Source organism: Rutilus rutilus (assembly GCF_951802725.1).
Source record: "Rutilus rutilus genome assembly, chromosome: 17".
In the NCBI taxonomy this organism is placed as follows: domain Eukaryota; kingdom Metazoa; phylum Chordata; class Actinopteri; order Cypriniformes; family Leuciscidae; genus Rutilus; species Rutilus rutilus.
Window position 1 is genome coordinate 33456502 of NC_140230.1, and position 288358 is coordinate 33744859.

At 36.9% G+C, this 288358-nt stretch overlaps 15 protein-coding genes across 34 annotated transcripts in view; 7 read left to right on the forward strand and 8 right to left on the reverse strand.

Moving 5' to 3' along the window:
* Positions 1-2018: 2018 nt before the first annotated feature.
* On the reverse strand, positions 2019-6313 carry LOC311275819 (uncharacterized protein). Its single transcript, XM_084385069.1, has 8 exons — positions 6202-6313; positions 4232-4394; positions 3119-3220; positions 2967-3023; positions 2783-2872; positions 2650-2676; positions 2438-2560; positions 2019-2353 (listed from the first exon to the last, which is right to left on the reverse strand). The coding sequence occupies exons 2-8, from the start codon at positions 4388-4390 to the stop codon at positions 2324-2326; spliced, it is 588 nt and encodes a 195-aa protein (XP_084241195.1). The 5' UTR covers positions 4391-4394; positions 6202-6313; the 3' UTR covers positions 2019-2323.
* A 42-nt stretch (positions 6314-6355) lies between these two features.
* LOC311275748 (uncharacterized protein) lies at positions 6356-9069 on the forward strand. Its single transcript, XM_084384982.1, has 6 exons — positions 6356-6444; positions 6921-7096; positions 7419-7538; positions 7691-7747; positions 7820-7921; positions 8488-9069. Exons 2-6 carry the CDS (start codon positions 6932-6934, stop codon positions 8584-8586), a joined length of 543 nt encoding a protein of 180 aa, XP_084241108.1. The 5' UTR covers positions 6356-6444; positions 6921-6931; the 3' UTR covers positions 8587-9069.
* plekhg4b (pleckstrin homology domain containing, family G (with RhoGef domain) member 4B) lies at positions 8896-77998 on the reverse strand. 4 transcript variants are annotated; one of them, XM_084384979.1, is made up of 27 exons: positions 77819-77998; positions 65030-65140; positions 60761-60828; positions 59351-59694; positions 46912-47109; positions 43697-44816; positions 37274-37477; positions 35697-35820; positions 35415-35508; positions 33094-33180; positions 32885-33001; positions 32358-32456; positions 31894-32036; positions 30559-30697; positions 29813-29935; positions 28314-28469; positions 26756-27561; positions 24934-25183; positions 23456-23545; positions 23149-23373; positions 21774-21944; positions 21510-21687; positions 19527-19643; positions 17485-17739; positions 12046-12254; positions 11142-11204; positions 8896-9462 (listed from the first exon to the last, which is right to left on the reverse strand). In XM_084384979.1, exons 6-26 carry the CDS (start codon positions 44598-44600, stop codon positions 11160-11162), a joined length of 4536 nt encoding a protein of 1511 aa, XP_084241105.1. In that variant the 5' UTR covers positions 44601-44816; positions 46912-47109; positions 59351-59694; positions 60761-60828; positions 65030-65140; positions 77819-77998; the 3' UTR covers positions 8896-9462; positions 11142-11159. The 4 variants fall into 4 exon arrangements, with proteins under 4 accessions (XP_084241105.1, XP_084241106.1, XP_084241103.1 ...); XM_084384980.1 differs by lacking the exon at positions 11142-11204; XM_084384977.1 differs by lacking the exons at positions 59351-59694; positions 60761-60828; positions 65030-65140; positions 77819-77998 and adding an exon at positions 53953-54155.
* A 3920-nt stretch (positions 77999-81918) lies between these two features.
* Positions 81919-121882, reverse strand: nkd2b (NKD inhibitor of WNT signaling pathway 2b). Its single transcript, XM_084384983.1, has 10 exons — positions 121744-121882; positions 121053-121079; positions 120863-120957; positions 89763-89811; positions 87410-87528; positions 84954-85049; positions 84555-84705; positions 83950-84022; positions 83602-83717; positions 81919-82710 (listed from the first exon to the last, which is right to left on the reverse strand). The coding sequence occupies exons 1-10, from the start codon at positions 121766-121768 to the stop codon at positions 82181-82183; spliced, it is 1281 nt and encodes a 426-aa protein (XP_084241109.1). The 5' UTR covers positions 121769-121882; the 3' UTR covers positions 81919-82180.
* A 3142-nt stretch (positions 121883-125024) lies between these two features.
* trip13 (thyroid hormone receptor interactor 13) lies at positions 125025-135675 on the reverse strand. 2 transcript variants are annotated; one of them, XM_084386201.1, is made up of 14 exons: positions 135589-135675; positions 134812-134912; positions 134451-134604; positions 134193-134319; positions 132608-132663; positions 131291-131381; positions 131115-131187; positions 130966-131029; positions 130798-130884; positions 128652-128758; positions 128173-128326; positions 127981-128093; positions 127831-127900; positions 125025-125482 (listed from the first exon to the last, which is right to left on the reverse strand). In XM_084386201.1, the coding sequence occupies exons 2-14, from the start codon at positions 134892-134894 to the stop codon at positions 125387-125389; spliced, it is 1275 nt and encodes a 424-aa protein (XP_084242327.1). In that variant the 5' UTR covers positions 134895-134912; positions 135589-135675; the 3' UTR covers positions 125025-125386. The 2 variants fall into 2 exon arrangements, with proteins under 2 accessions (XP_084242327.1, XP_084242326.1); XM_084386200.1 differs by having other exon boundaries at positions 135555-135624.
* brd9 (bromodomain containing 9) lies at positions 135673-147421 on the forward strand. Of its 3 annotated transcripts, XM_084386194.1 has the most exons (18): positions 135673-135814; positions 136648-136862; positions 138364-138453; positions 138529-138664; positions 139803-139860; positions 139950-140094; positions 140229-140339; positions 140952-140984; positions 141285-141403; positions 141498-141630; positions 142797-142869; positions 143687-143782; positions 144164-144296; positions 144391-144502; positions 145154-145204; positions 145288-145372; positions 145478-145648; positions 147214-147421. In XM_084386194.1, the coding sequence occupies exons 1-18, from the start codon at positions 135763-135765 to the stop codon at positions 147312-147314; spliced, it is 1914 nt and encodes a 637-aa protein (XP_084242320.1). In that variant the 5' UTR covers positions 135673-135762; the 3' UTR covers positions 147315-147421. The 3 variants fall into 3 exon arrangements, with proteins under 3 accessions (XP_084242320.1, XP_084242321.1, XP_084242322.1); XM_084386195.1 differs by lacking the exon at positions 140952-140984 and having other exon boundaries at positions 141282-141403; XM_084386196.1 differs by lacking the exon at positions 140952-140984.
* A 1055-nt stretch (positions 147422-148476) lies between these two features.
* Positions 148477-160622, forward strand: zdhhc11 (zDHHC palmitoyltransferase 11). 2 transcript variants are annotated; one of them, XM_084386198.1, is made up of 11 exons: positions 148477-149091; positions 149963-150184; positions 151612-151790; positions 153551-153652; positions 153753-153877; positions 155078-155233; positions 155308-155426; positions 157728-157786; positions 157876-157939; positions 158629-158695; positions 158781-160622. In XM_084386198.1, exons 1-11 carry the CDS (start codon positions 149083-149085, stop codon positions 159005-159007), a joined length of 1329 nt encoding a protein of 442 aa, XP_084242324.1. In that variant the 5' UTR covers positions 148477-149082; the 3' UTR covers positions 159008-160622. The 2 variants fall into 2 exon arrangements, with proteins under 2 accessions (XP_084242324.1, XP_084242325.1); XM_084386199.1 differs by having other exon boundaries at positions 155081-155233.
* Positions 160623-162016: 1394 nt separating this feature from the next.
* Positions 162017-181011, forward strand: tppp (tubulin polymerization promoting protein). Of its 2 annotated transcripts, none has more exons than XM_084385670.1 (5): positions 162017-162171; positions 170754-170837; positions 171513-171845; positions 177773-177926; positions 179770-181011. In XM_084385670.1, the coding sequence occupies exons 2-5, from the start codon at positions 170818-170820 to the stop codon at positions 179974-179976; spliced, it is 714 nt and encodes a 237-aa protein (XP_084241796.1). In that variant the 5' UTR covers positions 162017-162171; positions 170754-170817; the 3' UTR covers positions 179977-181011. The 2 variants fall into 2 exon arrangements, with proteins under 2 accessions (XP_084241796.1, XP_084241795.1); XM_084385669.1 differs by having other exon boundaries at positions 162025-162171; positions 170754-170883.
* Positions 181012-183298: 2287 nt separating this feature from the next.
* Positions 183299-190592, reverse strand: cep72 (centrosomal protein 72). Of its 4 annotated transcripts, none has more exons than XM_084385665.1 (14): positions 190486-190592; positions 190285-190412; positions 189676-189868; positions 189456-189570; positions 189192-189364; positions 188842-188915; positions 188697-188730; positions 187386-187535; positions 187041-187186; positions 185196-185289; positions 184928-185106; positions 183879-184005; positions 183712-183799; positions 183299-183636 (listed from the first exon to the last, which is right to left on the reverse strand). In XM_084385665.1, exons 1-14 carry the CDS (start codon positions 190556-190558, stop codon positions 183576-183578), a joined length of 1635 nt encoding a protein of 544 aa, XP_084241791.1. In that variant the 5' UTR covers positions 190559-190592; the 3' UTR covers positions 183299-183575. The 4 variants fall into 4 exon arrangements, with proteins under 4 accessions (XP_084241791.1, XP_084241792.1, XP_084241794.1 ...); XM_084385666.1 differs by having other exon boundaries at positions 189192-189361; positions 190486-190590; XM_084385668.1 differs by lacking the exon at positions 190285-190412 and having other exon boundaries at positions 190486-190557.
* A 1245-nt stretch (positions 190593-191837) lies between these two features.
* On the forward strand, positions 191838-220448 carry spire1b (spire-type actin nucleation factor 1b). 4 transcript variants are annotated; one of them, XM_084384985.1, is made up of 17 exons: positions 191857-192256; positions 194026-194057; positions 203032-203271; positions 204477-204602; positions 206707-206781; positions 207300-207464; positions 207931-208017; positions 209474-209603; positions 210106-210147; positions 213831-213979; positions 214066-214159; positions 215790-215932; positions 217128-217265; positions 218207-218277; positions 218418-218445; positions 218648-218796; positions 219870-220448. In XM_084384985.1, the coding sequence occupies exons 1-17, from the start codon at positions 191953-191955 to the stop codon at positions 220126-220128; spliced, it is 2232 nt and encodes a 743-aa protein (XP_084241111.1). In that variant the 5' UTR covers positions 191857-191952; the 3' UTR covers positions 220129-220448. The 4 variants fall into 4 exon arrangements, with proteins under 4 accessions (XP_084241113.1, XP_084241111.1, XP_084241110.1 ...); XM_084384984.1 differs by having other exon boundaries at positions 191869-192256; positions 218648-218814; positions 219870-220256; XM_084384987.1 differs by lacking the exon at positions 210106-210147 and having other exon boundaries at positions 191838-192256.
* A 5018-nt stretch (positions 220449-225466) lies between these two features.
* Positions 225467-230636, reverse strand: baalca (BAALC binder of MAP3K1 and KLF4 a). The gene is made up of 3 exons (XM_084386237.1): positions 230370-230636; positions 228176-228315; positions 225467-226198 (listed from the first exon to the last, which is right to left on the reverse strand). Exons 1-3 carry the CDS (start codon positions 230572-230574, stop codon positions 226115-226117), a joined length of 429 nt encoding a protein of 142 aa, XP_084242363.1. The 5' UTR covers positions 230575-230636; the 3' UTR covers positions 225467-226114.
* A 1366-nt stretch (positions 230637-232002) lies between these two features.
* Positions 232003-241791, reverse strand: atp6v1c1a (ATPase H+ transporting V1 subunit C1a). The gene is made up of 13 exons (XM_084385168.1): positions 241615-241791; positions 240223-240382; positions 238517-238584; positions 236935-237020; positions 236748-236842; positions 236382-236473; positions 235808-235906; positions 235635-235703; positions 234872-234964; positions 234662-234755; positions 234480-234577; positions 234064-234190; positions 232003-232498 (listed from the first exon to the last, which is right to left on the reverse strand). The coding sequence occupies exons 2-13, from the start codon at positions 240352-240354 to the stop codon at positions 232400-232402; spliced, it is 1152 nt and encodes a 383-aa protein (XP_084241294.1). The 5' UTR covers positions 240355-240382; positions 241615-241791; the 3' UTR covers positions 232003-232399.
* A 5171-nt stretch (positions 241792-246962) lies between these two features.
* On the forward strand, positions 246963-259305 carry azin1a (antizyme inhibitor 1a). 2 transcript variants are annotated; one of them, XM_084386076.1, is made up of 12 exons: positions 246963-247102; positions 249528-249649; positions 250514-250704; positions 250783-250956; positions 251128-251300; positions 253883-254017; positions 255074-255155; positions 255344-255418; positions 255508-255673; positions 256426-256544; positions 258752-258966; positions 259055-259305. In XM_084386076.1, exons 3-12 carry the CDS (start codon positions 250597-250599, stop codon positions 259167-259169), a joined length of 1362 nt encoding a protein of 453 aa, XP_084242202.1. In that variant the 5' UTR covers positions 246963-247102; positions 249528-249649; positions 250514-250596; the 3' UTR covers positions 259170-259305. The 2 variants fall into 2 exon arrangements, with proteins under 2 accessions (XP_084242202.1, XP_084242203.1); XM_084386077.1 differs by lacking the exon at positions 246963-247102 and adding an exon at positions 248008-248229.
* A 1585-nt stretch (positions 259306-260890) lies between these two features.
* On the reverse strand, positions 260891-266427 carry klf10 (Kruppel like factor 10). 4 transcript variants are annotated; one of them, XM_084385300.1, is made up of 4 exons: positions 266292-266427; positions 265679-265876; positions 263546-264080; positions 260891-262779 (listed from the first exon to the last, which is right to left on the reverse strand). In XM_084385300.1, the coding sequence occupies exons 1-4, from the start codon at positions 266313-266315 to the stop codon at positions 262502-262504; spliced, it is 1035 nt and encodes a 344-aa protein (XP_084241426.1). In that variant the 5' UTR covers positions 266316-266427; the 3' UTR covers positions 260891-262501. The 4 variants fall into 4 exon arrangements, with proteins under 4 accessions (XP_084241426.1, XP_084241427.1, XP_084241425.1 ...); XM_084385301.1 differs by having other exon boundaries at positions 265694-265879; XM_084385299.1 differs by having other exon boundaries at positions 265679-265879.
* Positions 266428-270704: 4277 nt separating this feature from the next.
* ubr5 (ubiquitin protein ligase E3 component n-recognin 5) overlaps positions 270705-288358 on the forward strand; it is a 62118-nt gene continuing 44464 nt past the window's right edge. For both annotated transcript variants that reach the window (XM_084385662.1, XM_084385663.1), the window contains exons 1-10: positions 270705-270924; positions 277328-277372; positions 277490-277571; positions 280092-280168; positions 282176-282295; positions 283096-283366; positions 283982-284141; positions 284247-284396; positions 285766-285977; positions 287323-287442. In XM_084385662.1, coding sequence (XP_084241788.1) covers positions 270863-270924; positions 277328-277372; positions 277490-277571; positions 280092-280168; positions 282176-282295; positions 283096-283366; positions 283982-284141; positions 284247-284396; positions 285766-285977; positions 287323-287442 — 1299 coding nt within the window. In that variant the 5' untranslated portion in view covers positions 270705-270862. The remainder of the gene's footprint in view (positions 270925-277327; positions 277373-277489; positions 277572-280091; positions 280169-282175; positions 282296-283095; positions 283367-283981; positions 284142-284246; positions 284397-285765; positions 285978-287322; positions 287443-288358) is intronic.

Genomic DNA, 288358 nt, shown 5'->3' on the forward strand with positions numbered 1-288358 from the left:
ATTACTAAGTAATTTATTACAGTAATTTAATTACTTCTCCTTTGAAAAAGTAAAGTAAGGGTTAGCAGGTGTATAATAAAAGTTGTGAAATAATTGACTAATAATAACTCTACTTTAGTGCTGCACGGATATTGCACAACGCCAAGATAACCAACCTTCTCATCTGTTCTGTCAGCGCTCAAACACCGCTCATCAATGTCAAAATGTTTGAGATCATGATGACCAATCAAATCAAAGTAGGCGGATGTTGACAGAAGCTGCTGAATGTTACCCCGGTAAACCTGTAAACAAAGCAGCAGCGGTACTTTCTGTTTCTGAACAGCACATACTTCCAACAGCCATTCAGATTTTTGGATTCTCTCTGGTGTTCAGGCTATTTAACTTAATCGACTAATAACTTAATAATCTTTTTTTTTTAAAACAGTGGTTACTTAGGCCTAAACATTTTTACAATCTGGATTAAACCATATACCCTCGATAATGTCCTGATTCTTGATTATTGTTCGGTAACATTTACAATAAGGTTCCATTTGTTCATATTAGATAATTCTTTAGTTAACATGATCAATTATATGGCCTACTTCTATAGCATTTGTAAATAGTTGATGTTAATTTCAACATTTACTAATGCTTTATTAAAATCATAAGTTGTAGGCTATCTGTTAATATTATTTAATAGACCTGAGCAAATATGAACTAACAATGAACAGTTGCATTTTTACTTACTAATGTTAACATATATATATATATATATATATATATATTGTTAATACATTAACAAACATTAACTAATGGAACCTTATTATACCTTATTAAGTGTTACCAATTGGTCATTATAGTTCCAAGAATGCTGATATTGCACCATTATCAGTACAGAAGCATTCAACTCTTTCTGTATATCAGTCATTAAACCAGATTATCATGTTTAAGTATGTGTGCTTGACAAGTAATGTATGCTATACTGACATGGTTTTAAAGGTTTTAAACATCTAATTTTTTGGCCTTCAAATGTCAACAAACTAATATTTTGTGTCCTCTGTAATTATGAAACCCTGCGTATGGCCCTGCTCTTCATTTTTTCCAAAATTTAATTACAGTTACTTTTAATGTAATTGCACCAAATCTGTATTGACTATAGAATAATTCTATATAAAACAATAGTGGATTTAACATTGATCAAAATGCATATTTTTAATGTAACCCTCTCCCTTTAACTACTTGGTCAGTTCAAGAGTGATTTGTGTAATTTTATATAATTTATTTGAAAGTATTAAAAGAGCAGTTTCATGTCTGTCCTGTTTGAGGTTGATATGGGATTTAGAAAGTATTTTTAGATACTTTTAGAGAAAATACTGTTGAAGATGTAATTAGTTAGTAATTAATGACTTTCGATGAGTAACTTCGCCGACACTGTAAAGCAGTGGCGTTCAGACATGAGCGTGACTGAAGCGTGCACATGCTTGTTGAGGTCATTTGCACGTAGTGAGATGTTTTTTCAGGCTCGAGTTATATTTAAGGCAGAATACAATTCTGCAAACCACTGGACATATGAAGTATGTTACGTAGGTGTGATCGAGCAGGGAGCAGGCCTGATGCACAATGGGGTTTTATTTTATTTTTGATGATTATTTTGTTGCATTAGAAACAGTTGTGGTTGTTTTTCATATTGTGACGCCCCCTGAACTTCACACATCTTCATGGTCAACAGCAGGAACTGTGGTTTTATCTAAAGAACTCACAAACACAAGCAGCAAACGTGTTTCACAGTTTAGTGATCGTTTAATGAAACCCTACTTTCTTGTACTGTTAGTATTTGATGATTTTTAGCTAGTATTTATTATTAAAACAACAAAAATAAAGACTTTTTTGCAAATAAAACTAAATGATCATCATTTTTTGAATACATTTTAATTAAATAAAAAAATTAAACAAATATTTAATACGTGTGTGTGTTTCAAATACAGTAGCTTAATTATCCATTATTGCACAGAAAGAAAGCACAAACTGATGACGAGAAATTCAAAAAGAGTACTTTAATAGTGATCACATAGAAAATGAATCAAGCTTATCATTGTACATTTACATCAATGCATTTGGCAAACACTTTTATCCAAAGCGATTTACATTGCATTCAATATAAACATTTGCCCTATTCATACGCTCACTGCGAATCAGATCCATGACGTCGACACGGCAGTGCAACGCTCTACCAGCTGAGCTTCAGACAAAAGGGCATTAAACAAACATCTATATACATATTCAGATGCAATTAAACAAATACAGAGAAATCCACGCCTCAAGGTGTGTCCATCTCACTGTCCAATCAAACGTCTTGCTTGATAGTGATCAAGGGCTGAATTGAAATGAAGAAAAATAAAAGAGTTTTCAAAGTGTTTGATAGTTCAGCATGTTTTGTGGATTTAAACTGAAAACTTACCAGTGTGTTGAAATGAGGTCTGCATATGGCTTTACTCTCCCAGTAGATCAGAACCAGAGCCAGAATCAACTCCAGCCCGCACAACACGCAGATCACCACCGTCAGCCCAACTAACATGTGGCTCTGGCGGAAACCAATAATAATAAATGAATAAATGAATGTGCACATGATAATTAAACATCAGCTCGTAAGTGCAGGTTTGCTACATGTACCTTTGAAATGTCATTGCTGCCCCTATTCTGTAAAAATAAAGTAAATCAATGAGATATATGCATAGCGCTCCAATTCTGGCTTCTGTAAGTCATACAGTATATGTGAAGAATGATAAATGTCCTGTAGGCCTACCGGCGGTACTTGACTCGTCACCGAGCAGAGAACTATAGCTGCGATGGACCAGAAAAGGCTGATAACGTTGAACACGAAGGACAGTTTCACCTTTCAGAACAAGAAGATAAATGATTCAATTCAGTTTCCATCATTATAAAATTTTTTTATAATTCTGGATAATATTTGTCCTGTGATCACTTACCACGGGCATGAACGGAGACTTTCCCGCAGCAAATGTCAGAATGCCACTGGCAATGTACTAAATAACAGAGATGTATGTGTGTTTACATGAATAAAAACGTACACATAAAAAATTAGCTGTGATAAATAGAAACATGATCGCTATGTTCTCACCAGGGCACTAGGTAGGGTGTACACTAAATGAAACCCATTGTATTCAAGAGCAAGGAGGACGCCGATGCAAATGACAAACGCTCCGATGCTGAGCTGAGCCGCCTGCAACATCAACAACATTCATACAGTCATAATTCTCATAAAACTACATATAGTCAAGAAGTCTGAGATCACTTTGAACATGAACATTTTCCAAATGTAAAACTAAGGGTTACACTTTAGTCTAGGGTCCAATTCTCACTACTAACTAGTTGCTTATTAGCATTCATCTAGGATATTGGCTGTTTATTAGTACTTATAAAGCACATATTAATGCCTTATTCTGCATGACATTCCACATCCCTTAATCCTATCCAATACTTAACTAACTATTAATAAGCAGTGATTATGAGTTAACTGAGGCAAAAGTCATAGTTAATAGTGAGAAATGGACCCTAAACTAAAGTGTGACCAAACTAAGATATTTATAGATATTTTAGATTCTAGGTGATTAATGAAATGTAAGTAAATGAGTGTCACTGATCACGTGACTCTTTGTACAGACGGTCAGATATCCTCAAATCGCGCTAGAAAACATAATCATCAGGCTTTGTTCATGCAGCTCCAGCAAAAGAGAAACACACTAAGAGATGTTGAAATTATTATTGCGTATAGTAGATATATCTTTGATGGGAAACTCTAGTCATGTAACTGACATATAAATGCTAATCTGTTGAAATCAGGGTCACGAATCAACCAGCAATCAGGCCAAAAATACCACTGAAACTCACAAAACGTCCCAGATATCGCAGCAAAAACATGAGCAGCAAAAAAAAGTAGATGATGCATTCTGTTATGCATCATCTGATGTATTTCAAGATAATCTATTCTGCCAACACGGGTGTCTCTGCAACTAAAACGAAACTAAAATCAACTCACAACTTTGACTACATCAAAATCCACAGTGATGGTAGACAGTAGAGAGTTTATATGTTTAGAAAAATAAAGATAAAAAAATGCACAAATAAAAAAAATTCTAGGACAAAAATATGACAAAAATATGATTAATAAAATAAATGAATATCTGACATTTGACATTATTATGCATTTAAATCTTGGTATGTATAGGCCTACCCCGAGTTCCTTTGGTCGTCCTTTCAGAAAAACCTTGTACGCATCTTTGAAGATGCAGGTGAATTTCTCGGGCATCAGCTGGCCCTCTCTCATGCTCCTGATGCTTCCCAGAGGAATGCTGATGACCATACAGTCATCCGGCTTAAACGTGTACCGCATTTGTCTGTCATTTGAAAAGAAAATTGTTATCTGGCATAATGGAACACAAATGAATGTGCCAACTTTCAGCAGTTCAAATGAGGACAGAATGAGAGACTGAAGTCGGCTGGCAGAAGCAGAACGACTAATAATAACCCTCTGGTGCTGTTCGGCCACGTTCGACAGACATTTTCTTTTTTTAAATAAATGTATTTATTCTTTTTTTACTTTATCGGAATGGTACGAAACTTGGTAAAGGTTTTGAGACTTGCTGTGTGAACACACACACACATAGACACAAAAATCATGGACATGATTCGAAAAGGTTACATTTTCCAAAAAAAAAAAAAAAATAGTCACACTTGTATTGTTCGTGGTCAAAAATGGCCTAGTGGAAACGTTTGGTACTGCGCACAAACAGATTCTTACTGAAGGCAAATTTTTTGCGATATCAACCTCAAATTTGGAACACAGCTTGTTTAGATTGTTTGTTTTTTAGAGTAAAACGCGTTTTGGAAAATATCTATTTCATATAAAAACTGGAAATGGTATTTTTGTGCATTTTTCGTAGCAATAAAAGTCAAACTTTTTTGAAGTTCACTTTTTAACCTTTTTTTTTTTCCACTCCAGTAATAAACTGCCTTTAGTCTGGTCAGATTTATGATAGTTTAAGTTTAAACTCAAAAAAGTAAATAAATGGATTATAACTACTGCATAAATATGATTGAGCATCATTAAATCCTCTAAAAAAAGGAAAACAAATTAAATTAAAGACATTATCAAACTAAAATATAGTACAATCATTTCACTGAAATGGAAAAAAAGCACCAGAGGGTTAAACAGCAAAACATGGTTTTATTACTCACTATTGTTGTGGAAATCTCACCGACTTTTTTAAATGCCTCCTTCATATGTACCTTTCTGTGAGGTAAGATATACAGCATATGTATGGCTTTCAAGGTTTCCAGTTACTTAGTTACAGTTTGCCTGGCTTACATAATGCCCAGGATCCTCCACAAGTTCCTTTTCTATGTATTTCTGTCTTGTTTTCCAGTAAAAATATCTAAACAAATTATCAAAATTAAGTAAGTTTATGCTTTAAACAACAAATATCTTCCAATGGTGTCAGAAAAATGGAAAACACCCCATTGGCACATATGTATTTTAGTTTGAAGCAAAAACTCACCTCATTTCGATATTTTTTTTATTTTTAAGTAAATGTATCTTGATTTAGGAATGTTTAGAAAATTTGTACTGGAGAACCGAGGAAGAAAATCATGTTTTGCAGTGTAATAAAAGAGTTAAATAGAATCATATATCATAAATGAATTAAAATAGTCAGAGCATGTTAGTTTGGATCAAAATAAACATGTATGTCAGTTGCTTCTCACTTAAAACGCCACACATAATTTTAGCCATGAACTACATTTTAGGAATATCCACTAAAAAACTACAAAAAGTGACTCAAATGACACAAACCCAACCACAGTTTAGAAAATGCAGAGTTTCAAACGTGTTTACAGGAAGTCTGAGGTGAATATGCAACTTTTAGCTAATAAAAAAAAAGATTTCCGAGTTATCGGAAGGTCTAATAAAACACAGCGCATCAACAACGCAGTAATCTTACCCTTAAATGTAGTTTTGTAGGTGTAACCTAATATATTTAGGTTGATTCAGTAATTATTTTGTGGAACAAAATCCATTAATTTAGACGTAAGCTCATGAATCACATGTTTAGTACCATTTTCTCAGGGTAGGCCTGCCTGACCTCTGACTCTCACTATAAGAGGGGTTTGTGTTTCAGGTAAAGAGTGGTAAATAAATTGTCTTACCAGCTGGAGAATATAGTGTGTGAAGGCTTGATTAAGTTTCTGCTCAGATAGCAGAAGTTTCTTTGAGAAATGTAGCTCACATCATCGGCTCTCACATCACAGTTCCTTTTTTTTTTTTTTTTTTTTTTTTTTGGACCAACCACATGAAAGTGGTTTGTTGGCTACCAAGAAAAAAAAAAAAAAACACTAAAGTGACACACGATGATCTTTTCTATCTTTAATACGGAAGACAGACTCGGCTCGGTAAGATGAACTCATAAAGCTTTGCATTTGTATATGTATTTATATATAGCTTAATGAAGAGCTGTATACGATTATATTTGTAAATATTATATTTACAAAACTGAACATTTAAATGACTTTGGTGAGACGATTATAATATTAGAACATTCCTAGCAGAGAAGCGTGAATGAATATTAATGAGGGTTTCATGCATCTTTAAAAACAGACATGATCAGTAACTTATAGTCACTTCTATTCAATTCATATTTGTTTTATTTGCTTTTTCCCAACGTTTAATTTTGGGTTAACGTTAACTAGTTACGCCCCGTCAAGGCGGGTAATTGGACTAACATGAAAAAACAACAACAACAACAACAACAATGCGGTTTATTTTATGGAAAAGTGAATGAAACAATATTTATCGAGTTTTAACAGATTTGTGATACAATGGGATTATATTTCTGCTAGTTGATTTGAGTGTGTTTGTCTTCGTGCAGTGGTTGAGAACATGGCTAAAGCAGATATCGCGATGGAGATTAGGCACGAGGACCCAGCAGGAGGAAGACGAGATGATGAAGGGCCGCTCATCAAGTATTACCGCGCCAGTGAAGCTCTGCCAGGCACAGTGCCAGTCCTGCACGGGCTCCTGAGGAAGGGACCCGCCACCTGCGCGGTAACCCTGAACACCACCAGCTTTTACAGCATTTACTGACCTTTCGTTGAGCTACCAGAAGAAAAGAGCCTGCTAAACATGATTATGCAATCATTTCTCCTTATATAGAACCTTTTTGGCATGAACCCTCGAGTTCTTTATAAAATTAACCTTTTTTTTTCTTGAGTGTGTTCTAGTTGGCTAATAAAATGAATAAATAAATGAATAAAGTGAGAACAGCTGAAGGCCCATGCTGAGTTTAGCCTGTAAATGTAGCTTTACAGAATTTGTCAACATAAAAAATGTGATTGTAAAGGTTATTTTTACTGTTGTCCTGCTGTAGGCCGTGCAAATGTCCAGTGGGATCCTGAGTTTTGGAATAGGGGTGGTATTTGCAGCGTCATTCGCTATCAATAATAATCTACTGACCTTATTCCGAGTGCCAATCGTTACTGGGATAATGGTGAGCTTCATTTGCTTCTGTGATATTATGAAAATGTTTCATTGTGCAGCACATGCAGGAATGTTACAGAATCGTACAGATAATAATCTGTTTATTCATCAACAATGTTAATCATTTGAAACAACAAAATGCTGTTTCCTTTTGTCTTCCAGTTTGTCGTGGCTGGAACCTTGTCTAATCTTCTGTACAAAAGCCCCGGGCTTCTGCAGGTTAGTGTGTGCATTTAACAAACACCGTCTTTGGAAAGTACAAGCGTTCATCAAGAGTTTTATTTTGAACAGACTTGCTTCATCGCCAACATCGCATGTCTGGTGGTGTCTGGGGTCGGAGTGATTCTTCTAGCTGTTGACCTTCATCCAGGTCAAGATCAAATCCAGTACAAGGTAGAATTAACAATTCTAAACAATTCCTGCGCTGTTGTTACTTCACATTTGGTCGTTCATATCGTTTTATTAAATGCATAAAACATGTTTTCAAATGTGATAGCAATACTGTACTGTCTACATTTTTGATTATTTACAGTTTAAAGATAAATGTGCCAAATAAAGACTGAAGACTCAAAAGGGGAGAATATATATATATATATATAAAATCAAAAACATAAATAAAATCGTTTTAAAATATTATATTATAAAATAAAGAATTTAGCAAAAAAGAAAATCAAGACTCATTAGGATTCTTTGCATTATGACATTGTTTTCATGACAATAATATGCTTTAATTAAGCATAACTTGCTGGCAGTATAACAAATAAACATGAAAAAAAAAATAGGCTTTATGCAAAATATAACTTCTTATTTTGAGGTCAAATATGGCCTGAACATGTTCCCTGTAAAATTGTCCCTGTAGGATTGAAAAGCATGTATTGATCCAGGTTGACATTTGTGTTGGTTTATTGTTGTCAGATGTTATCGGTGTGTGTGTGTGTGTGTGTGTTTGCGTCCTGCAGATGGAGGTGCTGGTGCTGTGTGTGACTCTGATGGACATGCTCATCGCTGCAGTGCTGATATACTGGTTTTACAGAGAGAAGCGTGACCATAAGCAGTGACGCCTCTGTGTTCGCAGTCTTCATCTCTCATCGTTTCTCAGAAGGTTAAGCAACAATAATAGAATTAAAGAACTAAAAAAAGAAGAAGCAGTAGCTACAGCTAAACTCTCCTTACTCATGATGCAATTTCTGATGAAATTCAGTCGTGGGAATTGAAGTCGTGAAGCCGTATAACAGGGACGAACACATGTGGATGATTTGACTTTTAATGGGTCTTGTTAGTAAATTCCAGTAAAATACAACAGTTCTTGTTTTGTTTTTTAGCAAGAATGAAGAACTAAAGCACAGACTCTGCTTCTGACCCTCATAACAGTTGCTTGTAGCTTTATTTGTTTATTGTGTTTTTTTACCTGTAAAGCTGGATATCATTTCTCTGTACATATTTTCACATTTATACACTGAACTGAATTAATGTATTTTCTGTATCTGTTACATATGAATTTGAGTTAATAAAACACCATCTTAATAAATTACAGAATTCAATACAGCTTTAAGTTTTTTTTTACCGTTTTATTTTTTATTTTCAAAGTAAAAAGATGGACTCAGTCCTTAATAAAAATGCAATCCTCAATGGATTTTATTAGTAGTGCCAGTACTCTCAACTATTTAAAGACACTTTGTACAGATCAGTCAAACGTCGAGTGGTGAATCTGCGGCTCGGAGCGAGTCTCTGTTGCGCCGGTGAAATCATGTTTCTTAAAGTGAAAAAACGCTTCCGTGACCTTGTCGCCCCCGGTCCAATAACGTACCAGCACTGGTGAGGCTCTGGACGATTATCAGAAGTTATGAAATGTCTCAGTGCATGTCGAGCTCCACGGCGTCCAACATTCAGTCCAACAGCTGTTTTATCATCTCTCCGTCTCAGTGGATTCACAGCTGGAAAAACAAAAGAAAACAAGTTATTAGAAACGTCTGACGTGCGAGTCTCTGCTAAGAGTTTGATCTTTATTAGAGGCGTTCACACTCAAAGCGATCGTGGGAACTGTTGGTTGCAAGGGCTGCATGATATATCAAAATATGGCTTATTCAGGCCTGGGACCAGCTTTGAGATGCATGGTATTCTGTTTACTGTTTTTTATATTATAAAATATCATTTTTATTTTCTCCTGATAACAATTTTGTGATTTCAGATTTCACAATAGGGGCAAGGTTTTGAAAGGGACTATAGCAGGGACTACACTGCTATACTGCATAAATTACTACATTTCTATTTAGCTTCTTGCTCATTTTGTGAAATACTGTCTCAAATGCAATTATGCATTTTTCTTTAATGCTTCAAAACTAATCCCACATGTCTATTATTAACATTATGTATGAATAATTATGTTATCTTATATCTGCTGGGGGCAGAGATTAAAACGAACAAATTGTTTTTGCTGAAAGAAATATATATATATAAAAAAGGAACAAACTTTTTATTTTTGCACTGGGACTTTTATTTTCTTCCTAGTGAGTGTAACAACTGTACAGTTGGATTATTTTTATATCTAAATTAATGTAAATTATATAAAATATTTCTTGCAATTTTCTTTTTTTGTTTAATATTTGTATTAAAATAAAAAACATTATTTTATAGTCATATTTAATTGGTCTAAAATGAAAACTCACTTATTTTTTAAACTCTGTTCACGTTATGGTTACTGATAGAGGTTTGGTTCGTACTCAAAAAACAATCTTCAGAGCAAAAAGTAATTTTACAGCTTTTTGAAATAATTTTTATTTTCTATGCAGATGCCAACAACTCCCCAATAAATGATTAAACACTCCTGTATTTTCCAAATTACAGCATTACACAAAATGTCATTGTTTTACAAAACCGTGCATCCGTAGTTTCTGCTCAGTGACAAATTACAACTGTATTTGGAAAGTCACTAGACGGCATCATCAAAAATCGTTCTCATGCGCCACAAGTCGCGAGCTGCCATTGTAAATCAATGACTTTCTGCCGCTTTGATGCTGCAAATCGCTGTCAGCGTGAGTGCACATTTGTTCACATGCGTGGAAGAGAACCTTGCAGCGTGATCGACGTCAGCTGCACAATTTCACATTTATTGACCTGTGTATTTAACAATTCAATTATTTTTTGTCCTTCTTCCCCAAAAGAGATATTTGTGCATTATTGCTTTAGACACAATAAAATCCGTGACACAAACAGGACTCGACACCACAGAATCTTACACATGCATTACAGTGCATGTGCATCGCAGGCGAACAAACAGTTATGTTCAACACGAGGCTCATCACCATAGACAATAACGTCAAAGCAAAACCAGAAGTTCCTCCAAAACAGTAGTTTCGACTCTCAAAAGCTTGGTGTACAAACTTCACGCTTCAGATTTCTGTGTGTTTGAACACACTGAGGGATGACGTTATTGTCTGTGGTAGCTGTACATGCACATTGAGTTGAAAATAACCTAGAACAACCCTTGAAGCCCAGCACACACATGCAGCCCAACACACTGACATCAAGCAAAGGGATTCTCTGCGCCAGCTTCATGCGTTAATGGGGAACAGGCATCAGGAATCACACAGGTGACTTCAGACTAGTTACTTACTGATCTAAACCGTTTGATTCAGACCAGAGTCGAGAGGCCCAATGGGCAATGAGAAGTCTTGCTCTGGTAAAAACAAACATGTCAGATACAATTAGATGAACTACAAGAGGAAGTCAAGTTCTCAGACTTAGTGTTGAGGCTTTCCTGGAATCATGAGGAATAGTAATAGCGATGCTTGACACCAGTAAAGGGGGATCTTTTACATTATTTTAGCTCGTCTATAACTTGGTTGATATATTAACATCAGGTGCAACATTGTGTGGTAGTTTGGAAAAGTAAGTAGATGTCATGTGAATTATTATTATTATTATATAATTTAACGCCATGTCAGCATCAAAAGCTATATTCATGGCAAACTCAAGAGTCATAAAATAAAATAAAAAATCATAATAATATTTCAGTTAATTTTACAATATTATGTCTACAAAAAAAAACAAAAAAAACAAGAACAATAATAAATAAATAAAAAGTATAACTGAATTATTATGTATCTGTACAACGACCTTGAGCTTGGGACAGGCACTTAACAAATAAAACATTATTATTATACCAATAATACCAATAACAGATATATAAAATATTCCCAATTTGATAAAAATAAAAATAAAAATCCATCAATGTACTTTCTAAATAAAAATGTTGACTAATATAAATGAAAACAGGAAATTCCAACAAAATACTTCATGGAGGACTTACAAAAATCACATTAAGGCAATTCTTCACCTTTTAATAAATATACATGGGTAAGTCTTGAGACCGATTCGACATTTGGTAAATAAAGTCTGTTCATTTCCATTTTCAAAATGAGAATTTCATTAACTAGATTCACTTCATATACCACTTTCCCATCCACTTTTTTAATAAGAACTACACACATTCAGTATGTCTTCACGTCCACTCTTACCGCGGTGATGAAGTTGCTGCTCTGGGTCTCTGTGTGGTAGAGGATGGAGGACGTGAGTTTGGGTGGAGACGGGGACGGGGACGGGGACGGGGACGGTGTGTGAGAGGACAGGTAGGAGCCTCCGTCACTGGTGTAACTCTCCATCACTACAGCAGGCTGACGCTGGACACTGGAGGTGCACTGGGATGAGCTCTCGGCACTGTCACTGACTGCACACGGACAACACACACCGTTAACATCCATGCATTTCACTGATCAAAAGTGACAGTGAAGACATTTATAATGTTTCGAAAGATTCTATTTCAAATAAATGCTGTTCTTTTGAACATACTATTCATTAAAAGAATCTTAAAGAAATGTATCACGGTTTCCACACAAATATGAAGCAGCACAACAGTTTTCAACATTGATAATAATCAGAAATGTTCATTGAGCAGCAAATCAGCATATTAGAATGATTTCTGACGGATCATGTGACACTGGAGTAATGATGCTGAATATTCAGCTTTGATCACAGGATATAAATCAAAATCATATTTTTAAATACATTACTATAGAAGACAATATTTCACTATAAGATTAAGATATACTTTATCGTCCCCGAAGGGAAATTTGTTTTGGTGTCAAATCGATGAATGGAATGGAATTTTCTGTTTTCATTTATATTAGTCAACATTTTTATTTAGAAAGTACATTGATGGATTTTTATTTTTATTATCAAATTGGAATATTTTATATATCTGTTATTGGTATTATTGGTATAATAATAATGTTTTATTTGTTAAGTGCCTGTCCCAAGCTCAAGGTCGTTGTACAGATACATAATAATTCAGTTATACTTTTTTATTTATTCTTATTGTTCTTGTTTTCCTTTTGTTTGTTTGTAGACATAATATTGTTAAATTAACTGAAATATTATACTACTGTTTTTACTATATTTTTGATCAAATAAATGCAGCCTTTTAACAATAGAGTATAATAATTATTTATGTATAGAATATATTCATGTATATAACAATATTATAATATATAATAGATAGTATATATATATATATATATATACAGTGCCCTCCACAATTAATGGCACCCCTGGTAAATATGATCAAAACTGTCTGTAAAAAATAAATCTGCATCGTTTATCCTTTTGATCTTTCATTCAAAAAATGCACAAAAATCTCACCTTTCATTGAAGTAAAAGAATAGAAAGTGGGGGTAAATCACATTATGAAATAAATGTTTTTCTCCAAAACACGCTGGCCATAATTGTTGGCACCCTGTTATTAAATACTTTTTGCAACCTCCTTTTGACAAGATACCAGCTCTGAGTCTTCTCCTATAATGCCTGATGAGTTTGGAGAACACCTGACCAGAGATCAGAGACCATTCCTCCACGCAGAACCTCTCCAGATCCTTCAGATTCCCAGATCCATGTTGGTGCTTCTTCTCTTCAGTTCACTCCACTCATCAGGTCAGGGGACTGGGACGGTCATGGCAGAAGCTTCATTTTGTGCTCCGCAACAAATTTTTGTGTTGATTTTGATGTTTGTTTTGGACCGTTGTCCTGATGGAAGATCCAACCAAGACCCATTATAAGATTTCTAGCAGAGGCTGTCAAGGTTTTGATTTTTTATCTGTTGATATTTGATAGAATCCACGATGCCATGTATCTGAACAAGAAGTCCAGGACCTCCAGCAGAAAAATATGCCCACAACATTAAAGATCCAACAGTATATTAAATTGTACACATGGGGTACTTTTTATCCTTGTGTTCACCAAACCCATCTAGCGTGTTTGCTGCCAAAAAGCTATTTTTTTAGTCTCATCTGACCACAGAACCCTGTGCCGTTTGAAGATCCAGTCATGTCTGACAATTCAATTTGCTGGTGTTTGTTTCTGGAGGAGCGAGGAGGATTTTTCTTGAAACCCTCCCAAACAACATGTGGGGATGTAGGTTTTTTTTTTTTTTTTGGCTTTCTGACCCCCAAGACTCAACTAATCTCTGCAATTCTCCATCTGTGATCCTTGGAGAGTCTTTGGCCACTCAAACTTTCATCCTCGCCGTGCATTAAGACAATATAGACACACGTCCTCTTCCTGGCAGATTCATAACATCTTTAGTTGATTATAACTTCTTAATTATTGCCCTGATGGTCAAAATGGGGATTTTCAATTCTTTAGATATTTTCTTACAGCCACTTTCTATTTTGTGAAGCTCAACAATCTTTTGCTGCACATCAGAACTATATTCTTTGGTTTTACTCATTGTGATGGATGATTAAGGGGATTTGGCCTTTGTGTTTCCTCATATTTAAATTCCTGTGAAACACGAAGTCATAGCTGGACAGTTTCATGTTCCTAGTCACCCTGGTGTGCTAAAACAGGTAAATATTAATGGGAATATACTTCAGAGATATTTTACTCGTAAAAAATTCTAGGGGTGCCAATAATTGTGGCCAACGTGTTTTGGAGAAAAACATTTATTTCATAATGTGATTTCCCCCCACTTTCAATTCTTTTACTTCAATGAAAGGTTAGAATTTTGCACATTTTTTGAATGAAAGATCAAAGGGATAAACGATGCAGATTTATTTTTTACAGCCAGTTTTGATCATATTTACCAGGGGTGCCATTAATTGTGGAGGGCACTGTATATATATATATATATATATATAATAGATAATGAAATATTACACCAAGTGGCATTTGTTTTCAAGTAAAATTAATAATATAATAATCACAAATACTGTACTGTACAGGAAGAGAAATTGGACAGTCTAACAATTACCAAAAGATCTGAATCAAAAGATTCTCTCAGTGTTATTTGACTATCTTTGTCTTAGTTGGTGTATCTTTCGGATGCCCAGTGAAACCGCACACATTCGGCCCCTCAGAGTTTCCATTGGCTTCCACTGTACCAAAGAAACACCGCCACAGAGAGAAGGGGCGCGTTTCCTGTTTCAGACATCCTGTCTGAAAAGCGTGTATGAAGGTTTAGCTGTTCTTCATACACACCTTCTGCCCACCACACACACATAAGATGACACATCCTGTTGATGAATTTAGACTGTAGATGAACTCCACTAATATATATTAGTGCTGTCAAATCGATGAATCACTATTAATCACATCTAACATAAAAGTTTGTGGTTATATAATACATGTTTCACATTTAAGTTCTTGTTTCAAGTCAAGCCAAGCCAGGTCTTTGATTATTGTGTATCTGTTCACTTTGGGATTTATTAAAGCTGCACTTGGGTTCATCAAGCGTGTCTTCACTGGACAGCTAGACCTGAAACGGTTCCTCTCCTGCGTTTGAGCCAGAGAAATCGTCCCGTATGTTGAGAAAATTCTGTGGATTTTAATGATGTGAATTGGTTTAGATGAGCATCTTGCTTATCTAACGCTGGGCAATACTTCTCACTGGACTCAGTATATAGACTTTGCCTTATTGCTGAGTGCTTCCTCATTTACTGTTAGGACTCTGGAGGAGGAACCATGCAATCTGCACCAATACCCTCTGCTCCACGGCCCACATCCAGGCCCGCCCCCACCCCGTGATTCAGGTCCAGTTCCCCTTCCCGGGACCGCCTCTGCTCCTCCGGCCCTCATGGACTGGGGTGGGTGTTTCAATAGGGCATCTGAAGCCACTCATACGTCACGTCTGTTTTGGGTTTTGGTTCACTTTTATAATTTCATGTATTTTATTTTGTAATGCTTTCAGTTCGTCATGTGCTTCCCTTGCTCCTCATGTTATCCTGCCATTGTGAATGTCATGTTCTGATTGGTTGTTTTTGTCACTTTCTCATTGGTTCGTTGCTTTCAGTTGTTTCTTATTAGACTTTGTGTAAAAATAGCCCTCATGTTTCATTGTTCCTATTTCTAGTAATGTAATCCGCTGTTGGTGAGTTTCTGTTCATGTTTTAAGTCAAGCCAAGTCTTTGTTTAATGTGTGTCTGCTCACTTTTGGATTTATTAAAGGGACACTCCACCCATTTGCATTAAGCTTTGCATTGTTAGAAACCCAGTCATACTATTGAATGGTCGTGCAACACTCTCTCATTTTCCCCTGAGACGGGAGGAATCCGTTATTTACCTTTTACACTTCCTCCTACAATGACGCAAAAATCGTCATTTTGCGTCATTGTAGGAGGAAGTGTAAGAGGGGGGGATTTCTGTTGAGACTACAAGCACTAGTTCCTCATCTTTCCCAGGGGGCGGGACCCGCTCACGCTACAGACCTATTACAGATCAGTGGGTGGGACTTTACTCTCTGAAACTGAAAGCAATATCCTCCATCTTGTTTGAAGCTAAGCTAACAGGCGCTGTGGAGACAGATGTAAAGTTATGACAATAGCGGAGGAGAGTGCTCAATATGATATAGAAGAAGAGGATTTCGGAAGTCTGATGCTTGAATCAGGTGTTTGTGGCTACCTTTACAAGCCTCATTATAGCGAAGAGCCGCCGAGGCAGAAGACCTGCCTGCTGCGGACGCGGAGCCCGGACTGGCTCGAGTTAGGGCGGACTGGTGGCCCCGGTGATCTCACTATGCAACTCATAGACTGTAAGATGCAACTACGAACACAGAGATAGAGTCCGTCTGCGGCAAAGAATTTCAACGATGACAATTTCTCCTGGACGAAATCTCTGAATCAGACGAGGACACGGACGTTTGTGTTGAGAACTATCCTAGTTTCGCACCGCATATGTTCTGACTGAACATCCAGGTACCATGCAATAATTCACCTTTTCGAAAGAAATACAAACGAGGAGTAATGAGTTCGCCAACTAACTAGACATTTTGTGTGAATGTGAAATGAATTTCAAGCTCTGGTGGTAGCTAGCCTTGTAGACGGAAGAGTGATTTCTCTTATAGGCAGATATGCGCTTTCTGGATTAGTGGGAGTGGCTTGCGGAGCTGTGCAATGTGGTGCATTGTGGGAGTTGTTGTCTTTCATACAAATGCGTCCTGAAGTTATTTTTTGTCTTTCCTCGGTCACGAAGGCACCAAATTCAAAATTTATTTTACATTTCGACTACATATATGACCCACTTTAAATAAAAAACAATGTTCAAATGGGTGGAATGCCCCTTTAAAACTGCACTTGGGTTCATCAAGCTCGTCTTCAGTGAACTTTCTGTTACAGTGTGTGTATACACAAACACACACACACACATCCATATATACATACACATATATCATATAACTTTTATGTTAGATATTAATAATAATTGTGATGAATCAATTTGACATCACTAATATATATATATATATATGTACTTTTAGGGGAAAATGTGCTTAAATTGGCATGAAAATAATGTCACGGTTCAAAAAATCTTAATGGACCTTAAATAGTCTATTTACTTCATGCTAATTATTTTTGCATTTGATTTTGAAATGTGATGTTTTCATGGAGACACACAGCTATAGAGCGACTCACTCATGGAGGACTGAACGGTGGAGTCGTGCTCCAGCTCGTCCTCTTCGATGCAGTCGTACGGCCAGTGGCTCAGAGACGGGCATCCGGGCAGCGGGTGAGACGGGTACAGATGCAGGTTCAGAGAGCCCAGCAGAGACGACGACGACTGACTGCCGGAGGATGACGAGCTGCTGTTGGAAATGGTGGAGTGAGGTCTTTTAAACGGAGTGGTGTGGTCGAACGAGGACACCGCTATGGACGCCCGCATCCTCGACTCTGCAGAGACGGAAGATGGACGGAAATCAGATCAAGGCTTCCATGGCTCTCAGGTAGATTCACATATGCATCCAAACATTAAAGGGATAGTTCACCCAAAAACCACAATTCTGTCATCATTCACTCACACTCAAGTTGTTCCAAACTTGTATGAGTTTCTTTCTTCTGTTGAACACAAAAGAAGATATTTTGAAGAATGTGTGTAACCAAACAGTTGATGGACCCCATTGACTTCCATAGTATATATATTTTTTTTTCATGTCTACTGTCGACTGTTTGGTCACACACATTCTTCAAAATACCTTCTTTTGTGTATTTTTGGGTGAACTATCCTTTTAATTAAGCTGCAGGACTGAATTAATGAATAAACATTCCACATAAACATTAAAAGTGTTTAACTATTAACTTTTAATAATAGAAGGTATGATGAAATAAAATAAAATAGAAATATTAAAAGAAAAACTTAAACTTACATGAAAAATTAGAAATGATGCCTTGGCAACTAAATAAAACAATTACTAATACTACAACTGAAATAAAAATTAATTAAAGCTAAATCGAAATATTAAAAATGACTTACAAGCTTAAAAATTGTATATACATACACACTATTTGAAAATATTACTATATGGTAATTTGTAAGAAGGATTTGTATTGTAAACTATAGATTTTCCCTGTAATTTAATAATGTCAATATATTCAAAGGGTATTTCTATCAACATTTTGAGACTGTTTGTTGTTTCTGTATTTCACAGTCACATCACAGGACGATTTCCACACGAATCAATTTTAATAGATAATTGAATGTTTATGCACAAAATATGTGTTCTTTGCTGTCCAACTAAATGAAAATATAAAGAATGAACAGTGTTTTTTGCAGGCAGTAAAGTGCAGAGAATGTCAGGCGTGTGGTTTCTGCTGCTTTGAGCCAAATTACACAACAGTCATTCATAACATTTGATGCATGACATTCAAAAGCTTCTAATGCCCAAGACGTGTCACCCAGATACACGACACAAGTTATGACCTGAGTTAGACACAGTGAAGTGAGGGCAGATCTGTCCTCCAGATGACACTGCTCTGAAAGGACCCGCATAGTAAAGATCAGCTCAAAGGCTTTTCAACGATCAAACGCTGGATCCAGCTGTGATTTGCTGTTTGATTCTAAAAATATGCCTTCGTACAGGACGAGTAAAGTCAATGTGGGAATATGGGCCACGTTCAATAAATATTTCAGACTGTGTGCCTGTGTCTTCTGTTCATTAGGTACTTAATACTTATTAAAACTGATATGAAAATTATTGTTCTTCCTTAAAAGTATATTTTAGTATTATTATTTTCATATTTTAATATATTAAAACTGATATGAAAAGTACTGTTCTTCCTTAAAAGTATAATATATATATATATATATATATATATATATATGTGTGTGTGTGTGTGTGTGTACACACTTTTCATATCAGCTTTAATCTATTCATCAATAGTTATTAACCCTATACTTTTATATATACTGTGTATAGGTTTAATATTATATATATATATATATATATATATATATATATATATATATATATATATATATATATATATATATGGACATAAATAACTATAAATATTATATTATATGTTTCATTTTATATTATTTATTAATACATTTTCAAAATGAACAATACTTCTCGTATCTATTTTAATCTACTTGGCTATTATTATATTGGATATAAATATTTTCATAAACTGATGCTGATGCTGATGATGTTAATGTCTTGCTGATGCAGACATCTTACCTGACCCTTTCATTATGTAGTCGACGGCTCGATCGCTGATCGCAGAGTCGCTGGGTTTGATGTCCATGAACGGCTTGTTTCCAATTCCCATAGAAACCATTTCCTGCATCCGCAACTCTGATGTTAAAACACACACACACACACACCTGCATTAGGCGAATATAAAACCATCTACAAAAACAGAGTGTATAATGCAAAGGGCTTTGATACCACATTGTTTCTTCCTAACATCTATTGCAACATATTTTCAGCTCCTAATAACAACACAAGAGACAAAAATGTCCCACAATGCATTTATAGTAAGGCCACAATGCAGAAGTGATATTTCTGCTGCTGCAGGACTGAAAACAGAATTATGTTTTGACTGGATAGACTAATAGATATAACTAGAATCACATGGTATGACCAATAGACACCAGGGCTTCCTCTGCTACTCAGAGATGAGACGCTGCCACGGCTCAATGTTTTGTAAAGGAAATGAGCGCGGTCTGATTCTCCGACGAATGACTCTCATGAGCTGATGTAGCCGATGAGTCTGAATTAAGGGGGGCAATATGATTTTTATTTCACAAAATGAGAAATTTTATTTCACAATAACAATATCGATATTTTGTGTTATTTTATCTAATTTCTGTTATTAGAAATAGTAAAAAAAAGGATCAAATTACAAACAATAGGACAAATACAATATAAAAATAGGTTATTTTAACATGTAGTTAGAATTAGTATAGAAATTTAATAAAAATGAAGTAAAAATTAAAATATTGCATAATCTTAAAAAAGCTAAAAAAAGCTATTCAGTAAAGAGCAGTAAGTTATTTTCTTTTGTTTGATTCACATTACTGACAGAACGTCAGGTAGCCTATATTAGGCTGCTGTCACTTTAAGACCAAACGCACAGATCTATTACACTGATACACAACTGTTTACTTTCACTTGAGACATAACCGGCTGTGTTTATGTGAATATTCCACACGATGGGCATTTTGACATAATTGCGTGTGTATTCAACCATTCAAGCGCAATAAGACGTGAAAGAGAACTGAATTCGTGCTGAGAGACGCGGCTTTCTGTGTTCTTTTTCACTGCTTATTGTGCTTAATAACACTTCTTAAGGTCGAGCAAAAACCCCAAATGCAGATTTTCAGGATATTTTGCGCTTATAATTCTTTTTAACATCAAGCACGTCCCGCTCTTTATGTTCTCATTCATGCATTTCATCACTCTAAAGTATCTATATATTTACAGACCGCGATATACACGATATAGCAAAATCTCTAATAAAGCAAAAATCTCTAGACATTTTATACCGTGGTTAAGATATGTGACCGTGGACCACAAAATCAGTCACATGGGTCAATTTTTTGAAATTGAGATTTATACATCACATGAAAGCTGAATAAATAAGCTTTCCATTGATGTATTGTTTGTCAGGATAGGACGATATTTGGCCGAGATGCAACTATTAGAAAATCTGGAATCTAAGGGTGCAAGAAAATCGAAACATTGAGAAAATCGCCTTTAAAGTTGACCATTTATGTTCGCGATTGTGCTGCATTCACTCACAAAAATAAATGTTTTATATATTTACGGTAGGAAATTTACAAAATATCTTCATGGAACATGATCTTTACTTAATATCCTAATGATTTTTGACATAAAAGAAAAATCTATAGTTTTGACCCATACAATGTATTGCTGGCTATTGCCACAAATATACCCGTGTGACTCGTGACTGGTTTTGTGGTCCAGGGACACATATATATCAACATCATAGCACCCAGCCCTAGTCTGAATCATTCTAACGAATTACTGAATTCATGAGTGTTACTGACAAAAATCTGACAAAATGTAGTTAAAGATTCACAATGTTTTTGTTGTTGTATAATGTTGGAAATATCATTGTTTTGTTCAGTATGCAGTAGTGGAACTGCTTAAAGGAACAGTACTGTATTCGTCCCATTAAAAGCCACTCTTTCTGACCTCGGTTTCGTAAGGCCTGCCGCCACAGGATCTTTCCGATGACGCTGGTCCACACGGCCTTCACCTCTCCGGAACTGGCCTGTAGGATGAACGTATCCTGGGATTTTCTCCGGCGAAACCAGATCTCAAAGCGCAGCCCGCTGTCGCCGACGTTCTCTGTCATTCCGATCTCGGCTGTCTGAAGAATATAAAACAACAGTTCAACCTCACAACTGACGCAAGGCACTCTGTGGATAAAACAGAAGTTGACATCACATTATGTACCTTGTATGACTGTTTGTAGATGTAGATGTCATATCCTCCTTCAATCTTTTTGGTCTTGCTGAAGAGGATGAGATCCTCGAACAGGAAAACATGACGAAGGTATTTTTTGCGTCCGCAACAAACAATGAACTCATCCTGACACCGAAGCTGGCCCTGCTCCTTCAGATTGACCTGAACACACAACACAGGAAATGATGTATCAGCCGCTCTCAAATCATGTCACTCAGTGGGTTTTAGTTCTTGTATAACAGTTAACTGTAATATAGTAAAAAAAAAAAAAATTGTATTACAGTAATAATCATCAATAAAAATAATAGGAAGAGTAAAAGGAAAAAAATTCTTTAATGATTATTCTAAAGGAAAATTTGTTTAATTGTCATACAAGCAAACTTTTATTGGTACAAAAATAGATTTCATTTTATTTCAAATATTCATTTATAAATATTCATACAAACAAATTAATAAATATTTGAAAACGTATTCAAATAAATAAAAAATAACATTTGAAAATAATAATAATTTATTTTGCTTAATTATCAAATCATTATTTTTTACTTTATTTACATTAAATATTTATTCAAATAAGTTTTTTTTTGTTTTTAATAATTATTTATTTCATTTATTTTAGATAAATCATTTGTTTTTCAAATAAATAAATAATAAATACATCTTTATTTATATAAATAATTAATATTTATATTTTTAAATATTTTTAAATAATAAATATTTATTTACATGAAATGTTCTTTAAATAAACAAATAAATAAATATTTACTTAACATTTATTCAAATATAATTATATATTTAATATTTAATATATTGTTAAATAAGTATTTTTAAACAAAATTAATATTTTATATATTTGAGTTAAATTAAATGATTTTTTCCAAATAAATAAATAAATAAATAATAAATATTTATATTTTAAAAATATCTTTAAAATAATAATAATAATTTATTTTAATAACATTAAATGCTTTTTAAATAAATAAATATTTATTTGAATAAAATCTATTCAAATAAATAAATCATTATATTTTAAAATAACATTTTAAGAAATAAATAAATACAATTTCGTGGTAAAATATTAATTACAGAATAGACTACATTTACATTACATTTACACATTTAGCAGATGCTTTTATCCAAACGACTCACAAGAGAGGAACAAAGCAATTTGTCAAAGAACCAACAATAGTCGTACTATACATTGCCAGGTTTATTTGACAACTAGATTAGAAAGCAAGCTAAAAAAGTAATAATTATTTGTTTGGGGGGTGTGTTTGTAAATGCATTGGTTTATGGGGGGTTTAGTGCTTATGAAAGAGGTGTGTTTATTCCAAACTCCATCTCCTATCATCCAAACTCCACTTACATCACATCCACGGATGGCGTCCATGGCGAGCAGGTCATTTCCGTGGCGCAGCTGGAACTTGACCATCTCTTCAGCTGTTCTGAGGTCAGTGAGCTCCTGCTCCTGAGAGTGACCGCACTCCTTAATCAGATCCTTCAGGAGAAGAGCGTATTTACTCATCCTCTGGATAGGCTTCAGCAGGTAGGACGCCAAGTCCATCTTATCGCCCAACTCCACCTGTTTATTCTGAAGACCACACGGTGACATTCAGAAAAGTCTGAACCAGCTCGTGTGAATAACGTCATGGAGGAGACATGAGGTCGCTCACCTTGAAGAAACTGTTTCCGTGGCTTATTAGCAAGGCGTCTGAGCGGGGCTTGTTCTTACTGTACAGGGCGTACATACCGAACTGCTCCTCCTACCCGTGGACAAAACAATGAAGGATGCATTTATATCTTAAATAGAGGCAGACAGCAGAAGAGATCTCCCCGACCACAAACTTTCGAACAGTAGCGCATCATGTTAAAATCTCTGTGTGCATCCTTTACGATTGTTGCTTGTCAGACTGTAACATGATCATTGCTGTAAGCCATGACACACTGTAAGATCTCAGTTGTCAGTAATGTCAGAATGTACGACAGTCAAGACGCGCTAAAAACGGATGCATGCATTACATCATCAATCAATGACACGTTCGGTAATGTGTGCTACATTACACGCGGGATTGAAATGGTGGCTACAAAGAAATCTCTAACGTTCATTATGGTCATGGCTTCCCAACTAGCAAAACGTCGTCTATTAGACGTTGAATAGACGTAAATCTTCAACGTCTAATTACGACTTTTCAACGTTGAAAACAGGTCGATCTTCAACGTCTTGATGGAATATGTAAAACTCTTTACATTTATTTGAGATAATAATGAACATGGTTTGGTAGTTTGTATTTCTCCGTTATTTTAGCATGTATAACAGACTTATCCTGTCTTAGATTATCAGCTGAAAACATGTGGTCAAACAGTCCGGCCGAAACTACTTAGTTTAGTCTAACCAGTCCAAGGCGGACCGACTTATTTTCAACCTTATTTCAACGTTGAAAGACGGTAATTGTTTACTGGGTTGTCTTGATAAACGAAGACAATTTGACGATCGTCGTAGGAGAAGTCACACTGCGAGTCAAATCTTCTGACAGAAATCAAGCATAGCGTTAGTTCTGGCAGGTCACGTTAGTCAAGCTCGCATCAGCTGACCCTCAGCTGATCCACATCTACCTATAGGAATACGACACCTATCACCGTATACATATATAAGCTCCTTCAGTATCATCAGCAGCTATCGCGTTTCTCAGGAGCAAATTACCCTCCTCCATCCCCAGCTCCTCCTCTCGCCCAGTCAGGATTTGACATTCTGATTCCCCTCAGAATAATTATTGAATAATGTTGTACTTTAAATCTTGAATTAAATATATTTGCAAATTTTCATGTTGGTTCTGTTCTGTTTACCCCAAGGGGGATTATTGCTGCTCTCCCTGCTCTTATCCATGCTAGGCTGCATGGATGCGCAGGGAGTTCTCGCCCAGAACGGAACCATTCCGCCAATCCAAACTGTATGCTAATTGTCAATCATATTTGACGGTAGTGGTCCTAACAGAATTTCACTTATGCTCATTAATCGGCTGTCGGTGAACATGTCAAACTAACGATCAAACACTTCAGATTTTAGTCTAGGATTCTTTTAGGATTTGCAAATTTGTCTGGATTTGCAAAATCGCACAGTGTGCACCCGGCTTAAAGGGTCATTTGAACTCACGTGTTTTCGGAAGCAGCTGCTGATGGACAGGGGCGAGTGGGCGCAGATCTCCAGATCCTTCAGGAAGAACTGGCTGTGGAAGTCACACAGCTTCTCCAAATTCCCAAAAATAATGCCGCGCTTCCCTCTCAGGTCCTGAGGAAGGTCCAGTCGCTCCATCTCAGGGAAGTAGTGCTGGATGATGTAGCTGAGAGACCTCACGTACTCTCTCTCTGTGGCGATCATCTCATCCATGATGTGCTGGATTTTGCTGAAAGACAGTGTGATAGAGCGTGATTGAGGAGCACACCGCGGTTGGAGAGTCAGAGGGAGTTGTGTAGTTGTTATGAACTGGCTTTTATCAGCTTTAAAATGTGGATTTTACAGTCGATTGAATGAGGATATATAGGGAAAAACTCCCCCAGACCTTATAGAGTTTTTAAAAATCCCTAAATGTCACCGGACTCAGGTTACATTCTCACTGTTGTTTTTATGGAACCCATTCAATATGATGGATAATAATAATAAAGTAGTATTATTATTATTTTATTAAATTATAAAAATTAAACTAATCAATAAAAAATTGCTATAGTAATAATGCTATACTGTAAAATAAAATATTGAGTAACAAAAACTTTTAATTATTATTACTAATTTTATTATTATTTACAGAACAACAGTAAAATAATACAAATAATATATACAAAAAATTTAATAATTTCTATTATTTACTATTATTACTAATATTTGTGGTCTTTATTTTTTGCATCCCTGCACGATGCTTCACTCACCTGCTGTTTATTATTATAATAAACTTATAGTGAAACAAATCAATAAAGAAATAGATTATAATAGTTAAAATAAATCTGTAAAAATGTGTATTAAATAATAATAATTAATATTTTTTATATTAGTAAATTACAAAAAATAAAACAAATAAAGAAATATATTACTGTAGTAATAATACTGTAAAATAAAAATTGAGTATTTAATAATAATATTGTTAAAAATAATAATAATAATCATAATAATTAAAGGGGTGGCATAATGCACTTTTCGAAAGATGTAAAATAAGTCTTTGATGTCCCCAGAGTGTGTGTGTGAAGTTTTAGCTCAAAATATCCCACAGATATTTTAATATAGCATGTTAAAATTGTCACTTTTTGAGGGTGAGCAAAAACGCACCGTTTTGTGTCTGTCCCTTTAAATGCAAATGAGCTGCTGCTCCCAGCACACAGAGGGCGGAGCTACAACAGCTTGTGTCCTTTTACCTCACACAGAGACATGCACTGAAAATTTCAAAAACTTTTAGCCTTTTATGTTCAAACCGAAGTCAGAAAGATGGAGAGACTCAAGAAGAAGTAACAACATGTAGACAACATTTCTGAATGGTTAGTTGATGAATTTATGTAGCTTATGTGTAGTTATCTTCTAGTCATTGATTAGCATATTCTGTCTTGATAATCTATAAATCGTATTCAGGGGGCGGGGTTTATGTAAATTCTAGGGTTGGTGATGTCACTAACCCTGGAGGAATGTTGTGTAGTCTCTACCAGCCGTTTGTTGTAGTCCTTAAAAAGCAATTTCTTTAAAAGCAAATATCTCCCTTTGCTTTGAACTTTGAGTATTGTAACTTTGCAGATGTTGTTAATGCTCAAACAGCAACATTACACACTAACTAAAGTTAGAAAAGTGAAATCATATTCAACCACCCCTTTAAAAATTATTTTTACAGGACAACATTAAAAACACAGATAATTATTAATATTTATGTTTAATTACTTCCATTATTTACTATTGTCTTGTTTTTCCAGTTAGCATCCCTGCACAGCTCTCCTCTCACCTGCTGTGTGTCTTCACGTCCCCGGCGCTGTGTCTGCAGGCTCTGGACGGGGACGACATGCTACGACTGCGGCCCAGAGACGGACTCTTCACGTCTGGCCGCTGGAGCTTCTTCTCTACACACACGTTGTTGGTGACCTCCAGTCCTTTGATGTAGATGCCCGTGTACCCATGATGCCCGGCATCCGGGTGAGCTTTGTCACGCGCCGTCAGCTCGTAGCTCATGGTTTTCTTCATGATCTTTTTGAGCGGCTGCTTGCGCTGACGTGTGGCCGGTGAATGAAGCGGCTCGGAGTGACACGAGGCGGACGAGTCGACCGTACAGTCGCTGTCGGTGTCGTCAAACGGGGATGGAGAGAGCTCGCCGCTCTCCGGTGGAAATGGGAACCGGCTTCCAGAGAACGGTCCTGCTGAATGCGGTTTCTCATCTTCGTACTCAAAACACAATGTGGAGGAAGAGTTGCGAGTGGGAGGCTCCGAGGAACCTACTCCGTTTTGGGTTTCCAAAAGTTTTGTTGTCATAGTTGTAAGTGAAGACTCTTTGGCAGCATTGGCCAGTGCTTCCTCCAGCTGCTGTTTGGTTTGCTGGCACTTCTGCCAGATGTTGCTCCACTGCTGAAGCTCCCGTGGGCTGTTGAGGTTCAGCACCATCTGGTTGAGCGCGCTGAAGTTGTCCAGGGAGAACTTTGTGGCTTCGCTGTGGTAATCCTGCAAAACATGCAGCACAGCAGGCGTGTAACTGACCGCGTTATCGTCCACCCTCAGCTGGCAGAAATACTCCTGGCAATGGACCATCCACTGGTTTGCCTGCGTGAGAGACGTTTTAATTAGCATTCACATTATCATTAGTGGTGGATATCTGCCATTTTTTAATTAATGCATCAGTAATTTTTTTCTGTTTGGCCGATAAGTGCTGCAAGTGGGACTTTTATTTATTGTAGCATGTTAAAATTGTCACTTTTTGAGCGTGAGCAAAAACGCACCGTTTTGTGCCTGTCCCTTTAAATGCAAATGAGCTCCTGCTCCCAGCACACAGGGGGCGGAGCTACAAGAGCTTGTGTCCTTTTACCTCACACACACATGCACTGAAAATTTCAAAAACTTTTAGCCTTTTATGTTCAAACCCGAAGTCAGAAAGGACACAATGGTTTGGCCGATAAGTGTTGCAAGTGGGACTTTTATTTTGACAGAGCCTGAGCATAGATATATTAGATTATATTTCACCTTATTTCAATGAATGCTTATTTTTTTCCAAGTAATATTTTTTTATGGTTTTGGTTTATAATAACCATGGTATAAATGTGTTTATTTCACAGATTTGTTTTATCAAGTTAAAATTATTACTTTTTTCAAATTAATTCATTTTAAAATGAATTATTTGCAATTACTTTGCTAAACATTATGTAAAATAAATATAAATTTAACTGCAGCAATTTGTTATGCATGTGTTATTTACTATCTTTAAATACAATTTTAAACATATATCAGTCAACCACCAATTATCATGACAGTAGTTGCAGCAAAATAGACATAATGCAATTAAAAAAACATGTTTTTACCGATTCGTAGAACTCGTAGAGGTTGTGCAGGACCTCCAGCTCGTTCCTGCGTGCCTCGCTCCGCTGCAGGACGGTGCTCATGTGCTGTTTGACCTCTTGAAGGCTTGGACCGGCTTTAGACTCCTTCAATAACACTGCAGCTTTCTTCTGCTGTTCCTACAGGAGCAAAATCAAGACCACATTTAGTTGACCTTCTAATCCGAAATTACTTAAGACTTTTCCCTACACACTGACCTATAGCGTCTATTTTTTATAAAAAAAAATTTACACAACACTTACATATAATAATAATTATAAATAACAATAAATATAAATAAAAAATACAAATAATTATTTTAAAAAAGCCTCTCGAGCCCTCAAGGTCCACTTTCCTGCAGAGTTTAGCTCCAACCATGCTCAAACTCACCTGCCAATAACTTTCTATTCATTCTGAAGAACTTGATTAGCTTGTTCAGGTGTGTTTAATTAGGGCTGGAGCAAAACTCTGTAGGAAAGTGGACCTCGAGGGCCAGAGTTGAGAACGTACGTATACAATGAACACTTTACTCTCCCATGAGGCCACGGGAGAGGATTTATGAACTGACACTGGTAGGTCACATGACAGTAACAATGTGTAGTGCTGTAACGGTCACCAGCTGGAGTGCCCTTGAGAGCCACCAGAGGGCACTCCACATAAGACTATTATCACTCACAAACTACATTTCCCATAACTCACTGCCCGGACTCATCACTTATCACTGATCACATTCACCTGTACCTCATTCACTGATTGCATTCACCTGTGTCTCATTATCCTGTTAGTCTCAGTCTATTTATACCATGTTCATTCATTCACTCACCGCGAAGTCTTGTTTAAGTGTTACACTGCAATTTCGAGCGTTTTCCTTGGTTTCTTGTCTTTTGGTTTATTTGATTTCTTGCCCTGTTCCCTGGATTACTCTTTTGCCTCTGGTCCCTGCCTGTTTTGTTTGTTTCTTTGTTGGTTTGTTTGGACTGCCTACCTGTGTTTTGACCTTTTGCCTACACTGGATTACGCCTCTGGATTACCCACAATAGAGCTGCGTTTAACCCTTAACCCTCGTGTCTCGGAGCAGTTTCGTAACAAGTGCTATGTAGTACGTCCGAATTTTATTCAAAGTACCCCTATTCACACTATGTAGAACATACTTTTTTAACGGTCGGAAAGTACGTTCAAATTCAACCTACTTAGACAATATGCGATTTTTGACGCAGAAAATGTTTTATTATTTCATGAATTCATAATTAATGGAATTCCTGTAGCTAAAAGAGTAGTGCATGGTGTCGGTTTCCCTGTAAACTTTAATTGTCAGGATTGTGTCTAGTGCCACTTCAGTAAAAGTGGTCCAGTGGTACAGGAGAAGGTCAAACTGGTTGTTGTTGAGAATGAAATCTGACTGAAGCCTTTTCTTGAGCATCCTGGGACAGTAACATGCCAGCTCCTTTTTTCTTTCGGCATTTGAAACTACGTGGACACTTACTGTGGACTCCTCTATGAACTGCGCCAGACTCTGTCTCATGTCCTGAATGGAGCTCAGAGACAGACTGTAGGAGTCCAAAGGAGCCAAATGTTTCTCACTCTCCACATAAAACCACCTCTTCACCTGAGGAGAGATACAGAAAAACATGATCATCCCATAGTCTTCCCCAATCATCCATTATTATTTCAATAAAACAATAACAGTCAGGTCACGGAAGTAAAATTCATTCATTTACACCGCAGGCAACCTAATTTTCAATGCTAACATATTTTAATGAGCTGCCCTATTATTAGTTAATGTTGGATGTTGTTGAGTGATTTGATTGCATTATCCACAATGCCTTATTTATTTATTTTTTATCACATTCAACTCTTAAGATATACCTAAAGAGAAAATTGATGAGAAAAAAACATGCAGAATATAACGCTCATCAATGTGCATCACTGCATTTGTGGATTTATCAAATCAGGTCACACTTTATTTTGGGGGAAGGCATATTCACTATAAACTACGACTTTTGCCGCAATAAACTCCTAATTTACTGCTTATTAATACTTAGTAAGGTTGTTAAGTTTAGGTGTGGAGTAGGATTAAGGAATGTAGAATATGGTCATCCAGAATAAGGCATTAATACATTCTTTATAAGTACTAATAAACAGCCAATATGCTAGTAATATGCAAGCTAATATTGGGAGAATTGGTCCCCAAACTAAAGTGTTACCGTAATAAAGCACTGTATTTTTCACCTCCTCGTGTCGCTCCTGTAACGTGCGCAGCTCCAGTAGCGTCTCCAGCTGTTGCAGTGATTTATTAGACAGAATGACGAGTTTGTGGACCTCTTCATCCACCTGGTTATACAGCGCACTGACCATATCCACAGCGTCTCTGCACACGACACAACGTGAGGTTAAACTTAGTGAAACACAAATTGAGATGGTTGAAAAAGTCTGTTGCTCAGCAAAGATCTACAAGTTACTCAATCAAAACTCAATTTCGGATGTATCTGATAGCCACTCCGACTCAAAATGAGCCAATATCCAGGAGTATATGATCCTATGATGCCGGTTTTTGCCAACTCAATCAATCACTGAACTGAGACATGCTGAGAACTGACTGCCGAGAGTTTCATAAAGGGATTTGTGATGTCTTTTGCTGAAAAGCATAAAGCATAACAAATAAAACGTATTGGAAATATAGCAGTGATCCGATGGCAGTAGTTCTTGAGTCAGATAGATGAGAAACACTACATCACATTAGTGCTTTTATCAACTTTAATTTAGTAAAAATACATAAAAAAGTAAATGTACATTTTGTTTTGATGGCTCCTATTCATGCAACAAAAGTTAAAACTTCAATGGTTGCATCATGATGGAGCATCACTTTATTTCTTCTACATCCTTATGTTGTACTGTCACATATATTCACATAGTAAAATAACTTTTTCTAGGCCTATCAGTTATTTTTTAAAAGAACTGATAAGAATGTAAACATGTACCTTGAAATGCAATGTAAGTCGCTTTGGATAAAAGCGTCTGCCAAATGCATAAATGTGAATGTAAAAAATGTACTATTCTTTATGTGGACATTTTTTTACAGGCAAAACTATATATATATATATTATTTTTTTCATGCACTGTTCAATTATGATGTTTTGGGCTATTTTGCTCAACTCCAGCAGCTTTACATACACTAAACTTTACAGTTTATTCCTATCTATATTCTGAAATGTTTTACAGAAATACATAATTCGCCTGATTAATACAACATTTATTTCTAAAAACATGAAGGCGAAGATGTATTTTAACTCTAATATGTCGAACAAATGTTCAGATTTATTTTCTGGAAATGTATGCAAATTAATGTATATTTAAACATAACACTGTAAAAAGAAAACGTATAATTAAAAATTGAATGTCTTAATACACTGTTATCGAGTAACTGGGGAAGTATAGTGATATCTATTAGTTTCAAATTCACTGGTCATGTCTTGCCTTAAGTGGGAAAATAATGAATGGATCTTTTATCTTGACTGCCAATTCTCAGTATATAATCATCCATCAGTCCTCTAATAAAGTCAGCACCTGTAGTTCTCGTTTTCACACATCTCCTCTTTCCTGATCCGCGCCAGGAACGTGCCGCCCTCCAGCCGCAGGCGGTTCAGTTTAGTGTCATCCAGAATACTCTTCATGAGCTTCTTCTGCTGGCTGAGGATCTCTGACACCTCCTACAACACAATGTTCAACTCTTAATGTTCAACTGACCTTTTTCCCTTTTGGTTACTGCACAACTTTCTAAAGAAGATAATTTGAAGAATGTCGGTAACCAAAACAGTTGATGGACAAAAATACTATGGAAGTCAATGGGGTCCATAAACTTCAAAATATCATCTTTTGTGTTCAGCAGAAGACAGAAACTCACACAGGTTTGGAACGACATGAGGGTGAGTAAATAATGACAGAAGTTTCATTTTTGGGTGAACTATCCCTTTAACGATACAGTATTTCCCAGAGAATGACCATAAAATCAAAGATTTTGACAGAATTACCTCAGACGTCTCCAGATTGCCGATGTTGTTTAGTGTCTCAATGGAGCTCTGAAGGGAAGAGATCGCGGCGCTGCAGCTCGTCGCAAACGGTTCGATTTTCTGCCAGGAGGGGAAAAAACAAGCAAACAAACTTCAACATCATTTTTATGTATTTAAGTGTATTTTCTTCGAGATAGCTCAATGTTTCTGTATTCAGGATGTACCAAAATGTTGATTAAAAAGCTAATTATTAATAAAATCATAAAAATTTAAAATATAAATGATTTTTTAAATAAAAAATAAAACGGTAAGGAAAAAATTGTTTACTTCCAAGTCACATGACCATTAACTGATATCAAAAAAACATAACCATGCGAATGTGTCTTTCAATTTTTTTTTACTTAAATATTATAATATATATAAACATTCAAGAAATAATTAATTTACTATATATATATATATATATCATGCATATATATCATGCATATATTTCATGCATATATTAAGACAAAGGATTTGGGCTGAGCAACAATGTGTTGTAATTGCACCTGTCTGAAGTGAATATAGTGGCTGTGGTCGTATGGGAATGTGCCATCAAAGTCTCTGGTGAGCTGAGACGAGTCAATGTGCTTCTGTAGAGCTTTCAGAGACGTCAGGACTTCAAACTGCACAAGAACAGAGCAGAGCAGTTAGAATAAACACACATTTACACAGACTGAGATCAAACCGACAGAACAACACACAGTCATTTACTCACTGGAACCGTGACGTCTCTCTCGACTTTCACTGCCGCATCTTTGTCCACGAGAAACAAAACTGAGTAAAGTGCATTGGGTTTAGAAGTCTGGTGGAGAGAAGAAATCAAAGAGCATGAATAAATACAAAATTAAAATTAAAAACAGAAATAATAATTTAAAAAACATACATATAATTACAAAGGCTAAACAGCTAAAAAGCTATTTTTTGAAACTATCGTTTATCGTTATCGCTGTAGTTATCATCCTTGGTGTGAACGGGCATTAAATCAGGGATTTCCCCCATGCTAATATTAACCCCAGTTAATATTTCATTAATTTAACAACATGTCCACAGTTCTCTAATGTCAATTAATGTGCATAAGCAAATAAAATATTTAATCTTTTTTTTTTTTCTTTTTTTTTTTTTAATTATTATTATCTTAAAATTTTTATGATTTAATTAATTATTTGAACCCCTTGTAGTTCCCTCACAAACCCTGGTTTATATCATATATTGTACAGACATTAAAAATCAAACAACAACAAAAATATATATTAAAAAAACATGGATAATTACAAAGACTAAACTGTTAAGATAATTTATTGCACATAATAGTGCTAATAGGGATATATTTAAGTCATTCGGTGCTCTTTTCTCATATTTTGCCTGTGTTTGTTTGCATGTTGGGACTGATCTGAGAGTGGGTTTAAAGGAGACAAGCTAATACAGGCCTCATCTCCGTCCCTGAGGACAGGCTTTGCTTTCGATGTTTGACGTGAAGCAGGCAACAGCTGATATACAGAGATATACAGAGCTGATATACAGAATACGACAATCAGCACGCTGAAAAAAAGGCCTGACATGTTACCAATTTAAAAAGTAAACATGACCACAGATACTTTGAGCTATGCAATTCACACATCTCAAAATGTGTCGAAATGAGGTTGAAACTGTCGCCGTTTGCCTGCGCACTTGCCATATTTCTGGCTTACATCAAATGTGTGACAATAATAAGGTCTTGCAACTTGACTATCCATCACGTTTTAGAAACATCTTGTTAAAATGTGAGTATCAAATATGATCCATCAGGCTTTTGAGGAAGGTTTATTTGATCATCTCTCAATCATCAAGTAATGTAATAATGTATGGTTTTCTAAAAATGAGAACTGCTGCGTCTGTGTGTAGATAAGATAAGCAAAGTGTATGCGCGTTGTGCACACGCTACATTGATTATGGCCAAGCATGCGCCCTTAAAATAGCATATGAATAACATGACTTTAGACTAGGTTTTTCCTGGTCAGTGGTGGAATTGTTTTCTGAAACTGCAAAATAGCACCAGGGAACGTTTGCGCCGGAACACGCCTCCTCTTTTCGCTGAACCGCCCCCGGGAGCGCAAGTTCATTCCCTAATTGACCGACGTGCGTCTGTGGAGGGGAAAGTCCGCTGTGCGTCGGGTGCAAAATAGGAATGATACATGCGTCGGTGTACTAAGTCAATTGCGCTGGGTGCAAGATAGGGCCCTATGTGTTTTGAAACTACAGAGCTTTGATCATAAAAACTAAGAATTTTGTCCCAATTGAATGGGAGATATAGAGATTATGCAAGTCGTCTGCTATATAAAGATCTCATTGATTTACATTACAAACTATCAGAATTGCATCTTATTTTTTGGCAATTTTAAAATCAGCATCTGCACAAAATTGCATATTTTTGCTCAGTTTGAGCCTTTGGATAAAATTGAGGAGCTTTTTACTCCATATTCTCACTGCTTTTTACTATATGAGCAATAAAAGACTGATTTAACAAATATGATACAAAACATAAAACACATATGCACATTACTTTTATATTTAAATATATATATTTAATATAGGGCAGCTCATTAAATAAATGTTCCATTTAAAAAAAAAAAAAAATTTCTGACTACTATTTTGGTAACACTTTAATAAGATTTAATCTGTCAACATTAGTTGATGTATTAACTAACCATGAGCAACACATTTGTAACAGTATTTATTAATCTTTGTCAACGTTAGTTAGTAAAAATTCTGCCGTTCATTGTTTGTTCATGTTAGTTCACAGTGCATTAATTAATGTTAACAAATACAACTTTTGATGTTAATAATGTAGTAAATTTTGAAATGAACATTAACAAAGATTAATAAATGCTCATCATTATTTCATGGTAACTAATGTAGTTAACTAATGTTGAATAATGAAAACATTGTAAAGTGTTAGCATTATTTTACATGTCAGGCGTTAAAAAACAGGGTGAAACAGCGAGGGTTTGAGACGTGGCATTCACAGCTGATCTGCACTGGAAGAGCGCTTCGTCTCACCTGAAACTGAGACAGGGCTGAGATCAGTGTGGACGTGGCCTGTTGTCTGCGAGCGTCTACGAGAACCGTCAAACCCAGATCTCGCTTCTCCCTCCTGAAAGAAAGAAGAAAAAAAACGCAAGACACTTAAACACATTTGTCTTGCAAATAAAAGCCTGTGACACAACTGCCTCGAGCGAATCATTTCCATGTTGATTCAGTAAACGGCGTCCCCACTCGTGCTGCCACAGAGATGGAAACACAGGCAGTGAGACCCCAGCGTGTGTGTGAGGCGTTTCTCACCGCAGTCTGTTGCAGTAGTAGCAGAGCAGCTCGGTGATCTGGTTTGTGGTGCGACACGCGTCTGTCCACACCTGGTTCCTGGTGCACACCTGCAGCACTGCTCTCCCACTGCGGTCTTGGTTACCTGGAGCAGAGGTCAGATGAGTAACCCGAGAAATCACACTGCACTCTTCACTAGGCCTGAACCCTTTGGGGGAGAATTCTTCTAGGAATTGTTTTTGTTTTTTTTGTTTTTTTATAAAATTTGCAATTGCAATTTAAAATGCATTGAAAAAAGTTTCAGGTTTGCTGTGCTTGTTTGTAGGGCTGGCCAAAAATGTTGTGATTATATCAAAATGACTGTAAAATAATAACGCGGTAATAAGCGGGGCGAGGCCGAGAGCTGTGGGAACGGAATGTTAAAGTCATCATGAAATCAAAATTGACCCTATCTGTATTTACTTTGCAAGCGCACATTACTAGTCTTGTGGTGAACAGTTAATCAGTGCAAGTTAATACACAGAAACAAATGTGTGTGTCATGGTTCATCTTTAATCTGAACATTTGCTTCCGCTTTAGATCGGCGTTCCTTCTCTGATGACGCCAGTTTGACGGCTTGGGTTGAATATCCTTTAACCACTTCCCTCCGACCGTCAGTCTGCTATAGTCCTAATATGTCTGTATGGAAATATGTCATAACTCTGAAGTCAAGTCGGCTGCAACTTCTGGTTCACGGGGACTTTAGTGACACCTGTGCGACACACCGGTCTCGAGTCTCACGGAGGAGATAAGTGACGGCAGAGATAAGACCAGGCCTGGGACTAAAAAAAAATGTATGTCTTTTTTTTTTTTTTACTGTACTAAAGCACAAAAATACCATAGTATGTTATGTCTTTAACTTTGTTACAAATAATACTTCTTTTTTTTTTAATTATGATCATAATTACTAAATAAAAATATGAAATAAAATATGAAATATTACTATTGTAAAACCTAGTATTTAAGAAAAATATTATAATAACGACAATCATAATTTTACAGTAAAATTACGATACTTATATATTACAATTTATTTATTTTCAAATGAGCTTGACTTCTTAATTTTCAATTTCCATCAAGCTTTTATTAGCCATAGATTTTGAAGACATGTTGTGATTTCTGTTTTATTTTAATAAGGGTTATTATTGTTAACTAAAACTAAAAAACATAAAAAATGCATTACCTGAAATAAAATCAACATTAACTGAAAGAAATTTATAAGAAATAAAAGAAATAAAAGAAATTTTAAAAAAGTATTTTATTTCAGCTAGTTGCCAAGTCAACGTTTCTCATTTTTATTTAGTTCAAGTCAAAGAACTAAAATAACTAAAACTAAATAAACTAAAAATTAAAAAAATTAAATCAAATCAAATTCAAAATACTAACAGAAACTATAATAATATATCAATGATACTAAAATAACACTGATTTTGATTAATCATGCATTCCTACTGTTCATTTTACGATACATTAAAATGCATTAATTTGTGAGTGTGTGTGTGTGTGTGTATATATATATATAAACTCATAATCTGTTTCTGTTCAGCTGATGGACGTACCAGGTAGCGTTATGGCACCAGAGGTCAAGAGCTCCTGGTTGAGCTGGGTCATGAGTGAGGGCAGCGGCGGGGAACAGACAGCAGGGGGCGTCGTGGACGGGACAGGAGAAACCGCGGGTCTGATGGAGGGTTTGGGAGAAACACACTCATCTCCGCTGTTACTGTTCCTTCTGGGACCTGAGCGCAGACCATCATCAGAGAGACCTGAACAGATCAGAGAGTGTCATCTCATTATCGTGGGATATCCTGAACACGCACTAAATATCCACTGAATATGATGATTGTGATTTAAAATTAAGGAACATTGTGAATATTCGTATAGGCACATTTTATTTTTAAACTTCAGCAGCAAAAACTGATTTAGAGTTGGTCAGTTCAATTCATTTTTTTGTGAATCGTTTAAAATGCATTGATTCAAAACTAGCTCAAACAGTTTCAGAGAATGCATAAACTGATAAAATGTATATTTTGAATGCAAAGTAAATTGCTTTGGCTAAATGGATGCATACATGTAAATGATTTTAAGCATTTTAAGAAACTAAAGCAAGATACACTACTGTTTAAAGGACATTTCTGCACACCAAGGCCACATTTATTTAATCAAAAATACAGTAAAAACAGTGAAATATTATTACAGTTTAAAATAGCTGCTTTCTATTTGACTATATTGTAAAATGTAATTTATTCCTGTGATCAAAGCTGAATATTCAGCATCATTACTCCAGTCTTCAGTGTCACATGATCCTTCAGAAATCATTCTAATATGCTGTTAGCATTTCTTATTATTATCAATGTTGAAAACAGTTGAGCTGCTTTGATTTTTGGTGGAAAACATCTTGAATTTAATGCATCTTTGCTGAATAAAAAAAAAAAATCTTACTGAAACCAAACTTCAAAAACACAATGATGAGCTTAAAACGAATCAAAAATACATTTAAAATGGCAGAGTTGCAAACAATCAGTTCGTTCGCCAACAAATTGAACCCGCAGAGTTGCACAATACAGGGCATATATTGAATAGACTGTCTGATGGTTGGTTTACAAAAACTATACAGTGAGTCAATGTTGAGTCACGACCGACACCAGGTGTGTGAGGCAGACACACAAACACACACGTCTGATGACGGTAACACACACAGCTAAGTTTTTCAGCCCTCGGGCTCCGGATTGAGGAATGCTGTGGCTGACATTCCCAGCTGAAGCAGATGTTTGTGAACTTTCTCCAGAATCCAAGCCCTCGGGCTGTTTCTTCCAAACACAGCAACCCAAACAACACAACACAACACAACACTGCTCAACACACACTCATCCTGAGAGGAAAGGGCTGCGGCTCAACACACGCCACAGACAACTCTAAGAAAAGCTACATATTAACTTCCCTCTTTCAAGGCTTAAATTATCCAAATAAAAAATTACATTGATGTTTAGTGAAACTAAACACGCTCAATACACTGAGCTAGAATTAATATAATATTTATATGTTAATATAACATTTTATGGCACAGAGAGGAGAACTTTTGAATAAAAAATCCATCAAATTGAATCGAATAATCCTTACATATTATTCATATTATGAAATAGGAAATTGAAATAGAATTTTAAATGAGTAAAAAAATGAGTAAAAAAAATTCTATATTTTTTATATATAAATCTTAATGGAACAAGGGAATGGACCGTATAGTTTATGTGATTCCTATATATATATATATATATATATATATATATATATATATATATATATATATATATATATATATATAATATAAATTTAAGATTTTATTCATACAAAATATTTTATTAAGCTCTAGATTTTTTAACGTTTTATTTTCTAGTTTTTTTAACTCATTAAAAATTCTTAATTTACAGTATGAATATTATGTAAGGATTTTTCAATTCAATTTGATGGAATGTTACTATTAATTGAAATGTGTAAATCTTGAAAAAAGGCTTTTTTATGAATGCATTAAAGAAAGATCACTATATAATGCTTTTTACATAAATAATACATTTGAATAAATAAACAAATAAATAAGAATTAATTAATAAACATAAATAAGCCCTTTAGAACTCCTATAGTTTGAGAAAAATAACCCTGAACTTGAGCAAATAAAGATCTTTTATAATTAGATAAGGCTAGTGACAGTTTAGTGAATTTCGAGGACATATTGTATAAAAATGTTTGTGCAATTTCAGTACATACAGTAAAAGCACCTCACGCACTTACAAATAAACAATGTCAAGTTATCTTTTTGAAGTTTTAAACTTCCTCCTCCTCCACTATTGTCTTTTTGATGACTTCATTTCCTGTGTGAATCTGAGACCTGAGTCCTTTTGTGATGCACTTCCTCAACAAGCAGAGGAAGCTTGAAATGGACACTGAAACCTCTCACACAGAACACAGACTAACACCGCAGAACTAGTGTTGGTGAAGAAACTGTGAAAGAGAGATATATAACTACATTGAAGCTACAGATTATTTATGCAATATATACTATTATTTTTTTTAACACTTTACTTGAAAACCTGCATTTCTAAATGTAATTGTAACCACAGTTATAATACATTATAATACTTCATTTTTACACTTTTAGAAAGTATAATGCATTAAAACACATGATGAACAAACCAATTTGATGTGTAACAAGGAATCTGCAAACATTATAATGCATTTTAACTTTACTGAAAATATATGATGAATTGCAAAGTCCATTATGATTTTTTTGTATAATGCATTTAAAGGCTTCAAGTAAAGAGCTTTTTTTTTTTTTTTTTACTTTTACAATATAAATATGATAAACAGGATCAAAATTCGATAAAAAGAAGAAAAAAAATCTATGCCCCCCCCCCCCCCCCCTCCCCTCACCTGAATGCATTTTTCTGAATGAATGAATTGTTAAACTTATTATAATACCAGATATAATTACATTTAATGCAATTAAAAAAAAAAAAGAATAATATATAAACTCATCTGAAAACTTGATAAGCAACATTAAACTAAACATTACATTGTTAACTTTTTTTCTTTACAATGTTTGGAATTGTAAATAAAACAAAGATTATTGGAGTAGGTTTTAAAAATACTAAAATACTATTTCAGTCTTTCTTCAAATGTGAAAAATCTACAAGCAATTTCTGTGCAAAATGTGTTGCAAATACACTTTGTTGAATCAGTTCATTTGTATGAATCATTTGAATGAACTGATTCACTGGACTGAATCAGACTGAAAAAAAAAAAGATTCGTTGAATTTAATAAAAAAATGTTATGGTAAGTGGTTGCACACAATTGATTTTAGCTACATTTAAACAAATGCATTAAGTTGAACTTAATCAATTTTAGTTCAACTTAATGCATTTGTTTAAATGTAGCTAAAATCAATTGTGTGCAACCACTTACCATACATTTTTTATTAAATTCAACGAATCATTTTTTTCGTGCAGGATTTCCAATGCTACATATGAGTTTCTTTAGTTTGCTCAGTTGTAAAGTTGTGCACCACTTCAAGTTGGAAAATGTAGGTTGTTGCTGGGAAAGCTAAAACAAGTTAGTAGTGTCGTTGCTTTTAGTTATTCACTAACCAACACTGTTCAAAAGCTGCTGTGCCAACAACATTTGGTTGACTTTGCATGCGTCTCTCTGTGGTATCATGGGAACCAGGTTATAATCGCAAGAGACCTAATGGAATCCCAAAGGCCGGGCAAAACCACATCACCCGTAATCTGATCCAGCCTCAAAGTCATTGGCATTTGTTTTCTGAACAAAGTCTGAGCTGACCCTTGCTTCGCTCGGGCTTTGTAACAGAACAGATATTACGTAGAGATGGGCTTCACTCTTTAAGCCTCTCTTCAGCATCTCCACGAGCCCAACAGGACACAATGCTTCCCATTATGACGGAGCGAGCCATCTGGATGTGAGCTTCACATCAGCGCAGGTAAGCGGCACAGAGATCCTCCCTCAGGTGGTCATCGGATCCGCTGTGGCTTCATGCCCAGACTCAATGGCTCGGATTTTTATGTGTGGGAATGAGAGCCAGAGAACAGAGGGACTCTGCAGATTCCCAGATGGGAATTTACCTAAACCACTCTGTGTGTGAGAGCCATAGAGAATCAACTCACTTCTAAAGCCACTTTCATTCCAGACTTGATGTGACAAGTCATATTTCATCTTTACACTAAAAACAAACGGGCTGGTAGTAGTTAAAGACCATATACCATTCAGGCTGATTAATCATCTAATGTTTAGCCATTAAGAGATTGACAGATTAGCCAATCAAAAAAAAAAAAAATACATTTTTTTTTTAATAATAACAATAATTAAACGATTAACTTATTCCCTTATTAATAAATTATTATTATGATGATCTTAAGTCTCACATTTTTATTCAGGCCTTTTTATGACCTGTTCTTTATTGAGCTTGTATTTGAATGTATTTGTAACATGCGTGTGTGTTGTCTTGTTTATTGTTACTTATTTTTGCTTGTAAGGTGACCTTGGGTGTCATGAAAGGCGCTTTTAAATTAAATGTATTATTATTATTATAATAAAAACAATATTAAATAAAACTATAATATATTATTCTTTTATATAATAAAATATAAGTATTAATATATATATATACATATATATATATATATATATATATATATATATATATACAAACAATAGTCAACATTTGAAGTGGATCAAAAAAGTTTGTCAAAGTTTGTCCTAAGACAAGAACGGATATTGTTCAAAATTCATGTATAACTTTGATGAAAAGTTTTGATCCACTTCAAATTTTCAAATTTCAAATCTTCAAATTTTGATCCACTTCATATATATACCGGTATGCCACTTGGCACAGTGAGTTAGGACAAAACCCTAGCTAAAAAAGAAAATATATGGGTTTTGCTCATAAATGCATCTTCTTGTGGACAGTTAGGACGTGGTGTAACCCTTTGACACGAAGTAACCCAAAATCTTAAGAATGCCGAACAGTTCGGAATTTCCTGAGGATAGACCCCAAAAACACTCCTGGGCATGAAGCACTAGACGGAGGGCAAAACACTCTTTCTTTCAAACACTCAATAGCAGGAAGAGCTAAATAAAGCAGTGCAAAGCCTTCAGTGCAGTATCGTGCCTTTGGGGTCCATCATGGCTGCGCATTACAGCAAACATGTCAGAAAGACAAGCAAGCCTCTCTTACAGGGCAGGGCCGCCGAAACATTCCAAAACACACGCGCTATTAGTCCTCACATGCAGCCAGTCGCAGGCCATAAAATCAAGTGGAAGGAATGACAAGCTGTCTCCTCCGATAATCTGCTCTCAGATGAGCTCGTTGACGGTCCTGCTTTCTGCTGCCGGTGATAATTACACAACAGAACAACTGTCTGGAACCAGAAGCTTTCAAGGCCTCAGGCGACATGATTTGATAAGGGAAGCTTGTCGGGATGAGTACACTGCACTGAAGAAATAAGAGTTCATACTGATGGTAAAGAAGCGCTCTGCACACTAAACGCAATGCCAATTAGATTCCAGCGACAGACAATCTCTGTCTTTACAAACGTGATGCGGCAAAATCAATCACAAATCACAGCAAATCAGAAGAGTGTGCAGACGGGGCTTTCTCTGCAAGTGTTTAAAGGGATAGTTCACAAAAAAAAATTACTCCCCCGCATGTCATTACAAATCCGTAAGACTTCCGTTCATCTTCAGAACACAAATGAAGATCTTTTTGATGAAATCTGAGAGCTTTCTGTCCCTCCATTGACAGCTACGCAACTACCACTGACGCTTACGTTAGTCTTACGGGTTTGGATCGACTAATTTATACATTTTTGGGTGAACGATTCCTTTAAGATACATATTTGCTGAAACCAGACAGTATATGAATAAAGTATTAGAGCATTTGCCTTTCAAATATTAGACAGAACTGTTACATAAAGAAGGTAAACTATTGAAGACCGATGAATTGGAGGTCTAGCTTACAGGAAACATGTTTGGTACAACTTGTTCTGGTAAGGTTCTCTCAAAGTTATGAACAAACTTTTTCTAGTAAGTGGTCTTTAATAATGTTCTCAACATGTTAGCATAAAAACATTATTTATAGAGTGGTCATGGAACGTCTTTTTCTGATGTTTTTTAATGCTACTACTCTTTTTCAGAATGTTCAGAGAACATTAAAAAGTAATGTTCCCATAATGTTTGCAAAATTATAAATCGCATGTTTGCATAACCAAAAAAAAACTAACATTTTTTTGTTATCTAGGTGTGCGTCTGTGCTCACACAATGGGTTCTCAGCAGTATCAAGTTAAAAGTCGACCGCTTCTGAAACTTACGGGCGCTGAAACTTAAAAATTGCCAAATATCGGCCTTGGTGATATATTGGTTGACCACTAGTTAGGACATGTTATTTTTTATAAAAGAGTTGACAATAAAGTTTACCTGAGCACTCTTTGTTGCTCCGTTTCTCAATGCCAGGAAAGGCCGCCTCCAAGTCCAGTTTTCCGAAACGGAAAGCATAGCCATTCATAAGTTTCTTGGGAAGGCCGTTGCCAGAGCCGCCGGAGGATGAGCGCGCCCGGTGACCTTTAACCTGCAAGGCCTTTTGGGTACGTTCGAGAGATTTGGAGCGTCTCTCGTCCGGACTGAGCTCAGTGTTCTTGGATGGATTTATGGCGGGAGAACCGTTGCGCGATTCATCTCCTCCCAACCATCCACGGGCACAGATCCTCCGTGGGATCGGCTCCTTTGAGACGGAGCCAGGAGTCGACTCGGTTCCCTCCTCCAGAATGGACTCAGAGCTGGAGCCGAGGTTCATTGGGTTCTGCAGAGCCTCCATGTAGGACTTGCGGAAAAGCCGGCGTGACTCGAAGGTTGTCGAGTCTCTAGGGTGACGCTTGCGAAGGCCGGGATTGCTAAGGTCGGTGCTGAACGAGAGCATTTTGTGTCCGATTCTACCTCGAATGCATCCCTGATCCGTGCTGGGACTCTTCTGCAAGGGCGAATCCTCTGAGCGAAGGGAGCCGATGCCCATATCCGTGAGGCTGCGACTGAGAACGGGCTCCGACACGGTGGACTCACCGCCCAGAGAGTCTCGTGAACTGAGTGTTCCCGTGGATCCGTGCGTGCTGCATGTGCTTAGCTGACCGCGCAGGGTCGCTCCACCGCTCCGCGCCTGCATGATGGCGTCAGCGGTGCTGGTCACAAACAAAGGATTCACCACGTTCTTCCAGGGCGTGCGGTAAACCACGGCGCCGGTACTCAGGAGGCAGTTCTGGAGAGGCTGCAAGTTGCGTTCACGCGTTACATTCTGCAGGAAGTCCGGTGTAAAAACGCTGCCGTACATGCTCTCGGCCACAGGGATCTCTGCGATGGCTTGCCCGCTCCCTGACAGGCATTTTATGACCAGTTTGGCAGCCTTGCGGCCTAAAGGAACCACCTGCAGGTAGAAATCTCCCTGGCGTAGACGTACTTTATGCAGTGGTGCGAGTTGCAGAACCACCTTCTCATGTAAACAGAGCGGCCATCCCTCGTGGTACAGCAACAGGCCTTTGAATCGCAGCTGTGCAAAATAAAAAGAACAAATTCATCAGATACAATGCTGCTTTACATGCATGCATAAGCAACCATTTTCAGTGCAATGTGCAATCATTAAATACAAAAATGCAATGAACTAAACCAATGCAATTAGAAAATATTGAAAAGTCAAATTCCTGCATAACTCAACAGAAATGATGACTATTCTAGAACATAAAATGACTCCCTCAAAGATCATGCCAGAGTTAAATGAGAATGCTGAGTGCCCTTGATAATTAATACAGGAGCATAAGGTTTCAGGTATGTGCTCACACAGCGCTAACCTGCAGAAATACAAAGCCTCCCTGAGCAAGTCTTTCATTTCAGCCTGATCCTCTTTGCCAAGTTCACCCCAGTCAACTCACAACACTCTCTGTTTGGGCTGCTTTTCACAGTAATACTGAACCCTCTTTCAGCCTGAAGCATTCATCCTCCCTCTCATGTTCCCACTCTCGCAGTATTTCTCTCTGAGAGAATTTAAATGGATTGAACATGTTTAGCTGCGGCTCTACTGATTTCAACAACAACATCTGTAGCGGAGACTGTCAGCAGTAAAATAATCAGCGAATGAGTGACGACTAGCCAGCTAATGCACAAAATCGAGTTTAAAGAATGCATGATGCATGGCAAATTTCTATGCAGGTCCAATAAAAAAATTAAAACTATAATAATAAAATATAACATGTAATAATTTGTTAATGTATGCATGTTAATGTGTGTGTGTGTATAAATATATACACAGTAGTCAACGTTTGAAGTGGATCAAAAGTGGATCGTTCTTGTCTTAGAACTTTTTTGATCCACTTCAAATATATACACACACATATACACATATATACACATACATTGTTAATATATACTGTATATATAAATATTTATTAATAAAGCAAATACTGTGTGAATATCCCCTAAGTAGCTTTGTATATTTAGGTTTCTTATTAAAAATGAAAAATATTATGTATTAGCAGGCAACTGGAAAGTTACTTTTAAAATCTCTAAAATGTTATATCTAATTGTGTTACTTTTTTATGGAAAATAAAGTGTTGGTAAATGTAAAGGCCATTTCACAACAAATGGTTGGATGAATTGGATCATCGAAGGTCAGCAGCAAAGATATTGGTTAATAAAGTGAGATTAAATACTTTAAGTATCTTTTTATTATTTAACATATTTAATTATTGCAAGTTTGCGTAATATTTTGAGTTTGCATTTTACTGTTTTTATTCATTTTGAGGAATACTGAATCTGTTTTTGTTCAACTACAAAAAGCATCATGTTCACACAGCGCACACAACGCCTGGCGATTTCTCTCAACATGAGGGCAGGAGAGCGGTCAGTCAACACATGGGAAAACAAAGTAACTTGCATTACTTATTGGAAAAAGTAACTCAGATATTTTGTTGTAAATATTAAAAGTAAAAACATGTAAATGTGTACATTTTTAATGCAATGTAAGTCGCTCTGGATAAAAGCGTCTGCCAAATGCATAAATGCAAATGTAATGTAAATGTAAAAGTAGAGATGCACGATATATCGGCCACCATATCGGTATCGGCCGATATATGCTAATTTTTTAGGTTATCGTTATCGGCCCGATAAGAAAATTTGTCCGAAATATATATAAGCCGATAAATAATGTATTATTTCCTTCAGCTGAGACACTTCAGATGCGCACTGTTCACCATGATGGCTTTAAATTGCTTGAAATATGATTGGAATCACTTCAAATAAGGAAAAATCAGTTTTGTGCTGTGATATCGGCTTCATAAAATTGTGTTTTGGGACATGGCTTTTAATGGTGAAACTTTTGTTTTTGTAATCAGGCTCTCAAAAAGTATATACAAATTTGGATTTCGATTTATCGGCCAATATATCGGTTATCGGCTTTCAAATATAAAGAATTATCGGTTATCTGTATCGGCCAAAATTTTCATATCGGTGCATCCCTATGTAAAAGTAATATGCTACTTTACTTGTTACTTGAAAAAAGTAATCTGATTACGTTACTTTTTCACTCAGCGTTTTCTTTTACTTTGAAATGCTTCTGTCAGAATGCATCTAATGAAACTGAGGGTACTCACACAGGCCTCCTCCTTTAATATCTGCAGGATTCTCTTGGCGGGCAGCAGAAAGTCGATGAAACAGCGCAGGCCGTCGCCGCGGTACTGTCTCTCCACCACGCTGAAGAGCTGCCACAACACGGTCACCGCGCTCACGCTGAACGGAGGGTACAGTGCAGATAGTGTGCTCTGAATACAGTGGTCCAACGACTCCGAGTCCTGCAACAAATCACACATTGACAGTCATTACACTTTTAGGACACATGAATCATCAGTTTCTGGATTAATAGAAACCAAACTAAATTATTGTGGACAGTGTGATGGAGTAAACAATGTCAGCATGTTGTTTTTGGTTTGGTTAGTGAGAATATCGCTGGTTCAATTCCACCGTTCCCAGTTCCAAACACAAAAAGCAGAATGTCAGGAGGTCACGGGACACTGATGAGACAGGAAGCACCTGTCGATGTAACGTCACTGACTGGACAATAACAGGCAGGATGGAAAATCCTGTCCCTAATGCAGCACTACATCATATCTGTGGAGCGGAGAACTTTCCATACGGATATGAGGCACACTATCCTCCTAGACCAACAAAACCGTGACCTGGGACAGTCAACTTCAGGTTAAACGGGCAGGGTAGTGGACAAAATGAAAATGAATGGGATTGAGTCAGGGTTATCCTGGGTTATATACACAAGTTATAACTAAAATTAAAACCATTAAAAAAATTGCTAGTTGAAATAAAATAAACATTAATTGAATTAAGGTAACTAAAAAAATATATATATACATAAAACTTATTTTGTTTCAACATTTCTCATTTTAATTTAGCTTACCTTGATGTGCTAAAATAAATAAAACTGAAATAAAAATTGTAAAAAAATAAAAAACTAATAGAAATGGAAAAAAAACATTAAACCATGTATAAAATTACATTTATAAACAATTTATATGTAATTTATTTGTGAATAATTTATAATTAAATATATTTATAAACCACACATACATACACGCACATATATGTGTGTAATTTTATTATTTTAATTATTTAAAAATATAAAGAATATTATTCGTAAAATAACTAAAAAGAAAACTAAATAAACCTAAATAGACATATCAAAATATATATTATATAATATTACATACACACACACACACATAAATATAAATAAATATAAATAATTTAAATTATAAATAAAAATATATATGATATATATATATATATATATATATAGAGAGAGAGAGAGAGAGAGAGAGAGAGAGAGAGAGAGAATAACTATTTAATAACTATATACTAATACTACTAATACTAATATATTAGAATAATTTAGTAAAATAACTAAAAATAAAACAAAACTGATTAAAAACTATATAGAAAACTATATGTAAAAAACCGAGAGCTAGTAAAAAATGACAAAAAACGCACAACAAAATTACTAAAACATTAACTAAAATGAAAAATATTAACAATAAAACAATTTAAATGATAAATAAAAACTATAATAGTATATGAACGATACTAAATTAACACTGATTTGGGTGCAAGACTATAAAAACTGGATCGGACATCATCATGACAGGGGGAAAGCCCAGGAAAAATCCCCGGCAAAGTAACCAAAAGCTCTCACTTTAACTTTCCCTGTTTGTTCTGCTCTGTCGGCTCTGTATTAGACAATGACAATGTGCCGTCCACATGCCGTGACTCCTCCACAGGGCAGCCATTGTTTCATCCCTCCTGCAGAAAGTCTCTAGGAAACTCAATCACTCGCCCACATTAGTGGCACTGCGGCTCGCGGAGCTCCAGAAATAATCACAGCGCTCAAACTGCAGGGGAGAGTAGAACCGCATTTTGGAGGAAAAGCTAACAATGGGAGGAAAGGCAACTTGATTTCTAACATTATTCAACGGTACTTTTTTAGGTTATTGTGGCAGGCTACAAATTAAGATTATGGATCGGTCCAGCGGGACCAGTAAGGAGCCTCTAAAGCCTCGTGACTGTCAAAATAAACTAAACCAAAGGGCAATTTCATCATATTTAAAGAATAATAATAATGATGTAAGGGATAATCCACGGCTAGCTGTGAATGCACGATGCAAAGAACCTCCGTGAAGTGCATTAAAATCGTTTTTGGATTATCATTGGCCAGCATTGACAACTTAGGCTTTTCTTAAATATCTTAAAGCTGTTGTTTCCATTGATGTTTCCAGTGCAACATTTGACCGGAAGGGTAAAAATGACGGTTATTTTCGCCAGTTATGACCTTCCAGCCAATCAGAATCGAGTATTCAGACAGCCCATGGTATAAATATATATACACAGAACACACACAGACTACCAACTCCCGGTTACACTGACTGAGCGACTGACTATGAGACATGATACAGTTAGGTTGTACTGTACAGTTGTACTGTATCTTTCAACATTCCTTCTAATGTTCATTCATGTTTTTTTGGTGCTGTAACTAGTAGTAAAGTTCATGCGCCACTTGAACTCAAAAATTCACCCAAAAATTATAATTCTGTCAGTAATTACTATGTTGTTCCAACCCCGTAAGACTTTCGTTCATCTTCTGAACACAAATTAAGATATTTTTGATTAAATCTGAGAGCTGTCTCACTCCTCCATAGGCTGCTGCTATGTTATTGAAACTTGCCAACCCAGAAAGTTAGTAAAGACAATGTTTATAGTCGTTATTTTTGTTTGTTTTTGCGCAAGAAAAGTATTCTCGTCGCTTTATAAACTTAAGGTTGAGGCCATTGTAGTCTCTTGGACTATTTTAACGATGTCTTTACTAACTTTCTGGGCCGGCAAGTTTCAATAAGCCTATGAAGGAGTGAGACAGCTCTCAGATTTAATCAAAAATATCTTAATTTGTGTTCCCGAAGATGAACGAAAGTCTTACGGGGTTGGAACAACACGAGGGTGAGTAATTACTGACAGAATTTTCATTTTTGGGTGAACTAACCCTTTAAACAGCACCAAAACTGTTTGAATTTCATAATAAAATGACTGAATTTAAAAGCTAGTCAAAAGAAACAAAGCACAAATTATTGTGATTACTGGATGACAGGCGCACTACAAATAAAGTTTTGTTCACACATCAATTGAAAACATCACATCAGAAAACAGCTTTTTATTTTGACTTCCCGTGGAGCGTTCAGAAATTAATGAATGGGGTTTGATCTCCACAAAGTGTCTCTAGTGGAGTCTGAAGGTTTGAAGATCTTTAGAACGACATGTTTTAACCCGAAAGCGTTTTGCGTTGGTATAAACTACAAGCTGTAGCCTATTCAGGACGGCCTGCATATCTGTGTCAGTGCGCCCCTACCCAAAACAGCACTTTTAAAGTCTGGGAAGACTAAACAAACGGCTTGAACACAGCACTGGACGGAGAGGTGGAGATAAGTGAGGCTTTGAAGATGAAAGATAAATAAGACTGGGCAGAGGGAGAGCTTCTGACGCATTTCCATAACCTTGAAAAAGTTATTTCACCTGGCTGAAGCCAGTAAAAGAGCTTTTAATAGCAGCCAAAGCACAAGTGTGGGCTTGGAGGAAGCGTGGATGTGTGTGTGTGTGTGGGATCTGAATCCGCCCTCTTTGATGGGGTTTATGGCAGACGGTGGAGGTGCTGGATGAGACCTGGCTGGACCCGTAATTATATCGCGTGTATTATATGGATTCCAGGTGTCACACTGTTGCTCTGACATCCGCTACAGAAGGTACAGCCACACTAAGACGCACATTTAGCTTTGGTTTAGTCAAACATCTCCATTATTGCCGCTCACACCGAGGTTTAGGGATTTGATCACAACCTGCTTCAACTGCAACACGTCTACACGACATCTACAAATCAAGCAGCTTGTTGTGTTTGCTTCTTTTCTTTTTTAAGTGACAGACTAACAAACTGGGAAAAAAAATATATTTCTTATTTTCTCAAGGGGATTTAACAAGCAAGCAAGCAATCATCTAAAACACCATAACAACCACCAAGCAATTCCCTAGCAACCATCCAGAACACCATAGCAACCACACAGAAGATAACAACCACTCAGAACATGTTAGCCTCATATTAATAACGAGAACCATTCACATTTTCTTTGAAAAATGGAAATATATTAAGCTGCTGTGCAATGTCGTTATATGCTAATTGTTTGAAAATACAAGAATTTACTCTACAACAGGGTTCCCACAAGTTACTTTTGGTCAATTAATGTCCATTTATATATATATTAGTGTCGACTAATTTATTAATTCCTTAACATTTTATTATATAAGTTGTATAATATAAATGTTTTACATGTCCTGCAATATACTACATACTGTGTGTGTATATATTACTGATTTCTATGACTTTTACAGGCCTGGAAACCACAATTTTTAGGTTTTCCCAAGACCGTGGGAACCCTGAACCGAACACTAAAGATGTTGTTTTTACAAATCATTGACATCACGGGTGCCACTGATGCTCTAATAGACTTGAGGTCCACTTAACCACCTTTTACTGCAATGCAAACATACAGTAACTAAGCAGGAGCTGCGATTTGCCAAACGAAGCATCCCTAAACGCCAGCCCTTCCAGAGAGCGCTAAACAAACCATGTGTGAACTCCTGACAGTCTGATGGGAAGGGCATCTGTGTCCTTTACTGGGTCAGGAAGACAAAGGGCTCGCGCACCAGCTCTCCAGTGGAGCATGAAGACACCGCGGGAGTGAAACAGGAGAGGAGCAGCGGCGCAGACACACACCTCCTCTATGCAGGTGTCGAAGCAGGTTTAATGCATCTATAGAGCTGTCTGTGACAAATGCATGATTATGGAGAGGGAAAATACAACAGGTCGACAGTAGGGTTGAGATACGCCATGCTGAGCTGGGGTTAGCACAGCATTTGTGCTGGTAACTCCGCATTGCAGCGCCCAAACGTGTACAGTTATATAGATGCTCAGCAAACGACAACCATTCACAGGCCTCATATTCAAATGAATGGAAACACTGCATGCTGTCACAGTAGTTTCAGGAAAATGTCGAATTCAATTCAATTAAAAAAAAAGTTTATTTTCTTTATTTCAATAGTGCACTTTAGACATTCTACTAACTATAAGTAACTTTGCAACTACATAACTCTCATTAGAGTATTAGCAGACTGTCAGGTTATGGTTAGTTGTTGCGGTTCGGGTTCTTGTAGTTGCCAAGTTACTTATAGTCAGTAGAATATCTGTTGAGGAGCATCAACATAAAGTGTAAGCAAATATTAAGCATAGAGTCTACTAATACTCTAATGACAGCTAGTTGACATGTATTTGCAAAGTTACTTATAGTCAGTAGAATATCTGTTGAGGAGCATCAACATAAAGTGTAAGCAAATATTAAGCATAGAGTCTACTAATACTCTAATGACAGCTAGTTGACATGTATTTGCAAAGTTACTTATAGTTAGTAGAATGTCTAAAGTGGACCATCGAAATAAACCACCGTACAGTCCTTTCAGTATAAACTTGATAATACAGTTGGCACTATATAATATGAGGATGCACAATTATAGAGCCTTTATGTAAACAGGACGCATGATGCGTTTGCCCAAACAATGACTACGAGAGCGAAAATATGCAAATAAGGACGTTAACCCACGGTTTAGGAGTGTACAGCTTATGAAAACCCAGTATATATATATATATATATATAAAATGGGATATGATACATACAGTCTTTCTGAATAATATCCAATATAATTATTATAATAAAAACATCTATTATTATATCATTATTATTCTATAATATAAAAAATAAATAAAAAAAATATATACATATATACATATATATATATATATATATACATACTGTATGATGTAATATATGATTTTTGATCTAACCCTAACCCTAATTTTATTATAATTTACTTTAACTATTATAATTAATATTACTATTCACATCTTTATAACCCAGGCAACGTGTGTTTACAAATACTTTCTTATAGGAAACACATTTCATTGTTTCCAAGTTCAATGTGAATACATTTCAAGGCGTTTGTGTGTTCCAATGCTTACAATGAATAATGCCATATGCCGAAATGCCTTAATCGTGCCCTCCCTCGCTAAATCCATCAGTCTGAAAGAAGACGAGTTCTGTAAACGCCGCACCTGATGTGACTGGCAGCTGTCGAACAGGTTGACGTCTACAGATGGAATGTGCATTGACTCGCGGGAGGACAAAAGCAACACGCAGCTGCTCTGAAACAGGTTCTCTACAGTGAATCTATGAGCGATTACAGCATGACGACACAAACACACCGTAAACAAATCCTGCATCAGCTCTCAGAGCTCACACACACACCGTAAACCTGCTGTGACATGGCGAATTATGGTTTCAGAGGTAATTACGTGAGGAGTTAAAAGTGCTCTAATTGAGGGATCAATTCAAGACGCCGCTCCCATGATGTGCGGATTACTGCACAAAAGCCCAAGCCGAGTCCTAATGCCACTCATTACCTGAGTCAAACTTCTGTGCTTGCAAACTATGTTCTTCCACAAATCACGGATCTACCTAATATTAGAACTGAATTAAGTCAACACGAAACACAAAAACGACCAAAAAGTAATAAGGGTAATAATATATATCAATATATCAACATGACATTTCCTAGTTTGTAAGTCACTTTCAATAAAAGCCTCTACTAAACAAATAAATGTGAATATAGATGTACCATGATACCAGTCAGTGCTTTCTTTTTTAGAGCTGCTTTACATCAGAATTTGTCTCACATTTAATGAAGTTTGCATTATTATTTTCCTGTTCATTACTGTATAAAGCGCTATAGAAATATAGACTGTAAGGGAAGTAAACCGCCTCAACACTAGAAAACGAAATACTTTCCACACAACACCAGCTTCCCTAAGGAAAAACTGTTTTCCTGTTTGATAGGACCGTCACAATCCCAATGGAAAAGCGGTGAATGCTTTCTTAACTTAAAGTTCAATAACAATAACTCATCTTTTTCAAAGCATAATGATACCTGTGATTTGGAGGGAGGGTGTCAAGCGTAACACGCACCAGTGCAGCAGCGCTTACCTTTATACTCAGGTAATTATCACAGCTCCGCGACTTCACTCTGGAGTGCATAGTGCTCGGTGTCCGCACTCAAGATACAAGAAGAAACATAAATACGCTAAATAAATAAATACGTTTAGTTGATTAATCCAGTGTAAGTCCATGCACTGAGCAGTGTGAGTCCTCTGCACCCATGACTACGTCAGCTGGCGTCTCTCGGCTCTAATGGGACGTTTGAGAGAGAGGCAGACAGCGAGCTCGGCTACGGCCCTCCTCCCGGCTGGATAATGCATACTGATGCAATTTCCTTTAGCACTGAGAAAACACACGATCTGAGCTGCACACAAACCACAACAACACCCCCGTCCACAACTGCCCTGCAGGGGAACAAACCTTTACTACCCCCTACTTTAGACTGGCCAAAGCCTCCCCCTCTCCTCCTCTTTGTCCTGACAAAACAAATGGACTAGGGTTTCAGCTTATGCTGTCGCTTTTGTAAAAGAAGGAGGGGAAAAAAGAAAAAAAGAAGACATCAGCATGCCATTGGTGGCTCAGGTCAATCAACTACAATAGTGCTGCTCTAAATCTTGTCAGGGAAATGGCTAATCCCAAAAACTAAAGCTGACACAAACTCCAAAGGTTCAAAAGAAACTGCTTTGAATTTCATGTAACACTTCACTTGAAGCCTTTATATATATATAATGCAAGTAGCTTTAATGCATTAATTGTGCCTTGTAATGTATGATTTCATGGATAATTCAGTTGTAATACTTATAAATGTTACACCTTTAGAAAGCATAACGCATTAAATCACATGACAAACAACCAATTTCAGAGGTAACAGGTAATCTGCACATATTATAATGCATTTTAACTATCATTTATTAAAAGATACAATGCATTACAATGTGGACTATGAATACCTCTGTATATAAAGGCTTCAAGTAAAGTGTTACCAAATTTCAATCCCCAATATTTCGCATAATATAAGGAAAAATGTCATATATATATATAAAAATGTTCATATATATATATATATATATTAATATTCACATAGAAAAGAAAATTCAAAACAAACCACTTATATCTTGATTTATTCTCTTTGACAGTGAGATTAAATGGAGAGAAATTGGAGACTGTTAAGTCTTAACTGCTTTTCATGAGAATCTAAATATTAACTAATAATTAATATATATTAATATATTAATAATTAATTTTTCTGTTGTTTTTCCTTGACATTAAATGGAGAGCAAATGGAGTCTTAATGTTTCGGGTAAGAAAAAAAGGACCCCAGGAATCTCACAATGTCCCTCCAGAGTTAAAATCTCAACAATGTCTCAAACTGTGCTCAAAAGTTGAAGATCTCAATGTGAACTAAAACAATTATCATCAAATTCTCTCCTTTCGCTTGCATTTTGAAGTGAGAGCTCCATTAAATCTCCTGAGCAATAAAAGAGCAACTTCTGAGCTCTTTAGATTTTTCCACTGCATTTTCAGAGAAATAGTGGTTTCAATTGTTAACATTAGTAAACTACATTAGTTAACATAAACTAACAATGAAAAATATGCCTAAATCATCTAAGTTCATGTTCATTTCAACATTTACTGATAGATTTTAAGATCGAAAGTTGCATCTGTTGGCATTGGTTAATGTGAACTAACATGCACATGAAACTTTTTATTAACTAACATTAACAAAGGTTAATAAAAGCATGTTGCTCATTGTTAGTTTCTGTTTGCTAATGCGTTAACAAATGAGACCTTACAGTGTTATCGAAATATCTAAATCCCTAAACCAGAACTGGCACAAAATCATATATAGGTTATCTTATCTAAACCTAAGATACCAGAAACATGTGAAAAAAAAGCAAACTTAGTGTAGCGGAACTTTGGATTTAGATTTTCTTGTACACAATTGTGTTAAATGCACTTAAATTGAAATATTGAGTATGTTCATTCACAATCTGATTGGAAGAAAAGTTAATGAAAACGTAAAGCATGATTATTTGCAGGTTTTGCCGCGTGTGCCACACCTGTGCTGAGCGTGTGGAGAGCACGAACATGTCTGTACACTGCGACGGAATGTGTAACTCCAAACATGTCAGAGTCATCCATTACCACCCTAAACATCTGTACACCTGAAGCACACATCGAGGAGAGAGAGATCATCTTAACCCAAGAGAATCACATGAAATGACTGTTAGTGCACAGAGGAGCGAGTGTGTATGGGTAATCGTGTTAGGATATATTTAGAAGGGCTGAATTCTTTACACACAGCATTATAGTCACTGCGACACAATCTCAGAGATTTGCAAGGATTTAAGTCTAGGTTTAGCTGATCTCCCAATATGTTGTGTAAATATTTGCCACAGTTTATCATAATCTCGTCGTCTGAATCTAAACAACCAATTTAAGCAATAATTCACCCTCAATTTTCATGCAGCTCTTTTCCATTCAACAACAGTTTGTAGTGACGTCTTACACTAAAATCACCACACAAGTCAAAAACTTGATTCTGCTCCTCTCACAAACCTGTCGTATGACTTCAGAAGACTTGGAATATTGCGCACAAGTTTTACGGACAACTGTTATTGTGTTTTTTTGACGTTTTTATCATTAATGGTCACTACGAACGACTGTCATATGAAAAATACGCATTCGCATTTATGCATTTGGCAGATGCTTTTATTGACTTGCATTGCATTTAAAGTCTACATTTGATCAGTTAATGCATTTCCATGACCTAGCTCTACAGTTGAACGCATTAAGACATAAAATCTACGTAAAAAAGCTTACAGATTTGAAACAATAAAGAATCGGTAAATAATGACAAACAGTAAAGCATGGCATTAGCAAAGCCAAGCTCTTGGGTTTGATTCCCAGGGAAAGCAAGAACTGATCAAATGTAGATTCTGAATGCAATGTAAGTCGCTTAAGTGTCTTCCAAATGCATAAAAGTAAATGTAATAATAAAAGCACTGTTTCACCATATTGAAATTGCACTATAAATGAGTGGACAAAAAAGACAACAACAGAGGAAATGCCTCTAGTATCTGATTGAGGTATTTCAGGGGTTTAATAAACACTGAGCTAGTATCTCTTCAGGCATCCAGTCTAATGATAATTCATCCTATTCTCCACTAGGGGGCCGTTCTTCACACTGCAGGTCAAGACTGAACTTGTTTAGCCTCATAATATACAGTTAAATTACAGGAGCACAGTGTGATTTCAACTTCATACTTAACAGATCAAGTGAACAAATCAAATTTAATTACCAAAACTCCAGCTGAAGAACCCCAGTAGTACATATAATCCTGAAGATCCACCAGAACAAACAGAATCAGAGATATAATGGAAACAGGAATCACACTAAATATATATTTGAAGAGTTCAGATGCAAAAGCCTCAAAGTGCCGTCTGAAATTTTCTTCTAGAATGATCATTTTTATCAAGCTCATATCAGTAATTTCACTTAAATGACAATTAATAGGTCATTTTCATTGCCATTTAAGTGAAATTGCTGAACTTAAATATATGAGCTTGATAAAAATTATGATTCTAGAAGAAAATTTCAGATGGCACTTATAGGCTTTTGCATCTGAACTCTTCATATATATATATATACACACACATATTTTTGTGCTCAAAAAAAGTTGTAATGTCTTGATTATTCTCAGACCATTTCAGTTTAATTCCAGGTTTTCAAACGTGTATTACAGACCAGCATGCAGTGCACGTTATCTTGGGTTAAGAGGTAAAGTATCTCTACACAGTAGCCGGTCTAATCTGTAATCACTGCTTTGGTTCACCAAGCTGTTCAACTCAAGGCTGTGCACAATGTTTCTCTCTGTCACTCTCGGGTGGCTTAGCAAGAACTCAACCAACAATAAAAATATGATCCTGCTAAATCAGTCTGTGTTATGTTCCCGCTCGTTAACAGATGCTCACAGAAGCATAACAACATTTGTTTGTGCATACAGGTACATTATAAATGAGGAATAAAAACACACAGAAGCATTCGACATCAACATCAGTCACGTTGTTTCCTGTTTTTCCAAAAGCGGCTGCTGAAAATATCTCAAAATATGTTCTTCGAACGTAGAAACCCCATTTTGTGAGATGGTAAAAAACAGATAAGACCCTCCCCGGTGACAGCCACCATCTGATAACACCACCAACACAAATTAGTCCAATGACGGGCACAGCAGCCCTGCTCGCTTTCCCATAATCATAACTCAAGTGTGTGACAGATAACCAGCGAACTCAAAACATCTGCTCTGTCAGGAATTAATGAGATGTGTGACTATTACTTGCCAACATTTATTCTAATCTGTCTTCTGAAGAGAATGAGAAACTTAAAGTAAGAATATTAGGGCTTGCTGCTTCAGTGTTATTACTATCATTTGGTGTCGGTGAGATTTTTTAAATGTCTTTGAAAGAAGTCTCTTCTGCTCACCAAGGCTGCAATTATTTGATCAAAAATACAGTAAAAACAGTAATATTGTGAAATATTATTACAATTTAAATGAGCTGTTTTCTATGTGAATATATTTTAAAATGTAATTTATATCCTGTGTTCAAAGCTGAATTTTCAGCATCATTACTCCAGTCTTCAGTGTCACATGATCCTTCAGAAATCATTCTAATAGGCCTATGCTGATTTGCAACACACACACACACACACACACACACACACACACACACACACACACACACACACACACACACACACACACACACACACACACACACACACACATACACATATGTCTGGTTCACTATATCACTGATGTTCACTGGTCCCCATATCTTTGTGGGGACTCTCCATAGACTTAATGGTTTTTATACTGTACAAATGGTATATTCTATCTCTCCTAAACCTACCCATCACAGAAAACTTTCTGCATTTTTACATTTCCAAAAAAACTCATTTTGTATGAGTTATAAGCTTGTGTACCCATGGGGACCTCTATTTAGGTCCCCACTGTGACACGAGTCCCCATGTCTGTGTGCATTCAGGTTGAAGTCCCCACCGGGATAGAAAAACAGGTACAGGTACACACACACACACACACACACTTACACTTCTCTGCATTTCTCCTCTTCTCTAGCTTGCTTCTAATAAACCTGGCATTGTATATAAAGTTGGCTCTTTGACAAATTGCTTTTGCTCCTCTTTTGGATAAAACCGTCTGCTAAATGCATAAATGTAAACGTAAATAAAAATCACTTGAACCCTAACAGAATAGTGAAGTCCACACACCACGACTATCAACATAACGGCACAGAGAAACAATATAATTGGAAATACTTTCAGAGAATTTTTTCTTTTTTTTGTTCGGCTGATGAACGCTTAAAACTTCGACAGCCAATCAGAATGCATCTGTCTTTAAATGCTGAGAATAAACAAAGCAGTCACCTGTTTGTCAACGCACTGAGTTGGAGCATTGGCATATTTTGAGATGGTATATGAGCGTCTCTGATTGACAGATGTGGCGTGTGCTGACGTCCGATGCGGGTCAGTTTGACATCAGTGTTTGCCGAGGAGGGGAAGCCCGGACGGGACTGTCCTGCACACACACACACACACACACACACACACACACACTCACCCTGCTGTGGAATGTGACACCCTGATCTCACTGCAGGCCACCCGCGCTTTACTGCAACACTTCCTGATGACCTCGTGGCAAAAACACCGCAGATTCCCTAAAAGCTCTCTTCACTGCTGGTGTCAATCATCCTCGGACAAAAGTGATACGTCTGAATACAACACAGACCATAAAGACACATCACACACGAGATCTCTTTAAGATGTTGATCATTTCTCTAGAGTTTCAGAGGAGTATTAACTAGTAATGCACTCATATACTGGACAGTTTGAGGTTTTCAACATTAGTCATTATAATAAACTACCATTCAGAAATGTAGGGTCAGGAAGGTTTTGGTTACACTTTATTTTAAGGAAACGTAGTTAATTTGTACTTATTCAAATGAGTACTGAGTAATATTAATTAACTACATGTACTTACTATAGAGTTACAGTTAGGGTTTGGTGTAAGGTTGCATGTAATTATGCATAATTTACTGTTATTACTATAGTAAGTACATGTAGTAACGAGTAACTACGTCACCTTAAAATAAAGTGTTACCTTTTTTAAAAGAAATTAATACTTTTATTCTGCAAGGAAGCGTTAAATTTATCTAAAGTGACAGTAAAGACATTTATAATGTTACAAAAGCTTTCTATTTCGAATAAATGTTGTCTTTTGAACTGTTTGTAACATTGATAATAATAAGAAATGTTTCTTGAGCAGCAGATTAAAATGATTTCTGAAGGATCATGTGACACTGAAGACTTGAGAAATTATGCTGAAAATTCAGCTTTGCATCACAGGAATAAATTGTTTTAATATGTTTTAATATTTCACAATATTACTGTATTTTTGATCAAATAAATGCAGCTTGGTGAACAGAAGAGACTTTAAAACATCAAAAGTGTCCAAACATAACCATACACACACGCTGTGTTATTTTTTGGAAATGTATGTTTCCCAGGGAGTAGCAGGCAATAAACAATCCTTTCTAAATGTTATCACAAGTGCTGAATTGTACATCTTAAAGTGGATTACAACAGCAAGAAGACACCAATGTTCAATAAATTCATAAACTGAATACACAATTCATCAGCCAGGTATAACTGGTGTATCAGCAGGAGCATTTCACAACATCTCGGAACAGGACTCGTCCGATCAAACTAATCAAATAAGACAGATTTGATTCCATCAGATATGCTATTAATCTAAAATATCAAGCAGAATTTACTCACAAAGGTGAATCTCTACATGCAGCGGTCAGTGTGTGTGTGTATCCTCTCTAGATCCTGTAGATGTGAGTCTGCAGACGTCATGCAGGGAGAGAGAGAGAGAGACATTAGTGCTCTGAGCACCTCACACGGCCTTGAGAAAACACACACACACACACACACACACACACACACACACACACACACACACACAGTCGGTCTGGGAATCAAGTTTTCTCTGCTGTGGGAGTGACCGGCACACACAGAAGCCTGATATCAGACGGACACGACTCGACCAAGGACGCAGATCAGAGTGTGTATTGTGTATTTTGAGAAACAGACTTAGAAAAACATAATTATTGCTTAGAAGCTGTTCTTCTGTAGCTAATGGAGTTCAGTTTCATTTAAGTGTGTCAGAAAGACTGTACAAGAGAGAAATTACTTAAGATTACCTGAGCTTTTTGTAAGGAGAAAATCTGAGAAGCAAAGACTCAATTTGCTGTCTCTAAAAAAATGGCTATGAAACGGTTGAGATATTAAAGAGATTGCATTGGTGATTTTTTCTTACTAATCAGAGGCAGTTTGAGTGTGTATTGTGTATTTTGGGAAACAGACTCAATATTGCTTAAAGGTTGCTCGTCCGTAGCCCAATGCTCAATGTAAGTGTCTCAGATGATTCTCCTACAATTCCTTATGAGAAATAACAACAGAGACAAAAATGCATGAGAATGTTGAGATGTTTTCTGAAACTGCAGACGAGACACATGTGGGGCTGAGAAGCCGGAGACTTCAGCATTTACTCTCTAATTAATCACATTTCTATCTATGAAACAATTGAGAATGTTTTTTTTTTTCCAACACAACTTTAAGAGAAATAAGAACAGAAACAAATGGAGTCGACTTCATGACAATTTTGAGATATTTTCTGAAAATGAGACTGACATTTTTTAAGAGATGTTGTATTTAATCATATTTTTCTACAACCTAGATAATAAAGAAATTGCATTCTTCCTAACCAGGTCCGATCCGAAATGTGCATTGTGTATTTTGGGAAGCAGAACGTCAAGAATAAGTGTACATTCAGAAAACACACACCGACCCGCAGTATGTCCTTCTAAGGGAACTACTTGACCTCCCAGTCAAACAGCGTTTAGACCACATGGAGATAATGGGAGAGGCTCGAGGGTTTATATTTAACCACACTTTCAGTGTTTGGTGAGGACAGACTCAAACATTCATCAATCTCAGTCGCAAACAATCAGTCTCAACGATGCAGCTAATAGATGCTCATTAAAAACAGACACCCCGTCCCACAGCTGGACCGGGCCACACGGCAGAAAACATTATATTGGCTTTATTTTTCCCAGTATTCCATATACACAAGATCTGGATATTTAAATATTTACTCTTTTCAATCAAAGAAATCATTTAAAACGGCCATTGTTGCTAAATTGAATCATTTAATTTAAAAATAGAGGAAAATGTCTAAGGCCTGGTTTCACAGACAGGGTTTAGATTAAGCCAGGATTAGACCTTAGTTCAATTAGGACACTTAAGTATCTTTTATAAACGTGCCTTAGACAAACACATTACTGGTGTGCATCTTGAGACAAAACTATGATGCCACTGACATATTTTGCAAGTTGCTTTCATTTAAAACACATCAAACATGCATTTTAATCCAGGACTAGACTTAAGCCTTGTCTGTGAAACCGGGGGGTAAAAGTTAAAATGCATAACAATGTTGCTTAATCTTAAAGTTTGAGTACTTGTTTGCAAGCAGACACAGCAACAAACCATTACAACTTGCATAACAAGCAAGTTAAGAAAGGCTTTAGTTATAATTGTATGGTATTATCACTAATGGGTTTCTTCACTTTAGTGGTTTGTTGCAACCGGCTGCAGATTTCTATATTCTGCTAGTTTATTGTTGTTGTTTTTTTTCATGCCAGTCTATTTCATGCCAGTCTAAACCACATGACAAAAAAAACAACAACAACAACTGTGATCAGACCCATTTTTAATTTGAATAATCATTTCTGTTGATGGCTGTTCAAAAGTAGTAACCAAAAAGACCTTAAAATGTGTTTGTTTTGTTTTTACCACGGTTTCTTTTGCTTCCAATGGTGTAGTTACGGTATTTACCAGCAGGGGTTAACGGCCGAGACTAACCAGCCAAACCTCAACACTCTGGGTGGTCAGTTCTTGGACAGAAAATGATGCTAACTGGCAGTCAAACGTCTGGCTACACGAAACTACAATTTACACCACTGGCTTGGAATATTTTTTTAAATAAGTCTCTTCTGCTCACCAAGGTTGCATTGATTTGATCACTAATACAGTAAAAACAGAAATATTGTGAAATATTATTACAATTGTATTTGAATTTATTTAAAAATGTAATTTATTCCTGTGATCAAAGCTGAATTTTCACTTTCAGCATCATTACTCCAGTCCTCACTGTCACATGATCCTTCAGAAATCATTAATATGCTCAAAAAAACATTTCTGATAATTATCAATGTTGAAAACAGTTGTGCTGCACAATAAAACGTGATACATTTTGTTTCAGGATTCTATGATGAATAGAAAGTTCAAAATTTAAAATAGAAATCCAGTTTTGGAACATTTTAAGTCTTTACTGTCACTTTTGGATTTTTTTTATTAATTTTTTTTTAGCTTACTTGGTAGTAAATATTTCCTTGGTAGCAAATCATCATATTCGAATGATTTCTGAAGGATCATGTGACACTGTAGACTGGAGTAATGATGCTGAAAATTCAGCTTTGATCACAAGAATAAATTACATTTTTAAATATAACACACACTTGTTTTAAATTGTAATAATATTTCACAATATTGCAGTTTTTACTGTATTTTCGATCAAATAAAAGCAGCCTTGGTGAGCAGAAGAGACTTCTTTCAGAAACTTCTGACCAGTAGTGTACATGGTGGCTCTCAGTTGTCACTGCACACAGTGTTTTATCGCAGAGGAACTCCAGGGATCATTCGCACCTGTCATCCAGCCGCCCCCTGCCGAGCGTGTGTGTTCAGACATACAGACCTGCCAACACAAAGCCCACTGTCTTCTCTATACCGTAAGCACAGGTGGCTGGAGAACCGAGGGTTCACGTTACACAAACACACACACCCTTGTGATATCAGCTGAGGTTTGACTCTGGGAATGTGATCCAACACACACAGGCCAAATGGAGAAGGAAAACTACCTTGACCCAAACGCAGAGTTCAGACTTGAGGTTAAAGGTCAGTAAACACAGCTTGTAGTCACAAAATAACAGTGCCAAAGTGAACATCTATGAAGAAAAGCGCAACTTTAATCTTACCCACAACATTGGGAGAAGCCTAACTTAGTTTCTGAAAGCCATGATACTTTGAATATTAGTGAAGCAAAAAATAAAGCAGAAGAACATTTATGCTACTGTTGTTTTTGTTAAACTAACTGCAAGTGAAAAGTTTGTGTTGAAACAAATGCATTAGTAACACTTTACAATAAGGTTTCATTTGTTAACATGAGCTTACAATGAAATATACTTCTAAAGCATTTATTAATCTTAGTTAATGTTAATTTCGACATTTACTAACACATTATTAAAATCAAAAGTTGTATTTGTTAATATTATTTAATCAATATGAGCTGACATGAACTAACAATGACAATTGAACTAACTAACGTCAAAAGATTAATAAATACTGTAAGAAATGTATTGCTCATTGTCAGTTAATTGATTAACGAATGTTAACTAATGGGACCTTATAAAGTGTTACCGTAATTTTTAAGAAAAACATGTTTGGCAAACATGAAAAATTGATATGTGGAAGCAATGGATCTTGTTCAGCATAATCTTCCCTTTTTCCTTTTGTGGACACAATAAATATACATTAAAATGTTTTAAAGATGTTTAAGTTATATAAAATAGACATAAAAAAATAAAAAAATAAAAAACAGAAGAAACTCAATGGATATTTCAGAAAAATAGACATTTAAACATTTAAAACATGCTGGAACAAACTAGCACAGATGTCCACCAGAGTTATACTCTAGTTGACTGAAACTAACCATAACAAAAAATATATATTTTACTACTTGAAATAAAAAACTGAAATGAAATAAAACAGAATAATTTTTATTTCTATTTCAGCTAGTCACCAAAGCCACATTTCTGTGGCTTTCTCATTTTAGTTTAACTTGAAGAACTAAAATAACTAAAACTGAAATAAAACTGAATAAAAGCTAGACATTTAATAAAGATGTGAAACTTTAGCGGCGCTCACCTTCGTGTCGCTGTCCTTCGCCTCACAGTCGTCTGATCCGAAGCGCTGGACTGTGCCGACAGCTGTCTAACCACACACACGCCACATGTTTCATCACTCACTCCGGCTGGCCTGAGGAACACATCAAACCTCAGATAAGTCTTCAGTGGGGCGTGACACTCTCGGCTAATCTGTTTATTCCATCTTTCTTCCGTCCGTACTGCCTGGCAGTATTTTATCGCAGTGTGACTGCAGGGGTTTGGGCCAAAGCCTTGAAGTGAGCACACTTACTATAGAACATTATCTTGAGAAAAACGATATAGGGTCATCATAACGGTAAAGCAAGCATGCTGGATGTTGATCCTTCTCACAATAGCAAATAAGTGCACACAACTCATTTTCAGTAAATAATTTCACAAATTTTGCTCACATATTCATACCATATAGAACATAGTGAAGTAAGTTCACATTCAAATGTAGTGCCTACTTAGACTGTATGCGATCTCGGACACACCGAATTACACTTTCATTTCTGGTTAATTGTCAAATGTTTTGGATCATGTTGATAGTTAATTTAAAGGTGCTCTAAGCGATGTCACGCGTTTTAGGCCAAACATTTTTTGTCACATCCAGCAAACATCTCCTCACTATCCGCTAGCTGCCTGTCCCCTGAACACACTGTAAAAAAACGCGGCCTCTGTAGACAGCCCAGGCTCCACAAACGGCAACAAAAACAAACTGGCCCAGCCTGGACCACGAAACATAACAAACAGTGTTCCAGTGTTAGTGCGCGTGCGGGGAGTGGAGGAGAGAGAAGCATGAAGAGGGAAGTTAGCTAGAGGAGAGATGTCCTAGACAACGACTTAAAGTCCCGAATTTACATCGGAAAAGCGTTCAAAAGGTGGCGAGGCAGAAGGCCATTCAGGTGGCTCTGTTTTCGCTGGACAGGGTAAATCCAGTTTGGTTTTTCTAAATGGTTCATGACTGTTTCAGGAAGCACGGAAGGGAGGGGGAGGGGACGGGATGAAGAGGAGGGAGGGTCGAGCTAGCCTCCGTTTTGTTTGACAATACTTCGAGCGTCAACAAGAAGTGACGTCACCCAACATCGCTTAGAGCAGAGGTCCCCAACCCCCGGGCCGCGGACCGGTACCGGTCCGTGGGACATTTGGTACCGGGCCTCACAGAAAGAATATATAACTTAACGTATTTTCCGGACTATAAATCGCTCCGGAGTATATGTCGCATCAGTAAAAAAATGCATCATGAAGAAGAAAAAACATAATATAGCCTAAGTCGCACTGGACTATAAGTCGCATTAATTTAGAAATGTAGCCTATTTCACAATAAAAAAATTAAAAATAATAATAATAATAATAATTGTTCGGATGGGACAGTTCACCCTTACGGACGTGAGCGCTCTGAAAGCGGCACAAAAAGACTGCTTTAAAACTTTCACAGAGACCTCAGACAGAAAGCAAAAAGCCTGTCTTTAAATTGTATTTCGTTTTGTATTAATTGTATCTTAATTTTAATCAATGTTTCATCACCCAATTGCCTGGATTTAACAAGAAGTAAATATAATAGAAAATATTTAATCAGGACACGGAGGCGCGGGCGCGTGAACTGGAGCTGATCTCATAAATTAACCGAAATTCAGCGTATAAGGTAGCCTACTTGCCTCACAGACCTGAGACATAGAAAGCTTGAAATGTCTAATTTTAAACAGAACAATTCAAAACAAAAGAAAACTGACTGTTCTCTGCTTATGTAATTCGTATGAAATGTGCATTTCTCTCTGGCGCGTTCACTAGGCATACTGCGAAGATCGAGTCAGCATTATCAACTTCATCTTTGCACAGAAAACACTTGTTTATTATTAAACAATTAAAATGTCTCCTGCTATATTTTACATATTCATAATCATTAATTTTGGTTCTTAAAATCGGTTCTTTGTGACAGCTTTTAGGTGCTTTATTGGCAGCGCCACCTTACATCGCATCAGCACCGTAAACATGGAGATTTTTTTCTTTTGGGGGGCAGTTTGTTTGTGTTCAGGCTTTCTCAGTTGTCTTTAGGCGCGATATTACGAGTACCCTGCTAATAAAATTGCAAGTAAGCCTACACATTGGATTCAGGTTTATTATTATATTTAATTATTTTTTATATTTTTTTTATATTTTGTTGTATTTATCCGCCGCACCTTAAAGGCCGGTCCGTGAAAATATTGTCTGATATTAAACCGGTCCGTGGCGCAAAAAAGGTTGGGGACCGCTGGCTTAGAGCACCTTTAATAATTTAAGAGTTAAACTACACCTGTGGTTATTCTGCGACACTTCTGTGAACTGACTTCAGACAACCACAAAAAATTACCTTGACAACATTTTTGTTTTTAAAGTGGCTCAGAAAAGTAATAACCTTTAGCATCAAGTGTTTGCAGATGCCACTTGGTTTGATATTTTGTATGGTAGCACTTTATTTTACAGTCCTGTTTCCCATGCATATACTATGTACTTATTACAGTAATTATAATAACTGGGTAATAACTAGGTACTAACCCTGAACATAACCCTAAACCTAACCTTAACCCCTGTAGTTACCTTATATTACCCAGTTCTTTCTAGGTAAGTACATGCAAGTACTGTAAAAATAAAGTGCAACCTCTTGTATCTAATGTGACAAAATTCAGGCCTTTTTTAAATGGGACTTATGTGTCAAAACACATTTGGAGCCTCTGTATGTGTAAATATATACACACATCCATTCAAAAGTTTGGGGTCAGTAAGACTTTGCTAATGAAATGAATACTTTTATTCAGCGAGGCTGCATTAAATTAATCAAACGTGACAGCAAAGACATTTAGTGCCAGATTTACTAACAGCTATAGCTCCAGCGCAAACCCTCTTTAGGTGTTAAAAAACTACTGTCAGGATTTCCTAAAGAGACGCAGTGAAAAATGAGCGCTGAAAGGCATGGACAGGGTTATTCTTGCGGCTGAACTTATTGCATTTGCATTTGTATGAGTTTCCCTTTCAGATGCAAAATGTATGGGAGGAGAGTATTTAAATGAATCATGCGAAGTGATTTACTAAGGTTTGTACTCGTCAATTTACTGGTATTTGCACCATTATTTAACGCCCCAAAACAGCACATCTTAAACCAGACTGTAATTTGCGCTGCTCTAGATTGTGTTGGTCATAATGGAAATGATCCGGCTGTGTCTGTGTTCTTTAATGTGTGTGTCGTCAGTAGATCAAGCGCTGAACTTTACACTCCCAACGCCGCTTTCATGGGATTGCGCTCTCACGCTACTTTGCCCTGTTTGGTAAATCTGGCCCTTATAATGTTACAAAAGATTTCTATTTCAAAATAAAAGCTGTTCTTTTGAACTTTCTATTCATCAAAGAATCCAGAAACAAAATGCATCCCGGTTTCCACAGTAAGCAGAACAACATTGATTGGGGAGCAGAAGTTTCAAAAACGTTAAAAAAAAAAATCCTACCAACCCCAAACTTTTGAACAGTAGTCTGAGAAGTGGAACACACACACACACACACACACAGCACTGAGCCCAGATGAGACCAGATGTCAGGCTCTTTTGTCACATGGATTACAGGAAACACTCAGCAAACACCTGCAGGTGTGCATTCCACACTAGACAAAACTCCTCCTTCATATCAATAAAAACCTGTCTGAGCTTTAGATCAGAGACCACCAGTCAGTGGCGTAATGGACTCATTTAACCAAAAACTGAAAACTTTGTCATTATTTACTCACCCTCATGTCGTTTCAAACCCGTTGAACACATCCATGAATCTTCACTTCATAGTAACAAAAGGACAATCATATCAGACCTCATCACAACACGTGCGCTGTATATTTCAGGTCTGTGTGACAATATCCATGTTAATATTTGCTATTCAATCAAAATCTTCCCCTCTGTCGCAGCTCGCAAATCTCATTCTCTGTTCCACACTCAAACAGAGACCAGAACCAGTTGCAATGATCAAACCGAAAGCAGGAATTCAATGAAGGATGAGTGGATAATGATATCGTTTTCATTTTTAGATGAACTACTCATTTTAAACCTCCGAAAAAAAAATGAAAAAAAATAACATTGCATAACATTGCACAAATGCACATAACATTTTCATGCATTTGGATTACAGAGTTATAACATAAACTAATAAACTTAATATGATGCATATTTGTCAGTCATACATGAAACAGTTAATATGTTAAACTATTAACCTGTTTTAACCAGGTATATATTTATCTTCAATAAATTAAATATCTTTCAATCTCATACTTTTTAACTGAATATTGCTTGTTCCACATTTTAACCAGTTTATACTTTTCAACTGAATAAATTAGTTTTTTTTTTTTTAAATAAACAGATTTATGCTGATTGTAAGCAATTTGAAGAAATGCATTTTGAAAATAGGATTTTTTTTTTTTATAAAACCAAATAGATGCACATATTTAATAACAAACTATGCCATGATTGCAGAAACCCGTTTCATTGTATGCATGACATTAAGTTTATGTTAATGTTAAGTGTTAATGTGTTTATGTGTAATCTGTGTGATTTAAATGGATGGACATTTCATATGACAGTATATATCCAATATATATTAAATACATGAATCTTAAATTTAGGCCTTAATATTTTTTGAGTGCAATACTCTCTTCACCGTGAGATCATTTCCTTAATGAACAGGGGTGAAATACAGAGATAAGTCGAGGGATGTGATTTTGAAAGGCTGCGATTAGGGTGAGAAGGAAGAGAGGCTAATGGCAGCTGTATATCAAACACCTGGATTGTTAGGCTTAGGGTTAGTCGAGTCTTTCATTTACTGAGGAAAGGACAGAAATTACAGGCCAATGCAAGAAGAATTTATGCAGGACAAACTTGCTAAAGGCTTTGAAACATTCACAGCAAGTGAGTCAGAGATGGATGAATGAACAGGTAGATTTCCACACTAGAGCTTCAGTCCCGCGTTCAAATGAGAAAGACTGTAAATATCTCAGATGAGCGTTTTCTTCAGGTCAGAGAAACTGTCAGTGTGGTTTGGAGTAGTTTATGAGAAGCTGTGGACGTGACTCATCTGTTGACCTATATGCATAGTTCAAGCAAAATTACAAAACTGCATTTCATCTCTTATAAAGGACAAATAGAAAAAGAAACTACAATTTAATATTGTCTGATGCAAAACTAATCCTATAGTGTTGTTTGTTCAGATCACACTGCAAAACACGCAAGGTGCGAGAGCAACGGTCAAGCATGTCTGTCTAGAACATATGTACCACAAAATCAATAGAAAAGTAGCGCAGAGGAATGCAAAAACAGCCCTTCAAGTTAGTGATATCACTAATAACGGTAGCATTTTTAAAACAAAATAATGTCTAAATAAAATATCTCAAAATTCCTCAGTTTGTCAATGTTTTTGATTATTTTTAAGCATCATTTTTACTAGTGCTTTGAACATACACGACACCCTAGCTTCAAATTTTGCATCAGAAACTGGCGAAATGTAGTTTCTTTTTTTATTTGTCCTTTATCAGAAATATTTGAGAAATGCGATGGTTCAGATTTGGTTTGATTGTTTTTGAAGCATGACTTTTCTAATGATTTGAGAAACATCACCCTATTAGTTTCTGAGTAATAGTTTATTTTCTATTTGTCCTTTATCAGAAACATATGAGAGAAAGGCGATACTTTTTTTTATATACCCCAGTTTTGATCATTTTTGAAGCATGACTTTTACTAGTGCTTACATTGATTTGAACTAACACAACACCCTAGTTTTGCATCAGAATTAGTCAGAATTACATTGATTTGAACTAACACAACACCCTAGTTTTGCATCAGAATTAGTCAGAATTACATCAGAATTTTATTAGTCCTTTTATCAGAAATATCTGAAAGCTTTTTCTTATATCCCCATGCAAATTTGTTAATGTTTTTGATCATTTTTGAAGCATGACTTTTACTAGTGCACACAGTGCACTGTAAAAAATAATTCTGTAAAAAAATGGTAAACTACTGGCAGCTGTGGTAGCCAGCATCATACCGTAAAAATACGGTATGTTACTGTTTTGAAATTAACAGCCGTTTTGTCAGCTACTACTGTAATTTAACAGCATGTAGCTGTTTAAACATTAACAGTAGCACGCCGTATTTTTACGGTATGATGCTGGCAACCACAGCTGCCAGTAGTTTACCGGTTTTTTACAGAATTATTTTTTACAGTGTATCATTGTGTCAAAAACAGAAATAAAACAATAAATAAAGGTCGGTTTTGCATATTGGTTATTAAACATGCAAAAAAACGGTATTGGTATCGTTATGAAAAATCAATATCCGTCAATCTCTAATCTCATTTCCTTTGCTTGCAAAAATTAGTTGTGTGTGAATAGCTCTTAAGACTGTAACGGTGTAACCTGATTTTGTTTCACATTTAAATATTTAGGGATGCACGATATATCGGCCCCCATGTCAGTAGCGGTCGATATATTAAAATGTTTTATGTTATTGTTACCTGCCCGATAAAAAAATTGGGCCGATATATTAAAGCCGATAAATAATGTATTATTTCCTTCAGCTGAGACACTCTGTTCGCCATAATGGTTTTATTGATTGAAATATGATTGCAATCACAAGTGCAGCGCCAGTCTGTCATATGGGCTCCATAAAATGATCATGGGATATGGCTTTCAATGCTGAGACTTTTGTTTTTCTAATCAGGCTCTCAAAAATTACATAAAAATTTGGAATTAAATTTACTGGCCAATTTATCGGTTATTGTATCAGCCACAATTTTCATATCGGTGCATCCCTAGAAATATTCAACAGCATGAAAGGAGCATGTATATTTCCACTTGTGGACGTTGGGAGATAATTGAAGAGTGTTTCCGGAAACCAGCCCCATGTCGTTTCCAGTAAAGGCTCAGAAATGAGCGAGAGGCATGAGACACGACACGCTCCCTTGAGCTCATCCTATGTCGCAACATAAAGGCAAGAGGAGTAAATGAACACCCGTAGGAAGGGATGGAGATTGAGCACGTGGGCGAGGTACTTCCTGTTTTCATTTGGGTTAATTATACTCCTCTCTCCAGAGGATAGTTCCTATCTGAACAGAAGTTCTTCAAAACTGAGGCACGAGCAGCACTGCTAATGCAGCCAAGCATACACAAAATAACCAGATGCACAAACCTCCCTCTTATAAACGATAATTCACATGCTTTTGAACGGATGGAATGTATACCTCGAATGCAATGGAAAACAACGTCTGCCAAATGCAAAAACGTAAAAGTCAAGATGATTGTAGTGTAAATAACAGTGAGGTCAAACTGTCAAAAGCCAATTAGGCTTTAATGGCTCTACAAAAGATACTGCACTGATTGCATGAAGCATAAATTGTCACACTTTAGGAGATGCCTGTGTGGTTTCAGTCTGAGTTAGGGTTATGCACTAAAGTTTGGAATCATTAAGATTTGTGTAAGTTTTTGAAAGAAGTCTTTCAAGGCTGAAAAATACAGTATAAACAGTAATATTATGAGATATTATTACAATGTAAAATAACTTTTCCACGTAAATATATTTTAAAATGTCATTTATTCCTGTGATCGGAGATGCATTTTCAGCATCATTACTCCAGTCTTCAGTGTCACATGATCCGTCTGAAATCATTCTAAAATGATGATTTGTTGCAACCAAACAAAACTTGACAAACTTCATAATCAAAAATTAGGGGCACAATGTCACATAATGGCTGTTCTTATGTAAACTAGATCATTTGCACAGTTATCTCTGTAATGGCTCTTTCCTGTTTGGTAAAGTGTTTGTTCAAGATGGATCCCTAAGCTGTAGAGTTTGGTCTTTTTGTGCTAAATGCCAAAAATACACTTGATGACGTACAGTATGTCTGAATACTACAACCACCTCTGACTCTGAGGATTTACAGTTTAGAGAACGAGTCAGTTTGAACAGACTTAAGTGTGTCATTTCTTCTTCATTCATGAGCCAGTTTTATAAGCAGAGACTATAAGTATAATTTTTGTTGTTTAAGTCCACGAAATGCTTAACATTGATCTGTTTGTGTGAGCGGCTTTGGGACAGGACTATCCGTTTGTCTAAAACAATGAAGAGTCACTATTTTTGCAAAGAAACCAAGTTTACCTTTAACTATGACAAAAAAATCCTTATGAGGCACAAATCCTTGGCTGTGTCCAAACCCTGAAAAATGCCTACAATGTTTGGTGGATTTAGTCATTATAAGCAGTCATTAAACATTTGCTCGATTAAAGGGATAGTTCACTTTGAAATTAATTTTTGATATGTTTTAGCTTACCTCAAGGGCATCCAAGATGTAGGTGTCTTTGTTTCCGCAGTAGTTTCAATTTTGATATTTTTAGGTCAAACCGTTCTTGTCTGTCAGTCATATAATGCAGGTCTGTGGTCACTGTCTCAAAACACAAGCACAGAGTCCAAATTAAAACAATTCCCCATCGTCCAAATGAAACAATTCCCCATCATAAGTACACATTGATGGCCTAAGACACGAAACGAGCGGTTTGTGTGAGAAAACGAACAGTATTTATATAGTTTTTAGCTCTTGAAAACAGCACACGTCCAAATGGTCTGACGGCGCGGGCGAGTATAGATGTATACATAGATGTCGCCTTGGCTACTGCAGTTCATTGGAACGAAACCGTAGCCAAGGCGACATCTATGTATACATCTATACTCGCCCGCGCCGTCAGACCATTTGGACGTGTGCTGTTTTCAAGAGCTAAAAACTATATAAATACTGTTCGTTTTCTCACACAAACCGCTCGTTTCGTGTCTTAGGCCATCAATGTGTACTTATGATGGGGAATTGTTTCATTTGGACGATGGGGAATTGTTTTAATTTGGACTCTGTGCTTGTGTTTTGAGACAGTGACCACAGACCTGCATTATATGACTGACAGACAAGAACGGTTTGACCTAAAAATATCAAAATTGAAACTACTGCGGAAACAAAGACACCTACATCTTGGATGCCCTTGAGGTAAGCTAAAACATATCAAAAATTAATTTCAAAGTGAACTATCCCTTTAACTCTACAGCTCTAAATATGTTCTTTATCATCAGCTTTGGAAGACTGTCTGAAACTGGTTTCACCTCCATACAAAAACATGCCTGTGAATTCACAAACGGACTGGCAAAGCAAGATTCAAAACCTCTGGTGGTGACCAAGAATATTAAATATAAAAGTTCATGAGGGGCATTTGCTTTCTAAGCTTTTTCACACACAAAAAAAAAGCCAAATCAAAGAGAGATGCAAACACACCGCCACCAAAAACTAACGCTCAAGTGGAAAATTCTCCAAACTACAGACTAAAATTTGTTAGCATGCATATTCCTCCATTCCCAGTCTTCAGCATTGCCCACACTAAAATGTTTTCATTTGAAACTGAATCTTTTTCTCTCCATTTTGGCCTTCTGTTACACTGCGATGGCGTTTTTGTCATGCAAAAACGTAGCTTTTTGAAAACGCAAGTGGACACATTTAAAAAATGCCATTTTCATGTTAGTGTGAACTGTGAAAACTGAGGTATTTGAGAACGATGACGATGTTAAGTCATGTGACGCATATTGAACCAACAGATATGTTTATACTAGTTCATACAATAGTATGTGCCATTCACTTTCAAACTGTTGCTAAAGATATGTTACTTTGTACACTCTTCATATCGGAGTCCTGCAAAGATGACAGAAAATGTCACTCACAATTGCTGTCCTGCAGCAAAACATGCGCACTGAAGACCAAACATGGTGACCTGGATGCATCAGTGAATATAGTTTGCTAAATAAATGATCCTGCCAGAAGAATAGCTTGATAAGTTTATGATGTCTGAATCATCTTAGTGAGCTATTGTGAGGTTTAACGTATGCGAAGTAAGGAGAATTTGGATGTGGATGAGAAACCTTTGAAAATGCTAGTGTGGACAGAAAGCGTTTTGAAACGAAAACGCCGTTTTCAAATGTAACAGGATTAATGTAGACGGAGCCTGAAGCGCATTAGTATTCTTGTTGCACCGGCCAGAAGAAGAGCAAGAGGAGGCGGGTGGAGAAAAGCAGCCTATCGTGTCACCGCCGACATGGGACGCCCGTCCACTTCTAACTGCACATTGCTAAGCAACTGCTTGAGGAAACAGAGAATTTGTACAGTGTTTGGTGAAAAAGATGCAAAGCTGCTCTTGAAACTCTTGAAATCTTATTTCATGCATTGCTTTTTATCATCTGCATGTATGAATTCGTCACTTAGCAAAGTTTCTTGCTGATTTCAGAAGAAGAAAATACATGCAGAACACAATAAATAAGCAAACAAATGAATAAACGAAGCAGCTTCAGCAGAGAGGAAGATTACCAGTGAATACTGAATTTGCAAAGCATTATGCGAGTTAGTGAAATTGTCTGTAATGTGTCACAGACAGCAGATACTGGAAATGAAGGGCGTAACTTAGAAGATCACACACATACAAGATGCAATCTGCATTAACACAGCAGTAAAATGTCCCCACATCACTAAATGATCACTAAAAGGGTTTATAACAGCATTTAAAAAGCTGTGAAAGATGTGAAATGCAACATGAAAAGCACGTTTACAACATCTGCATTTAATGCGCCGTGAGATCTGCAGCCATCAATCACTCACTTAACAAGCACTTATAACACATGGCAGCAATTACCTCTCACTCAACGACACAAACGAACTGAACAAATGATAATTACCATAACTTGCATTGCAGCGTCTTTGGAGTACTTACGGACAAAATAACCAGCAATGAACCAATAAATTGAGTAATCTGCCAGTGTTTGCTCTTTTTTAAGTAACATTGTCATTGCCTGATAACTCGCTCTCTTGGCTGATTAGCAAACATGGTGGTTTCAACATCTGCAGGACCAAAATCAATCAGTACCAACTTTTGAGTTTTAAAAAATGTTTGTCAATAATTGAGTAATAAAGAGTGTAAAATAAGTGCATATGCCATCCTGGTCTCTATCAGCATCGGCTATTGAATGATTATTTGATAATTGTGTCAAAAATGAAACACTGCCGTCTAGATGCAAACGAGAAACAGAACCCAAGCAATGAGCAAACGGGGACAAATGCCACTTTTATGCGCAAAATGTCCTCTCTTGTGTGGTTTTATTCTTCTGACGCTCCTCGAATACACCGGTCAAGATGCAGAGCGAGGGAAAATAGTACCTGATTCAATTAGACTCAAATTAGTGTGGAAAGGGAAAAGTCGCTCTTGTTTTGTTTGGAGGTCCCGTTCCAAAATTAGTGAACCATTTTCCCTGTGGATTCAACTCAAGAGGCTTGGAGCTTAATCAAGTGGAAATTGGGGATAGACAGTGGGGGTAGAAGGACAGAATGAGGCAATTGTTCAACTCGCTCTTTGATGTCAATGCAATGAACCCAACAAAAATATACCAAGCTGTCGCACACAAGTTGAGAAAAATTTCAACATAAATGAATCACGTGCACGATTAGGATAATTATAGGACAATAATACGCACAAACAAATCCAAAACATCACGCCTCGGTCGCCGTCCAGCAGAGCGTCAGCACTGTAAATGGATTCTCTTCTCTTCAGACAGGCCATTATGAAGCAGATGTATGCATTGTTATATCTAATCTGTCCTTTTTCTACATAATTCTCCCTTCAGCATCTCAGAAAGCACGCAGACAAACTCCCAGCGCCTCTATTGTGTTGCGGAGCTTTTCTCATGCATGAGTCAGGGCTGCAGATAATCACATTTTCCTAAGAAAGGCTTAGTCGTGCAAAGTAGCGCAAGTGTCTCTGTGAGAGTAAAGGGATGCATTAACGGGAGCTGCAGTGTAACATCTTCAGCAAGAGCGCTCTGGGAACAAGTGTAGTCGATACGGCCCATGCAGATGCAGATGTCTGGAGAGCAGGAGGTCAATGCAACACTGATATACAGAACATATTTTAAAATGTCATTTATTCCTGCGATCAAAGCTGAATATTCATCAGCATCGTTACTCCAGTCTTCAGTGTCACATGATCCTTCATGACGATTTATTATCAGTGTTGGAAACTGTTGCGCTGCTTAATATTTTATATAACCTGTGATACTTTTTTCAGGATTCTTTGATGAATGAAAATGAAAATCTTTTTTTTTTTGAAATATCAAATCAGCATATTAGAATGATTTCTGAAATGGATCATGTGACACTGAAGACTGGAGTAATGATGCTGAAAATGGAGAAATAAATTAAAAATAATAATGCCTTCAAACTTTTGACAGGTACTGTTTGTATATATAGAGATATATACACACAGTATATATATGAAATGAACATTATTTTACACAATATTTACCCAATATTCACAAAATAACATTTGAAAACATCTTTGGCATCTCAAAACAGCCAAATATAATCCGATTAATCAGCCACATATCACTCAAATACATAAAAACCAAGCTCTATCCCAACATGCATGTGTATGTAATGTCACCACAAAGTTTCCCTACTAAAATAATACTTTAAACCAGTATAAGATCATTTTGATGGTCCTAAGGTCTCAGCAAACCATCTTAGGCTTTTTTTTATTATAATTTTTTAGCAGGGTTTCCTTTAAGCATGATAAAATAATGATTACTTTATATTAAACATGGTATTTGAGATCAAAATGTTCCAATGCTCTTTTTTCCCCCCATCATGGGCACTTATTGCACAGTCAGCATGTTGAGTTCGAGATTATCCTGTGGCAGAATCAGAGCTCTCTTACCTTGTCTATGTGACTGAGATGCAGAGCAGCGATGCGTCGCGTCAGTCCCGCGCGTCTCCGTCGCGCTGCGCGTTCGAGCGCTGATGAAGGAATGTGGGTGACCGTGTGAAAGTGGCAACGCTTAACTGGCATTATTTTCTAACTTCCACCCACTCCGAATGGAAACAGCCAGTTGTCAATGGCAGAGGAGGTTCTCTCGCGCAGCACAAAGTAGGAACATTTGCATTTCTCCGACCCTCCCCTCGCTTTTCACGGATGGCATTGTGTGGCGCGGTTGGGGTCCTTATTTGGCCCCCGATTAAATCCTCACTGGCCCGCGCTCAAAAAAACGACTTATAGTTATAGTTATAGTCTGACACATCGCGTTAAGACCCAGTATTTACTATATTCTCTTCTGAAATGTGCTGAATGCAACGACACGAGTTTACAAAAAGCTTTACAAAAAAGTTTTGGAGCAACAAGTGTCATCGTAAAAAGGAAAAGACACGTGACTCCCCACTTTGCGGTTCCTCAGACTGACAGAACCCTCTGATGAACATGTCCTTGTCAGAGATCCTCGGATATCTTGTTGTATATTGGCATAACTTGATCATATTTACATCTCAAGTCTTTCCTTTATGATGTGGTTAATGATGGCCGTCTTTAAAGTTCTTGAAGAAACTTAAGGGTTCTTCAGAGAAAAAAAAGGTTTCTAGAAAATTCCTTCCGTCTGACGACATGGAATTTCACACGTTTTAGTATTCAACATTTTGTTTTTTTTAAATCTGTAAGTATAATTTTTTTTGCAATTTTTGCTTTTTATGATGAGGTATTAGCTAAATGTTTTAGCAAAATGTTTAAATAGTTTTAGATAAAATAGAAGTATAGCATGTCAGCAAATCAGTTTCATAATGGTTTGTGCTATAGGCCTTTGGTTTGTGTCTCTCTAAATCATTCCATCCCACTTCATAAAAAATTACACAAATCTGCATAACAAAAATATTCAAAAGAAAAGATGGTTAAAAAAATATCCAAATGAAGTCAACGTCGTCATGTATTAATAAAAACATGAACATTATTTATAATAATATTTATATTTCTATATAGGCTATATAGCCTATATTCTTTCATATATATATATTAAATAAAAGCTTGATGCAGATTACTTTAGGTCAAGGGGTGTGAGTGTGACAGATGAATTTCTAAAACAATGTTTTTATAACAAGGTCATTCAACTGCATGCATAGAAGAAATAGCTAAATGTTCTTTAAAATAGTTTGTCATGTTTGCAGGACATTTGACATGTCAACTACCCAGCATATACAACTTTGTTTAAAAATATAATTATATAAAAATGTTATATAAAATTATAAATTATAAAAATAAATTACAAATATAATACAATATAATCTATAATATTAAAATAATCATAAATCCCAATCCAAAAGGCCCCAATATAGAGCTATCATTTCCCGATCTCGCCGCAAGTTGGCGCTGGAGCCCGCAGAATGCACAGCATTCAAATCCAGTTAGAATGGGTTGAAGTAACTGTTATGTAAAAAAAAAAAAAAAAAAAATTAGTCGTGTAAACTATTATTCATTAATTCTCAGGGTTAGTGATAGGAACAAACGTACGGTCGACACTTGGTAACTCGACCCGTTTGATTACCACAGAATGAATGAATGACCAAATCATCAAATCATGTGTGTTGTTGATGAGAGCGGTGTGCTATTACTTTACACAAAGTGATCAGACGTACTATTTTCAACTAATTGTGTAGAAAAAACACACAGACTTACATTGAAGATACTCGAGGAATATCTATAGACCGAACTAGACTTGAGGATGATTTGGCAACGTCCTGGAAACAACCCGCAACTTCAAGTTAACGAGTGGGTCATGGAATAACTTAATGTTAACCCACTCACTAACTAACTACGTGTATTTTCTCCTTGATTTATACAGTCTATGATTTTCTCATTAAAAAAAAATATTTTGACAGACATCCCTGTGAAAAGCTTTTGCAAATCATGTGTTTCTTCGAACAAGTCACGTGATTTCAGTAAACGAAGCTTTGTTACGTCATAACTGTTTCGAAGGGGTTCGCCGTTATGATCGCGAGTCAGTTTTATACATGATTTGTAGACATTTTAATGACACATTTGTTCAATAATAAGGAAATGTTGTAGTTAATAGTCCCTTATTGACCCATTTAACCAATAAAAGAAAACAAAAACCTTAAATTTAATAAAATAGGCTAACACTTACAGACACCGCATAGGCCTATAATGGATTCAGATGATTTGTTAATTGCATTTAATAGATTACACTTTCAATAAAAAAGTTTCTAAATGGTTTGTAAAAGGTGTTTTTATACATGTTGAGGCTGAGTTTTCGCTACACCGTTCTGGCCAGCCATCGTGTGACGTTTCGAAAGCTTCGAAGCAAGTGAATCTTTTGACGAAGCAAGTGATTCAGAGATTCGAAAAGCTTCGAAGCAAGTGAATCTTTTGACGAATCAAGTGATTCAGAGATTCGAAAAGCTTCGTTTCTCCCATCACTACTCGCAGTGGTGGGCGTGGCCAATAGGAGAGGGGTGTGGCTAAAGTCTGGGCGAACTTTTGGCGCATGTTTATCAAGTATTCTGTTGGTTGTGACAGTAGCACCACTGTCCATTCTAATGAGCAAACTGCCTAAGTAATGAGCAATTCTACTTAATTTATATAAAGAATGAAAGGCAGATGTCAAATGCAGTAGATGTATTTTATTAAAATATAAAAACAAATGCATATGTAAACCATGATAAATATGCATATGCGGTATAATCATACAGTAAAATGTTTATATTCATATAGTTTTTATTTTTAAACATAAAGGATATTTTAGCATTCAAACTGGCAGTGGTGATATTTCCTCTGGTAAGAGGGAGACGTTCAGTCCATGGCAGCTCTCCCAAAGGAGAAATAGCCTTTTTCTTTTCTTTTTTTCTTTTCTTTTTAGAAAAGCTACAGAGCAGCACCATTCACCTGAGATCCATGTTTGGGAGAAAATACTTGAAGAGAAACACAAAACCACATCCGAGTGACAGACAAAAATCTGTGGCCAAGCAGATCATGATGGATAAATTGTACGATCATTTTATATATATGGAGTCATTCCTTCTATGCAGTACATTTCATGTCCCCATCATATATGTCATAATATACTGGATAAAATCTTAAATATGGGAATCATATTAGTTTCTTTTATTAGAATTAAGTGAACACAGGGGGGGGATATCTAGAGACCCAAGGAAAATGAATATCCATCCAATTATTTAATTTGGTTTGAATAAATATTCATTTTCCTTAGGTCTCAAATTGAAATGTGAAAATTAAACATGTTTTCTTGGGTATATATTATATATATGGGGAAAAAATTATATATAGATTTTTATACTGATAATAGATTTATAGGTCCTCAATATTATTTTGCATCCTGTTTTGCTACTAGTTGGTTTGTGTCCCTCTAAATCATTCCATCCCACTCGATGAAATTACACAAATACAAACATAATCAAAACATGAAGAGAAATTAAGTTGACGTTCTCATGTAAACGGTCAGCAAATGACAAACTTTAGCTCTATTTTCATATTCTTTCTAATGTGTAAATGATCAACTTAATAAGTGCCTGAGTTTGACCCGAGCAGATTTCTGAATATCTGACATATGCAGTGTTGGGTGTGTAACGAATGACAAATAACACGAGTTATGTAATCAGGTCAAGTAACTAGTAAAGTAACGCATTACTTTTAAAAAATGCAAGTTACTTTGTATTCCTCAAAATGAATAAAAAACAGTGAAGTAACAGTGTTGTACTTTCTCCTCCTGCACAGCTGAAAGGTTTGTTTGAGCGGCGCCCTCTACTGTACAGGCGTGCATTTGCATTTCCTTCAGCCTGAGGCTTATTCATTTCACTTTTGGTGTGAAAGGGCCTTTGCATTTGCCAAATATGTAACTTTTTTTGTAATTAAAAATCAAACAAGCAAGCCCACCCCAGGAGAGAAAAATGAATGCAAAAGTAACGTAACATTATTTCCCACAAAAAGTAACTAAATAACACAATTAGTTACTTTTTTTTAGGGAATAACACAACATTGTAATGCATTACTTTTAAAAGTGACTTTCCCCAACACTGAATATACGCTTTTATATAAAAAATAAAAAAAAACCTTTGTGAACATCCGTACTGCAGAACAGGAATGACCCTTGAATGAGGCCTGGAATTCTGCTGTTTGCCCGCAAGCTCTCTTACGTGATCAATGATTCCAACGAACATAAATCCACAGCTTTATGAAAGCAGAGTTTCCGCTCCATGAAATGACTTAAGAAGCAGGGTGCAGTCATGTCTGATGGTAGTGGTGGTAGTGGTGATGATGATGATGTTCGTGATGATGATGGTGTTCGTGTCGCTGGACCACAGGAAGCATGAAGCCGGCGTTCTGCTCGCGGTCCGGCGCTGGAGAGGGTTGTTTTGAAGGAGACAGGGCTTGTTCTCTGGCTTTGGCTCTCAGCCTCTTGCTGTGACTGTGCTGGAGAGGGTGTTGGTGACCCGACGGGGCTTGAGGCTGGTTCTGCTGGGGTAGATGGTACACATCCTGAGCCCCTGTGACATGCATGGAGGGATAGTAGCCGTGGCACTTGCTGATTTTGGCCGCAGCCTGGCCGACGCCTGCTCCTTTGGACGTCCCCTTGGGGGACCTGATGAACTGGGGCCCGTTGCGCACGCGGGGATCCAGTGCCACACAGTGGTCGGACATGACCTGCGACCGGCGCTGATGGGCCTGTGTCTCGGGCTCATGGGACCGGGAACGACTCTGGTTGTGTGGAGGCCGTGAGGGCGGCTCTTGCTGGGCCGCAGGAGGAGAGGCACCTTGCAGAAAGAGAACATTAATTATATATCAAATAAGATTTTATAGAGGGTCAGCACAGTGAAACGTAATTAAGAGGATCAGAACAAAATTAAGATATTTATATTTTATAAAGGGTCAGCACAATTAACATAATTAAAGAATAATACTTTTATAAAAGATCAGAACAAAATTACGAAATTATATTTTATAAAAGACCAGCATAATTAACATAAAGAATAATATTTTTTATAAAAGATCAGAACAAAATTAAGAAATTATATTTTATAAAGGGTCAGCGCAATGAACAATTACATATAAACTTTTTCATAAAGGATCAGAAGAAAATTAAGATATTTATATTTTTTAAAGGATCAGCAAAATGAACATATTTAAGACATAATATATTAGATAAAGAAAATGAAGCCTGTTTTTAGGAAAATTAATAAAATGAAACTTTTTTTTTTTGCATAAATTAAAGGCAGCACAACAAAAACTACCATGATGAGGACTTTACAATTAAAATAATATCTTATTGTTTCTTTTGCATTGCAGTCATGAGATTCTTATGAGAAAATGGAGGGGGTGAGCTTAATGTATGAAAATAATGTCAAATAAAAAATTTATATAATAAATTAATGTCTTAAGGGTCCTATAATGCATTTATACTTATTCATGCGAAATAAAAATGTATTTTAATTTTGTGGTGAAATACGACATTTCCTGGTGGGTTTTGTGAGACTCACCCTTCAGTGTTTGTAAAATATTGGAGTAAGTTAATTTTGAAGTGAAATATGGCCATGAGATTCTCCTTTTAATCTCTGATCATTTCAAACAGCGCAGGATTTACTGTGAACAGTGTAATACACAACTCACTCATGTTTTTCTGTGCTATCATGCATGGAAAATCTTACTGTCAAATCTGGAGGTGTAGTTCTCTATTCCAGCCAGATCCAGGTAATGATTTCTTCTTTCTGTGTTCTCATCCACGCAATAGTGATTCCTCTCGTGAGCTTCAGCAGGCTGACCTCTGTAACATCACAGTTAAAAAAACATCCATCACATGCACATACAGACACATATAAGGCATAACATCTACACAGTACAGTGACGTTTCAGCACGGTCTAATCATGCATGTTAGATAACAACATGATTACTTCTTGAAACGGTTTCATACACTGCATGATGCAACACAAAACTAGATATCCCACATTATAATCAACAGAAAACAACAAAGCCCCACACGACATTAGCTGGTCACCTGATGTGTGTGTGTTGCCGTCTCTCCTCCGTGTGAGCCGACTCGATGCGACTCAAGCGACTCGCGTCTCTCTCTGAAGAGGGAGCAAACAAAGTTAGGCACAAACAAAGTGAACTTATGCTGTTTATGGTTGCTTTGAATGTGTCTTATTCGATCATAAATTAAAGCGTGAATATTTAGTTGTATAATAGTTTGACTGATTCATTAATTTGTCCATTTAGACAGAAACCAAATGTACATAATAAAACCTGCAATAAGAAAATGAAGTAAACAATGAGTAAATAAACAACACTGCGATTAATATTAATATTAACAATTAATATTACGCGATATTACTCCCTGCAATAATACTGTGTATTGAAATCTCACAGGCTGACGAATCTCACAAAACTAACACCCATAAATTATAGTGTGCAAAAAAATATGAACTGTTTTTTGTTGTATTCTCATCTGAAATAACGATATTTACAATTATGCATTTGGAAGATGCTTTTATCCAAAGCGACTTGCATTGCATTGTCTGCGTTTGATCAGTTCATGCATTCCTAGGGAATTGAACCCATGATATTTGGTTAGATTTGTATGTGTGTTTTGCAGAGTCCCACCGGTCCCGGCGTGTGTCCCGTCCCTCCTGCGAGATCCAGGTTCTGGAGAGACCGTCAGTTTGACTCGGAGGGTCTTTTGTTTGCTTTTACACGAGTGATTGACGGAGGCATCCACCACGTCATAGATAGTGTGCATCAGACTGGACATGTCCTAACACACAACACACCACACATCATGAATGCATTCTCATTCTCATGCATTTTAATGAATGTCAGGTGCTGAACGTGTATTAGCAAGTTTGTTTAAGGCAGGCTGGTTCACAATCATTGATCTGCACATATTAACAGGTTACAGAATTAATACTGCATGAACAAGCATGCAACACACTAGTGCACATGCAACGCTGCTGCTTCACTTAATGCTGCTAAATTGAAATACATAAAATGCAGATATTTTACCTCCTTCGTGACTTTTCCGCTGTTGTCAAAATCGTAGAGGGTAAAGACCCACTCCTGCCTGTTGTCATCAACCAGCGACACGTTACACTCCAGATCCTGAGAGATCAAAACACACATACGTGCAGTTACACACATGACCAGCAGGAGGCGGTCAACTACTGTCACTGCAGATTAGGAAATAAATCATTCACTCAAAACTGAAAACGGGACAATGCAGAATAACATTACTGAAAATATAAATATAAGATTACAATAGGTTAAAATACAAACTAATATGTTGAAATTGAAGCACTAAAATTAGTAAGAGTAATAAAAAAAAAATGGAAAACTGAACTAAAACTGAAATAAAGAAAAATGAAACCTAAATAGTATTATTATTACTTTTTAAAGAACAAAAATGAAAAAAGCACATCAATTACTAAAAATAAAAAAATTAATAAAACTGAAAAAATAAAATGAAAGTTTTACAATATGTAAAACAGAAGCTTCATCATTTCTTTTTGCACAGAATAAACAAAGTCGTACAGATAGGGATCAACATGAGGGGGAGTAAATTATGACAGAATGCTTATTTATTTATGGTTATGTTATTCTTTTGATGAGGAAAACATGTAATCTACAGGTATTATGTTTCAGGTCAGGCTCTTAAAATACAATTGGAGCCGTTCAGAGAGGATGTACAGTATAAGGGAGTTTTTCACCACGATTCTTGGCTACAGCTTTTGGCAGCAGCTGTAATTCATGGGTATCTGAGTAAAAAGGATGATGATTGGACGAGCACACGTCTGGAGATGCTGCGGGCGCCTGAGCAAGCGAACTCTTACAACATCAGAATGGATGGTGAGGTAAAGCAGGAAGACTTTCCTCCGAGCTCATGCGGTATATGCTATGATTTCAGGCCTTTGGCAATGCACTGGGATATCACTGATGCGTCTCATTCGTTCAGCACTATTGGAGCGTGTGGCAAGCAGGACGAGGCCGAGAGCCGGTGGTTGAGTTAGTTAGTAGTGTGTTGAAACTGGCGGTTATGGTAAGGGGCGGGATATTTCCCAAACACGCTCAACCAATCACAACACACTGATCCAGCCGACCAATCAGAGCATATTGTGCTTTTCAGAAGGAGGGGCTTCATAGAGACAGGAACTAAACTAACTCCTTTGAAAAAGGAGATCACATTCTCTGGTAATGGGTTAAAGAAAAAATTATACACTATTTAGGGTGTGTGTGTGTGTGTGTGTACTTGTACAACTATCTTTGTGAGGACCAGTTTGAGTTTTAGACCATTGGAGTGAGGACAAAGAGAGTAAAGTGAGGACATTTTGGCCGGTCCTCACTTTCTGAGAGCCCTTTAAAGGCCTGTTTGAGGGTCTTGGTTTTAGGGATACGGTTATAATGAGGTTAAGGGTCGGTTTAGGGTCAGGGGTCGGGTTAGGCACTTAGTTGTGATGGGTAAGGTTAGGGTAAGCGGCTAGAGATTGCATTGTGTCAATGAATGTCCTCATAAAGATAGATGTACAAGAATGTGTGTGTGTGTGTGTGTGTGTGTGTGTGTGTGTGTGTGTGTGTGTGTGTGTGTGTGTGTGTGTGTGTGTGTGTGTGTGTGTGTGTGTGTGTGTGTGTGTGTTGATGAAACCAGCAACACTACTAACCAAACTATTTTTGTACAATAACAATTCCTCAGTTATTTTGTCTTTGTTTCATAGTACAAATATCTAAACATTATAAAATCAATACATAAGATAAGAAGTCTTGTTAACTGAGAAATTTGTCAAATAATTAAAATGTGGTTAAAACAACGAGATATCTGCCAATGGGTTCAGAAAAACAACTTGATTCAAAAGGAAAACAAATGGACTTTTCTAACCACATTGGCAGATATTTGTTCTTGTTTTAAGAATAAACTTAATTTTGATCACTTTCTCAAGATACACTTCTTATTATTGTCGTTATCTTTATCTTAAGTCATTTTGGATAAAGCATCTGGTAAATAAAATGTAAAAAAAAAAGAAGAAAAAAAAAGAAAAAAGGTATTTAGTACAGCCATTATAATATAGTAATTTTACTACAACCCTATTTTTAGAGATATTTTTAGTAGACAGTAAATGTCTTCTAAAATAAAGCCAATCCATTTGAACGATTTGGTTTATTCAGATGATGAATTAGTTTAATAAATCAATAAAAAAAATATCACTTACTAGTCTTCCCACAAATGTATGTCATTTTGTAGAGAAATAAATATTTAGATATTAATGATAAATGAAAATATGTAAAATACAGTTCATTATCACGGTTTTCACTTACATTTAAAAAAAAAAAATTATTTTGTGTATTTTGTGCATATTTGAGTGTTCCAGTAATATCAATTATAAAACTTAATAGTTATATAATCACAAAGGTGCCCTCCATAAATGATGTCACTGCAATCAGCTTCTGTTTGTTGCTTGGCGTGAACTTACATTCAGACTGATGCGCTTCTTCCCTTTGCAGGTTTCCTTCAGGTCTCTCTCTCCATCTTCAGACGGCAGATACTGAAGAAAACTCTCACATCCTTCTGCCTTTTCTGGAGGCAAAACCACTAAACACACACACACAAATACAGTGAGTACACTACACTGAGTGCACAGAGTTCCAGTACAAATATCTAAACATTCTTATATCAAGATATATTTACTTGAGAAGCAGAATGTCTTCAAGGGTTAGTTCACCCAAAAATGAAAATTCTGTCATTAATGACTCGCCGTCATGTCGTTCCAAACCCGTAAGACAGAACACAAAGATTTCTGTGTCTCCATTGACAGCTACGCAACTACCACTTTGACGCTTCAAAAAGTTCATAAAGAGATCGTAAAATGAATCCATATGAATTGAGCGGTTTAGTCCGAATTTTCTGAAGAGACTCGGTCAGTTTATGAACTTTTTTAAGCTTTAAAGTGGTAGTTGCGTAGCTGTCAATGGAGGGACAGAAAGCTCTCAGATTTCATCAAAAAGATCTTCATTTGTGTTCTGAAGATGAACGAAAGTCTTACAGGTTTGGAACGACATGAGGGCGAGTAATTAATGACAGAATTTTCAGGTTGAAATTTTTTTAAAATGTCCCTTTAACAAATTACCTGATAAATCAAAATGAAGTGAGTTTATGCTCAAATAAATAAATACAAGAAGAAATATCTGTCAATGGGGTCAGAAAAGTCAACTTGTTTTCTTTTGAATTAACCCTCAGGTTGTGTTCAAAACCCTTGAACACAAAAAAATGCTTTTTTTTTTTACACAAAAAATTGCATGCCTACTCTCAGATAAATGAGGCCTACAATGAATCAGATGCAAATAGAAATATAAAACCAGTCCTAATTGAAAGAAAACAAGTTGACAAAAAGATTGAATCCAATATTGGGTGATAATATAGTGATTTCTAAGGTATTTTTTGTAGGCTGGTCATTTTTGACCGGGAACACCACAAGTGTAGTAACAAGGTGACAAACCCCCCCAAAAAACATTTGAGAAGTAGTTATACCCTTTGTGAACAAAGTCACTAAGTTTCAGTCCAATGCGATAACATTAACTAGTATTTTCGGGAAAAAGAACATTTTCTCCGGGTCAAAATGACCCGAACACAACCTGAGATTTTTCAGACCCCACTGCCAGATATTTGTTCTTGTTGTAGAATCAACATGAAATCAAAACTGTGACAATTCTTGTTTTTTATGAAATATTGCAGTATTTCTTATAAATTATTTATTTGTGCGCATCATTATTTATTTATTTTTAAATTCATGTGCCTCATAATCTTGAATCAAAATAACTTCCTCTCTCTCTCTTGCAGCTCTTCTCTTCTCTGATGATGTGTTTTAATGGCTTGGGGGCGGGGCAACCTGTCACTCACATGAGATCGACCAATAGCAAACCACAACCATCCAATCAATTCCCTTAATGACAAAATCAAGTCTCACCCAAATCTGTTCTTGTTCAAGAAGCCGTTTCACTCAGATTTACATCACAAAGATGATCGCAATTTGTTTCATAACCACTTTAAAGGGGTGGTATAATGCCCTTTTCACAAGATGTGTGAAGTTTTAGCTCAAAATACCCCACAAATATTTTTATATAGCATGTTAAAATTGTCAATTTTTGAGGGTGAGCAAAAACACACCATTTTGTGTCTGTTCCTTTAAATGCAAATGAGCTGCTGCTCCCGGCACAGAGGGCGGAGCTACAACAGCTTGCACTCGCACAGATATGCAGTGAAAATGTCAAAAACTTTTAGCCTTTTATGTTCAAACCGGATTCAGACAATGATGGAGAGACTCAAGAAGAAGTGACAACATGTAGAAGCAACAGGACATTTCTGAATGGTTAGTTGGTGAATTTATGTAGCTTATGTGTAGTTATCTTCTAGTCATTGATTAGCATATTCTGTCTTGATAATCTATAAATCGTGTTCAGGGGGCGGGGTTTATGTAAATTTTAGGGCTGGTGATGTCACTAACCCGGGAGGAATGTCCTATAGTCTCTACCAGCCGTTTGTTGTAGTCCTTAAAAAGCGATTTCTTTAAAAGCAAATATCTCCCTTTGCTTTGAACTTTGAGCATTGTAACTTTGCAGATGTTGTTTATGCTCAACCAGCAACATTACACACTAACTAAAGTTAGAAAAGTGAAATTATAATCAACCACCCATTTAAGCATAAAAATAAGTCTCTCAGAAAACAAGACACCTTATCTTGTCATTTTACATCTCCAGTCTCATTATAAGAATGTTTAGATAATGTGTACTGGGAAAGAAGACACGAACATTCAAATACTGAATACACACCCTGTAGAGGGCAGCGGTGTCCGTCCTTCAGCTCACAGTTCTGCAGCTCCTGGAGGAGAAACACAGAGATCAAGAGAGGTGTTAGTTCAATATCCAGCCCAGAAACCTCAGAAAAAACAAACGCCTCCATCTGAAGCATTTCCTCCTCAGGGACGGAAAAACCATGATAGTGTCGCATAAGATTAAATCTCACTGCGAAATACCTTCCACCTTGGACCCAAAAGCAACAGAGAGAAACAGTTGAGTTCCTGAAGTAAAAAGATAATCCTATTAATTTTCTCCATAGAGAATTTCATAATGGTTATGCCGGTTTCCCTGCGCTGTGTTGTAATAGCACTGGCCATATTTACATTTGTTCATTTGGCAGACAATGCATTCAAGGCACACATTTGATCAGGTCATGCAAACATATGATAGAAATACTTGCATATTTGCCCAATTATGTCTCATCTACCACGTTTCCTTTTCTCTGATGATTTGAGAGATTATCATAAACAGAAAAATGTGGGGGTTTTGTTGCTAAAGTATCACATGGAACTAGTTAAATCCAGGAATATGCCTGACAATGAGACCGAAACAGATGAGACTGAGGCCTGTCATAAACACCGTCAGAAAACATCAACGTCTGGACCACAAAAATGCACCGCGGTACACGGCGTACAAATCCCAACCTGCTCATGTAAGGTAAGCAGTCAACAACTACCTCAACCACAACCATGTTCGTGAAGTCTCCTATGCTAATATTGTGAAATATTATTACAATTTAAATGTAAAATGTAATTTATTCCTGTGATCAAAGCATTAGATTCTAATGTGCTGATTTTCTGCTCAAAAAAACTTTTCTGATTATTAATGTTGAAAACAGTTTTTGCTGCTTCATATTTTTTAAGGATTCTTTGATGATCAGAAAGTTCAAACCAACTGCATTCATTTGAAATATAATTTTTTTGTAACATTATAAATGTCTTTAACTTTTGATCAATTTATTGCATCCTTGTATTAATTTCTTCTTACTGACCCCAAACTTTTGAGCAGTAGAGTATCGATGCATACACATAAAAAAACCCGCAAACCTGTGAATATCACTGATTTGAACATGATTTTTATGCTGCAACACATTCTGACAGTCATCCAACGACATCCAACGAGGCGGATCCAAACGTGTTTTCAGGAATCCAATAAGCTGTATTGATTTCAAACGGATCCGCCCCCCAGTTTAAACACAGAACGCAACACTGAGATGACTTCCAGCCGCAGAACGGCCATGTTTTCTGTAAAGTCACGTGTCCGAGAGGCATGAAAGCCCAGTAAACTCATTACCACCCAGAGCAACAGATGCATCCCAGAGCTGCATGCAGGACCTGACCGCCCTCTGCATTTTAAAGGCTGACACATGGTGTTTTACCCATAATGCCATCACCCACTGAGGCCCTTTTTAAGCAGCAATGTGTGGGCCATATGGTTAATTAAGAGAGAGCTGGTTCCAATCCACAGTTGAAGAAAAAACAGGCCCTGGTTTCTTTATCGCCTCGCGTTGCCTCACATCTCTGACTCTTTGAGTTCAAACTCCACCAGTTCAATCACAACAAAGACTGTTAGTGTGTAGAAGGAATGGTAAATGGACTGCATTTATATAGCGCTTTCACAGACCCAATGGCCACCAAAGCGCTTTACAATATTGCCTCACATTCACCCATTCACTCACTCATTCATACACCGACGGCGGTGTCAGCCATGCAAGGCGATCCAGCTCGTCGGGAGCAGCTGGGGTTAGGTGTCTTGCTCAAGGACACCTCGACACTTGGTCAGGTGGAACCGGGGATTGAACCACCAACCTTCCGGTTTGTAGACAATCTACATGAACCACTGAGCCACTGCCGCCCCAGTGGAGCATCTGGAGCATCTGGAGCATCTGGAGGCACATGCATGTGTTCTGTGGGCCATTATCCGTGGAAGAAGCGCGTGACAACTCTAAAATGTGTCGTGGCGAATCAGAGGAGTGTTTGTTGCTGTTCGTTCCTGCTTCATGCAGAGTGGCTTTCTTGTGTTTCTTGTGATAGAGTCACTAAAGAAAGAGGTGGTAAAGAACAGATTCACCTGTCAGCCTCACTACTAACCAGGATTGACTAGGTTGAACTATCACTACTGATGTCGAAACATTGTTCTCAAAGTTCAACAAAGTTCTCATTTGTTAACATTAGATAACGCACTGGCTATCATGAACTAACAATGAGCAATATATATATTTTACAGGATTTGTTCATCTTTGTTAATGTTAGAAAATAAAATTACAAATTAGAGGAAAACGTGTTTTGGAAAATATATATTTCATATACATTTTTGTGCATTTTTCATAACAATAAATATAACATTTTATAACCTTGTCCAAATCAACTCAAGTACGAGCAATAGTGACTTAATCAACACCACTATCTACATTATTCTTCAGGCTAGTAAGTGTAAAGAAACAATGAAAGCATCTGATTGTTCACACGTGAACTCATGAAACTCTGACATTAAAACCAAACGAAAGCCTGATCCCTCTGTGTGACTCCCAGCTTCCCTCAAAGAGACGGAAAGTAAAAAAAATTCATTATTAAAATATGAATTATTGAGTGCAACATAGTGGATTCTATAAAGAAACAAAAGCTCTTAATTCCAGAAGATTCTCAGTCTGGACTGAAAAACAGATGTGTTCTCGACAAGCTCCAGACGGCAGAGAGGAAGCGGCGGTGAGGAAAGAAAAAAACACACATATTTACACTGTCAAGCAATTCTGCTTTTCTTTCTACAGACCTCTAGCATGTGTGTACACCAGAGTATCTATCTATCGTTCTATCTATCGTTCTATCTATCTATCTATCTATCGTTCTATCTAGCGTTCCATCGTTCTATCATTCTATCTATCTATCGTTCTATCCATCGTTCTATCATTCTATCTATCTATCGTTCTATCCATCGTTCTATCATTCTATCTATCTATCGTTCTATCCATCGTTCTATCATTCTATCTATCTATCTATCTATCTATCTATCTATCTATCTATCTATCTATCGTTCTATCCATCGTTCTATCATTCTATCTATCTATCTATCTATCTATCTATCGTTCTATCCATCGTTCTATCATTCTATCTATCTATCTATCCATCGTTCTATCATTCTATCTATCTATCTATCTATCTATCTATCGTTCTATCCATCGTTCTATCGTTCTATCTATCTATCGTTCCATCGTTCTATCCATCGTTCTATCATTCTATCTATCTATCTATCTATCTATCTTTCTATCCATCGTTCTATCTATCTATCGTTCTATCTATCTATCTATCCATCTATCTATCTATCCATCTATCTATCTATCCATCTATCTATCTATCGTTCTATCTATCTATCGTTCTATCCATCTATCTATCTATCTATCGTTCTATCTATCGATTGTTCTATCTATCTATCTATTGTTCTATCTATCGATCTATCGTTCTATCTATCGATCTATCGTTCTATCTATCGTTCTATCATTCTATCTATCTATCGTTCTATCTATCGATCTATCGATCTATCTATCGATCTATCGATCTATCGTTCTATCTATCTATCTATCGTTCTATCCATCGTTCTCTATCGTTCTATCATTCTATCGTTCTATCTATCATTCTATCATTCTATCCATCGTTCTCTATCGTTCTATCATTCTATCCATCGTTCTCTATCGTTCTATCATTCTATCTATCTATCGTTCTATCTATCGATTGTTCTATCTATCTATCTATTGTTCTATCTATCTATCGTTCTATCCATCGTTCTCTATCGTTCTATCATTCTATCGTTCTATCTATCATTCTATCCATCGTTCTCTATCGTTCTATCATTCTATCTATCTATCGTTCTATCTATCGATTGTTCTATCTATCTATCTATCTATCTATTGTTCTATCTATCTATCTATTGTTCTATCTATCTATCGTTCTATCATTCTATCTATATATCGTTCTATCTATCGTTCTATCCATCGTTCTCTATCGTTCTATCATTCTATCTATCATTCTATCTATCGTTCGTTCTATCTATCTAGCATTCTATCTATCGTTCTATCTATCGATTGTTCTATCGTTCGTTCTATCTATCTAGCGTTCTATCTATCTAGCATTCTATCTATCGTTCTATCTATCGATTGTTCTATCTATCTATCTATCGTTCTATCTATCGTTCTATCGATTGTTCTATCTATCTATCGTTCTATCATTCTATCTATCTATCGTTCTATCTATCGTTCTATCATTCTATCTATCTATCGTTCTCTATCATTCTATCATTCTGTCTATCTATCGTTCTATCTATCTATCGTTCTATCTATCTAGCATTCTATCATTCTATCTATCGTTCTATCTATCGATTGTTCTATCTATCTATCTATCTATCTATCTATCTATCTATCTATCTATCTATCTATCTATCGATTGTTCTATCTATCTATCTATCTATCTATCTATCTGTCTTTCTGTCTATCTTTCAAATTCAGCTTTGATCACAGGAATAAATTACATTTTAAAATATATTCACATAGAAAACAGTTATTTTAAATTGTAATAATATTTCACATTATTTACTTTATTTTTGATCAAATAAATGCAGCCTTGGTGAGCAGAAGAGACTTCTTTCAAATATACTAAAAAAATCCTACCAACCCCAAACTTTTGAACTCTAGTGTACATGCGTGTTGCCAGTTTATGACAGACAGTAGCTGACGTACATCTGGCTGTGTTGTGAGAGTTGGTCCGTAACGTCCCTGATGCCGTTCACGTCCAGACCAGACTCAGATCCAGCGGTCAACTCTGTGCCAAACCATCCACAGCATCTCACTAATGTTGTAATCTCTGCTTTGGTCTTGGCTTCTAGCAAAGAAAAAAAATCCTCCGGAGACTCTCACTTCTAGACCCCGTTTACTTAAACGATTCAACACCAAAAACAAGCAGAAAATTGTGCTGCAAAAATGTTTGTTTATGCTTGTGCATGCATAACAAGAAGTTGCTTTTCTACATAATCATAGACCGGACAACATGTTAAGAAATAAAAGCTGCATTCAAAGTGAGCTGGCAAAGTTCGCCCATTCGGTTTCATTGATGAGCTTTGTTTCGGGGCATGTGCTGATGAACAACACGGTACCAACGGGCCACAGATGGCCAAAGGGTTTCCACCCCAGTGCAGAGACTTTTCACCCCAAGGTCAGATGTGAGGCACAGTGTTGGCAGGACATGAAGCGCTTCAGAGACTTCAGAAACAACAGCTGTGGAGCGAGTGTGTTCGCTCATCTGCGTCAGAGGCCCAGCCAGACATTTGAAGTTCCCCAGGCCTGTAAATCACAGAACATCTCGGCCTGACCGACGTTCATTACCGCTCTTATCGGCTTCCTCTGTGAGTGTAACACACTGACATTTATCTGCTAGAGAAAATCAGACTAATTTCATTAAGCCCATCGCAGAAAGAGCTACAGGCCGAATGCTTCTGGAGTTTAGATTGAGGAATTCACTACGAATGTGGCTGCATCTCAATTCGCATGCTTATACTATGCGCTAAAAGTATGTACGCTTTTTGTGAAAAAAAAAAAAAAAAAAAAAAATTACATACTTTTGAGTTTGTAGCAGAAGAGTAGGCAAGCTTTTGGGACATACTACTTTGTCATTAACAGTCCGCTCTGTCACTAGTTACGTGCATTCTGTCACCGTTTTAATTGCCCTGTCAATCATCTTGTCACAGTTAACATTCTACACATTTCGTTTCTTTTCATTTCCTACCGTATTGAAGAGAAACGTTGGAACTTGTTGATCGACCGGTCGTAGGTCTTTCGTGTGGAGAACTCTCCTCGTGTGTTCGCACAATGACGCATTTAAAAGTTAATAACCAAAAGTATCTTTATAAAAAGTTCACAATGTTGCAGATGAAATATAATGTGAATACATATATTTTCATCTGGTTAGATACTGATAATTCGGTCTTGCACATCCGCCATGTTTGTAGTTTTTTAACACTTTTAATTAATTTGTAGTTCTAATCGAATCCTCGTCCAACATGCAATGGGTTGTGGGCAGTTAGCCGTTAGAATAACACTGAATACATATATTTTCATCTGGTTAGATACTGATTATTCAGTCTTGCACATCCGCCATGTTTGTAGTTTAACACTTTTAATTTGTTTGTAGTTCTAATCGAATCCTCGTCCAACATGCAATGGGTTGTGGGCAGTTAGCTGTTAGAATAACACTGAATACATATATTTTCATCTGGTTAGATACTGATTATTCAGTCTTGCACATCCGCCATGTTTGTAGTTTAACACTTTTAATTTGTTTGTAGTTCTAATCGAATCCTCGTCCAACACGCAATGGGTTGTGGGCGGTCAGCCGTTAGATGGCCCAAATGACATCCTTCATGTGCACTTATGTGAAAATCTAGTATATCCAGAGTGGTTTATGTTCGGTTGATTTTCATTTTCACGTAATTTTCTCAATATATTTAGCTATTATTGAGCAACTGACAACATAGCTACAACTAACCGGCTTCAATTCATACTGAACAAGGCCTCTAAATCCCGAAAAACATCCAGAGAGCCTCTCTGAAACCTGTACCAGATGTCGGGGCGTCTTTATGAGCCCCTCCTCAGACTGGAGCACAAATGTGCCACACACTTGAACCTCAGCAGCACCTCTCAAACAGCTTTTACAGGCCGCTCTTAAAAGGGAGCTGCAAGAACACTTTCTCAGACCTTCAGTGTGGTTTGTGTATAATATTTAAAGGTTAGTATGAACACAAGACACAGAGTTCAGTGAGACGGTGCGGTTAAAATGTAGTAAATCCAGCTTAGCTATTCTAGAACGTCAAACAACTACACTGGTCTAGTTCTTCCAAGCTTTTTCTGAGCCTGATAATGTATATTTGCAGTCGTGAAGAGGTGTGTATTAAAATAAGTGCGATCAAAAGAGACGTGCTACTGGGTGTAAATGCTGAAAATCACAATGGCTTCTTCCCCATGTATGGAAACCCATTTTCGCCATATAAGAAAACAAGGTTACACTTTATTTTAAGGTGTGCGTGTTACTGTGTAATTATACATTTAAGTACTGACTCATAATAATGAACTACATGTACTTACTATAGGGTTAGAGTTAGAATTAGGTTTAGTTTTAGGGTTAGTTCCATATAATTAAGCACAATTTATAGTAATTACTATAGTAAGTACATGAAACGACGTGTAACAGACAAATAAAGTGGACAAAAAACAAACATTCTTTGGTAAATCATAATTAATTATCACATTAAAAGTTGAAGAGATGAGATACAAAGTCAAAAATTATGATATACTAAGTCATAATACTAAGATAAAAAGTTATAATTTTTTTAATTTTGACATGTGACGTGACTGACTTTGTCATAATTGCGACTTTTTATATCATAATTTTGATGTCAGTTATGATTTTTCTTTATTTTATGGAAATGGTCGTTCATAAAAATGAAATGCATTCACAGCACATTTTACTTCCATAATCTGACGCATTTACGAGTGAAGTGGGATATTCAAGAAGATGATTTGGTCTTTACATGACAGCCGTGAACCGCAACTTTTACTTTCACGTACAAACACATATTTAAGCACAATAGAGGATTTAAACATGCAACACACACTATGCTAATCCTAAACAACATCGACAGGAACAGCAGATTCTGAGGAGCGAGTTTGGAGTTCAGAAATTGTTGCACCTTAATCACGAAATCCAACCGCATGGCGTCTGATTTCAGCCACAGATTAAAAGCCCTTTAAGAGCTTGACCCGTATCCACTCCGGATAGTGTCTGACATACGAGTGTTATCTCTCTGTCGCCACCTCACCAGACCGGTTTCTTTTGTACGCGCTGCGCACGCTTCTCCCACCCATGAGCGGTGCAGCTGGCAGGACCCACAAGGCCACAGACATTCTTGACGCTCGTGCAGGAACAGGCTTTAATCCAAGATGTGAAGTTCCTCACGGCCATGACATCGGCCAGGGGTCACCGGCGGGTCGACCGCGACCCGCTCCATGTTTGACCTAAAAATACACTCCTGCTCCACCACGAGAAGTGGAGGCGTCTGCAGGACGTAGATGAACACATCAAATGGACCGGAGCCAATGGACCACTGGTGTTAACGCCAAACGGACGGGTTCAACACAATGAACCGCGCCGCAGGAATATAAACAGACTACGAGGAAGGGACTGTATATAAATGTATATACACCTCATTGTTGCGCTGGCTTCCTGAAACGCTAAAGGTGAAGGTTCCTCTTGTCCATCACCTCTTCATGTAGATCAGTCGCAGGATGATACAAGTTAAACTGCAGTTTATTACAACTGGTTATAAATATATAACCATCAAATAATGCAGTTGAAGAGTTCAGATGCAAAAGCCTCTAAGTGCCATCTGAAATTTTCTTCTAGAATGATCATTTTTATCAAGCTCGTATGTTTAAGTTCAGCAATTTCACTTAAATGGCAATGAAAATTACCTATTAATTGTCATTTAAGTGAAATTACTGAACTTAAATATATGAGCTTGATAAAAATGATCATTCTAGAAGAAAATTTCAGACGGCACTTAGAGGCTTTTGCATCTGAACTCTTCAATTTCTTTTTGCAAGCAGAGCCGCATTTAACGGGCACAGAAACAATGCATGTGATGACAGTACATGCCATCATTTACACCAGGATAAATCATCCGAAAGCTTAAAAATACTGCCTTCGGAGAACGCATTATAAGGTAGGAACTAAAGCGTCAAGGCAAATCCGAATCGAACGTTCGCTTCACTCCGTGTCTCCTGAGATACCCTCATCTGATTGATTTTTGAAGGCAGATGCATCCTTCGCTGCCTTTGATATCCCACAATCCTGTGCTTCTCATTCCCTGACAGTTGAGCTAAGAGTAAAGATGGCGTCTGAAAATTGCTATTGCTGGTCAGTTTGTGTTAATGTACGTTTTTGATCAAAGTTTCCACTTCTGATGTAATTTCTAGCAATAAATGACTATTGAAGTAATTAAATATTCGCTTAGTTTTCATCAAAGCTCTGCAGTAGATCAATAAACCGTTACGCCGCCTCAGAAGTCTGTCCGAAATCAAATCAGTTTCGTGAGGTGTGCCTTCATGTGCAAACGCAAACTAGAGTTGTTGTGCCCAAGTTATTTTGACAAAACATTTCGATACAAAAAATGAATGGCTTACAGCGATACAAATTATCACTGATTCATTTGAATTTATGACAAGTCATTATCATTATGACACAAAAAGCCATGTCAAATGTCATAATTATGAATTTTGATGTCATAATTTACAAATACTTAATGCCTCATGGACATTCAGATGAGTCAAAAATAGGTTACACTTTAAGGTGTCATTGTTACAGTGTAATTATATATTTAAGTACTGTGTAATATTAAGCAACTACATGTACTATAGGATTAGGATTTGGTTGAGGGTCAATTGCATGTAATAATGCATAATCTACTGTTATTACTATGGTATATGTAACAAAGACACTGTAAAATAAGATCTGAAAACAAGTCTTATCTACACAGTTCTGCTTGTCAGGTAAGTGTCTGAAGAAAATTTGATATTTTTACTGGACATAAGACGAAAATTTGGATTAAGAATCCACGGACAACTAAAGCATTTGTGCTCGTCTACAGTGAAGGTTTCGAGCCCACAAACATCCCGGCCTGCACTTCGGTGACCCTGAGGAGCCCAGCTGTGGGCGTCTCCACCAGGACTCTCCTGTGTGAAATTCTGCAGTGCTTTTCATCCATGGCAAAAGAAAAAACAAAGATCAAAGGTCTCCTCCTTTCCTGTTCTCCAACTGCCCGTATTTGCAACACTTCTCGAGATATTTACTATAAAACACAAGACCGTGACAAGATTGAGACTAAACCTAGCAGAGCTGCCTTTCTGTCTACAGCCCACTTATACAACAATTAAACGCAGATAATTATATGTCATAACTGACTAAACTGGAACGGTCAACTTTGTGTGGAAAAAAGTCGAATCCCAATTTCAATAGAATTTGACATAAGAACGCAGCTAAGCTAACGGCACGACTGAAAGTAAAGACTGAAAAGCACAAAATACTTGACATTTAACTTTTTATCCATACGTTTTAACAATTAAATGAGTAATATTAATATAAATAATGTGTGTGTATATATATATATACACACACACACACACACACACTCAAAAGCATCTTTGATTTATTTCACTGAGCAGGTCATAGATCGAACTTTACCGGAAAAAAGAAAGAAACGAAAAAGTAAATATAAAATATGCAAACTACACACTTTAACCATAATATAATAATTATAAACATTATAAGTACAACTTGCGCACAAGAAATTAGCTACAATAAATATGAGGTGACATTTGAGAAGAAATATATTTACCTATATATTTTTTTTTTATCTATACATACACACAATTCCTCCTTCGTATCAAGCTTTGTCTGAGCTTTAAAGTTTCAGTATATACACACACACACACACACACACACACATTTTTTACATACATTTGCATATACATACAGTATACCTTTTGCATATATATATATATATATATATATATATATATATATGCATGTATGTATGCAAGGGCGTAGAATTGGTTTGAACATTGGGGGGGTTGAAGTTTGGGTATGCCTCCTAATGCCTCCTTTTCATGTGATAATGGTATAAATATTGGGGGGGGTTGTAATGCATAGATTTAAATATTGGGGGGGTTATCTCCCCCCCAACCCCCCCACAAACTACGCCCCTGTATGTATGTAAAAAAGTGTGTGTATATACTGAAACTTTAAAACTCAGACAAAGCTTGATACGAAGGAGGAATTTTGTCTATAGATTTGCCCTTGTGTGTATGTATGATATATATATAAAAATAATGTAAATATGTATTTACTACTTCTACTACTACTATTATTTATATAATTATACATAATATAATATACATTCTTCTATGAGCTTGTCATAGATTGAAATTTAAATTTTTTAAATTAAATATGCAAACAACATAAAACTACACACTTCAACTTTAAAACATCAACAAGCTGTAACAGACAGACAGACACTATAAGAGACCAATGGGTTCATGGGTATGAACAAAAACAACGAGCTCCAATGATACGAAGTGACGTTTGACAAGAAACAGGAAAACTGCGCACTTCCCAGCCATGTAAAACGCTGGAATGAGAATGGGGTGAAAAGTTCAGATGATGTGGTGATACCGTGATGTTTCAGGGCAGATATGATCAGCCAGACCCACATCAACATGCAGAAGAGGTGGCGTACTAGAAGAGTCCTGGAGGAGGAGAAACCATACAAATGCATCCTAAAAAAAAAAAAAACCTCTGACATGTCAGTGGAAATTGTAAAAGTTCAGGTTTATTGCATCTCGAGTTTCCAAGCGCCTCTGAAAAAAAAAAAAAAAAAAAAATTGCCCATTTTCCTCTAACGGCTAAAAACCACCCAAAACTCAAAGAGCAAGTGTACCGTGAACAAAACGCTCGGCACTCAAAAGACACGTTCCCTCCATCTGACGCCTTCGGACCGGGGCGAGTATTGAATATCAGTCTGAATCACTAATCGAGGGAGAGTTTCACGAGACCGGCTGTTTGTTTAAGAGGAATCTGCAGGTCAACGGAGCGTTAAACAGCAGACAGACTTCAACCGGCGTTTGAAGTCACGGTGCCTGTGGAGGAAGTGGGTGAGAGAAAAGAGTTTGCTTTCAGGAAGAAAATGAAACAGTGGCGTCTTTCAGGCCTTTCAAACCCTCATCAAGTCCTCATCTCATGATGAGATCCCGGCGTTCCTTAGAAAAGAGCCCTGCGGCTGCTCTGAGAACCGCAACAGACAGTAATCGGCTAAATAACCAACAGTGTCGGGAAAAAGAAACTCTAGTCTCTAATTCAACTATAGTCAGAACACTCATTTCAGAAAGTAGTTAGCTATACACTTCAAGCTAATAATATATATATATATATATATATATATATATATATATATATATATATATATATATATATATATATATATATGTAAATAAATAAAGGGGGATAAGTGCGTGTATAAATATATATATTTAAATAAATAAATGTATATATTTAAATAAATAAATGTATATATTTAAATAAATATATATATATATATTTAAATAAATAAATGTATATATTTAAATAAATAAATATATATATATATATTTAAATAAATAAATGTATATATTTAAATAAATAAATGTATATATTTAAATAAATAAGTGTGTGTATATATATATATATATATATATATATGTGTATATATATATATATATATATACACACACATTTAAATTTTTTTTTTTTAACACACACACACACACATATATATATACACATACATACATACATACATATATATATATATATATATATATATAAAAAAATTAATGTAAATTTATAAATAAATCATGTAAATATATGATTTATACATACAGTATATATTTATTATTTACATATATTTCATTATAAATTTACATTTTAATTGGATATATATATATATATACACACACATTTTTATAACATATGTACATATATTTACATACATTAAACTATATATTTATAAATAAAAATGTCAACATATATGTAAAATATATATATATATATATATATATCTCATCTATGCTGTGATTCAAAGGAATCAGTGTATTCTATTTTGAACTAGTTTTATTTAAATGAAGCCAAACGAGCAAATGAACTGATTCACATTTCCCAATGATCCATCCGGCAAAATGTAGACAAGTTAGTGGTGTCGCTATTTACTTAATTACTCGCCTAGATTTCAAAGACCAACCCGAGCGTTTCGCTTCAAACGTGGGACTGCTGCATCAAGCCCAATATGCCTCATGAAAGATAATGATTTAAACATTTGATTCTTGCAGTGGAGCCACATCTGGAAGTGGCTTTTGATGGAGAGAGCGCGTCCAAGTAACAAAGGCCCATTTGCAGCTATTCCCAATCTGAGAGGAACTCAGTCCCGCTCCGACTGCAGCTCGCTTTGAAGCTGCCAGTGTGTTTCGACAGCTAACCACTTTCAGATGTGGCCGTGTAGTTTTATGGCTTGAATAATAGCGATACCTACACATGTGCAAGCTAGAGGTCCAGAATGGGGAGTCTCGCTGGTTTTCTGAACAAGAGAAAAATGTGCTTTCACTCACTTCAGCTTTTCTTATGTCACAGGAATACGAGGCAGTTCTCACAGTTTTTGAACAGCTCAAAGGTTTGAACTACACACAAATGGATCAATCCGAATGACATTTTGATCCGACTGGGTGGTAGACCTGAAATAATCGGATCAAAGCAAAAAAAAGTAAAGGTTAGTTCACTCAAAAATGAAAATTCTGTCATTAATTACTCAACCTCATGTCGTTCCAAACCACATTCATCTTCAGAGCACAAATGAAGATCTTTTTGATGAAATCTGAGAGCTTTCTGTCCCTCCATTGACAGCTACGCAACTACCACTTTGATGCTTCAAAAAGTTCATAAAGAGATCATAAAATTAATCCATGTGAATTGAGCGGTTTAGTCCGAATTTTCTGAAGAGACTCGATCTATTTATATGATGAACAGGTTTAATTTAGGCTTTTATTCACTGATCAGAGTTCATAAGAAGCTCAATCCAACTTGCTTGACGCCTAAATTCGATCTGTTCTTCATATAAAGCGATCGAGTCTCTTCTGAAAATTTTGGACTAAACCGCTCAATTCATATGGATTCATTTTACAATCACTTCATGAACTTTCTGAAGCGTCAGCGGTAGTTGCGTAGCTGTCAATGGAGGGACAGAAATCTCTCAGATTTCATCAAAAAGATCTTCATTTGTGTTCTGAAGATGAACGAAAGTCTTGCGGGTTTGGAAAGACGTGAGAGTGAGTAATTCATGAAATTTTTTAAGCGTGCAAATGCTCAAATTCTCAATCAGATTCAAAAATACCTTGTGCACATGTATGTTTACACACATGCATATATTTATTTAGGTCTCCCGTCTTACAAACTGGCCGATAATAGTGATAAGGTCCAGAACGGGGAGTCTCACGAGGAAAATGTGCTTCCAATCATTTCAGCTTTTATTATGTCACAGGAATATGAGCCAGTTCTCACAGTGTTTAAACACAAAAGTGTGCTGTTTTTACTACATTTCTGAATGCAACAAGACACAGCACTCCAGGCGCCTTCAAGTTGTCCTACTCGGCAAAAAGGTGCATTGTGTCAAAATGCACAACAGACCTCTCCGTTTCTTTCTCGTTCCAGTGTTTGTTTAGTGTGCAGACAGGAAACTGGGTTTAGGGTGTCTGTTCGTAGCCGTCGGTCTTGGGGGAATGTGGAAAAAGGATGAGGTTTCTGAGGTTTTCACAAAAGAGGCTCTAGGAATCTCTTTGAGACAATATTGCATAAGATACAGCATGCTAACAGAGTTTGAGAACGACACGCGTTGAGTTTAAATGATCAGATTTATGTGCCTGGTTGTCTGTTTGCAGCACCTGAACAAAGAAAAGGAGGCTTTTCTCTGATCAAACGGCTCAGAATAGCATACATTTATTATGTCTTGAGTTCAACTCCCAAAAAAAGAGAAAACAATCAAAATGGGATGAAGCACCTTTCAAGTATTTTAGTTACCAAATTATATATATACACAGTGTGTGCAGAATTATTAGGCACGTTGATTTTCTGATCATATATTTTTTTTCTCCAGGCACATTTGACCAATTCCGAACCACATTAATCGTAATAACTACAATTAACTTTGTATTTAATCATTTATAAGTGATATATAATTGTTCATGAAGGCTGGAAATGAAAAACGCCTTATATTCAGGTGTGCAGAATTATTAGGCAAGTTTTCTTTTACAAGATAAAATAAGCTAAAAAAAGAGCTTTAACTCAGACTGGAAAGTCAAAAATTATTAAATGCCCATGAGAAGAATGCAACACTAATGCAATACTAGAAATTGCAGTTAAGGCATGGACCATTGGACAGTGAAATACTCATTAGGTCAGCAGGGTCAGACAAATACAGGTGGAGAAGAAAAGACACATGTTAACTGCAAAAGAATTAGGAATTAAGGTGAAGAATTAAGTGTGAAACCATCAGGAACCCTTTAGTCTCCTGTATATATTTGAAGAATTCATCTTCCAGAAGTTTTAAACCTTCCTTTTAATAAGTTTTGGGAGTTTATTTTTAGTCCATCTCCTACCCTGAAGTCCGTTTTGCAGAGATGGACTAAAAATTAACTCCCAAAACTTACTGTCAGATTCTGGAAGATGAATTCTTCAAATAGTGGTAGAAGAGGATGTGGTGCTGGTCCTTCAAGAGTCACTCTCAATCTGTCTGTCTATAAAGGCTATAAGAAAACTGTCTTCATGTATTTCACAACACTTCAGCTTGTGATTCTTATTAAGAGGGGGTACATTTTTAGGATTCTTTACCTAACCCAAGTCTCTGAGAGCCTGACACCTTGCACTTCTGGAGACTCCAGGTAGGTTGCAGTTCTGGAAAATGGTGGCGCTGGAGACTAAAGGGTTCCTGATGGTTTCACACTTAATTCTTCACCTTAATTCCTAATTCTTTTGCAGTTAACAACATGTGTCTTTTCTTCTCCACCTGTATTTGTCTGACCCTGCTGACCTAATGAGTATTTCACTGTCCAATGGTCATGCCTTAACTGCAATTTCTAGTATTGCATTCTTCTCATGGGCATTTAATAATTTTTGACTTTTCAGTCTGAGTTAAAGCTCTTTTTTGGCTTATTTTATCTGTAAAAGAAAACTTGCCTAATAATTCTGCACACCTGAAAATAAGGCGTTTTTCATTTCCAGCCTTCATGAACAATTATATATCACTTATAAATGATTAAATACAAAATTAATTGTAGTTATTACGATTAATGTGGTTTGGAATTGGTCAAATGTGCCTTAAAAAAAAAAAAAAAGATCAGAAAATCAACGTGCCTAATAATTCTGCACGCACATATGCATAAGTAAGCAAACAACACTAAACTAGTTAATGCCTTTGTCATTTAGGCTTCTTAGTTTTCCACAAACATTTCCATTTTACTTGTAAAGTTTTTCCAAATGCCTTGTCATGAAATTACTGATTAAAACACAAGTATTCAATTAAAACCCCTTTTAATAACAACCACAGTACCAAAATAAATAAATCAAATATTCCCTTGACTGTGCTAATTGTCCGTTTGGAGATGAGCTAAAGCTTTCTACAGGGGAACAGCGGTTTATATGGAAACATACCTTACACACTAAAACGCAATAACCTTTGAGTCTCCTGCTGTTTGACTTGGCTGAGAGCTGCACGAGATCAAACACGGACTGAGATCCAGCAGTCTCGGCCAAGAGAAAGTCACCGCACAGGCGCTCTGGACTCCAGCTTCAGGTATTTTCTTTCCTTCTCCTGTAAGCGACGCAAAGTAAACGGCTGCCATAACATCCACCGCAAACGCTCCATTTCCATTCACTCATTCGGCGCAGACTGACCTCAACGGCGGCCCTTTAAACATCACGCTGACACCAGCCGAACGTGTGCAAATTTATGGCGTCTCACATCATGCTTGTTTACACAGTGGCGTTGGTGAACAGATCTATGCTTTTTTTTTTTTTTAAGAGATTTTCAAAACACGGCATTATAGAAATGATTTCCGGGTTCAGGACGAGTTAAACTCTATAGCAGCGTTTGTGGGATAATATCGATTACAATACAACAGAACATAACCAGGCTCCACATCAATCAATATCAAATTACATGAATTAAAGTCTGTTTATTATTTGAGCTGTAATTTTAAATTTTGCAGCATCTTTTCTAGATGGATGAACTTCTGTGATGTAATTCCTCATTAGTTAGGGTGTAAAAACATCCAATCGAATTCTGTTTATTAAACGCATCATAGTGACATGACATCCAGCTTTTCTTTAAAGGGGATTATGCCCTTTTTAAAAGTCTTGATTTTGTTTTTGGGCTCTACTAGAATAGGTTTTCATGCTTGAATGTTCATTAAACATTATTTTTCAAGTATCTGTCATTGTTGCAGCTCCTCTCTTCCCAGTCTGTCAGTAACGCCCAAGGGGGTAATCCATCAGCCGGAAACTGAAGCTTCCCTGGGGGCCGCCATTGATTAGCAGACCATCACCTGCTGTTAGCATTCCATTGACTCCCATTCATTTTGGCGTCACTTTGACAGCGAATAACTTTACATCTGAGGCGTTTAAAGACTCCATTTGTCCATTATTTATTTCTAAAGAAACACGAAAATGTATAAAAGGACCTTGTATCTTACGTTATGGCCCCATAGAAGCAGTTTTTGTAAAAACTGGCTAACGATTGCGTCATAACCACGCGACTCTCTGTCGCACAGTAGAGAGATTAGCGTATGGACAGGAGGAGAAGCTCACGGGCAATCGGGGGGACGTGGAGGCAAAATGACGAAATAATTAATCAGAATACTTAGCAAAAGTTGCTGCTGCTCCTAGCTCATGGACACCTCCTACTCACGCTCTCCGTCTCTGCAAGTTTCGGAAGGGAATGATTCAGATTTCTCTTGGCACAGCTACTAGAAGACAGACGGGTTGCTCACGTCACATCTACGTCGTCAAGCTCAGTTTGAGTCTGCGCAGTACGCTCAGCCATCAGGAAGTGAGTGCTTCTAATTGACTTCAATTTTCTCCGTTGAAGTCTATGGGGTCGCTGTGTCCATTACTTATACTGTCTATGGTAACGCCCTGTTTAGTTCCTGTCTCTATGAAGCCCCTCCTTCTGAAAAGCACAATGTGCTCTGATTGGTCGGCTGGGCCAGTGTGTTGTGATTGGTCAACTGCTTTGAGTGTGTTTGGGAAATGTCCCGCCCCTTACCATAACTATAAGTTTCAACACAATACTAAAGTAACTCAACCAGGCCCATTTATTCTGCATATGCCTTGGGCGGGAATTATTTAAATGAGGAATATTGTGACGTGTTCGTTCCCGGAAGAAAACTCAAGACTCCAATGGAGGCGTTTCAGGGAGTTCAGAAACAGTGACACTGATATAGAGAATAACTCCCGCTGGAGGGACTTTGTGCTTTGTAAATTTGCAGACCTTTTTCCATGGTCAAACAGCAACAATACACACTAAAGAAAGCTGAAAATGTGTACAAAAGCACAAAAGTTTTGTGAAGTAATTTTGATGAAAGATTAGTCTGATAAATTGTTCACAATAAGACCAAGAATGTGCATTAAGAAAGTACATAGAGTCAATTTTGACTTTATGTTGACTTTAAACAGCGTGAAAACTATAAATTGCCTTAATTATGAATAATTGCATGTCAGAAGTCTGGAATGAGGAAAAGGGAAACATTGGTGGCATCTGGAGGAGATCAAACAGTCATCTGCGAGCGCTTTAAAGTCGCCCGCTCAACATGCTCCACAATCTAATGATGGCACCTCGGTGTCTCTGAAGCCGTGAACGCTCAACCCGCTCGGAAAGAGTGCTTAGACAAGCAACTGGAGGAACGTAAGCAAACACCTTCAAAGTGCCTTTCGCAGCATAAATATCCTCAAGTAAATAAACATGCCATCCGCCTGCAGTGTTGTTCAGATGTCGTTTTCCATGAAACACGGGCCTTGAAAAGCGAGAGGAGGAAGCAGGGAGGGGGGAGAGTGAAAGAAAAAGATCTCGCTCATATGCAGTGTAGATGTTCCGACACAAAAACACAAATCTCCATAAACGCTAACATGAATACCAGCAGCGGACTGCACATCTTGAAGTGAGATCACGTCAAAAAAAAGCTCTCTGTACATGCTTTTATAGAATGTGATCCACAGTGATGATGACATTATAATATTTGCATACTGACTCATGATTGGTCTTCTTTCTTAGGTCTATTTGCATAGTGAATTGTGATTTTCTATCAATAAAAATGCTAATGTGAATAAACAACACCAGTATATTCGTAAAGATATGCGCATATATTCCGCTACAGCATCATCAACTTTATTTAGTTTTCTTTCCTAAAAAAAAGAACTAAATGCGTTAACCACAGAAAAGTTGTGAGATTAATCATGATTAAATATTTTAACTGATTGACAGTCCAGAACAGAGAAGTATTTTAACACTGAGGATCTCAACAGAGCTGTTCAGATTGAGATCCTTAAGACTGAGGACGTTTTTTTTCAGTAAAATAAGTAAAACAAGTTCTGTGGATAAAAATCACGTAAAGAGACTTTAAAACTGTGTCCAAAACATATGACGCGATAAGATTACAGGCTAGACGCAACATGACTACAATTTATTTATATTGCACTTTATACATACCCTGGTAATCCAGAGTTCTCGCAAGTTGAATTTACTCTGGTGTCGAATAATGATGCTCATTAAATATGCCCCTCGATCTGAGCTGCACCAATCACATCGGGTTATCTGATATAGGCGGGCCAGAGGCGAGATGACGACAGCGCTGTGACGTCGAAGTCATTAGTAAACATTGCAAGATGGCTATGGATGAACACCAGTTGTTTGAAACGGCTTTGGCTGCTACAATGAACGAGTTAGACTTGGCTTTTTCTCTAAAACAGGAACAGAAGACGGCGCTCGAATCGTTCCTTTGCAAGAAGGACGTTTTTGCTGTTTTGCCGACTGGACACGGTAAGAGTCTAATCTACCAGTTAGCTCCGTTGGTAGCTAAGCGTATGGGGTTTATTGTTGTGATTGGTCGTAGTGTTATCCAATTGCGTGCAGTGAGATTTTCAAATGCATGCTTGGTGCCGCCCCTCGATCTGGCTGATTTTCATTAGTCGATGCCAGACCATTAATCTTTCAGATTTAGGTCTGGATTTCCAGGCTACTTTATACAACAGATCGCTTTAAATTAGCAGCTTTACAGTGTTAAACAGAAGAAAAAAAAGTGTCGCTTTCAATTAGAATTACAACTTCAGTTTCTACTAAAGCAGCTCTCCACGGTGTTCATGTTTTTACTCACGAACGTCTGACCTCGACGGACTGAACAGAAGAAAGGAAGCGGAGAAGATTTCCACGCCAAAGAAGGCGGAGCCTCGGAGCCACACCTACCTATTACATCATCACCACGGACCAATGGTGGTTTGAAGGTTTTGACCAGCCAAAGCGAACTTTTCCAGAATTTTTCGCTTTGGCGAACTGTTTCAAACTCCTGAAACAAACACCAAACGAACTTCGCATTGGCCAGATTTTGTTTGAAATGACGTCACATCAGTTCGGTCTTTGATTTCATTTCATGAAGGGTAGCCTCTAGGGTTCATATATAAACAGAGCTTTCAGAATCTGAAATCGGATTGAATTCATTTCTAGGAAAATTAGTGCACGTAAACTTACCTAATGCAAGTCAATGGGAGATTTTTACATTTCTAAAAAACAGACTGTAAAAAAAAAAGGTCTGAATGTTAATGCTTTGGGTTCATGCAAAACTCATCAGCATGGTGCTGAAGTGTTGCTATGTGGTTGTTAAAGAAAAAGAGAACAATCCAGACTGTCAGTGCCACATCTATTGAGCACTCCCTGTTCCCCCAAAACAACACCCTTCATAGTGCCCCACCACCTCAAAGCCTTCAGGAAAAACAGGCCCTTATCGGCCCCCTGTTGCCCCTCTCCGAGCTCGAGGATTTCTGCTGTACAAACCAGGAACAGATGTCCACAGCGGCCGCGCTGAAAGACCCCGCTGTTCTGGACGCCCGCCACATGCTTCTCATTCAGAGATGAAGGATCATGGCTCGCCTTCTTGTGAAGCCAAAAAAAAAAAAAAAAAAAAAAAGCCCAAACTCTTCAAATGTCGCCTCAAAAACCTGCATACCATACGAGCACGTCTGAGCTTTCCTCGAAACCACGACAGTGGTTCTGACCGGGAGAATGTCAACTATTAAACAAAGGCAGAACGTCGGGCCAAAAGCGTCGTTCAGCTCCGTCAAGACAATGGAGTTTCTCCGTTTGCTCCGGGGTCGGAGAACGTGAGGAAAGCTGAGGGAGAAAGATGTCATTGAAAGTGACACTCTTAAATATAGGCCAGATATCCACAACACATTTCCAAAGCAAATACCACTGACTCAAAGTTAACATGGGAGAAGAAGATGCCAGAAAACGAACAAGTCCAAATAAAATATCCCTCTCCAGGATAAAGCAAGAAAATACACAGTTGTGTTGAGGTGAGAAATCTGATTTCTAAAAGCAAACATGAGATAATCGAACACGTCCACTCTGACTGGCTGTTAAGAAACGACATCATACTTACAGGTTTTGTCACTGGGATGATCCGTTATATCTGGGAAGTCAGTTTGTTCCCCCATGTTTTGGGGAATAATCATTAATAATCATTATACTTTAAGAGTTTAGCTTGGCCCGTGATTTAAAAATATTAATAAAACTACAATAATCAGTTACCGTAAACAATTTCAGCCACTTTAGAAGCTCACTTCTAAATTAGGCCGCCGCCATCGCATCAATCAAACGATTGTTCATACTAACAACATATTGCCTGAAAAATTACATGACATAATATATATCCTGAATATATATGTCCTGAAAAATTACAAAATATAAATAATAATAATAAAATTAATATAATAATAATAATTAATAACATTAATTTAAAAAAAAAATTATTTTAAAAGGGAATTATGTAGCCTACAGTAAATTATTTAAATGAAATCATATATGATAAATAAAATAGAAATTTTAAATGAAATGTCAGAATTGTTTATTTAAATTATATATATATATATATATATATATATATATATATATATATATATATATACACACAAATATTAAATATATATTTTTAATATATCATCCTCTAATAAAAATATTGATTCATTGATTTATTGATATATATAATAAACAATTCTATGAAATTCCATTTAAATTTTATATTTTATTTATTATACATGATTTAATTTATATATTATTTTACAGTACGAAATTTCCTTTCAAATTAAATTTCGGTTTTCATTATAAATGATTCATTATATAAAAATTGCATTATCTTTAATAAATGAACTTTCATTTCATGTTTGTACCATCATTTGCCAGAATGCTGTAATGCATGTAAAAGTCTTCTTGCCGACTAATGAGGTTCTTCTGTTGTGTGACACTGTTGAGTTTCTTTGGCGGGAAGAGTAATTTCCTGAATTGCAATTTAATTTCCAAAAGTTTAACTTTTAACTAAATTCAATTCGAATTCACACCACATTCTGAATTGTGCCCGACTCTGTATTGCCCCCCCCCCCCCCACTGTTTATCAGATTGTTCCTACTTCACTGGCATCACGTTAATGGCTTCATGCCTAGGAACGCTTAAGACAAAAGGGGTGTTGAAAAGTTGAAATGAGCGAGTGTGTCATTATTTGGGCATCCAGAGAGCTGAAGAAGCAGTCAGTGTGCTGCAGACTGTTGATGTTTCCAGTGTTGAAGCACACTGCGGCCTCACAGGCTCTTTAAGAATGGCGAGTCTTTGGAGGGCGAGACTCCACTGGAATCAAGTGCTTTCCGTGTGGATTTCTCACAGAGAGGCCTCTTGTCCGGCCTTCCAACAACATTCTGAGCTGCTGCTATTTTGGCTGCTCATATTGACTGGTCATTTTGATCTTTCCTCTGAAGATCTCTCTAGCCCCGTGCCAGGTGTTTATACAGGTAAGAGCCGAACACCTGCAATGATCCGTCAAACTCACCCTTCTCCAAAAACCAGCCAACTCATTCTTTCCCTATCGCGGTCTCCTTGAGGAACAAAAACAAGGCCTGTTTTTTTTTTTTTTTTCAGGGAACGTCTTTGATCAGCCAACAGTCACCTCTGAGTCCAAGTCCGTAATTACCCCATTTGCTGCTCCTGCTTTTTTTGCTCCTTTCACTCAACATGCTTTAATCTGAAGGACGTGAAGAATAGTTTAACAAAAATGAAAAAAATCGATCATGCTGTTTCCCCACCCTACTGTTATTTTTTTCTATGCAACATGAAAGAAGAATTTTTAATGAACTCAAAAAAACAACAACATGCATTGTGCATTTTATGCCAAATCTTCTGAAGTCATATGAATTATCTATGTGAGGAACAGGCCCAAATTTGAACAAAAAGCCGTAACATAAAATAGAGTTCCTCACACAAAGCTATATTTTGGCTTAAGAAGACTAAAGGTGAATTAACTACTTTTATGACACTTTTTTTGTCATTTTTGCAGCTTGATAGATGTGTCTGCAAAAAGATCAGTGTTATTTTAGAATCACTTTAGTATCACTATTATAGTTTTTGCTAATATTTTAAATTAAATGTTATTTATATTATATATTTTAATTTTAATGAAAGTTTTATTAATTTTACGGTTTGTTTTTGTGTTTTATATATATATATATATAATAATAAAATAAGCTTAAGGTTTTTTTTTATTTCAGTTAATGTTATATTTTATTTCAAGTAATGAAAATTAGTTTTTTTATATATAGTTTTAGTTTTCATTATGATGATAACCCTGATAAAGACGCTTGATTAAAGTGATAGTTCACCCAAAAATGAAAATTCTGTCATTAATTACTCGCCCTCATGTCTTTCCAAACCAGTAAGACTTTCGTTCATCTTCAGAACACAAATGAAGATCTTTTTTGATGAAATCTGTGAGCTTTCTGTCCCTCCATTGACAGCTACGCAACTACCACTGACGCTTCAAAAAGTTAATTAAGAGATTGTGAAACGAATCCATATGAATTGAGCGGTTTAGTCCGAATTTTCTGAAGAGACAAGATCTTACACGATGAACATTGAATTTAGGCTTTTATTCTCATATAAACATTGAACGGAAGTCTTACGGGTTTGGGACGGCAGGAGGATGAGTAATTAATGAAAGACTTCTCATTTTTGGGTGAACTATCTCTTTAAGTCATTCGGGTTTGGAACGACATGATATTCCTTTAAGGAAACATCTGACTGCACTAATGAGCTCATTATTGCCCACTGAACACTAATGGCTTTTAGAGTTAATACTCGGGAACTCCACACCAGGAAAACCCTCGGGACACTCACCCGTCTGTCTCTCCCCGCGGGCCTGTTTGTCCGTCAGCCCTTCCCCCAGATACGCGGCTCCAGTGATATCAGAGAGCTTTAATAACTCCCAGCTCCACGCTTTGAAGTCGCGTCCAGGCAGCTGAGGAATCCCATTCCCACCGCTTCCCTGACAATGGGATGGGGGATGGGGGGGATGGAGGGGGGTCTGACCAAACACCGGATTTGGCCCGTTTCTAATCTGTGGCCATCAGGATTTTACCTGCCTCCAAAATCCTAAAGCTGACTTTAAAAGGCAGCCAGACACAATTATTGGACACAATCCCTCTTTTCCATTAACTTCAAGGAATGTTCTGGGTTTAGTACAAATTAAGCTGTTTCAACGGCATCTATGGCAGAAAAATCCTCCATCAAGTCTTTTTTTAGCAAAGTTCTTTCAATGAAAAGTGCACTAAGAGATGCAATATACACGAAATCATGAAAGATGAATTGTGCAGCTGATAGTGTTTATTTGCATATGCTCTCTGCGCCGTTTTAGCACCAAAATTACTAAACGAATTATGCAAATCAAGTAATGCCATGCATATGAATAAAGGTATTCAAATCTCTTTTCCATCTTTTGATGAATTACTACTGCCATGATCAAGTCAAGTAACATTTATTCCTATAATAGTGCTTTATACAATACAGATCGTTTCAAAGCAGCTTCAAATTAATAAACAAGAAAATAACCATGTTGATGTTATCAAATTTATTATATATGAAACATTCAATTCCAGCTTAGTGTCATTATTCAGCTCAATATAGTTTATTCAATTCAGTTCAATAATTGTCAAGGGTTAATTCACCCAAAAATGTAATTACTCACCCTCATGTTGTTCCAACCCCGTAAGTCCTTCGTTCATCTTCAGAACACAAATTAAGATATTTTTGATTAAATATGAGAGCTGTCTCACTCCTCCATAGGCTTCTAAGGCATTATAACTTGCTGGCCCAGAAAATGTATTAAAGAGATCGTTAATATAGTCCAAGTGACTCCAGTGGCTCAATCTTAAGTTTATAAAGCAACGAGAATACTTTTTGTGCGCAAAAAACCCCCAAAAATAACGACTTTATTCCACTATTCATTTCCTTCTCTCTGGGCCTCGAGTCTTTTCACGTAGTGTTTAAGCGCAGCGCTTCTGTGTTGTACGTGACACGTAGGCTCACTATTGGCCGACGCTGGTCATGTGTGTGATGCGTGTGACGTACAACACAGACGCGCTGCGCAGTTATACTACGTGAACTAACTCGAGGCCCAGAGAGAAGGAAATGAATAGTGGAATAAAGTCGTTATTTTTGTGTGTTTTTTGCGCACAAAAAGTATTCTCGTCGCTTTATAAACTTAAGATTGAGTCATTTGGACTATATTAACGATGTCTTTAATACATTTTCTGGGCCAGCAAGTTATAATGCCTTAGAAGCCTATGGAGGAGTGATCCAGCGCTCAGATTTCATCAAAAATATCTTAATTTGTGTTCCGAAGATGAACGAAGGTCTTACGGGGTTGGAACAACATGAGGGTGAGTAATTACTGACAGAATTTTCATTTTTGGGTGAACTAACCCTTTAATGTTGCAAAGTTAATGTCGTTCAATTGCTCTGTTAGTGCAGTTCATTTGAATAAGTGTGAACGCTGCCACCCGAACCCTGCTGTGCATCAATCAAATGAACTCTGGGTGTAGTTCGACGGGAATGTGAATGCAACAGGGAACAAAGACATCTAAATGATCCAAAAAGAGGACGTAATTTCACAAGATGCGACCCTAAAAAGATGCTAAATGCGATGCGAAAAGATGCGACCCTAAAATGCTCAGGCATACCTGTTTTTTTCTCGTCATATGAGCGACATGCCCTATCACTGTTTGGTACAGAGATTACACTTCTGTCTCCTTGAGGAAGATCTTCGTTTGTGTGTAATGGAGGAATTCCTGGTGCTGTTTCGACTCCTTTACACATTTTATAAGCTCTTCACAAGTTTTCAACTGGTAAAAATACCATCACATACTGTATGTACGCAAATACAACGAGCGCGTTTAGTCCAGCGCACAGCATTGTTTTGGATGTTCGGTAAGTTCCGTCGCAAAATATACATAATTAAAGCCCTTTTTTTATCTTCAGGTTCAGTCTTAAATATGACAGTGTGAATATGCTAAGCGAACCAGGATTCTTAATTTTCTTTTTTGGTCCGGACCACAAAGAACCGAACTAAGTATGAACACACCCTAAAAGCCCTAATTTACTTATTAAGTTCTTTTTCGTTCTTCGCTTTGAGGCAAAAAAAATGTAAAAATGTAAAAAAGATGTAAAAAAAATAATCTTGCATCACAATAAGTGTATTGTGATTGTCAAAACATTTTAGTAACTAAACTGAATTTTATTAGGTTTAGTGACAACATGTTACAATGTTTATATGGTACAATTTCTGGTAACTACGTTTTTTTTTTTATTGCTTGAAACAAATTTCAGGATTTCAATTCAGTTAAATTCTTGTGATTTGATTTAATATTGACTAATTTGGATAAATATTAGGTACACAAGATAGGCGTACATTTTTCTCAAGAAAAAAAAACCTCACCTAATGCTGTAAACATACAGAGAGCTATCAGCTGGCAGTATTATTTAAGGTTAAAAATAACTCAGATTAAATATAATGCGTTTTTTTATTATAATAACAACTTTATTTAATGATATAAGTAAAAATATAATAAATATGTAATATAGTACACATATTTAGCAAAATACTCTCTATAGCTCTTTTTTTCTAGCCAACTAACGTGCTATAGCCTATTATGGTCATCAAATAGCTTTCCTAAGGTAAATGTTATGTGACATAATTATTCTCCAGCTGTTTTATTGACCCCTTTCCGCGGTTGAAAAACACTGATTGATCGATATTATGTATGATGAATATACATTTCGGTAAGTTGTACTGTTTCTTTTAACATTGTTCAGTCGTGTTTATTTACTATTAGCTAGTAGAGATGATCGGTTCACGTGCCGCTGGAGATCTGTCACGTCACATTTACAAACGCCAAAACGGTATTTATTGTTTGAATTTCATAATAAAATTGACAGAATCTGAGAGCTGAGCTATAATGATTTTTATATCATAAGTAACCTGCTCTGTCTAGTCTGTCGGTCTCCGTGTCCTCTTTGCTTCGCAATTTTTCTGTGCGTGAGAAAATGGATGTGTGGCGTGAGAGCGTGTGAAAAGTGTCAATTGCGTGAGTCTCACGGTGAATGCGTGAGAGTTGGCAGCTCTGAATATGTGCTGTGCGCTTTCCATTCAATAACAAAAATTAACACACAACTAAAATGACAGAGGTGAGAAAACAGTAGTTAAGAAAGCATCTGAATATATAGCGATGTGGACGTTTGCACGAGCTCTGCAATTCAACACTCCAGGAAAGTCACGTTGATTTATATTGAACATGAAAAAACAGTGTCAGTATCTCTTTCAATTAGAATTACAATTACAAGTTTCTACTATAAAGCAGCTTTACTCATATACTTCACTTGATGTAATCCAGAAATACGTCATTCTTAAAGAGAGCCTTTTGTCCAATGATACATCTACTCTGGTTTGTCACGGACACGAGCATCAGTCCATGTAGAGATATCTCCTTTCAGTTCATTTAGAGGACAGAATTACAGCTGCTCTGAGGTGCAAAGTCAAACCGCACTTATAATGACAACACAACACTACAACCGGCTCGACAAATCTCTAACAATCCCTAGGGGTGAGACCTCATTCGATTCTTCATACACTTGTGCATCATCATAACCCAATCGTAAACCACCCAGACTATTAGAGAAAATTATGGCAACAACAGAATAAATCTGTGTTGAAATTTATGGAGTCATTTCAGCATCAAAGATAAATGTCATGTAGACAGTCTATAAAAAGACTATATTTATATGCGGTCTGGAAAAAAAACAACTTATAACAGCTCAACCGCAATTATAAAGTCAAACATCCCTCAATATTACGAAGAGAAACAGAGATGTTCGAGAAATAAATAAACTCGTTTCCATGTTCAAAACACAATGGGGCTTCAAAGACAACACAATAAACATTCAATTTGCTGTTTTTTTCCAGCTTAAAATTCAAGAGACCAGTAGTCCTCGTTTCACAAGTTCCCAGTTAAAGGGATAGTTCACCCAAAAATGAAAATTATCGTATGATTTTCTTTCCTCTGCTGAACACAAAATAAGATATTTTGAAGAATGCGAGTAACCAAACAGTTGTTGGACCACATTCATTTTTTTTCCATACTATATAAGTCCAAGGGGTCCATCAACTGTTTGGTTGCCCATATTGTTCAAAATATCTTATTTTGTGTTCAGCAGACGAAAGAAACTCAGGTTTGGAACAACTTGAGGGTGAGTAAATGATGACAAAATGTTTAGTTTTGGGTGAACTATTCGTGTAATACTAGGTATATACAGCTTACTTGCTGCAACTGCCAATCACTAGAAGTAAAATATAGTAACTCCAAAAAACCATCAATCAAACCAGCTCTGATCCCACAACAATGACTCTTTATCCCTGCAACTCATCAAGATGTTGTTAACGCGGATTCGGTTTACTGCAGAATAAACATGGCAGCACAAATCTGTGATTATAATGTTTAATGTGAGTATAATGTAGTTCTAGCACACATGCATTAGTTTTGTTTGCTTATACATATGCACATTATGGGACATTGGAGATTCATTTGCAATGAAAATCCAAAAGCAAAATGGCAACACAAGACAATGCTTACTGTGACCTAAACTGCAACATGTTATACCACAAGGCTAGTTCAATGATGGTTTGATCCAGAGTTCGACCCCTTCATTTACCAAACTCTGACCTGAAATGGACTCGGATCCGCACCAAAAGCTCTTTAGTTTGAAAGCGCCCTTAATTATACAGACGTCTTGCACTTCAACCACCCTTAATAAACAACTCAAGTTTTGTCTTATCAGCAATCAAAAGTGCTCCTGCTCACAGTTTCAAAGACTCTTTTCAGGTACTTGACGACTGACAAAACACAAATCAGAGCCAAAACTTTGATTAAATCAAACTCTGGACCTGCCCATTAATGACTCATGACGTACCCTGCGCCGCGGTGGTTTTCCCTAAAGATTGCTGTCAGATTTTCCCAAATAACTTTCCCATTCATGAAGGGACCAACTTTTATTAGGCTTCTAATAGGGCAGGTTAATCATCAGTTAGAGTCTTTGTACTATGCCGTCCTTCAGCGTGACGCTAACTGAAATGATGCAATGCAAAGAGTCTGACATAATGAGACACATCGGCTTCTGTTCATTTCAATGAATCAATTCAAAATGTGTAAAACTGACTTTTGAATTGATTCAGTGAAATGCACAGATTGAACTCATTCACAGAAATGAATCAAACAAACTGGTTATAGTTGGTTTCATTCCTATGAATATTTGTCCATTTCAATTAATCAATTCAGAGATTTTTAAGGTTGAATTTTGAACTGGACAGTTTAAAGTCATTCACAGAAATGAATCAAAGATGGTTCGAATCTGCCCTGTGATTTTCTGTCCATTTTAAGTTTGAACCCATCCACTGATTCATTCTTTTGGACCGTGTTTTAAACATGATCTGTCCATTTCAATAAAGCAATTCAGCTATTTTTGAGACTGACTCTTGAATATATGTATATATATATATATTAATATATATATTAAATGGACAGTTTGAACTCATCCAAAGAAATGAATCAAACAAACATGTTTGAGTCATTCTTGTGAATTTCTGTTTATTTAAAGAAATCTTCAGAAATGTTTGAGTTTGACTTTGGAATTGATTATTTGAAATGGATATTTCACAAAAATGAATCAAACAAACTCTAAGAGTGTTTTACTGAAGTTTAAAAAAGAGAGACACTATCAAAACATCTCTCCCTGAACAAGAGCAAGTAAAAAGTGCAATAAATCATTGCAATATTCACAATACTGATTTGTTTTATATAAATCAGTTTCAAATGTGCAAATATGAAGAGAACTGCGTTCCTGACATACGTATGCCATGAGGAAAAATGTCAGAAAATAGCAGTATTGTGTGATCGGAGAAAGAGAAAGAGCTCTTACAAACTGCTTAGGTGGAGGAGAAGAGCATAAATGAAACTGCATAATAGGAGACAATTTGGTTTGCACGAGATGAAACCTCAACCGATCACAATTAGTGAAATTACTCATCAACAACTGACACTCCCAAAAAGTCACTGTACATTTCGACACAGTTCACACGGACATTATGCATGTGAGCTACCGTACGTCCAGGACTAACCGAGACTGTCAGCTGTTAGTTAATACAGTTGTCAATCACCAACCGTCTGCCCGGCACTGATGTCACAGTCCCACCGCAGGGAAAGGGCTGTCAAAACCCATCAAGAACAACCACGGCGAAGCTGTCCCGCTGCCAAACACGACAAAAACAAAAGCAGCTCCCGCCATCACGAGGAGCTCGACATGTCGTTGCATGGCCTTGCGAACACACACTCTGTTCTGTTTGTTTCAGTCGGTGTAATGATGATTTCTCGTCAGTGGGAATGTGGTCTTTGGCAGCGAGATGGCAAACGGCTCACCGCAAGTTGCTCCTTCTCTGGTGCAGATCCAGTCTAGATTCTTGAGCAAGTCAATTATGATACAGGGAAAAAGCTTCAACAATCTGCAGTCATTCAAAACAGTGATTAAAAAAAAAAAAAAAACTTTTCTTAGTATTCGTTCTGTGTATTCTTGCTTATTAGAATAACACAGAGTTACCTTTGCAACATGAAATTAGTCGAGTGTCTCAAGCAAAGTGCTATTTGTATGATGCACAGAGATAGTGTCTATGTAGAACAGTCAGCTTATATGTTTGATTTCAGTTAGAAGGTTGGAAAGAAGGTTTCAGATGCTTAAAGAAAGCAAATGCACAAAAAACAGGTGCTTCTTACCTTGTAATCTTTCAGATTGGAGCCAGATGTGCCATATCGCTCGCCTTCTTCAACTCCTCTTCTTGAAATAAAGCCATTCACAACAAAACTGTCCCCTGGAAATGGATTTGAAAAAGCATTGGGAAATGTTCTAAGCCATTAATAAGTTCATTTTAACTAGAAAGAAAACTGTGTCAAATGCAAATCTCACCCTCAGGATTTTCCCGACGTTTGCAAGCTGCATCCGAACAGCAAAGACAAAAATCAGAGCATTATTTATAATAATATTTATGTATTTTGGAAAATGTACGTCTATTTCAAGAGCGTGCATGGCAAAGATTGACAAAGTATGTGTTCAAATGACACATATGCATGATATGGTTTGGTTAATTTCTTCAAACTGTTCAATTTATGTTGTCCTGGAGTCCGGTAATGACATTTTCCAGTTTTTAGGGAAAAAAGCTGCACGTCTTTGAATTGCTCACACAAGTGATCATTTATCAGTCCGTCATTTGGTCATACCTAACGACGCTACTTTCATATGTAAAAATCTTATATTAAATGACATTTCTGAACTTAAAACTTTTATTATGCTGGGTTCTGTCAGAAATATGACTCTGTCACTTCACATTTACAAAAAACAAAGCAAAAAGAAACTTAACAACAACAATAATAATACAAACTGGGAATTTTTACCTTTGCTGCATATAAATCAACACTTTTAAAATGTAGAAAAAATAAAAAGTTGAAATCTATTATATATTTAGGACAAATTTAAAGTCATCCTAAAAGACAGAAAAGTTCCAATCACTGAATATTACATTCATATACATATATTACGTCCATATACATACGCGTTTACAAATATGTTGCGATTATGTCACTTTAGATGTACAACTCACCATGTTTTGAGTGAAGTTTCCCCATTGTATCGCAGCTGTAGTTAACAGAAGTCGTGCATCTCTCGGTCTCAGTTGTTACATTGTATCCCGTTCAGAGAAATGAAAAGTCAAAATCCTGCAGATTCCGGAAACATGCGAGCACGAGCATTGAGCGCGCGCCACCGGAGAGTCCCGTTCACCGCGAGTCTGTAACGCAGAAGAGTGAAGGAGAGAATCCGTCGCGAGAGCTCTCGAAATGATCTTCTGCTGCAGTGCAGATGAAGATGAAGATGTGAAGTGAAGTGCGGGAGAAACACACACCTTCAGACCAGCCCCCCTTCAGCATCACTGCTGCCCTCTACTGACACACACATGACTAGCGCAACTTTAGGAAAGACACTACAGGTGAATGGATACGGGAATCACATTTAGACATCTGTTTTGTATTACAAGTTTTCTGAAATGTTATTTTTAAATATGCAATTTAGGCTTTATCTAATTACAAATGCATTAACCTGCATGCATTTTCAGAACATAAATTTGAACATTGGATAAACCAAGTTCAAAATGATTGTTTTATACAGATGATTGCTCATCTGTAACTGTTATGAGCTGTTGGTCAACATATTCCACAGACTTTAACTGGGACTTCACAAACTATCTATCTATCTATGCAACAAATGCATCCAAAGCAGTGTTCGTGACATCAGGCCTGCGTGATTAAAGGATTTCAATAGGGGTCAAATAACTCCAGAAGTCATCATGAAATCAAAATGATTTCCTAATGCATGTTCCTGGTTTCTTTTTGTGAGCGACTATATGTTTACAGGAAACATCTTTAATATCTCATCAAAATGCAACTTGCTCCTCAGTCTGAAACAACATTAATCTCTCTTATTTCTGAAGCACCTGTTATAAAAACTATACTTACAACTTTCATAAAGAGACTGACGTTTATGATGATATTTAATGTTGAGCACAAAAAAATAAAAAAATTTTTTTTAGGTGAGCCAGTCAGCAACCCCTTTCTTCAGAAAATGCAAAACTCTAGTGTGGTAATTCATACATGCACGGTTGCCACAGGAACATTTTCCACATGCAATCAGCTTGAGAGAGAGAAAAAAAACGAGATGAAAGCATATTGCATTTGCATGAGGGAAAAGAGCTTTTGCAATACTGAAAGAGGGGAGAGATTTGCAATACTGATTTGCCAATAAGCAGCATAAATCGTTCATTCATTTCAAACAAAAGCTCATATATCTCTCTGCAATCCTACTGAACCGCCCTGAACGCCAAACATCTTGTGTTGTTGTACGATACTTGCCCACAAGTCTATTAACTCTTCAACTAATGTATTACTATTGGCAGCTCTATTGATATTCCAGTGCTTGGAGCCAGATAGAAATTCAGCTGTATTATACTGTTTGCTTTGTTTAGGAACTCTCTGGCAGATTCTAACCACAAAACTGGTATATAAAACTCTCCAACAATAAGGCTTTTGAGGATTTTTTTTTTTTCCTTTCTTCCTCCACTGATTACATTTCAGCAGTTGTGCTTTTGGAAGAGGAACTGTCAGGAAGAGAAAAAAGCCTGCAGACACTGCAATTATGTGTCTGTTTATCTGGTCTGCAGCCTGACACATTTTAATCTCACATCATATCAGAGGAATGCGATACAGATACCTGCACAATGACGGCTCGCAGGTGTTTACCTGTTTGATCCGGTATCGTCGGGTGATGATATACATCAAACAGCTCTTTGTGATTTGGGGATTCTCATAAAACAACCTGACACTTTCCAAACAGCATTTCAAAGCAGGCCGCTTTAAATATGGTGTCGAACAGGTTTCTTACCGGCAAAGGTCAAACATCTTGTGAGAAAGTCGAGTGTGTATAAAAAACACGCCTGTGTTTTATAACTTTAATGCATTCAAATTACACAAAACAATCAGACTTTGCTTAGACATGTAGCAAACAATGCAAAGTTAAATTAAATTAAATCTCATTCGTACAAACTCTTAGCGTTATGACAATATGCAAGACTAGAATTGAAAACCAAATCAAAACTGGATGCAGTGTGAATAAAGCCTGTTAGCACACAACCCCGAATTGGTTTTCAAATAGTTTCGTCTTTTTTTCCTGCATGTTGCACCTTTGGATGCAATTTACGAATTAGACTCTTAAAAATAAAGTTTCAGTGGGGTTCTGTATAGACAGAACCATAGGGTTCCTGACTCAATTTGAAGAACTCTTTATGCCAAAAAGGTTCTATAAGAACTTCTAAGTTCTTTAAGGATGTCTTAAATGGTTGCATAATACTTTCATGTTTAAAAGTTATTAAATTTTTTCCTAGTGATAAAGTACACTCACCTAAAGGATTATTAGGAACACCATACTAATACTGTGTTTGACCCCCTTTCGCCTTCAGAACTGCCTTAATTCTACGTGGCATTGATTCAACAAGGTGCTGAAAGCATTCTTTAGAAATGTTGGCCCATATTGATAGGATAGCATCTTGCAGTTGATGGAGATTTGTGGGATGCACATCCAGGGCACGAAGCTCCCGTTCCACCACATCCCAAAGATGCTCTATTGGGTTGAGATCTGGTGACTGTGGGGGCCATTTTAGTACAGTGAACCCATCCGCCTCAAGGTTGTGCGTGTTGTGGCTTCACAAATGCTTTGCTGCATACCTCGGTTGTAACGAGTGGTTATTTCAGTCAAAGTTGCTCTTCTATCAGCTTGAATCAGTCGGCCCATTCTCCTCTGACCTCTAGCATCAACAAGGCATTTTCGCCCACAGGACTGCCGCATACTGGATGCTTTTCCCTTTTCACACCATTCTTTGTAAACCCTAGAAATGGTTGTGTGTGAAAATCCCAGTAACTGAGCAGATTGTGAAATACTCAGACCGGCCCGTCTGGCACCAACGACCATGCCACGCTCAAAATTGCTTAAATCACCTTTCTTTCCCATTCTGACATTCAGTTTGGAGTTCAGGAGATTGTCTTGACCAGGACCACACCCCTAAATGCATTGAAGCAACTGCCATGTGATTGGTTGATTAGATAATTGCATTAATGAGAAATTGAACAGGTGTTCCTAATAATCCTTTAGGTGAGTGTATGCTTATGAGTAAGCTGTTTAATTCATAAAAGTGATTAAAAACTCAATCCATAAAATGAACCCCTAAAAGGTTCTATATATGAAGCACTTTAAATGAACCCTTTCATCTTCTATATAGAACCTTTTTCTTGTGAGAACATTTTAATTGTAATTCAGAAAACCCAAAAACGAAAGGAATGAATAATTTTCTCATTTTAATCAAATGATTTAAATATATACATATATAAAAACTGAACATAAAAAAAGAACATCATTTTTTCATATGCAGGGAGCAGCCGCTGTATATAAACTCGGATTTAGGACACCAAAACTTCAGCTTACGAATGCGGAATTGAAAAACGTCACCTAGAAGATGACAGTCTCGTATGGATAAGTGCCGTTTTAAACTTTCAAACTTGAAATAAAACAACACTGGTTTGTTCTAGGACATTTTCAGAGGACGAAGCTGGTGAACAGAGCAGGAATATTGAACTAGCAAACAAAAAAGAAAAAAAAAGAAACCGTTTCGATTCAACAGCAGAACGTCCGTTTGCTTCAGCTCAAACACAGTTGACCAAACTCGCCAGTTCCTGTCTCTGTTTGTCCACGGCGAGGCCCATGGCTTTTAGAAAACTCTCGACTGTCATTGTGGCGGTCTGGAAACACAAGAGACGACATGATTACAACAAAAACAGACTAAATTGTATATTCAAAGCATTGTTTTTTCATGCACTAAGATTGTTTGTGCTATTTTGCTGCAATAACTGTTTCAGACTATTTGAAAGAAAATAACCTAAATACACATCATTCACATGTTTATTTTATTACACATTGGCCTGGTTTCACAGACAGGGTTCAGATTAAGCCAGGATTAGGCCTTAGTTCAATTACGACATTTAAGTAGCTTTTATAAACATGCCTTAGAAAACACATTACTGGTGTGCATCTAGAGACAAAACTATGACACTGACACATTTTAAAGGGGTGGTATAATGCCTTTTTCACAAGATGTAAAATATATCTATGATGTCCCCATTGTGTGTATGTGATGTTTTAGTGCAAAATACCCCACAGATATTTTTATATAGCAAGTTAAAGTTGTCACTTTTTGAGGGTGAGCAAAAACGCACCGTTTTGTGCCTGGCCCTTTAAATGCAAATGAGCTGCTGCTCCCGGCACAGAGGGCGGGGTTTCTCAGATCAGACAAAGATGGAGAGACTCAAGAAGAAGTGACAACACGTAGAATGCAACAGGACGTCTCTGAATGGTTAGTTGATGAATTTATGTTGCTGATGTGGAGTTAACTATCTTCAATTAAGATATTCTGTCATGATAATCTATAAATAGCTCGTATAGGAACTGTTGTGAGATGCACACAGAGTGACTTTCTATTGCATGTGAAAAGATGGATGCTAAAGTTTGAGCTGACTCACAAATGTACTCTTATACAACAACTTTTCCTCTTCTCAACATGGACTGCTGGTTCCCGGGGTTTATGTAAATTCTAGGGTTGGTGATGTCACTAACCCGGGAGGAATGTTGTGTAGTCCCAACCAGCCATTTGTTGTAGTCCTTTTCTTTAAAAGCAAATATCTTCCTTTGCTTTGAACTTTGAGTATTGTAACTTTGCAGATGTTGTTTATGCTCAAACAGAAACATTACACACTAACTAAAGTTAGAAAAGTGAAATCATAATCAACCACCCCTTTAAGATATGTTTGTTCAAGTTGCTTTCAGTTAAAACAGCTCAAACAAGAAACCGGGAGTTTATCTATTTGCATCTGTAGATTTCAATGACAATACATATCTTTAAAGGCATGATTTTTTTCTTTTCTTCTCAGAAAAGTATATATATATATATATATATATATATATATATATATATATATATATATTCAGAATAATATTCTGAAGGGTTTTACAGTTCATACGTCATTCGGCTGATTTATAGAACATTTCGTCCCCAATAACATTTTATTTCAAATAACTTTTCAGAAAACTTGTAATACAAAACAATTTACCTAATGTACTGTAATTAATCAACTGGGGAAGTACGGTGATATCTATTACCGTAGTTAAAATTTTCACCCGATTCACCAGTCTTAAAAAACCATAAACTTTCTAGAATTAGACTAATGAACTATATTACTTATTTAAGAACTGTTTATTCTGATTATTATTAATCATGAATATATATTTTTTGGAAAATGCATCCTTTCATCACAGCAATAAGCATTTAAGGTCATGCATTACAGTATTACACGGCTCTGTGGAATACTTGATTCTGATTGGTCAATCGCACCATCCAGTGGTGTGTGTTATCCCTAATGACAACCAGTGAAAACTGATAACACAGGCTCATCAGGGTGACTGAAGTCGGCGCTTTATGCTTGTGAGGAATGTTTTTTCCTCATGGAAGTTTTGTGTTTGGTGAGCTGATAAAATATTAAAACTCAAATCAATATTTTGAGTACAATTATTTAATTATGTCATCTGGGTATCGCAGTCTCGCTCTCTCTTGCTTCATACAAACGCAGCTGCTGCCATTTTGCAATGATTGTTTTGTACACTTAAGATAAACAGGTAAGATTTTAAAATGGTTTCATCTCAGATCAATATCTCTTATCCCCATAATTATTTATATGGCAAAATGCTGTGTAATAAGTGGTATGTTTATACAATACGTATCCCTTAAATTTTTGTCTAGTTCTCAGAAGCTTTGTGTTTAAATAGCTAATAAAATATTTCAGCTCAAGCCAATATTTCGCATCTAATTATTTACTTGTGTGGCAAGCAGTTATGTAATCAGTGGGATAATGTTGTTATCTCAGAATAAACCCCTTCAGGCTGAGGCAAGGCCGTCCTGATCACCCTTTCGAGGTTTACTCTGTGATAACAACTGGCTGGATGTACATTATTCCTTCCTTACCACACTTAAGGGTTTTAGACTAACAACACCCCTTATTTGTGGAAAAATCACATAACATTGTACAACGAAGAGTACCTTTCCAAAAAGCGCATGAGCCAGGAATGGGATTTTCCTCAAGGCTCTTCCACTGAGTCCCACACTCCTCCTGTCCAGAAAGAGACACTTGTGAAAGATATCAATTCTCAAAGACTTTCAGTACCGGTTGCGTCACCAGCAAACACTCACTGGGCGATGTTCCTCAGGCTTAAGCTCAGATGGGTCACGTCGCTCTCCATGAAGTTCATGGTTCCCAGCTCCTCCAAACTCAGCAGCTGCTGTCTGGGGTAGATGATCTGACGCTGCAGGGAAAGATCAAATCTCAATCTCAGTGGAGGAATGGAGAAGTTCAACAGTTAGTGGAGCTGAACACACACTCACCTTCATGAGTTCCTCCAGACATGACAGATAGATGTTGAATATGGCGCTGGCGCTCGGTGGGCCGATGTACTGCTTTATATCAGCTCTATCCACAAAGGCCAGATCGATCTTTTGCGTGACGTTGGATGTAGTGAGGATGACCACATTTGTGTGGCTGAATCAAGGAAACACTAGGTTTATATGAATATGAATGAAGAAGAAGCCCCAATTTAACTTCCATAATATGAAATATTCCAAAACGGATCAGGTTATTCAATGGCACAAAAAAGAGGATGGCATCAGACGAAAAGGAAAAATATGGCAGAACAGGTTATTATACTTTGATGCAAGACTACAAAAACAGACTTTTATTTATTTGCAATAACCTCGACGATGAATAATGCACAATAAGAGCAGCAACGTGCATTAAGTAAATAGTCATTTTGCTTTCAAGCATGACTTTGTAGATGAAAGTGCAGCAGAGATGAAGAGAAACTGACCGTTTGATCTGGTCGAGCTGGGTCAGGACAGAATTGACCACCCTAATAGCATCAGACGGTTCTGTTCCCGCCTGAGATGCACTCCGAGCAGCTGTGAGACTCTCCACCTGACAAACAAGCATCTCTGAACCCTCAGTGATCCAGCCGAGCAGAATTGCAATGTATAAAGCAATTTAATTTACATTTACATTTTACATTTAGCTGACGCTTTTATCCAAAGCGACTTACAATTGCTATATATGTCAGAGGTCGCACGCCTCTGGAGCAACTAAGGGTTAAGTGTCTTGCTCAGGGACACATTGGTGTCTCACAGTGGATTCGAACCCGGGTCTCTCACACCAAAGGCATGTGCCTTATCCATTGCGCCACACCACCCCATAATTTAATAATATCTAACTTTCACTAAATATGGGTATATACAGTAGAAAGCAATTTATCACAAGTTTAGGTGGGGGGGGGGGAAATGCATATTAAATAATCATAGCTTGCTTAAGTGGTATTAAAATTACTGTATTATATTTCAAGCATGCTTTGATATTATTACAGTATTTAAATTGTGACTACTTAACTTTTCATGACTGTATCCTTACTGGTAGAGGTATATTATTCTTTAAATACATTTGTATGCTGAACAGTGCTGTGAATTTAAAATGTTCACTTACTGTATTAAAAAAACATAGTGGTAAAACATATTGCATATTTATTTCATTTTATTCCTAAAAACATGGTGATTCTTTTTCTGCCTGTTGACAGTATTTTATGAGATATAAAAAGAGACATTCAAAATCTCCTCTGTAAAAACTTTATATGAATAAGTCAACAAAATGGAAATGTATCCACAAATAAGTGCATATTTAAATAGATAATGTCTCGTTTGCATATTTAAACATGCCGGAGTTGCAATTTTGCAACATTTTTCCAAATTATACCCTGATGCAAATTTTGAGTACACAAAATGTTTTTATTATATATATATATATATATATATAACTAACGGTTACTTAAAGACAAGTTAAAGGAAAAAAGTGAAAAAGAAGACATCGTGAATATTAATGTTTGTGTCTCTGAGGGTTAAAAATTCATTATTCAGACTGTCCGACTGCTTATGAATGACTGTACTGGAATTTAAATCAACCACAAGACTGTTTATCATTCAGACTCAAATTATAATCAAATTATGGTTCATAAGAGGATTTGAATGACAGCATTTCACCAGGGGCCTCTCTTCTCCACTGTGGTAATAACACTGTAAAGCAAGGGTTTATTGCTTTTATAAGCCAGTCTAAGGTGGTCTGATTGTCTTAGTTGGTTACAGCTGGTTTTGGGAGACCAAAAAGCGCCCAAAACAATCAACCTTAGACAGGTTACATTGCAACTAAATAAATGACATGAGTGACTTAACCCTTAGGGGTCACACTTGGCTCCTTCTCGAACAAAAGTGACCAAAGCCTTGGAATGTAACTTTATTTTTCCAGGAAAATCAATGTAAAAAATTATGATTTTACGATACTATGCATTATTTATAATTTTTATGAGATATTTTTTCTATTAGAATAAATATATAAATATTGCTATTTTTCAATAAATGCAATATTTCACATTAAAATAGAGGGAAGGCCGACATCAGTGAGAATAGTGGCATCTAGAGGCGTTAAAATAATAAAAACTTAATATATATATAATAAATATATAATATTTATATAAATATATAGAGAGGCTTTTGGATTCCCGTTTTTTTTTTTGACATAATTTCTTAATTTTATTAGGTTTTGCATTTAGATATATCATATTTAGACATTCTAAAAGACTACTTTTTGTCAAGTGTAGATATTTTTGGTTAGATAAGTATCAGATTTTGCATTATGATCAATCAAACATTAAAAATTTGTTAGAAAGGGAACACATGGAAAGCATTTTTGTTTCTCTGTATTTGATCATTAAAAAAATCTAACAAAATAAGGAATGGATAGCGATAATTCTACATTAGTGCACTTTTTTCAGCACAGAGGCTAATTTGTAGTTTGTACCACCCAAAGATTCTCTGAGTTTTCATATTTCCCATTCATTTCCTATGTCGGTCATTTCTGAGGGTTAAAAGAATATTAATGTTAATATATTAACATTAATGATGTTAAAAGGAGAGTACCTCATCTATTAGGACAAACACCAGGGCATCTTTATCGTCAATGAGCTCCTGAATCTTCTGAAACATCTTCGTGACCAGTTTTCCACTCTGTAAAACAGGCACACGTGTTCACAGCGTTTCAGACATGGATCTGAGGAAGTGTTTCAGATGTGACGGATCAAGCTGTACCTCTGAGAACCACTTGGAGAAGAGACTGTGGCTGTTGATCTCCACGAACTGGCTGTGCGCGTACCTGAGGAAACGTGTGAAGAAGAACAATGGTGATGAATATAGTACGTTCAGCAGCAGCCTTTTTAATTTTATGAAAGATGTCACACCTGCCAGACAGTCTAATGGAGAGTTTCTGAGCAAGTCCTTTGCATAGAGACGTCTTCCCGGTGCCAGGCGGCCCTGAGGGTTTATGAGAGAAAGGCAACTGTATAAACATGGCATGGGCAGCCGTTCAATGAAGACAGAAATTGCTGAGCTAACAAACAAGCTTTTATTGTCTTACCATGAAGCAACACGACACGATTCCAGGCAATTAAATTGCTGTCAACATTTTTGTCAGAGAAGAAAATTGTTGTCGAAACATAATCCAAGAGCTGGAGACCAAAGTAAAGAGAAAGATCATGTTGTGGGATGCCAACAAGTAGGGATGGGCAACGGTTGAAATGTGTCAACCGGTAAAGATTTTGCAATAATGCTTGCTTATACTGCTGTAGTAGATATACTGTGTGTGTGCAGGATATGGAGAATAATGTGTCCCAAACATTATATAAACACTGTTATACGATTATAATTGATGTATTATAGATTTTAGTCTCTTAGCTCAAATATGCTAGCCTGGTTAAAACCAGATCATTCTCAGTAGTAACTGAGTTATAGTCTGGCAAAGCTTCATTAATAACTCATTTCCAAAGGGGCGTCACCAACAGACGTCGCTCAAATGCCTCTGGGCGCAATTGGATAGACCTAAAACCAATCAGAGCGATCGTCATCGTGTAAAGCCATATGCTGCGTCCCAATTCGCCTAAGTTACACTACGCCATAAAAGTATGTACTCTTTTTGTGAAGAAAAGGTACTTTTGAATGTGTAGCAAAAAAGTAGGCAAGCTTTGGGACATACTACTTCGTCATCTTTGTCGGACGGATCTGTCGCGTGCATCCTGTCACGTAAACTGCCCTGTCAATCATCTTGTCACAGTTAAAATCCTCTATTAAATCTAATTTAATTTCCTACCGTTTCGGAGAGAAATGTAGTAGCACGTTCATCTGCCAGTGAGTCTTTCATGGAGACTGTCCTCATGTGTTTGCAATTTGAATATAATAATGCATTTAAAAGTTGCTGCGCTTCACCAACGGACGTCGCTCAAATGCCTCTGGGCGCAACTGGATAGACCTAAAACCAATCAGAGCGATCGTCATCGTGTAAAGCCCGCCTCAACGTTTCTGATTGGTGCCTCGATTTGGACGGATCAGAAATCGGCTTGAATGGGCTCTTTGCCAGACTACTTGCAGAGCAAATCTAAATTTGCCGGAAGTTTGTCTGGGTTTTCCCAGGCTACAAATATGCTACTGTACTCCAAAAAGTGACAGTCTTTTAACAGACAGACAGATTTAAATCTTTCTTTTCCAGGGAAATGGACCAAATATTAATATAAATATACATAAATATATATTGATATGCATTATGCAACATGCAATATATATCATATGACCTCTACTGTGATATAAGATTTTGGTTATACCACCTACTTCTGCTAACAAGCATTAATCATTCTGCTGATTTATTTCAAATAATTTCAAGATGTGAATATACAGGTCTTACTTGAGTTTTGATGCCGTCCTCATAAATCAAGCTCTCCCAAATGCCGTGAAACTCAGCTGGAAGACATGAAGAAAAAGATGAAGATGTTGTAAGTCTTAAACATGGGTCAGACCACATGTGGCTCTCTGGAACAATGTTTTATTATTAGTTTTCATGTCATGCCAGCTCCTTGGCTATTTTTAATGGCGAAAACCATACTTGAGTTATTAAAAATTAAAACAGAAACTAAATAAGATGAGACTTTTTCCAAGTCTCTAAAAATACATTTGGATTAAACATCTTTTCAAAAGTATCAACAGAATGAAACAATTTTCTCAGAGGAGTAGAAATATTACACTGAGCTCTGACATACTTAGGTTTGTTTTCTCCTGATTGTAAATATGTGTGTGTATGGAAAAATGTATATTATGTTCAGCATAAAAACAGGAAAGAATGAACCCTGGAAAAATATCCCAAATAATATAACCCTGTGATACAGAGATGAACACAGAGGAGCATTAACTCGATTAATTAACCATTTTTATAGGAACAGATCATGCAAAACAATAAATATAATTCGGTTACACTTTATTTTAAGGTGTCATTGTTACAGTGTAATTATATATTTACTTACTGAGTAATATTAAGCAACTACATGTACTTACTATAGAGTTACGGTTAGGGTTTGGGGTAACACTTTATTTTACAGTGTCCTTGTTACATATACTTACCATAGTAGTAACAGTCAATTATGCATAATTACATGCAAGTAACCCTCAACCAAATCCTACCCTAACCCTATAGTAAGTTTTGAATTTATTTTATTTGATCAGGGACAATGCACAAACAACATTAGTCTAAAAAAGAAGAGATGTCATGTGCCAGGTTATAGCAAGAAAATGCTAATTTCCACCTGCAGTCCCTGGACAGGTTGATATTATACTTACAAAAATTCATAAAATATATACAGAATAATACATAGAAGCATTACTTCACTCACATCATAAAAACACTATGCACTTAAGAAATCTATCACTCATTTACTCACAGTTTACATCATTCATATCACAGTCATTCAGTGCGTACAGATTTGCTTTGATAATAACCATTGTTTGGTCAGGCGTGTAAAAGTACTATAATTTGTGCATGAAATAATTTCGTTTGGAAGAGTGTTCCAAAGGCTCACTGCTTTATAAGAGAACGATTGTTGACCATATGTGGTTCTACGTCTTGGAACGCTGCACTCTCCTCTGGCTGTCGACCGTGTGGCTCTAGAAATTTTCTCCGAATTTAGTGTGACAAATTTTCTCAAAGGAGGAGCAGCGATATTATGGATAATTTTAAATAGAGCAGAAATTTGATTATATTTAATGAGGTTTTCAAAACTCAATATATTATATTTACTTTGTACTTTACAATGAGTACATGTAGTTGCTTAATATTACTCAGTACTTAAATATATAATTACACTGTAAGAATGACACATTAAAATAAAGTGTAACCGGGTTGGGGTTTAGGGTTAATTATGCATAAGTACATGTAGTAACACGTAACTATGTCAGGAATTTGTGAATGTGCTTGAAAGGGGCGTGTCATGGATAATCACCAGCTGGGAGGAGCCAATGATTGGCAGCAGATAGCTCCTCCTCCTCCTCCAGAGTGAGCGTGCTCGGACTGTCATCATTCAGGGAAAAAACATGGATACAGAGGTTGTGAACCTTCAGATCCACAAGCTGCGGAACATATAAGAAATATCACATCCATAGGCTTCAGACTGAAAAATGACGTAAAACCCCCCCTTGAAACAGATGTAATAAACATTTAAAAATATAATATAAAGCAGAAAAAAAAAAACTGTATTTACTTTCGGACCAGCTTCATCTCCTATGGTGACTGACTCCACATTTTTGGCTAGAAATTCATCATCAAACTCCGTCCACTTGAAAGACCTTAAAACTGAGCTGTGTCGATCCAGCAGCGACAACACATGCGTCCTCACGTCAGACCTCTTGGCTGTGCTGCAAACACATATTTATACCTTTTAAATCATGCAGAGGCAAATATAAACATGTCAACATGAAACAATGCTCACATGTGCATGAACTACTGATCTGATTATGTAACTTTTTTAATGACTTTAAAAAATTGTTTGTCATGGTTTGCATTCTGTAACAACTAAATCAGAGTCTAATCATCCTATTCATGTTCATTCACTTATGAAATACCTCTGAGATTTCACATGAACCTCTATGTGCACATCAGGGCGGATGATGCCAACTTCAGTCATGTGATGATCAGAAATGTCCATTACTCAAAGTGCTGTTGGCTGAAAAACAAAAAAACACAGTCAGAAGAACTATGCATATAATCTATAAACGTCAAATGACACATCAGATTTATATAACAAACCCCTTAGTGATCACTCAGAACATCTTCACAATAGCCTAGCAACCCCTCACAACTGTTGTTGGTTTAACTTAAAAAAAGTAAGTAAACTGGTCGCCTTAAAATTGAGCTCATTGAAATTAAGACTTTTAGTTAATAAAATTGAGATTGGTTTAATCAACAGAAACTCAAAATAGTATGTTATCTGAACCACATTAATTATCCAAGTTGATCTGACAACAGAATTTAATACTTTTTTTAGTGTAACGTTACATATTTGTTAATCTGCCTCCAAGCAACCACCAAAAACACCTTAGCACTACATAGCATTAGCAACCACGTAACAATAACAATGTACCACGGTATTACTTTTCTGTTAGTATAGACTAACTTTATTTAAACATCCAATCATGTCGTCTGTTTTGAATCACAGCCTTTATTATCATAAACATCACGCGCGAATCACATAACGCATGTTTTATGTTGTCTTATGCTCATATTAGAGTTGTAGATTGTGTTAACTGTCATATTTATTAATAGCTCGATTAAATAAAGACAGAACTGTGGAATTAAACACACTCACCTCTCACAACAGCGACAGACAAACTCGAACTTACCGCGCTAACGGTGACGTCACGCCAGCCTGCGCCGGAAACGACGCCACCTGAAGCCGGAAGTTAAGCATAGCGGCTAATGTTGTTGTTGCTGCAACGAAGAGCGGCGGTGAGACTAAAAATACGCAGATTCTGAAGATTAAACCTGATTCTTTTTCATATAAATAAAGACACATTATGGGGAAGAAGCACAAGAAACACAGACCCGAGTGGAGAGCGGTTGAAGGAGGTGAATATTGGAGATGCATGTGAAAATCACTTTAATTCATTCTGAGTGTTCTGCTAGTGCGTATGTAAATAGTCAGTGAATGCGATATATATCTGGTTTTATTCATGCAAAACCACACAAAATGTTATAATTAATGATTGTTTCTTCTGGGCGTTGTATAAACAAGTGGTTTTCGATCTTTAGATGCTACGGACCCCACAAATATGATCATTCTCATCATAAGACTGAAAAGACAGCTATATATTTTATAATTTATACTGTGACATTTAAATGTGTAATTTGTACATTATTTAAATATTTACTATATATTGCATTATTTCTTTTTCTGTTCACTGTTGTATTATACTCTTAGATTTATTATTATTCATTTATTTATTTTAGTCAAATGTTTTATTTCAATTTTTATTTATTTGGTTTAAACTTATTTTATATAATATATTCATTTAACGTTTCATATTTATTTATTATTTTAATTCAGTGTTTTATTTATTTTCATGATTTTTTCATTTATTTAATTGAATGTATTTTTTATTGTTTTTATTTATTATGTGTATTTATAATTTTTTTACATTTGTTACACTTGTTAGCACTTCTTTGCGATCCTCAGGCCCCAGTTTGAAACCCCCTGGTCTAAATGATTATAGTGATAGTGTGGGTTTGATCTGATAATGAGATAATGATAATGATCTCTTAATGAGAAGTGACAGAACAGCATCATTTTAAAGAGCAGAAATGTCATTAACTTCAACGCTTATACAAAACATTCATGCACAAAAAAACAATTATTAATTTTAAGAACGTCTCTTAATGGCTTTGTGTGTCGTTTTTTTCAGACTATGAGGACAAACCCCTGGATAAACCCCTGAAGCTGGTGCTCAAGGTGGGCGGCAGTGAAGTGACCGAGCTCTCCGGCTCCGGACATGACTCCAGTTACTATGACGACCGCTCTGACCACGAGTGGGAGCGGCACAAAGAAAAGAAAAAGAAGAAGAAGAAGAAATCAGAGAAGGAGAAATACGTAGATGATGATGAGAGGAGGAGGAGAAAGGTGAGTGAAAAGAACAACTCTTAAACACTCAGAAGTCAAGCATCACTATTACTTAAAGATTGCTCATGATTCCTTAAATCTTGTGTATGATAATATTCAGCATGCATATTCATCATATCAGCACGGCCTAATGCTACTAAAATGAACCAGAAAATATACCTTTTTAGCCTTTTTCTTGCCTTGTTATTTGATCAGACTGCCAAAAGTAAAGACATTTTACACAAAATTGGATTGCTAATTTCATGTGGATAATTGGATGCTGCTTGCTGAATTAAACACGAAACGTGATGAGGTTGTATGACAACATTTATCATTGCATGATGCACTGGTTTTTCAATCCTGATCCTGGGTCTCTCCTATCTCCAGTTTATGGATCTCTCTCTCTTAACAAGCTGATGATCTGAATCAGATTTGTTAAATAAAGGAGACATACAAAATGTGCAGAGAATTGGGTCCCCAGGACCAGGATCGAAAACTACTGAGTCATGATACAATTCACATACTATTTTTTTTATAGCCGTATAATAACCTTTATTCTTGATCAAATATATTATATTCACCCAGAATATGTAAAAATCCCATAAACTCACACTGAAGTGGGGCCTGACCCATACATAGAAACAATGTCCTGTTGGTTACATTGCACCAGGGTTATTTTAGTTAACTAAAATCACAACTAAAACCATTAAAAAAAAAAAAAAAATTATTTGAAAAATGGTATAAAAACCTTTTTTATTTCAGTTAGCTGCCAAGGCAAAATTTCTAATTTTCATTTAGATTAACTTGATGTACTAAAATAACTAAAACTGAAATAACAATTAATAAAAACAAAATTACTAAAACTTTATCTAAAATGAAAATGGAAAATACACACCAAAAAAAAAACGTATATATATTTAAGAATTTTTAAGAAAGTTAAAGAAATTAATACTTTTATTCATCAAGGACACATTAAATTGATCAAAACTGACAGTAAAGACATTTATAATGTTACAAAAGATTCCATTTCAAATAAATGTTGTTCTTTTGAACTTTCTATTCATCAAAGAATCCTGAGAAATAAAATGTATGACGATTTCCACAGAAATCTGAACTGTTTTCAACACTGATAATAATCATAAATGTTTCTTGATCATCAAATCATTATACTAGAATGATTTCTGAAGGATCATGTGACACTGAAGACTGGAGTAATGATGCTGAAAATTCAGCTTTGATCACAGGAATAAATTACACTTTACTATATATTCACATAGAAAACAGCTGATTTACACTGGAATAATATTTTCACAATTTTTACTGTATTTTTAATAAAATAAACACAGCTTTGGTGAGCAGAAGAGACTCTTTTAAAAACATAAAAAATCTTAGCGACCCCAAACTTGTGAACGGGAGTGTACATATACACATATATATATACATATTTATATAATAGTATCCAATTTACTTTAGAAAAATCTTGTTATGTTCATCTCACAAATTCTGCATGTGTTTCATCCAGGAGGAGAAAAAGAAAAAACGTGAGCGAGAGCAGTCAGAAAGTGCCGCCACTGGACCGGTGGAGCCGTTCACCCTGCCGAAGCCGGTGGAGGTAAGCCCACCGAACGCCTGCTTGATCATCCAGAGGTTAGTTGAGTGCTGTTACTAAAGGAGTGTATCGCGACAGGTGGTTCTAGAGGAGAAGAAGAGGAAGCGGGACAAATTTGAATCGGAATCAGAGGCAGATGAGTTTCATCCTGGAGTGAAAGTAGAAGTGGAGCAGCCAGCGGATCGACCCGTACGAGCCTGTCGAACTCAACAAGGTACAACTAGATTAGATTAAATGCTTTAATACATTAAAAGTAGTTTAATTAATACTTTAGATTAGGGGTGGAACGGTACACAGAAGTCACGGTTCGGTTCATACCTCGGTTCAGACATCACGGTTCGGTACAATGGAGGGAAAATCAAAACAAAAATGCAGAAGGCTTGTGCGTGTCTCAGGCTGGACCACCAAAGGGAAATAAATTACTTAAGCCTTGTATTTTTTAAATAAGTTTTATTAATAAAGTAAAGGCATAGAACCAGTTTATTTGTAGTGCACTGACAATAGTTTTATATAATTAGTTTATTAATTAAATTAATAAAAAGACCTTGAGATATGTTTGCTAATTGCACCTGAATGAATTGAAAATTAGTTTGCTACATTTCAGATTAATATATTTGTTTTCCTTAAAATCTTAATTAACAGTAACTTAAACACTTTGCAGTTTGAATGATGTCCTGTATAAACAAAATGACGGAGTATGTTTCCACTGTTCGATCGCGCCCGCGCCCGCGCCTCACACACACGTACACAAGTATAAGTAAACACTTTGCGACTTTTCGATCGCGCCCCTCTCTCTCTCTCTCTCTCTCAGCATTGTAATCTTTACATCGCAGCCTGCTTCAGAGCCATAGACAGTAAAAGAAAGGCAGAGCTACAGATTAGGTGTCCCTAAAGAACCCGCGTATCTAACAGTAGTTCCGCATTACATTAATTAATTTGCACGCGAGTTTTATTTATTTTTATACCGTGTATTCTCTGTGTAAATTTAAGCCCCGAACCGTGACGCCCGTACCGTTTCGGTTCAATACGAATACATGTACCGTTCCACCCCTACTTTAGATGTAGTTCAGTTTATAGTTTACTAATGTTAGCAAATGGAACCTTATTGTGAAGTTTTACCATGAAAATATATATTGACATCAAAATTTTAATCCTTAAATAACATATTGAGTTATAATTTTGGAACCAGGCATACTAAAAACTACATTTATAATAGTTTCCATTGCTAAAACTCAAATTAATTTTACAATTCTGAAGCCTCAGTTACAAATGTATGAGTTAAACTGGAATTATAAAACAAATCATAAATGGATTTCAAATTATTTATCTTTTTACCATTTGGCTTTTCCTAGAAAATGAATCCACCCCTCGCCAGCAGCTCTTGGAGCATTTCCTGCGTTTGCTTCAGAGGTGAGACCCTGCGAAATGGCATAGTGTCATCTAATCGTCATCTTTCCTCACATCTGGAATATATGAGGACAATCTTTCTGTCTCAACAGGAAAGATCCACATGGATTCTTCTCCTTCCCTGTGACAGACGCCATTGCACCAGGCTACTCCATGATAATCAAACATCCCATGGACTTTAGCACGATGAAGGACAAAATTGCTGAAAATGAATACAAAACTATCACAGAATTCAAGGTACGCAAGTGTCCGGCTACAATCTTCATTTTCAGATTCTTTTTGGAAATACTAATATATTGTAGTCCACTGAAATGACATTCTTTTACAAAGTGACTATTTTGTGTCTGAATCTGTGGGTTTGACATCTCCAGGCAGACTTCAAGCTGATGTGTGACAATGCCATGGTTTATAACCGACCAGAGACGGTTTACTACAAGGCCGCCAAGAAGCTTCTCCACACGGGATTCAAAATGATGAGCAAAGTAACATTTTTAACGCACTTTGTTTTTGTTATTGTTTGCCGTTGTTGTTCATCGTCCAGTTCATGCGTGCCATCATTACCATTCGACTCGGAAGCATGCGGTTCTACAAATCTAAACACTTGGAGAAAAATGAGTGTGATTTATATACAGTTAGGGTGCAAATATCTGAGACCACTAGTGAAAATGCTTCTTCTTTTCTTTTTTTTTTTTTTTTCTTAAACATTTTTCATTACGAACTATATGATCAGGATAAAAATCAACATGATTCAAGAATGTTCCAAAAAGCATTTGTGTCCAAAAGAACATTTCCGGATTATCCCGGTCGGAAATATCAGGGGATTTTAAAATTGTGATTGCAAGGCCTGGAAAATTATTCACATTTAATAAAATCTTAAAAAGTGATGGGAAAAGTCGCAAATTTTTTTTTTTTTTATATATATATACACACATATATATACATATATATATATATGTGTATATATATATATATGTGTATATATGTATAGATAATAAAGAATCAGAATCTTAAATTTTCCTAATTTTATTCTATATTTTTTCCTTTTTTTTTCTTTTTCTTTTTTTTTGAATCCTAAAACTGTTAATTTTTTTCAGGATTACAAGGAGAAACAATCACAGACTCCAATGGCACGTCAGACCCTTCACTTGTTTTATTGCATTAGTAAGGTGATTTATTTTGAGCAGTCGACGTGATCAGTTTGGCCCGAGTGCTCTGCGGGTTCAGAGACGAGTATTCCCATTATCCAATCTCTTTCTTTATCTCAATCCATCCCGTGTTCGACTCCCATCTTCATGGCATACCTAAGGCCTCCCGCAGGAGGAGTAAATGGTTGCTGTGTTGCTCTATTTGTGCTCTGTTCACAGGAGCGGCTGTTAGCTTTGAAGCGCAGCATGTCTTTTATGCAGGACATGGATTTCTCTCAGCAGGCTGCCATTTTGGGTGATGATGACATCACACCTGAGGAACCGGTGACGGAGATCATGCCAATCCACACGGAATACCCCAAAAAATCCAAAAAGCAGCCCATCAAAGAGCCCATCATCAGGTAAAGCGCAGGCCGCTGTTGATCTCTGCAGCACTTTTGAACGTTCCACATGTTTGTGAGTGTGTGTGACTGAGCTGATGTGTTGCTTGTGTAGTGATCTGTATGAGCTGGAGGGCAACGCTTGCAGTTTGACGGACAGCACGGCGGAGGAGCACGTATTGGCACTGGTGGAGCACGCGGCAGATGAAGCCCGGGATCGAATCAACCGTTTCATGCCAAACTCTAAGGTGCTGCCCTTTTGTGTTATTTTTATAATATAACTCATTTATATTATTTCCTAATGCTTTCAGCGTCCAATAAGACTAGGTCTATTGTTCCATGTAAAGGGTTCCAATTATGCTTTTTTTTTTTTTTTACATTTTACATTTTCAACTTTCTTTAGTGTGTTTGAGCATAAAAAATGTCTGAAAAGTTACAAAGCACAAAGTCCCTCCAGCGGGAGTTATTCTCTATATCAGTGTCACTGTTTCTGAACTCCCTGAAACGCCTCCATTGTAGTCTTGAGTTTTCCCAAAAACACTCAAAGCACTTGACCAATCACAACACACTAGTCCAGCTGACCAATCAGAGCACATTGCGCTTTGTGAAAGATAAGGTGTTTTTTTGCATGAAATTGTATGAAAACCTATTCTAGTATTCAAAATCAAGACAAAATAGCATAATAGGTCCCCTTTAATACATTTGCATTAAATACTAAATAAGCATTCAGCAGATTTTCTCCCATAATAGATTCTGTCTGGGCTGTGCTATAACTTCAAGGGATACTCCACTTTTCAACTCCCCCAGAGTTAAACAGTTGAGTTTTACCGTTTTCGAATCCATTCAGCCGAACTCCGGGTCTGGCGGTACCACTTTTAGCATAGCTTAGCATAGATCATTGAATCGGACAGGACCATTAGCATCTCTCTCAAAAAAAACTACAGAAGAGTCAAGTTTTAAATAGGAAATATTATCGAAACTCTTTGGTCAATTTTTTGAGAGAGATGCTAATGGTCTTGTCCGATTCAATGATCTATGCTAAGCTATGCTAAAAGTGGTACCGCCAGACCCGGTGATCGGCTGAATGGATTCGAAAACGGTAAAACTCAACTGTTTAACTCTGGGGGAGTTGTAAAATGAGCCTATTTCCAAAAAAAGTGGAGTATCCCTTTAATATTTATAACTAATAGTTGAGACACAGTTTACTTATATCTATGCATTTGGCAGACACTTTTATCCAAAGTGACATAAAGTACATTGCATTCAAAATTCATTCATTCTTCATTCTTTTTACATTTCCTTGGCATTGCTTATGCCACGCTTTACTGTTTGAGATACATAAATGCAGATTATTGCAATATAACCAAAACTTGTATTACCCCTAACCTTAAAATTTGTTTTATTTTGCATGTAGATTGGCTACCTTAAGAAGGACTCCGAGGGTTCCCTGATGTACAATGTTGTAAATCAAGATCTTGAAGGAGAGGGTATGAACTTCACACTGTTTCTATTACTTTGCATAGCAATGGTTTATATATGTATAGTAATGAGGTGGTAATTTGCTCACAATTATGCACAATGATTAAGAAGAAAATGAACCCTGTAAAGCCTGACACATAAAATAATAGTCAAAAATTTTTCAAAAAAGGAACAATTTATTGAACTTTTAGACAAAATATAAAATCAGTTGTCACTCTATATCACCCAATAATGTCTTCGTAAGATGATATTTAAATTATTAGTTTTATGATCTCTGTAGTTTTTATTGGGGGGGGTCAAAACATTTAATGCAAGGCAATACAATGATGATTAAGAGATGAACAAATAAACATTATTTAAAAGCCTGATTTGAACATGATTTTTCCCCCAAAACATATTCATGGATATTTAAAGTTGCTTCAGTCCAGTAAGTGTTCATCTTGAAATATTACTAACATTGTAAAAGTTATTCTCACATTTACTTTATAAAAATCATGAAAGATTTCACAGAAATAAAAGACATGTGAACCAAGACCTGTGAAACAATGATGCAAAAATGCATTATTTTACTTGTTAAAAAAGTATGAACTATCAATCAGACAACCGAAGGCATGTAGTAGATTGTGTGCAAGAGGTTTTTCAGCAAAGTTTTGATCATGTTGATCATTTAGAGGCCTTAGAAATGTGCATATCAAATACGATAAAGTAGCTTTATAGGGTTAAAAATGGCACTTCAATGCTGAAAGGTGGCTAACACTGTTGAAGAAAGTTCATCCAGGGGAATAATATAATTTGTCTGAAGAAAACATTGATTATTGTTCACAGAGGAAGAAACTCATCCTGTAGATTTGAGCTCTTTGGCTAATAAGCTCATACCCGGACTGACGTCACTGGGGTTTAAAGACGACAGGAGACACAAAGGTAACAACAGATCTTCTATTGCCACATGCATTAATAATATTTTTAAGGTTGTGAATCACATTTAGTGCTGACTCTAAATTGCTAAATGAGTCGGTAATTAAATCATTAAGTACTCTCTTAAGAACTAGTCTGACCAACTAGCAGTCGATCGGTAATCGGTCTTACTTTTTCAGATTAGAAATCTACTTTTTGCTGTAACTGACATAAAGTTATGACCAGTCCTATAGAAAAAAAGTTAGATGACTAACTTGTAAGACTAGTCTAAGCAATTTATGCAACTGACCACAGAATCAGAACCAGAATCTTTACATTTATAATATCATGTCATCATAATGATGCATGTGTCTGTCATTGCAATTTTGGCCTGTTGTTTTGTTTCAGTGACGTTTTTGAGCAGTGCGTACAACACTCAGACCCTTCAGAACAACTCTGTCTATCCTGACCTGCTTCCAGAGGAGATGGACATGCTTTACTCCGCTTATGGAGACGAGACCGGGGTCCAGTGCGCTCTCAGGTGTTTGGTCCAAACCTTCGGCTCATAAAAATCTGTTTCTGTTCATTTGACTCAGTTGTTTGATGGGATTTTTGTGTGTGTGTGTGTGATTTAGTCTGCAGGAGTTTGTTAAGGGTTGTGGGGGGTTTACCAAAAGGCTTGTGGACGATTTGCTGGATAAAATGACGGCTGGTGATCACTCGAAGGCTGTCATTCAAGTCCGACAGGTAGTAAAAATCAACAAAAAAATGTCTCTTTTGACGAGCTACTTTTTATGATCATGGTTTTTAATCCTTCTTAGTGTTTTGTGAACAGTAAATTACAGCAATATACACAACCGTTGAAAACGTTCAGGGTTTTTTTGCAAGACATTAATACTTTTGCAAGGATGCATTAAATTAATTAAAAGTGACTCTAACAACATTTATAATGATACAAAAGATTTATATTTCAAATAAACTCTGTTCTTTTGAACTTTCTATTCATCAAAGAATCCTGAAACAAAATGTATCATGAAATTTCCACAAAAATATGAAGCAGCACAACTGTTTTCAACATTGATAATAATAATGAGAAATATTAGAATGATTTCTGAAGGATCATGTGACTCTGAAGACGAGAGTAATGATGCTGAAAATTCAGCTTTGATCACAGGAATAAATTACACTTTTAAAACTTATTTAAGAAGAAAGCAGCTATTTTAAATTGTAATATTATTGTACTGTATTCTTGACTAAATAAATGCAGCCTTGGTGAGTAGAAGATTCTTCTTTCACCACAAACTTGTTAAACGGTAGTGTACGCATTGATATATTGCATTATATCATGTAAGCATATAAATAATTGTAACATTTTATAATGCTGTGTTTGTATTTCAGAAAAGAAACATGCCGATTGATGACGCTAAGTCTAGTTTATGTGGCATGCCGGTAAGAATTATACATATTTCATGCTAAAGGTTTCAAACCTTTTAAGGTACCGTTTAATGAGATTTTCTGATTGGTGCATATAGGGAACAGATGAAGCCGGCTCAGTGCTTGATTTCATGTCCATGAAGAGCTACCCAGACATGTCTCTAGATATGCTCAACACATTAAGTGAGTCATATGTTACACATCAACACCTCACGACTGTAAAAGACGTTGTTTGTTTTTGGTTCGTTGATGTTCAAGCTGACTTTTGGCGTTTTTTCCGATCTGTAGGTAAATGTGTGAAGAAGGAGCCGGATCATGAGGACGGTCATCAGCACTTTGACGACACAGCCAAACTCCTGCAGGAGTTCCAGGATGCAGCAGTGGACCGAGTCGGATCACGACCGTCATCCAATCTCTCTTCCCTGTCAAACGCTTCAGAGAGGGATCAGCATCATTTAGGTACCGAGTCATATTTATAGTGTACATCACAGGCATTAAAGGGATACTTCACCGATTAGCATTAAGCTTCGTATCAGTAGAAACCCGGTAGTATTTTCGAATGACCATGCTTCCCTCCCTCATGTCCCCCTGAGACGAGAGATTTCTGTATTGTGTGTCTGGGGAAAAAAGCCTCTGATGATGCAAAACTCGTCATTTAGCGTCATCAGAGGCCAGAGGCGAGAGACTACAGCCAGTAGGAGGAGCTCGTTCCGCATGTCTTCAACCCGCCCATAGGGGGATCTCACGATAAAACGCCGTCTTTTCAGTTTCGAGTCAACCAGTAGCCTAGTTGTATCATTTCTTCCGATTAGGGTTGGGCAACGATTAATTGCGATTAATCGCATCCGAAATAAAAGTTTGTGTTTACATAATATATGTGTGTGTACTGCGTATAATTATTTTGTATATATAAATACACACATATGTATGTGTATATTTAAGAAAAATTTGCATGTATATACTGTAGATATATTTATACATAATTTATATTATATATGAATATTTTATATATAAATACCAAATTTTTCTTAAATATACACATACATACAGTATGTGTGTATTTATATAGACTAAATAATTATACACAGTACACACACATATATTATGTAAACACAAACTTTTATTATGGATGCGATTAATCACGATTAATCGTTGCCCAACCCTACTTCCGATACTGCCCTCTGTAACCGGGAGGCGTGGCTTGCATATTCATATATGGCCTCATATTGCAGCGAAGCAAGTGCATTCTGGGAGTTGTAGTCTTTCATCCACATGAGCCAAAAATACATTTTCTTTTGTATTACAAGAAACATTAAGAACCACCATCATGCCTTCCTTGTGAAACTCCAATGACTGTTAAACATATTTTACTGGATTGCAGTTTTTATTGTAAATAAACTACATTTTTGTCTTAATTAGTTGTAATTTATAAATGCTTTGGAATACAGACCTAAGGTTGATCTCTTTTTAAAGAAGACAATCAGCAAATTATTGCTGAAGTAGGTAAAATGCAAAATATATATTTAACAGGTTAGATTGATATGCTGACGACTCGCTTCAGCAGTTCACAATCGATTCGTTCTTTTAGGAGTCAATTACTTTATTTGACAAGCACTTTGATCTGTAACATTGCAGACCTTTTACATTCACAGACAGTTATATTACACACTGCATGAAAGATAATATCCGAAAAAGCTTCACTTTAACAGGTTAACTGATGTATTGCCTGAATGTATTTTAGAATGTTTGTATTAATCATACATTTCTTCAGTGGGTTTTATGTTAATTGCATGACTTTTGTTATCCACTTTGTTCTCGCCCTTGAAGATAGCCTTGCTACAGACATAATAAGAAAATAAATAATGCTGGAAAATTTTTAATGGTCTAAGAACTAATTTCAGTGGTTTTTGGTGGTAATTTTGTCAATCGTCTGAACAACAGTGTGGGAATTTTTGGGATATGTGCTTAAAATAAATCTTAATTTTCTGAAAAATAACTTAAGTTTGTTTGTTGACCGTGACCAGGAAGCTCTCCTCATCTGGGTGTTGGAGATCAGAACGAGATGGTCCAAGACCCGTATGAGTTCCTGCAGTCTCCAGAGCCCGGCTCCACCGCTAACAGCTGATGTCACCAACCCGCTGTAATTATGTGCTGTTATAAACGACTGTAAGCTTGTACAGGTTCATGTTTTGTTTTTAAATAAAAACTCTGTGACTGATTTCCTTTTTTTTTTTTAAATGATGGTTAAAGTGTTTTTTTTGTTTTTTTTTTCTCAATTCAGCCCTGACCACATGTTTGATCTGTAGGAGTTCACATTTATGCTGTATGTTAGCTTCTCTTTTTCGTCTTATGAACTCTAGGAAGAAGCATTTGCATCTTGTCCTCCAATGTGTGCCAATAATACTGGGATACTCAACTGGATTTGCTTCACGACTCATTTTACAAGCAGCAGCCCAACAAAGTGCCAGAACTGTTTAGTGTATAAAAGTAAAAACAAAATGTCTTTATAGATGGTTAGTCATTGCTAAATGAGGGACAAACATGATTTAAAATTCACCCCGTGTTCACTTCATTGCGATGTTGTGAAAAAAGGCAAGTTTATTTCATGCGCAATGGTAATTTAAAGTGCTTTACATAAAAAGTTTTTTTTTTTATCATAACAGATGCATAAAAACATTTTCAATTTGCTTAAAAAGTATTAAAAACAAATCAAGAAGAATACATAAATAAGGCAATGCAATCTGTACGTGGAACAGTGCTCACTCATTCATTAAATGCACAGATTAATTTTGAGTTTAGTATTTCATGCAATGTATTAAGATATGCGATGGTAAACATGAAAATGTTCTGCATAATTGGCTGCAGTGTAAAAATGTGCTGAGCTCTCTCATGTCTTCAAAGCACTTTCATCGAGAGTTCTCATTTGCATTTGGCTTTGCATTTTCTAGTGGTAACTAGGTAACAGTTAAAATCTTCCACCCCTGAGAACTTCCATGTTCTGTAGTTATATTGTTTCACAATGTTTGAACTTTTCAATATCAAATTACAGTCACGCAATGGTCACTTCTTTTTAGAAGTTTGAAATGGATAGTTCACCCAAAAATGAAAACCTGTATGAGTTTCTTTGTTCTATTGAACACAACAGAAGACATTTTGAAGAATGTTGGTAACCAGAAAGTTGATGGTAGCCATTGACTTTCATAGTATTTGTATTTTTTTCAACCATGGAAGTTAATGGCTACCGTCAAATATTTGATCGCCAACATTCTTCGTGATATCTTCTTTGCACTTGTCACTGTGTTCAGCAGAAGAAAGATACTTATACAGGTTTGGAACAACATGAGGGTGAGTAAATGATGACACATTTTCATTTTGGGGTAAACTCTCCCTTTAATTCCACTTTCTTTTGATTGAATTTCCTCTTAAATTTTTACATTTCTTTGCGGTCTTTTGTTGTTGTTTATATGAGTTAGAAGAAGAAAAAAAACGCATTCACGTTTCAGTTTCCACGGCAAAAGCGCCGAATCCAAATTTACGGCACTTAATATTCATGAGCTGTTGCTCGCCATTGGTTGGCTACTAAGCGTGACCTAATTAATATTCAACAGATAAGCTTTCTCCGTGGTGTGTTTGTCGAAGTCAGATGAGCACCGCCTCGCGCGTGAGAATATATGTTATCCTTTTTCTTGACGAATAATTACATTATAAACATTTGAGTCGTTAAATACAGGAATAAAACGTTTTCGGACTGGATAGATAGTGCCTTTGAAAATGACTCTTCTGTTGTACAGTGGACTGTGAAGAAGATCATTAAGAAATCAATGGATCAGCAAGCTGTATCCAAGAGATCCAAATGATCAACATCAGCAGAGAAAACTGCTGGAAGCTGTTCAATGACTAATGTAAGTTATGCTTTGAGACATATGGAAATGTATCGCTTTTTATGTTTAAGCTGTTAAAATAATTTAATATGAATTATTCGCCACTGTAGTGTTATTAAAAAAAAAAAGTTTAATAAAGAAACAACATTCATTCTGTTTGAAAAGTTAATGTTTCACATTGTTATTCAAGATAGTAATACAAGAGTTCCTTGATGAAGTGGTTTTGTGGAAGTTACTCATTATTACACTGTTTTCCAACACGCATTGCCTTTATGATGACATTTGCTAGGCAACACAATCTTTCTGTTCATGTTCAACAGGAAAAGCACAGCAGGACTCCTTGTCATTGCTAACTTGTGCACTTGAAGGTGAAAGTTAGCAATAACACTGATGTGTAGGTCATGTGTTTACTGGTTTGAATTATTTAGCTCTGGTAAAAAAAAATAATAATAATTGAAGATTGAAAACTGGAAAAGGAAAGTCTGAAGATTTAGATCTTATGTATTTGGGGAAATGTGGTTGTTATGACAGATAGATAGATAGATAGATAGATAGATAGATAGATAGATAGATAGATAGATAGATAGATAGAACGAACAGGCAGAAGGCTCTATGAGTTGCATTTAGACATTTTAGTCTCGGGTTGGGGATCTTAGAGAAAAAAGACTGTAACCCAAGGTCAATCCTGTACAGTAACAGCTTTGTCAAGCCAACATAATGATGTCAGGCAGAGTCTTTTAAAAATGTTTCATTGTTCATGCTGGTTGAAGAGACTGTTCTCAGAGCACAATGCTTTATTAGCCTTTCTTTCATGTATTATAGAACAGTTCTGGTTTTTCATATTATTCCCATATTAAATTTTTTTCATATTTAGCGTTTCTGTCTTTTGCAGCTGAACTGCTTTGGGCGTCACCGTAGACGGACGGCACCCCAAAATGGAGGGAGCAGAACTGAATTGGTGGGACTGCCGATGCACTCCAGGGTCAACGGATGGTCACCGCCTCTGCACAGTTTCCAGCTGATAGCCTGGCTGATGTACAGCTTCATGGCCATCGTGGGTTTCGGGATTTACATTCCTCTTCTACCAGCACCATGGAGCTTTGCAGCATACGGCGTATCCTTTACAAATAATCCAAACAAAAAAAAGTTTCATGGTAGTGATTCTGATCCCCAAACAAATACACATGTACACTGTAAAAAATGATACGATGTCATGGCAACATTACTTAATTTTTTCAAGTCGTACAAGTTTCAACAACTGAACTTAAATTTTTCAAGTTGAATTAGATGGATTTTTTTTTACAGTGCTCTGCCAATATTAACATTCATTTCTGCCATAAATATACTAAGTCAAGTCAGCTTTATTTATATAGCGCATTTTTACAATACAGATTGCCTCAAAGCAGCTTTACAGCAGAAAATGTGTAATTTTTGCACCACATTGCATTGCCAAAATAATGAGCTTTTCCTGAACACTTGGTCTGGGCAAACAAGATGCAAAAAGAAACTAAAATGTAAGCTTGCAGTCTGAATTGAATGCACAAAAATAGTTCATAAACAACAGAAACACTTTACAAAAAGGTGTCATTTGTTAATTTACTCACCCTCAAGCCATCCTAGGGATGGTGTATATACCAGTGGTTCTCAACTCCAGTCCTCAGGACCCACTGCTCTGCACATTTTGTATGTCTCTCTTATCTGACACACTCAGTTCAGTTCATGGAGTCTCTCCTAATGAGCTGATGATCTGGTTCAGGTGTGTTAAATAAGGGAGACATACAAAATGTGCAGAGCAGTGGGTCCCGAGGACTGGAGTTGAGAACCACTGGTGTATACGAACACAATAAGAGTTATATTAAATAATATCCTGGCTCTTCCAAGCTTTGTGAATGGTACCTGAGATTTTGAAGCCCAAAGAAGCGCATCATCCATCATAAAATTAATCCATACAGGTCCCAGGGGGTTAATAAAGGCCTTCTGAAGCGAAGCCATGCGTTTTTGTAAGGAAAATATCCATAGTTCCGGCGGAAGAGTGACCTCTGACCCTATGACCTATAAATAATAATGGGGTGAACTACCCCCTTTAACTAATGGGACCTTATTGTAAAGCATTACCTAAACACGCATATTTCTGCCGCATTGCAATCAAACCCCAACATACAACATATGACCAGTTTGTCCAGTTCATGAACAATTGACTCTTATGAGCCATTTTTAAATGCACCATTCAGAAAGACTCCTGAGTTAATCATTTGCATCAGTCTAACGAACAAACTAAAAAACAGAATTGTGTTGGAAACGCTGTGGCACACAAGCATCTCTGAGGGCAGATGTTCTGCTGCGCAGCACGAGCTCAATTACAGGCTGATGTCAGCAGTGTGTGTTTATGCAGATAAATGGAGGATGTAGTCAGCTCTCACACGAATCAAGCCATCCGTCTGTCTCACCACTGCGGACAGTGAGTTAAATGAACCCTCTGAAACTAAATCTGTGTGTGCATGTGTTTTGTATTGTTGTTAAACCTTAACACTTCCTATCTAGGTGATTGGCACTGCGTTTGTTCTGCATTTGGTCACTCACGTGGCGGCCGTAACAATTGACCCTGCGGACCTGAGCGTTCGTAGGAGGAAGGATTATTCCGACCCCATGCCAGTGTTTGACAACAGCAAACATCAACATGTGATTGACAATCTGCACTGCACCCTCTGTGAGGTGGATGTGTATGTACATTAGCAGAAACAAGACGTTTTACATGGCATATTTGCTAATAACAATATTTAGAGTTGGGCAAACAATTAAGAATTGTAGAATTCACCTTTTAATTCATTTAAAGACAGGAAGAGGAATTTTTATGTATTGGTTAGTGAGATTTCCTTATAATATAATATAATGTAATATATAGTGCTGTCAAATTGATTAATCGCGTCTAACAAAAGTTTTTCTTAACATAATGTGTGTGTGTATGCCTGCTTATATATATATATATATATATACATATATACAGGGTTCCCACGGGTCCTTGAAATCCTTGAAAGTTTGTGAATCAAAAAATAATAATTAATGGCCCTGGAAAGTGCTTGAATTTATTTTGAGCAAGAAGTTTTCTGGAAAAAATGTCATATTATTCCCTCCGCTCCGCTGATGTGTTATTTTGCCAACACTTTGTGGCCTGTGCATATTTGCATACTTGCTTGCTTGATTTACATTAGTTACGCGCATTTATGCGTTACATTAAGTGTTTCCTGCATGAGGTACTTTGTGCTGTACGTTGCCATGATGTTCACGCGCAGACGAAACTACTACGATGGAACCTCAACGTTTCACAGACACACTGTGAAACATACCGCAGAAATAGTCTGAAACCGATGAATCGTGATGCCTGGCAAATGCAAGTTTCAAGATATTTGGCTCACCAAAGAAGATTACAAAGAATGCTTGTTAATGTAATGTAAACCCATGAGGCAAGAAAAACTTAAAAGCATATTCATATATTTTAACTTGTTAACTGGTTACATGAGTTCCAAACTTGCAAAACAGAAATACGACAAATAGAATGTCAGATCTCTGTCAAATGTCCAAAAATGAATGCAAAAAAATTATAATTGTGTTTGACACATGAAAACTGTTACAATGTATCTTACAAGGTAACACCGTATAGCCTTGCTCTCGCTTGAAATGTGTCCCCACATTAAGTCCTTGAATTTGAGGGTATTGGACCCAGAAAGTCCTTGAAAGATCCTTGAATTTGAAGTTAACCGAGGTGTGGGAACCCTGTATATACATATACATATACACACATATACAGTATATTTGTGTGTGTGTGTGTGTGTGTGTGTGTAAACAGTATATACACACACATACATATATAAATATAATTATATATATACACATTATGTTAACACATTTTTTTATGTTAGATGCAATTAATTGATTTTACAGCACTAATATAATAATGTAATATATAATATAAAATAAGACAAATCAGCAGAATTTGTATATGATTTTTATATTTTCAGTTTTCATTTTAGTTTAAGTTTTAGTAATTTTGTTATGTGCTCTTTTCACTTTTATTAGTTTTTGTTTTTTCTATTTCCATTTATCTTTAATTTTATTTAAGTATTAGTCATTTTAGTACTTCAACTTCTTTAAGTTTGTTGTAAAGGCAACATTTCTAATTTATTAGTAGTTAGGATAGTAATAATTCACTTTTTTTTTAAGTTTAACATTTATATTTTATTTGAGCTTTATTTCAATTAACAAACCCTATTTTTTTCATAGTTTTAGTCTACAATAGCAATGTTCCATTTGAATTTTTGTTTGTTTTAAAATGCAGTTTATCATCCTGTTTTCACCTCATATCAAATTTAGGATTTGAATTAGAAATTCTCAGTTCATTTCTGAATGGCACACAGTCCTGATACAGATACGTCTAAACATCCTAACCGTGTGCTTTAGGGAATAATCACGTCTCATTCTGCAGGGGACCTAAAGCCAAACACTGCAGTGCTTGCAACAAATGCATCGCAGACTTTGACCATCACTGCAAATGGCTGAACAATTGCGTCGGTGGAAGGAACTACTGGTGAGCAGAAGTGTCATTTAATAGCACAAATGGAGAACCAGCATTTGCATATTTTTATGCTTTAAATACATTTCACAATAGGAATCTTTTTTTTTCCCAGGTTCTTTTTCATAACCATCTCCTCTGCTGTTACTGGAATGATCCTCCTCATTCTTGTCGTCTTGTTTGTCTTCATCGAGCACTATGTGAATCCTGCTGTCCTACGCACTGCGCCGCAGTTTCAGAGTAAGACGAGTCCGTGTCTCTGGACTCATTTCCTGTTATTCGCCTCCATGAGTCATCGTGTGATTTTCCCTTATTTTCCTTAGTTTAAAGAATAGTTCATGGTTGCTTTTAGGAAAGATCGGTATGCTTGACAGGTTGACTAGTCAACCAACTAGTGGGTAAATGATGTAAATGGACAAATTTTATTTTTAAACTTTAATATTTATAACAGCAGTGCATTGAACGGAATGAATTTGTAGGCGTACTGTACTGTTTAAAAGTTTTGGATCTTTTTTTATAAAGAAATTCATACTTTTATTCCTTAAATTGATCAAAAGTGACTGTAAAGACATTTATGTTACACATTTTTTTTATTTCAAATAAATGCTGCTTTTGAACTTTCCATTAATCAGAATCTTGAAAAAAAATTCACGGTTTCCACACAACACTTTAAGCAGCACAATTGTTTTTAACATTGATAATAATAATAAATGTTTCTTGAGCAGCAAATCATCATATTAGAATGATTTCTGAAGGATCATGTGACACTGAAGACTGGAGTAATGATGCTGAAAATTCAGCTTTGATCACAGGAATACATACTTTTTTGTAGGTAACACTTTGTTACATGTACTTACCATAGTAATAACAGTAAATAATGCATAATTACATGCAATTAACCCTCAACCAAATCCTAATCCTATCCTAATCCTACAGTAAGTACATGTAGTTGCTTAATATTACTCAGTACTTAAATATATAATTACACTGTAACAATGACACCTTAAAATAAAGTTTTAAATATATTCACATAGAAAACTGTTATTTTAAATTGTAATAATATTTGGTTACACTTTATTTTAAGGTGTCATTGTTCCAGTGTAATTATATATTTAAGTACTGAGTAATATTAAGCAACTACATGTACTTACTATAGGGTTAGGGTAGGATTAGGATTTGGTTGAGGGTTAGTTGCATGTAATTATGCATTATTTACTGTTATTACTTTGGTAAGTACATGTAACATATGTAACAAGGACACTGTAAAATAAAGTGTTACCTAATATTTCATAGTATTACTGTTACTTTTAATCAAACAAATGCAGCCTTGTTGAGCATAAGAGACTTCTGTCAAAAACTTAATCTTACTGACCCCAAACTTTTGAACGGTGGCGTAACGTCTCATTTACTAGTTTTAATTTCTATTCTTTAATTTCCTAGCAGTGAAAGGAAATGGAACGTGGCTGGTTTTCCTTCCGGCGTTACCTTTAGAGGCCAGCTCTATTAGTCTGCTGGTGTTGGCGTTCATTACCATCATGCTGGCTCTGGCTGCTCTGTTATTGCTCTCCCACTTACTGTGCTTCCATGTTTACTTGTGTAAGTGTTGATCCAAGCGTTATTGACTTTTAAAGGTAGATAGCAGCTTTTATTCATTATGTATCTTGTCACAGTGTTTCAGGGAATCAGCACATATGAGTACATCATTAGGAAGCGTCAGTCACTGTCACCGAACCCCAAAGAGAAAGAGCCGGTGCCTCCGGCGCTGCCGTCTAACGGAACCACTGCACTGGTAATAACACACGCCAACAGATATAAAATAAAAAATACAACACAATACTAAATAATTCCTTTGCATAGGAAATTATGGGGGGAAAAAAGACGCATAATAGCTTCTTTTATGCTATTATGCTTCTTTTTTTTTTCTTTTTTTTTTTACATGTAAAGCATTCTTTAGTGTGTAATGTTGCTGTTTGATCATGAAAAAGTCCCTCCAGCGGGAGTTATTATCTATATCAGTGTCAGTGTTTCTGAACTCCCTGAAACGCCTCCATTGTAGTCTTGAGTTTTCTTCCGGGAACGAACACGTCACAATATTCCTCATTTAAATCATTCACGCCCAAGACATATGCTAAATAAAGGGGCGGGGCCTGGTTGAGTCGTGTTAGCATAGAGTTGTGCAGATATGACATCACTTTGTAGGCCAAAACGTGGAAGCGAGTTAGCATTTTAGCACTTCGGGTTCCTACGTCCCGAAGTCAATGGGTTTTTTAATGGGATTCTGGTTACATGGCTGAAATACTGTGGTGAACACAAACTCAAGACACTTTCACGTTTTATTCTACGACATAAAATACATCAGTATGACTGCATTTAGGCTTCAAAATTCATAAAAGTTGTGTTCATCTGTGAAAAATATCTTGATGGACAAAACATGAAAGTATCATAAATGTGTTTTGATCACATAATCTGTATTATTCCATCCATCCATCTTCTACCGCTTATCCGGGGCCGGGTCGCGGGGGCAGCAGTCTAAGCAGGGATGCCCAGACTTCCCTCTCCCTAAACACTTCCTCCAGCTCTTCCGGGGGGACACCGATGCGTTCCCAGGCCAGCCGGGAGACATAGTCTCTCCAGCGTGTCCTAGGTCTTCCCCGGGGTCTCCTCCCGGTGGGACATGCCCGGAACACCTTCCCGGGAAGGCGTCGAGGAGGCATCCTGAAAAGATGCCCGAGCCACCTCAACTGACCCCTCTCGATGTGGAGGAGCAGCGGCTCTACTCTGAGCTCCTCCCGAGTGACCGAGCTTCTCACCCTATCTCTAAGGGATCGCCCAGCCACCCTGCGGAGAAAGCTCATTTCGGCCGCTTGTATCCGGGATCTTGTCCTTTCGGTCATGACCCACAGCTCATGACCATAGGTGAGAGTAGGAACGTAGATTGACTGGTAAATCGAGAGCTTCGCCTTGCGGCTCAGCTCCTTCTTTACCACGACAGACCAGTACCGCATTACTGCAGAAGCTGCACCGATCCGCCTGTCAATCTCCCGTTCCATCCTTCCCTCACTCGTGAACAAGACCCCGAGATACTTGAACTCCTCCACTTGAGGCAGGAGCTCTCCACCAACCTGAAGCGAGCAAGCCACCCTTTTCCGACTGAGAACCATGGCCTCGGACTTGGAGGTGCTGATTTTCATCCCAGCCGCTTCACACTCGGCTGCAAACCGTCCCAGTGCATGCTGGAGGTCCTGGTCTGATGAGGCCAACACGACAACATCATCCGCAAAGAGCAGAGATGAAATCGTGTGGTCCCCAAACCCGACCCCCTCCGGCCCCTGGCTGCGCCTAGAAATTCTGTCCATAAAAATTATGAACAGAACCGGCGACAAAGGGCAGCCCTGCCGGAGTCCAACACGCACCGTGAACAAGTCTGACTTACTGCTGGCAATACGAACCAAGCTCCTGTATTATTCCTTTAATCTTTTTTTTTTTTTTTTTTTTTTTTTTGATAATCCAAAAGCCTATGAAAAAAAAAATCCTATTGGGTTTTTGTCGAGGGAACCAGTAAGTGATGCTAACTGCCGATTGGCCTACAAAGTGACGTCATACCTGCACCTGACCACTCTGTTGTGTTGAAACTTGTGGTTATGGTAAGGGGAGGGATATTTCCCAAACACGCTCAAAGTGGTTGACCAATCACAACGCACTGTGCACATTGTGCTTTTCAGAAGGAGGGGCTTCATAGAGACAGGAACTAAACAGAGCGTTACTGACAGACTGGGAAGAGAGGAGCTGCAACAATGGAGAATATGTGAAAAATAATGTGTTTATTGAACATTCCAGCATGAAAACCTATTCTAGTAGAGCTCAAAAAACAAAATCAAGACTTTGAAAAGGGTCCCCTTTAAACGGATGCAAAATACAATTTTATGGATTACCAAACAATTTTTTCTCAGTTCAGGAGAGAGAATTTGATGATGTTTAACTGTATCATCTCATGGGATTAGAGGGGAAGCTTTAAACTAGTTTTATGCTTCGATTTAGATCAGAGGAAGGTCCCACCCATAAACGCTATGCACTTTTCACTTCCTCCTAGGGTCTTGGGCTGCTGGAATTACCTGTGAACTGTGAAGCTCCCCTGTCCAGCAAGTCTTGGTAAGATTCAAGTGCGCACTTAGACTAATAGTTAGTGGTTCGCTTTTTTATTTCTTTTTCTTAGGCGTTCTGCTACTTTTTCTTCTTAGTACCTTCAAACTGGAAGATAGAGGACAAACATCTAGTCGACTGCCAGAACCCATCTGTGCTGAGGTAATCAGACAAGCTTCCCACTCCAAATCCTAGTGAGGCGTCTATCTAGACAGGATTTTAAGGCATCTTAGATCCATTGACTGTTGCGAATCAGTATTGTAATTATTAACTAAAACTAAAACCCCAAATCATTTTTTGGTAAATGAAATAAATCTAAAATAAAATATTAATATTAGATTAAAAAAAAAAAATTTTAAACTTACAAAATTACAAATGTTGCTTTGACAACTAACTAAAAGAAAAAAGAAAGAAATAGAAATATTTTTAAAAATTACAAAAAGGACAAAAGGACAACAAAATTACTAAAATCTAAACTAAAATTAAATATAAATTTGGATAATAAAAGCTAATTAAAAATACGAATAAGATACATTCAATGCAGTGTTTTATTATCATTTATAAATCAAGTTATTGATTGTAAAATTTGAAACATGCATTTTCTGTAAAGCTGCTTTGAAAGCGCTATAGAAATGAACATGAACTGAATTGAATAATACTAAAATGACACTGCATTAAATTGATCTTTTTCTGGAGAAGGCAATCCCATGATGCATTGAGAAGAGCTTGATAAAAAAATCCTTTCAAATGGCAGACTAAATGAGTAAATGGTTTGATATAATACAATCAGTGCCAAAAATAGACAATTTTACCCCCATATTTGTTATTATCCGAGCATAATGTCATTACAGATGGAGGAAGCCAGTGGAGAGAGACTTTCGGACTACAGCTCTGACGCACCAACACAAATGATTCCAGGTAAAAAGCTGCAGTGATTTAAGCTATCGAGTGATAAGTGTTGACTGAAGGTGCACCTGATTGTCCTTCTGTATCCTGCTGATAGGTGAGCCTATGATGTCACTTCCTGTGGGCTGGAACCTCAGCGGAATAGAGAAGCCTCAAGCTCCAGGACGGAGCAACGAGAAGTCTGTGGAGGGACGGCCCATCGTTCAGGACCCGCTGGGAAGCTCCATCATGGATGCGGCGGTGGTTCATCAGCAGCTGATGACGGACACGCATCCTCAGTGTTTGGGCTTCAGCGAGCAGATGCCAGAAGATCAAGCCCACTGATCGTCTCATGCATATTGCACACACAAATCTGGCTTGTTCTGGGGCCTCATTTATAACCGTTGCGTACGCTTAAAACAGGCCCTGAAAGAGCCGTACCCCACTTCTGACGCATAAGTTGTGATTTATAAAAACAAACTTGACGGGAAAATTTGCGCACCTGCACGCAAACTCTGACCCATGCGTACGAACGTTTTGGAGATGGAGCAGTTTGGCAACACCGATGGTGAGCTGGAGTTAAATGTCTTTTTGGTCGCTTTTAGACAGAAAATCTAAAGAAAATGAAACATATACAGAAAGATAATACAAAATATAATTTCACTCACCAAGCCTGTCACTTGAAGCAAATATCCATCCCTTCTTAAATGTCCGCGTCAGCGAGCGCGTTGAGCCGTTTAACGAAACTGGCGCAAATAACAGTTTAAATAAATAAAATAATGATTTAAACTATGTTTTACTTCTGGTATAAACATTTAGATTAAATATGCCATTCAAATTAATGGAGTTAAACACTTAAACATGAAATCATTAGTGAGAGTTACACATTTTTTTTAATAGCCTATTCAGTCAATAGAAATATTTGCTGTGGATGCGATGCTTCTGAACACTTTTCCTGTGGCGTGCTGTATTTTAATGTTTAACCACAGAGATAATTGCGTATCATGATAATACCAGATTGTCTGAGAAAATAGATTGTCTGAGAAAAGGCCCATCTGTTTCCATTAAAAATATAAATCAATTAAAAATACAATTTGGCCAGTGGAAAAGATTGAGAAAAACTTTCTCTGAAATGTATTTGACACTATTTGATTTATGTATTCAAAAACAAGGCAAGGATAGGCAACTACATGATTTTTATTAATGTAATGTGTCTTGTACCGTTAAACGTTATCACGTGGATGAATAATCATATGCAAATGATATGCAGATGAGGATCTGCATAGTAAAACTAGGCGTTGTAAGCTCCATATATGGTTATTTCGGGGAGGAGACGCATGTGCGCACAATCTCCCGCTGACTGGGATTTATAAAGTGAATTCTGCGCAGGTTCTGGCGTACGAACGCTTTTATAAGTCTGAATATTTTTTTGCGTACGCCATTTTTGGCTTTCGGGCGCACGTACACGTTTAGTAAGGTTCCTACGCACAGTTTTATAAATGAGACCCCTGATCTGTCTGACTTTATGCAACTTCAGTAAAGACATACAAATCTAAAAAATAAAGTCGTGTTGATGTTACGAGCGCTCATGAGAAAGAGCTAGTCTCTGGATTTACCAATATTATATTTTATTGAAGATTTGAAAGATTTGTTTGAGGCACGTAGTAGCAAGATTCCCAGCAATGAGAAGCACAATTTTATTTTTTTACTTGCTCACACCATAAACATATTCAGTACTCAGCAACAAATTACTGAAATCTTTGTAAAATTGTACAATGAAATATAAGTTGTTATATTTCTGTAATATATATGTTTTTTTTACATTGTACAGCTGATTTTATTTTATGATTTATGTTGATTGTAATAACTCATTGATGATTAAATCACACAACTATTAGATGAATTAATGCACCACTGTATTTGCTCGTTTTATATTTTAAAATAAACACCTATAGATGTTTCTCAAGACGGCGTGTGTTTGATGCAGCACTAGATGGGGCTGTTGGGTGATGATGTCATTAGTGACGGTCTTCCTCATTTCTCTCATGTAATGGCTGATCACAAATTCAGGACTAGATCACTGAGTTGTCTTATCTCTCTTTGTATGTTGCTATCTACTTAAAACGGTCTGAAATTCAAGCAAATTCTGCCCTACAAACTAATGCAAATATTATATTTAATATCTACCAGTGAACATAATAAAACCATACTAACATACATTAAGATAATACATCATGCTATTAAAAGTAGATTTGCAAACTGAAAGGATAAACAGTGTGAGTTTATTTTTATTTTTATAAATGTCTTTGTCAGTCTGTTTTAAAAGTTTAAAATGTATTTACAATTTTCTTTGCAAAAAAGTTTTTTCCTGATAAAAATGTTTTAATTCATATATATTTATTAATTATGGAATATAAGGATTATTAATAATTGCCAATAATAACTAAGCAGCCAATCAGCATATTAGAATGATTTCTGAAGGATCACGTGACACTGAAGACTATAGTAATGATGCTAAAAATTCAGCTTTGCATCACAGGAATACATTAAACAATATAAAAGGTATTTGTGCCTGAAATTTTAGACTTTCAATTGAATAAACCTCAAAAAAATAAAGAAATATTTACTGGAGCAACAAGACTGTGACAACTAGCCCCAGTCTCCCTCATATTATTCAGACGGACTCTTATGTAATGCTGGTCTAGAACCCTTCACTGGTTGTGTAACATTTCATGGATTTTAAGCTTTATTCACTGTCTCTCAGTGAAGAAAGCCGTTGCTGCAGGAAACAGACACACTACTGATAGACATGCAGTTTATTTAGTCATATTTCCTGCATTCCAGCACGTTTCATCTGCTTTAACGAGCTTCATCTTGATTGCATTCAGAGGAAACAGCTATTCTCTATGGGGAAAACATTCTCCATGCTACTGAAGACATTCTGTTCTGGCATTTTCCTTCATTTTGATTTATTTGTTTATGTTTAGTGTCAATGTTGGATTTGCATGCAAGAATGTGAACCTTCCATTCTACTGACTTTATGAATAATTGATCGCTTTTTAGATGGTAATATTATGGTGTTAGATGGTAACAGAGTTGACACCTCCTCAACTGAGAATCATAATATAAGCAGTTGGAGACACGCCAACACATGCATGCCAAAATATGTAAAATAATAATAGTAATAAAACAAAATAATGTTTTTTTTTTTACATTATGTATTTAAATATAGAAAAGCTCATAACAAAAGTTTGTAATTCATTAATTAAGTCATTTTTCTCATGTTCACTCACTCACGCGGGCATATTCAGATTAAGGTGACAGCGCGCGAGCCAATCATCGCGCAGCTCCTGCTGGTCCTCGAGCGCGCGCTCTCCAGCGCGGCGCACACACACACACGCGGATGACAGCGAGCGTCGCGTCGCGTCTTTCAGTCCCGCGGATGCCTCATGTAAACATGTTCTGCTAGACACTGACAGAAAGAAGAAAACGACGGAGACATCATTCAGGTGAGACTGTGTTTTGACCATTCTAGCAGCGCGTTTCTCTCATACCATCCGATTTAAACGCATTTGAAACGCAATTGATAACGAGCGTGTTTATGTTTTCATAATTTTACCTCCAAAACAACAACCCGAGCACATTTTGTGCTTCATTTTTGACCGTTGTCACGGAAGTCCATTCGATTTGGTTTCGTTTTTGTTTTGTTGCGCAATTCTGTGCTGGTTTTGTTTTGTATTCGTCAGTATTGTTGCATGTAAGGATGCAGAGCTGCAGTTACATGCATGAGATGCACAGTGTTCATGACAATAACAATGATCACGTGTTTCATCATGATGCTCATGGTCAGTTTATATAACGCTTGTGTGATGCTGGGAATGTATAGAGCTGTTACATAAACGCTAGTGAATGAGTGTCGATTAAAAGTGTAGAATCAAACGAGATGAAGAACGTAATTCTGTCTGTCTGTCTATTGTTCTGTCTATCAAACTGTCTATGGTTCTGACTATCATTTCATCTATCTATCTATCTATCTATCTATCTGTCTGTCTGTCTGTCTGTCTGTCGTTTTGTGTATGGTTCTGACTTTCATTCCATCCATCCATCCATCTGTCTATCTATCTGTCTGTCTTTCTATCTGTCTGTCTTTCTATCAATCTGTCCATCCATATCTATCTATCTATCTATCTATCTATCTATCTATCTATCTATCTATCTCTCTATCTATCTATCTATCTATCTGTCTGTCTGTCCATCCATATCTATCTATCTATCTATCTATCTATCTATCTATCTATCTATCTATCTATCTATCTATCTGTCCATCCATCCATCTATCTATCTATCTATCTATCTATCTATCTATCTATCTATCTATCTATCTATCTATCTATCTATCTATCTATCTATCTATCTATCTATCTATCTATCTATCTATCTATCTATCTATCTATCTATCTATCTATCTGTCTGTCCATCCATCCATATGTCATATAAAGTATGTTTGTGTATTGACATATCAGAGTGAATTTTAACATTCATTTATTTGAGGATTGTGCGGTTCAGACACAGAAAAAGGCTTGAGGTTTTTCATTTGATCTCCCATCACAGTTGTTTTGTCCATATGTTCATAGATTAGCTACGCCTGACCAGAGGACGCAGCCATTCGCCGAGTTTGGCCCAGATTGTTAATTTCTAGGTTATATCGTTAAAAACACTGACTTTTGACGCCAACTATTACCCCAACATCTAAAACAGAGGTTAAAAGTCGAAGCCTTAAAACATGGCCTAGACTGCACACACCTGACATGTCATAGTCTACATCATCAGTGCATCGTTGCAGAGTCAGTGTACGTAGAAATTGTCATGCTGGAGACAAATAGCATTCAGTGTGAGAGAGTGTATAGGGACATGCAACGAGAAAGACATGTCTGTATGAGGAACGGGCGGCGGGTGATGTAATGAAAGATGTAGTTGACCCGATCAGTGGCAGCAGGGTGATCTGGGGCCATCTCTGAACGTTTGTGAAGCAAACGGGCACACGCCACACACACTCAGACATCATGGAGACGTGTTTGTCTGCGCTAGATTTTCTACATTTACATTTATGCGTTTGCCAGAAATTTTTATCCAAAGTAACTTTCATTTAGGGATGCACGATATATCGGCCACCATATCGGTTCATTTTTAATGTTATCGTTATCGGCCCGATAAGAAAATGTGGCCGATATATTAAAGCCAATAAATAATGGATTATTTCCTTCAGCTGAGGCACTTCAGATGCGCACTGTTCGCCATTAAGGGTTTGAATTGCTTGAAATAACTTCAAAAAGGAAAACACAGTAAAGTGCAACATGTGCAAGTCTGTCATATAAGCTACTTAACATTATAATGAAAACATCATAATTGTGTGCTTGGGACATGAAATTGGTGACTTGTTTTGTAATCAGGATCTCCAAAAAAAAAAAAAAAATTGGATTTAGATTTATCGACCAATATATCGGTTATCGGCTTTTAAATATAGAGAATTATCGGTTATCGGTATCGGCCAAAATGTTCATATCAGTGCATCCCCATTTCATTGCATTCAAGTTTTTTTTTATAAGTTGATGCATTCTCTAGACATTAAACTGTCAAGACATGTTTGTTATCGCATTATTTTTCAGTGGAATCCATCCTAACTGATACCAGTTTGGCAGTGTTTAACTACTGATTTACCTGTGCTTATCTGCGTCCTCTTCCTGTTTATGCATTACATCATATCCTGTTTCTGTTCTCAGTCCATTCTCGTCAGTCTTTTTATGTTGCTGACATTTTTTGAATTCCATGTTCATTTTTTGCTGATATAAATAGGTTTTTTTGTGTGTGTGTGTGTAAAATAGGTCAGTTTATTGTCTGAGCTCTCATCTGTGCAATGCATGACCAGAAGGCGAATGCATATCATCATCATCATACGCTCCACCAATCACAGATTCTCTTGAGGCCTGTGTGCATGCAAAAAAGCATTTCTCCCTCTCTGACGCCTCCATCATACTCTGTTCTTCTCTGAAGTTTACAGAATTACCTCCAGCATTAGACAGCAGCAGATGTCTGGCTTGATTGCTGTGTTATAAAAGCATTCAAATTGCACTCAAAATTGCATAGTTATGGTTCCATGCATCATATACAATAAACATGATGAACTAAGAGATCACTTATAATCAGTTCAGTCATTAGCGGTATCAGTTTTATTACGTTAATGATTGTAGAAATGTTATTGACTGGGTGTGTTCATGTGAGTATTTTAAGGAACTCTTTGTTATGTTGACTGATATGACAAATTGACTATATATATATATAATGTATTAAAACCTTGTGATATAAATATATCACACAATTACTGTGATAAAAAATTATGTTTTATATAAAAAGAGTCTGTGTGTGTGTGTATATATATATATATATATCTCACAAGATTTTAATACATTATATATATATATATATACACACACACACACACAGTGTGACAGTGTGAGACAGCCAAGAGACAGTAACAGTGTGTGTGTGTGTGTATATAATGTATTAAAATCGTGTGAGATATACATGTATATATCAGAGTTTCCGCTAGAAAAAAATAGTGCCGGACATACACACACACACACACACACAATCTATACAATCTATAATATGTAAATACAATTACATTATACATTTTTTATTAAAATCACTGGATTATAAAAAGAAATGATTGTACATTTATACTGTATATATGTTATATATTATATATATAATATTGCTTCATGCAATTTGATTGTAATTATATATCCTATATTGGAATTATTTAAGTTATTTTGATAATCCAGTGATTTAAATACTTAACGAATGCAATTTGATTATTTGCTCTCTTTATTTGTAACTTGATGAAGAAAAAAAAGCACAATATCAGATTATATTCAATGTCAAATGAATGAATACACCAACCGTAAACAACTAAACTCCCAAGTTCTTCCTAGTTTTGATATTTCTATCTCGGTCTGAAGATAAGAATGTTATCTTTTATTGTCACACTGGCCGGCTAATGCCAGCGATAGTGGCGATGTCACTGACGCGACCGTGTGTATGTAGTACACTAGACTGCACAATGGGCCCATAGAGCTGAATGACATGATTGAGAGTGATTCATAAAGGTTTGTTTCTTTGTTGAAAGAGAAGTAAAACACAACGCTCTTGAATAGGGACATCTTCAAGTGGATTTTGAGGGTCCTCTTGTACATTGACTGTACTTGAGGAGTTCACTTTGGCCCTACAGAGCTCTTCTGTCCGACCATAAAGACAGATTCATCTACTGTAGCCCATGTGTCCCAGTGTTACGGCCGTGTGACGTAACCTCTCTGTCTGGTTTGGGACAGAGGATACTGCTAGTGCCGGTCCAGACTGTGTTGTATAAAGATTGACTTAGTGGTTTAAAACATAGAAAAGGAGAGAAAGAGCTGCTTTGGCTTTGTAGAGGTGTCATGACATTGCACTATGGGAGCTTCTGGGAGGTGAGCATTCAGCGTCTGTGAGAAAATGATCATTTTTACAAACTTAACCATTAGAAATGCTGTTTAATGTTGGTACCTGGACAAATGTGTGATTGAGGTGCATGTGAGCAAAATCATGTGAGATTAGTGTTGTGTAGTCAGACTTCACATGGACATCAACAAATTGCAGGTTATTCTGACCAAGTACCGCCCACTTTGACAGGAAGAGGACGTGCAAAGCGACCAATCACAGTTGGTTTTGGTGTTTTGGTGCAATTGTGGTTTTGAGTCTTTTGCTTTGAACTCAAGCGTTTTATAATGTGAAGATGTTTCTGCACTGATTCAGTCATTTACTTTCTTACCACATGATTCAAATCGAACTTTTTTCTTGAGGTCTTAATGCAAATGTTATGAATAATCTCATATTTTGCTTTGTGTTTGATTTGAATCACAAATAGGAATTTTTTATATACATTTTAAAAATACTTTTTTATTGGATTTTGATCTCTTTAAATCTTGCTCCTTGAAAGTTGAAAGTAAGTGTGATCTAAACAGCGTGAGTGAGTAATGGTAAGCATCGGCCCATGAGAGCATATTGGAGGGTTTGTGTTTAATTCTGGACGGTTACATCATGAAGGAAACACTTATTCTCATCCTTGTAATGTGTGACCTGAAGCAAACTGTGCTCTAGAATAACTACTGTGATCTAGTGGTGTTTAAAGTGTAATATCATGATACTGTAGTCGTTTTCTATCACATTAATGATAACATGATGTAGTTATTTTTGTTGGATGTAGTTTATATATTACATAATCATGAGGTAATGCCTTTCAAACCTTTTTGTTTGATTACCCTGTCTATTTGGAACTTGATGGACTCAAACCAAAGGATCAGATGAATCAGAGCAAATGAATGAATCAGAATTAGATTTATATTATAAAACACTTTGAGTTCAAAACAGTCAAACTAATATTATTCGGGGTTCAAGCGCGAAGCCATAAAACTGATCGTACAGCCCAAACTTTAGGCCTAGAGACTTGAAACTTGGTCAGATAGTAGTAGTCTTGCTCGCTACTCAGATACAAGGACTCAGCCAAATCGACCAATAAACACTGTATTTTCCATTGAAATCCTCGGCTTAAGACTAAACGTGTATCTCAAGTTTCATTTACACCATTCTTTCTGCCATTTTGAATATTTTCGAACTCTTCATAGTCCGTTTGTCCGATTCAGTCGAAATAGGGCTGGGCGATAAAACGATAACGATAATTATCGCGATATAATTTGTCTCGATAAAACGATATCAAGAGTTCTATAAATGTTCGATAATGTTTATGCGCCAAAAGCGGAACGAAACTCATTTGAACCGCGCGCCACACGGACCATTTATCCGCTCGGCTCAAAGTCCAAACGGCAGCGCAGCGCGAGCTCACCCAGAGCCCGTCTACGGAGAGCCTGCCCACTCCCTATTAAGTCCTATTGTACCGAATTTTGGTTGTAGTTCCACCAGAGTTCCACTGGGGGCGATCGCCCATGAGTGCAGAATAAATGGGAGTCTATGGGGCTAGACGGCTAAATGTGTCTCTTTCACCCGATTGCCGTTGAGAAATCTCAGATTTGATAGTAGGTTTTGCAAGTTCAACATGGGTTATAGGTCGAAGGTTGAATGAACGAGTACTTATGTCCTTTCGATTTCTTACAGGTTGAGTTGTTGTTGCCCATAACACGCTAGCATTCTGCTAATGAACGCTGATTGGTCAGTGAAGGACTGATTACGACTAGAGATACCACTTGATGGCATCGTGGCATCCGAAGTGGGACCAGAAACAAACAAAACAAAAACTCGTTTAGCACGTGTATTTACCTGTGTCAGCTGTGTTGTCGATGCGCGCGAAAGCACCAAAGTGACTGAAGGATTGCCGTAAAGCAGTATCTCTGGTCGTACGATGTGTATGACGTCATTGACACTTTAAAAGACTTTTTAAAGCAAATAAGTGACTCTAAAAAATCTAACACCCAGCAATGTGTAATTTCTTTGCATCTCCTTTCGAATACAATATTCAAATTACTAGACAAAAAATTATATCCTGAGAAAAGTGGATTTTGAGGGGTATAGCGCCATAGACCTCCATTCATTCTGCACTCGTCCTGTGAGCGCCCTCATATGGAACAAGAGTGGAACTGCAACCAGTTCAGAAGCCGGAAGTGTACTGAGAATGGAAGTTCTCGCCTTATTAGACATTCTCTGGCTCACCCTAGAGCAGATGCGTTTACTCTGATCTAGGGCTGCACGATTTGGGGAAAATGTCATATTGCGATAATTGAGGTCAATATTGCGATTACGATTGCGATATGCGATATAATAAACAAATGGTTTCATGAGTCAACTTGCTTGGTTCTAAAGGAAAATAAATGCACACACAGATTAGTGATAATCTGCCTAAAGAAAAAAGTTCTTTAGTCAAGAGCAGTGAGTGTTTTTCTCTGTCCCCTTTGTTCTTTGATTAACTTTAGCGACAGATTTTTTTTTTTTTTATTGCATTTTAACAAGAACAAAACATAATTTACATACAAGAGTACATGTAACCATACATGTCAGGGTTAAAAAAAGAAAAGAAAAAAAGAATAACTTTAGCGACAGATATTAGTGGCTACTGTGTACTGTCCCTTTAAGACCAGCCGCTGTCAGAGACGCGGATCTCACACGCGCCTCATTCTTTCACGAGTCATCACAACTCTTCATGTTCATCATAAGACTACTCTTATGTTATGAAGACACTCGACAAAAAGACATTTTGGCATAATTGTGTGCGTTATTGTTCGTTCAAGCTCGAAAGAGAACTGTCATGCTGTTTTGTGCGCACGCACGATATTAGCGCGAGTCTTTCTGTCTGTCACAGTCAGGACATTCACAGGCAGCGCGTTCATTTTGGCATACATACGTGTGTTGTTCGTTCTACCGCGAAAGAGAACTTGATTCTGGCGCGCGTCTATCTCTGTGTGTGTGTGTGTGTGTGTCAGGAGGACATTCACAGGCAGCTCGTTCTTTTATGTCTTATCGCACATGAATGGTTTAAAAGCATTTGCATTAATAAGTGTGTTAACAGCGCTCATTTGTTTATTTAATATAAAATCGCAGCATTTTGCGTCATATAATCGCGTAGGCTTCACATCGCGATTGCGATACGATTAATCGTGCAGCACTACTCTGATCGCTCTCGGTCACGAGATCCAGTGAGAAGCGCTTGATTTCAGCGAAGAACACAATGTCTCAGTGATTTAAACCAGTTTAAAGGCAGATGCAACAGCGCTGACAAACAGGAGAAACACCGTGCACAACGATACAGTCAGAAGGCTTTACCGTCTACAAATCCCCATCATTTACCATGGATTTACTGTAACGTTAGCCTAGTAATATTAACTGCACCATGAAATGTGGGATATACATATTGAATTGTATTATATTATTAATGTAGACGATGTATTAAAGGACTGATGGAATATAATTACAGTATTTAATAATGTATTTAGGCTACTGTTTTTCATACAAATACCATAGAAACCATAAAGTTACATTTTGCCATGATAGTGAGGTTATCATGATCTAAATGCATAAACTCAAACAGTCAGAATATAAAATTTTACCAAATAAAAATGAGCACATGCAGAAACTAAGAAATTAATTGTCCAATAAAGATATTTATTTTGTTAAGGAAAAATGACAAATGTTTGAATGTTCTACCTCAGATTTGTGAAATGTTCACCAGTTTGGCAAGTGTTTGTCCTGATATGTTCTGACAATAGTAGTTTAAAACCACAATTAACGCTCTGGTTTCTACAACTTTCACTTAGGAGCAAAAATCTGTCTTTAAACTTGAAAGAAATAAAGATTTGACTTTTATCGTGATAATTATCGATATCGACTGGTATAAAAAAAATTATCGTGATTTTTTTTTTGGCCATATCGCCCAGCCCTAACTCGAAACTTGACATGCATCATCTAGAGACCCCCATGGCAAAAAGTTGTCTAAAGAATTTCGATTGGTGATTCGCTCTCATGACGGGGACGCCAAAACATCCAAAGTAGGCAGGGCCACTTTCACTAAAATGGCTATTACTCTTTAACGCTATGAGATATTGTCACCAAACTTGTTATACTTATCACAAGCTCATTCTGCAACGATTCACCGCTTGGTGATCCTCTGCTGCCATCTACTGGTTATAATGTTCATTTAGTCATTCTACACACTAATATAGTTCTTTTCACAGGTTTTGCTTTTGCATTCATTTTTAGAAATTATAAAATCACTATTATAACATTTACAGTCACGTTTTGTCAAAGTTTATCACTTCATCCTTAGGTATCAGTTTTGACAATTGTGCCACTAATGTGAAAACTGAAAATGGTGTTATACAAAGGGGTCGCCCAGACCCTAACAGCATAGATGGCATAAATGTCTTAAAACACCTGAACCCTGTTAGATGCTGCTCGCAGCTATATTTATTATTATTATTCCTATTTTGCTTTGCTCTTTGTTTTTATCTAGTTAATATTCATGTTTAATACAAAACTACTATTGTCATTTCAGCTGCATCAAGAAGCAAGAGGAGCGAGTCAAAGTGAGCAACACTGACGTGGAATCCGAGCGCTGGATGGGCAGCAGAGGGCAAAGGTCAGACTAGAGATGCTAAGCTATGTCAGACTTCTACACAATAAAAGTATGTATTTCACTGACTGGTGATATGGAAATACATGCTCTTGAGTATATCTAAGATAGTACGCTGGAAATGAGTGCAAGCATAAATTGAATTGGCCACAACATTGTCATTTTGGTGATCAAAGATGAGTTTTAAGGCATACAATTATTGAATATTACTTTAAAGTTTATATAATATATTTTATAAATTATGTGAATTTGAATAGATTTCACGTGTAAGTAAACAATAAATAAAATAAAAAACAACAAGTGGCATTTCAGACATTGATTATTAATATCATCTAATGTTCCTGAAATCTCAGCTGAAGATTAAACAAGATTCTCTTAACTGATTTTGGATGGGTAATTGTTGAACTGTTTGTGGACCAGCTGGCTCAACTGGTTATTGATGCAGCTTGATCAGCATAACCATGATCAGTATGAAAGTTGTCATAACATGAACAGTGTAATATGGATATACAGACATACTACGGTATATAGACATAAAAAGTATTTAGACACTTATGTCTTTGCATTAGATATAACCTATCAAAGCAAGTGTCATTGATTATGAAAAAAGATGCACAAACACATTTTAAGTTATATTATTTACCAGTAATATTAACCATTAAAATTCACGTTCTTTTCCAGCAACATGGAGGAGTTTAAAGTTCAGACCGCCAAGCATCCCGTACCCAACAGCTCGCCCATGAGGCCGCACAGTGAGCACTCGAAAGAACAAGCAGCCAAACGCCTGTCCTCCGCATCCAACGGCACGAGCGATGGAGGAGCGGGCTGCAAAACGCCTGTGGAGATCACTGCGCTGGAGGAGTCATTCCGACGCTTCGCCATTCACGGAGACACGCGAGCCACCGGGAAAGAATTGAACGGCAAGAACTGGTCCAAACTGTGTAAAGACTGCGGCGTCATCGATGGCAAGACCATCACACTCACAGACGTGGATATAGTCTTCTCTAAAGTCAAGTATGCCATAATCTGCACCACTTTCACACATTTAGGAGTTGAGTTACGGAAGTAAAAGTCCCATTCATTTTCTACACAGAGAAATAGATTTTTTTATGCAAAAGGCCCGTTCACATCAAGGTCGTTAACTATAACAATAATGATAAAGGTATAGGTTTTAAAATACATTTTAAATATAAAAGAATAGCAGACTCCACAACACAACTATAACGGCACAGTGGAACTACCAGTATATTGTTGAATAAACAATAATCAGGTGATAAAAATATCAACAGCCAATCAGAATCCATCCTGCTTTAAAGAGCTCGAGCATTTAAAGCTGCAGACGACAAAACTGCTGCATGCAATGACTTGATACAATAACTTATACTTATTTAATACTGATGAAATATATATACAAATAATTTGAATAAGTAATCTGCTTTCTTGGATCACTCACTTTGAGTTTGATGCAGTGTATCCTGGGATTGCATTGTCTATGAAGCACACATGCTATGCTTTCTTAGATTTTGGCTAAAACGTTGTGCCTCAAATGCTCACGAGGGTCACGATTACGCTGTCGACCAATTGGATTTTCTCGCAGACATCTGGTATGTGTGTGATGCATACATGAAAACAGCACAAACACTTACGAGATCTGATTTGGGCCGCGATCAAATGTGGCTCTTTAATTAAAAAAAAAAAATCCATGTCATGACCCCTTTAAATGAGGAATATTATGACATGTTCCTTCGTTCCCAGACAAAAAACTCAAGACTACAATGGAGACATTTCAGGGAGTTCAGACTCAAGAGACAGTGACACTGATATAGAGAATAACTCCCGCTGGAGTGACTTTGTGCTTTATAAGTTTGCAGACATTTTGCTCAAACAACAACATTAAAAAAAGAAGGTTAAAAATGTAAAAAAGCATAATAGAGCCCCTTTAACAAGTGGGATAAAAAAAGAAGCATATTAGATTGGTGCAATAGGCTTTAAAGTGTAGGAATGTAAATGATATTTTCTGTAACAGTAACATATTTGCCTTTAATCATTGCATTTGTAGTAATGTTACTCCCTTTAGTAATAAATGAGAGTGAGAGAGACGAAAACGGTGTTATTTCAGTGGTTCTCTCTGTGTTGTTTGAGGATGCCACAGTCGTCATGGCAACTCTCAACTCACAACTGCCACTCCGAATTCAGAAAATGCAGTGCAAACTCATTATACCGGTAATTAAAGTAGTTTAAATAAAACATACATAAACTGTATATAAATTGAAATAGACATATATAAATACAAAATAATATATCTATCTATAAAATCTGTCTGTCTGTTATTCGCATATCTCTCGAACCGTTAGTCCGATGTATTTCAAACTTGACAGGTGTCTCGCTACGGGCACGAGTAAGTGCAGTGCCAAGTTTGGCATTGTTTGGATTAGAAATGCAAAAGATATCGTTAAATATATCGGTAATAGAAGCACTTAGAAGGTTGTGGTTTAAAAATAAACATTCTGACATAATGTTTTCTTTACCAAGAAAGTGGCAAGATGAAAACCACTATTTTCTGTTTCAAACTTTCACATAGCATCTTTAGGTTATAATAACCTAAAAAATTCAAATCCAGATTTTGATTTTCAAAGATGTATTATTAAAAACGGATTATTTCCCCCCAAAAATGCAATAAATTCATGACACTTTTTTTCCAAAATGCAATTAATCCATTGAATAAATCTAAAAGTTATTTTTTATCATATTGAAACTGTTGAAATCAGCCATCGCTAAGAAATATCTCCTGAACTTCTTTGACGGTGATCAGCACACAAAAACTGATTTTGCACGGGCACTTTGCACTGCTCCCTGAATCGACGCGCTTATTCATTTGTGGATGTTAAAGGGATACTCCACTTTTTTCGGAAATAAGCTCATTTTACATCTCCCCCAGAGTTAAACAGTTGAGTTTTACCGTTTTAGAATCCATTCAGCCGAACTCCGGGTCTGACGGTACCACTTTTAGCATAGCTTAGCACAGATCATTGATTCTGATTAGTCCAGTAGCATTTCTTTCAAAATGACCAAAGAGTTTCAATATTTTTCCTATTTAAAACTTGACTCTTCTGTAGTTAAACCGTGTACTAAGATCGACGGAAAATGAAAAGTTGCGATTTTCTAAGCCCATATGGCTAGGAACTACTCTCATTCCAGCGTAATAATCAAGGAACTGTGCGGCTGTACCATGGGTGCAGCAGGCGTAATGATATGACGCAGCGCCTGAAAATAGTCCCCAGCTCGGTAACTTCTTCCAACGTGACCGGGACTAAGTTTGTCTAACCTATTAGACCTATTTTCAGGCGCTGCGTCATATCATTACGCCTGCTGCACTCATGGTACAGCCGCACAGTTCCTTGATTATTACGCCGGAATGAGAGTAGTTCCTAGCCATATAGGCTTAGAAAATCGCAACTTTTCATTTTCCGTCGATCTTAGTACACGGTTTAACTACAGAAGAGTCAAGTTTTAAATAGGAAAAATATTGAAACTCTTTGGTCATTTTGAAAGAAATGCTACTGGACTCATCAGAATCAATGATCTGTGCTAAGCTATGCTAAAAGTGGTACCGTCAGACCCGGAGTTCGGCTGAATGGATTCTAAAACGGTAAAACTCAACTGTTTAACTCTGGGGGAGATGTAAAATGAGCATATTTCCGAAAAAAGTGGAGTATCCCTTTAACTGAATCTGTAAATCAGCTATGCTGTTTACTTCTGAATATTATATTTAATTCTGGTGCGCTTAACGTTATCGCTACTGTGTAATAGTAGCCTATGCTATTCACCAACTAAACATATCCTATTCAATCCGTTCACAGTCTCTTTCACGGGCATCATTTGTAGTTGCCTATTCACAAACTCAAGCATAGCGTTTTCTCGGAGTTCACTGTGTGCTTTCTAACATGCACAAATAAAAATGTCACTGAACTTTTGCTGTGTAATTGTAACAATGAGCACTCAAACACACCAAACCAACAATTACTAAAAACACACACAAAAACTGATTTTGCACGGGCATTTTGCACTAGTATATATAAACACTTAAATATTTTTGTGACCCAAATATACAGGGTGGTCACACATTCATTTTTGTTCATGCATATTTCTGAATATACAGTGAAGAGGAGTCGTGCCGTGTTGATATTTCTCAGGCTCATCCCCCACAGCCACAGGCCATGATGGCTCATGCTGAATAACCCTGATGACTGCAGGACAGAAAGAGTCATCGCTGCTTCAATAGGGACTGATTTTAACGATGTGCCCTTAATATAGAGCACCGTAGACACACGTTTAGAAAACACTGCTCGAGTAGGAGAAAGAATTGATCAAAATCTTTGTGCTATTTATGCATTGAGGAAATTCTCTGCCTTTTACCAAGAGGTTCGTTTCACCCAGACTGAGAGAGAATAAAGATTATTCTGCTAGATGGAGTCAGAACAGGAAACGTGAGGCAGAAAGAACTAATGCAAGCAATATGCTGGTGTTAACATTTAAAAGAAAAGTGCAACCAAAAATAAAAATTCTGTCATCATTTACTCACTCTTATGTCATTCCAAACTTGTATGCTAACATTTTCATGCAGCTCTTTTTCATAAACCATCTGTAAAGCTCCAAAAAAGACACACAAAAAACCATTAAAATATCATAACAGTAGACAACTCTTGCGTTATATTCCAAGTCTTGTAAAGTAAGCGAGCAAAATGCAAGTTACTTCAGTTAAATATGTTGATAAATGTATTTTATTCTAAAAGTTTTTCTTTGCCCTCTTTGAGCTTGATTGCATGAGCCCGAACACATGTGCAGTCAGTCAGTGTGTGTGTGTGTGTGTGTGTGTGTGTGTGTGTGTGTGTGTGTACAGAGGCTCAGGCCAAAGATTAAGCTTAAAAGGGACGCTGTAGTCGATCAGCATCACAGAACTAAAGTTGCATGTTTCCTTTAATCAGTGCGGCCCATGACAGATTTAAGCCCCTCATGAGTGCCGATGCATCTTAATGATGCTTGATAAAGCCTTTAAAACTGCACCACAGCAATGCAAACACTACAGATTCCTCTTGCGTTTTTGTGTTAAAATGTTTCAATAAAAGCTAGTCAAAAGTTCAGCATATTAGAACCATACTAACAAACATTAAATACAATACAATATACTGTATTGTCCCCTTAGGGAAATTTGTCTTGGGCTCAGTGTATGTTGCATTTCCAGAATAAAAAAATAGATAAGAATTTATATCAATCACAGAATAAATCAATCACATTTATCTTCACCTAAACAATCCATACAGTGGAGCAAAACATGTAGAACAATACATCATGTTATTGAAAGTAGATTTGACTTAAAGGATGAACAGTGAGTTTTTTTAATAAATGTCTTTGTCAGTCTGTTTTAAAAGTTTAAAATGTATGCACATTTTTCTGTGCAAAAAATGTTTTTTGATGTTTATTTTCATTGTGTGTGTGTGTGTGTATGTGTGTGTGTGTGTGTGTGTGTGTGTGTGTGTGTGTGTGTGCGAGCGTGCGTGCGTGCGTGCGTGCGTGTGTGTGTGTGTGTGTGTGTGTGCGCGTGAGAATATCACACTATACATACAGTATATACACTAACTCCTGATCAAAATTTTGGAATTCATATATATTTATTAATTATGGAATATAAGGATTATTAATAATTGAGTGCCAATAATAATTAAGCAGCCAATCAGCATATTAGAATGATTACTGAAGGATCATGTGACATTGAAGACTGGAGTAATGATGCTGAAAATTCATCTTTGATCACAGGAATAAATTACATTTTAAAATATATTCACATAGAAAACAGTTATTTTAAATTGTAATAATATTTCACAATATTACTGTTTTTACTGTATTTTTAATCAAATAAATGCAGCCTTGGTGAGCAGAAGAGACTTCTTTCAAAAACATTAAAAGTCCTTTTGACCGTTAGTGAATGTAGGGTTAAATATGTCTGTTTATGACTTATGTATGCGCGTAAATATGAAAGCATTCAGTGCATACTCATAGTTTAGAGAGGGAACAGTGCTGAATTTCTTAGCTGACATTAGGCAGCAGTGAACAGTCGGAGCGCTGAAGGATCGCACAAACAAAACGAAGTCAAATTAATTATAAAGCCAAAGAGGCGTGTTTACCAGAGCTTGTTGCTGGGGGAGACCACAGGCTTTATGGGGCTTTGTTTAGGTTCTTGGTCACCATAGTAAAACTGTTTGTGTTTGTGTTACTATGCACTGTTTTACATTGTTGCTTTATGGGCCGAATGCGCCCGAGTCAAAATGTAAATCCCGCTTTAAGCTCAGATAAATCAATTAGTTCTGCTGATTTTGGTGACCAAACACAGAACCAAAACTGTTTATCATACACACGTAAATGAAAGACCGTCGAGTTTAATTGGACGCTCGGCCCTCGACAGCAATAAATAAGATGCGAGAAGCATCTCGTCCTCTTTAAAAGTTGATTAAAAGTGAATTTGAGTTTGCTGGCCGTGTGTAATGACCCAAACGCTGGAGCTCTCAGAGCTGACATGTTTGTGTTATCGCACACGGCTGTTTACACTGCGCCTGTTCAGATGGAGAGCATGCCGCGCTTTCAGAGGCCTTTATCGAGGCAGTTACCACGCAAACTCAAATGTATATTTCATCCATTTACTCGCCCTCAAGATGTATTATTCTGATGTTAAGCAGAAGAGGTTTGGAACATGGTATTTTCATTTGCATGTGTCACTCTCAGACAGACCGGCCAATCAGATCTAAAGCATTCCTCGTGTGTTTACAGAAGCTCTTTTAATCAGGTCTTGCAGGTTTGTGCTTCGCTATGTGTTTATATTTGATGCCACAATATATTCTGATGAATTTATCATCTATTTGTCTTTGCTTTATGTAATTGTTTTCTAGGAACAAATCTGGCCGCACTATTACATACAGCCAGTTCAAAGAAGCGCTGGCGGAGCTGGCCAGGAAACGCTTCAAAGATAAGAGCAGCGAGGACGCCGCCGAAGAGCTTCACAAACTGATAGAAGGAAAATCACCCGTTATATCTGGAGTCACGGTAAAGCCCCGGAGCAAAAGTGCTGTTCTTTCTCTACAATACACATTTATATTCGGAAACTTTGAAATACTAGCATTTCTCGTGTTCATTGCCTCTTTAAAGGGGTGGTATAATGCCCTTTTCACAAGATGTAAATGTCCCCAGAGTGTGTGTGTGAAGTTTTAGCTCAAAATACCCCACAGATATTTTTATATAGCATGTTAAAATTGTCAATTTATGAGGGTGAGCAAAAACGCACCATTTTGTGTCTGGCCCTTTAAATGCAAATGAGCTGCTGCTCCTGGCACAGGGGGCGGAGCTACAACAGCTTGCACTCGCACAGACATGCACTGAAAATGTCAAAAACTTTTAGCCTTTTATGTTCAAACCGGATTCAGACAATAATGGAGAGACTCAAGAAGAAGTGACAACATGTAGACAACATTTCTGAATGGTTAGTTGATGAATTTATGTAGCTAATGTGTAGTTCTAGTCATTGATTAGCATATTCTGTCTTGATAATCTATAAATCGTGTTCTGGGGACGGGGTTTATGTAAATTTTAGGGTTTGTGATGTCACTAACCCGGGAGGAATGTTGTGTAGTCTCTACCAGCCGTTTGTTGTAGTCCTTAAAAAGTGATTTCTTTAAAAGCAAATATCTCCCTTTGCTTTGAGCTTTGAGCGTTGTAACTTTGCAGATGTTGTTTATGCTCAAACAGCAACATTACACACTAACTAAAGTTAGAAAAGTGAAATCATACTCAACCACCCCTTTAAGATGAATCGCTTGGTGTATTCCTCACTTGTTAATAATAGTATCCTGTTTTTCTCAAACTGGGGTTTTATGGAGTTGAGAGTTGGAGTTGATAAAATTAATCAAAGAATTAATCAAAACACTTAATAAAAAAAAGAAAACATTTTATTTGTTTGCCTGCATGTCATATGACATCAGAGAACTGTGAACATGCAAATGTGTTTTTAAATTAATAAAATATTAAATTAAAATCTCAAGGAGAATATTTTAGATTAAAGGGGTTCGTTTGGGAATCCTTGCTGTCGTAAATGGATGAAATCTACTCACTTATTTCTTTAATAATTTATTTTTAATGTACAGTATGTGAATAATTAGTGTTTACAGTTAAACTGTATGCTGATTTCTAGATGTAATAATATGTGATGATTTAATGAGTTATTTTTTAATTAAATTAATACTTTTATTCTACAAGGACGCATTAAATTGATCAGAAGTGACAGTAAAGACATTTATTATGTTACAAAAGATTTCTGTTTCAAATAAATGCTTTGAACTTTCTATTTATCAAAGAATCTTGAAATAAATGTATCAGAGTTTCCACAGTTCAGTATCAGAACTGTGTTTAACACTAATAATAATCAGAAATGTTTCTTGAGCAGCAAATCATCATATTAGAATGATTTCTGAAGGATCATTATCAGTAATGATGCTGAAAATTCAGCTTTGCATCACAGGAATAAATTACATTTTAAAATACATTCAAATAGAAAACAGATATTTTAAATTGTAATAATATTTGACAATATTACTGATTTTACTGTATTTTTGATCAAATAATTTCAGCTTTAATGGGCAAAAGACTTCTTTCAAAAACATTAAGAATCTTAAAGCAGTCTTTTAAATGGTAGCGTACATGTGTAAGTTTTCACAATGCAATCTTGTTTTAAATGTCAAAAATGTTGACTGATTACTGATGGGGATTTAAAGGAATAATTCTCCCAGAAAAACTAAGAGAAAAAGAAAATAATGAGATGACTAAATGAAGACAGATTTGAAGATGTTTGGGAGAACTTCTCCTTTTCAAAGTGTCTTTCTCCTTCTCGACACAGAGAGCCGTGGCTTCTCCGACCGTGTCCCGTTTGACTGACACCACCAAGTTCACCGGATCGCACAAGGAGCGTTTCGACGAGACGGGTCGCGGGAAGGGGAAGGCGGGACGCGTGGAAGTGGTGGACACGTCCGGATACGTCCCTGGATACAAGCACGCAGGGTCATACGAGAAGAAGATTCAAAAACCTCCACAAAAACCCATGTGAGATTCTCCATCCAGCAGTGAACGCGAAACCCAACTCTAAAGCACAAAGGGATTTTTGTCATTTTCCAATTGAGGGTATGTCTTTTTTTTTTTTCTGTGAATAACATTGAGTTTATGTTCCTCTTCCTTTAAGTGTTTTATTACTTTTAACTGGAACGCTGTTTACATCCAAACACTGACGTCACCAGCTGGTACGTTCCTAACAAACACGATGATGCCAAGAGAAAGACAATATTGCACGCTGTATAAGTGGTTTTTGCTGATAATCCGTCGTAAATATTGACATTAAATGCATATATGAATATTTGGCATTTGTGGCTTCTCTTATGATGTGATAGAGTCAGGCCTGAGATATAAGTTACACGCAAACGCTTGAGCAATGCAAGTGCATTAACCCATGGGAAAGTTTCCTTCAAATGTTTGTGCCACTAAACAATTTGCATTATAATAGCAAAACTTGCAAAACTAGAACTGTGGTCACGTATTTTATATTTTCCACATATTTTAATGCATTTGGCAGACGCTTACATTGCATTCAAGTTATACATTTGGTCCGTTCATGCATTCCCTGGATATCAAACCCATGACGTTGCTTGCAGAATGCTTGTAAAGTATGTTTCAGGCCTAAGTTAGAAAAAAAACACATTTAACTTTGTTCGACAGACTTAATATTTAAAGGGGTCATGACATGGATTTTAATATGTTCCTTGAGGTTCACTTAAAATGTTAGTTTTTTTAACAAAAAACAAGTATATATGCAGAAAAACGATTATTTTAAACCTTCATTCTGACCCTCTGAAGGCGCGGCTCCTTTAAGGCTTGTCAGTAACGCCTTATAATTGGCTAACGTCAATGCATAGGAAACGATAGCAACGCCCACTTGCTATTGTATGCCAGATTTTAAGAACATTATCATTTACAGAACATTTACAGACAAAGCATTGTGAAATAATTGACTTATGTTTTATGATGCAGCTGCTGTCAGATCCAGTACAGTTGTAGCTTCATCTGTCACAGAAGTTTCTCTCCATTACACTGCGCCTCGCTGACAAAACAAAATGTTTCGAACAAACATATAATCCTCCAATGCGATCTTTCTGAAGTCTGTACAGAGACACAAAAGAGCTGTTTAGCGAAACTGAACACGCTTTTGACGCGACGCTCACATCCAGTGTAGGCAAACGTCAGCCGTTAAGCGACTGAAGGCCAGTGGGCGGGGCCTATGATATGATGATTTATAATTATTCGTCGATATCTTGCTCTGGAGGCGGGCATATGCAAATCTATTTGCCTGTGTGATGTCACAGATCCCTCATTATTCAAACCAGCCGTTTTGGAGCATGATTAAATGCTTAGTTTATAATGATGAGGATGATTTAAACTATGAAACTTGATGGATGTTTTACTTGTTCAAAGACCTTTTAATATGTAAAAAAAAAACCAAGGCAAATTTCATCTCTCGTGTCATGACCCCTTTAAGTCATTTGGATGCATTCGTTGCTTTAAAAACTGACTTGACTTTTTTTTTTTCTGCTTCCCCATCTAATTTACCAGCAACAAGATCATCTAGATGTAAAATTGAAACAAAAAATCAACTGATTCTGTTTGGATTTCATGTATATTTTATGATCTATAACTGAATGCAAAAGTCCAACCATCATAAATTGTTATTTGATGCATAAAGAACTGACCGCTGGTGCTCAAGATTGTATATCTAGTTGTTTGGTCGATGTTTTTGTAGGTTTGACAAGTTAATGGCATAACTATGTATTTCTGATTCTATAATGGCGTAATATGAAACATTGCCTGTGTGTTTTTAATTGTGGAATGATTAACTATATCATGTAAAAGGAAACACCATCAGCAAAAGGTTCAGGATTTTCTTGCTCTGCATTACAATACCTTTTACCAACGTTATCATACCTCAATACAGACTTGAGTAATGTCAAACCAGCAGGGCTTAGTTGTCCTTTCAAAACTCTCCTCTGGGTGTCTTAACTAAGAGCTTTGAGCAAACAAAATGCCAAAAACAATATAGAAGTTTCTAATGATTTTAACACGTATAATCAGACTCGCACAGAACCTGAATCAGAAACAGTTTGTTATTCGTTTATGAATTATTTAGGCTAATCTGATCATCTTTCTGCCTACTCTAAGCTCTCAATTAGCACATTTTACCATATTTAAATCCATTATGCAGATTTCACCCCAAAATCAGCATATAAAACACGATTAAGTGTGCAGATTCTGCCTGGGGCCCGGTTTATCAGCAATAGATCAACCTGCAAATGAGGGTATTAAAATGAAGTTTTGTATTTTGCTGTGGATTTTTAGTTTGAAAAGCACTGTTGTTATATTTAACATGTCATATCAAGGCACTTTGCTGTTAAGTGTTTCTGCCTACAGAACAATGTTTACAAGAGAAGTGACATGCTGTAACTAACGCTGGCATATGGCATAAGTCTAAATGAATACATTCCCTTTACCGTAACTAGTGTTCTGAATTATTTATAAACGCACTGCCATCTGAACACACTGGACAAGATCCAACCTTCAGGGTTCCCACACTTCTGAGTCTGACCAATGACTTTTCCATGACCGTTCCCAGTCGTTCTGTGAAAACTGGATGTGTGGATTTCTTTTTAAATTCACTAATGAATCATTCTAACGCTCCAGAGGCTAAAGACAAACGACTCAAAAGAATGATTCGCTCACGAATCGGACCTCACTATGGCTTGTCAATGCAAAAGCAATATTTATCAGCTAATTTAATAGTTTAAAACGGAGCTAATTTTATCACTAGTAAAAATCTATATTCATAATATACAATTAGAACTTTTTAAGACTTTATGACGACTTTTCCAGACCGGGAAAACACCGATTTAAAAATTCCCTGATATTTTACGTGATTGTGGGAACCCTTTCGTAATAGACGATATTGTCCACGTCTATGGAGAGAAGGGACGAGCGAGAGTGTACAGACGTTATTCTTCTACAGAACATCTATTTTCAGATAAGAAAAGTGGCTACGGATCATAAATGTCAAGCTCTCCTGCAGGTTCTGCTCAGAAAGTGACTCGTATTTATGATAATAAACCACAAATAAGTATACATGTTGACGTATTTAACGTACGATTTTAATGTTTCGTGTGCTTAATGCCAAATACTGTTAACCATCCATTTTGAGGAACAACACTGTCATATTTTTTAAATAATGTTTTTTTAATGTTCTACGGTATCCTGATATGCATGTCATATAGTGATGGTAAAATGATTTTAACGTGTACGTGTTTTGTAGCATCGTATTGAATAAAAAAACAAACTGCCTGGTTCTCGTTTATTTCATTTATCCACGTGAAAGCTCAAAGGAAAGGTCTATATCCAAAACACATGTCGTCGAACAAACACATTTGCACATAAGATGTGAATATGTGATTGATTCTTGGATGTAGGAATGTACAGAGAACATGCTGAGACGGTCTATATAAAACAAAAGGCTTTTACAAAAAGAGGTATCAACATCTTTCAAAGGACAGATTTAGAATAAATTAAAACTTTCTCTATAAATGCAGATGTCACACAGTCTGTTGGAAGCACCAATCAGCTCATTAGAGCCTCTTCCAACTGCTGCAGCAAACGCTCGTTTCTGGCTATCAAAGACCTGCAAAAAAAAAAAAATGAACACAATTTTTGTGGTTTTACAGCTGTGTTGCATTCGGATCAGCTTGACACCCACCTGTAGCTCTCATGCGGGTCATTCGCTCCGTTTCCATCTTGACTTGAGCGTCTTTTCTCGTTCACCTCCTCAGGGACGGACTGCTCTCCTAAAAAAAAACACCAGCACAAACATTATCGAACCCGTTTTATTCCAACAACTCTCATTTTTAGTATTGAGGTACTAACCTCTGCTCTCCGTGTGTGGTGTTTTCTTCAGGTGAGAGGACAGCAGCTTCTTTTCTACTTTGATAAGCTGTTTCTGTAAAGACACATTTTCCTCCAGCACATTCTTCAGCTGCTCATTAAGAGAACCCTGCATTAAAGACACGTGCAGAAACATGACACGTGAAGAGTGAAAAATTAAAGCTCTCGTCATTATTTACTTCCAAACGGACAAAAAACACCAAGGGCCTCATGAATAAAACTAGTTTTACAATGCATAACCTCATTTCGCATTTCATTTCCATATGGATATTCCCATCCACGTGGTACTACCCTGTTAACGGGTAAAAACAGGTCAAATGGGCAAAAAAAAGAGGTTTAACTCACATCGAAGAGTCAAAAATTTATTATATTAAATGTAAAAATGTATTATATTAAATGCAGAAGGATGCCATACTACAGAAATTGCTACATTGGGGCATCAGGGTCACAAAACTAAAAACTAAACAGGTTGAGAAGGAAAGATATTAACTCAGAAACAGTGACACTGATAGAGAGAATAACTCTCGCTGGAGGGACTTTGTTACACACACTGCAAAAAATGCTTTTCTTACTTAGTATTTTTGTCTGGTTTCCAGTCCAAATATCTAAAAATTCTTAAATCAAGATAGATAAGTAAAATTAGATACGATATTATGTCTTGTTTTCCGGGGGAATTAATCAAAATTAAGTGTGTTTTTGCTTAAAACAAGCAAAATTATCTGTCCATGGGGTAAGACAAATAATCTTAATTCAAACAGAAAACAAGATTATTTTTCTTAGCCCATGGACAGATAATTTTGCTTGTTTTAAGCAAAAACACACTTAATTTTGATTTATTTCCCCAGAAAACAAGACATAATATCTTATGGAATTTTACTACTTTAGTAAATGCATCTTGATATTTGGACTGAAAACAAGACAAAAATACTAAGTAAGAAAAGCATTTTTTGCAATGCACTAAAGAAAGTTGAAAATGTGAAAAAGCATAACAGGACCCCTTTAAGACAAACGTCTGATTGAAATAATCTTACGATGGACTCCTGCGCCTGCTGAAGCTGAAGAGTCAGTTCTTCAATCTCAGACTGACGTTGTGTTTCCTGTAGTTTATTCCGAGCGTCCGAGGCTTTGAGCGTCTCTTTAAGAGTTTGGATCTCCTGCTCTCCTCCCGAAACATCCTGCTCCATCATGCTGAGGATCTGAACCATCTTCACTGGACATCACCGACAGAAAGCACTGGATTAGTGGGAATAGTTTACCAGTTATATGGACTGGTCTTTTTTTACAGAGAGGATCACTTACTGAGGAACGTCCTGTTTTGTTGACTCTCCTCCTTCCCAGACCAGAGCTCCTCCATCATGCTGAGGAGCAACTCCATAGGCTTCCTGTACACACCCTGATTCACATCAATGAAAACGTGAACAGTCAGGTCTGTTTGTGTTTGAGGAGTTGCGTCTTAGAGAAACAGAGACCGTTAGGCAAGGCAGGTTTATTTAGGCTGACCAAACGTCCTGTTTTCCCAGGATATGTCCTGTTTTCACGTCCTGTCCTGGCCGTCCTGGCTGTTTTTTATAAAGTGATGAAAATGTCCTGGTTTTCATTCTTTTTCATTGGGCCATTAAGCGTGTACTTTAAATACATGCTTGCCTTTGTACTCAAAACATATGAAACCGGCTTCGGCTTCGCCCCGTCTTGTTGTAATCAGCGTGTTCCTCAATCCGCAGCGGCAAGCAGAGAGCATGTCAGAAAACAGAGGCCTGTGTGTGTGTGTGTGTGTGTGTTCATCTCAGCCTCACTGGTCTGTCACTGCTCGTCAATGTCAGAATATTTGAAATGACCAATCAAATCAAAGTAGGCGGACTTTACGAATTTTAGCAGCGTGACTCGACGCTTCAGTTTACGGTCAAGTGCGAGATAAGATGTAAGTAGCTAACAGCGTAAAAAAAAAAAAGCCCAAATGTAAATTCACAGATGATTTACAGAGAAAAATCCTGTGTTTTCGTTTCGGTCGGGATCCGTGTAAAGCAGAAATGCATGAACTGCATCAACTGTAAATGAAGGTGCTAGCGACCTAGAAGGCCACATAAGGAAAATATAGGCTACAAGAGAACATCAGGAGGATTGAAATTGTTTTTTTACTGAAATAGTGTAGTAGATTTTTTATTTTAGTAGATTTTTAACCTATGGCCATGAAAAGAAATAGTGTCATGTAAAAGGTGTTAAAAGCTAAACTTTTTTTTTTTAATAGTATTCTATTGTTGCGGGTCAAACATTGAATGGAAAGGATGTATTACTTTATGTATTAAAGTACAATAACATAGTTGCAAGGTTGTGAATGCATTTGTCAAGTATTTTTTGATGCATTCACCCCCCCCAACCACACCCCCACCCCTTAACCACGCCTCCCCAAACCACACCCCCACCCCTTAACCACGCCTCCCCAAACCACGCCCCCACCCATCAACCACGCCCCCACCCATCAACCACGCCCCCGTCCTCTTTTCTGAAAACTAAAATATGGTCACCCTAAGTTTATTTATAAAGCACATTTCACACACTATGGCAATTCAAAGTGCTTTGCATAGAAAGGAATAAAAATAATCACAAAATAATTAAAAAAAGTTATTCAAAATTAATAAAAATTTCACACTATGGCAATTCAAAGTGCTTTGCATAGAAAATAAGCACAAAATAAAAGCAAGGGAAATTAAAACAGTTATAAAAGGAATGAATTAGAGTAAAATGAATTAAAGTAGTAAAAAAGATGATGCATAGAATAAACTTCTCATCTGGCAAAACACCGGTGTATCTTATTTTGCTCTTACCCAATTCTCAGTGCCATTTGAGTTCAGTTTAGAGTCGAAAGGAAGAATACAGTGCAGTCAGTCGGATACAGTTATAAAACACAGTGGATACAGTTATAAAAAGAGTTAAAAGAGATAAACTAGCAGTGTATATTTTGTACAGCTGCTTGTTATACTGTGAGATTCTCCCATGTGGATTGTACTGTGTCTGTGGTGATCTTTCGACGTGCCTAAAATCTATGTGACGTCTCCAATAGACCCGATTTTTCCCTAAAATGGACAGGAGGAGCTCTAGGACTGACTCCTCGGGTTCACTGCCCCATCAGTCAGGTCAGTTACTGACCTTCCGGGGTTTGCCTCTGCTCTCCGATACCGATGGGCTTCTATCTGAGGTTCCTGGGATCTGGTAAGTTAATCTGGGAGGATGCACGACTGGATTTGCTCTGTCTTGATGTTGGTTTCGCCATTTATTGGCTGTGCGATCATGTTCTGCAACGAAATAATGTGAATTATTTCTATTTACATTAACATTTATGCATTTAGCAGACGCTTTTATCCAAAGCGACTTAAAATAGAGGAACAAAAACTTTTAGTAACAGAGAAAAATAATTGTAATATGTTAAATCGCTTATTTAATTCATTTAAAAGTGAATAGTCTGGAACTAAACTTAGACTAGTGTTGAAGTACCCTGTGAAGCTGACCGCGTGTCTGTAGGATGCGGTGTGAAGACGTGTTCTCCTCGAACTGTAGCGTGAGTCAGACTCCTGGCTGAATGACGGCTCTCCACGATGGGGCTCACAAACCTGACTCTCTGAGAACGAACGGGAGCCTCTAATGCTGTAAATCCCAAAAAAAGAAAAGATGATTCCACAGCAATATTGATAATACTGAGTACAGGGGTCGGACTATGAATGTGAAACACATGGTTTTAGATCACAATGATTTATTAGTTTGGTGAGGGCCTCCTTTTGCGTCAATACAGCATCAATTCATCTTGGGAATGACAGATAGAAGTCCTTCATAGTGGCCAGAGGGATTTTGAGGGATTTTCCTCTTCCAGAACAGTGTCCAGGTCACTATATGATGCTGGTGGAGGAAAACATTTTCTGACTCGCTCCTCCAAAACACCTCAATAATCTTCAGAGTGACTGTGCAGACCATGGGAGATGTTCAACTTCACTTTCATCTTCATCAAACCCTTATGTCTCCAGTCTTGCTGTGTGTGTTATCATGCTGATACACGGTTTGAACATCAGGTGCTCATGATCCTCCAGAATGGTTCGGTAGTCCTCGGCAGTGACGTGTCCATCAAACACAGTCAGGATTGTCATGATATTGCAGCTCAAACCATCACTGATCCACCCGTGCTTCACTCTGGGCAGCAACAGTCCGGGTGTTCAGACGCTTTAGGGTTTCTCCACACCGTAACTCACACAGATGTGGGAAAGATACTGAAGGTGTTCATCAGAGAACGATACGTGTTTCACATTGTCCACAGCCCAGGGGCAGTGAGTTGGGAAACTGTGGTTTCATGTTTTTTGGATATAATCCAGGTTAGTACCTGGACATCTCTTTCAGAAGCTTCCTCTTGCGTCGACAGTTACTCCTGTTGGATGTTGTTCGTTCTCTGTGGTTTAATGCCGACATTACCCTAGATATTATACCTCTCGATACACAAAGACTTGCTGTCCTGATCACAGATGAACCAGAGACACGCACCAACAATTTGTCCTCTTTTGAACTCTGAAATGTCTCCCATTATATTGTGTGGATTGCAATATTTTATGTACAGCTGTGCTATTGCTCTGCTAATTCAACCTTAACACTCGGCTCTTACTAATGAATGTAAATCAGTGGAGATACACACATATGTAGGCTTGAAATCTCCAACACTATATTGGCCAGTGTTTCAGTTTCATTGTCAAACCCCTGTACAGTAAACAGTTAAACAGCAAATCACTTGTACAACAAAAGTGAAATAACAAAAAAAATATTCACCATTCTTATAACCCGAGCCCTTGGGAACAGATTCCTACATGACAGACAATTAAATAAATAATGAATTAAAAAAAAAAATTATATATATATATATATGATAGCTGAAATAGTAATTGCTAATAATATTGAATAGACGCAGATGCACCTGATTTTGTTCTGGCAACCTTTCACAATCAGAATCATTGATTAAATGTATGATATCAGATTCAGATGGATTTTCTATTAAAAAAAGAGAGAGAGAAAGAAAAACAATTGCCAATTACAAGCATAGACAATATGTACACAAACAGTAAAGTTTTACTCTCATGCATTAAACATGGTAAAGCACTGGTATGCGATTTGTATATATATTATTTCTCTGTATTGCTGGGTGATGTGTTAAATATTACTATAATAACTATATATTAGAAATAAATACTGTTTGTCTTTCAGCTGCCGCAGACTATACTGATAAAGCAAGTTATATATAGAGTGAGGTGAGTGTGCAGTATTTACCCTGTAACAGATGAGGGCTGCACTCGTTCTCAGAGCGGACGGAGAGAGCTGGAGGTCTCTTGCTATTCCAGGTCTTGCTAGAAACATCATTGAGTGCAGCTTCCTCATTCCCGTCTAGAAGCGACATCGTCTTCATCACCTTCTGCATCGCTTTTATCCTGAGCTCACTACTTCTGCAAAACAGTGGCTTTATCAATGACCTCTGAAAACTAACTTTTTAATAGTTTTAGTTTTGTTTAACAATAACAACAACACTGCAAATACCTGCAAGTTGTGTCTTGTATTAAAACATGTTTCTTGTGATTAGTGTCTAGATTTGCCTCTGATGAGAAATGCATGAGAGCCGCCTTTCTTTCTCTGTCTCGCACTGGATAATCATCTATAACAGAGAGAGAAACAACATTTACACAGTCAAAACATTGATTTGCTTGATTTGGACATCCCGGTCAGCCTGACACAGAAACAGAGAAAAGAGACGATGTACCGAGTTTGCGGAGTTTGGTCATTGCGTGGACCAGGTACAAACGGTAGTGCGGGTGTCTCTTGACCACAGGATTCAGCCGCAAGTCCAGTTCCTTCAGATTCTGCAGCTTGTGCAGGGAAAAGACGTCCTGTAGAGACGCCAGTCTGTTGTAGTACAGATTCAGTCTCTCCAGCATTTCCAAATGCTCAATCCCCTGCAAATATCAGCATGACAGATATGCAACAGTGTTCACCTTTCTGTACGTTTAGATTTACTGTCAGTGGTTGCTAATAACAAGTACTTTTACAGTTACTTTTACAGTTTTATAATTCACTTTATTTACACACACACATTTGTGTATATATACACACACACACACACACATATTATAAAAACAAATGTTTATGTTAGATGTGATTAATTGTGATTAATCAATTTGACAACAATAATATATATATTAATATTTGAATACATTATCAACATTAGCTACTGATGTTTCTATAATATATCATTAATGTTATTATAACGTTAATGAATTAATAAGGAAGTTATAAAGTGTAACAAAAGCAAATGACTAATTGTTGATGTTGAAAACTATATTAATATTTATTTATACATGTTGATCTTCACCTGAACTGTAACCAGTGCATTATGTGAAAGGTCCAATGTTTTCAGACGCACAAAGTTTTTTAGGGATGTTCCTAAATGAAAGATTTTCCCTTCATATGTTCCTGGAAGAGTCAATGATCGCACATCCGCTGCAATAAATTATTTAAAATATTAGTTATATATTAGACTATATAATGTAAATAACTATATATTTTTGTTTACCTAAGCAACTGTGTTGAAGGTTCAGTTTCTCTCTGATCCATTGCTCTGTTATGGTCAAACCGTCTACCGCCATTGTTTTGAAGCTTTAACTCTCACTGCGCATGCGCAACACAAACTGGCTTATGAATATTAAATACGTAATGCGACGCAGGCCCGCCCACCTGATTTCAAACAAACAGAGCCGTTGAGAGAGTCTGTTGGTGAATTAGCCAATCAAACTGGGGTAAAGACTTACCTCATAAATATTAATTACGCATCATTTTTGAACGTTTGAGGGTTACGGAGCAACAGCCACAAAGATTAATCTTTCGAGGAGGACGCCGTCAAATATATTTCATCAACGGACTGTTTGAAGTTATGGAAATATTAATTTAACAGATCAGGATTGCGCTGGTAAAGTGATCAACTGAGAAAGTGTAAAGAAATGTTTGCTTATCACCCTCTGGTGGCAAAACAACGCCAACGCGGGCCAGTTTTTCCAAAACAAACCACAAATAATGACTGCAATTTAACATGATTAACATAATTGTAATTCAAAGCATCCATATAAAAAAAAAAATCTGTTTTCGGTCTATGAATATATGAGATGCTGCGTGATCCTCAAAGACAAGTAGAATGCTTTTAAAACAACTGGATGTGAACATGTATCAATATATTATATAATTCGGATTATTAATATGTATTTTGATTCTCAAAACGGTAGGAAAATGTAAAGAATATCGAACAATGCCATTCGATTCCTTTGTGTCATATTTGTTTTACCACAAGGGGCGCTAAAAGGCTCAGATAGCCGAATCCCATATTGAGCCACATTCAATTCTCCGCACGTTTTGTATTATTTTATAGTCTAAAAGGTAGCCTATAATTCATTAAATGACATTAAATGAAACTTCTACAAATTTATTTAGTAACGACATCCTTGTGTGATCACAAATGACTCTGGCCCATTCTGGCCAGCGCTGAGAAAAGTAACAGATGACACGTGACCTCCGTGTGCTTCAATATTAAGAAAAATGTATTCTTCTTTGATAAAGACAGTGAAAGTCTTTTTTTTTTTTCTTTTTTTTTTTTTATGTAATATATATGTGTATGTGTATTAGCTTATTTGTGTATGTTTTTATGATATATTTATATATTATATCAATATATTTTACTATATATTATACTATATATAGGCCTGTATATTATAATATATATAATTTATCTGTATGGTAAATTATTGTACAAGTATTATTCGTACTCACGCTCATAGTTGTGCCATATTTTTCATTCAAATTTTTATTTTAAATGTACACTTATTATTTGAGCCCCGCCTACTTTGACATCCCCGTTTGACGTAGTTCGCCTTCTTCGCGTCTGTGATGCAGAAAGAAACAGCAGAGAGCAGCAACAGCATCACACACACACACCGAGCGCAGGTGCATTCATCTCCAGCTCTCTCTTCTCTCTGCGGGGAAGGATGAGACGATGGCCCGCAGGAGAGATGATGATGAAGAAGATGACGGACACAAGCTGATAGAGGAGGAGGATGATGCGCATCCCATCATGGACAGAGAGGATGAAGATGAGCTGTCCCTGGATGAGATTTTACATCTATACAAGCAGCCCATCAACGAGGAGCAGGCGTGGGCTGTGTGTTACCAGTGCTGTCGCTCTTTTTTGGAGAACAAGGACGGTTCCAGTGGCTCTGCTGGTACCGGAGGACCGGGAGATGTGCGGATTTATAAAGATGGAGCGGTGCGGTTACGGTTACATTCCGGAGACAGATCAGGTGACAAATCAACACCTTCTGCATCCATTACATACATCGGCATGTACATTTATATATATAATTGCTATTAATTGTCATGCATTTGGGTGCATATGGTTTGGAACCTCTTTTATATGTTTGCATTTTATCCTTAGTGTTCTGCATCTCAAAATACACTATATTGAGTGATCACCTTATATGCAAATTTGTATGTGAAATGTTTTGCAATTGTGTCATGCTCCTAATATCTTATATTTCTAATTTCTGTAGTTTTTGCATTTTCAGTTTTTTTTTACATCACTGATCTGTTATGTAACAGAACGAATGTGATTGTGAAATAGGCCTTTACTAAAGGCCTTTACTAAATTGAAAACATGCATGAGTCTAAAATAAACACAAGAAAGTTTAAATTAAGCATACCTAAATGCTCACAGTCACTGTTGTTTACAGTTATTATAGATGCTCCCTGATGCACATGCTGATAAACACAATATAATGCTCAGGGCCTGTGAAATTCCATATTCATATTCTTTTTGTAAATATTGCAAAAGAATTCATGTTCATTTGAGTATAAAATTGGGTCAAATGAATTATGTATGTTATGTCACTCCATATATTTTATACATAAACATATTTTATTTCAGCTTGTTGCCAAGGTAGCATTTCTCATTTTCATTTAGTTTACCTTGATGCACTAAAATAACAAACACTAAAACTGAAATGCAACTTAATAAAAACTATATAGACATGTACAAAAAAAAATAAAAATTCTAAAACTTCAACTAAATTTAAAATGGAAAATCTAAAAATACATTCAAAATATCAATAAAAGTTCTTATAGTATCAGTGATACAGAAATAATGTCTGAAAGCACCTGTGAATGGAGAATGAGGTTAATATCTTTTTAGTTCAAGCTCATTTAAAGGCCTTGCGAATGCGATATCCCCAATGCTTTAATCGCTTCACATGTCTAAGTGCTGCTGATAATAATGAAATGTGTTCACAGTGCAGCTTATCCACAGTTTAAAAAAGATGAACATATTTGTTACCATTCCAGAGGATTACATTATTGCTCTGTCTCATTAGTTGAGTCAATAGGTAAGAGTATAGATCATTTGATGAGAAATGCTTGAGTTCATAGTGAGATTTATGAATATTTCAGTGCAGATTTTGTTATCTTGAGCTCACAGTTAAGATCTCTTCTGAAACTACAACAGACACATGCAAGTCTTTTCTCAAGAGAAACATCTGGTCTCTATAAAGTCTCCATTTGTTCTCTTTGCTGTCTATTGAAATATGAAAGAGATCTCATTTGTGATTTTGCTTTTATTTGTGATATTCCCAGAGGAGAGGTGGTCAGTTTGCCTTTTAATAAATGCCACTGTCATTGCTTACATGGTGTCAAGAAGATCGATACGTCTTGTGGAGAAAGCAGGTTGAAGGCAGAGTTGCTTTGTCAAAAGTTCCGGTGGCATTCCTCATTCGCTGTCGACTGCAGAATAACAGCGGAGAGATCCGTTTCTTTGCTGACTTTGCCTTGTCCTGAGATTAAGTGGATTTCAGAATCATTATCATGTGTTTGCATGTTCAATCAAAGCCGACTGACATTAAGTTGTCAGTAAAGCAACAGTCATCAGATGCATCAAGAATATGTGCATCACATTTGACGCCTTGAGTGTGTTTTATGTAAGAACAAAGCATTGCAGATTGTCCAGTCAACTACATGACGGATGTTTAGAAGCTGTTTTTTTAATCTGTCCCTGACTGTCCTCTCTTCTGTTCTCCCACAGGTGTGCGTAATCCGATCCGATCATCAACACAGGTGAGTGATGTACAGTAACGCCTCGTGACAGCATGAGCGTCAAATGTGTCTCATGGATATGTAACATGTGGAAATTCTTCTCCAGCTGTTGCTATGTGGTTGCTATGGTGTTGTGGAGGGTTGCCAGGGCATTGCTACATAGTTGTTAAAGGGTTTTGAGTGTGATTTAGTCTGCGTCCGAAGTCTGAAAAATACAGCCTACAAAGGCAGGATATGGAGGTAGGAAGGCAACAGGACACATCCGAATCCAATAATCGTGTTTATCCTGTTTACTGAGATACCTTAATTTGATCGATTTTTAAAGGGATACTCCACTTTTTTCGGAAATAAGCTCATTTTACATCTCCCCCAGAGTTAAACAGTTGAGTTTTACCGTTTTAGAATCGATTCAGCCGAACTCCGGTTCTGACGGTACCACTTTTAGCATAGCTTAGCACAGATCATTGATTCTGATGAGTCCAGTAGCATTTCTTTCAAAATGACCAAAGAGTTTCAATATTTTTCCTATTTAAAACTTGACTCTTCTGTAGTTAAACCGTGTACTAAGATCGACGGAAAATGAAAAGTTGCGATTTTCTAAGCCTATATGGCTAGGAACTACTCTCATTCCGGCGTAATAATCAAGGAACTGTGTGTCTGTACCATGGGTGCAGCAGGCGTAATGATATGACGCAGCGCCTGAAAATAGTCCCCAGCTCGGTAACTTCTTCCAACGTGACCGGGACTAAGTTTGTCTAACCTATTAGACCTATTTTCAGGCGCTGCGTCATATCATTACGCCTACTGCACTCATGGTACAGACACACAGTTCCTTGATTATTACGCCGGAATGAGAGTAGTTCCTAGTCATATAGGCTTAGAAAATCGCAACTTTTCATTTTCCGTCGATCTTAGTACACGGTTTAACTACAGAAGAGTCAAGTTTTAAATAGGAAAAATATTGAAACTCTTTGGTCATTTTGAAAGAAATGCTACTGGACTCATCAGAATCAATGATCTGTGCTAAGCTATGCTAAAAGTGGTACCGTCAGACCCGGAGTTCGGCTGAATGGATTCTAAAACGGTAAAACTCATCTGTTTAACTCTGGGGGAGATGTAAAATGAGCATATTTCCGAAAAAAGTGGAGTATCCCTTTAAAGGTTAGTATAGATAGGGCCTAAAACTAACTTTTTGCCACACCTGCCCAATGGCCGGTGGCTTAAAGGTTACCTTAACCGAACAGCTTCGGAGTCATTGGAATAGTTATATGATATTATATTATTATATTATATTATATTCGGGTTGAATGGTGGTCGTCTCGCACCCCCCAAGCGCCTGTGAGCCGAAAAACCACCCTTGCAACTTTATAGCCTCTGGTATCTGAGAGTCACCAACGAGTTTTTCGACAGTGTTGTCAAATATCTATTCCGAAGCTGTAGGGGGAGCTCTATAGAGCAAAAAGCGAGAATACAGCGAAGAAATTCCCGAAACTGCATAGCCCTGCTTTATCAAAATTTACCGGTCATAAATAATTTTTTACCAGCCATGAAACTTATGTTAATTCTTATTAAAGTTACAAAAGTTATTCAGTCAAGAGCAGTGAGTGATTGTTCTTTGTCTTTTCTTGTTTGATTAACATTAAAAACAGACAGCGGCATTTTTATTAGGCTGCCGTGACTTTAAGAGCTGATGCATGGATCCAGTACACTGATACACATGTTTTATTTCTCAACTGTTTACGTTCAGTTAAGACATAGGCCCCGTTTACACGATGGGAAAACGCAGATATTTCCCTGCGTTTTGGCCTGTCATTTACACGAAAACGCCGGTTTTATCCAAGAAAACGATTATTTCCAAAAACTCCGGCCAAAGTGGAGATTTCTGAAAACGCCGGTTATGTGTTGCCGTGTCAACTGGGAGAAACGGGGTTTTAGGTTCTCAAACGTCACATTATGCGCCAGAAAATGCTTACGTCATGTGAGCGCTATGTTCTCTAAATCTATGTTTAGAGTTTGTTTGGCTACTATTTGATCATGGATGCTGTTAAGGTGGTACTCATTTTTACTTTTGTGCAAACGTTTTTGGCCTGTTTGCATTTGCTTCGCTGTCTGTCCACACAAACGAATCTCGCGCCATGTCTGTTGTTTTGAAAGGAACTGTAGAAGTCGCTCGTGGTATTCGTTGTTGTCGATTTTGAGGATTCTGATTGGCTTGCATGGCTTTACCCTTCTCCCTACACTGCCGCCCATAGGTTTGGCATAATTATTATGTTGCTCGACGGCGTATTTATGCGGGTTGATGTAAACGACAACTTTTTTGAAAACGATGTTGTGTGCACGATGTTATTTTTGAAAACGGAGGGGGAGAAATATTCGTTTCTCTAAATACCCGGCTATGTGTAAATGTGGCCATAGGCTAACCGACTATGTTTACAAGGATTAATATGTCTGTTCAAGCGCAAGAAGACGTAAAAGAGAGCTTGATTCACTATTTGTGCCCTGTCTGAGACGCCGATGTTTGAAAACTTCCCACACAGCGCACAAGTAACGAATTAAGATTCCCTTTTGCGTCTTCTTGAGCTTGAATATATCATTTGGCAAGGCTTAAACTTTCATGATGATGCAACACTGCCCCATTAAAGGACAATTCCGGCGCAAAATGAACCTAGGGGTTAATAACACATGGGTACCGAGTCGACCGTTCTCTGGGATGTGTTTTCATGCTAATCGAATGTACCCAGTTTTAGCTCGAACCACTGATTAACTTATAACGCTAGTATATATTATATATATTAAACTGTCTGTACACTTACAAAGTTCTCAATGCTTCGGGTTGCATGTAGGGACCCTCACTATATGCTACCGTGTTAGTGTGGGGCTATTTTGAGCCTTGTTAGTGGTATTAACTAGCGATTTCTTTTTACTTACTCTATGCCCTACTAGCGTTATAAGCTAATCAGTGGTTCGAGCTAAAACTGGGTACATTCGATTAGCATGAAAACACATCCCAGAGAACGGTCGACTCGGTACCCATGTGTTATTAACCCCTAGGTTCATTTTGCGCCGGAATTGTCCTTTAACTATCCTGAGCATCATTCACATTTGTTCACGTTCATGTTCTCTCAATCTTGCATTGTTAGAATTCATAAAAATGTTACCGGCCAACTGGCGATTGTTACTCGCATTTGGCGCTTGAAAAGTGTTAATGTTAGGCCCTGGATGTATGTATCCCTCGCTGCCTTTGATATCCCACAATCCTGTGCACTCTATTCCATGAAAGTTGAGCTAAAAAATAAAGATGGAATCTGAAAGTTGTGGTCAGTTTGTGTGTAAATGAGCAACTTTTTCCACTTTTATTGTCTTTCTAGAGAGAAGTTACTATTGTAGTAAGTAAATATTCACCAAATCTCTCTCAGTAGTTTTGTGAGGTATAGCCTACATTGTTTTAAAATATTAATTTGTAGGTTTAATTTATTTTTAGTAAGTAATTATAGTGCTTCAAATTAGATTAGAAATGTTTTGTTTTTCATCTGGTTTTTATATTTCATTTTAATTCAGTTTTTTTTAATCAACATAAACATTTCTAATAGTTTAATAGTGAAATGAATAAGCTCTATTAGCACAGTATCTCCTGCAGCTTAGAGACATTTGCAGGCACATCGTGTTCTTCTAAACTCTCTTTGCTCTCTTGACCGGCTTGTCAGTCCACAAGTTCATTTTTAATTTGATGTCATCAGCTGGTGACATTTTAAAGGCCAATTAGAGACGTATAGACCCGACAGATCACTGTTTGCATCCCAAGAATCTTTGACCTTTCAGGTTTATGATGTGTTCAGTAGATCGGCTAGAACTGACTGTGATGGACTCTCACTTGACTATTATTTAAACATGCATTTAACTCAACTTAATTCAGTCGCTATGAGTCAATGACCGATTGTATTCATGAGACAGTTATTGTTTGCTGAACATTCATCAAAATTTGCTAATGAAAGGTTCTTAATCTCATTTGTTTATTTTCTCTTTAAATGGAACTCATGCAAACAGACATTACTAATATACAGTATATTGATTATTCAGCAAATCTCATTTAATTCTCACCTTTTTATATACACATTTGGGATATTGCATAAAAAAAACACTGGATAGAAATGCCAAGATGTGCATCAATTTTAAAAATGCACATAAAAGATGGATTACTTATGCACATAAACTATGATGGAAACATTTACTGAATAAATCCCTCGATGTGCAACAGAAAAACTCACGTGACTTTGCCTCAACAGAGGATGTGATTGGATAACTGGACTAACCAGCGGCACATTTCATTGCACACCATCTCAAATATTGGTTTGATCATTCTGAAATGCCTGAACCAAAGTCTGTCGTCACAATGGTGGGATATAATGACCTCCCAGGAGTGTCTCACATGATTGCGTTCCCAAACACCAGGCATCCGAACGCAAGATAACATGACAGTGTTTATTGGGTTTCATCTGTGCTTTCTGAGACGCAAGTCATTTATGAGGTAGGATAAAAGTCCCCGATTGCAGCAACTTCAGTTTTTATTACAGATGTTTTTCGCCAATTTCCCAGCAAGTGACGATTTTGTTCTCTTGAACACATGGGATAGAAACGTTGCTTTATATGCAAATTCCACTGCGCATGCGCTTGATCAAGCCTGAAAAATGACGTTTTCTGTCATGATTCGAGCATTTAGAAGCAACATTTATGAGAAAGTTGTTGTCAGATTTCATTGGTGATTTCAAATATGAAATTTTATCTTAAACTTGGCGAACAGTTTTGGAGAATTTGATGTTTCCCCATTCATAAAGAAAGGAGCTGCACTTGCATGCCCGAGAGGCGTTTCAAAGATGAAATGACTTGTCTTAAAGGGACTTTGGTATTAACTGTCCCTGAGAGAAGCACTGACAGGTCTAGCACTGCATGCCGGTGGATAAGGACACAAACACACACAGACAGATTTGCAGTCTGCAGCAAACTCATCTTACAGTATGTGTATATGAGACTCGCTCCATAGTCAAATCCTTGTTAAGCAGCTTTCCAGACGCGATGAGTTCCCGTCGCAGAGCTCTAACAGACTGAAAGAAGTGTTCAAAGTCGTTTCCAAGATATTTAATCCACAAGCAGAACTGTGTATTTTCTGTGTTTAGTTGCATTTCATTTCTCTGTCTGTTTTAGTTGGCAGTACTTGGCAAGAATAATCTGGATGAACTGGATCGAACTTTTTGCAGATGTGATAGTCTTGCCCGATGCTAAATAAATGCTGTGGCAAAAAGATAAAATAAAGGTACCTTTAGTAATGGTTGCTGACTTAAGCAGTGAGAGAGCGAAAATCAAAAACAATAGCAAAGCAAATATTATAAAATCTACAAAGGATTTAGGCTATATGATAAAGCACATTCTTAAAAAGAATGATATCTAGAAATAGGAATTGAACTTTGTGGTGGAATGAAGAGAGAGGAAGCCAACTTCCTGTAGCCATTTTGATTTCAAGATATCAAAGAAATGGGGCGGAAGCCACTGCTCTCTGTGCCGAGACCACATGGTTACGGTTGGAAGTATTATCTTCTCTAGCCTCACACTTTCACTATGACTGGCTCATTCATGAACATAATAAAAAAATAATAATAATAAAAAAAAAAGTTTAGTCTAGTCTAGTTGTGTACAGTGTAAATTAAAGTCGGCATGAAACGGAAGTTGCGATCATCTTTTTTCTCTATTGTGCCGTATATACCTCGAAGAAGAAGAAGAGGAAGTTATTTTGGTTAAAGATTACGAGGCACATAAATTTAAAAAAATGATGTGCACGGATAAATAATTAATAATAAATACTGCTATATTCCATAACAATTTTGTCTTTGATTTATATTGTCAATTTTGATTTCATGTTGATTTTATAGCCCTGTAGGTGTGTATTGTTGTTTGCTCATGTTTATTTATGCTCCTTGTATTTTACTTTGTTATACTGGATTATCTGACATTCATTGGACTAGATGCAGTTAGATGTACGAAGGCCAGATGAAGTTAGACCCGCCAGTTGTATAAACTGCTTAGACTAGTTTTACAAGTTAAAAAGGTAGATTGGACTAACTCATTTCTAGTTGGTCAGACTAATTCTTCTTGAGACTCAGTCTTAGTGGCTATGTTTATGCAACTGGCCCTGGCAGGACTGAGATCCATGAAGTCTGTGCTTTTGGTTATTATCATGTTTAGACAAAACATCAGTTGCTCTTCATTACCTCAGTCGTGGTCATGGGCACTTCTTTTCTTTATGAGATTCTCAGGGTTAATGTTCAGTTTTTAAACTGAAGCTATTGTTACCCAGTGCTTTTATTTGTGAGGATAATTGGCTGCTAGACATCACAGTGAAGGAGTGTGTTGTCCACTTCACTGCAGGCTCATGCATTCTGGATGAAATTCATTTTAAGAATCTGTCAGTAAATGTTTGGCTCTAATAATCATAGAGATTATTAACAAAGCGCTCTTTATGACTGGACGGAAGCTGCTGTATTCATGCAGCTCAAACAGTAAATTCATGGAGCTCAATGCCAAGGTCATGGGTTTGATTCCCAGGGAATGCATGAACGTTTGCTCTGTATAAAAGAGTCTGTCAAATGTAAATTGTATATGAGTTATATGTCTTCTAAGGGCAACAGATTTTACCAAAAAGTCATTTGGAAAACTTAAAACCCACAAACTAACACATCTTTATTATATTCTAAGGGCACGACACTGTTTTCAACTAAAAACTTTTATGCATTTTTGGCCGTTCAATTACACGACAACGGCGTATTAGGGGCCTGGAAACACAAACTTTTGAAAACGGTTTCAAATTGCAAATGTTTTGGAAAACGATACCATTATCGTCTCTGCGTAAACTACAAAAACGTGAATTTGTGAAACCGGTGACGTCATGCGTATGTGTATTACGTGTTCAGTCTATAGGCGTGTAGTGTTTCTTTACAAAGTGATATCGCCTACTACTGGCCTGGCAGCATAATACAGCGTTTTTAGTCGTTTCGTGGATCCGTGTGAACGGGGATTATTTTGACAACATTGTCGTCTGTATGCAAAAACACACAAAGGAAAACTTTTCTGTTTTTAGTACATCATTGTCGTGTAAAGTACCCTAAACCAGGGGTTCTCAACGTGGACCTGGAGGGTTCAAGAGTTGAGAACCTCTTCTAATTTGTTTGTGATGCTCATTGGTATAATGCAAAAAAATGCTTGTCTTATTTAGTATTTTGGTCAAGATTAATATCTTATGTCATTTTACTCATCTAGTAAATGCATCTTGATTTAAGAATTTTGAGATATTTGGACTGGAAACAAGACAAAAATACTAAGAAAAGCATTTTTTGCAGTGTATGTGAATATTATCAAAAACACCATCAAAACTATAGAAAAGTGAATCTCTCTTGTAGTAGCCAGTATTGAAACAATTACTCAAAGAATCCTGAAAAACACAAATGTTGTGTTTCCACAAAAATATGAAACAGCACAACTGTTTTCAGCATTGAAATGATTCAGCAAATCAGCATATTAGAATGATTTCTGAAGGATCATGTGACTGAAAATTCAGCTTTGATCACAGGAATAAATTACATTTAAAATATATTCAAATAGAAAATAGCTGTTTTAAATTGTAATAAAATTTCACAATATGATGACCCTGAATGTATGGTGCAGGATTGTGTGTATTCCGCAATGCAAATGTGACTGTTTCAGTGTAAAATTGAAGGAAACAAGGACATTAATCAGCCTAAACATCATAACAGTCATTTAGTAATGTGACTAAATAGACCTCATCTCTGTTCTCTATATCTAGTGGGTATCAACTGGTGGGTCACAGCCCAAAAAAATGGGTCACACGACTGCTCTGATTATCCTCTCATACAAGCGAGAAGAAAATATCTTTTGTTGTTGATGTTAAAGGTTGTGAATCCTGTCAAACGCTACAGTATTTTGGCTTAAATCCGACTATAATGTGATGTGAAATCATCATCCAAAACAATGAACAAAAGTAAATACAGCCCACGCTATATTAAACACAGGCCGAGAACCACTGCTGTATCCCTACTGTGTGTGTTATTAGAAACCCTTACAGGTTTTCATTGATGGCTTACTAGTTGTTGCTGTTGTAACAGGCCTTAAACAATGCAGGTAGACTGACTAGTTTCGGCATATCAGGTCACAGAGAAAGTTTCACCGTGCCGTTCAGCCCCAGGATTAACTGATCTGCTGTTGTTGGAGCCATCAAGGTTCTTGTGGCACGAACAGCATTTAGTTTACTTTTGTGTTTGAGGCTTTACATCAGCCGTATCTGTTTCTTGTGTCTCAAATATCCCTACTTCAGTAGTAAGTGCTCTTAGAGACAACGTAGACAACATTGCATTAACAGTGCATTAAAATACTAAGAAAGTTCCTGTAAGCATTGTCAAGAAGTTATATTCTCTGAAACAAACCTCGATATAACGCAAGTAAATGCATCTTGTTTGAATCATGTTCAGATAGGTTTACTGAAAAACAAGACAAACATAGTGAATAAAGGTCCCATATTGTACACCTTTCTGAAGTTTTATTTTAGGTTGTGATGTCCTTAAGAATATCTAAACCATCTCAATATATTTTACAGACCCTTTCTCAGGAGCTCTGCCAAGAACAGGCCGGTTTTGGCCTGTCTACTTAATATTCATGAGCCTCTCTTCTGATTGGCCTGTTGTTTTCTGAGTGACCCACCATTGGTGGAGGTGGTGACTGAAGGCGGTGACTGAGTAGTTCTGACATCACATTTATACGGAAGTCACAACGGCTCGTGAAAAGGCACAGCTACTTTATGCAGGCTGTGGATCGACTGTTTTGAAACTTGTATGGTAGTTTCATCGCCCCTAGACCTCTGTAATCATGAAAAAAGTTTTGACAATATGGGACCTTTAATGAGCAGTTAATGAGTGTTTGTGTGTTTGTGCTGCAGGTGATCGAGTCTCTGGGCATCAGGATCTACAAGGCTCTGGATTACGGGCTGAAAGAGAACGAGGAGCGAGAGCTGAGCCCGCCGCTCGAGCAGCTCATCGACCTCATGACCAATGTGTGCGACGCAGAGAGCGACTCCTGCCCCGATGAAGGCTACGCCGCCACTGAGGAAGAGGAGGATGACCGGGAGGGGAACCCCGCACACCCCTGCCGGATCCGCGGATACCGTGACATCATCAAGGTGGGGAGCAACTACAGAGTCTATAGAGTTTGACTGTGTTTGATATGAATACTAACATACTACTTACTATGAAGTGAACACTGTATACTGTCTGCGATTCTTTTAAAGTAGTAAGTGACAGTAGACATTATGCAACAGTGATGTCACATGACTAGGGCTGCAACTAACAATTCTTTGATAATCAATTAATTTGACAATTATTTCTTTGAATAATTGATTAATCACATTTAAAGTCCTCTCCTTTTGCAAATTGAATGTGCAGAATGAAGTCTATTTAATTTATGCGTGTGTGTGCAAATATTGTTCACAATATATATAATACAATATATATATATTTTTTTAAGTCAGTCGTAACGTTTCATTAAGGATTTCAAGTTGGTAATTTTGAAACCTAAATTTGACTTTTAACAACAAATATTTTTTTAATGATTGCACTTAATTTCTTGCATAAAAGTTATTGAGACAATTGTAATGGCGACAGCAGCATTTATTGCATGTTTTACATAATAAAAATGCATACATTATGCAAATATATAAATATAAATGTGTTTATATACATGTGTGTTTTCTTTTCTTTAAAGAGCCTTTTTTACTGACCAATTTTTTAATCATTTATTATGATTTTCATTTGATGGATTTGTTGCAGCCCTGCACATGATCTCAGTAGGTTGCTTATGCAATTTCTTCAGTACATAGCAGGATACATCAACAGTATGCTAATTTTCTTTATTTATAGAATATCAGTGTGAAATGTGCCATATATAGGCTAACCAGAGCTTGAGATACTGTATCCCACAATGCAATGCACTCAAACTTACAGTGTGGGCTGAGCTATCTTCACTGGTACACATGCATTCATTCTCAGATTTCTTTCACATATCTGTTGTGGTAAATATAATCTGGTCACAGTGAGGGGATTTATGAACAAATATTTAAGTGCCACGTTGATGTTTTTGTTGCACTAATGGGCTGCAAAACGCACAGACTGCTGCCAGTATGAAGCCAGTAGTGACTCACCACACCTTCTGTCCATTTATTTCATTTATGAGACATTGGTATGGATCAATGCGTCTCCTTCTGACCCGTCCTCATGTTCAAACCTTCATTGTGTGAATTCCCAACACGGGCATGTGATGAATAATTGAATGTGAACTTCATTATAGTGTGAATCTAGCTGAGTGAATTGCCCTGTTGACTGTGTCCAGCTGTGCACCCTTCACCTGTCCACCCCAGCGGATGCTCCCAGTCACTACCAGGCCGTGTGTCGAGCGCTTTACGCCGAAACCAAAGAGCTGCGCACCTTCCTGGAGAAGATCAAGAGCGCAAAAGAGGTGAGAGGTTACACTTCCTCCCAAATAAAGACACATTTCTTGTTTGTTATGTTGGGTTGACCTGGACATTCATCCCATTCTCTTCCCAGTAGACATACTTTTATATCTGAGGCAGTGTTTTTTTGTATTATTTAAAATATTTTTTTTTATTTTAATAATTTTTTTAACCTTTATTTAACCAGGCAAGTCACTTTCAACAACAGCCTGGCAGGAGAGTTAAAATCTCCTGAAAGACATACTAACATATTACAATACACACACATATATAGTCATTTAAAATACTATTATAGTTTTTAGTAATAATTTGAATCGGCTTTATTTTTATATTTTCAGTTTTTTTATTTTATTCTCATTTTTATATGAATATTTTATGTGCTTTTGTCATTTTTTTTTCATTTTTCTTTTCAAAATATTACTATTTAGGTTTAATTTATTTTTCCTTGCATTTTTGTTTTGGTTCATTTTTGGTTTTTATTTATTTCCAGTTAGTCATTTTAGTTTTCCATGTAAGATTTATATCAGTGTTATATTAGTATAATTTATATACTATTATCTTTTTTGTTAATATTTTAAATTAGATTTTTGTTTTATACTTTCTGTTTTCATATTAATTTTAGTTAAAGTTTTGGTAAAATTTGTTGTGTGTTTTTGTATGTTTTTCTTTAGTTTTTAGGTTTATTTTAGTTGTTCAAATTCAACTAAATAAATAAATAAATAAAAAAATAAAATAAAAAAATATATATTTCAAGTAAAGAAAATTATTTATGGTTTTAATTATAGGTAACGATAACCCTGATATATTTAATTTTATTTCAGCTTTATTTCAATTTACAAAAATAATAGTTTTGCCAGTCATAGTAACAGGTTTGTTAGGTATGACATTTTTGCTGTTGGTCTCATAACATGATTTGTGATTGAATAAATGTAACGATGTCATATGTGGAGGAGAGTCGCTGCTGGTTTTACTGCAGGCGGTTAAACACTCTTGACATTAGACGTTATGGTGACATTTCCATGTCTGCTTTTATTGTGCCCTTTATTATGTATCAGCCAAATAACATGGCTTATATAAAACTGTCTTAGGGAAACATAAAACCCAGACCTGGAAGAGATGGAAACTGTTTTATTTTGTCTCAGTTGATTTAATTTCACATGAACAGAGGGTGTTTACGCAGAAGTCTTAAAGGCACAGCAGAAAAAAAAAAAAAAAAAAAAAAAAAACGCCTGAGAGAGGATGGACAGTAGTCATGAAAAACAAAATTTACAGCTTTTAAACCTTGACTAACATTACATGTGGACTTAAAAAAAAACTCTGTAAATATAACGTCTTTAAAGCCTGCCTTCAAGTTCTAATGGTATCAGCATTGTTTATGTGCTTTAGGCTAATAATGTCTGCTCTGTGTTGGCACACATTGACCACAAAATGTGTTTAGAGCGTCTCCTCTGTTTAGCACACGATCATCATCCACTGTATTCCTCTCACAGGGAAATCTGTGTCTGCTGTGGCTCTTCAGCACCTTTTGATGGGGTTTTGAGTGTAAGATGAGACGAGCCGCTCCGCCTTCACAAACCGTCTCCCTCTGTGCTCGTTCCCATGAGGGTTTACTGTTACTGCGCTGTAAAGCCTTTTATTTCCAAACTAAAGCTGGGATACGGCCATGATGACGGCACCATTTGGGCTCAGAGGGAAATGACTTAAAACAAAACGATGCATAGTACAGACAAAACTAAACAGGCATGGCTAGTGAATATGAGCAAGTTCTGTTGTCCTATTCTCTGTTTTTTGAAGGGAAAATATAAATATATTATTTTATTTTCCTCACCTATAAATTCATAAGATCCAGAAAATAAAGGCGCATGTACAAAAGGCATTAATTGACAGGGAAATAATGTCACAATGCAAAAACAAAATCTCAATGTTTCTCAAAACAGGCATTCTTTCATTCTTTTGATTTTGGGGTGAAATATGTTTTGTGAGATTCATCACATTGTTGGGTGTAATAATAATAGACTGTTGCAGTGACATACTGCCATATCTATAGATTCCAGTAGATTCTGCTCAACTCAGCTGTCTGATGTATTGTGTCTCCCTCTGATTGGACAGAACCTGCGTAAGATGGAGGGAGACACTGCTGACGCACCTGGCAGAGAGCTAAACGAGCTGCAGAATTCTGATTGGGTAAGTGATCTGCTCTTCAAAGAATGGAGACTTTTGATTGGCTCTATTTATTCCTTATCCAATTTAGTTTAAGGCAAGACACCACAGTTAAAAAAACATAACTAGTAAATATAACCATACATCCCCAGTCCCATTAAGAAGCAAGCATTTTTTGTATTACAAGTTTTCTAAAAAAGACATGCAAATTATGCATTCTCTAATTAAATATTCACTAATTTGCATAGATTTCAAATGCAAAGAATACATCTCTTCAAATATATCTACAGACACAAATAGATAAATGCAATAAAATACACATAAATGTGTATTTTGGATGTTTTCTTTCCATGAGTCTGAAGCGACGCATTATGAAAAGCCAAACTGCCCAAAATCTCCAGTGCATGAAAAACACTATTTTTGCCTGTAGCATCTTGCCTTAAAGGATTACTAATTCTTAGTCGTATATTATGCTTAAAAAAAAAACTGGAATATTCCACTAGAATGCGTGTAACGTATTGATGCATGTGTGCTGTGGTCAGACGTGGCTCTGGGTGCAGTTGATGCGAGATCTGAGGAACGGTGTGAAGTTGCAGAAGGTTCAGGAACGGCAGTATAACCCGCTGCCGATCGAGTTCCAGCTCACGCCGTACGAGATGCTCATGGACGACATCCGCTCCAAACGCTACAAGCTACGCAAGGTCATGGTGAGTTCAGAACACACACCGCCACATTTGTCACACCACACCTATCGGATGCAGATTTCATTTTCATTACATTTACATTTATGCATTTGGCAGACGCTTTTATCCAAAGAAACTTACAGTACATTGCATTCATGGAATGCTTTTTATCAAGTTCATGCATTCCCTGGGAATCAAAGGCCTTGCTCTACACTTTTTGATACAACAAAAGTATTGCACAAAAATGGGTTTGTGGTATCAAATTTGTTTGAGGCAAGTAAACTGCATATTAACTTTTTCAGAAGTTGCATTCAAAACATATTAATTGCTAGTTGTAAATAGAATACCTATAGCTTGTTGATGAACATAGACTAAACTACATTGATATTATTTATTGGGATTCAGTGATGCTTCCAGCTGGAATGAGTCTCTGCCAGGTCTGTGCATGTGTGTGTTCAGATCTCTGTCTCTCTCTCTCTTTTTTTCTCAGGTGAATGGAGATATTCCACCCAAGTTAAAGAAGAGCGCTCATGAGGTCATACTTGATTTTATCAGGTCCAGACCCCCCCTCAACCCTGTGAGTGATCCTTATTCACTGCTTAAAAACTTAGGAGAGAGTTCACTTACAATGAATTGCATGCACTGATAGTGTTGTGGTTTCTCTCTTTTGTGAAAAATCACTTCTCAGAGATCTTTGTTGCCAGAAATATTAGACTTTATTTTACAATAAAGCCGAGCATCTTCTGCAGAAGACAACTCCAGATTTCTCAGCTCACACATATATATATCATACATCCTTTTCCAAAAATGGTAACACACCCTATAGCTATTTTGGGGTAAAAGGTCTTCTACCATGTGACATACTAGAGTATAATTTTCTGCTGCAAGCAACATTCCAGGCCTTTCTTCAGGCTTCAGAAAGTCAAACCAAAGTCACACACAGAGCAAATAATAGTGTACAAATATATTAGCTAAATTACTTATTTTCTAAATAATAAAATCTTCTACAATAGCTGCATTAATTTGCATGTGCTGTGCTGTTTTCAGGGATTCAAGTAAAAAACAAAAACATCAGGCTACGTCATATTCCTTTATCCGTCACTATATTTAAAAACTGAAGACCAATAGCGTTTTAAGAGATGATGTTTTAGAACAGCTTATATTGCCAATTTGCATAATATCAAAGCTGTTTTTGATCTATAAAATTAAACTGATACTTTTTTCAATATTTTAATTGTTATTGTAAGTTATTACTAAGCGATTGCCCTTGATATTGTAATAATGATAATTAATAGAATACATTTAAAAAAGTTTTTATGTTTGTTGAAAAGGGATGTGAGATTCTTGTAGGCTTCACAGACTAAACTAGTTGAGAAGCATTTAGGCATTAGTTCATTGCGTTTTACACACTACAAAATCAAGACTTCACATTGGTTATCTTAGGAGCATGAAAAACAAAATGGTTATCCAGATTATATATAGAAAGCAGGCAAAGAACGTTCCCCATTACAGTTCATGAATTACGTTCAGTGCGATTTATGCATGCTCACAAAAAGTCCCGTTATAATAAATGAAGCTGGCTGCGCTACAATAAATCTTTTACTTGCGTCATATCTGCACTTTGTTTAAGATGAGAGGATTCACAAGAGTGCAGAATTCAGTTAGTGAGTGTGTGCACTGAAACAAACTCCAGCGTTTTTAGCAGATTTCGCCTCTGATTGGCCTTTTCATTCATGATAAATATGTGTGTGATTGGTTATAATGCTTAACGCTGCAAAAAAAACCCCCGTAAAAATACTTCTTTGATGCAAACTGTACAGTGCCAATTTTTGACCCCGTATCTTGAAATTGGGGGTTTGTTCATTTTGGTGGCGTTTTTACCACAAGCCCCTGTTAATGTCCTCCATGATCTGCAACAGAGAACTTTAATGCATGATTCAATCAAGGAATTGTGTGAATTAGACAACACCAGACACAATGCAGCTCGTCTCTTTGCTCCCAAAATACTCCATGATATCTACGTGTGATTTCAGGTGGCGGCGCGAAAGCTCAAGCCGCAGGCCGAACGTCCTCCCAGTCTGCACGAGCGCATTCTGGAGGGAATCAAATCAGAGAGGAAACTGAGGCCTGTGTCGCCAGATCAGATCCGGAGAAGCAGATTCGGTGAGACTTTAAACTCACACACACAAAAGCATACAGTACTATACATGCATTTGCTGCTTGAGATGGACATAAACAGCAGGTTATTTAAAGGAGCTGTCAATGGAGATGAATATGCATCATGGATCATGTGTGAAGGTCACTGCACATGCTCACAGCTCAATGTTGTAATCAGACTTGGTGATGTTCATTTGAGATGAACAATCACAGAAATAAACCTGTCTTGACATTTGCTCTGATTGCAACAGTCACACAAGTACTAGCTTCTGTGTGTGGCGTATATCTGCCTCCAACATGGCTGATGATCATCTGTCTCGTATTATTTAGTCCATCCATGTAAATTGATGGATGAAATGTCAACTGTAAATTGATGGATGAAATGTCTTATCCGCAAGTCTTATCTTGCTATAAACTCTGTCCACACTAAGTATTACTGAATTAGCCATCTTCTGCTATTGTGAATCTTTATACTTGCCTGTTTAACACCCTGCCTGTTTTCTTGCAGCCATTCGACCTCTTAGCATGTCTCAGAGTTTTGATTCATCAGGTAAAGCTGTGATGTGATCCGCTAGTGCCGTCTGTGATGATTAGAGCTTAGTCTCCTGTCATTTCATATATAAAACGGGGAGCCGTTCATTTGAGGGTCCTGCTTTAGATTTGTATTTAATACTAAACTTTTAATGCCATCAGAAAAACAAAAGTGCCTCAGGGTTCAGTAATGAACATCATCATGGATGTTATTTATTAATTCATTCAGTTATTTTTAGTGTATATATATATATATAGTTTTTTGACCCTCAAATGAAATGTGACCAATTTAAAATTCACTTTGATTTCATCTTATTAACTCTGTTAATGATGATTTTTTTAAAATATAGTTATTACTAACACAACACAACATATAAATGATAATCCGTTCGTCACACACCGCCGCTTCTGGGTCCAAACGCTCTATCAGATGCCAAAAGGAAACAACAATGCTAATAATATACACTCATGATGTGATGTCATACTACCAAAAAATCATGATCCCAACCTTTATCTCCATTCGGAAATCCCAGATGACCAGGCTTTCATCTTTTATGAATCGTTAAAATATTTGTGACAGTAGTGGAGACTTTACGTTATAAAATCTTAGTTCAAATGTGTTTTATAAATAAATAGAGCTCATAAACAATGTTGAGGTATTATTCGCAAGTGAAACGAGTAGAGGCTTGGACCCAGAAACAGAATTCCTTACGTCATGACTTAACAAGTGGATCGAAACATGCCTAAGGGGAAGTAGATCAATTATGCAATGCAAAAAAATACAGGATTATTGATTCACATGAAGGTAGAGTGGATTAACATGTGAAGATGTGGTTTACTCATGTGATGTGTTGACTGATAAGTGCAGGGCTGACATTACCACATGGTTATTTCATATACAGTTTATACACTATTCTTACATCTAAAATAACTATCTTGTGATTAGTACTGTTGCTGAGATGTAAAATGACTCATACTGTGGCTAGAAACTGGTCAAATGTGCAGCTCACAGCAGATGTTCATAGAACGAGTCACACAAAAAGGTTTCTCATCTGAGAGGATGAGTGGGCAGAATTGAATCGGAGGTTAAAATGGAGTTTGCAGGATTTACAGACAGAGGAAAGTCTGTGTAGCGGCTGCACTTTAAAGGTGTATGGCGGTACCACGGTACAGTGGTGCTATCAAATGGTAATACCATGTGACTTTTATATACAGCAAACTCAAATAGTGTTTAGGCACTTCAGTCACACTTAAAGGGATAGTTCACTTTGAAATTAAATTTTGGTATGTTTTAGCTTACCTCAAGGGCATCCAAGATGTAGGTGTCTTTGTTTCCGCAGTAGTTTCAATTTTGATATTTTTAGGTCAAACCGTTCTTGTCTGTCAGTCATATAATGCAGGTCTATGGTCACCACCTCAAAGAGCATGCACAGAGTCCAAATTAAACAATTCCCCATCGTCCAAATTAAACAATTCCCCATCGTAAGTACACATTGATGGCCTGAGACACGAAACGAGCGGTTTGTGTGAGAAAACGAACAGTATTTATATCGTTTTTACCTTTTGTACACAGCGACGTCCAAGTGATCTGATCTGACGTGTACGCAGACTGGTGCATAGATATATACACTAGATGTCGCCTTGGCTACGGCATTCGTTCAATGAACTGCCGTAGACAAGGCGACATCTAGTGTATATGTCTATGCACCAGTCTGTGTACACGTCACACACTAGGAAGCGCCCGCGCCCTCAGAACACTTGGACGTCGCTGTGTACAAAAGGTAAAAACGATATAAATACTGTTCGTTTTCTCACACAAACCGCTCGTTTCGTGTCTCAAGGCCATCAATGTGTACTTACGATGGGGAATTGTTTAATTTGGACTTCTCTGTGCATGCTCTTTGAGGTGGTGACCATAGACCTGCATTATATGACTGACAGACAAGAACGGTTTGACCTAAAAATATCAAAATTGAAACTACTGCGGAAAAAAAGACACCTACATCTTGGATGCCCTTGAGGTAAGCTAAAACATACCAAAATTTTATTTCAAAGTGAACTATCCCTTTAAAATGCATGAATGTCATTGCATTAGAATAGCATGAATCAAATTATCAAGCAACTGTTATTCGTTTTAAAGAAAGATAGCACATGCTCAAATGTCCAGTTTGTTCTGATGAAAGCTTGTGCATCATTTGTTTGATGCCACTTGTTTTTTTTTATGCGACTCGTTGTACTGAATGATTACCGTATTTATATGGCATGGCATTTACATGCCAAGGTACAATCATAGTACCAAAATATCATGGAATATCATGGAAAAATCATAAAACACTCCAAAACTTAATTTTTTGTGTCTGTAATATTTTATTAATACTGGCTTATACAGACTAAAGGAAAACAATGTGTGAAATTTACTCAGCTAAAGATATTGTCAAGGAACGCTCAAGCTCAATAAGTCAGAGGCCATTTTACTCAGACAATTTATTTTTACAGACAATTTTATTCAAACCTGGAAAAATTGCAAACAAAGAAAAGGGTCCTATTATACTTTTTAACATTTTCAACATTTTTAAATGTTGCTGTTTGATCTTGAAAAGGTCCAAAGCACAAAGTCCCTCCAGCGGGAGTTATTCTCTATATCAGTGTCAGTGTTTCTGAACTCCCTGAAACGCCTCCATTTTAGTCTTGAGTTTTCTTCCGGGAACGAACACGTCACAATATTCCTCATTTTGATAATTCATATGCAGAATAAACAGGCGGGGCCTGGTAGAGTTAGTTAGTAGTGTGTTGGAACTGGCGGTTATGGTAAGGGGCGGGACATCTGACAAACACGCTTGAAGCGCTCGACCAATAACGACACACTGATCCAGCCGACCAATCAGAGCACAGTGTGCTTTTCAGAAGGAGGGGCTTCATAGAGACAGGAACTAAACAGAGCGTTAATGACAGACTGGGAAGAGAGGAGCTGCAACAATTAAGAATGTGATGAGATGTGAAAAATGATGTGTTTTGAAAAGGACATAATAGGTCGCCTTTAAGACTAAATTAATCGTCAGTGCTCTATTTCTAATCAAAATGAGTGACGTTTGTACAGGCTCTTGTCCAGTGCTGCTGTCGAGACACACACAAGAGTACAAGAGAGACACACTAAATACCAAATATTTAGAAACATTTTCACTAGCTGTCTCAGAGGTTTAGATCCAACTGTATGTGATGTAGCGTTTGATATTTTGTCTTTACGTCACACACTCATTCACGGCTCTCATCTGTGGTGTCGTGTCTGTCGTGGCGTTTTCATGTGCTTGTGTTTGTCCTGTTTCTGACGCCTGAGATTCACTGCTAATCCAGAGAAACACTTTCAGCATCATGTACAAGAACAAATGGCCAACTGTAGCAGATTATACAGTTTTTATTGACTAGTGTTGTATTTTAGGATTAGCTCATATCTTCAACACTGTAAAAAAATGATTTTTCAAAGTTGTAAATAAAACAAAGTACAAGTAAAATATACAAGTAAATAATATTTCAGTCTTTCTACTTAAAAATTTAACGTTTTCTTCAATGTGTTACTTGCCGTTTCCTTGTAATTTATTTGTGAAATTTCATAATTCATAGTTGCTGTTAAAATAAACTAAAACATGCTTCTCTTGGTCTGTATGCGTGTTTTGCTCTTCGTGTAACTGTCCTGTGCTGTTGTAGACGTGTCGTCCTCTGACGGGGCGAGGAAGGCCTGCAGCACGCTGTCGTTGGCCAATGGAGTGTCGCTTCAGCAGAACGGCTCTGGCGGGTTTCAGAGGAAAAGACTTCAGGCACCGACACTGTCTGAACTGGACAGCTCCGATTCAGACGTGAGGATTTTTATCAAGACATCACTTTTGGTCATATAAATCTTTATGTAAGCCACTTATTTTTAGTAATGTGTTATCTCACTCAGGATGAGACCATAGGTCAAAGGTCAGCCAGCTGCTCCAGCATCTCTACATCCATGGTGGATGACACGTCGCCAGAATCCGTCCTGGGCAAGAAAAGTGAGTCCTTTTTTCTTTTTGCATTTTTCAAAAAAAAAAAAAAAAAAATGCTGATAGTTGGATTACTTTTTCCCCTCTATTTTTGGAGCTCTCTAGAATAAAGTAGTGTCCAAAAGTGGTGTCTGTGGGGGATATTGGTTTTAAATGACCCTACAAGTTTGATTTAAAAATCTAATTATTAAATTCATTATCAAAATAGATGGAAAATATATTTAAAATATGAGGGAAGAACAAAACACTAAACTTGATTAAGGTATTTATGTGACAAAATTATTTAGCAAAAAAAAGGCAAACTACGGCTACAGGTTTTATTTCACTAATATACATCAATAAAAATAAAAAGCATGCATTGACTAATCAGTTATTAATATTTTGTTGGATCTCGTTTTTGCATGTGTTCTTTTCTTTTTTTTTTTTTTTTTTTGTATGACAGCCTGGTCAAGTATGATGTCGGATCGGCACAATTGTGCATGTTCCATAGCGTTATTATTACAAAATATTTGTCGACACCGATAGCCTCATGGACATATAGTGCCGTTGTGCTTCGGGTGACCCGAGTTCGAATCCCGGCTCGTGGACCTTTCCCGATCCCGACCCCCTTCTCTCTCCCACCTCGCTTCCTGTCCACTCTATACTATCCTATCACAATAAAGGCAAACATCGTAAAAAAAATTAATAGTAATTATTACAAAATATTTAATAATGTTTGAAGAAACCGTAAAGATGTAAATGTTCTGGGTAAAGATGTAAATGTCCGAGAGCGGTTTGTAATCGTGCCGTGCCGAACCAAGCTCAAGTGGAAATACAACTGGAATCGTTTCATACTGGTGTTCTTAGAAGCATTCGACCCGACGGTGGAAAAGCGGCTCATGATAACTAGTTTCCTAATTTGCTAAGTTTCACATCTCACATTAAGTCTTGTTATTGTTTACTAAAACAAAAAAACTGAAGTAAAATAAAATATAAATATTACATGAAAAACTGAAATAACTTAAACGAAAATAAGAAATGTCATCTTGGCAACTAACTGAAATAAGTTTAAGTTGATGCACAAATATAACTTAAATTTAAGTTAAATAGAAATGTATAAAAAAACTAATAGAAATTACAAAAACATAACAAAACCGCTAAAAACTTAAACAAAAGTTTGAAAATATAAATATCTAAGTATCAAAATATTTATAAATTTAATAATCTATAATCTTACTTCCCTTTTAAGATTACTTTAAAATAAATAACCAATATTTAATGTCCATTTATTTATTTATTTGCTAAATATCTGTGAAATGGGAAGGATAATGTACACTCAGCAGATCTCCACTTCATATCTGGCTCCAGATTATTATATTGCAGCTCTTAATAAAGTTACCGGGCTTGCTTGTGTTACTAAGCAAGAGTTGATTTAGGAGCATGAAACAAATCACATCAGAAAGTGGACATGAATGACCTCCGGCTGCACTGTGAAACACTTAACACACTTTAAGTGTTTCACAGTGCAGCCAGAGGTCATCCATGTCCACTTTCTGATGTGATTTGTTTCATGATTAGTTCAGCTTAATGCAAATGCACAGCATCACAGTGCACTATAATTGTATTGATGGTAACGTGTCTTTATCCTCCTCTCTCTCAGCTCCGCCCATGTTCCTGCCCATCTCGTCCACACCTCAGCCGGAGCGACGCCAGCCCGCCCAGCGCCGGCACTCCATCGAGAAGGAGACACCCACGAGTGTCCGCCAGTTCCTGCCGCCCTCCAGGCACAGCTCAAAGTCCTTAGTAAGTGAGAGTCACATTTACAAACTCCTCCTTCATCCTCTGTCACTTCTGCCGCCGTCCCTTCAGATGATTTTCAGTCACAAGCTTTTGGACGTTGACAGAAACAAATAATGCAACACGCTTCAAACGGTCTTATGCTACACTGTTGTCAAATGACCTAATCATTTTACAATGTTATCATTTTGGAAATAAAGTTACTTTGGTTCTTGTTTTGATTTTGGAAATAAAGTTATTTTGGTTATAGTTTTATTTTGGTTCTAGTTATCAGTTTGGAAATAAAGTTATTTTGGTTCTAGTTTTGATTTGATTTTGGATTCGGAAATAAAGTTATTTTGGTTCTAGTTTTGATTTTGGAAATATTTCCAAAATCAAAACTAGAACCAAAATGACTATTTCCAAAATCAAAACTAGAACCAAAATAACTAAAGTTATTTTGATTCTAGTTTTCATTTTGGCTACTTTGCCTTTTTTAAGTGAACCTTTTTTGACGGCCTGATCAATATTCACATAAAAATTAAATGGCTGTAATACTTAAAAAATATATATATATATTTGTCACATTAGAAATGAGAGCATTGCATTGTGTTCCAAAAAGTTTGTACTGTCATACAGTAGTGGCCAAAAGTGATGTCCGGCATTGGAAAATTGACATCTTCACCCTTTATTCAAATATTATTAAAGATTTTGTAAGCATATATTGTGTAGTTGTGCTCGTAATTAATAGTTTTATTTGTGATAACGCAATGAAACATGCTAAATAGTGCCATCATAATTTTTGGTCAGGCTGTCATACAAAGAAATTATGAACGCATGCATAAACAAGAGAGAACCAAAATATGAATAACTGATTATGTTGTAGTCAATGTTTGCTTTTTCCTGTCAGCTTTTTGTGTTCTCTCATATTTAAAATACAAAAAAATATATTTTCCTCATATTTTGATGATTTAATCAATCTTGTAGGGTCATTAAAAACAAATCTCCCCTCCGGACATCACTTTTGGACAATACTGTAGTATACACACTGGTATGAGATATTAGTATACTAATCTGAATGTTGAATGCTGATGGTCTGCAGTGGCTTCAATATCCCAGAATTCCCAGTTTCTCTTTGGCATTGCGGCTGTGAAGAGGTTATTGAGCGGCACTGCTGCTGTAGTTTTGTCTCTGGTAACGTCTGGCCGATGTCTTTGGACAGGAGGAGTTTTGTTTCCCGGTGGAGTGTCTGGCTCTGACGGTGGAGGAAGTGATGCACATTCGGCAGGTTTTGGTCAAAGCCGAACTGGAGAAGTTTCAGCAGTACAAAGACGTCTACAATGCCCTGAAGAAGGGGAAGGTGGGAACTGCTTTTATTAGCGCATTACTGCAACCATTCAGAGGAAGCATCATGTCAGCGAAATGGTCATTGCAAAAGCAATCAAGTAGACTGAAAAGCTTGACGTTAACAACAGTAGACATTTTATTAAAAATAAACAAGGCATGTTTTCCACATTGTGTTTGACTAAATGAACACGAGGAAGAATTATATTTAATCATTTTCATTTAAATGTGTCAGCATAACAAAACAGTCATGAACATCTTTCAACACTGATGATAATAATAAATGTTTCTTGAGCCGCAAATCATCATATTAGAATGATTTCTGATGGATCATGTGACACTGAAGGCTGGAGTAATGCTCAGCTTTGATCACAGGATATAAATTACATTTGACTATATATTACAATAGAAATCAGTGCTTTTAAATCGTAATAATATTTTACAATATTACTGTTTTTACTGTATTTTTGATCAAATAAATGCAGCCTTGGTGAGCAGAAAATACTTTTTTCACAAACATTGAAAAATCATACCGAACCCATACTTTTTGAATGGTAGTGTGTATTTTCCATACATTATATTTTACTAAAACATTTTGATACATGATAAATGCCACACAAAGACTTTTAAACATTTGGAGTTGAAATGAACAAATCGTAGAATCACAGTTTTGAATCGATTCACTGAAAGAGACATTTTGAACTGATTCAGAGAAATGAATCAAACTCACCAACTTGTTTTTACTGCTGAAGTTCGAATCAGACACTATTAAAATATCTCTGTCTGAACACTCTCGTACAAGTCACGAGACGAAGAAGAATCATGAAAAAAAAAGTGCTTTAAAATCATCGCCATATTCACAATGTTGCTTATTTGTGGTCTGGCAGCAAATATATTGTGAATATTGAGCATGACTCTCAGTAACTCTGTATTAATTCATTATTTCTCTTTTCACAGCTGTGCTTCTGCTGCCGAACTAAACGATTTTCCTTCTTTACCTGGTCCTACACCTGCCAGTTTTGTAAAAGGTAATAAATAACTTGCCATCCCACTTTTTAGTCAGTGCTCATTTAAGGATTATAATAGAAGCCAACACAGCCGAGACAAAAGTACTAAGTCAAAAAAATTTTTTAGTGATGCTGTATCATCTTGTTCTTGACTTTTGCAGGCCTGTGTGTTCACAATGCTGTAAAAAAGTAAGTCACGATCTGTACAAACCGTTCATGTTCACATAACTTCATGTAATTCTCATTTGACATTATTTGTGGCGAGCTCATCATGACTCCATTTCCAAGGTCACAATGGCCCTTTAAATCTCATCACGTCTGGAACGTTCTGTCCTTCGAGAGCTAATGGAAGCTCATTTTGTGCTCATCACAGTCTTCTCTGTTGCTTTAGATGCGGCTGCCATCGAAGCCCTACGCCAGTCTACCCATTTACTCTCTGGGTCCGTCCACGTCCACGCTGAAACGGGACAAGCCCGTCCACAAGCCAGAGAAGCCCAGCACGAGCCACCATCGGCCCAGCCTTCAGCGCACAATGTCCAAGTACAAAAACACAGCACAGTATGGAAGCTTGCGGATATAAAAACATAAAATGGGTAATTTTAGTTGACTTTTTATCTCACAATTCTGAGGAAAAAGGTAAGATATAAACTCGCAATTGTGAGAAAAAAAGTCAGAATTGTGAGATAAAAAGTCGCAATTACCTTTTTTATCTTGTTATTTCGTGGCGGAAACAAAATAAAAACAGAATTGTGAGGAGAAAAAAAAACTTACAACACTTTACAATAAGGTCTCATTTGTTAACATTAGTTAATGTATTAACTAGCATGAACTAACAATGAGCAATACATTTGTTACAATATTATCTTTGTTAATGTTAGTTAATAGAAATACATTCTGTTCATGTTAGTGCATTAACTAATGTTATCATGTACAACTTTTGATTAGTAAATGTTGAAATTAACATTAACAAAGATTAATAAATGCTGTAGAAGTGTTGTTAACTCTTAGTTTCACATTGTTCACACAAGGGACTTTTACGGGCTTTTCCCAAATCACGGAAGTGACCTCGACGTGCGGGTTAGCGGTAGCATTAGCCATCAGGCAAGTGTTATTTAAATAAACTCCTGATGTACTTACAAACTTTCCAATGCCTCGTTTTATGAGTACAGAACCTATTTGTACCACTGTAGAAGTTTGGTGCCATTCTGGGCATTATTAGTGGAGTAATTTACGAGATACAGCCTTGGATCCATTAGCGCCTGCACTAAGCCATTCGGCTGATGTCTCTAAATAAGCTCTAACTTTAATAATGTTCGACCGAGGGGAAAAAGGCTTCTGGGGGGGTGTTTGACTCGAGGTCATGGTGCAAAGGACCCTAGGTTGAAATTACTCCGAACCATCCCTTTAACTAAAGTGGTTCACTAATGTTAACTAATGAAACCTTATTGTAAAGTGTTTCCAAACTCGCATTTGTGAGAGGAAAAAAAAGTCATAATTGTGAGATAGAAAGTCGCAATTACCTTTTTTATGTTTTTATTCTAAGCTTCCATAGCATAGAGCTCGTCTCTACGAGCTGATATTCATATTTACAGTCTCTTTTCCATCTCTCGAAGATTATCTAAGCAGACTCGGCAGTCGTCCTCATCTCAGGAGGAAATCGAGCTCCCGAAAGATCTGATGGAAGACTGGAACACCATGGAGGTTTGTGTCGACTGCAAGAAGTTCATCTCCGACATTATCGCCTCCGGCAAGCACAGCCTCTCTCTGGCCAACAAGCGTGCGCGCTTGAAACGCAAGACTCAGTCCTTCAGCATGGCATCCGAGAAGGGCGCAGAATACCGGCCGTCGGAGAGAACTATCAATGAGGTTTAGCCGAGGATCACGCCGTGTGTCATCCTGTTGTAGTTGTATAGATTAGAACTGGTCAAGCGAGAGATCAGCCGTGTTGTACAGAGACAATAAACTCTAATGGATGTGTAGCAGTTCTTCCACACGTGGCCCATTTTCTATTCTGTGCTGTAATCAATCAACTTTATGACTCATTAGGCCTTTTCACGATTTAAATAGTTCACCCTGGATCGCAATCCTGGGTTATCGTATTTCACGTAAAATTTTCACGTATAGTGAATTTTTGCGGGCGAAATCCAGACATTTCAATAGGAATCCACGCAATTGTATGGAAGCTCATTTTCACTAAGATTAAAAAAAGTCATTCTTTGGTAAATCGTAATTATGACTAAGTCATAATTATGAGATAAAAAGTTGAAATTATGACATGAATCCAAAATATGATACTAAATCGGAATTAATATTCAAAGTCATTGACATATTAAGTCAAAATTCTGACATACTAAATGAAATTGACACTAAATCGAAATTATGACATATTTATGACATACTACGTTGAAATTGTGACATGAAAAGGTCGAAATAATGGCATAAAAAGTAATAATTATGACAGAAAGCAACGGCTGTTTCGCTAGTTCTGTGCGACTGCCACTAGGGGACTAAATGCGACAATCGTATGCGAATGTTGGAGATAGTGGGAAGGCGGTTTATCACCGCATTTTTCACACTGCACGAGTTTGGCCAAAGCTGCTTTAAGGCAAGCCTCCAAGGCTAGCAAGAAAAGCATAAAGCTGCTGTACTGGGAAGGAGACCGGAGGCCGTTTTTTTAATAGATGTCAATGGAGGAGAGGCTACACTACGCTGAATAAACTGCTTTTGTGGGAAAACAGCTTATCATTTAATGAAGCGACAGCCAATCGGTTAATCTTCAACATGTTTGCCATTAAACATTTGATTAAACAATCAAATGATACATTTTGGGCCAGATTTACCAAACAGGGCGAAGTAACGTGAATGCACAATCCCATGAAAGCGGCGTTGGGAGTGTAAAGTTCAGCGCTTGATCTACTGACGACACACACATTACAGAACACAGACACAGCCGGATCACTTCCATAATGACCAACACGATCTAGAGCAGCGCAAATTACAGTCTGGTTTAAGACGTGCATTTTTGTGCGGGAAATTATGACGCAAATACCATTAAATTGACGAGTGCAAACCTTCATTTAAATACTCTCCTCCCATACATTTTGCATTTGAAAGGGAAACTCATACAAATGCATATGCAATAAGTTCAGCCGCAAAAATAACCCTGTCCACACCTTTCAGCGCTCATTTTTCACTGCGTGTCTTTAGGAAATCCTGACAGTAGTTTTTTTAACGCCAAGAGGGTTTGCGCTGCTGTTAGTAAATCTGGCCCTTTCTTTTTTAGATTTATACCACTGTTATAAAAGAGAATTCACAGACAATATTGCGACAGTTAGGATTCAATTCAATGACATCAAGGCTGTAATATGATTGGTTATCAAGACACACGTGATCCAAGTTGGCTGTTACACTTTCTCGAATGGTAGTGCTGGGATCTCCTAATAATAAGACCAGGTCGTCCCAAGCATGGGGCAGGGACCAGTGCGAGTTCGGACCGTTTGCTGTCGCCTTCCGGGAGGGCCCGTTGTGTCCGCACCCGTTGCAGCGCTCTAAAGACGGCCCTGAATAAGACCATCTTTGATTAGGCACCGCATCGCAGGGTTAACAACGGAAAAGTAGCACTAACCCTGCTCCAGAGAAGGGTTTCATAACCCCGGGTAAAAAGCGGTGCTTCTAAATTACAAGTGTTAAACGTTCCCTTACCCGGGGTTAAAAGCAGGGGTTAAAGTGGCGATAACCCCAGGTTAAATATGGAAGCCCATTTCTATTACATAAAAAAAAATGCCTGGGTAAACCGTAATTATGAAATAAAGTCATAACTATGAAATGCTACTAAAGTGTAATTATGACATAAAACATCAAAATGAAGAAATTATGACATTATCCCCTGGTTTCACAGACCAGGCTTAAGTCTAGTCCCAGACTAAAATGCATGTTTGATCTGTTTTAACTGAAAAAAACTTGCACTTGCATATCTTAAAATATGTCAGTGTCATTGTTTTGTCTCAAGATGCACACCAGTAATGTTTTTATCTAAGGCACGTTTATAAAAGATACTTAAATGTCCTAATTAAACTTAGGCCTAATCCTGGCTTAATCTAAACCCTGTCTGTGAAATCGGACCGAAACGTCACAATTATGACTTAAAATGTTTTATAATTGTGACTTTTTGTCTCATGACTGTCATAATTAAGATTTGTTTTTTTTTTATGTGGCAGAAATGGGCTTCCATAGTTAATGCTGCCTTCTCCTGCTATCGGAATTATCGTAAATACGAGTTTCCTAATTAAAAATTGGACGTGAACCGAGTTGGCCGTGCCATAAACTTTAAACATGGCGGAGAGGGGAGAACGATTGCTCAGTTTTTTTCCTCATCAGCTATATCAATTTGTTTTGTCGTTAAAGTAGTTCATATTTACATATACGAATAATCATTTGAAGCGTGTGTTTTATACACAGTGTAAATAGCCTGTATTTGACCGAAATTCCTAATCTAGATAGTGCAGTGACTGTTATATGGTTGTCAATGAATGGGATGCTACATATCATTTTGACTTTATTTAGATTTTCCCAATAAATAGGCAGGAATAAACCTGGTGTCCTCCATGATTCCGGTTCTTTCCGAGAACAAAGCACCTGAATGCGACGAGCTCGTAATCACGACTTCAGAAGTGGGAAGTAGGACACTTCCGAGAGCACGTGAAGGCAGCATAAGCGCAGTGTAAAAGCTGTCTTCATACAGATCTTGAAGTCAGCATGAAATGATATTCACAAGCCGTTGTACTTCCGTAATGTGACGTTAGGGCTGGACAATACATTTAATATTCACTGCTTTCACAATCCTTGTCTCGTGACTTGCAACCAGGGTATTCATCAAGAAAAAGGCCAGATCGGGCTTTGCATATTGTTCACAATAAGACCAGGAACATCCATTAAGAAAGTGAAAAGAGTCCGTTTTGAGTTCATGTTGACTTTAATGTATAAAGGTCTAAAATCTATTGTGTGTGTCTCGTTTACTGACGTTTAAACCGATAAGCACAAATACGTCACTCAACACAAGCTGAAAATCAATTGGGATCCTATTAGAAACACCATGAGATATTGTTTTCTATCCGTGACTTTTGTATATGTTGGCGGTGTGTATATATTTGTACAGCTCATGTTACTCATATCCCGGTGATTTGACTGTAAATGATCCGTATGTTGATTGACTTTGAGTAATTTAAGATAAATGTACCCCTGCAAGTCGTATGCGCCATTTTATTTATTGGCAGGCATGATGAGGTCAGTCTGGGTTTATAAACTTTAAGAGTTGCATTTATTTTTACATAATTTATGCTTTATATGTCAGGTAATATTTTGGGGTGTACAGCTGTTAATCGTCATTTAGAGAGATATTTTGATTAGTTTATCATGATGATGATGATGGTACAAAAATTCTCATTCAGAAACTGCAGTGATTTAAACAGATTTCCCCAAGTATTTCATTTCATATGATCTGGGTCAAAGGTCAATGCAATCTTAAATCTGATCTGTCAATCACACGTTTTGGGGTCAAACATTAATTTACAGGCAGTTTCTTTTTGAGAGCTATTTACCAAGACATCATCTGTAAAAGAGCTTTTTTTATCTCATTTTTATGATCTGGGGATTTGTGTTTTTATATTTGGACCAGCTGATAACATCGGATCTTACTTTTTTTGATAAGTTTATTTTCCTCCACTGTTGTGGTAAAATAAAGAATACAGAGTTGCAGAATGTTTTATAATACACATTCATTTGATGTTTTCAGTGCAACCTCATCTTATAATTTTGCTAGTTGTTTCTGTCCTCTTTGTTTCTTTTTTTAAATCATCTGATAATGTAACAATCTGTGTTTAATTTTATAGAAAAATGGTAAATCATTGAAGCAAGATCTTGTAAAGTTGCCTTTGTCCTTCAGTAATCCAGTGTGAAATGAGAGACTGCTATGAGTGTGCATGAGAGGTGGGGATGGTGTTCGTTTGGTTCATTAGCTGTGAAGTGTCTCTTGATTCCCTCTTTAAAGCAATTGATTTGCCTTATAAACACTGCCTTTTTAAGCACTGCAATATCATCAAGTCAGTTTAACATACAGTCCAAAATCATGTGTCTGTTTGCAGTAAAACTGCTCATGCTTTTTAACATCTGCACAAATGCATTCTGACACATTTTAGAGTATCACTGAAGTCATAAATCTAGGAACGTGTACAGTAAATAAATGTGTAAAAAAAATCAGATGCAATGTGCTTGCATGAGAAACAGTCCACATGGTACTTTGATCAATGGCTGTCATTTTTTCATTTTTTTTCTCAGCCAGTGATGCTCACCAGAATAAAAAAAATACAATAATAATTGGGGTGTGAATTTTACTCATTTACACGTAATTATATGTGGAGCGTCTGCTTTATACAAAATACATCACAACATTCTATTTAGTTTTATGTCGATTTTTTCCCTTCATTAGATTCTCTTTTATGTCACGGTCATTTTTCCTGCATACAATTTTATTACTTATTTCAGTTGATTTGGGTGTGAAATATGATAAATACCTAAAATCATCATACTTTACAATATTTACAGTGCTATGCATAAGTTTAGACACCCATGCTAAAGTTGACTAAAAAGAGGAATAAAAAATCATCTTTTGGAAATTGAACTTAATGCCTTAACTTAAAAAATTAGGAAAAATCCAACCTTTAAGGACACCAATTTTCTTTGTGAATGAATAATGTATCGTAAATAAATAAATGTTCTTCCTTAAAATACAGGGTGCATAAGTAAGTACACCCCTATGTTAAATTCCCATAGAGGCAGGCTGCATATTATCCTAATTTTTTTTTTTTTTTAAATACTTAAAAATAAAAATCTGCCTGCCTCTATGGGAATTTAACATAGGGGTGTCCAAACTTATGCACCCTGTATTTTAAGGAAGAACATTTATTTATTTACGATACATTATTCATTCACAAAGAAAATTGGTGTCCTTAAAGGTTGGATTTTTCCTAATTTTTTAAATTAAGGCATTAAGTTCAGTTTCCAAAAGATGATTTTTTATTCCTCTTTTTAGTCAACTTTAGTGTGGGTGTCTAAACTTATGCATAGCACTGTATATCAGTAGTACATGATGGAGACAAACAAACACTGTTGAAATGTAAATGTAATTTATAAGATAAGAAACTCGTTCAGTTTTAGAATGTTTTATTATGCTTTTATTTTTTATCAATTGCTTAGTTTTTATAGTAAAATATTACGTCAAAATATTCTTGTGCTGTTTTTACTTGGGGAATCCTTCCCAGCGTCCCTATAAAAAATGTCATAATTATGATGAACAAATTGACCGATTCAAATCAAACATGTCGCTTCTCTAAATCATAAACAAATCAGTCTGCCGACTGGACACCAAACAGTTTCCATTCCATTCAGAGGAGCAAGACAATGTTATGTTTGGATGTGTTTTCATTTCATACAATCACAACCTGAGACATCTGTGTATCTGCATTATCAAACAGACTCATTAGGCACTAGAATATCACTAACCTGCACAATACTGATGGCAAAATACATAATACCAGGAAAATATTCAAAATTAACAACGGTTTGGAAAGAAGTACTTTAGGAACAGGGATGCAGCTCTATAAAGGCTTGATCCAGTTGAAAATGAGACGTGTTGCAGCATGTTAGGGTCTTCATCTGCTCCAGCGCTCGACGTTTACATGCAGACGGACAGACGGAACTGGATCAAATCTGCCATGTGCATTTAATTACAATGAAAGTCCCTCGTTAGACTGTGGCACTGTGATTGTGTTCGACAGCGGCGACTCTTCCACAAACTCTCATGTCAAGGAATCACCTCAGCGTTTACCGCCGGACGGACACTTTTAACCCCTTCAGGCTGGGGGATTTTCTTTGATTTACTTTTAACCTGCAAGACAAAAATATCAAGCCTATAAAGATTGATTGCATGCTGATATGAGATGAAGATAAAAGGTCCAGCTCATCTTTATATAACCCAACATCAAAAGAAAGAAATAAGGACTGTTGCATGAAAGACAATTAAGTAAAACTAATCCATATGCATTGAGCGGTTTGGGCAAAATTTTCTGAAAAGACACGATCGCTGTATATGATGAACAGATTGAATTTAGGCTTTTATTCACATTCATCAACTCACACATCAGTTGTGGTAAACAGAAGCTCAAGCATGATCACTTTACATGTGAGAACCAAAGAGGTTAATTCTCGTGTTACGCAGCACGTTTGAGCTTCAGCAAGAACCAATGAGGTTCATTCTCGTGTTACGCAGCACGTTTGAGTTTCTGTAAGAACCAATGAGGTTCATTCTCGTGTTACGCAACACGTTTGAGCTTCTGCGAGAACCAATGAGGTTCATTCTCGTGTTACGCAGCACGTTTGAGCTTCTGCGAGAACCAATGAGGTTCATTCTCGTGTTACGCAGCACGTTTGAGCTTCTGCGAGAACCAATGAGGTTCATTCTCATGTTACGCAGCACGTTTGAGCTTCTGCGAGAACCAATGAGGTTCATTCTCGTGTTACGCAGCACGTTTGAGCTTCTGCGAGAACCAATGAGGTTCATTCTCGTGTTACGCAACACGTTTGAGCTTCTGCGAGAACCAATGAGGTTCATTCTCGTGTTACGCAGCACGTTTGAGCTTCTGCGAGAACCAATGAGGTTCATTCTCGTGTTACGCAGCACGTTTGAGCTTCTGCGAGAACCAATGAGGTTCATTCTCGTGTTACGCAGCACGTTTGAGCTTCAGCAAGAACCAATGAGGTTCATTCTCGTGTTACGCAGCACGTTTGAGTTTCTGTAAGAACCAATGAGGTTCATTCTCGTGTTACGCAGCACGTTTGAGCTTCTGCGAGAACCAATGAGGTTCATTCTCGTGTTACGCAGCACGTTTGAGCTTCAGCAAGAACCAATGAGGTTCATTCTCGTGTTACGCAGCACGTTTGAGTTTCTGTAAGAACCAATGAGGTTCATTCTCGTGTTACGCAGCACGTTTGAGCTTCTGCGAGAACCAATGAGGTTCATTCTCGTGTTACGCAGCACGTTTGAGTTTCTGTAAGAACCAATGAGGTTCATTCTCGTGTTACGCAGCACGTTTGAGCTTCTGCAAGAACCAATGAGGTTCATTCTCGTGTTACGCAGCACGTTTGAGCTTCTGCAAGAACCAATGAGGTTCATTCTCGTGTTACGCAGCACGTTTGAGCTTCTGCAAGAACCAATGAGGTTCATTCTCGTGTTACGCAGCACGTTTGAGCTTCAGCGAGAACCAATAAGGTTCATTCTCGTGTTACGCAGCACGTTTGAGCTTCTGCAAGAACCAATGAGGTTCATTCTCGTGTTACGCAGCACGTTTGAGCTTCAGCGAGAACCAATAAGGTTCATTCTCGTGTTACGCAGCACGTTTGAGCTTCTGCAAGAACCAATGAGGTTCATTCTTGTGTTACGCAGCACGTTTGAGCTTCTGCAAGAACCAATGAGGTTCATTCTCGTGTTACGCAGCACGTTTGAGCTTCTGCAAGAACCAATGAGGTTCATTCTTGTGTTACGCAGCACGTTTGAGCTTCTGGAATAACCAATGAGGTTCATTCTCGTGTTACGCAGCACGTTTGAACCAATGATTATGAACTTTTGAAGCGTCAGAGCGGTAGTTGCGTAGCTGTCAATGGAGGGACATAAAGCTCTCAGATTTCATCAAAAAGATCTTCATTTGTGTTCTGAAGATGAACGAAAGTCTTACGGGTTTGGAACGACATGAGGGCGAGTAATTAATGACAGAATTTTCACTTTTGGGTGAACTGTCCCTTTAAGAACTATATATTTTTTTGATTATGAGGTGAATTATGACACGTGATGAGTGTGTATGCTCCTGACCTCATCTCTGTGTGCCGGTCTCCTCTGGGTGGTGTCGGTGAGCGTGGCGCGTCTGCCACACTGTGTGCCGGTGTTCACCAGCTTCTTCTCTTTGGCAGAAGAGCCTCTGGTCCCCGTCATGGGCTTCTCTTCCCTCTGACCTTTACAGCAACAACAGCACAGAAGTTCTTCATATGAATGTGCACCAATGGATCTCACGCTTTTTGACTCTAAAGGCTCCCTAGCTGTAGTATTGGCTTTCAATAGTAGTGGCCAAAGGTGATGTCTTTATTAAAAATGCACAGAAGAAGAAATAAAGCTCACAGGAAAAAGACTACAACCAAGGACTTTAGACTGTTCATTTAGACTGTAACGTGTTCATAATTTTTTTGTATGACAGCCTGGCCAAGAATTATGTTGGCACAATTTGGCATGTTTCAATGCATTATCATAAATAAAAAAAAATTAACTGTTTTACCAAATCTTAAACAAATGTAAAAAATTTAGATGTCAATAATTTAATTTATGCCGTCAATTTTCCTAGGCCGGACATCCCTTTTGGCAACTTCTGTAGTTTCTGTAATTTAAAAAAATGATAATAACAATAATTATACATAAATTCAGGATTCTAGAAGTTTTCTCAGGGTTCCCAATCTATTTAACCAATAAATGTACATGGTTATTTTTCCAGTCATTCATGATTTACTGGATAAGGATTAAAATTATATATATATATATATATATATATATATATATATATATATATATATATATATATATAATATTTTAGAGCTTAAAGGGATACTCCACTTTTTTCGGAAATAAGCTCATTTTACATCTCCCCCAGAGTTAAACAGTTGAGTTTTACCGTTTTAGAATCCATTCAGCCGAACTCCGGGTCTGACGGTACCACTTTTAGCATAGCTTAGCACAGATCATTGATTCTGATGAGTCCAGTAGCATTTCTTTCAAAATGACCAAAGAGTTTCAATATTTTTCCTATTTAATACTTGACTCTTCTGTAGTTAAACCGTGTACTAAGATCGACGGAAAATGAAAAGTTGCGATTTTCTAAGCCTATATGGCTAGGAACTACTCTCATTCCAGCGTAATAATCAAGGAATCAAGGAAGTGTGCGGCTGTACCATGAGTGCAGCAGGCGTAATGATATGACGCAGCGCTTGAAAATAGTCCCCAGCTCGGTAACTTCTTCCAACGTGACCGGGACTAAGTTTGTCTAACCTATTAGACCTATTTTCAGGCGCTGCGTCATATCATTACGCCTGCTGCACCCATGGTACAGCCGCACAGTTCCTTGATTATTACGCCGGAATGAGAGTAGTTCCTAGCCATATCAGCCTAGAAAATCGCAACTTTTCATTTTCCGTCGATCTTAGTACACGGTTTAACTACAGAAGAGTCAAGTTTTAAATAGGAAAAATATTGAAACTCTTTAGTCATTTTGAAAGAAATGCTACTGGACTCATCAGAATCAATGATCTGTGCTAAGCTATGCTAAAAGTGGTACCGTCAGACCCGGAGTTCGGCTGAATGGATTCTAAAACGGTAAAACTCAACTGTTTAACTCTGGGGGAGATGTAAAATGAGCATATTTCCGAAAAAAGTGGAGTATCCCTTTAACTAGTCAAATACGTATTCATGATAAACATGCCTATTAAGTTTTAAGATTTTATTCATTTACATGCCTTTTAAATTAATATATGACAGTGGGAATACTGCTTTTTAAAAGGAAACAGTGACAGTGTCAACCAAAACAAGAAACACCACGATTTTTGTTGTTGTTGTTGTTGTTTATATATTTATATAGATAGATTTTTTATTTTTATTTATTTTTGTATGCGTGTTTTGTCTTATTTTAAATCACAGAAGTCTCGAGGCCCAGTGAGAACCAAAAACAACAACTGAAATTATGACTAATAGCAAATTACCACAGTGTTCATTAACTATTGGATTTAGACACTATTATGGTAAACATTTGTTCGGTAGGCCTATATTCTATATTTCCATTAGTGTATTATACAGTATGGGCCTCAGAGAGGGTGTCATATCACCATATTAATATGCAGTAAGATACAACGAATATGAATGATATTTGATATTTTCATGAAAGGTACCATGGGGTGTGTATCACTAGTCATTTCTATATTATCTATATTATGTCTGTTTTTAATAAAGACGATCGTGTGTGTCTGACCTGATCCGGCTGCTGTTGCTGCTGCTGCTGTTTTCTCATTCTCGCTCGCGCTCGCGCTCTCGCCGGTCCCGTTACCGGCGGCTGCCCGTTGCGTCTCCGTGTCCGTGCTCGTGAGCCACGTCGACTCGGTGTCCCTGCTCTCGTAATACCGGGGTTCGATCGCGGCGGATCTGCTTCCCCCGCAGCCCATCGAGCCCGTGATCATCCTCACACACGCGAGCACAGGTCTGCAGCTGCAGGCATTCTCGCGCGGGGATCAGCACATCTGCGGAGACGCACGCGGCGATGCTGCGCGTCATCTTCAACACGCATTCATATAAACACGGGCGCGTGTGATTTCAGCACTTAATAACAGACAAGACTGAAAGCTACTAGTTATTAAATATTATTATATTATATATTTAGGTTATTACTGGATCTTTATTAAATAACGTGATAGTGCGATTCAATGCGTAGCCTATAAGTAGGCTTGAATCACCTATTCTTGTCAGCTATTGATTCAGATATTATTTAAGTTAAGTTTTACTTGTAGCCTATATATGGCAGCTTTCATTAGGCTATTTCGTTTTTAAAGTCCCCATGAAATAAAAAAAAAAATAGTGTCACGTGATCAGCCACAGCATGCGCACAGTCTGAGACATAATAGTACAGAATAGATAGTCAGACTCAGCGCAGACCAGCATAGACTGTAAAAAAATGGCGCAGACCAGAGATTGTATCAGACCCATTTAAATTCTGCACAGACTGCTATATTTTGAAGAGATGGGGAGATTAGAAGGAGAAACATTAGAGATTAGGAGGAAACTGCGGCTTTAACGAGCTCAACGGTTCCGAGCTGTGATATAAACTAAATGCTATTGGCTATTTAAAAAAGGGGAGGAGCTGTTCAGTCCCGCCCTGTTTTCCTGTTTCAGAGGAAATGGAAATTATGTCAACACACTGAATAACTCTGCTTGTTTCAAGGCACTTGAGCCTCTCTAACATATTTTCAGTAAATATTCAGATTTGCAGATATGCAGTGTCTTCTGCTTATTTGGTGGTGTTGAGCGACGGTTGCTTGCGTAAAAAACTTGCGCGCGTAAATCACAAACCCGGTGAGTAAATAATGACAGAACTTTCATTTTTGGGTCATCTACTTTAAAATATTTCTCTTGCAAAGCATTAATTCTTTTTATTTATTTATGGATATTTTAAAGTCGTTGTCTTTAATTAAAGAAATTTTCAAAAAAATGGGGGCGTAACAAAAAACCATCTGGAGAGTAAAAACATTATTGCAATCCATTTTTTTAAGTATACCTTATATACTTCAAAAAAAGAAGAAAGTCTCACATCCTAACTTGCATTATTATAATTTTCATTCAAAAATCTAACTTGCAAGGATCTAATTGAAGTCCAAAATGGCCTTCTTTCCTGCATTTATTTGAGCAAATTATTGCGATCCTTCAGGAAATGCAAATTTACTTGGTAAATGTGCTTCAACAACAACAACAACAAAAACCACTACACATTTTATGTACTTATTCATTTTATATTTTGGTTCCATGACAATAATTTTGCACATATAACTCTTTAAAACACCAAATGTACATAACATCACATTTATATTGCATCTTTGTAACATTTTTTTCTCTCATTTTGTTTGTTTAAATGGACCACTGGACTGGTACATTTAAAAAAATAAAGGTTAAAAACACAGCTGTTCACACACAGTCTATCACTAACATTAGATGTAACTACTACAGGTCACAAAAAATTAGTGGAATGACTTAAAAACCATAAATTTCTTTCACCAGCACATATGATAACACAATGATATTCTTTAAAAAAAGAAATGTAAACAACATACTAGGGGCGGCAGATATAGATACTCTCCTGCCGTCACTGATGAACAGCGATGAGAAGCATCTCTGAATATGAATGAGCATGCATGACAGGGTGACTGGAACGAGAGTTCAGCAATATACAGTTTAATTTAACTTAGATTTATTCACAGAGACAAAAAGAGGGGCACATGATTGAGTGTGGTTCTTCTATTTGAAGTCCAGCAGGTTGCAGTCGATTTTGTAGTACACGTAGGGATAATATTCTTGCTGGCTGAGGTTCAAGCCAGGAATGTCCATGGCAGATTGCTGGAACAGGAAAAAGACAACTTATTTAAAGTCACCATGAAATCAAAATTGCCACTCTTATTTTTTATGGAACACTGCCACAGTGTGGCATTTATCCGTTCACATCATTATTGTTATTTTTATTCGTGTGCCTCGAAATCTTTAATCAAAATAACTTCCCCTCCCTCTTGCAGCAACATCTCTTCTCTGATGACGTGTTTAGTGGCGTGAGGGCGGGACAACCTGTCACTCAAATGAGCTTGACCAATATCAAACCACAATTCTCCATGAACAAAATCAAGTCCCACCCTATATGTTTTCTTGTTCCAGAAGCGGTTTCACACATATATACGTCACAATAGGGAACAAAAGACTTCATGCTTCATGCTGATTTTAAACAGGCCACAACAGTAAAATGCAGTAGCATTTCTACAAAATTTCAGCAGCGCAAAACTGGAATGGTTTATATGTCACAGTGTTTCCCATTAATTACCTAAACTATGTCGGCCTGCCGGTCTAAACTGTGCCGCCAGAGTTTCATAATGAATGACAATATCTTAAAACTTCTCATAATAACATAAAGATAACATAATAAACATTTTGCACCATTGCTTTGGCAAAGTATCTGTCAAACGAATTTAAATCAAAAGCACATATGGCTTTGTGCCCTTACCAAATCACAAAAGACTGTGATTTAATTAAATAAGTCCATATGTTTTAAAGCAAAGTATGCACTTTGCTCATGTGATAAGCTCATGATCTGGTGTTTTCTGCATCTCAGAAAGGCTCAGTTCACAGTGAATGAATGCAGGGGAGCTTGGCATGCCCCCAGAACCCCCTAGAGCAGGGGTGCAAAACTCAGGTCCTGATGGGCCACAGCCGTGCAGAGTTTAGTTCAACCCTGCTCCAACACCTGAGCCTGAAGGACTCCAGGATTGGCTGGATCAGGTGCTTTTAAAGGAGAACTCCGGTCAATTTTAACATTGAGCTCATTTTTTTGTACATTTGGAGTGCTGTCAATACAGAGAACAACGACAAAAATTGGGGTTGCCTACACCGTGTTATCCTCTTTTTAAAATTTGCACCCTGTTGACTTCAATGGGGCAATGTTTAAACCTGCTTTTAGCCTCTTAATATCCTTGATGTGTCATTACAAGTGCACAGGTCATGTGAGTGATTCCTTCGGAGTGAACGCGGGTGAATCTGACTGCAGTAGATGTGAAAGATAAGAATAAAAATGATGTTATTTAAGCCAGCGCAAATACCTGTATTTACATCCTGTTTTCGGTCGAAGTCCAAAGTAGTCGATTGTCGAGTTCACGCGCGTGATCATAGGTAACTAAACCTATGGGCGTGAACTCGGCAACAACTGAGTTTTGCACCCCTGCCCTAGAGAGAACGAGGTCTCACAAAATCCTGTGGAAACTACTGATGTTATCAATATGGAAATAACCAATGGATTTTTTACTTCTGGAATGCGACTGTTGTGCAAAAATGCTGTAAATGCCACAAAACCTAAAATAATTTCTTATATTATCTAAACCACACATCACAAAAACACAGCCTAGGGCCAACAGTAAACTTACGTCAATAATAGCAGCTGCGCTGCTGTCCAGGTGCTTATAAAGATCGTACAGAACTTCCCTCAGTTTCTTCATGTTCTTCTTGTTGGGCTGTAGCAGCATTGCTTGGAAGTTCACTGGCAATCCATATCTGTTTATTTAGGAGAAATAATCATAAAATGTTGTTTTTATTCTAGTTTTCACTGTCCCATTCTTTAAAAACAGCCTCTTTGTAATGCTAAATTGTGAAATATTTACAAAAATAAACCTGATGTGAAAAATACTCTCTTTGGACCGGGTAGGAGGTTGTGTAAGTTTTGAAAGTTAAAGTTGGCATAGTACAATAAACTCTTATTTCGAAAGAAATTTCGATAATAATTTGATTCCTCCAGATATGTGCTCTCTAAGAAGAACCCAAAGAGATGTTTGGTTGTCTCTACCTCAACACTGATTCCACAAAGACCCTCAGAGCCTTAATATGGATCCAAGCAATAAAAGCCTCGCTGAAGTTCACCTTCAGCCATCGAACCAGCGGACCCTGCAGAGGACAAATGTATTAAAGAGTTAAACAAAATAACCAAAACTGATGTGGTACCGATCCATCCATCTAGTCGATACATACAAACTGCTTTTTCTTGTCAGTTGAGAGTCTGGTCATCTCCTCTTTATCTGCTTTCATTTCCTCCTCGTTGTACTGGAAGTCACGAACCGTGAACCTGCAAAGCAGACACTGGGATGACTAAGGCATTAAGATCCTTAAACTGGACATTTTGTCAGACATCTACACGGTGTGATTCATGACCGCATGGTGGAGCTAAAATTGGCTGTTTACTTGTTTTCTCTGGCCTTGTGTCTGAAGTCGTCGATGGCCTTTCTGAAGAGTGTGACGGAAAACAGGCCGCTGTCATGATCCTCAAACAGCAAACTGCCAGAAAGAAAATAACACTAATATTTAGTGTTTGTGTAGCAGGGAGAACCTTATATTTCCTAGTCATATTTCACTCAAAATCACAAAAGAAATATATTTTGCATGCAGAAAATTCACAACATTTTTATATATTGATACATTATACATCATGGTAGTAACTGGCTGTTATTAATTTATACTTATAATTAGTACTAGCATCAGTAATAGTCACAAAATTACTTTAATCACAAAAATGACAATTACCAGTGAGACACCCTTTTATTTTACACTACAGACAGATGGACAATGATGTCTGTTTGTTCTGCTGCGTTAGTAACACTAATTTGTCTAATTTTAAGTATATAAGTATTAGGCTAATTTGTCTAGTCAAGTCCTAAACATGTTCTCCTCAAGCCTCAGACACATATTGATTGTGCCTTTTAGTCATGAAATCCAAACAACCTTTTGTATATCAGGTTCAAAATCCCGATATAATATCTGTAGTTGTTTAAATAAACACCTTTTTAAAAATGCACCACATCTAAAGTCAAAACACAACATGGTCTTATTACTTGATACATTTTCCTTCATTTCTATATTGTGACTAGGTGCATGATCCCTTTGACACACAAGACACTTCCAGGGAAATAAAAGTAAATAACCAACAGAATTAATGCAAGTTGCTTACTTTGTAGATCGTGGCACCACCATTTCTGAAAGAGTCTCGTAAGTGCGCTGCCAGTCGGTATAATTTGTTCTGAAGGGTTAAGAAAATAAGCTGTCAGCATGAGAAAAATTCAGCAAAATAGTTTTGTGTGCATGCACAAAGAGGCTATTTTTGTTTTGTAATATGTCACTTACTTTGGGACCACCACCAGCATAGTAATGAGGTACTCAGAGTCCAGCACAAAATCATCTTTCTTGACAATATCAGCCAAACTCCTGGTCAGCAAGCTTCCTCTGGCGAGAGCACAAAAATCACATCGGTTCATTAGAAAACGCTTTCCAAAACCATGACTATATATGTCATTCCTTAAACTTGTGCTTTTCTTAAAGGTATAGTTCACCCTAACATAGAAATTATGACTTCTTTGACTACTTTCTTTAAGTCTGCTGGTATAAACTGGAGATGCGTGGATATTCTTTAAAAAAAAAATATATATATATATATATATATCATGTTCCATAAAAAACAAAGTTTTTTTTTTTTTTTTTGAATTTATAACAGGTAATAATTTTCAATTTATTTATTGTAAGTTGCATCGTATATTTTGAAATACAGTTGATATCAATGCATCTAAACAAATAAAAGGTTTCCAGCAAAAGTTACTAAATGTATAATAAAATAAAACCTTATTATAAAAAAAATAATGCATGTGAAATAAACCCCCTAAAAATAAACCCGAGTTAATCTGAAACGTCTGAATTTACTCACGCGTTCTTCCTCTCTAGATTCTGCAAGTTTCCCTTTAGGTTGTTGTAGGCTGATGCTCGAGCCTTCAGGTCGTTGTCAATCTGTGAGACTTGCTGTTGAACAGCAGGGGGAGAGAGTTTCGTTTTAAAACAGCATCTGAGGTGTCATTCAAGCACCAGAAGCCCCAATCATAACAGTAAGACTCCACATCAATAATATATGTTAAATAGGGCTGAGAGATATCACATATTCAAAATACATTCCCAATGAGTGATGCATAAAATTAAGCAATATTGTAATGTAATGTTGCAATCAGTGGTAAACGAAGGGTCATTGTGGATTTTAGTCCCATAATTCACATAGAAATCATTGGATCAGATCACTTGCCTTGGATACAATCTCAGAAATGTTCTTCAAGGATTGTTTGATAGGGTACTTGGCCATGTCCCACTGGAATCTTGTGACGTAGGTGACCAGATCGACTAAAACACAGCATGGAAAACAAGAATAAATTCAACAAAACCAGCAACAGCGTAAGATCCCATTTCATGCCACAGATACCAGTGATTCTTACCTCCATTTGCCAGGAGGTTCTCCTGGACTTTATCTCGACTGTCCTCCAACACGTCCGCCATGTACTGGGCCACTTTCTTCACCACACTGTGAACGGCATCAAAAGACATCACAGCTCTCTGAAAACTCTCTCTCCAAGATTGGAGATGGTCCAGGTCAGGACACAGAATTCATCAAAACATCACATTTATCAGATGATTCAGAAACACTGAGGTGTCCATGAAGCCCAGTTTCAGCTGGTAAAATTACTTCGGATGACATCACATAAAGGGCTTTTAGAAAAAGGGAGAACATTATGGCTGTCTATAGATTTAAATAACTATTAAAAATATTGTCTGGTGTGCAGCAGACATACTGCAAAACAACAAGCTCAAATCCCCCTGTTATGTGGAAATTATATTGACAAACAGGAATAATATAAGGTTTTATATATATATAGGGCCCTATCTTGCACCCAGCGCAATTGCCTTTGTACACCGACGCATGTATCATTCCTATTTTGCACCCGACGCACAGCGGACTTTTCCCTCCTCAGACGCACGTCGGTACATTAGGGAATGAACTTGCGCTCCCGGGGACGGTTCAGCGAAAAGAGGCGGCGTGTTCCGGCGCAAACGTTCCCTGGTGCTATTTTGCAGTTTCAGAAAACAATTCCGCCAGTGACCAGGAAAAACCTAGTCTAAAGTCGCGTTGCGCATGTTATTCATATGCTATTTTAAGGGCGCATGCTTGGCCATAATCAATGTAGCGTGTGCACAACGCGCATACACTTTGCTTATCTCATCTACACACAGACGCAGCAGTTCCCATTTTTAGAAAACCATACATTATTACAAGGAGAAATATTACCACACGAGGGAAATCATTGTGGCGTCCATGAAGATGTGAAAAAATAGGCATAAATCTAGCTTACATATTTACCCAAATTATCATACGCCTGTTTAAACCGAAGCTAATTTGGGTGTTTTTCTCCCATCCCCAATGTCACTTCTCTGTCTTTTACGGTCCTGACGAGGACATCGGTCTCCTCGGCTGTGAACCGCTCCTGGCGTGCGCCTGGCAAATCCACCATTATAATAGCAATCCGCCATGGAACAAGCATGCCTGCTCTTAAAGGGAATGTGAGATGCTCTGATTGGTTTACTTCACGTTACGCCCAAACCACACCTATGAATAATGAAGCTACTTCAGACCAACCCATTTTAGATTTGCGTGGGGCGCAAGAGTCATTTATCCCGCCGGTATAATAGCAACAGCGCCCGAGATCCGCCCACAAAGTTACTCGCGTTTCGCGTTTGATACTTGCGTTTCAGATCGTTAAAATAGGGCCCATAGAGAGAGAGAGCGAGAGAGAGAGAGAGAGATTCTCACATCTACGGATAAGCCATAAATCATGTAATTTAAATATGATTGTGGAAAGAGAATGTAGTGCATCAACAAACTCTTAATAAATCATTTAAGGCCGATGCCACGATAACCTCACCTCTATATGAGTAAAGAAACACACGGTTTGACAGACACAAGGTGTTTTGACATTGAGCATTGATATATTATTACTAGAAAGAAAGAGAAAAAAACTTTACCTCTCAACAAAAGAGTCCAACTTGGCCAGCTCATCAGACAGCCCCACAAGGACATCTAATGTCCCGACCTGCAGCGTTCAGAGAAGAGAAACAGAGACACTTTGATCACCATCCAGTATAATGAAGCAATACAAACACAGCCGTGCTGGATTTGATCAGCATCGGCCCACAGAGACAGCAGGAGCTTAGAGTGGCGCCGCCTCTGTTCTCATCCTGTCAGGCGGAAACGCTCTGGTCAAGACGACACAGGGCAGCAGGGTCACTTGACACTGGGGAATAGGACTGAGACTTTTGAAATGCCTCTGAAAGGCTGATTTTTGTTTTCAATCAGAGAAACCTTGCATGCAGAATTACACATGAAGATTTCTGTGAACATTTTCACAGAATGAAATTGTTGTATTAATAGTTTTGAGATGTACAATTTAAAACAAAAGCATATTTATACACTACCGTTCAAAAGTTTGGGGTCAGAAGTCTCACCAAGGCTGCATTTATTTTATAAAAAACAATTAAAAAACAGTATTATTGTGAAATATTATGACGATTTAAAATGACTGTTTTCTATTTTAATATATTTTAAAATGTAATTTATTCCTCAGATGAAAGCTGAATTTTCAGCATCATTACTCCAGTCTTCAGTGTCACGTGATCCTTCAGAAATCATTCTAATATGCTGATTTTATGCTAAAAAAACATTCATTATTATCTTCAATGTTGAAAACGGTTGTGTACAATATTGTTTCAAAATTCTTTGATGAACAGAAAGTTCAAAAGAACAGCATTTATTTAAAATAGAATATTTTCTAACATTATAAATGTCTTTACCGTAACTTTTGATCAGTTTAACTCACCCTCGATGAATAAAAGTATTGATTTATTTTATTTCTTTCCCCCAAAAATAAAAATAAAATTCTTACTGACCCCAAACTTTTGAACGGTAGTGTTTAATGTTACAAAAGCTTTAGATTTCAGATAAATGCTGTTCTTTTTAACTTTCTATTCATCAAAGAATCCTGAAATAAAAATTTAAAAAACTGTTTTCAACACTGATAATAATCATAAATGTTTCTTGAGCATCAAATCATCATATTAGAATGATTTCTGAAGGATCATGTGACACTGAAGACTGGAGTAATGATGCTGAAAATTCAGCTTTGATCACAGGAATAAATTACACTTTACTGTATATTCACATAGAAAACAGTCATTTTAAATTGTAATAATATTTCACAATATTACTGTTTTTGTTTGTATTTTTAATCAAATAAATGCAGCCTTGGTGAGCAGAAGAGACTTCTTTAAAAATCTTACCGATCTAAAACTTTTGACCGGTAGTGTATAAAAATATTATATATATATATATATATATATATATATATATATTTATTTATTTTAGGGCTGTCAAACGATACATTTTTTTAATCTAATTAATTACATGATGTGCCGATTAATTAATCACAAAAATCATTACTGTTTTAATGAGAAAAGCATCATATAGACATTACAAAAAGAAGCTTTAGAAATAAATATGCAATATTTCAAAGAATTTATTACATGCAACCTTTTAGGCAACAACAGCTTTTAGGCTATATAAATGTATTTATTATAGAATCAATCAGCTGTGTAAAAAGGAAATCAGTAATACCAGAGCTCAAAAGGCTACTTCACTCGGACTGTAAAAAAGAGGAAGAGGAAAAGAATATGACCTTGAGATCAGGAATGTTGAACTTGTTGTTAGTGGACAGATTGTTGGTGCGAGTCGTGGCCGTCATTAGTTTGTCCCATGTCTGCTGGCAGGTTTTCTCTCCAGGAGCCGAAATCAACCAGAACTCTGTCATGGCTGCTGAGGAACAAGTAATGAAGAGTCTAGAGCAGAAAGATGTTGACAGGCATTAATAAACTTCGAAATGTACAAACTTCACACTGCAGTACCAACTCGAACAAAGATATTTAAGGTAGTGCTTTACAAACATTCAGATAAATAAATCAAGAAAATGCAACAATACTCTTTATTAATATATGCCTTAACAATAGATACAGTTTATTTTCAGAAATTCATTTAGAAACACTAGGATTTTCAAGAAAATAAAAATATGCATTTATATTTTTCATTTCATATTTGGTTTTCTATTAAAAGGAAATGATATTTTTTTTTCGAAATTATTGTGTATAGATTTCTGGTATGGATGTCAATTTGTATGAATTACTGAATTCATGTTAATTTATGTGTATTAAAAGATTTAAATTAAACTTATTGCTGATATCACTAAAAAGACCCAAACAGACTAAATTATAAAAAAATAACTTGGCAGACAATTTTCAAGCATAGCTATACATATATGGATTATAGACATTTTCATTACTTTAAAAAACTGGGGGGGAAAAAACATACTTATGTAAAGCACAATTAAAAACTTCCATGATATTGCCAGGTTTTCCATGACAGTAAGACCCTGACATACAGAACTTAAAATATACACTTTCACTTCACATTTATATAAATTTGAACCAGAAAATATCAAATTTTGAATATAAAAAGTAATCATGGTATCCGATGGGAACTTTCAAATAATGGGAACAATGTATTTTGAGTGTCAGAACGAGAGAATATTAATTTTGGACATCCTGAACTTATTGACTCATTTCCTCAAAATGAATGAATGACACTTGACAGTCACGAGTTGAAGCGGAGGCCCATCAGAGCGACCTTGAATCTAATGAATGGACACTGATTAGAGTAATAATCTCATCTGATCTGTCTCACTAGAGTCACTATTAGATGTTTGATCATATTTCAGATCATCATCAGTAACAGGCTGCCGATGGATCAAACCATCACAGTGTAAACACGCAGTACTTCATACACATAGTGCAAGATAACTGGACAAATACACTCAAATCGACACTGAGACACATTTGAGATGTATATAATATCAAGTGACAATCTGAAAACACATTATTAGTTCATTTTAAAGCATATATTAGCACAAGATGAACCTCAGGCAGCTCTAATCCACACTAGCAAATACAGCTAAAGCTGCAGACGTTTCAACACGATCACACAAACCGCGGTCTTCTCGTTTCTCCAGCGGTCTTACCTGATTTCAACGTGAACGAGATGACACGACGATTATTGAGTAATTTTAACTGAATAATTTCCAAAGAATCAGTCTTAGGATTTGATATTCATAATGACACCACAGTGTTTTCCAAAGGCTTCTCTCACGGTCAGCTGATCGACTGCTGTGATCTGAGCATGCGCAGCTTCAGGCGACAGCGACACCTGGAGGCCTGGAGTAATAACGACAGCTTTTTTCACCTAAACAAAAAACTTGAAGTACACTTTATACTGGGCCACCGATTTACACGAATATATTAAGCAAAATTAATCGGAAGATAAAACATGGAGGTTAACGGTGAGTCACTTAGTTAAATTAAAAGAAGTACATTTTTCCAGCGAATTTCTGAACATGCATAAATATTTGAATGAAATATGTAAATATTTGGTTACATGTGGTTTGGCACTGCAAGGTCGATCAGCTGTCCTTTCTGTGTCTCAGGCGTCTTACATTACGGACATTGCAGTTTATTGCTCTGTTCACATCTGCAGTCCTCGTGTCTCTATGGCATGTTCTCACAGATGATTAGGGACCCTGGGCATCTTTCTCCTGCTGTTTTTGTCAGAGTTAGTACTAGTAGAAAGGTCTCTTTAACGTTTAAAGGCCCACTGAAGTGCCTTGTTGACCTAATTTCCACTGAAACAGTAAGACAGGGCGGGACATATCAAATAACTCCTCCCCTTTTTAAATGGCCAATAGCGTTCCGTTTACATCACAGCTCGGCCAGAGCCGTTGAGCTCAGTAAAGCCGCATTTTCCTCCTAATCTCCTCTATATCTCTTTAAAATATGGCATTCTGTGCAGAATTCAAATGGGTCTGAAACGTTTTCTGGTCTGCGCCGACTAACTCATCCGCTCTGTGCAGTCGTGTCTCTGGACCGGAGCTGTGGCAGGTTCACGAGGACACTAATGTGAAACCAGACTTCATTCACCCCAATGTAAAGCATATTTACACTGTCCCAAACGTTCCCTTTTCCCTTTATAGTGCACTATGTGCCATTCCATGTAGAAAATAGTAAATGTGTGAACAAGTTACCAGTTTCAGCTGAAGCTTTAGCGTCTATTTATAATGTAGGGGGCGGAGCTTCAGATTCTAGAGAGCATTTGATTGGACAGAAAATCTGAGACGCTGAAGTGCTGAGTGATAATAATAATAATAATAATTTGTTACATTTATATAGCGCTTATTCTGAGACCTCAAAGCGCTTTACATAGAAGGGGGGAATCTCCTCAACCACCACCAATGTGCAGCATCCACTTGGATGATGCGACGGCAGCCATATTGCGCCAGAACGCCCACCACACACCAGCTTACTGGTGGAGAGGAGACAGTGATGAAGCCAATCAGTATATGGGGATGATTAGGAGGCCATGATGGACAGAGGCCAAGGGGCAAATTTGGCCAGGATGCCGGGGTTACACCCCTACTCTTTTTCGAAGGACATCCTGGGATTTTTAATGACCACAGAGAGTCAGGACCTCGGTTTAACGTCTCATCCGAAGGACATTCCATCAAGTGATGTCATCAAAATCATTGATCAATATTGGCGGAAGTGAGAGACTGTAAGTTTTGAATGCTTACATCTTCTAAATGCGAATTTGTAGATTTTTGGAGCAAACTAAAGCTATAGATAACCGTAATGCAACATAAATCCATAAATTTGGATTTCATGGGGATTCTGTCTAAAGTTATTGGAACTGTGGCTTTAATTGTCTACCACCTGTAAACTGTTAGTGTCTAAAGGACTGTTCCACAGGTGCATGTGCCAAAATTGTTTATGAGTCATTGAACAAGCATTAAAAACATTGCTTAAACCCTTCAAATTAGGATATGTGAAGCTTATATAAGATATACTTTCTTTTTTTTCTTTTTTTTTACATGTTATACACCAGAATCATCATCCAAATTATAATATGCACAATATCAGTTCTAAAGAGAAAAACACAGCACTCTTTTAGCACAGAATCAACAGCTGACTGCTGCTACTTTTATTCATCATCATGCCATTACCGGCACACACCTTTATGATTCAATGGCCTCTGAATTTGCTGATTTTCCCTGGAGGTTACAGGCAGGAATGCCCAGTCAGCAGGCCCAAAGAGGGAGGCGCAGCATTCTTTTTTTGGATAGGAGTCCCTCTTCCTGGCAGCGGGTGTCCCCCACCCTGAGTTCGAGGAAAAGCCCACAAAGGGATATGTTTATGGAGTTCAGTAGGTCTGGGGTGCATTGTTTGGGATACAATGCCGGGACTGACTGGAGCCAAACCCCCAGATCAAACGCCAGGGTGGGCTGCCCACTGACTGGCCGGCGGCCAGACCGATAGGGACATGTCTGGGCACGCGTGCTCTAATCAGTCACCCGCCCGCCAGCCCGAGTGCTTGGGGAATAAGGAACATTGCTTGTTTAGACTCTAGGGATGTCCAGCCCAGATATGGGTTCCAATTTGTCCCAAGCTTTTTGTTATAACCCTCGCATCCATTTCCTTAGTTTCCAACGTATGCACGAAACATGCAAAAACACAATTTGGGGAACACAAAAGGATAGCGAGGTGATTGAGAAAGGATTAAAACAAATAATAGGTCCTCTGGGGCTTCATTCAGAACATTTTGTCATTAACTGCAGAAAGTTAGATTCTGTCATCTATTTTTTCTGTTGAACACAAAAGCAGATTTTTTAAGCCTTATATATTTTCCATAATATTTTGCCAAAAAAAAAAAAAACACCATGTACCTATATTAAAAATATGAGTCATGCACAATAAGTCTTCTGAAGTCATATGATATTTTTTTGTGAGGAACAGACCTAATTTAAAGTTGTTATTCATTGAAAATAGTCCCCTTTTGCTGCAGTTCTCAAATCTAATTCTTTGTATTCAAACCGAAAGGGGTTTGATCAGTTTATAATGTAATTATAAATATCCTTTTTGTCAGGATAAAGTCGAATATTTATTGCACTTTTGAGGTCAAGGAAAAGTGAGTTCCTTTGGGTGCTGTGTAGTGGGTGGAGAGATGAAAGGTGACAGATAGTGATGGAAAACAAAAGATAAGCTCTATTGTTTTTGTTATAAACCCGCTGTCTATCTTTTTACCTCACTGGCTATGGCCTTCGGACGTTTTTAACGCATAAACATGGTGTTTAAACATAGTTGAATGCAGCAAAGCAATAAAACAATTTCCACTGACGTACAATCTTAAGATCCTCTACTGTTTCATATTTTAGGCTTCATAATTACTGTTTAAATTTTAACCCTGTAAAGCCTGACATATAAAAAAAAAATTTTAAATGGAAAAGTTTATTTAACTTCTAAACAATGGTTTTTTTTTTTTTTTTTAAGCAGGTCTTTTTGTTGTGCCTCAAATTTTTTGGATGAGCATCAAAAATATACAGTTTGGAGCAAATGCTGATACTAATGATACTGATAGCTTACTTACATAAAATAAATATCAGTCGCCACTCTATATCTCCCAATAATGTCTTATAGATGATAATTAAATGCTTAGTTTTATGATTAAAGCTCTGTAGTTTTAAAACATATAATGCAGTGCAATGCAATGAGTGAGAGATGAACAAATAACCATTCCTCAAAAGCCTGATAGATTATGATGCTCACATTTAAACATGATTTTTCAAAAAAAAATAATAATAATGATGTATGGATAATCAATTAAACCTAATTTGTTTCAAGTGATCATCTCTAAATATTACTATAAAAGTGAAGTATATTCCATGGTTTAAAAAAGTGTGAAAACTATCCCCGCTCTCTCCACATAATAGAAGATTGTTGACATTTCAGTCCCGTAATTGTGCAAATCGCTTTCATAACTTTCACTGGAAAATTGCACAATTTTATTGTTACAAGAAGAAATGTTCTTTGTTTTCTCCTATCAGATTAGTTTATTGGAGAGTTCCTTTATATTGTATTTGAGGCAGCATTATGAGCCCTTAAAGCTCTGGAGAATTCCTGTTGCTCAAAACCAGTAGGGTGTTATTGCATATGGCAGGCGAACCACATGTCCTTCCTTCAGCAAGCATACAGAGGCAAATGACTATTATACCGAGAACAATAGTTATCAAACACCGCCGTGTTCTCCGAGATGCTTTAGATGTTATGTTAGATTAGATGCCATGCGCTCATTTATAGTCTAGGGGGAGAAGGCACAAAACTCGGAACTGCTTTTGTGCGCTGCAAAAGAGAAACTTTCACTGACAAGTGTGGCCGTCCAAGCGACATTGACGTGAGTAAAACAAACAGAGCTATTGTGAAGCTCAATTGGCTCATTTGACATTCTGATGAAACTATTTTTGGTAAAGGACTCAGCAATCGGAGAAAAGGGAACTATGCACACACAAATGAGGAATTTCTGTCTGTAACATATTGGCACATCAGTGTTTAAGTTGTTGTTTAGAATAACAACCCAGATGTCAGACTGCTAATGTTGGGTTTGTGTGTTGCAACTTGCAAATGTTGACACTATTTATTTATTCTCAACATCTTATTCTGAAAATGCAAAGGGTGACTCTTTATGTTGCTAAATGAAGAAAAAAAATATATAATAATAATCTAGTGCTGTCAAATCGATTAATCGTAATTAATCACATCTAACATAAAAGTTTGTGTTTATATAATACATATTTTTATATGTATTATATGTTTATGTGTGTCTGTGTCTGTATATATACATATAGCCTATATACACACATATAAAGTATATATTTATATATATGCATACAATATATACAGTATGTATCTATGTGTATATATATATATATATATACATACAGTATATACACATACATACACACAAATATATTATTATATAAAAACAAACTTTTAATCGATTTGACAGCCCTATTTCTTGCATAATGACACTAAACTGTCCAACTGACTGTATAACTGATAGCTTCATCACAATGCAATAATTTCAAGTAAAATCTATATTTTATATCAGTTTCTTTATTTGGAAAGTAATGTACAGTGCTTTTCACATTGATGTTAATATTTATTAAAGTTAAAAGTTATATACAGTGTTTCAAAGGTGTGCTTTTTCAGAAGTCAACGTCTTCATCAAGAAGTCATTAGGTTGATCATTTACCCTGGAGAATCAGAACTTAGAAAAGTCTGAATATCCGACCATGAAAACCTCGAGCCACAGAGAGAGAGAGAGAGAGAAAGAGAAAGAGAAAGAGAGAGAAGGGTAAACACGCCTCCCTCTATAAACTGTGGATGAAAGTGTTGACACTAGATTCATTTCATCAGAGACATGGACACTGAAGCAGCAGCTCATCAATAAAAAGCAAGTTAATGTAGATAGAGGACATTCTATCAGTCCAGACATTAACACAGAGTACAGTAAAGTTAGGATTATTTATTATGTTTTATCCGGAATCACGCTATAAAAGTGCAAAATGGACAATGTTCTGACAGGAATTTTGTAGCCAAGATGATGAAGGCTCTTTGGGCATTCAGGTATGAGATGGCACATTTCTTATAGCCTCCTTTTTATCACTATCAATACATTTAATATAGATATAGATATAATCACACTGTTCATTTGGGAGAAAAAAATTGTATAATTGCAAAGTTAAAACTAATCATAGAAGCTATATAGCTACTATATGCTTGATATTATTGAATGCACTATACTATAGGAAATTATGAAAAATAGTTCAAATATGAAAAGTTCATTATGCACATTCTATCATTTACAACTGTTCACCACAGATAGTTTGTTACTGTTTATGCTTGTTTGCATACACTTAATGTGCTTTAATGTGTGAAGAGTATCAACAAACAATCAATAATTTAAGTGCAGTAGCCTACTTCAATTGTTGCATGATTATGTATTTGTGTCTATGTGAAGATATTTTCTGCATATTCTGAACTGTTTATTGTGACTGGTTGCTGTTGCTCCCTTCATATGATTTATGTAATAATATAAACGTAAAAAAAAACGATTTCTTTTGGAAACCAGTTATTTAGTGTACTTGTTGTAGTAGCAGATACATATACGTTTGTTGTTTATTTGTGACTGGCTGTCATGTCTGCATATTATCCCTTACACTTATCAGCTGCACTTGCATATATAGATGGTCTCAAAGCGAAAAGAAAAGCTACAAAACTCCTGTTTTGATTCCATGGAGTTTGTCAGAATCCCGCTCCATTCACGCACTTCATCAAATTATTTAAACAAAAGCCCCGCCCCTTTCACAACTTTTCTTCCCCCTTCACTCGCTTCATTATGCGTTTGAAGCTCCACCCCCTTCTTACGCAACGCAAAAAAACGCCCGCCTCTTTCATGTGCTTCACCACCTAATTAACATAACAGCCCCGCCTCCTCACTCCCTTCACCACTTCATTAACATTTTAGCCCCGCCTCCTTCACGCGCTTCATCCTCACAGTCCGACATCATTCAACGGCTCTAGCTAACGTTAAACGTGCTCCACCGTCCACACGGTCCGCTGCTCACTGTTTTAGACAGATATATGGCTCAAAACATTAGCGTTATCTCTCGTATCGGTGCTTTTGTTACTTTTTGAAAATTCCGTCCAAAAGGAAAAAACGGTTCACCTCAAATGCTCTCGAATTCTCCCATGTAAGTAGCTCTGGGCTTCATAAGCTAACATGTGTCTGCTAGCCTCTTGTATGTATTTGACTAAAGACAGGTGAAGTTGTTTATAAACGCCTAACTTAGCTGTTTTCAGTCTGAATTAACGCGTTATGTTATAACGTTTTTAAGATAAATAACGTACGACTTTAACCGGTACGTTAGCTGCTATATGGCTAATTGACGGTTAGCAATAAGCCATTAGTTTAAACCTTATCACGTGTCGTGATATCTTCTGGTGAATAATCACAAGTAAACACTAATGGTATCATTATTATTGTTTTATTAATAAACCAAACCGATTTCGCAAATAGCTAGACAGGCATATGAGAAACGTTTTGTATTAAATCGACGAAAAGTATTTGTGGAATTGGCGCCTCGTTCATTTCCGGATGTCTTATTTTGATGGTGATTGTATTCATGATCTATGTTTATTGTATTGATTGGTTTTATATTCTTTGTTTTGATTGAACGTCAGCTAACCTTCTGGCAAGGTTCTCTCAAAGTCATGAACAAATGTTGTGATATTAATAGAATATTCATTCAAAGTTGGTCTTTCTTAATGTTCTCAAAACTTTAGCATAAAAACGTACTTTATATGTTTGTTTTTTTTCTTTCCGGAAGCATTTTACTTGGACCTCTAATGTGTTTTTTTTTTATGTTACTAGTTTCAAAACGTCCAAACTAGAGAACATTAAAAAGTAACATTCCCATAATGTTTACAAAATGATACAAATGTTTTGAACATTCAGAAATAACGTTTTCATAACATAATGGGAATATATTTTTGTTTCTTTTTTGATTCTCCACCCATACAGCTTATCTGTACATGTCTCACTCCTGTCATAATAATAATTAAAGGGTTAGTTAACCCCAAAATTTAAATTATCCCATAGTTATACTATGTAATACTCGCCCTCAAGCCATCTTTCTTCTTTCAGACAAAAACAGTCAGTTATGTCAAAACATATCCTGGCTCTTCCAAGCTTTATAATGGGAGTGAATGGCACCTTGTTTTTTGAAGCCCAAAATAGTGCATCCATCCATCAAAAAATACAACTCCAGGGGGTTAATGAAGGCCTTCTGAAGCAAAGCCATGCGTTTTTGTTAGAAAAATATCCATATTTATAACTTGATTTATTTTGATAATTTTTTTTATCGTTTATTTTTGTTATTGTTTATTTTCTGCATGCGATTATCTATAAATAAATAAATAATACAATATTAATTCCTACTTTATGTGTAATATATAGCTCTATTTTGACACGATTTATTTTTTCTTGCAGGTGTTCGTGAACTACGAGAACAGCTTAGGGACTTCTGTCTACCGTGAGCAGTTCGATTTCAACGCGGAGCCTCCTTGGGATCCTAGCTGATAGCTGGAGAGGTCGCCCTCTGACCTGTCCCTGTAGGTTCACATTGCTGTAAACCTCACTTATGGTGTTTTACTATAACTTGCATATGCTTCAAGTGCAACAGGAAGTTTTGATTTTGGTCATGCTGCCAACCTATTCTTCAAAGCAGTTGCAATTCAATCTTTAGCTGTTTTTAGACCTGCTTTGAGAATGGATTTCCAGGGTCAATGGAAGTCAGTGACTCTTCCGATCGATGTCCACTGCAGGAGTCTTTCTGCTTTGACGTCAAACATGATATTTTGACATTGAATGTGTCAAAGCCAATTTTACAGTTTATATAACAGAGAATAAAAAGCTGCAATTCACAGCTGGGGTCCCTGAGCAACAACAGCACGTCAAGTCATTGTTCAACACATTGAAGCTTGATGTTCTGTAAAGCTCCAGTCCGTAACTTTTTTGGGTTAAAAATTATCCAAAATACATTTTTGAGCTAGTACATAACCAGCCAGTGTTCGAAACTATCTGCTTGCCTTAGCTCGATTCAAAACGGTTAGCTTGTTATAATGTTTTTAATTCCAGTGGTACTGGTGGATTTCCCCGGGAAATTCGAGCATGTCTTTGCGTCATTACATCACATCTGTACACATAAAGAAGGAGTCTCGGCTAGTAGGCTATGAGTGTGAGGATGTTGGAGGTGGAGATTTATAGCCTTTTCTCGCAGCACTTGATATAATTAAACTTAACAATATGGTGGCGGATCCAGAAAGGTTCAAACGACAACCACCAGTGACAACTGGAGATTCACCGGTTGTAAAACACAAAAGACTTCGGAGAAAAAAAGAGACTGAGAGACAAAGAGGAAAAACTACGGACTGCAGCTTTAAAGACTTTATTTTCTGTCTGTCTTGTGTTTGCAGTGGATATCGCTAGGACCCAAGAGCTCTGAGGGTTCTCATAAATAGGTGACCTGCTTTATGCCAGTCAGAACATCAGATTACGGATGAGTATGAAGGGAATTCTGGATGAACTCGACTATTCTGTTGAGCTGCTGGAAGAAAGCGCAGCTCTCAGAGATGTGATCGATAAACACATTCATGATCAAACACTTGTAAGTATACCATTCTGCTGTGTTGTTGTTTCATTTATTGTGCCTTTTTTTTGTACTGAACAATGATGTCTTCTTTAGGCACTGAAGAGTGCATTTTTTGTTGCTGACCTCGGCGTGATTGTGCGGCAGCAAATTCGCTGGAGAACTAAAATGGACCAGATTCGGCCTTTCTACACGGTCAAGAGCAACAGCTGCCCTGTGGTTGTTGAAATCCTGGCTGCTCTTGGAACAGGCTTCGTTTGTTCAAACAAGGTGAGCATAAAGTACAAAACATGTCTCATCCCTCGCTAAAACTAGATTCCTTAGTGTCCTAAAATAAGTCTCTTTGTTCATTTCTGTCTGTTTGAAAGCTATTTTTAAAACGTATTAATACTTTAAAAAAATAATATTATCTGTTTTGTCTTCTGTGCTTGTCTCTCTCAGCATGAGCTGGACTTGGTGAAGGTCTTTGGCGTCCCGTCTCAGGACATCATTCTCGGCGGCACGTGTAAACAGCTTTCCCATATCAAATACGCAGCCAAACATAACATCCCCCTCCTGGTTTGCGATAATGAGGTGGAGTTGAGGAAGATCGCACGCTGCCATCCCAAAGCAAAGTGAGTTGACTAGGGTTGTCGCTATGCAAACATTTGCAGTAAATTGTCACAATTCTCAGGCAATATCCGTGCAGTAGGGTTTAGGCACCTCACCATCCAATTCTGGTCATCATTATCCGATTCTAAAACAATTCATCCATGGTTTTTTTTTCATGCACTGCTTAGTTTTGAGGTTTGGCTTTTCATAATGTGTCATTTCCGACTAGTGAAAAGAAAACATCCAAAATGCACTTTTAAATGTGTATTTTATTGCGCTTTATTTATTTGCATCTGTAGATTTCAGTGACAGTAAGTATCTTCAAAGCGGTGAGTTTTTTCTCGTGTCAGAAATCCCCACTTCAGCAGCTTTACATACACCAAACTTTTCTGAAGGGTTTTACAGAGGGCTTTGTTCTTAACCCTTTAAAACCGGATGTGTCATCGACGACACAGCCAACCAAGTTGTATTCATGTCACTGTAACTCAAAATAATTCAAATAGTTCCTGAAAGTAGAATCATGCACTTTTCGGCAATATACGGCTTATTACGGTAATGTCATGCTATAAGTCTCAAAAAAGACTCACCACACACAATAATGGTCAATAACTGTAATTTGTTGAAAGCTTATCTTTTTCTGAAAAAGAGGACACCTTGCACATGAAGATAGCACATTGTTTTAGAATTTTACAGTAAAAAAATCTAATTATGTGAAAAACACCTATTTTAGCTTCAGGTTCTAAAGGGTTAATATATAATTGGCCTGATTTATAGAACATTTAATTCTGAAAAACAAATTTTAAGGGAAAAAAATAACTGCTGTTGACAGTAATTTTTTATTTATGGAAGAGATATCCAAAATTCCCTCTGAAAAAAATCCTTTTACTCTAATGTATGAACAAAATGAAACTATTTTTAACCTGACTTTAACCAATGTTCAAATTTCTGTTCTGAAAACTAATGCAAATTAGTGCATATGCCAACATTTTTTAAAACTTTTAGTACAATAAGTTATTAAAAACAAATAGTTTTTTTTACTCTACTCATCTGCGGTATCTTGCCTACTGATTTTGCATATAATGTTTTTTGTGTTCTATACTTATAGGTACTTAATAAAATAATTACAAGTAAATGAAATAATTATATGTTAAGAATTATTAACAAATTTAATATAGCTTTAAAACATACAAGTTAACCCTTTAGAACCTGAAGCTAAAATAGGTGTTTTTCACATAATTAGATTTATTTTATTTTTTTACTGTAAAATTCTAAAACAATGTGCTATCTTCATGTGCAAGGTGTCATCTTTTTCAGAAAAAGATAAGCTTTCAACAAATTACAGTTACTGACCATTATTGTGTGTGGTGAGTTTGTAAATAGAATTTAAATAGACGAAAATAAAAAAAAAACAGAATAAATTTACTGATTTTTATTTAGAAAAAAAAAAACAGAAAAAATCATGAACGAAAGAAACTAACACTTTAAAGTTGAAAAATGAACTATAATACATATATACAAGTCTTTTTTGTGACATTGGGTTGCACAGTTTTCATTTAGGACACTTTTTTTAATACACGCACACAAACAAATGCACGCATTCATAGGCACGCACACATACTACATGCACGCATTCATAGGCACGCACACATACTACATGCACGCATTCATAGGCATGCACACATACTACATGCACGCATTCATAGGCACGCACACATACTACATGCTTAGATACGTGAAAGTAACGGCCATCCGCCTCCCAAATTACATTAAAAATCATCCCAATCCCCTCTTCTGCTGTCTAACACTTCTTTCGCCATGTGTTTGTTCGTTTCTTTTATTATTTTATGCAATCCAAAACACTCTAACCTGCCGCGCGTCGTATCTCTCTGTTCAAATCCTTCCATCCCGCGCGGCTGTCATTTGCAGACGGAAAGCATGACATTACCGTAATAAGCCGTATATTGGCGAAAAGCGCACGATGTCTACTTTCAGGGACTATTTGAATTATTTTGATAGTGCAAACGGTTGAAGAATTACAGTGACATGAATACAGCTTGGTTGGCTGAGTCGTCGACGACACATCCGGTTTTAAAGGGTTAAAAAGGGGAACAAAGAAACATTACAAGCAATGAAGATGCATTCCAGATAAGGACTGAGGGATTTTTCTCTTTCTCAGCATTATTGCTGTTTACTTATTACTGGTCATATCATAGACAGCAGCAAGTCTAATAGGCTGCGTTCACAGTAATGCACAGGTTTTTTAGCACTAACCTTCTTCTTGAACTATACAAGTTTTAGATTGTCCTGGACTTAATACAAGTAGAATGCTCTTTTATGAAGTTGCCTCACTTAAGGACTTATTTATTAGTAAGATTATGCCTGAAAAGGTTTTGGATAATTTTTTTTTTAATTATATGTTAATTTAAAAAATCTTGTATAATATGACTTGCTGTTTTTTTTTTTTGTTTTTTTTTTATTGTATTGTTAAGATATTTGTATTTTTGTAATTGAATTTTTGCCATGAAAATAGCTTTGAATGCTGACATGGCACTTAATAAAACAATCTTTTCATCTGAAATCATCTTGAACTTGCTTTCTGCCGCAGGGTGTTACTGCTGTTGACATCAGAGAGCTGTTGTGAGAGAGAGGAGACGGCCATACCGTTCGGCTCCACGCTGAAGGACTGCAGACACCTGCTGGAGTGTGCCAGAGAGCTCAGCCTGCACGTTACCGGAGTCAAGTGAGTGTCTTCAGTGTCGAGAGGATATTTACAGAGCCCCTAAAGGGACATGGTGATGGGGAAAAAATTGAGTTTGTACAACGTCGATATATTTTTATAAACGATATAAGATGAGACAATACCTTTCATATGGATATACAGTAGTTTGATATTACGAGCGCATTTGAAAAATAGTGCATAATCTAATTTGTAATAAACATGAGACATGCTTTATATTAAGGGCTTCAAAATAACTCATAAGATATGATTAACACGTAGTTTACTGCAGCTTGCTCTGACAGATGTTGGAGTGCATAACATTTTCCTCAGTGCATCACTTATATTTCACAGATTTATTCTCCATCTGCAAAAGTCATGCAAATGTTTCCATTTTGCTGTCAGTAGTGGACGAGCCTTATGCCAAACAGACTAAAATATACATTTTGCTAAAATATTTGTTTTTGGATATTAAAAGCACAGTATGTAACAGTAAATCGCCACTAGAGGGCGCTTATTCAAAACAATAACAAAGGCGAAGCTTGATGTGGCCATGAATGAGTGTGGCTGTGGACATAAAGCATAACCTTTAGTATGAATTTATAGGACAACATTGGGCAGGATGTGAATTATTTATTTATTTTCTAATAAATGGACAAAAATGTGGGACTTTTTTTTTTTTTTTTATCTGAGTAGAAATACACATATATTGGCAATTCTTTTTATTTTATATTTATTAAATTTTTTTTATTCATATTGCCCAGTCCACTTGCATGCAATGTGACATTAACTGACAGCTTGAACATGCAAATTATTATATAAGTATTAACTTATTCACAAGGGTTACTTGAAGAAAATATTTGACATCTCTGGGGTTTGGCTGATAATAAAGTTTGGGAACTCCAGCATTAGATATTAAAGCAAATGTGTAAACAAATGACGATAGAGTTTTTCTCAGAACCAACTTTATTTTTCACATGGACCGGCTCTGAGTCATGCAGTAATGCCAAGGGCATTTATAAAGGAAGGAAATGAGGCAGGTTTTGATTTCATGCTGTTGGTTTCATGCTTTGCTCACAGATTCAACATTCCCAGTTGTTGTCAGGATGCACAAGCGTTCTCTCGTGCTGTGTCTGATGCCCGCTGTGTCTTTGATATGGGGGTGAGTCAACGCTCATGGAGTCATGGATCAAATTTTGATTTAATTGTTTCTTTTGTGCCTTGAGTTTCCCTACTGAATCAAGAGGGAATGATCTTTATTAATCTAAATGTCACTTTTGCTGCAGTCTGCATAAGTAATAAGTATGTATTTCCCCCATGGTAATGTGTTATAAATGAATTTGATCTTAGGAGGAGCTAGGCTTTGAGATGAATATTCTGGACATTGGAGCTGGCTTTGATGGAAGTGAAGCACAGTTAGACAAGGTAATGTATTCTGCTTTACATTTGTAAGATATTTTTTTGCAGTCATAAATGCTTTCCATCTGAGCTTCTAATGTTGTTTGTGTGTGCAGGTTCACCAGATGCTTAAACCCATGCTGGACATGTATTTTCCTCCCTCGACCAACTTGTCGATCATCGCCGAACCCGGAGCTTATTATGTGTCATCTGCTTTCACGCTGGCCGTGAATATAATCGCTAAGGAAACAGTGGCTCGGGATTGCAGCGGTCAACCACACAGTGAGTACTAGTCAATGTTCATGTCAGATATTCATGATGTATTGTGGCTTTTATTTTGATGGGGATAAATATTGGATCATCTAAAAGATATGTGAATACATGGTAACTGTTTATTTTACAGTGTTAAACATGTTAAATGTACACTTAATGTATCAGAATGGTTCATGCGTTTTATGTATCGCTCTCTACGTCGGACACATAACTGTAATTTGGCTACGTTGTCAAACAGCTAATAATGTGTTGCTAATGTTACACAAACCATGTTCCCATTCGCCATTTCAGAGTCAGACAGCTGCCTTCTAACAATCAGCATCCTTACAAACGCTTAGAAAACTTAGAACGTCAGTGGAGAAAGGCATATAGTCCTCATCACACATCATAACATTGTAAGAGACATCATATACATAACCCTCCTGCTTCACAGCAGTTAATGATATGCTAAAGCCTGTGCGCACGTCGATGATTGGTCACGGCATGTTTGTGACATAGAAAACGGGCGATTTCAAACTATGTTTTTGAGACTGTCTTTGGTTCACTGCAGTTTTAAAGAGAAAATACTCAGCAATGGTGTCGACTTATGAATTTGCACATTTGTCTTAAAGCATATTAAAAACACCACATATAATAATTCTGTTATATAATAACACCACATATAAACAACATTAAAACCACCACGGGGGACTTTAAATGTGTCTAATAGGTGAGATACATTGATCAACATTGATCATCGGGTGTTTTTTAAACTCTTTCAGAACGACTGTCAGCAAACGATGAGCCAGAGTTTCTCTACTACATGAATGATGGCGTTTATGGGTCGTTTGCCAATAAGCTGCTGTGTGAAGATTCAATATCGATGCCTTCGGCACACAAGGTAAATATTTTTCCGTTTTTTCTATAGAATGTGACATTGCATATGCTAGGGCTGCTCGATTATGGAAAAAATCACAATTATTTTGGTCAGTATTGAAATCACGATTATGTAACACGATTATTTCACATGACTTTGGGAACGTGTTGCATTTATTAAAAAGACACCTTTCAAAAATTGAAATTTGAACATATATTGTACTTTTTGAACTATTAAAATTAAATAATATAACAGATAATACTTCAACAAGTATTTTTATTTTCCTGCAGGTCTACCACTTATAATGCGGGAAATTCCCCCGCAAACATTGATTCACTTTAGCAAGTAGATTGTATGAGTAGCCTAAATTAATCCACAGTTTATAACATCAAATCAATCATTTAAAAACGTTCTCCAAGACGCAATTTCACAAACCGCGTGAGTGTTCAGCGGTGCTGCGTCTTCTCTCTCTCTGTCTCTCAAAGTGGGTTGGACAAAGCAAGCGTCGAAACTACACTCACGCGTTTCGGAGTCGGGACATTGCACAATCGGGCCAGTATTGCATCGTAACTAAAGTTGATTATTTTCACTTCTTTAAAGTCCCTGTTAAGTCAAAATTAAGTATGTGTTCTGAGTTTGTCACACCACAGAAAAATGTGTTATTAGCCACCCAGCCAAATTTGAATGATAAAAAAAGCAGCAGTCGTCTCTGCTCTCAAACGCTGGGGGCGTGTCCGCTGGCTGCGCTGAAACCACGCCCACTCGCAGGCACGCACTGCCGATGATGGCTCCAGTTGTCGGCGCGACGGGAGGATGAAGGCCGAGGCGGGAGATAGTCGGTTCGGCCCCATTCACCAGTAACAGCGGATTATCAGTGAATTCCAGTTGTCTCCGACGAAAGTTTATAAAACTATCCTGTGTAAAATGATCACTACAGAGGCGGGTGTTGGTGGTGATCCTCAGCTCTCCATCAAGGTGGCTCTTCACAAAATTAATCCACCTCTTGTTGATATGATCGTTGTTCGGAAATTTAAATAAAAAACACCGATCTGTTTTGTACGTGATCGGATCCAGGTAATATGCATTTCCGTGACGAAGGCATAGCTAGCTAGCAAACTGTAGGCTGTAGTAACTAATAGTACTGACTGTTACTCGCGATTGAGCGGCGAACTGATAGGGGAGTGGCCAGCCTCAGGGGCTCCAGTGTGTCATCAAGTAGGGGCGTGGCCAGGAGCTCAGGGGCTCCAGTGCGTCATCGAGCCCCCGTTTTAGCCCCGCCCAAAAAATCCGGAACACAGCAATGGTGAAAAACTGTTTAACGGTCTAACTTCACAATTCAGTACTTCACAGTCTCTGTAATATGTTTTAGCAATGCATTTCTAACATTTATAATGTGTTTAGATTTTTTTTTTTTTTTTGAATTGCCTTTACAAGACAAAATAAGAGTGTTCTTGCAAAACAGAACGTGGCAAAATAATCGTTTTTACTCGATTGTACTATTTTAGTGACCGCTGGGAGCCAAAATCGAAATTCAATTAATTGCACAGCCCTAGCATATGCATATGACTAATGCATAAACATGTACAGATCAAGTTATTTTTTTTGTGTGTGTTTGTACCTGCATGGAAAAAAACCCATTTCAGAATACATTTCATACATGCAGTGACTTTTCAGTAGGGCGGCACGATATTGAAAAATATGCGATAACTCATTATATAATGCGATATTCGATACGCTTAAAGTGTGTATAATAAACTTAAATTATCTTTAAAATATATTTCAAATGATATAACCTACATACGTGTTTCACATTCTTTTTGTGACAAGAAAACATCCCTACAACTTCTGAAAGTGAACATCAGTGTTTTATTGTGTTATTTTTACATCAGTGTAAACCACAGGGTTTAGGGTTTCAGGTCTACATTAGGTGTATTTAACAACAGAAACTAAATAATCAAATGTAAAAATAAAACACTGCTTAGTTTTCACTGAATTAATTCAATACTGATTCTTATTAAAGATACAAAAGTTATTCAGCCGAGAGCAGTGAGTGATTTTTCTCTTTGTCTTTTGATCATGATCCCAGTTATTGCAAGCTGTTGCGATATGCATATCACGATACATACATTTTTTTTAATCATTTCTTTGAACATCCTCCTTTGTCATTGACCCAATCACAGGCCATTGTTGTTGTAATCTATTACTAATGTGAAAACGTGCTGTTTTCTCAGGAGATGAGCGCGGAAGAGCCGCTGTTCTCCTGCAGTCTGTGGGGTCCGTCTGCTGATGATCTGGATCAGGTGGTGGAGCGATGTCTGCTGCCCGAGCTCAGTGTAGGAGACTGGCTGCTTTTCAGCAACGCGGGGGCCAACAGTCTAGGGCCCGCATTCGCTAACAGAGACGAACACAAACCGCTCGTCTTCTACAGCATCTCCGAATACGACTGGTATGGTGTGAATGTTTGTGTCTTGATTTCAAAGCTGGTGCATTTGTGTTGTTTGTTTTTTTTTTAATCAAATTGTTTTTCTTCGCAGGCAAGAGATTCGTAATTGTGGCGTCAGTTTGGACACGGGGATGAAGAACTTCTCTCTTGGACCATGTTGCCTGCGATCATGCATGTCTGAGGCAGCCATTTCTACCCCAGCTTAACAAAAAGCCACTTATTAATGTCATTGTTTTGTAAAGATTGACTTAAAGCACTTAAGAACCTGAACTCTTCTCAAAAGCTTCTAGGAGAAGAGCTGAAGAAGTGTTATTGACCAGAACAACTTCATAGCCCATCGGAACTGATGGATATACAGCAGATAGTTACGATTAGCTTTAACAAATGGGCCAGTTAGCGTTTACAGATTTACTACTTAATTATAAGTTTGATAAATATATATATGAAGAGTTCAGATGCAAAAGCCTCTAAATGCCATCTGAAATTTTCTTATAGAATGATTATTTTTATCAAGCTCGTATATTTAAATTCAGTAATTTCACTTAAATGGCAGTGAAGATGACCTATTAATTATCATTCAAGTGAAATTACTGAACTTAAATATACAAGCTTGATAAAAATGATCATTCTATAAGAAAATTTCAAATGGCATTTAGAGGCTTTTGCATCTGAACTATATATATATATATATATATATATATTAGGGGTGGCACGGTTCACAAAACCCACGGTTCGGTTCGTGTCACGGTTTTAGGGTCATGGTTTTCGGTTCTATATGGTTCTTGTTATTTTTTTCTTTTAATCTTTAACACTCCAAAAATTTACTTCAGCATATGATATATAGCTTAATTATCTAATTATTAATTGATTTATTTCATAAATGGGGCGTGTTTGCAAAACGCAGCTTCTCATATCCCATTTCGAAGTAATATAGTGAGTGAGCGGTCACCGTGAGGAAACTGTCATCCATCTGGAGAGCTACGCGGGCTGTGTCGGACAGTTCTTTGTCAATTTCTCCTCGTGTCTCGTCATCATAGGCGTAATTTGCGGGCGGGACATGATGTACCCCATGGTCGATATTGTCCCCACCACTTTTGAAACATCTCGCGGCACGGATGTACCAATACAAATAAATAAAACATCTCCAGTTTACTTAGCAAATCATTCGTTTCGTTCGCTTGTTAAATAAGAAGCAATCTAGCGCTGAAATTATTATTTTTTTAATCAAGTGATCAAAGTGCTCGTTGCCGCTGCGATCAGTTGCGCTGATACAGTGTTCTCTTGTGGCTCGCGCACACGCCGCACAGTCTTCACTCGGACGCGCGCTTCGATCCGTTGAGGAGACTCTCTATTCGTTCCGGTGAAATCACACAAATCTGTCCCTGCTTGATATACAACCACTGATAAACATAATCGGTTTTGATGAGCCTATGACACGCTTGGCAAGAGTTCTGCCACTGGACCATTAAAGTAGGCCACATTTGTGAAACAGTCGACCTATGTATTTATTCACGTGAAAAAACAACATAGTGGAGTAGATCTCATTAAATGTCTAAGTAAACCCAGTGTACTATTTAAATCGATTGCTGGACATCATAATGTTATTCTACATACATCTGATTTATGATTTAGCATCGTATTAGCACGGGCACGAGGCCACATTGCGCATGCATCGAAGTCGAACCGTGCGACGCACACACGCACCGAACCGAACGGTTCGGATGTTTTTTCATGTACCGTGCCACCCCTAAAAAAAATATATATATATATATATATATATATATATATATATATATATATATATATATACACATTGCATATATTTCCTCTTAAGTGAATCAATCATGAACCCAAAAGGGGGAAGATATTTATTAAACCTCAAGTCTAGTTTCATGACAACATCAGATGCTTTTCAAGAAATGTGCACTTGTTTTTTGTTTGTATCCAGAATGTGATGTTTTAAACTGGATAATTGTGATCTTCGTCCTATTTGAACTGTTGCATTAATAGTGCAGCAGAGCTAGTGTGTTTGTGGACAGAATACAATGGCAACGTTGTAATCTCACGCCCAGAACGCACCTTGTGCAAGTATGCGAACGCCAAGCGTCTTGTACAGTTGTACATATTTGTGTGTGTTGCATTGCTGTGACGAGCAAGTTGTTGCATTGTAAGGAAAGAAGGTGTGTGCAGTGCAGTAAGGAATTCATAGTGTTATGAACTGTAGATATAATATTGCACAAAATTGAGATCGCTATAGCTAGAAGAAGGGTCTTTCGGGTCCGAGTTGTTGCTTTTCTGTAGTCTACGAGCGTCGGCTGCAGCTCGGGATCTCAAGCATTGTCTCTCCGCATTACATGTGTTCTGTCCAGGACGTCTCTCTGCTTTTGTCTCGGGGAAGTGTTGAAGATGGTTGGAGCAAGTGGTGCTGGTTGAAGTGAGAGGATTTGCAGTGTTGCTCTTTACTTGCAGGATCCAGGCGAGTGCCTCTTTTGTCAACAGATGAAAAGGAATTGGATATGTGAAATGTGTTTTAGTTTTTCGGTGTCAGAGCATAAATTATAGACTGTTTGGCGTTTACAGCATTTTACCATGTACAGATTTTGCTGTCAATAAAATGGCATTAAGTGGCCTTGTTGAATCATTTAATGCTTCCTTTACTGTAAAAGTTCACTTTTAAACTTGAGTAAATAGCTAGAAACTTCATTTAGATCATCTTAGGTTAGTGATCATCTGCTTTTGTACGCTTCAGAGTTGCAATGTATGTTACAAAAGCCGGTTTAAGCGCACAAGTGAGATTTGCAAATTAGTATTTTTGTCATACTACTGAAAAAACAATGTTAAAAAAAGACTCATTTATTTCTATTTTGCAAAAAAACAACAAAAAACAATCCAACTTCATGGCATTGCATTTAAAAGCGAGCAAATAAAAGTAGCACTTTATTGTAAAGTCCCGTTAGTAAATGCACGAACTGAAAATACATTTGTTGCACTGTTTAGTCGTCGTTAATCTTAGTTAATAAAAATACTACGGTTCATTGTTCATGTTGGCTCTAGAAGTATGTAATGTAGTTAACAAATGTTAACCTTACTTTAAAGTGTTACTAAACAATATTCTTGTAATATAGTGAAATATAGGTGAGTTGTGTCTCTTGCTGCCATATTTCTAGTTATAAAAAAAAAAACAGGCAAAAGTTGAGACAATATTTTAAAGAATATTATAAATATTTCAGAAATGATGCTGAAAATTCAGTTTTGATCACAGGAATCATTTTAAAATATATTCACCGGTATTTTAAATTGCATGAATATTTCACAGTATTACTGATTTTACTGTATTTTTGAACAAATAAATGCAGCCTTGGTGGGCAGAAGAGACTTCTTTCAAAAGCATAAAAAGAATCGTAATAATTCCAACTTTTGAATGGTTGTGTGTGTGTGTGTGTGTGTGTGTGTGTGTGTGTGTGTGTGTGTATAAAATAAACGATTTAAACAAAATAGTCCAGATGCATTCACAAGGACGTCTCCTTGTTTGGGTCTGTCAGCTCTCAGTCTTGGGAGCCAGAGGCTGCAGGGATCGACTCAGACCGGCGATGTTGTTAAGATGGCGAAGCTCCTGCTGCCACACTGGTGTTCTCCTGGCTGTTAGATGGCGGCGTGTGTGTTTTGCCAGGTGGTCGCTGCGCACAAAGCGACTGTGGCATACGGGGCAGGCGAAACGCTTCTCTCCCGTGTGTGAGCGCCGATGACGTGAAAGTTCATCAGATCTGGCAAAGCGCCTCAAGCATCCGTCCCAGCAGCACCTGAACGGCTTCTCACCTGGAGGACAAGACATGTACAGGAAACAACTTTGAGGTTGTAACTTAGCCAATTGAGAAGCACTGATCTAAATCATGCAAACATGCACATATATCTCGTGCATATATATCTTATGCAAGCATTTATATATATACACACATCTATCATGCATATATATCAGTTATATTGGCTTAAATGTAAGATGTAGGCCTACATTTTTTATGTATATGAATTGCATTTAAAATGTATATGCATGACTGACAGATATGCATCTCATGTAAAAACTCTGTATTCCAAACTTATGAAAATATGACATACAATTTAAATACATACAGTATTGTCCAAAAGTGATGTCCGGTGAGGATATTTGTTTATAAATGACCCTTAAAGTTCAATTAAACCATCAAAATATGACACTATTTTTATTTTATTTTAAATATGAGGGAATAGCAAAACACTAAACTTGGAATCTGTCAAAGTGAAAATTTGCATATAAAAATAAACACAAAAAGCATACATTGACTACAACATTATCAATTATTAATATTTCATTGGTTCTCTCTTTTTATGCATGCATTCATAGTTTCTTTGTATGACAGCCTGGCAAAAAAATGATCGGCACAATTTGGCATGTTTCATAAAACAACCGACTCCAAGCACAACTATGCATTATGCTTACAAAATCTTGAATAATATCTGATTAAGGGGTGAAAGGTCAGGTTTTCTAGGCCGGACATCACTTCTGGCCACTATTGGAATAGAGCTGAAGAAGCGTCCTTCTCTCTACCTGTGTGTGTCCTCAGGTGTGCTTTCAGGTGGGAGCTTTTGAAGTATGTTTTCCCACAGTGCGGGTGAGTGCAGACATAGTCCCGAGTCCGTGGCGGAGCGGATTCAGACGCGGGTCTGTTTGCGGAGGAGTTGTGGACGGGAGCGGGAGCGATGGCGGGAAACTTCAAACCACGTGAAGGTGTTTGTTTAGGGGGCAGAATTACCACGACTGAACCTTCGGCCATCAGACCGGCCACAAACACCACAGACGACTGACAAACGCTTGCCGAACCAGCAAAGGATTGAGAGAGTGGAAGCGTCTGGAAGACTGAAACTGATGGCATGCTTCCAGAAGAAGAATCGGACACCATTGCAGCAGGGGCTGATGGGGGATCAGATCTGAGAGGCTGGAGGGTTACTGCTGATTCACTGGCGCTCTGACTCAGTGCATCTGACGTGTGGCGGATCACACTGATGGCTCGAGATCTGGTGACCCCTGACCCCTGGTGTTGGTCACAGTCGGGACTGTGCGGTGGAGTCATGCACGACACTGCCTGAAATAAAACAACGACCAGTTCATGAATGTTTCTTGACATTACTAATTTATTAATCATTTACTAATGCAAATGATTGGCCAGATTACCTTACTCGTAACAAATAAAGGTTCTTTATTGGCATTGGGAAGCTTTCCATAGCACAAAATCTTCTTTATTTGTTCTTTGGATTAGTTAAATGTACTTGACACTGAGAACTGTTCACTGAAAGGTTCTTTATAGAACCCAAAATGGTGGTTCTCTACAAAAAAAAAAAAAAAAACTTTTGGAATCTTTATATTTAAGAATACAGTATATATATTGACAGGCTGCCTTTTCATTTCCGCATGCAGGTTTTTGTGAGTGAATCTCACAAAAACACATTCAGGTCATATTGTGCCATTAAATTTTGATTATTATATATGTGCCATCAAGCACAACTTGAATTACTGTAATCTTTTAAATGTTTTACTTTTGATTTTGGTCATTTCAGTCAGAATCTCATTCGATTACTGACATGCAGTCCCGGTTTTTACTTTATTACTGTAATATACACACACACACACATAATTATTTTACATTTTAAATAATGATATTCAGATTCTGAATATCTTGTGACTGAGTCTGTACAGTCTTAACTATAAGATCATTTCTTTTTCCATGACTTCACAAAGTAGAACTACCAAATATAATACCTTATTATATTACTACTATACAATATTCTTTATATCTTAAAGTCCCCCAGTAGTGAATTCACGAGTTCACACTTACATGTAATTAAGTGGAGTAAAGGTTATGCGTATTTGGCGTGCTGTCCGGTGGAGAGATCCTAGCTCGGATTATTAGCCCGAACCCAGAGTATTCCCCTCGGTTGTTGTAAGAGTGGTTAGGACTAGAAGTGAGGAGACGGGGTGGTGTTAAACTGTCAATGAACGGCGGTAAGTCTGCTGTATATATAGGCTACCTCTTGTTTTGGTAATTGGTTGATTAACTGAGTGCGCTCCTCTTGTGTTACTTTAGGTTAATTATCTGAACGTGCTCCTCCCGAACTTTGTTAATAAAACATCAAAAACATCAAAATGACATACTGAAATGCCTTAAAATTGCTTGAATGTAACCCGACACCCGTGCCTCATTTAGTATACGCGGTACTATGAATATGCAAATGAGCCCCGCGGTACTATGAATATGCAAATGAGCCCCGTTGATCTGATTGGTTACAAGGTAGTTTGTGACGTCAGAAACACCAGCGATTGTCTTTGGTTCACTGCAGTTTTAAGGAGAAAATACTCAGCAATGGTGTCGACTTATGAATTTACACATGGTTTGTCTTAAAGTATACTAAAAACACCACATATAAACATTAAAAGCTTGATTTTCACCACAGGGGGACTTTAAAATGTTTTTATTATATAATATAAATTATATAAATATTAAATGCAATACAAAAATATACATATTTACATTACAGATTAAATAATAATACAGTAATGAGTTGGAGATTTGCATAAGATTGTGTTGTAGTATTGAGAATTAAATGTGCATTATTTTTATTAAAATACTATTTTTGTGTGTGATACTGGGTTGAAATATGACCTGGATCTGTCTGTGTGCTTCACCTCTGTCTCACTCACGAAGGGCGACTGGTGGAAATCAGCCGTGACTGAACACACTGAATCCTCACAGGCTTCAGAGGAAGGTGTCAAGGGACGAAATTCCCTCTCCTGGACATTTCCCGAATCCCAGTCAATGTTCATGGATATCAGGGCCTCCACAGCTTCTGAATGTCTCCTGTCGGTGTCTGTACATGTCACACGCTGCTAGATGTGAAAGTATCCGGAAGAAAAGATCATGAATATAATGATATGGAAGCGATGCCTGAAATGGACAATTAGCATAACTTCACAAAGTAGCTAAAATGGAATACTTTAGGCCTATTATATTGTTTTAAAATATTCTTTATATAATAATAATAATGTTTTAGTTTTAATACTTAAAAAAAAAAATCAAGGTAGTTTTGTAAAAAATTATAGATATTCATAATCATCAATTTAAATTTATTCTAAATTAGCATTTAATAAACATAAATAAACAACTTAAATAAATATAATACAAATCAAACAAAAAGAAAGCATTAGCCAATATCTGCATCTCCGGCAAGTACGAAGTTAAACAGATTATTGATTAACTGCAGAAAGAATTACAATTCTTAAGCATAGATAGTTTACTTACAATTTCAGATAGTGATGATGACATACTGATGCTGTATTATATCTCTCGTTTATTATTGTGACTGAACACCTATGTCTCATTATGACACATACATACTGTGACCGTTTCTTGAGCTTTAGATTCATTCACATATTTCAGAAAACCGAGCCGGGGCCGTGTGGGCGTGGTTTCATCTCCAGCCAATCATCGACAAATGTGTGCTGAGCGTTAGCCAATGAGGAGAGAGTGTCGGTGCGTGATCAGTGTGTGATCCGCGCAGTGTGTGCGGGTGATACACAGACGGTCAGCTGTTCGTCCAGATATACAAACTGATATATCCCTGCTGAACCTGATTCATATTACTCTCATGTTTAATTCACCGAGCCTTAAAAAGGGCGTTATTTTCTTCATACTCATAGCACTGGGTAATATCTTCCAATAATTCATCATTATTTAACTAATGCTAAAGAAATGAGCGTTTCTCCATTAAAGGGACAGTTCACCCAAACATGAACATTATGTCATCACTTACTCACCCTCATGTTGCTCCAAATCTGTATGAGTTTCTTTCTTCTGCTAAATACAAAAGAAGATATTTTGAAGAATATTGGTAACCAAACATTTTCTGGTCCTCGATGACTTTGTTTTCCCCCCTGGAAGTCAATGCAACCGTCAAATGTTTGATTACCAACATTCTTTACAATATTTTCTTTTGTGTTCAACAGAAGACAGAATTTCATACAGGTTTGGAACAACATGAGGGTGAGTAAATGATGACAGAATTGTCATTTGTGGGTGAATTACCTCTTTAAAACCTTTGCAGTCAGTCTCCCCCTTCTTGAATATTTGGTTAGCCAACATCCTTGGTTTAGTAAGCTCTTATATAACAGTTACCCAACAGTCCAAACCCAAAGCGTAACATAATACCGACAATCTATCAGGGATGCTGGTTTATTCTCTCTGCTGAAGCACATTCTGCTCAAACTAGATTCCTGATAACATTTTATAATAGTGTTAAACGACACCGGCTTCCCTCTCCAGCATTAACGGATCATCTGAGGCCTGAGTTACTGGATTGAACCTTGCCCTAGATTTGTATGAGTGCATGTGTAAATCTAGAGCATTCGGACTGAGGCCAAATACGCTTTTGCTCATGTACTTTACTCAACGGCATAGATGCTGATCTGGAATGTGTCACAGACAGAGTTATTTTGGTGACTTCTCAGTTGGTGATCATATTACTACACATGTGACCACACAAACAAGCTTAGGCAAAGTGTGCAGATATTATTAAGCATTAAAGTCATCATGAAATCAAAATGGACCATTCTTATTTTTTATGGAATATTGCAGTATTTATTGTAAATGATTTATCTGCGCACATCTTTTTTTTATAAATGTGTCTTGTAATCTTGAATCAGAATAACTTCCCCTCCCTCTTCTCTTCTCTGATGATGTGTTACTGGCGCGAGGGCGGGGCAACCTGTCACTCACATGAGATCCACCAATAGCAAACCATCACAACCATCTAAACAATTCCCCATTGACAAAACCAGGCCCTGTCCTACATTTGTTCTTGTTCAAGAAGCTGTGTCACGAAGCCCTGTTGATACACCTGGTATTAAGATGCGTTTTGGTCGATCGGATCACAAGTAGACGAGGGAGACACAGACCCGTTGGTGTTTTAATCCGTCTCTTTTGTCCACTTTCAACCACTTCTGTCCTGCTTTCTTCGAGGGGAGGGTCTATGGGCGGGTAAATGTATGGGTTTTTCAGATCTTTTGATCTAATGGACAAAATAAAATGCAATTTACATAAAAAATGCACCGAAGACAACAGAAAAACATACGGCGCGTCAGCTTTCGTTTCTGCTCTGACAGCCAGAAGACCAGCCGAACGCTGTGAGTGTGTGTTAGAAATCAGGAATGGTGAGAGAACATTGTGCTTGGTACGTCTTTCGTCTTCAAAACAAACTCGGATCTTCAGCCGACAAAGTTTAAATCCCGTCTGGCTAGAGTGCTTCCCATAATGTTTAGGCATTAGGTCAGTAGGAGAGTCTTTTTGTGGCTGTTTGAACACATGAGCGTTTACACTACGACAGCAGTCCGGTCTAATGCGTTTTCAACTACCTCTGGTCAAAAGTGGACAAGCTCAAAACGTTTTAGACCCAATTTACACCTGTATTTAGCGTCGTCCACTTTGTAATGGTCTGGGGGTATGTTCCTTTAAGACCCAGGTTTGGGGTTTCCCCTGGCAGTCACACAGAGTTGGACAGAGGCTGAGTTATGCTGTGCCATTCTGTATTCTTTTTGCGTTTCCCTCTAAATTAAATATATTCGTTCAAGTTAACCTGTGTCGAATGCATCCTTACAACACATTAGGTTACAACCTGTGATCCGATCGACCAAAATGCATCGTAATACCATAGGTGTAAACTGGGCCTCTCATATACGTCACAATATGAAAGAAAAGATGATCACAACTTCTGTTTCATGCTGGCTTTATTTGAAACAAATAGTGACTGCTTATGAAATGAATAAAAACATGGACATTAAACATTGATTTGACTTTAAACAATTTTATGATGCATGAAAAAAGATGTGTGGACTGAAATGAGGAACATGCAGAGAGATGATATGAAACTAGCACAGCTAAAATCAGTTTCCTGGGACAGTGATCAATCAAATGTTAGACCGCCGATGGAGCGACTGACCAATCGGGATTGGAGGAGCACATTTCATCCTGAAGTTGCTCACTATTTTTAGCCCACTGAATTTTTCCTGTTTGCAGATTCTCATCTAAGCACAAAGTGCACTAAACTCAGGAACCCAAATGATTCCCAGTATAGCATGTGACGTGTTTGCACAAAGTCACTTTTTAACTCACTAAACAAAGTTTTGGTTAAAAATAACATCAGACTGGACCTGTCTGCATTGATTGTCCTTGAGTGTTGATGTCACTGAAGATAAACTCACACAGATATTTAATGTCATTATCCATGAAACCAGATATCTTCATTATACAAATAACCAACATTAATGAACAAGATAATAGTCCAGATAACAAATGTACAATATCTTTGACAAAATGTATTTATCAGTTAGTGCCTGCTTGAATAATGAATGATGAACTTTAGAATATATAGTTTTCACAGAAAACAGACACTTTGTATATCTATATAACATAAAACATAAAAATCATTACATTTGTTTTTAAGAAGGAGGCCAAAGATTATTTTTTATTGGTCATAATTTCATTCAAAAGAAATCAGCGATAAAACACGGACCATGTGGAGGGTGAGGGTAAGATGAGACAGCATTTTCTTCAGTTGTCCTGTATTTGGGGTGAAATAAAACAGAGTATTACTGTAATTCTATATAGGAGAAAGTGATTGAGAAGGAAAACGCTGACACCTGCTGGACGTTACATGATACATTTACCCTGGCATTTACAGCTTTACAAATTATATTTTGGTGTTTTGCGATTAAAATAATGATTCAGAGATTTTGAATTACTAGCTATGCATTTACCTGCTCAGTCTCACTCCGCAGAATATTTGTGACAAAAAGTCTAAGACAACCAATGAAAATATAGATTGCCTTTTTTCCATAATAAATAAATATATATATATATATATATATATATATATATATATATATATATATATATATATATATATATATATATATAGCATTGGTCTCTTTTTTTAGCTTAGCCTATACCATGTTCTGCTCCAGTTCCTGTGTGATATTAATATTAGAACAGAAAGATGTAACAGAAAGTCGTAACATCTACATTAAGAAGGTTCAACTGACCTTTAATGTAGGCCATCACACTTTTCATTACCAGCTAGAATCTCTTTAGAGGCCATCTTATTATTTTAAGCATTAGGGGATTTATCAGTATGCCAAGATACATTACCAGCATTAATAAAGTAAATTTCTAAGTCATTTTTTTTCAAGCCTTTTAACAAGTGAGGACCGGTAAAATGTCCTCACAAGTAGGTTGTCATAATAGTTCACTATATAAGTGAGGACATTTGGCCCTCACAAGTATAGCCACAAACACACACACACATACGCTGTCAAAAATGTCGACTTTTTGACTTTTACGTCTCAATATCGACTTTTCAACTCATAAATATAGCTCAGCATGCCATAATTCCGCAATTATGATTTACAAAAGAACGATTTTGTTTCGTATGTGACGAAACAAAACGAGCTTCCAGAGATAACACGGCAATAACCGTGAATTTATTTACTACAATGACTCAGATCACTCGACGCCAACACAATGACAACACATGGGAAATAAACCCTTGACCCCGCCCCTCTTCCCTGTCTTTATCCCTCTCAGCCAATCCACTTCCCCAACACATGCTTTCTCTCAACCAATCAGCGTCGCCGTTACACGCGCATCCTTTCCAACAGACCCAAAGAAGCTTAAACAGAGTTAAGATGGCGGCATGTGGATGAGGAGGTTGTATATTTCAGCTCTTCGGTTGCTTTTAGCGAAGAAAACACATTCTCAAACCTAACCCGTAAAGAAAAGAAAAAATCCCCCCACAAATTAATTTACCCGGGACCGTGTCCATGACGTCCATTCACTTCGTGGTTCACCCGTTACCCGGGACCGAAGACCAGCTAAATGACAGGTATTTATAAGAAAGAAGCGGTTTACAATCAGTATTTACCCTTGAATGAGGTGAAAGGGTTTTCAAAAAGTGTTAATAAAATATATAGAGGATTTTAGGGCTGTTGCAAACGCTCAAGGTTGGGCATTTGGGTCTAAAAATAACGAGGCCCGGCTGACTGGAGACACAATGCGGGTTGGGGGATGGGGAGGTGAAAAGAGAGGGAACTGCGATAAATTCATACTTTCACACCCCAAATAAAGACTTGTATTTCAAATGTACGCTTTATTTATTAGGTTAAACTTAAGTTCTATATGATACACCGAATGAATGTGAACAGAATTGACGAATAAAATCCTCTCAGGTTAGCCGGTTAGCCTTTAGCACTCCGCGAGCTCATCTGTTTAACGTTAATTAATTTATCCTCAATAAATTTGTTGGAAATGATATCACAATCACTGTTTTGATGCTTACCCGTACGGATTGTTTGATATCCAGGGTTGGATTGGTGAACAGTTCGTTATGACAGTTGCCTATAAACGCGAAGACGCGATGTTTTCTGCTAAAGATGGTCTCTAGATAAAGAATTGCAATGTTTTTGTGTAACGTTTTCATAGATCTTGAGCAGAGTTTTATTTCTTTGTCATGACTCGTGACATGTAAAAAACCCATTCCGAAAGCTTTAGTTGTAACGTCACTGATAGGTACTGTTTGTTTAACACTTGAAATTATTTAAAGGACGTAATTTTCGTCAACTTGACTAGTCCGAATGATCCCATGCAGTTGGTCGTGGAGGTGATTGCTATGGCTGATGATGACAGCTGCATGAGGAACCCATGTGTTCAGCTGATGGCCAGTGTAACACTGAAGGCATCTTTGGACAAAATGGGTGTTGGGAATCTGCTGTTTAATGATGTTTCTTTCAAAGCTGTGTGTTGGGGTTTTCCCACTGCAAGTCTCCAAGCATTCCACTTTAATATACTTCTAGCCCACCAAAGATCCCTTAAAATGCTTATTTTGTTCTCAGTTTTGGAAATGTATAGCCTATCAGGCGTACGTATTATATAGCTAAATGAGATCCACAAAGGTTTAAATATAATTTTGCCTTTAGACACTATATTAAAAACATGAGACCTTACACACACATATTTGTGTGTGCAATGCATTATGAATATTTTTATATTGAATTTGTATAGTAACATTACTATCATCACAACTTGTAATTACTTTAATGAGCTCATTGTTTGTTTCCTTAAATTAATTCAGGATGTTAGCTAACTGCATGATTTGTATTATCTTTGATCTGTACATTTCTGAAATATGGACAATACTTGGACACAATCACCTCTGATAACAGATCTCTCTAAATCAGTGTTTCCCATGACAAGTTGTCAGGTGAGCCGTAGAAAATGAGCAAATTCCTAAAAATAAATAAGAATATAATCATCGTTGTCGGCCGAAACCTCTTATCTCTAAATCTCGTCATTTTAGTTTTATAAAATGAATGCTGTTGGTTACCTTTATGTCTGTATGTGGGTTTTACGAATGTTTAACCAAAACAAAAGCATGTAAAGGGGTTCGGACTAAACCTCGTAACTCTATTGGCTTCTCAAACTGTCAGTCAAACCTCATAACTCCACCCGCCTCTATTGTGAATAACGTGACATGCACAGTTTGGAGACTGTCTCTGCTTGTTTGCAATGCAAGGGTAAATAAAGAACTGATGCGTGAGTAAAAGTACAGTGTTTTCTGCACTCAAGAAACACTAAGTCCATAAAGGCTAATGTTTTTTTTTTTGTATATGAAGAGCGGAGTCTTAATCTGGTATTTGTCATCTAGTTGAAGCAAATATGCTGTTTTAAATATCCTGTGTGCATAGCGCTCCATCTTTTGTATCATGACATTTTGATAAGATTTCAACAAGAAAACCGAGCACCCATATAGCTACAATAAACTTAAACCTATATTATCCTGCAAGTTGATGAAAATGTAATGCGATGCACTGCTTTAGATGACAGACAACATATAGCCTATCTGTCATTTGAGCTTGATTTTTCATAAAATGTTAGGCTAATAATGACACGTGCATGTGTCTAACCATAGTTATATAAAGCCACAATACCAACTTCGACGGTTTAGCGACATTAAATTAGTTGTTTTATCATTACCAACATCATCATATAACTTAAGCTCAAGTTTCACAGTAAATGTGAGTACTACTTTTAATATAATATCTAGTTTTAATATGCCATTTGAAGCAATGCATGCTTGTGCAATTTTGTCATATTTTTATATAGTGGTGTCCCAAAAATAATTGGGAATTATACTTATCAAAACAAAGGTTGGGAAACACTGCTCTGAATTGTAATGTATAGGTTACTATAGCCTAAATGTAGCCTAAATGTAAATGATTAAATATTTTATAAGTATAAAACATTTTTTAAACCGTAAAATGACAATACTTATGTCTTATTTTCCTAAATGGTCTGATGCGTTGCTGTGGCTTTTGAGTAATTGAGAGTACTAATTATTTTGGGGTGCTGTTTTGTTTATATATGAGGTAATTGGTGTCATTTTTAGGCAATTGATAGTCACGATATTAAAAGAATAGTAAGCGTTTTGGAAATTTGGAATTTAAAATGTTGTGAACACTTGTTTCATGCTGACTTTGTGATCATTTCCAACAAAGGGAAAACATGCATTGCATCAAGACTAAATGCAATTGAGCCATTTTTGTTAGTAAACTTAGCACTCTGCTTACATATTGTCATCTTGCATTTCTCGTTAATGTGTGTAGATTGTGGTGTTCTTTACAATCTGTGATCCCCCCAGACCGGATGTAAACTTGCACTAGTCATTAACGTTTCAGCTTGTACGCGGACACTTTCATCCTTCATTCTTCACTGATACGTCCTGCAATAACGAGCTGTGACGTGAAGGCTTTTCTGCTGCACAGCTCTGACAGGAATCGAGGGACCTTTCTGCACACGTGTCCCCTTCAAGCTGGATTCAGCATGATCTCTGTAGCTGCTGCGCAAGGATATTCTGTTGCAGTATGTGTGTATTAGTCTTTGTAGCTGATGTTGGGCTTTTAGTCTGTATCAGAAAGTACAATGCATTGCAAAGCTTGCAAGCAAAGAGGCTGTGTATGCATGTGTTATTGTTGCTTTGGCAATGTTAATATGTAAAACAGTCATGCCAATAAAGTGCTTTAAGCCCCCATTTTCCCAAGTATTTCCCTTACAGCTTAAGACAGGGCTCCAGACTAACATTTTAGAGCAGTAGCATTGGTGCCATTAAGTTCTACAGATGGTGGTGCCATCTTTGTTTAATCATAAAGGTAAAGTAAAAGGAGCACTCTTTACTTGTTTACTGTGTAAATCAGTAACAGTTTGAAGAAAAGTCTTTATTTTTTAAGACCCCCCCCCCCCCAAGTCAATGGCTAAGTCAATCTGTGCTCATCTACTGCCGTCTACTGGTTGTAGTGGTAATTTCATGTTTGTTTTTTTTAAATAAGTGTTTGTTTGCCACTAAGTTTGAGTTTTCCTACATCTTTAAACTTAGTTTTACAAATCATCGCAATAAAAATAACATTAAAATTGGATAATATTTAGAGCTTTGAGGTGCTGGAAGAAGTGTGAAGCACTTTAAAGCCCTTAAAAATGCTTCACTCTTTTAAGGTTGTATGAATAGCCTGGTAATACCAAACTCTGCTACTTCGCGGGGGGGCGTTTAAAATGATTGGTTACCCGTAAGCCAATCACATAACGTTTGGTTAAGAAGTGTGTTATGCGCCGACTCAGCCGCATTGAACTTCAACTGTAAACACATGTATGATGCGAAAACCAAAACCACCGAGCGAAATACCGGACTGGACAGATTATGTGAAGTAAAACTACGCATCCACGGTACAATCAGCGTCTACATCACGGCTCTCAGCCCGCCCTCTGTTCGTTGATTGGCCGGCTGTTTTGAGGCTGGAGGAAACAGGTCGATATCTCAGACTGAGTACAGAAGCGAACTGAAATTGAGCGGAAGTACGAAGTCTGACGTAGTCAGGCTATTGTATGAACCCTAAGATGAAAAATGTTTAAAAAAACAAAACCATTAGACTATTTCTGCCACAATACCATGGTTACAGTTAGCATTGCTTCTTTAAATCCATGGTGCATGTTGGTGATTTGTGGATTGAAAAGCCTTCTATAACTTGTTCGTTCATGGCACAATGCTCACGGTTTCAATGTCAGTGCTGTTTGATCTGATATCGGTGGTTTATTACAGAATTATGAGCCGAATATGAATGCCTACCACTAGATCTCGCTGAGATGCTATTCATTTTACGGCAAATTAACCGCGCTGTGTAGTTACAGTCGTGTGTTAGAGAACGGCCCACGAGTACATGTTCTGAGCTCGTGTTGCGCCGTCTAGTATTGCTCCGAGCTGATAAACGGTCCACGAAGCGAAACTCAAATGAGTAGCGCGGTTTCGTTTCACTTTTGTTTGGTTTGACGTTTCTTATCGGTTGGGCAAACGTGGTGGTGGCACCAGTGCAACCTCTTACAAAATTTAGTCTCACCAGCAGGAAAAAAAGGTTGCAAAATACAACCATTTGGTTGCAGTCTGGAGCCCTGTAATATGATGTACTATGCATCATGGGAAAATATTGTTTTTTGGCTTTTTTTTCTGGACGAGCTATTAAATGCATTTCAGGACTACTCTTGTTTTCATATTGAATTGATTTACAGAGGCCAGACATACAGAGGGATATGCTCAGTGGTTTGTAATGATTGTATTGAAATGAGATGATCTGAAGGCCTCACCGATGGGTTTAGATGATTGTATGTAATAATCTGACCATGCAATTTAGCAAACAACCACTAAGCTTTTTTTCATCATTTTAAAACATATCATGTCTTTTGAGTTCAATGGATGTTGTAAATGGGTTCAGTAGTGTCTCCATCACTTATCATTGTTTAGATGATGCTGTAGGCATGTTGCTGTACCGATGTGCTGAGTATGCCAAGAAAGACATTGGCTCTGATCCAAAACCTAGTGAGGTGCCTTGCGCTCTACTGCCTTCTAAGGTAGCGTCCTCCTACCTGAAATGAAACCTCAAGGGATTTATTTGGAGCGTTTTACGTACATAGGCAGCATCCCTCTATCATATACATGGTGCTCTAGTCTACACACAAAGTGTATGTGGTCCTATGGTGCCTTAAAATGCTGCCTATTTAGTCAGCTCACTAGGTTTTTGGTATGTAGCATTACAATTTTACTGCTGATTTGACACGCTTTTGGTCCAAGAAGAGCTTGAAGGGCTAAAGTTGGCCAATATCTGAGAAAAAATCTTTTTTCCTCAGCCAATTTGGACCGGGCTGCAAATCTACTCTTTCTTCATATGTCTCTGTCTGCTGCGCATCTGCATTTACTCATATGAAAGCTGCAGCACAACATGCGGCCTTCCAAGTATGTTATCTGTCCCACAGTGCACTTATACCAAAGGTTTCCTTGCTGAAATTGTTTGCATTTTGTTTTTGTGTGATTGTTTGGAGTGGGCCTAAACATCTCTCTATCTTTCATGCAGAGTCATTAATGAAATCGCATGCATTAATGCATTAATGAAATGTTTTTTATTTGATAGTGCGAAGATTTCCAGTGTAGCCTTTGTTCATTTACTTTTTTCCCCTTTCACTATTGCGGCTTGCACCACTTACTGTCTTACATTTTATTATTACCCGAGTTTTATAGTTGTTGTATCCTTATAAACTTCAGATTGGTCCTGCTTTCTCTTTTTAAGGCATGATTATTTAAAAAGGATGTATTGGCTGCTTGTATTTGCACAAGTATGCTGTTTTTAATCCTGTTGAGCTTTAAGGGAGCGCCTTAAAGAGTCAAATAATTCGTCATTTGATTAATTTGCTGATACATTAAGACCATATTATGTGAAAACATTACAAATATTTAGGCTACATGTTTATTACAAATTATGAGACAAGCTATGACTTAGGAGTCATTTGTTTTTTTAACCTTAAACTAGGCCTCCCGTTTTATTTGTATCTCCAGTATTCTGATGTATTCAGTTTTTGAAATTGCTTTTTCCAAATGTATTATGCATGTATATTAAACATGACAGTGCAGGATGATAGTTTCCCTTTTTTAACATCATTTCTTGCATTGTAAAGTGAAGGGTAAAATAACCTACCCAAGGCCACTTAATTCCTCTGACCGTAGCCATAATCGGTTTCTCAGTTTTTCTTCCATCGCCTATGTTTTTCTATTCAACCATAATATTCAATCCTCCAAAGGTTTTGGCCAGTTTCAGTTCAGACGTTTTGGCTGTTCCTCATTTGGGATGAAACCATTATTATTTTAGGCATTTACTGTGGACATTGAGTTTTTAATCGCATGCCTTTGTGTCTTACAGGCTCCGTGAAGTGTCGGAAAAGCTCAATAAATACAACTGTAACAGGTATGTTTTACCAAGTATTTACATTTTAATCCCAGTGGTTTTAGAATTCTTTCCACATCAATGAAGTATTGAGTTTTGTAAAAACACTTGGCTAACGTTTCTCTGTCCACACATCAGTCATCCACACCTTATTCCGTTGGAGCAGGCCAAACTTAAGCAGTGTGTGGTTGGACCAAATCATGCTGGATTCCTCCTTGAGGTAACATTTACTATGCAAGCACTGTTATTTATATCATTCATCGCTTTAGGCTTTTTCCTTATTTTAAAGGAACAATTTTCTCCAAATATGAATTTTATACCATTTGCTTGTACTCGTGTTGCTCCAAATCAGTCTGCTTGTTTTGTTTGTTTTTCTTCATAAAACTTAAGTTCACACTAGGGCTGTCACTTTTTATTCGATATTCCAATATGCATTCGAACATGACGTGAAATATCCGAAATCGAGCTATAAATAAACTATCCGGTTTTTAAAGTGCCATGTTTTGCGCATTTTTTACAGTCTATGATCAGACCGTTTGCTTTTTATTTTATTGTTTGCCATCTCATCCAGTAGCGGCCGCTCTAAACGTATTGTAGCGTAGGCCCATTACCAAATCAAGCGAATAATAGCCAATAGCCAGCTTGTTTTGAAAATGGAAGATAACGACAAGACTAAAGAGGCCGCGCTGTAATTCCTGCCTATTACACACACACACACACACACACACACACACACACACACAGACACGACCCACAGAAAAGACGAGTGTCAGTATCGAGTTCTCTTTTGGGCTTGAACAAACCATAACACACACATTATGCCAAATATCCGTTTTGTCGAGTGTCCTCATAAGAGCAGTCTTAAATCATTTAAATAAAGTCTTAAATGAACGTAGAGATTTGTGAGAAAATGGGACACGTGCGTGTCAGATCGCGTCTCTGTCAGCAGCGGCTGGTCTTAAAGTGTCATTAATGTTAATCAAAGAACAAAGGTGAGAGTAAATTACTCACTCAGACCCGGCGCCAGGAGGATTATTATACCGGTAGCCTAATAATCATGAATGCACTCCGCTTTCTTTTAACACATCTCCGGCGAACGGCCTTTTCACGCAAAAGAAAAACTCTTCATGAAGCGCAGTGAAATTCAGCGACCATGTGGCGTTTCCTGGTGGATCGAGGTTGTTCGTTAACTTCATTTTACATTTCACTCGTAGATATTCGAATATATTCTAATACATTGCTTGATATTTGATATCCAGGGTTCCCGCGGGGTCTTAAAAAGTCTTAAATTCTGAACTTTAAATTTAAGGCCTTAAAACGTCTTAAAAACAGCCAGATTTTCATCCGCGGTCTTACATTTCATTTAGTCAGGTCTTAAAAAAGATTTTACCCTCGTTCATTTCCAGAAACGCTGGCCGCTGAAAGTTATTACAAAGTAGCAAAAAAGTATCGAAGTCGCTCGCCAAGAGGCAGTTCACATATAGCGTCTTTTTCGCGCTCAAGTTCATTCAAATGTAGGCGCGCGGTAAGCGAATTGAAGCGGCGCGCTTATAATTGAAGCGACGCGCTTGGTTTTTTTCCAGGCGCAGCAACATGAAAAAAAGACATAAAGGATGCGGTTGCACCCAAACACTACGGGGGTTTTTCTCTTCTCCGTAAATAAATCTTGTAACAGAGCTTACAGCAAGTGTTTTTCGGCGGTGGAAATCCATTAGCCACTAAAACTTTTTTGTCATTGTGGAGAGCGCAGTGCATGGTTGCATAGCAACGACAGACGCCACGGGAAAATCGGACCGAGTTTTACTATTAATAATAAAAGATAAGCTAAACTGTATTGTAAATGTCAGTAAATCATTTTTAATAAAAAGAATGAGTCAAAAAAGATAAATTAAAGTCTGAAATATGTGAGGTTTATCTTTTTATAAAAACCTTTTTTGTCAACTTTATTTGAACTTGTACATGTTAGTATATAACATGTTGCAAGACACTTTTAAAATCTGGCTATCATTTTTAATCGTATTATTTTAATGTTTATGTTAGTGTGTATTGATGCTAATTTTATTTGTTATTTGCTGTTTTTCGACAAAACTTGGTGAATTGATTTCATTGTGTAGTATTAGTACTTTTTGAACAGGATTCTGTGATAACAGTGGTAATTTTTGGCACTATAATAATTAAATGAAATGTTCATGCCATTTCATCTCTAGTTATGATCAACTAAAATCAACTGATTATGTTTTTTACAGTAGGCCTATAATATGCAAAGTACAATTTTCTATAAAAAAATTATATCTGATTCTGTTCTTTTCTCTGACACGCGTTGTTGGGTCTGGAAGGTTACTAATGTGATTGCTTTATCTGTAAATTAAGTTAATGCCTTTTCAATTACTGAATTTATTGAAATAAAATGACTTCTTTGATTTGAATATTTTTTTGGCAATGTAGGTCTTAAATTTAAATCTTTATGGTCTTAAAAAGGTCTTAAATTTGACTAACTGAAACCTGCAGGAACCCTGGATATCCGTTCGAATTAATTTTTCTCAAAAGTGACAGCCCTAGTTCACACTGACCATGTTTGTCAAGCTTTACTGCCTTTTTACTGCTCCTGTGCTGCTTTTTTGCTTTGTTCCATTGAAGAAAAGTTGGAAAGTTGGAACGAAATGAGGGTGAATAAATAACGACTGCTTGTGTCTGATCAGCACAGAGCAATGTGGAAAATAATATACTCTTTTTGTTTCAGGATGGACGTATCTGCAGGATAAGCTTTGCTGTCCAGCCCGACCGACTGGAGCTCGGCAAGCCTGATGGCAATGATGGGTGAGAAATGAATACCTGTCAGACACATGGAAAATGCATGTTTGAGCTGGCATGCAAAATAACTAAACTAGATCTGTCCCTTTCGGTTATGATTGCTCTGGATTAATTTTGACCTATTAAGTTTGTTTTAGTTCTAAGTATGCTAACTTTTCAACCCATATGTTTAGATTAAAGGTTGTGTTGTAGGCTTTAAGTTTATTTTTATTATTGTGTTAGCATAGCATGAATGCACTTAAATATAAACACTATATACGATGCAGTTATTATCCCAGACATGTAACCTTCTATAGTTGCAATGGCGAAAATGCTTTTGTATTATATTGTATAATATTCTTATTAATGACAGGGTGTGAAATTTAGGCTTTTGTGGTTTAGATGGAAGTAACTCAGTAAATCTGAATCTACAGGCTTCAGAACATTATTATAGAGGTTTGGCTACCTTTTGTTGTCTGGTTTTATTAGCAATGTTTTTTTTATTATTATTGAAATTAGGGATGCACCGAAATGAAAATTCTTGGCCGAAACCGAAAACCGAAAAAGAGGAAACCAAGGCCGAAAACCGAAAACCGAAACACCGAAAGAAATTATGCCAATTATTAGTACGATTGCATTTATGGCTATGACTTTTTGCATAAATTGCATAAATTAATATTAAAGTTTCAAAGAATAAATCAATTAAAATTTTATGCAAATATTTATTTAGCACATTGCAAAGTATAAAATTAAATGTTTAACTAGACCCCACTCATGTGTACATTAAATAATAATGTAAAAGCCTACTGGCCTGCAGAAAGGTTTAAAAATGAAATGTTCTCTCATAAAAACAAACTGCATTTAGGTCAATACTGCCATAGCCCATATTAATATCTGCACCTATATGCTCATGCACGTGAGTTGCAAAAATCATAAACAGCTAAGGTAAACACACACACACCTCTGAGAAATGACGGCTGCTCTGCACACACACACAAGGTCTCTCACTCCCTCTCTTTGCCGCGCGCGCTACGTATGCGCGCTCATGCTCGCTCGCGATTCCGGGAGATTTAAACTAATTTGCGGGCATCAGGGAGCCGCTATCAATACGCGGGAGACTCCCGGAACTTCCGGAAGACTTGGGATGCCTGTGTTTTGAAAATCGCTGTCCGTGGGTCACTCTCAGATATATTGAAATACGTCCACACCGCAGATATGTTGCTTCAGACAAGCACGTGCAGGTCGCGGTATCTGCTGTTTGCGTCATCACAACATTTCGGCCGTATTGTTTCGGTGATAAAAGTATTTCGGCCGAAAACCGAAAATGCACTTTTGGGCCATTTTCGGCCGAAAATTTTCGGTGGCCGAATATTCGGTGCATCCCTAATTGAAATATAGAAAAACAAATGCACATTCTTGCTTAAAAATGATTTATTATTTGCTGGTACAGACTTTAAAGAGCATATCATATGATGATGATTATTATTATATATGTTTTAAATTAAGAGATCTATGAAAATGTATTGTAACTAATAAAATTCAAAACTTCAGAGTCTGAAAAGAGCATTTAAACACTTCAGTGAAAAACTAAACAGCAAAACAGCTTGTTACGAACATTATGGCGGCTTTGCTGCCCATTGCAGTGATTTGTTTGTGGTGTTTTGCTTGAACTAAGCAGGTGGGCTAGTGTTTCTCTTCCTGTTGTTTTTGTGATTGAAGCTATGTCGCACCAGTGCAAATCCCCTTTTGTGAACTGCAAGCAATCCACAGTGTTTGTATATGACCAAAATATTTAGCGGGCATGATGGCACATGATTTAGGGGAAATTTTTAGCAGTTCCCTGCCAGCCTTTCCTACAGCTCTTGCCTGAGGAATGAGCTGCAGTCAGTTCTGATTCCCAAGGGTGTTGCCATGTTAGTCGCCCCACAGTACAAAAGGGCCGATTGGCTCGTAGGACTGGGCTCTCCAGGCTCTGTGATGGTCCCACTTGTGGGACTATAGGTTTGTAACTGATCTCCCATCTTTTGTTTCCAGTTCAAAGTTGAGCAGTGTCTCAGGGGCAGGAAGGAGCTCCAGGCCAGGCAGGACTAGTGATCCGCCCTGGTTCCTGTCTGGTTCTGACACACTGGGCAGACTGGCTGGCAACACCCTTGGGTAAGTTGTGGCAGGGCTATCAGAAATGCAGCCATCAGGTAATGTTGGCAGCCTCACATGCGGTGGGGCCTTTGGTTATAAGAAATCTGTTTTAAAGATGATTTTCCTCTGTTTTGTTTGCATGCAGTAAAAGCCCCTCCTGAAAATATTTACACTAAAAGCCCATTTCCAGAAATATTAGTTTTTTTTTTTATATGTGAGACTCTAAATTACTAAGGAAAAATTAAAATGCTAGTAGAGCTGGGCAATAAAGATCAATTTTAATCAAAATAACAAATTTCAATCTGATAACTTTTTTACTATATATTTTATAGTTTACATATACGTGTGTGTGTATGTGTTTGTAATGAGAAACAAAATGGAGAAGTAGTCATTTTAAATTAGATTGAAAATGTTTAATTTTAAAATGAACAAGTAAAATATTTAATCATTTTAATTTATGAACTAATATAGAATACATAGTTATAAACTATTTATATGATATAATAATTTTTATTATTAATATATATAGTATAATATTGTAATTGCAACATGTTGTTTTACTGAAACATTTAAATATGAAAAATTAACATTTTGAGTCCCCATGCGAATTAATTTTAAACTGATTCACAGAATTAACTTCAATTTTATCACTTTTTTGTTTTTTACAATGAAGTTTTAATCAGAGACACTATTTAAAAACATCAGTCCTAATGCTCTCATATTCATGAGTCCCTAAACATGGTCCTTTGGAGTTCAATATCACTCAGAGAGTATCTTGTTGGCCGTATACTGATCCTGATTGTCGGTGTGCCTGACAGGAGCCGCTGGAGTTCAGGAGTAAATGGTGGCAGCAGTGGCGGCGGGGGCAGTGGCGGCGGAGGCTCAGGAGGAGGCAGCGGGAGCGGAGGAGGGGGTGGAGGAGGTGCTGGAGGAGGCGGATCTTCAGGCCGGTCCTCCACAGCAGCCCGAGATTCACGCAGACAGACCCGCGTGATCCGCACTGGCAGAGATCGAGGCTCCGGCCTGCTGGGCAGTCAGCCACAGCCGGTAATACCAGCCTCTGTCATCCCAGAGGAGCTCATCTCTCAGGTAAACTCTTGCTTCAGGAGGCCTGTTCATTATTTCTGACTTCTTAAGCTGGATGTGCTTACCATGGGTCTATTTAGTAACTCTTTTACATAAATCACTAAAACGTTTTTATTTTATTTTTACACTCAACAGCCATTCATTTTCAACTGAGAAACATTAGAGACAGTTTAAAAAGCTGAAATAATATTAGTGAAACAACCAGGGCTGCAACCAAACATTAATATTTGACTTAATTGGATAATAAAGCCTTTTTATTGCCCTTGTTTTATTGGAAAATAATTTAACATATAAATGCTTGCTAAACGTTGTGTGTAAAGGTTTGAAATATAAATACTACGATGTAAGTTTCATATAGCTTTTCACATTAATAAAATCTTAGTGAAGCATAAATTATTATTCTTATAATCATAAATAATTATTAAATTATTTCAAACCTTCACACAGTTTAGCATGCATTTATATTTAATGGTTTACACACACACACACACACACACACACACACACACACACACACACACACACACACACACACACACACACACACACACACACACACACACAGAGGGGTTATGTGACCTGGGAAATTTTGTAATCGATTGCCTCTTCTCTAACCAGGCCCAAGTGGTTCTTCAGGGAAAGTCCAGAAGTGTCATTATTCGAGAGCTGCAGCGCACAAACCTTGATGTGAACTTGGCTGTAAACAACCTGCTGAGCAGAGATGATGAGGATGGAGATGATGGAGATGACACGGCCAGCGAGTCCTACTTACCTGGAGGTAAACAGACACCGTATATACGAGTCACAGTTAAGACTGTGACATTTTCACCTCTAACAAACAACAATACCTTTGACATTGACAATACCTTTCATACTTCTACAGAAGACTTGATGTCCCTTCTAGACGCGGATATTCACTCCGCCCACCCTAGCGTGATCATTGATGCGGACGCCATGTTCTCTGAGGACATCAGCTACTTTGGCTACCCCTCTTTCCGACGCTCTTCCTTGTCTCGTCTCGGCTCCTCACGAGGTAAAGGCCAAAACACAGTCATGCTTGCATACACTCAGTGTTATGAGATTTGTGGCAAGATTTGTGGAACTGCTCGTGCCACAACCTCTTTGTTAATGTTGTAGTTTAATATAACTACTTGCAACACATTAATGCAGATATGAAACCTAAGAGGAAGGTGCTATTGAAACGGTGAAAGGCACTTCTGCATTCGCTTTGCGGCCCTATATGCTATAACCGCACTATGCAAGTTTGCCAGATCGGGTAGCGTTTAAGTGTATAAGCGTATAAGACATAAGAAACTACAAATTTGACTTGGTTTAAGGCAAGCGTTACAATAGTCAGTATTTTGTTTTTCTTCGTTTCTGATGTCGCAATACATCATACTTTCATGCAACATACTCTACCTTGTCTGTGGACATCGTTCATTCCAAAGCCGGTGCTGGATAAACAGCGAGCGTGCGTGCGACAGTAGGCTGCGCTAGGCTAAATTATTTACGACAGCGGTAATGTACAATTCCGCTTACAACCTGTAGGGGGACCGAAGAGGAAAAGTGCTTTGGTGTTGCTTTAAAACTTGAATGAGTTGAACAAAATGATCCAAGTGAAAACAGCTTCATATTATGAGACACTTGAATTCAAAACACTTAAAACAGTAGAAATCATTATAAAACTGATATTGCAGACTCTTAATTTCTGATCAGCTGAATTCTATTGTGACGTGTCAAGTTGCATTGCTGAAACTACTGAACTTAATAACACCGCTTAAGTTTAGGGCATGTCCCACTCTATTTTACAGTCGAATCATGCGCAAAAAAAACAAAAACAAACTGGATATAACTTAGCCAAATTATGTTTCATAAACCAGCATCCATGGCTATCAAATACCTTGCTGCATGTTTGTGTTGTGTGTGAGTGTCTGTGCTTTGAGAGAGTGTCCAATTGTCCTGCATGGTCATAGTCGTCGTTTCCCCTAATGAGCCCTCTGCGAAAGGCCCTGCAGTGCAGACAGTCCCCCATTAAGACCCTGCAGTTTATACCCATACATCTCAGCAAATGCTGGACACCCGTCAGCAAGATTTTTCCGCTGCTAATGCAACCCAGCAGCTGACAAAGCCAGATATTACTCAGTATAGTGTCTATGTAGCCCAAGCATTTTTAAAATGGGGACCATCACCTAAATGGTCATGGATCCTTTTCACCAGCGGTGTCATTTACGGCACAATGGTCAGTCGTTTCTGGTGTTTGGTGTCACAGAAGTACAGCAGAATTAAGTTTTATTACGTATAATAGTCACTTATCTAATTTGTATGAAATCTCACTATTCCGAGGGTCTTTCCCAGAGAGTGGCTTACTGTTATCCCACTGGTGTGACCCTATTGCATACCAGTTCTCCTTCTCCCCTTAGAGAGAGACTCTGAACTGCTCCGTGAGCGGGAGTCGGTCCTGAGGCTGCGAGAGAGGAGGTGGCTGGATGGAGCCTCATTCGATGCGGAGCGTGGCTCCACCAGCCGCGAGGGAGAACCGAGCCTTGACAAGAAGAGCGTGCCGCTGCAGAGCCCTGTCACTCTGGGGGAAGAGCTCCAGTGGTGGCCTGATAAGGTGGGCCTTTAAGCCTTTACTGTGCTAGATTGCCTGACGTTCGATCACTGTGGTGCATTTCAAGTTGTGATGCATTTAACAGAAAATTAAACCAAAAATGAAAGTTTTCATTAACTCAACCTCATGTAGTTTCAGACCTTTTTGACTTTATTCTGTAAAATATAAAAGCTATTTTGAAGGATGTTGGTAACCGAACAGTTTCCAGACCCATTTATTTCCATTATATTGACAAAAAGTACAGAGAAAGTCAATGGAAACCAAAACATTCTTTTGTGTTCAGCAGAAGAAAGCACTGCATAAAGGTTTGGAACAACATAAGGCTGAGTAAATGATGACAGAATTTGCATAATTTTTGGGTGTACTATTCCTTTAATGGTCAATTGTTCTGGTTCAATGATGATTAACATGTTTTCAGTTTCTGCATTTAGTTTCTTTTATTTTTGTGGAGCCTACGTCTTATTAAAAGGCTGAAATGCTTGTGGGAGAAATAGTTTGGCATAATATTTATTTTTATTTTTTCAGTTCTATTTATTTCTTTTAAAAGTTCAGCAAACTGGTCAGCCTGTTCGAGTCGGTCACAGTGGTGTTAGCAAAAGCCATTTTGTTGTAATGTGATGGCTATAACACCTGTTTAGATTCTCATTACTTGATGTCAAGGTCAGGTTTGGTTTTTTTTTTATATCGTATTTGACCTTTTATGACATTTCAAGATTAGTTCAGATTCACATGTCAAATGGTATAACTTGTCCATTTTTGTTAAATTATTTTAAGTTGAAAGTGATTAGTCTTTATTAATATTTTGAATTAGTTGTTATTTTTTCAGTTTTTATTTTAATTTTTTTTTTTTTTTTTTTTTAACTACGTCTATGTAGTTTTTTAGTTTCTAAGTTATTTTAGTTTTAGTTATTTTAGTACTTCAAGTTAATCTAATTGAAAATGAGAAATGTTGCCATGGCAACTAGCTAAAATACGTTTAAATTTTTATTTTATTTTATTAATGGTGATTCTATTTCAAGTAACAAATGGTTGTTTAATTTTTAGTAAACAACCTTAACCCTGATTTAATCACAACTTTTTAGTGGTATAAGCATTTTTCAGAAACTAATTTAAGATTGCATTTTCTAAGAACTTGGCTTGAGCATTTTAAGCTAGATTTTAAATTTTTTTTTTTTTTTTTTTTTATAATCTTGCACATCTTTATTTGACCTTTCAATGTAATGGCCAGCCTGCTTGGACAACACTTTAGATTATTAGTCTCCAATTTCCTGGGATTAATTTAGTTATTAATAAATAATTTATTTCTATAGTTGCTGAGTTCTGTATCCTTGGTTGTGTGATCCTCTAGGACTATGTAACAAAGTTTGTCAGCATCGGGGCTTTGTACTCGGAACTGATTGCCGTCAGTACCAAAGGAGAACTCTACCAGTGGAAGTGGAATGAGCCTGAACCTTACAGAAATGCACAAGTAAGATTGGCAATGCATATCAGACTAGATTGAACTATTTTTTTTATTATATCTCTATTTTCTGGGATTTTCTCTAACGATAATTAGACGATATTTTGCAGTGTGTTTATTGTGTTGGTACCTTTGGCAGGTTTAGGACTGCCGTGAACAGCTGACTCCTAAAGTTTTTGATATTATTCATATTCTGCGCGGTGGTCAGTTAACATCCGTGACAGAAATGACCTTTTTTAATAAGTTAAAATTTATTTTTACCTTTTATGGGCATTTTACTTTTTATAAAGCCATTTTTTCTGACCTAATTAAATGTATGCATCATCTTTGTTTCAAAATTCTTACATTTAATAAATAAATTCAATTAGAATAATACACACAATAGGGCTGTTGCCAATCAAAATGAAATCGGTATCAACATAATCTTTGCAATGCATAAGAAACACAGAATCTGCATCTGAAGTGACATTTAGATGCATTTACACAGGCCGTTTAATGCAGCCCATAGGAACATTAATGCATTTAACCTGCATAACAAATGCATAAATAATGATTTGATGTTTTGAATATTTATATTTATTTTAAAAATGAAAAGATACGTTAAATAGGAAATTAAAGCCACCAGTAGGTGGCAGCAAGTCACTGTTAATGCACACGCACATTAGTGTAACCTACTAGACTAAAGCGCGTAGTGTTTGCGTGCACTGTCTGGGTGTGTTTTTGTGAGGGATGTACTCGATAATGTCAGATAGCTTATCGTTAAAACAACAATTGCGATGATATCGTAGACTACATGTATCGCAGAATTTTGTTTGCATCATTGATTATTACTTTTGTTTATTACTGTAAAGCTTCTTTGAAACAATCTGTATTGTACAAAGCACTATATAAATAAAAGTGACTTGACTTGACACTGGTCACTACT

What these genes read in the sequence shown, in the direction of transcription:
- LOC311275819 (XM_084385069.1), bottom strand. Translation starts at nt 4,390, where the DNA reads ATGCGGTACACGTTTAAGCCGGATGACTGTATGGTCATCAGCATTCCT. An exon ending in GCAGCAATGACATTTCAAAG is followed by an intron (nt 2,561 to 2,649) that starts GTACATGTAGCA and finishes GGTTTCCGCCAG; the next exon opens with AGCCACATGTTAGTTGGGCT. An exon ending in GACCTCATTTCAACACACTG is followed by an intron (nt 2,354 to 2,437) that starts GTAAGTTTTCAG and finishes ATTTCAATTCAG; the next exon opens with CCCTTGATCACTATCAAGCA.
- LOC311275748 (XM_084384982.1), top strand. Translation starts at nt 6,932, where the DNA reads ATGGCTAAAGCAGATATCGCGATGGAGATTAGGCACGAGGACCCAGCA. An exon ending in CAATCGTTACTGGGATAATG is followed by an intron (nt 7,539 to 7,690) that starts GTGAGCTTCATT and finishes TTTGTCTTCCAG; the next exon opens with TTTGTCGTGGCTGGAACCTT. An exon ending in AAGATCAAATCCAGTACAAG is followed by an intron (nt 7,922 to 8,487) that starts GTAGAATTAACA and finishes TGCGTCCTGCAG; the next exon opens with ATGGAGGTGCTGGTGCTGTG.
- plekhg4b (XM_084384977.1), bottom strand. Translation starts at nt 54,003, where the DNA reads ATGCACTCCAGAGTGAAGTCGCGGAGCTGTGATAATTACCTGAGTATA. An exon ending in ATAATTACCTGAGTATAAAG is followed by an intron (nt 47,110 to 53,952) that starts GTAAGCGCTGCT and finishes GATTTGTTGCAG; the next exon opens with GACTCGGAGTCGTTGGACCA. An exon ending in GCAATCTGGAGACGTCTGAG is followed by an intron (nt 32,037 to 32,357) that starts GTAATTCTGTCA and finishes ATTGTGTTGTAG; the next exon opens with GAGGTGTCAGAGATCCTCAG.
- nkd2b (XM_084384983.1), bottom strand. Translation starts at nt 121,768, where the DNA reads ATGGGGAAACTTCACTCAAAACATG. An exon ending in ACGTCGGGAAAATCCTGAGG is followed by an intron (nt 120,958 to 121,052) that starts GTGAGATTTGCA and finishes ATCCATTTCCAG; the next exon opens with GGGACAGTTTTGTTGTGAAT. An exon ending in CTACACCTCCAGATTTGACA is followed by an intron (nt 82,711 to 83,601) that starts GTAAGATTTTCC and finishes TCTTTCTGCAAG; the next exon opens with GTGCCTCTCCTCCTGCGGCC.
- trip13 (XM_084386201.1), bottom strand. Translation starts at nt 134,894, where the DNA reads ATGGACATTTCTGATCATCACATGACTGAAGTTGGCATCATCCGCCCT. An exon ending in TCTCCAAGTGGTTCTCAGAG is followed by an intron (nt 130,885 to 130,965) that starts GTACAGCTTGAT and finishes CCTGTTTTACAG; the next exon opens with AGTGGAAAACTGGTCACGAA. An exon ending in GTCTGGAGGAACTCATGAAG is followed by an intron (nt 128,094 to 128,172) that starts GTGAGTGTGTGT and finishes CTTTCCCTGCAG; the next exon opens with CGTCAGATCATCTACCCCAG.
- brd9 (XM_084386194.1), top strand. Translation starts at nt 135,763, where the DNA reads ATGGGGAAGAAGCACAAGAAACACAGACCCGAGTGGAGAGCGGTTGAA. An exon ending in AGACGACAGGAGACACAAAG is followed by an intron (nt 143,783 to 144,163) that starts GTAACAACAGAT and finishes GTTTTGTTTCAG; the next exon opens with TGACGTTTTTGAGCAGTGCG. An exon ending in CTGTCATTCAAGTCCGACAG is followed by an intron (nt 144,503 to 145,153) that starts GTAGTAAAAATC and finishes TTTGTATTTCAG; the next exon opens with AAAAGAAACATGCCGATTGA.
- zdhhc11 (XM_084386198.1), top strand. An exon ending in GTGCTTCCATGTTTACTTGT is followed by an intron (nt 155,234 to 155,307) that starts GTAAGTGTTGAT and finishes ATCTTGTCACAG; the next exon opens with TGTTTCAGGGAATCAGCACA. An exon ending in CCCCTGTCCAGCAAGTCTTG is followed by an intron (nt 157,787 to 157,875) that starts GTAAGATTCAAG and finishes TTTTCTTCTTAG; the next exon opens with TACCTTCAAACTGGAAGATA.
- tppp (XM_084385670.1), top strand. Translation starts at nt 170,818, where the DNA reads ATGGGCAGCAGAGGGCAAAG. An exon ending in ATGGGCAGCAGAGGGCAAAG is followed by an intron (nt 170,838 to 171,512) that starts GTCAGACTAGAG and finishes GTTCTTTTCCAG; the next exon opens with CAACATGGAGGAGTTTAAAG. An exon ending in CCGTTATATCTGGAGTCACG is followed by an intron (nt 177,927 to 179,769) that starts GTAAAGCCCCGG and finishes TTCTCGACACAG; the next exon opens with AGAGCCGTGGCTTCTCCGAC.
- cep72 (XM_084385665.1), bottom strand. Translation starts at nt 190,558, where the DNA reads ATGGCGGTAGACGGTTTGACCATAACAGAGCAATGGATCAGAGAGAAA. An exon ending in GACCAAACTCCGCAAACTCG is followed by an intron (nt 189,571 to 189,675) that starts GTACATCGTCTC and finishes TCTCTGTTATAG; the next exon opens with ATGATTATCCAGTGCGAGAC. An exon ending in GCAGAGGCAAACCCCGGAAG is followed by an intron (nt 185,290 to 187,040) that starts GTCAGTAACTGA and finishes GATGTGAATCAG; the next exon opens with GGTGTGTACAGGAAGCCTAT.
- spire1b (XM_084384984.1), top strand. Translation starts at nt 191,953, where the DNA reads ATGGCCCGCAGGAGAGATGATGATGAAGAAGATGACGGACACAAGCTG. An exon ending in ACCTGCCAGTTTTGTAAAAG is followed by an intron (nt 218,278 to 218,417) that starts GTAATAAATAAC and finishes TGACTTTTGCAG; the next exon opens with GCCTGTGTGTTCACAATGCT. An exon ending in GTTCACAATGCTGTAAAAAA is followed by an intron (nt 218,446 to 218,647) that starts GTAAGTCACGAT and finishes CTGTTGCTTTAG; the next exon opens with ATGCGGCTGCCATCGAAGCC.
- baalca (XM_084386237.1), bottom strand. Translation starts at nt 230,574, where the DNA reads ATGATCACGGGCTCGATGGGCTGCGGGGGAAGCAGATCCGCCGCGATC. An exon ending in AGCAACAGCAGCCGGATCAG is followed by an intron (nt 228,316 to 230,369) that starts GTCAGACACACA and finishes GTTGCTGTAAAG; the next exon opens with GTCAGAGGGAAGAGAAGCCC. An exon ending in GACCGGCACACAGAGATGAG is followed by an intron (nt 226,199 to 228,175) that starts GTCAGGAGCATA and finishes TTTGTCTTGCAG; the next exon opens with GTTAAAAGTAAATCAAAGAA.
- atp6v1c1a (XM_084385168.1), bottom strand. Translation starts at nt 240,354, where the DNA reads ATGACAGAGTTCTGGTTGATTTCGGCTCCTGGAGAGAAAACCTGCCAG. An exon ending in TTTCTGAGATTGTATCCAAG is followed by an intron (nt 236,474 to 236,747) that starts GCAAGTGATCTG and finishes GCTGTTCAACAG; the next exon opens with CAAGTCTCACAGATTGACAA. An exon ending in CTGACAAGAAAAAGCAGTTT is followed by an intron (nt 234,578 to 234,661) that starts GTATGTATCGAC and finishes TGTCCTCTGCAG; the next exon opens with GGTCCGCTGGTTCGATGGCT.
- azin1a (XM_084386076.1), top strand. Translation starts at nt 250,597, where the DNA reads ATGAGTATGAAGGGAATTCTGGATGAACTCGACTATTCTGTTGAGCTG. An exon ending in GTGAAGCACAGTTAGACAAG is followed by an intron (nt 255,419 to 255,507) that starts GTAATGTATTCT and finishes TTGTGTGTGCAG; the next exon opens with GTTCACCAGATGCTTAAACC. An exon ending in TTGCAGCGGTCAACCACACA is followed by an intron (nt 255,674 to 256,425) that starts GTGAGTACTAGT and finishes AAACTCTTTCAG; the next exon opens with AACGACTGTCAGCAAACGAT.
- klf10 (XM_084385299.1), bottom strand. Translation starts at nt 266,315, where the DNA reads ATGTCATCATCACTATCTGAAATT. An exon ending in CCTTCGTGAGTGAGACAGAG is followed by an intron (nt 264,081 to 265,678) that starts GTGAAGCACACA and finishes GTTTTATTTCAG; the next exon opens with GCAGTGTCGTGCATGACTCC. An exon ending in ACACCTGAGGACACACACAG is followed by an intron (nt 262,780 to 263,545) that starts GTAGAGAGAAGG and finishes CTTGTCCTCCAG; the next exon opens with GTGAGAAGCCGTTCAGGTGC.